At 43.2% G+C, this 288,358-nt stretch overlaps 2 protein-coding genes across 14 annotated transcripts; one reads left to right on the plus strand and one right to left on the minus strand.

The window, feature by feature from the left end:
* Positions 1 to 3,869: 3,869 nt before the first annotated feature.
* MCFD2 (multiple coagulation factor deficiency 2, ER cargo receptor complex subunit) lies at positions 3,870 to 14,583 on the plus strand. Of its 2 annotated transcripts, XM_033175799.1 has the most exons (4): positions 3,870 to 4,006; positions 10,569 to 10,723; positions 11,780 to 11,939; positions 14,153 to 14,583. In XM_033175799.1, exons 2-4 carry the CDS (start codon positions 10,575 to 10,577, stop codon positions 14,282 to 14,284), a joined length of 441 nt encoding a protein of 146 aa, XP_033031690.1. In that variant the 5' UTR covers positions 3,870 to 4,006; positions 10,569 to 10,574; the 3' UTR covers positions 14,285 to 14,583. The 2 variants fall into 2 exon arrangements, with proteins under 2 accessions (XP_033031690.1, XP_033031691.1); XM_033175800.1 differs by lacking the exon at positions 10,569 to 10,723 and having other exon boundaries at positions 3,906 to 4,006; positions 14,153 to 14,521.
* A 46,506-nt stretch (positions 14,584 to 61,089) lies between these two features.
* On the minus strand, positions 61,090 to 231,224 carry SOCS5 (suppressor of cytokine signaling 5). Of its 12 annotated transcripts, none has more exons than XR_004428319.1 (6): positions 230,669 to 230,903; positions 127,693 to 127,797; positions 75,326 to 75,422; positions 75,057 to 75,197; positions 65,854 to 65,920; positions 61,090 to 62,019 (listed from the first exon to the last, which is right to left on the minus strand). XR_004428319.1 is itself a non-coding variant. In XM_033175802.1 (2 exons), exon 2 carries the CDS (start codon positions 170,166 to 170,168, stop codon positions 168,558 to 168,560), a length of 1,611 nt encoding a protein of 536 aa, XP_033031693.1. In that variant the 5' UTR covers positions 170,169 to 170,180; positions 231,007 to 231,224; the 3' UTR covers positions 165,554 to 168,557. The 12 variants fall into 12 exon arrangements, 3 of the variants coding, with proteins under 3 accessions (XP_033031693.1, XP_033031692.1, XP_033031694.1); XR_004428321.1 differs by adding an exon at positions 90,282 to 90,312 and having other exon boundaries at positions 75,057 to 75,422; XR_004428320.1 differs by adding an exon at positions 127,421 to 127,500 and having other exon boundaries at positions 75,057 to 75,422.
* Positions 231,225 to 288,358: the final 57,134 nt, after the last annotated feature.

The raw sequence follows: 288,358 nt of genomic DNA on the forward strand, positions 1-288,358 counted from the left end.
TGTGCAGAACGCACACCTTTTGCATCCTACTCCCTGTTGGAAGGAATTCCAGGGTTCAGAGATTACCACAGGGCTGAACAGCAACAGACTGTTGTTGACCAGGCTTGAAATTTTAGGGACACAGGATTACCTCAATCATTTGTTAGACTTCCAATCAATTTCATGTATCATAATCACACAGAACTTATCTAAAATCTTACTTATTTATTTAGAGACAGAGTTTAGCTCTTGTTGCCCAGGCTGAAGTGCAATGGTGCGATCTCTGCTCACCTCAACCTCTGACTCCTGGGTTCAAGCAATTCTCCTGCTTCAGCCTCCCAAGTATCTGGGATTACAAGCATGCGCCACCACACCCAGCTAATTTTGTATTTTTAGTAGAGACGGGGTTTCACCATGTTGGCCAGGCTGGTCTCGAACTCCTGACCTCAGGTGATTCGCCGCCTCAGCCTCCCAAAGTGCTGGGATTATAGGCGTTAGCCACCTCGCCTGGCCTATCTAGAGTCTTTAAATTGTTTTTATGCAATATTTTTCTATTTATTTTTCCAAATAAGTAACACATCGTTTACAAAATCAAAGCAATACTAAAAAGGTGTAAATTGAAATCTTATTCTCACCTCTATTCTCATCCACTCTGGAATCTCTTACATAGGTAAAACATTGTCTTGAGACAATTCAAAACAGCTGAGGAAAGAGATGCCGCCTAGAGGCCATTCTAGTATCTTAGGATGGCCGACCTATCTCCTGATAAAGCTACCTCTTTGTCTCTACTTGTACTAGTTTCAACCTGAGTACACAAAGTAAATGGGGGTATTTCAGCAAGGTTCCAAGTTATGAGACTCTTGGCCAACTTAAATAGTAGGCTGCAGGTAAAGAGATCCTCTCTTACCAAGTCCTTACTTTCTTTAATCTCTGCTTTCAAATCAGTTATTTCTAAGCTAGAGTTGCCCCTCTCTTGAAGGAGTTTGCTGCAAGCTACTAAAAAAGGCAACACTCACTAATGTTCCATATTGCTCCTGAGATTTCTCCAAAAATACAGCTTTGGTTGGCATGTGGCCTGTATCCAAGGTTCAGCAAGTGACAGTTTCACTACTGCTTATAAGGGTCACCAACTTTCCAGTTTGAAATAGAGTCTTTTAACACTGGCTACCTTAACCTCCAGTTAGCCAATTCCACATTTTAGCATCTTGTTTTTAGCATCCTGCTGCTGTACCAAATTATTTGCCTGTTAGGAATGGGTTCAGCTACAAGTTATAGAACACTCACCTATAAAATGGCTTAATCAAAGGCGGCTTCTCACTCATGGACCATAGCAGGGCAAGAATGGAAGCAGGACGGTCAGTTAGGAAGCTCTCTCTCAAGTAGTCCGGCAGCATCATCTACTACTGGACTAGAATGGTTTAGTGGAGGTGGAAAGAAGTCAAAGACTCAGGATATACTTTGATAGTATCAACAGGTTTTGCTGAAGGATTTAAAGGTAAAGGAATGAGAGAAATCAAGAATAGCTCATAGAATTTTAGCTTGAACAACAGAATGAGTAGCAGTGACATTTACTAAAATGGACAAGACTGAGAGAGGTGCAGGTTTGGGGGTGAAAATCAAGATTTTGGGGGGACACATTAAATTTGAGATGCCAGTCTGACATTCATATGGAGACATCAAGTAGGCAGTTATTTACAGGAGTTAGGAATTACACACAGAGGTCACTGTCAGAGACACATATTTTGGAGTCATCTATTTATAAATGGTATCTAAAGCATAGGACTAGGTAAACTCACATAGGGAGAGAGGGTAGAGAAGGTGACTCAGGACAGAACCCTGGACACTTTGATATTTACAGGTTGAGAAGCCAATTAAGAAGCCCAAGAAAGGATAACCAGAGAGGTAGCAGGAGGACTCAGAGTGTGTGGTGTCAGAAAACAAGAGAAGAAAGTGTTCCTAAGTGAGAGTGGTCGGCTTTGATAAAACAGTGTTGAGAGGGCAAGTAAAATAAAAACAAGAGATCAAAGAGACCACTAGATTTGCATGGAGATTGCAGTTTCAGTGGTATGGTGGGGGAGAAAACAGAGCAAGTTTATATGTTGATGGGAATTATCTGGTAGAGAGGGAGTGACTGTCGATTCAAGAGAGACATAACAGAGGATAAGATCCATAGGAAAAAAATGAAAGCAATGGCTAGAATGAGGACACTTTATCCATTTACCAGACACTAGCTTCTTGACACTTCATTTGTCTTATTTGTATCTCTAATAGCTCCTAGTAGAGTGTGTAGCACATAGAAGATATTCAAGAAATGTTATTGAATTAATGAATAAATGAACAAAGGGAGGGGTGGATGGATGGATGAATGGCAGGTGCAGGGTAAAAGAAGGAACTAGATCAAACTAACCCAAAGTTCAGAGTAAGGAAAGAAGAATGGGTCTTGAATTAATAGGGTTTCCTCAAAACTTAAGGATTCTTTGTCCCGGCGCGGTGGCTCACCCCTGTAATTCCAGCACTTTGGGAGGCGGAGGTGGTGGGAGGATTGCTTGAACCCAGGAGTTCGAGATGAGCTGGGCAACATGGAGATTCTTTTCTTTAAAAAAAGAAAAAAAAAATTAGGGATTATGGGATTTTTCTCAGGGATGGGGTGACAGATTTCAATCTCAGATGAAGGTGGGAAAAGGTACGAGACAGTCAATGGCAGTGGCGTTAGCCAACTTTCAAGGCATCTAACTACTTAGCCACTTCCTTTGTCTTTCCTATCCGGACCCAAGTTCATCTGAAAAACGATTATGCACCTTTATGGACAGAAATGGGAGAAGGGTTTTAAAAAAAAACCATGGTCCTGCTGGGCGTGGTGGCTCACGCCTGTAATCCCAGCACTTTGGGAGGCTGAGGCGGGAGGATCAAGAGGTCAGCAGTTCGAGACCAGCCTGGCCAACATGGTGAAACCCCGTCTCTACTAAAAATATAAAAATTAGGCGGGCATGGTGGCGCACGCCTGTAATCCCAGCTACTCGGGAGGCTGAGGTAGGAGAATGGCTTGAACCTGGGAGGCGGAGGTTGCAGTGAGCCAAGATTACGCCACTGCACTCCAACCTGGGACAGAGCGAGACTCCGTCTCAAAACAAAACAAAAAAACGAAACGACTGTCCTACACTATTTATCCATCAGGTTAAGAGATACTCACTGAATGTTCATCTTGTATAGGAGCACAGGTGTAAGGGCAGGATTATACAGGGATGATGTTTTCGTTTACCTATTTGTTCATGAGTCTGTTTTTAAGTAATTTGTCCTCTCTTGAATGACAAAAGCTGCTGATTTCACGAACGGTACAGGGAAAGTGGTATTTGAACTGGGTCGCATAGTCTTGCTGGGACTCCTGTGGAAGCGAGCAGGTACAGCAGGTACAGCAGCTACCGCAGCTTGTGCACTGGGGCTGGCAGAAGCTGGAAGCAGGCCAATCTTGAAACGTAGCGTCCAAGGCCGGCTCCAGCGTGTTCTGGTCATTTCATCAGGAAGGAATTAGCATTCCTATTATCTTTCTTCCCAACTTGCTGCAGGACGAACCAAGAGACCTGAAACAACGGCCCTGTATAGGAGAGGCGGAGCGGAGTTGGGAGCCGGCTTTGGAATCTGCCCCATCCGGATCCGCCATCCTACGTCGCACGTGGAACTACGTTCCTGAGGGCTTCCGGGGTTGCCTAGCAACCTGCCGGGCCCCTAGGGCGTCCAGCGGCCCAACTGGAGTGGAGCCGAGTGTCGCCCTCGGGAAAGCAGGTAGAACTACGTCAGTCCCGCCAGTGCTGGGCGCGGGCCCATTACACGTGGACTCACTAGAGCCTTCCTCATAGCCCGCCGTCGCGCAGCGGGAGGGGCCTGGCGGCGCCAATGGGCGAGCGGTAGGGAGCGCGCGTGCGCAGGGTAGGTCGTGGGGGCGGGGCGAGGCCGAGGAAGAGCGTTCTGGGGACGGAGGCTGGTGAGGCTCACGTTGGAGGGCTTCGCGTCTGCCTAGGAGCCCGTAAGGGTGAGTGAAGTAGCGCACAGTCCGCAGCGGGCGGGATCCCGGCGCCTCTCCTTTGGGCTGGGGGCTTGGGCTCAAAATGAGAGGCTGGAGCTGTCTAGGGGCGGGGGCTGGGCCCCCAGGCCGTCTCGGGACGCTTAAACGGCTAGGAGGACGGCCTGTCTCCCGGGGCGGAAGCCTGTGCCCCATCGGGGCTCTGGAGCCAGACGGGGCCGACTGGGCAGATCTCCGCCCCCTTCGCTAGTCCCTGGGGGCCCCAGGATCGTCCTGTGGGACCAGCTGTGTCGGGTGGACACTGCTCCTGGCCCGGACCAAAAGCAGCGGGCCGGAGGCTTTACTCTCCGTCTGCTCCTTGTTCCCCCATCTCCCTCTGGGGGAAACCTCGGGTCCCGTCGTGCCCGGCGGGGGAAGCTGATCTCCTATTTGTAGTCCCTCTCTGGGCATGACAGTGCCATCCACCCAGGTGCCCAAGCCAGAATTGGGCATCATTCTCACTTGCTGCACTCCTTTACCCACCCACATCTAATCCCTCGCAAAGCTGTCTTGGATACGTTCATTCTCTAGTCCCATCCCCCTACCCTACCTAGTTCAGGCCACCTTTTCTCCTCTGAACTACTTCGGTGTCTTCCTGATGATGCCTGCATCTCTTCTTCATCCTTGTAGTTTGTACTATACAGAGAGGCTAGAGCTGTGGTCTTAAAACAGAAATCTGATCATGTCATCAGAACCGTCCCCCCATTCCCTTACCACCCTTCGTTGGATTCTCATTGCTTTTCCAAGCTCTTGAACAGAGCTTACAAAGCCCTTCAAGACTTGTCTTCTTTTAACTTTAGATTCATTTGTCTCCACACTACTGTGTCTTCAACCATACTGTATCTTTTTTGGTTCTTGGATCAGAACTAGTTCCTCCTGGGTTTACATGTTCCTTCAATATGTTCGTAATGTCTGAGGCACTGTCCTTTGGTTGAAATAATCCTTCTTATCCTTCATGTGTTATTTCAGTTGTGAGTTGGTGATTTCGTGGTACCCCACGAGTGTCTGCCTGCTGGTGTCTCTTTTCTACCAGGTTGTAATCTGTGTGAGAGGAGTTTATTGAGGTCATATTACTATCTTCAGCACCTTGTGCTATTAGTACGGTAATTAAATGTATAAATGAAGCATGGGTGCTCCTTGCACTCCCTAGATGAACAAATAGATCAAGTTATTAATATTAAATGCCTGCTTTTTCAGAACCAATTCTCAACCCTCAGTCCGTGTAGAGGTTTCTTTAGCCTAGGAAGTTGGTTATTTTCTTGCCTTCGTTCCAGGACCATAACAGGGGTAAGTGAGAAAGTACTGGTCAGTTTTTCTTTGGTATTAGCTGTGGGTACAGGATATCTGGATGTTGGTGAGTGTGGCTGCTTTGGGTTTGAATTCTTAACCAAGAAGAGCCCCTGATCTGAGGGAGAAGCTGCTACTAGCTGCTGGCAGGAAGGCTGGCCCCAAACTCTTAGTGCTGATAGGACTGATGACACAACAGGAGGGAAGGGTTGGGCCAGGTCAAACCACTGGAGGGCCCCAAAGGAAGTTCCAACTTAGGCTAAATCTGCTGTGGGATAGGGAACCATACACCTAGGTGCCAAGACTCACTGCCCTGATTCAACCATGAGCCAGGTCAGCTCAGCAGAAATCAATAGGGTAAATGAGAGACAGAGGAGCGAGGGTCCTGACTCTCAGAGAGGGAGAAAAAGAGAAAAATGGAAAAGGAGAACAACCTGTGATCGTATGTTCAGGTCAAATGAATGTGAGAGGCTGCAGACTGAGGTGGGATGAGAGAGCAATTGTTGTTGGCTGGAAGAATCCTGAGGTGACATTTGAACCTGTCCTGGAAGGAAGGTGGAGATGGACAGATGGAACCAGTAGGAGGGGAGGCTGTGGTCCAGGAAGAGGCTGGCAGAGCAGGAGGGGAGCACTGTAACAGCCAAGGCACTGGGAAGCGCACTGCTGCTGATGGTCCAACACTGCCCTCCCAGGACTGAGGCTGCGCCTTGTGAGGGCTGTCTCAAGGTATGGGTTGTGCTCTAAAGTCCCTTTGCAGAAATCTCTCCTCCCTTGTATTTTTCTTCAGCCTGGCCTTTATAATTTCCTAAAGAAAGCCAATGAGCTGGGGCTTATCTTCAGGCTGTTTGCCCATGGCTTTGAGCTAAGTAGTTAGAGCATGGATGATGCAACCTCCTATTTGGGCAGAGGGAGTTGCTTATGGTTTCTTTTGACTGTCAGCAGTTTAATTTGTTATATGGCAGTTAGATTCCATGTTTTCTATCTTTTCCTACCTTGCCTGCCTTCCTTCCTTTCGTCCTCTCTCTTTTTTTTCTTTCTTTTTTTTTTTTTTTGATTAGAGGAGTCTCGCCATGTTGTCCAGGCTGGTCTTGAACTCCTGGGCTCAAGTGATTCACTTGCCTCAGACTCTCAAAGTATTAAGATTACAGGCATGAGTCACCATGCCCAGCCTGATTTCCTGTTTTCAATGTACCGCTTGGAGCAATTTTTTTTCTGTATGTTTATTGATTTGCCTTTGTTACATTCCAATGGTTAGAAACCTGCAACACCAAACCAAAATGAGACAAGTTCAAAAATCAGTGGTTCTTGGCCTTTATCCTGCCTCCCTTAAAGAAGGGATAATTTGGACTCATAGTTACTATATTATTAATCACTTAGTTGATTTTTGGCGTTATCTAAATAGAATTTCCCCTGCCCCTGACACACACACCCCAAATGGATATGTTAAGCATCCAATCACATAGTTGGAGGAAATGGGGCCATAGGTTCCATGATAGATATCTCCAAAAGAAAAGTTTCATCTTCAGTTACAGTGACATTAAAAATTGGCAGCATATCTGCAAAGGTGGTCCCCCCAGCTCCCCAAGGACCATGGCACACAGGCTAAGAACCAGCAGCTTCTGTTCCAGGCACTGTGCCTTATACTAGGAATGTGGATTCAGTCCAAGTCCTCTCGAAGCCCATCCAGCAAGGGGCACTGACAAGTAATCAGCCAGTTTTTCAAGAATTCATTAACACACAAGAAAACAAAAGAAAAAAAAAAAGAATTCATTTGCAGCTATCATCACCTGTGGACAGGAGTGTTCTGAACGGAAGCACTTGGGAGCCTGTAGGAAGAATAACTACTCTAGACTTGGAAAGGCCTCACTAGAGGAAGAGATATTTGATGTAAATGAGTCTAAAAGGCTTAGGAGGAGCTGGATTCCCTTCTCTGATCCTTCCTGTCCCAGAACTCTAAGATGTGTGGTCAGAACAAGTTGTTCTGCTATGGCCTGGGCAGTCACTGCTAGGAGTTACCTGAAGCCTTGTTTTCTGGTACCAGGTACAGTGGCAGTGGCCTTATCAGGGTCTGGACACTTTTTTTTAAAATTTTTTTGAGACAGTCTCATTCTGTTGCCCAGGTTGGAGTGCAGTGGTGTGATCTTGGCTCACAGCAACCTCTGTCTCCTCTGTCTCCTGGGTTCAAGCAATTCTTGTGCCTCAGCCTCCCAAATAGCTGGGATTACAGGTGCACGCCACCATGCCCGGCAAATTTTTTTTGTATTTTTAGTAGAGACGGGTTTCACTGTGTTGGCCAGGCCGGTCTCAAACTCCTGACCTCAAGTGATCTGCCTGCCTCGGCCTTCCAAAGTACTGGGATCATAGACGTGAGCCACTGTGCCTGGCCAAGGTCTGGGCACTTTTATTTGGTAAAATTGGAAGTGTCGTTTCTGACTGTTTCTAAGTTATTTTCTGGAGATAAGAATTAAGTGGAAACTCCTTTTGTATCCCATCCATATAGTATTGGGACAAAATTATGGGATAGATTACACTGAATACATATTCATAAAAAAATGTAGTGATCTCGGCTCACTGCAAGTTCCGCCTCCCTGGTTCACGCCTTTCTCCTGCCCCAGCCTCCCGAGTAGCTGGGACTACAGGCCCCTGCCACCACGCCCAGCTAGTTTTTATTTTTGTATTTTTAGTGGAGATGGGATTTCACAGTGTTAGCCAGGATGGTCTCAATCTCCTGACCTCATGATCCACCCTCCTTGGCCTCCCAAAGTGCTGGGATTACAGGCGTGAGCCACCACGCCCGGCTGAAAATCACAATTCTAATCTCATATCTCAAGATAATCTTTGTTATTAGTTTGTGTATGAAATATACATTTTTATTTTACAAAAGTATAATATTATTTATAGCTTTTTTGCAGCCTGTTCTTTTTTATTCAATATATATTGAGCATTCTTTCCTATTACGTATGACAGATTGCTTTTTTTTTTTTTTTTTTTTAAACTACGGGTATGAAAGGTCTGAGATGGCCAGGCAAGGTAGCTCATGCCTGTAATCCCAGCACTTTGGGAGGCCAAGGCGGGTGGATCACCTGAGGTCTGGAGTTCGAGATCAGCCTGGCCAAGCTGGACGTGGTGACACACACCTGTAATCCCAGCTACTCTGGAAGCTGAGGCAGGAGAATTGCTTGAACCTGGGAGGCGGAGGTTGCAGTGAGCCAAGGTTGTGCCACTGCACTCCAGCCTGGCGACAGAGCAAGACTCCATCTCAAAAAAATAAAAATTAAAAAATAAAAAGTCTGAGACAGATTGCATTTCGATGTCACTGTTTAGTAGCAGACTAGATTCTAGGTGCTTTTAGCATCTTGGAAGTTTCTTCCTTTTTTTGGTGATGGGGGACAGGGTCTCATTCTGTTACCCAGGCTGGAGTGTACTGCAACCTTGAACTGGGCTCAAGCAATCTTCCCATCTCAGCCTCCTGAGTGGCTGGGACTATAGGGGTGCACTGCTACGCTCAGCTAATTTTTTATTTTCTGTAGAGATGGGGTCTCGCTGTGTTGTCCAGGCTGATCTCAAACTCCTGGCCTCAAGTGATCCTCCTGCCTCAGCCTCCCAAAGTGCTGGGATTATAGGTATGAGCCACCATGCCTGGCCTATCCTGTAAGTTAGACATCACAGTGACCATTGTCCCCTTTAAGGAGGAGGCCATGGGAAGCAATACTGGTAATGGGAAAAATGGATTTGGGAAATTTTTCTAAGTGTTGTAGGGTGGCACACTCACACTCTCAGGCTTCTGCCCTGAGAGCCTTTTAGGATGGGTAAGAGGGGCTATAACACCTCTACCTCCCAGCCCCAGGCACAGAGACAGCTGCAGCTTCGGAGCTGAGCCCTGTGTGTAGCGTGTGTAAGGGGATGACCAGTGCCTTATGGTTTGTCTTTACCACTGTTGGTTTGGGGCTGTGAACTACAATTGGCCTATTAGAAATCCCTGGCCTTGTTATCTAGCAGAATCTGTTTTGCCTTTTGGGAAGCGAGTGTTTGGTCAGGTCTTTTGTTTTTGTATGTAGGTCACCTGGCTGCCCTTCACCTTCCTTTTTGAGGTCAGTCTGTCAGCCCTAGGACAGACCAAGACTTTCCATTGAATCAACAATTATTAAAGGCCTGCCTGACTCTTGGCAGGTAATACTGGTGGGATTAAAGTTCTCCCTGCCCTCTGAGAACTTGCTCTGTAGCTGACTGTGTCATCTTATTGACCACAATTCCAAGTGTGGCAAACCCTGGGAGTTCCCGATAGAATCCTGATTTCTCCATAACTTTCCTTTCCAGTGCCTGCCTGCTCACCGTGGTTAAGTTACTTGCCACTGTCACCGACCAGGAGGTACAGAAGGAGGAGTTAAGGTGTTCTCCTGGTCCACTGCCGCAGACCTTGATCTGACCCGCCTTACCACTTCCCTTGGCTACCATGCTTCTGCCTCTAGTCTTGCTTTTGCCACTTCATGCCTTCCCCACTGTGCCTTCAGATGAGTCATTCTGAAACCAAGCTCTGATCTCACCTCCCATTCATGAATTGTAAGTGACTGTCCTCTTTCTCTGCAGGAGATGTCAAGCCCTGGCCTAGTGTGCAAAGCCATGTCCAGTGCAGCCTGTCTAGCCCTTGGAGCCACCTCTGTCCTGTCAGCTTCCTACCCTCTAGGCTGCAGCCCAGCTGAACTACTTGTAGTTTCTTTCCCGCTTGTGGGCACCTGCCACTCTGCTCCCACCATTCCTGTGGTCCTTCAGTCCCTGCATATCTGTCCAGACCCAGCTGCAGTGTCACCTCAGTCAGCCTTTTCTGATTTTCCTTTACCCGGAGGAGATTTCTTCCCCTGAACTCCTAGAGGGTTTTCTCTGATATTCTGGTATAACTTGCTGGCTGCCTTTCCTGGTGCTCTTGGTAGAAAATATTTCTTTCAGTGGACTGTAGCTTCTGGGAGGCAGGAATAATCTTCCAGTCCCTTCAAGCTTTCACGTGTTGCTTGGCACTCTGCAGGCACTTCAGGAAACCTCATGAGCCTTCCCTTGCCATGTGAGTGACTTGGAGTGCCCAGGGTCATCCTGTAGTCTCAAAGCAGAGCTGGCATTGGGCCCTATTTGACAAGCTGTCTTCCTAACCTCACTGCTTCATCAGGTTTCCCAGGATCATGCCATGTCAAGCCCTGAACGAAACCTTGGCTCTGATGCTCTGCCTTCCTCTTCTGTGTTTCCCGTCTCACAGATATTGATGACCATGAGATCCCTGCTCAGAACCCCCTTCCTGTGTAGCCTGCTCTGGGCCTTTTGTGCCCCAGGCGCCAGGGCTGAGGAGCCTGCAGCCAGCTTCTCCCAACCCGGCAGCATGGGCCTGGATAAGAACACAGTGCACGACCAAGAGTACGTATTCAGCCCGGGCTGTGGTCCAGGGGCCTTCCTCATCTGCAGCTGAGCCAGCAGCAAGGGCGTGCTCAGTCCTCCTTTCCTTCTTCCTGTTTCTATGGCTCCTTGACATTCTTCGAGGATGATTCTTATTCCTTATTGCCACCTATAAGTCAGGTATTCTTTTTTCATCATTGTATCACAGGTGAAAGATCTTTAGGCCCAAATGGGATAAATTACTTGTCTGAATCCAGTCTCTCCTTTTTTCACCACAGACAGACACACACACATACAAATAGACACACAGGTACGCATACACAGTGGTAGTAGCAGAATTCAGAAAATAGCTAAGGTTTCTTGACTATAACAAGACCTTTTTTTAATCAACACGTTCAAACATTGAATCATTTCTTGCAGCTTTTGTCTTGCACCAGTTAGCCTCATGCATTATACTCAGTTATCCTTTGTTTTTAAGGCTGAGTGCGGTGGCTCACACCTGTAATCCCAGTGCTTTGGGAGGCTGAGGCAGGTGGATTGCTTGAGCCCAGGAATTCGAGACCAGCCTAGGCAATATAGGGAAACCCTGTCTCTACTAAAAAATTAAAAAATTAGCTGGGTGTGGCAGTACATGCCTATGGTCCCAGCTGCTTGGGGGGCTAAAGTGGGAGAGTCACCTGAACTTGGGAAGTTGAGGCTACAGTGAGCCGAGATCATGCTTGTGCACTCTAGCCTGGGTGGCAGAGTCCCTGTCTCAAAAAAAAAAAAAAAAAATTGTTTTAAAAGACATATTTTTAAATTGGTGGCCTGAAAATGTTATAACAAAGTTTTAATAATAAAGGGGAAAGAACACCCTAATCCTGCCAGCATAACAGATAGTCTGTTTGACTTTCCCTGCTCCTGTCAAGGCCCTGTCTGTCTATCTCTATGTAATCCTCGAGTGTGGTCTGCCACTGTTGGTGTTTGTTTTTCTGAGCTGGAGGAAGTTTAACAACTTGAACTTTTCAGAGTCCTTAAGATTTCAGCGTGATCCCAGTGTCTCTGCCAATTGGCCTGAACCTGACTGTTGATTTTTAGACATATCATGGAGCATCTAGAAGGTGTCATCAACAAACCAGAGGCGGAGATGTCACCACAAGAACTGCAGCTCCATTACTTCAAAATGCATGATTATGATGGCAATAATTTGCTTGATGGCTTAGAACTCTCCACAGCCATCACTCATGTCCATAAGGAGGTAGGTGTGGCGGTGGCTTGGGGGGCTATATCACAGAAAGGCCTCCCTTTGTTAATTTGGTCCCCCGTCTTGTTGACTTGTGTTGTCCTTATGTGCCAAGAGTGCTGCTTCTCCACTGGGCATGGTGGCTTACATCTGTAATCCCAGCACTTTGGGAGGCCAAAGTGGATCACTTGAGCCAGGAGTTCAAGACCAGCCTTGGCACTATAGTGAGACCCTATCTCTACAAAACAAACAAAAATTAAAAAATTAGCCAGGCCTGGTAGCACATACCTGTAGTTCCAGGTACTCAGGTGGCTAAGGTGGGAGGATTGCTTGAGTCCAGGATGTCGAGGCTATAGTGAGCCATTATCATGCCACTGCACTTCAGCCTGGGCAACAGAACGACGCCTTGTCTCAAAAAAAGAAAAAGAAAAGAAAGGTGCTGCTGCTGCTTTCTCTTCTGTGTTCTGCCTCTTTCTGTTCAGCGATCCTTCCGGAAAAGGATAACTTGCTGAGGCAGAAGTCCCAGGGCTGGGCATTTGTATCTTTAAGTGATACAAGCATTTCTGATACACACCAGAGTATGAGAGTTAGTGCCTAAAAGACAGACCGCATTCAAACTGCAGAGCAAGGGAGAAGTTATTCCATTTGGGAAGAATGGTGAATTGAGACCAAGGGATTCAGGGACATGGCAATATTTGAGGGCTATGTGATACTGTACAGTGCTCCAAAGTTTCTGAAGCACTTTCAAGTAGGTTAGAGACCTCATTGGATCTTTGCAACATCTTGAGTAGGCAGTGGCAGGCATTGTTAATACTTCCATTTTCAGTGGCATGTGCCCATAGTCCCAGCTACTCATGAGGCTGAAGTAGGAGGATCACTTGAGCCTGAGAGGTTGAGGCTGCGGCAAGCTGCAATCTTGCCACTGAACTCCAGCCTGGGCAATAGAGCGAGACCCTGTCTCAGAAAACAAAAAAACAAACAAAACCCTCCTGTTTTCTAGGTGAGGAAACTGAAATCAAGATCTTGTGCCAGGCTAAGCACAGTGGCTCATGCTTGTTATCCCAGCACTTTGGGAGGTTGAGGCAGGAGGATCGCTTGAGCCCAGGAGTTCAAGACCAACCTGGGCAGCATGGCGATATCCCATCTCTACAAAAATTAGCTGGGCATAGTGATGCTCGCCTATAGTCCCAGCTGCTGAGGTGACGGGGTGGGAGGGTAGTCTGGAGGAACACCTGAGCCTGGGAGGTCGAGGCTGCAGTGAGCTGTGATCATGCTATTGGACTCCAGCCTGGGTGACAGAGGCAGACCCTGTCTCCAAAAAAAAAACAAATCCTTGTGCCTCCACGTTTAATGTCATTCCCCTTCTGCCACACTGCCCTCTATAGAGAGGAAGCAAGGCAAAGTTAGCCAGGTGGGTGGGGTTACATTGGCTGCTAGGAGTGCAGGTGAGGTTTGAAGGCAGCAGGGAGCATGAACGGTTTTGCCCAGGAGAATGGCATTGTTTAGGGAAGATCCTTGGCTGTGGGAGACACACCGAAGGACATGAGGAGAGACTAATATTAGGCGGAGGAATTAGCGCTCGGCAGTCCTGGCAGATGAGGATGGTGGTGGTGATAGGAAAGGGAAGGGTGAATGTGGGAGATGTGACAAAGGAAGAACCAGCCAAGGATGTGAGCAGCCTCAGCCCACTATCCCTGGTCCTGGAGCATGGGAAATACTTTCTCCTCAAAGATCGTAACAGGTTCTGCTGATCAGCAGTGCCTTCTTCCTCTTGTTTTGATGCCAACTTGTTGTCCAGTTCGTCACTATTTCTATTTTATCAGGCAAATTTGTGCACAGAACTGACCCTCAGGAGGACTGGCACTTTTCCAATTAAAAAAGAATGAGCCGTAATGAAACAAATAAGCAAAAACCTATTTCGAAGGGCCTTCTTTTATCTGGCAAATGTAATTTCTCTACTGGATTATTATAAATTGACTCAATAATATATATTCTCTCTCTCTATATATATATGTATATATGTGTGTGTGTGTGTGTATATATATTCCTAGAAGTCGCCCCATACTCCATTGAAAGTTTTTGGACACATATGAGCGTGGACATTTGTTTTGTTTTTCTTTTTTTTTTTTAATAAACACTGCCCATGAAAGAACATGGATATTTTGGACATTAGCTAAGCACTTCTGGTAAAATGTGCAACTCATCATTGTTTAATTTGTATTTTGTAGGAAGGGAGTGAACAGGCACCACTAATGAGCGAAGATGAACTGATTAACATAATAGATGGTGTTTTGAGAGATGATGACAAGAACAATGATGGATACATTGACTATGCTGAATTTGCAAAATCACTGCAATAGATGTTATTTGGCCATCTCCTGGTTATATGCACATGTGACCCGTGATAATGTGATTGAACACTTTAGTAATGCAAAATAACTCATTTCCAACTACTGCTGCAGCATTTTGGTAAAAACCTGTAGCAATTTGTTACACTGGGGTGAGAAGAGATAAGAGAAATGAAAGAGAAGAGAAATGGGACATCTAATAGTCCCTAAGTGCTATTAAATACCTTATTGGACAAGGGCTTGCTTAAAGCATCTGTATTAGTCTGTTTTGATGCTGCTGATAAAGACATACCCGAGACTGGGAAGAAAAAGAGTACTTGGACTTACAGTTCCACATGGCTGGGGAGGCCTCAGGATCATGGCGGGAGGCGAAAGGTGCTTCTTACGTGTCGGCAAGAGAAAATGAGGAAGAAGCAAAAGCAGAAACCCCTGATAAACCATCAGATCTTGTGAAATTTATTCACTATCACGAGAATAGCACAGGAAAGACTGGCCCCGATGATTCAATTACCTCCCCCTGGGTCCCTCCCACAACACGTGGGAATTCTGGGAGATACAATTTCAAGCTGAGATTTGGGTGGGGACACAGCCAAATCATATCATTCTGCCCCTGGCCCCTCCAAATCTCATGTCCTCACATTTCAAAACCAATCACGCCTTCCTAACAGTCCCCCAAAGTCTTAACACTTTTCAGCATTAACCCAAAGTCCACAGTACAAAGTCTCATCTGAGACAAGGCAAGTCCCTTCCACCTATTAGCCTGTAAAATCAAAAGCAAGCTAGTTACTTCCTAGATACAACAGGGGTACAGCTATTCCAAATGGGAGAAATTGGCCAAAATAAAGGGGTTACAGGGCCCATGCAAGTCCGAAATCCAGCAGGGCAGTCAAATTTTAAAGTTGCAAAATAATCTCCTTTGACTCCAGGTCTCACATCCAGGTCATGCCGATGCAAGAAGTGGGTTCTCATGGTCTTGGGCAGCTCTGCCCCTATGTCTTTGCAGGGTACAGCCTCCCTCCTGGCTGCTTTCACGGCTGGTGTTGAGTGCCTGCAGCTTTTCCAGGCACATGGTGCAAGCTGTTGGTGGATCTACCATTCTGGGGTCTGGAGGACGGTGTCCCTCATCTCACAGCTCCACTAGGCAGTGCCCCAGTAGGGACTCTGTGGGGTCTCTGATACCACATTTCCCTTCTGCACTGCCCTAGCAGAGGTTCTCCATGAGGGTCCCTCCCCTGCAGCAAACTTTTGCTTGGGCATCCAGGCATTTCCATACATCTTCTGAAAACTAGGCAGAGGTTTCCAAATCTCACTTCTTGACTTCTGTGCATCTGCAGGCTTAACACCATGTGGAAGCTGCCAAGGCTTAGGGCTTCCACTCCCTGAAGCCACAGCCTGAGCTGTATGTTGGCCCCTTTCAGCCATGGCTGGAGTGGCTGGGACATAGGACACCAAGTCCCTAGGCTGCACACAGCCTGGGGACCCTGGGCCTGGCCCATGAAACCACTTTTTCTTCCTGGGCCTCCCGGCTGCCCTGACATGGCCTGGAGACATTTTCCGCATGGTCTTGGGGATTAACATTAGGCTCCTTGCTACTTATGCAAATTTCTGCAGCTGGTTTGAATTTCTCCCCCAGAAAATGGGTTTTTCTTTTCTATTGCATAGTCAGGCTGCAAATTTCCAAACTTTTATGCTCTGTTTCCCTTATAAAACTGAATGCCTTTAACAGCACCCAAGTCACCTATTGAATGCTTTGCTGCTTAGAAATTTCTTCCGCCAGATAACCTAAATCATCTCTCTCAAGTTCAAAGTTCTACAAATCTCCATGGAAGGGGCAAAATGCTGCTAGTCTCTTTGCTAAAACACAAGAATCACCTTTACTTCAGTTCCCAACAACTTCCTCATCTTCATCCGAGACCACCTCAGCCTGGACTTTATTGTCCATATTGCTATCAGCATTTTGGACAAAGCCATTCAACAAGTCTGTAGCAAGTTCCAAACTTTCCCACATTTTCCTATCTTCTTCTGAGCCCTCCAAACTGTTCCAGCCTCTGCCTGTTACCCAGTTCTAAAGTCGCTTCCACATTTTGGGTATTTTTTCAGCAGTGCCCCACTCTCCTGGTACCAATTTACTGTGTTAGTCCATTTTCATGCTGCTGATAAAGATATACCCAAGACTGGGAAGAAAAAGTGGTTTAATTGGACTTACAGTTCTACATGGGTGGGGAGGCCTCAGAATCATGGTGGGAGGCGAAAGGCACTTTTTACATGGCGGCAAGAAAAAAATGAAGAAGCAAAAGCAGAAACCCCTGATAAATCCATCAGATCTCATGAGACTTATTCACTGTCATGAGAATAGCATGGGACAGACTGGCCCCCATGATTCAATTACTCCCCCGCCCACCGGGTCCCTCCCACAACACGTGGGAATTCTGGGAGATACAATTCAAGTTGAGATTTGAGGGGGGACACAACCAAACCATATCAGCATCCTTTCAAGAATATTGGATAATTGGAGCTGAATACTCAGGAAGTTGACTGTAGTAGAAGACTGCTAGTTTCTTAATTTTAATTCACGTTACCTGAAAAGTAAAACAACAGGCTTTGCCAAGTAGATACTTTTCAGTAACAGTGAAGGAGTGGAGTGAATGCCAAATGTTTGCCCTGGTGGTTCCTATCCAGGTAAACATGGTCAGTATTCTGTAAAGTTCCCCTGGCCTAAATGATTACTTGCGCTGAACAAGTGGATATTTATTAGGCTATTTCAAAGCCACAGCATAAGAATGTCAGCCTAGCCACCGAGTCTAAGATTCTGTATCCTCTGACATTTTGGAAATGATACACTACTAGCTTAACTGATGACTCTTTTTCAGATTTTCAGTATTTTATACAACTACTGCCACATCCTTATACTTTATTGCTTTTCTGTCTTCAACCTGGGAGAGACCTTGAATTTAAGTGTGTTCTCTAATCGATAGTGTTTTAGCTTTCTTAATATTTCTATTTCACTCTTCTTTCTAGGGTTTTTTATTTGCAGTTTAGGAACTATTAGGAATGTCAGGACTTTATCAGCAGGAGTAAAACTACCACCTGGCCTAGCCTAAGTAGGAAGTGAAAAGATAATTCACCAAACAATGATTAATCAGATAGAAGTTCTAGTTAGGAGGGATATTGTTGAAGTTACCTTTTTTAGCGTAGATACATGGATTCTTTTAAAATCAGGAAAGATTAGAAAAGGAACCCAAAAAACCCTTTAACAGTGTGAATCTTAATAGTATTTGAAAATGAGAAGAAGCAACAGATTGTAATTTGGTTTATTGGATGTGATGGACGTTCTGTAATAGAAAACCTGAAACGATTGAATGGGAAAAAGAGACTACATAAAATTTGCTGTAAGATGTATACAGGCTTATTTTCTTTATTAAAGTATTATAAGAAAACATATGTATTTGTAAAAATGGTTTCCTGTGTCAAGTATTTGTGCAGTCAGAGCCAACTTGTAAACTATTCTTGTAATAGCTCATTATTTTGAAAGATTTATATGATGAATTCTGGATATATGACCAATAAAACTGATGAAACAAAACCTCGAGCAGTTGATTTTGTTCACATCAGCTTCTTCTCCTGCCACATGAAGTGTGTGTTTAATACAAATGTTCACATGTGCCTGCTCTTATCATAGTTCCTGTGACTATCCTCGGCTATACCCTGCTCCTTTTGCAGGAGTAAATTCTCAGAATTCAAAGTTCCTTTCCCCTTTTAGGCATTTTTTCTTCTGAATGAAATCACTTTTGGATCTTCATTCTCTGGCCAAATTTAGATTATGACACCATTCTCTAGGAGAATGCATAGTGTTTTTCCCTGGTCTGGTGACTATTTTTTAATTTGATAGCATTATTGAAAACATACTGGACCCAAGCAAAAAAACAGTCTCCCCTGGCATTTTGAGAAGACACACTTTTTTCTGCCTTTTGAAAAGGAAATTATCATTGCCTCAGTCCCCACCCTCTGAGACCCTGGGACCTTGCAGTGACCCTTCTTCATCCAGAACTGCCCCTCTGGATGGATCTGGTGAATGGGCTCACAGTTGTCCGCAGCTGGGAGAGGGAGAGAAACAGATCCTCAGACAGTGGAATCACCCCATCAAACAGACAAGGATGGAACCTTCTTTCTCCACAGCTGGCTGCTGTTAGTAACCATTCCATGCTGGCCTTTGTGGTCCTGCTTGCCTGCCTTTCCTTATAAAAAAATTCTCCTGATGGGAGAGGTTCCTGGGACATCAGGGACACAGCATGACGGGTCCTTCCCTGCATTTGCCCTCTGTCTCCCACACATGAGGCCTTGGCTTCTTGCAGCCTCCATCAAGAATTCTTCAGGATGTATAAGGAACATCTCTGCACCCCAGTTTCCTTTTCTCTAAAATGGAGGTAAGTATATCCAGCAGAGGCAGCCTTATATGAGGAAAGAGCACAAGCTTTGGACTCAGGCAGGCCTGAGTTGAAATCCTAGGCCTGTTTCTTAGCATTGAAGTTTCTAGACTTCAGTTTATCATCTGAAATATAACTATAATAAAAGTTCCCTGCAGAAGGTTAACAAGATTAGCAAATTGAGAGAAAGTAGATAAAGCACCTAGTGCTGTGCCTGGTACAGAGTAGGTGCTAAATAAACAGTCATCTGTTCCCCAGCCTGGCTGAAGAGCCTGGGCTCCTTCCTCATTGAAAACTAGGGGCTGGAGGGGCTTTGCAGAAATTGATGACTCTTTAGGGGCAAGGATCAAAGGGTCTTCTCAGCTTCTTATATTCCTCCATATAAATGCTGAGTGAATGAATGGATGAATTAATGAGTGACTTCTCTCAAGGAGGAACTAAGGGTCATGGCAGGTACAATGAATAACACAAAAGTATTGACATAGGCCGGGCGCGGTGGCTCACGCCTGTAATCCCAGCACTTTGGGAGGCCGAGGCGAGCCAATCACGAAGTCAGGAGATCGAGACCATCCTGGCTAAAACGGTGAAACCCCATCTCTACTAAAAATACAAAAAAATTAGCTGGGCGTGGTGGCTGGCACCTGTAGTCCCAGCTACTCAGGAGGCTGAGGCAGGAGAATGGCGTGAACCAGGGAGGCAAAGCTTGCAGTGAGCCGAGATTGTGCCACTATACTCCAGCCTGGGCGACAGAGCAAGACTGTCTCAAAAAAAAAAAAAAAAAAAAAAAGTATTGACATAGGAGCCAGACCAAAGGAGTTCGTGGTTCACCTGATCTGACAGGTGACTTCTCTGTCTCTTCAGAATACCAGATGGAGATTCACTGAAGAAATTGAGTCAGAGAAACTCTCAGCTTGGAAATACCAAGCAGAAGACAGTGGGAATGAGAGACCATGCTGAAAACAGAACAGCAATGAACTGCATGTAATCACAGCAGCCAGCCTCGCATGCCCTGGGAATGAGGTTAAAGGTTCTTTTTCTGGAGAAACTGAAACTGCCCCCAGGGAAAGGACCTTCAAGTCCTGACATTTAGGAGTTCCTATGAAAAATCTGGCTGGCCTCCTGCTTTCCCAGCAGAGAAGCCACTAAATTGAGTCCTTCCATGCCTCGACAGCATCAGATCAGCTTTCTAGTGTCTCACACTTAAATCTCAATGGATTATTTAGGATCATAAGACAGCTGAAGGAAAGCTATTTTTTTTTTTTTTTTTTTTTTTTTTGAGACGGAGTCTACCTCTGTCGTCCAGGCTGGAGTGCAATGGTGCAATCTCGGCTCACTGCAACCTCCGTCTCCTGGGTTCGAGCGATTCTCCTGCCTCAGTCTCCCGAGTAGCTGGGATTACAGGTGCCCGCCACCATGCTTGTCTACTTTTTGTATTTTTAGTAGAGACAGTTTTTCACTGTGTTGGCCAGGCTGGTCTCAAACTCCTGACTTCATGATCCGCTCGCCTCAGCCTCCCAAAGTGCTGGGATTACAAGCAGGAGCCACCGTGCCCAGCCTGAAGGAAAGCTTTAAGGTGAAACAGAAATCAAAGCAAACTGAAAGGAAACATCAAGGAGATAATGCAGGGACTAGAAGATAACTTTTAAAAATTATAAGGCTGGGCATGGTGGCTCACGCCTGTAATCCCAGCACTTTGGGAGGCCCAGGCGGGCGGATCACGAGGTCAGGAGATAGAGACCATCCTGGCTAACACGGTGAAACGCCGTCTCTACTAAAAAATACAAAAAATTGGCCGGGCGTGGTGACGGGCGCCTGTAGTCCCAGCTACCCGGGAGGCTGAGGCAGGAGAATGACCTGAACCTGGGAGGCGGAGGTTGCAGTGAGCCGAGATCGCGCCACTGCACTCCAGCCTAGGCAACTGAGCCAGACTCTGTCTCAAAAAAAAAAAAAATTATAATCAGTATCCTCAGAGAGGTAGGACTTCATCACATCTATGAACAACATTCACATGCCAATGAAAAAAAGGAACAACTAGAAAAGAGAATCTAGAAATAAAAATGATGATACCCCTCTCCCATGCTTTCTCTTAAAAGGGTTAAAACATAAGCTCAGGGAAATCTCCCAGAAAGCAGAACAAAAAGACAAATAGATGAGTGATAACAGAGAATGGATGAGAAAATAAGAGGATCTGTCGTGGACATTTAATACCCAATCAATAGGAGTTATTAGGAAGAGAGGACAAAATGCGATAGGAGGAGGAGAGTAACCAAAACCAACTCAGCCTGGAACGAGAAACAAACGGGCCCAGGAGGTGGGAACGTGAGAATTTTTTGGCCAAATTATGAACTGGCTTCAGACCAGACCAAGTCGAGAGCTCACCGTGCCACCAGGCTCTGATCTCCTCCCGTCAGATCTGCATTCTCGGGCTCCGTGTAGGGGCAAGATGGCGGCGCCCTCTCCAGAGCGTGCCCTTCAGCTTCAGAAAAAAACCCATCACGGTACACCTATGCCACACACCTGTGCCACGGCTGACCTAGAAGGCTCCATGGCATAGTGCTAAGAGAATGAACTCTGGCGTCAGATTACCTTGGTATCAGTCCTGGTTTTGCCATTTATTAGCTGTGTCGCTTGGGCATGCTACTTAGTGCCTTTGTGCCTCAGTTTCCTTATATGACAATAGGGATAATAATGATGGTATCACCTCATCTGGCCACTGTGAGGGTTAATTGAGTTAACATATGTAAAATCCTAACAAAGAAGCCAGGATAGAGGAAGCACTTTTTCAGCGACAGCCAGCATTATTATTCTTAGTCCATCCCTGGACAAATCACTGAGGCCAGGGCCACGCTACATGGGCCAGTTGGCTCAGCCCTTGGTTATATGCTGCATCCTGGGTCACGGGCTGCAGCCCCACTCGTAATAAAATGATTGATAGTGGGGAGGAGGCATTTCAGAGAAGGAAATCCGGGTACAATTACTGGAAGAGGCAGGTGGGGAGCTGCTGCACTGGATGCCATAGAATGATTGGCAATGGACTATTCGCTTCTTTCAGAGAAATATCCTTCCTGCCTGCTATCTGGTATTCTGGCCTCATGGCTCGGCTGAGACCATTATTATACTGTATTGGAAGGCTCAGGCCTTCAGCAAAGCAGTTCAGAGGGCCGTGGGCACTGTATTCTCGCCTGTGCCCCTACCATCAACAAGAGGGGAAGCTGTGTTGCCTATTCTTTCTGTCAGCACGTCATCATCTAGTTTTGTTCCCTGACTGCCGGGAATCACTCAAACTTACCTTCCAGGAACAAACAGTAGTTTTCAGACACGATCCCCTCTAAAACCATTTTAGGAAAACAAAAATTGTTCAACTATGCAAGGGCCATTTGAACAGATCTACACCTCTCAACACCTTAACCCAAAGCATCTGCACTGGGTTGCTTCCCCTCACCCCAGGCATTCCTTAGCAGGGAGGAGTGCCTGCTTTGCAGCCAGGAGACTGACAGATCCCTTCAGCGGGATACTTCCTGAGCAAGCGGGAAGGTCTGCCTACAAAAATGAAGTCATCCACCCAAGTCCTATAGACAGGAAGAGAGAATGGAAATATGTCAATAAGGCACATGAGAGATGGGAGGCAAACAGAAGGTCAACCATGTTCTGGTCTGTGCCAAGAATTCGATGGCACCAGGATGCTGACTTGCAGATGGGGACAGGACTGGGAAAGTCTACAGGATATTGTGTGAGGATGAACATTTAGCAGGGGAACTCAAGGGAGGGGAGTTTGTACGTCAGATGTAATTGATTTTTACAGTAATGCTCTCTAAAATACATAAATGTGACATCTTTTCCCACTCTGTGCTTGACTACACAACTGTAATTCACTCTGTCACTCTTGGTGCTAGAGGAATAAAATGCTGGTGTTTTATTATAAAAATAACACACTTTCATTAAAGATCATTTGAAAATACAGAATAGAGGAGGGATGAAAATACAATCTAATTGTCCCATGTAGCCACTGTATTATGGTTCTCACAGAGTTGTAATTGTGGTATTTATACAATTGTATGTTTGTTTGTTTTACCAAAGGCATGCTCATGCATAAAACCTTTTCTATTTTTACCATTATTTCTTGAGGAAATTGAGTTACTGAGGTTTGAGCAATTTTAAACCTTGGTCAATATTGCTAAATTGCTGTCCCAAAGAGTTACTCTAATTAAAACTTAATTCACATTGTATATAAAGAGGCTGTTTCCTTTAACTAGACTCATAGCATATCCCAACAAGCATTTCCCTAAACATAGAGCAATGAGATATTAGTGCTTTTAAATTTCTGGTCACATTAGTGCTGTGTGCACCAGCACTACATATATCTACCATTTTATTCAGTTGTGTGTTTGTTTATTTGTTGATTCATTCATTGGATATTTATTGTGTGTTTGCCATGTAACTTCTTTGGTCTAGGCTCTGGAGTTAAATACTTTCTGAAGAAGAGAAAAAAAGACCTTTTGTTTCTAATTTTTATTTTTTGTAGAGACTGGGTCTCACTGTACTGCCCAGGCTGGTCTCAAACTTCTAGGCTCAAGCAACCCTTCCACCTCAGCCTCCCAAAATGTTGGAATTACAGGTGTGAGCCACCATGCCCAGCTTAAAGGCTTCCCCTGAGAGTATTTTCATCAGAGGACACAGATGTATTTTTGCATAGCATCCTCAATAAAAAGAGCTAACTCATTTTCTACCTCAAGAGAGAAGTCATTATATTAAGAACTCTATCTATCTATCATCGATCTGTCTGTCTATCTATCTATCTATCTATCTATCTATCTATCTATCTATTTATCTATCATTTCAACCACGGAACTAATAGCAGAAACCATGAACATTATATCTGAACTTTTTGGATCTTTAAAAACCAAACAGGACTTCTGCTTCTAGGAAGATGGAGTAGAGGCACTTCCCCATAATTTTTCTTGCAAATTACAACAAAAACCCTGGACATTATAAAAACAAGAAGAAGAAGATTCTGAAAAGTGGAGAAAAGAAAGCAGACTGTCCAGGGACCTTGAGACCTGAGCAACAACGTGGCAATGAGTTTCCCAGTTTTTCCTTTTGCCTCATATATGTAGACTTGGAGCTAAGGAAGCAGGAGCTCAGAAACACCAAAGGATGTAGAAAGGCCCCAATAAAAACTTGCTCTCTCTACCCAAAGGATGAAGAAAAGAACAAGCAAGACAGACAGCTTCCAGATAATAACCGCTCTGCTCCAAACAAACACCAAAGGAAGGCTGTGGCCCCACCTGCATCCATGGCAGTAGAGTGGGGAGCCTAGACTTCCACCCTTACCAGGGCTCGCCAAGGCACCCCTCCTTGTTCCTGCTGTGGTAGCATCAGAGGAGGCCAAGAAGGAGCTGGGATTTTCCTGGGTGGTAACGAGCCCCCTTCTGCCACCGAGTTAGTGGAGAACATACAAGAAGCCTGGACCCCTAACTGTCAATAGGGAGGCTCTCCTCCCCTTCCTGCTTGGTGGTGTTGGAAGAGGCCTACTGGAGAGTCAGGACTTTCAGCACCACCCAGTAATAACAAGGTCATGTCCACCACAGTGTCAGGAGAGACCACACATGGCAGCCCAAACTCCTGCCCCTGCCTAGCAGTAATGATGAGTCCTTTCCTTGAGTGTCTCTGGAGGCAGAGCAGGGAGCCTGGACACTGTCAGTGATAGGGTGGCACACCTCCTTTCCCCTGCCAGAGGGGTGTCCTAGAACACCAGCTAAAGCAGAAGGTTTACATAAGATCCAGTCTTATAACATATTATAAAAATGTTCAGTTTCCAGTAAAAAAAAAAAAAAAAATCACTCTTAATACCAAGAACCAGGAAGATCACGAATAAAGGAGAAAAGATGTCAACACTGAGAAAACAAATATCGGAATGATCTGATGAAGATTTTAAAGCATCCATAGTTAAAAGTGCTTCAGTGAACAATTATGAACATATATAAAACAAATGAAAACAACACATTTCAGCAAATAAATATAAAGAAGATATAAAGAAAAGTCAAATTAAAATGTTAGAACTGAGACATACAATAATTGAAATAAAAAACTCAGTGGGGCCGGGTGCGGCGGCTCATGCCTGTAATCCCAGCACTTTGGGAGACTGAGGTGGGTGGATCACGAGTTCAGGCATTCGAGACGAGCCTGGCCAACACAGTGAAATCCCATCTCTACTAAAAATTCAAAAAATTAGCCGGGTGTGATGGCAGATGCCTGTAATCCCATCTACTTGGGAGGCTGAGGCAGGAGATCGCTTGAACTTGGAAGGTGGAAGTTGCAGTGAGCCGAGATCATGCCACTGCACTCCAGCCTGGGCGATAGTGCGAGACTCTGTCTCAAAACAAAAAACAAAAAACAGTGGGTAGGCTCAATGGCAGAATGGAGGGGACAAAGGACAGAATTAATGACCTGGGTGACAGAACAATAGGTGTTACCCAGTCTGACCAACAGAGAGAAAATAGACTGAAAAATGCACACCCAGAGTCTTAGGGACCTGTGGCCTATAACAACAAACCTAATATTCCTGTCATCTGAGTTCCAGAAGAAGGGGAAAAGGGAGTTGGACTGAAAAAATACTTTAAGAAATAATGGATGAAAACTTCACAGATTTGGCAAAAGACATGAAGCTATAGACTTAAGAGGCTGAGCAAACCCCAAAGAGAGTAAACTTAAGTAAAGCTACTCCAAGACACATCATAGCCAAACTTCTGAGGACTAAGGACAAAGGAAAAAAATCTTAAAAGCAGTGCAAGAGAAACAACAGCTCGTGTATAAAGGAAAAACAATGGAATGACAGCAGCTATCTCAACAGAAGCCAGAAGGAAGTGGCACGACATTTTTCAAGTGCTGAAAGAACTGTCAATCCAGAATCCTATATCCATTTCAAATATCCTTTAGGAATGAAGGAGAAATCAAGATATTCTCAATTAAAGGAAAACTAAGAGAATTTGTCCCTAGCAGATGTACCCTAAAAGAACGGTGGAAGGAAATTTTTTTTTTTTTTTTTTTTTGAGACAGAGTCTCCCTCTGCCGCCCAGGCTGGCATGCAGAGGCACGATCTTGGTTCACTGCAACCTCTGCTTCCCAGGTTCAAGTAATTCTCTGTCTCAGCCTCCCGAGTAGCTGGGATTACAGGTGCCTACCACCACACCCGGCTTATTTTTGTGTTTTTAGTAGAGATGGGATTTCACCATGTTGGCCAGGCTGGTCTTGAACTCCTGACCTTGTGATCCAGCCACCTCAGCCTCCCAAAGTACTAAGATTACAGGCGTGAGCCACCGCACCCGGCCAGAAATTCTTTTTTTGTGGTTGTTCTGTTTTGGTTTTGGTTTTGTTGCTGTGGTTGTGATTTTCTTAGCATCTACATTAAGGGCACAAACTGAAGGAAATTCAGAAGCAGAAAAACAACACATAAGAGAAGCTTAGAATATCAGGAACATGGTAAGTAACAATATAGATAAACACAATAGACTTTCTCCTCTTGAATTTTCTAAATGATGGTTAGGGATTGAAGCAAAAGTTGTAACAGAGTCTAATGTTCTAAATGTATGTAGAGGAGATATTTAAATGGGGGGAGGGTAAAAGAATGTAAAGAAAAGTAAGTTTTCTACCTGTCAGTTTAAGTGGTCAAATGACAAACATAAAATGGTAGAGCTACCCTGGAAAACAATTGTCAGTTTCTTAAAAAACGAAACATGGAACTACCATATGACTCAGCAATGGCATTTTGGGGCATTTATGTTCACACAAAAACCTGCACATGAGTGTTTATAGCAGTTTTATTTGTGATAGCCAAAACTGGAGACAGTGAACGGTTAAACGAATGGTGGCACGTCTGTTCCACGGAACACTACTCAGCAATAAAAAGGAGCCAACTCAGTAGAAAGGAAACAAACATGTTACAGTCTGGATGAATCTCCAGAAAATTACACTGAGCAAAAAAAGCCAATCCCAAAAGGTTACATACTGTATGATTCCATTTATACTGGATTCCTCAAATGACAAAACTATAGAAATGGAGAACAGATTGGTGGGTGCCAAGGATTAAGGAAGGGGTAGGAACAGGAGGGTGTGGGCGTAGCTATCAAAGAGCAACAGGAGAGATCTTGTAGTGATGGGGATGTTCTGTTCCTTGACTGCACCAGGGCCAACATCCTGGTTGGGATATTGTATTATGGTTTTGGAAGATGTTACCATTAGGGGAAAACAAGGTCAAGGGCACGCAGGATCTCTCTCCGTTATTTTTACAACCGCATGAGAATCTACAATAATCAAAATAAAAAGTGTAATTTTTTTTTTTTTTTTTTTTTTTTTTTTTTTTTTTTTTTGAGACGGAGTCTTGCTCTGCCGCCCAGGCTGGAGTGCAGTGGCCGGGTCTCAGCTCACTGCAAGCTCCGCCTCCTGGGTTTACGCCATTCTCCTGCCTCAGCCTCCCAAGCAGCTGGGACTACAGGCGCCTGCCATGTCGCCCGGCTAGTTTTTTTGTATTTTTTAGTAGAGACGGGGTTTCACCATGTTAGCCAGGATGGTCTCGATCTCCTGACCTCGTGATCCGCCCGTCTCGGCCTCCCAAAGTGCTGGGATTACAGGCTTGAGCCACCGCGCCCGGCCAAAAAGTGTAATTTTAAAAAAAGTGTTAAGGCTGGGTGCCGTGGCTCACGCCTATAATCCCAACACTTTGGGAGGCCAAGGTGGAAGGATTGTTTGAGCCCAGGAGTTCAAGACCATCCTAGGCAACCTAGTGAGACGCTGTTTCTATTTATACTTTTAAAAATTAAAAAAATTAAAAAGAAGTGTTGAAGGCGACATAATCTTTTCAACACCACAATGGCAGTTTGAAACTTCAGCCCTCTGGGACAGTGTCTCACTAGGCCCATTACTTGGTGTTTAACCTCAGGGACTGTATTGGTGGTGCTCCCGATAAAAGCCTGTTTCAGAGGCTCTCAGAGAATTTGCTTTGCTCTGACAGAATCGAAAGGAAACCTAATCGCTGAGCATTTTCTGTCCATGGATTTCCAATTCCCCTCTGGGTGGCTGGAGAAGGACTGCAGGTCATCCAGAGTGATGAGGCCCCGCTGCCCAGGGAGGGGAGGGAGAGTTTGAGGGGCTGGTGTAGGGCTGGCCTCAGTGGCTCAAGTCCCACGGGACTGAAGCAGGCTTAGGGTCCCCTGCTCCCAGCTGAGGGTACAGCCCAAGAGGAGATGAGGGGGCATGGCCATTGACGGCAAGCCTGAAACCAGAGATCCAACAGGCATGCAAATCAAGGAGATCTTGAGGACAGATCCTGAGCCTCCTGCATGCCAGGGAATCGGAGTGCAGGAGGTAGTGAAGGCTTAGCCATGAGGGGGTCTCAGGTGTCTGTAGTTAAATTCCTGGGCTCTGGCCGGTGTGTGAATGGAACAAGGTGACCATCTCTAAAGGGACAAAGATGTGGAGGATGCTAAGCCAGGTGCCCCTGGACTTTTTTTGAAGGGTTTTAGAAGTGCCCATTCTTGTAACCTGTGGGTTAATGGGAGCCCAGGAACCCATCCAGGACAACCTCATCAACAGTCCAGCCTTGGGGTCCTGGAGCAGGTCACGGGATGGGAAGAAGGTGGTGCAGATGGAGCAGAGGCCGATGGTAACTGCATGGAGACCAGCAGGGGAAGTCTGGGGCCACAGTTGACCACCTCCCCTTCCTCAAGGTGAGGCCTCCAGGCTACAGCTGGGTACCTGTGTGCCTCCCTCTCGGCTCTTCTCACAGTTCATCCCCTCCAAGAAAGCAGACCTGCCCAGCCTCACGGACCACAGCTTCAGAGCCAGGCCTGGATTCCTACCCAAGTTGGGCCAACACATAATCTCCCCTGGGATTTGACCGGGCCTGAGGAGCACAGCAGCAGGCAGAAGGAGTGGGAAGGCACAGGAGCCGTAGAGCTCCATGCCCTTGCTACTCAATGTGTGGGCCACAGACCAGCAGTGTCACCCAGGGGTTTATGAATGTGAAACATCAGGCCCCATCCAGATCATCTGAGTCAGAATCTACTTTGTTTTCCTCCAGATCCCATAGGACTGAAGAATCTACTTTTCAACAGATCCCCAGTGACTTGCATGCTCATTTAAATTTGAGAAGCTCTGCTCTGGAGAGGTCCGGCAACACTTATCACCAAGAGGCCTGAGCTGCCCAGTTCCTGCTGCTCTGAGAGGGGGGGTTCCACGCTCCTTTGGATTCCAGGGGCCTCCTATTGAATTGCCTTTTCCTAACTCTGGCCAGCTTGGTTTCTGTATTGCTTTTAACCAAGAAAATCTTATCAATGAATAGGTGCAGGTCTGGTGGGGACAGTATGATTCAAGGGGAGGCTGACCTTGCCCAGAGCATCAGGCAGTTTGCCATACAACCAAACGCCACCCGCAGAGGGCCAGTCTTTTGTGTTCATGAATGTTTTGAGTCAGGGGAAAAAATAAATAGGCCAGGTGTGGTGGTTCATGCCCATAATTCCAGCACTTTGGGAGGTCAAGGCAGATGGATTGCTTGAGCCCAGGAGTTTGAGACGAGCCTGAGCAACATAGTGAGATCTTGTCTCTACAAAAAATAAAATATTAGCCAGGCATGTTGGTATATGCCTGTGGTCCCAGCTATTTGGGAGGCGGAGGCAGGAGGATCACTTGAGCTTGGGAAGTTGAGGCTGTCGTGAACTGTGATCATAACACTGCACTCCAGCCTGGAGGACAGAGCGAGACCGAGTCTGAATAACAAATAAAATAAACAAATAAATGCTTTGAGTCTTGTTAAATGAAAATCCTCCTGAAATGAAAGTTTCTAGTCATTTATCCTTTAGTATGAAGTATCGTCTCAGATTCTTGCCAAAGAGACCACTTTCTTGGTTGGACATAGGAGAAGTCACAGAAACCTTTCTATTTTTATACTTTGGTTAAAGGCCTGGCCCTACTTTCTCAGAGAAGGCCTGTATTGAAATTGCTCTGGGGCTCTATTTATTTATTTATTATTTTTTGAGACAGGGTCTTGCTCTGTCGCCCAGGCTGGAGTGCAGTGGCGCAGTCTCCGCTTACTGCAAGCTTGCAACATCCGCCTCCTAAGTTCAAGGCGGTTCTCCTGCCTCAGCCTCCCAAGTAGCTGGGATTACAGGTGCCCACCACCACACCTGACTAATTTTTTTTTTTTTCTTGAGACAGAGTCTTACTCTGTCACCCAGGCTGAAGTGCAGTGGCACGATCTTGGCTCAAGGCAACCTCTGCCTCCCAGGTTCAAGTGATTCTCATGCTCAGCCTCCCAAATTGCTGGGATTACAGGCACCTGCCACCATGCCTGGCTTTTTTTTTTTGTATTTTTAGCAGAGATGGCGTTTTACCATGTTGGCCAGGCTGGTCTTGAACTCCTGATATCAGGTGATCCACCTGCCTCGGCCTTCCAAAGTGCTAGGATTACAGGTGTGAGCCACCACTCTCATTATTAAAAGAGAGCTCCTGGCCCTCTCTGCCTAGTCCAGCCATGGTCACCTGTCCCTTCTCTGAGGCTCCAGAGCAGTGATCCTTTACCTTCTGTGTGCTGTGGACCCCTTACAGAACAATGTTTTCAAATGTATAAAATAAAAAACAAAGGATTTCGAAGAAATCAATCATATTGAAATGTAGGCATCAAAATATTTTTAAAATGAGTGATTTAGTAACATGTGCTTATTATTTTTCTTTTTATAAGGCTTTGTCAGAATATATGTGTTTCTTAATTAGCATAGTAAGATCTAGTAGCAGGTCTACCAATCTCTTGTCAATTCTTTCTTTCTTTTTCTTTTTTTTTGAGACAGAGTCTCGCTCTGTCCCCCAGGCTGGAGTGCAGTGAGGGATCTCGGCTCACAGCAACCTCTGCCTCCTGGGTTCGAGCTATTCTCATGCCTCAGCCTCCCAAATAGCTGGGATCACAGGTGTGCGCCACCACACCAGGCGAATTTTTGTATTTTTAGTAGAGATGGGGTTTCACCATGTTGGCCAGGATGGTCTCGAACTCCTGGCCTCAAGTGATCTGCTTGCTTCGGCTCCCAAAGTGCTGGGATTACAGGCGTGAGTCACTGCGTTGGGCTCAATCTTTGTAATTTCAAAGTAGTGAAGACTAAAACAATTTGAGATATCTGCAACAACCATAACGTGATATGGAAATATTTATAATTTCTGTGAGCGATGAAGTTGCAGATTCTAGCATGACTTTTTGCGTTATTCCTAATTGAAGAAAATGTTAAATTTCAGTTTGACGTTCATCAAAACAAAGATATAATTTTTTCCACCCAAGTTTATAAGTCGCTGAACAGTACATAGAAAGGGTTGGTGGGCCCAAGGTTAAGAGCTCTTGCCTAGATGGCACAGATTCAGTAACATATAATACATTCATTATAACCACCAAAATAATGTGGTTTTAAAAATGCAAGCCAAGTACATGTGTACTAAAGTTCAATCTCCATCACATCTTCAACCCACTTGCCTAATTCTAAGGGGTGGTGGATTCTTGTGCACAGTGGACCCAAGTCTGTCTTCTTCTGTTCCCAGAACTGCACCCCTACCCCACTCCCCGCATTCCAGTGCCTGGCAGGGGCTGGGCCCAGAAGGAATGTTCATTCAGCATTTGTTGACAATCTACTTGTGATAACTCTTTGATCGCCAACCTTTTAAGATTCCGAAGTTTTTATTATCAATCCTGACAATCGTTGAACCCCTTAGTTCTCTTAATACAACATTTGTCATTTGCAGATGAACCACTAGATGGCAGCAGTGTCCCACAGAATGTCCTTTTCTAGGCCTTAGTATCCCATCCAGGGTTTTTACGTGTCACTTCTATTTCATTCCTGTAAAATCCAGGAATGACTGCTCTTCACCTCTCCCTGTATCAAATGGCCACCAGAAAAGCTCCACAACACACACACACACACACACACACACACACACACCCCGAAATCACTCGAAAATGAATAAGAACGTGAAAAGAATCAAAACGCTCACACTGACCTGCTTTAGGGAAAGGAATTATTAGCCTTTCCCCGAACAGAAGTGATGGCCAGAAAAGGGAGAGGTGACGGTGGCGCTGTGGACCTTGTAAACCCTGAGCTGTCCAAAGCAGTTTGCGCCTAGACCCCGAAGAGGGAATCCACATCCTGTCAGCTCCCATGCCACTGTTGGCTTTCTTGCACCAATGCAAATGCTTCCTGACAAATTCCAAACTGGTAGCAGCTGAGCAGATGGGAAAAGGCATTTTCCCCACCCTTTCATGAGGATGGCTACCCAGGGGAGTCAGCCACCCCAGGGGCTGCAGTGAGTATGGGGATGAGCAGACGAGCGACATGGGATTCAACGGCATGCAAGCTGAATTTGGACAACTGGGTAGATTGAAAGGGCCGGACCCCGAGGGAGAGGGAGTGAGGGCTCTGACTGCTTTGCTCCCTGGGGCTTCCATGGGAACACGGATCCTTAAGTTTCAGTTTCAGCAAGTCCTCCAGAAGTTACCAAAGCCGAGAAAACCCTCCTGCTACCATTCTTCTTCAAAAAGTCTGAGAAAGCTAAAAGTCCAACGGAGGTGAGAAGATAAGGTGACTTTGCTTTTTAAAATGTTAGCCATCCTCTTGCAACACAAGCACCAAAGAGAAATCAAACAGATTTATTTATTGTCAAGTCTTGAGAAACAGACTAAGATAGTAGTGCTGTACAATTCTATTTTGTGAACTATTTTTTTTTTTTGAGACAAGGTCTCACTCTGTCACCCAGGCTGGAGTGCAGTGGTCTCAGGTCACTGTAGCTTTGACCTCCTGGGCTAAGGTGGTCTTTCCACCTCAGCCTCTCAAGTAGCTGGGACTACAGGTGCATGCTACCATGCCTGGCTAAATTTTGTAATTTTTCTAGAGATGGGGTTTCACTATGTTGCCCAGGCTGGTCTCGAACTCCTAGGCTCAAGCGGTCCACCTGTCTTGGCCTCCCAAAGTGCCAAAATTATAGGCAGGAGCCACTGCACCTGGCCTGGTGAAAACATTTTAATATCTCCAAGGATTTCTCCATATTGTGAATGGTATCAGGAGCTTCTGACTTGGGATTCAAGTCCCACGCAGGGTTCTTACTAGTTACATGGCCTCTCCAAGCCCCAGTTACCTTTTCTGTAAAGTGGAGAAAGTCTGGCACCTACTTCATCAGATTGTTATGGAAATTAAATAGAAAGTGCTTGGTGCAAAACCTGGGGCATTTATTGATGACTAACTAATAAATTGTCTATTTTTGTATTTTGCTAGGCGTGTATTCATTCAACCAAGCCTGCTGGATCTCTGAGGACATAAATTAAGATGAGTAAGACCCAACTTCAGCTTTCAAAGAATAGAGTATTTACTGTGCTATTATAAAACTGGGAGATAAAGGAGTGTATATACACCCACTGATATCATATTTCATGATTCTCAGATGTACTTTTTCATAGTTTAACATCTTTGACAACAGTTTTTAATTCTTGGTGGTAAAAAAAAAATAATGGCGTGACTTACAATCAGTGGAATCTTAGATTTGGTGAAAAGCAGCATAAGCGTAAAGAGAGTTTAATGATAGGAACAGAATGATCAGCTTACCACCTGATTCAGCCCATAGGCACCCAATCAGAATTCCAGTACAGGGGACAGCTACAGAATGCTGTCTTCTGTCTCCTGGAACATGTCTGCTCCTCTCTCCACTGGTTTTGGGAGACAGGAGTAGGAGAGGCCTTTGATCTCAGTGCTGAGGGCTGGGTGGTACCCAAATTACAGTGCATGTATAGGTCTTTTTCTAGAATGCAGATCCTCAGCCCCTGCCTCAAAGGATCTGGTTAGGTTGGTCTGAGGGTGGAGGCCTAAGTGATCCAACCAGCTCTAGGTCCTTCCTGGTGTGAGGGGATTCTTTGCTTGGGGAGGAGTGTCGCTGCCCTGGGCTTAGGAAATGATCTTTACCCAAAATTAGGAAACCTGAGCTTGCACTCAAATGCTTCCCCTCCAGTAGTGCCCGGAGGCTAGCTCTTACTCGTGTGTGTGAAATCAGCCACAGTGGGAGCATTTACACCACAGTAATTGGCAAACTTTTTTTTTTTTTTTTCTCTTTCTTCAGAGTCAGTTTACCAGCACAGAACTGCAACTTTTCTTCAGTTGGGTAACCTTGAAGATACCACTGAAAATCACTCCAAGTCTTTCCATCTGAAAGGGGATTATTTTATTTCTCACCTCATAGAGCTGTGGAATAAATGAGTCTTCAAGTATGAGAAAGCATCTAGCCCAGTGCTAGGCTCTAGTGATTAGCAGTTTATTCTTTTGCTCTAGAAGTTTCCTATAATGTTTTCTCCTTGGGAACTTACCTGGGAGAGAATGAAATGAAATGAACATACTTCATGATGCAATTCAAATCTCAGTGTGGATGATTAGCATTTAGCAGGAAGGATAATAGTAACTTTATGTAATCTTTTACAGTTTAACAAGCTGTATTTCATGTGGCATAACCTTACACCACAGACATTTTTCAGATGAGGAAACCAAGGTTCCTAGAAGTTGACTTGCTTAGAGTAATGTGGTGTTTAAGCGAGGCAGGAACAGAAACTTTTGATGTACTGTTGTCCCTCAGTATCCATAGAAGATTGGTTCCAGGACCCACACCCACGAGGACACTGTGGATACCAAAATCCATGGATGCTCAAGTCCCTGATAAAAAATATTGTATTATTTGCATATAATCAACACATATCCTCCTGTGTACCTTAAATCATGTCTCGATTACTTATAATACCCAATACAATGTAAATATGATGTAAATAGTTGCTATGTTGTATTGTTTAGAGAACAATGATGAGAAAAAAAGTCTGTGCATGTTCAGTACAAACACAGCAATCCATTTTTCCCCTGAATACTTTCGATCTGTGGTTAGCTGAAATCCACGGATGTAGAAAACACAGACACCGAGGGCCAACTGTGCTTCCCACCATCCCATCCCATGACAGCAGAGCCTGTGTACAGAGACCTGGGTGGATAGGTGGTGTTAAAACAAACCTAATACCCAAACCAACAAAATTCCTAACCAAAGCTTACAGTTTAGTTGGAAAGCTTAAATACCCACACGGGAATCTCCTGAGGATGATGACCAAGTCAAGCCCTGGAGGGCTTCGCCATTGGCAGATGGGCTAGTGAATTCCCTTGCACAGACACATCGAGGGGCCATGCAGGATAGTCTCACATCCTTCATAGGAACCACCCGCACAGGCACCATCTTCCTCGACCAGATTCCTTGCCTGCATTATGGTTCTCTGATCGTCACCCCCATCTTTGTAGGAAAAGCAGCACTCAGGCTGAAGCAGCGTTTCTTCCTCATTCCCTTGGCTGCACTTAGCTTCTCAGTTTTCTCCAAGAGAAACATAAAATTCCTGAGAGCTGAGACTGTCCACCCTGGGTGTGAATGCAAATGGTGATTTAGCTTTTGGTTTCTCAAAGTCTGAACTTTACTGCCCAAGCTGCTTATTGACTTATGAGCTGATTAAAAGAAAGGAAAAAAAAAAAATCTTTCCCAGCTGAAAACACGCCCCAGACATTTCCAAAGTTTAAGTGAAGTTGAAATTCAGCAGCAGTTGGGCTGCAGTTGAGACAAGGGGCTTTGAGCCAGATCCAGCCTTCATAGTAAGAAGGTATTAAAGGGTCCAGCCTTATAGCTCCAGGAAAGACAGTGTCTTCCCTTTAAAAGAGAAAAAGTTAGCTTTCAAAGTGGATTCTCTCAACCTTGGGCTTTGTGGAAAAGGTAGAAGCAGCTACCTTCCCTTTCTTTCTTCTTCGTTTTTTTTTTTTTTAGAGTCGGTGTCTTGCTCTGTGGCCCAGGCTGGAGTGCAGTGGCACGATCTAGGCTCACCACAACCTCTGCCTTCCAGGTTCAAGCAATTCTCCTGCCTCAGCCTCCCAAGTAGCTGGGACTACAGGTGCCCGCCACCACGCCCGGCTAATTTTTGTAGTTTAGTAGAGACAGGGTTTCACTGTGTTGCCTAGGCTGGTCTCAAACTCCTGAGCTCAGGCAATCCACCTGCCTCAGCCTCCCAAAGTGCTGGGATTACAGGTGTGAGCCACCGTGCCCGGCCCCTGCCCTTTCTTAAAGGAGCATGCCACTACAATTCAGAGTTGCCACCATTTCCCAATTTTTCCTGCCACTTCACTCACCTGTAGAATAGACACCCATTAAAAAGTCTTTCAGCTTAAGATTCCATGATTAAGATATTTATGATTCATCCACATTTTGAAATACTAAAATTATTTTGTTCAAAAATGCTTGCTGATGTGGGAAAATGCTCATAATATAACGCTGTATACAGGGTTGGTACTGGGAAGTCATGCACTAAAATGTGAATCATGGTCCTCTCTGGGCTTTGAGATCACCAGTGACTTGCATTGTTTTCACTGTCTGCATTGCATGTCATTATAATGATTAGTTTCTCTCTGACACTCTACGCTCGGGGGGACTGTAAGCTCTCTGAGTACAGGGTCTTTGACTAATGTATTTCTTGATATATCCACATCCCTAAGAACCGGAAGGCACTTGATTCATATTTATTGAATGAATGATTGAATGAAAGGCTTCTTGAATTCAATAAATCACGGCACAGTGAGCATATATAACTGTTGAAGGGTAAGGGAAGCAGTAGATGCAAATATTAATTTAAAAAATTAGTGTGTTCTGATGAAAATTCATACCCTTAAATGCTTTTATTAGAAAACAATATCAGAAACAAAAACCCACAGAAGTTTGAATATTGTGTAATTAACCAATTGTTAAACAGAGCTTATCCTGTCACGTCAGTTTCTAGGAGAAGTCATCAAGTCCAGGAAACTGTAGGCTGGCATCTCCAGCCATTGGGAGTCCCCCAAGAACACACAGAATCTTTCCAAGGAGTCAGTGCTGAACACACCTGAGAATCCAGAGCACAAGCAGTTTAGGAGCCAACTCAGGCCTGATCGGGCTGGGAGTCGGCAGGGGCAATGTTTACATTGGGTGAGAGTTTGAGCCTTTGATATGCAATTGAACTAGACTTTTTTATTATAGAAATTGGAGGCTGGGTGCAGTGGCACACTCCTGTAATCTCAGTACTGTGGGAGACTGAGGCAGGAGAATCACTTGAGGCCAGGGTTTAAGAGCAGTCTGAGCAACACAGTGAGACTCTGTCTCTACAAAAGCAACATATATATTTATATACATATATATAAATTTTAGTATATACATATGTAAATATATATGTGTTTATATATGTGTATATGAAATATATATATATAGCTGGGCATGGTGGTGTGCCTGTAGTCCCAGCTACTAGGGAGGCTGACTGTAGAGGATTGCTTGAGCACAGGCGGTCCAGGCTGCAGTAAGCTGTGAGGATGCCACTGTACTCTGGCCTGGTTGACAAAGGGAGACCCTGCCTCTTCCTGCATCCTCCCGTTCATCAAATGAATGGATTCGCCCCGTCATGTGATGAGAGTCACTGAGGCCTTGGGGGCACAGGCACAGCCTCCTTTACCTCTGTATCACTAGCTCACATGGGCAGCACACTGCCCAGCACCATCCTGGTGCTCCTCACATGCCTGAGGTGGTCTGCAAATGTTTGTAAATGGAATGAATGGGGATTCTCAGGCAGGTGGGTCTGCTGCCTTTGGATATTTGATGAAAGGCAGAGGAAAAAGAGAGCAGGACCAAGAGGATGTGTGCATATGTGACGATGGCATTGAGGGGTAACGGTTGTGTGCAATGGTGGGAGCCCCCAAACAGATCCAAGTTCTATGAAGAAAAATAGAATTGGCGAATGAGGCCCAGCAAGGAACAAGTGAATGAGAAATGAATGCATGTGAAATGGGCAAGGACAAAAGCTGGTTTGCTGGGCCAACAGGTATTGCCTCAACTTCCAAAGCTGAGAGTGGTGAGCAGAAAACTAGCGTGATCCCCACGTGGCTCCCAAGTGCCTTCTGGGCCTCTGGGCTTGGATTGGATACAGCTGCTGCTCTCAAAGGTGCTATGCCCTGCACTCTGGCCTCCTCCCAGGGTCTCTGTTGCCCATGGGGGCTGGGAGTCAGCAATCTGGCATCATGTACACAAGCCGCATGGTCAGCTTCTCCTGGGTAGAAACTCTGCCCTATTTCTGATTCCCTCCCCAGTTTGCTCTTGCTAGAAGCTTGCTGCTTGGTTGATTGGCCACACAGGGTAAGGTCCATTTAGCTTTCAACCTCAGCTGTGCATGAGAATCACCTGGGCAGCTTTTAAAGTCCAGGGCTCATGCTCCACCCAGAACAATGACATCAGACTCTCTGGGGTTGGGACCTGGGCAATAGGATGTTTGAAAGCCCCTCTGCCACCCTTTCCTCCAGAGTTGCTGCCAATGAGCAGCCAAGATTAAGAGCCAGGGGTTTGCCTGAACTTGGCTCTTTATGCTGCCTGCCCTGGCCTAATCCTGCTCTGGCCAACCCGGGGTGCTCCCTCCAAAGGCTTTCCTGGCAGTCGGGAGCTGGGGTGACACTGCCGGCTGTCCAGGGCAGGCTGCCTCTGGCTGTAGAAGAGGTAACCATGGCCACCAGCCTGCGTGCACTGATTTCTCACAAGTGCAATTTATCAGGCAAAAATTTCTCTCTATATAGAAAAGTCCCACGCTTTGGTCATGAAGGGTAATTGAGGCTTTTAGCTTCTGTGTCATGGTCATTATCCATTTTCTCATGAGCCTAGTGACTATTGCCCACAGGGATCTAAGTCATATTCTTGGTCAGTGAGTAACAGAGAAGATATGAAATGGACATCCAGGCCAGGTGACTCAGCCAGGATCCCAGAGGCCCTGGCAAGCATCTCTTCCTAGACCCAACCCCTTGGTTGAAGTTTAGAATGGGCCTCTGCATCCTTGTCTGAAAAAGGGGGTGAGCGTTCACTTTTTGAGGTTGTGATGAAGGTTAAGTGAAGTAATAAATGGGTAAGTCTGGTGCATAGTGAGAGATGGCTCATTTTAGCCACCTGACCGCTGCTTTCCATTCCATTGCCTCCCCCATACTCCATGGGGCCCAAACACACGCACCAGCGCACAGTTCATTTGCAGCAACGGCAGAGTAAATGTTTGGGAACCGAATTCCAAACAGCTGTGAGTTAGGGTTGGTGTTGCAGGACTTCCAGCCCATGCCCTGGTCCTTCCAAGGCTCCCTGTCCACCTGTCAGCATCAGCACACAGTCCAGACAAGGCCTGCCCCTCCTCCCACCTGAGGCTGAATGGCCCACAACTCCCAGCCTGCCTCCTCACCTCATCTGCAACCCTGTGTGGGGTTGAACCTGGGAATATAATGTGTATTATTCTTCATACTAACAGATAAGGAAACATGCATCAGCGGAAGTCAGCTATTTGGCCAGGTCACAGAGTCAGTTTCTCTTTTCCAAGCATTTTTCCAGGGCTGTCTGCATTCAGGAGCAGGGTGTCCCCTGGAGGATACTCCCCCTTTTCCCTGGGGGAATGGAGCCTGGGAGGGAGATAGCTGGTGCTGGGTCAGGGTAGCAGCTGGAGATGGGGCAGCAGGGCACATGCTGAGACAGCATGGTGCACGGACGAGCATCTGGAGTTGGTCCAGGCCAGGTCTACTGCTCCAATGCAGCACAGACACCTACTCACCCAGAAAAAATGGTCAATTGCTGACAAATGAGTGGGGTTTGTTCCTGGAAAGAGCCCTGGAGTGGAACCAGACACCTGCATTGTGATTTCAGGGCTGCTCCTAGCAATCTCAGGACACTGAAAGTCATGTTTGGGAGAGAGCATGGGACAGGCATAGCAGGGGCGAGAGGCTGGACTAGGCACAGGTGGGAAGGGTTCCTAAACCTGGCTCTACCAGTTACCAGCTGAGGGATCTTGGGCAGAGTTAGCTAACTCTCTGTGCCTCAGTGTTCCCATCTGGAAAGTGATTATCTCTGGAAAGTGACAAATTTCCATCTGGAAATTGACTATCTCTGTCAATGAGTTGTTATGAGGATTAACTGAGTTAATACATAAAAAGCACTTGCAAAGTCCCTGGCCCAGAGCAAACCTCTGTAAACGTTTGCTATCATTCTAATGTCCATGAAGGTGCTGGCACATAGAAGGTTCTTGTTTCTCAGTGAATCTGAATTCACTGTTTCTTTTCCAGGGAGCAGGAGACAGCAAAGCCCTCTGTCTCCAGTTGCCCTGTCCCACGGCCCCATGGTCCACGTCCACGACCCAGTTCTGCCTGGTCAAGGTGGGCAACAAGGTTCAGGCAGCCCAACCTGGTTTCAGGTTTCAAGCATAGAGGATGTTCTCTGTGTGCTTTTTGTTTGTTTGTTTGTTTTATGTTGTCTGGGTGAAATGTTATTTTTTTTTGTTATAATTTGCATTTTCCTGAATACCAGTTCTACCCCTCCCCCACTCCACCACTTTATTTATTGGGTTTCCTTCTAATTTCAACCCAGAGACATATGTAATTTTGCACAGCATGTGACTGGAGCTTTACAGTTTACAAAGCACCCTCATACATAAGAGCTAACCCAGTCCTCACAACTAGGAGATGGAGGTTTTCTTATTGTTCCCATTCCACAGAGATGTGGAAAGCAAGGCGAAGACATTACAATGACTTGTCTGAGATGCAAGTGGCCTTAATACAGATCTTCTAGTATCCAAGCCTGTAGTGTCCCCTGGTCCACCAAAATACCTGTCCCCTGGTTTTCTGCGTAGCTCTACACACTTATACATTTTAAACTCTTTTCTTACTTAATATTATTTTCAGAAATGTGGTTATCTTTGTCTATACTACCACTCTAGTCATCATCTGAATAGCTGCACAATTTAACATTTTAACTTAATTTACTCAGCAGCTCAGGTCATGGCTCAGGCCACTGCTGTATTAGAAGCAGTGCTACTGCAAACTTTTGGGACCAGAACAATTTTCTTCTCCTGAATAATTAAAAAATGACATTAAGGATTCAACAAGTATGAATTTATGCCTCTTGATTCACCTTAGTGTTACTGGCCTAAATAAAAACCCTGGGCCTATTTACTCTTACTCCTTACCCATAAATGCATGCATTCATTACTTCACTTAGCCATCCATCCATCCACCCATCCATCCATCCATCTACCCACCCACCCACCTACCCACCCACCTACCCATCCATGTATCCATCCACCCACTCACCTACTCATCCACCCATCCATCCATCCATCCATCCACCCACCATCCATCCATTCACCTACCTATCCATCCATCCATCCATCCATCCACCCACCATCCATCCATTCACCTACCTACCCATCCATCCATCCATCCACCTACCTACTCACCCATCCATATATCCATCCATATATCCATTCATCCACCACCCACCTACCCCCCCATCCATATATCTATCCATCCATCCATCCATCCATCCATCCACCCACCTACCTACCCACCCATTCATATATCCATCCATCCACCCATCCATCCATCTATCCACCCACCCATCTATTCATCCATCCATCCTTCCACCCATCCACCCACCCACCCACCCACCTACCCACCCATCTATCCATCCATCTACATATCCTCCCAATATATGCCAAAATTCCTCTAAGCCTTAAATATATTGCAGAAGTTCCAAAAAAGTGTACATTCTGGCATATGTGTGTGGATGTGGGATTACTGGGGGAGTTCCCTGCCCTCCATCCTATTCCCCAATGTCTACCCTTTGGCTGAGGGACTTTTCTTAGAGTAACCGTGTCGCTGCCCTGGCAACCCCTGCCAGCAATATGTTCCCAGGCTCTGCCTCCACCTCACTGCCCTCAGCCGACTCCCTCATTGATGCTGGCAGTCCTGGTTCCCTTGACTTTCCTTTGCTTATTTTGGAAGGCCTGGTCATTTAGCAGCAAACACTGCAGTCATTTGGTTCCAGTTGTTTCCCTCGGGCCTGGCTGGTGGATGGTCTGTGCTGGAGACGGCTGGCCTGAGTTGGGGGAGTCGGGGCCCTGCGAGTCAGAGACCAGCAGTAGCTCTGGGACATGCTCAAAGGCCAGTGGCCTGTTGTGGGAGAACTGACTGGGGTGGGCTTGGCTCCAGCTACCCCTTGTGGCCTTTGAGGGTCACAAGATATTTCTGAGGCGCTCTGCTTTCTCCTGCCTATAGTCTGTAGCCCACCCAGCCCAGGCGGACACTGTGTGTGTGTGTGTGGTGTGGTGTGGTATGGGTGTGGTGTGTATGTATATGTATGTGTGTGTGTGTATGTATGTATGTGAATGTGTGTATGTGTGGTGTGTGTGTGCTCTGTGTATGTGTGTGGTGTGTATGTGTGTGTGGTGTGTCTGAGTGGTGTGTATTTGTGGTGCATGTATATGTATGTGGTGTATGTGTGTGATGTGTGTGTGGTGTGTATGTGTGTGTGATGTGTGTGTGAGTGTGTGTATGTATGTGTGGTGTATACGTGTGTGGTGTGTGGTGTATGTGTGGTGTGTATGTGTGTGGTGTGTATGGCGTGCGGTGTGTATGGGTGTGATGAGTATGGGTGTGGTGTGTATGTATGGTGTGTGTATGTGTGTGTGGGTGTGGTGTTGGCACAGGCGTGTGAATGTATGTGTGGTATGTCTGTGTAATGTGTGTGTCTGTGAGTGTGTGTGTTGTGTGTGTGGCATGTGTATGTGTGTAGTGTGTATGTATGTGTGTGGTGTGTCCGTGTATGTGTGTGTGAGTGTGTATGTGTATGTGGTGTGTATGTGGGTGGTGTCTATGTATGATGTATGGCGTGTGGTGTGTATGACGTGTATGTGTGTGTGGTGTTGGCGCAGGTGTGTGAATGTGTGTATGTGTGGTGTGTCTATGTGTGTGTCTGTGTGTGTGTGGTGTGTGTGGCATGTGTATGTGTGTGGTATGTATGTGTATGTGGTGAGTATGATGTATGTATGTGTGTGGTGTGTGTGTGGTGTGTGTGGTGTGTGTGTGGTGTGCGTGGAGTGTGTGTGGTGTGTGTGTATGTGTGTGGTGTGTGTATATGTGTGTGATGTGTATGTGTGTGTGCATCTATGTGTGTATGTGTGTGGTGTATATGTGGTATGTGTGAGGTGGGTGTGGTATACGTGTATGTGCATGTGATGTGTGTGGTGTGTCTGGTATGTGTGTGATGTGTATGTGTGTATGCGTGTGGTGTATGTGTGGTGTGTGTGGTATGTGTGTTGTGTGTGGTGTGTGTGGTGTGTGCATGTGTGTGGGTGCGGTGTGTGTGTACAGGTATGTGGTGTGTGTGGTGTGTGTGTAGTGTGTATGTGTATGTGTGGTGCGTGTATGTGTGTGTATGTGTGTGAGTGCTTGTGGTGTGTATGTGTTTGTGTCTGTGTGTGTGTGGTGTGTATATGTGTGAGTGGGTGTGTGTGTGTGTGTCAGTGTGTGTGTGTGCGCGTGTCTGGGGACATCAGGAAGCTCTCCAGGAGACTCTTTTCTCCAAGAGAATCTTGGCAATGGGGTTTTCTTTTTTAATTTAAAAAACCCTCCATTTGTTTATTAAATAGGTAAAATATTGCCATGGTAGAAAATACTGATAAAGAATCTTTTAAAATCTCTCTGATTCCACCATCTAGCAGTGCCCGGGCTAACACAGGGCACAACCTCCTCTAAGGCATTAGTGTGGCTACCGCGTGGGGACTTGGCTGGGTGGAGGAAGGAGTGAGGCTGGAAGACGGGGCCTGGGGACAGATATAGATGGAGAGACAGAAGCCACACGGAGAAAGAGCATGAACCTTGTCTTCAGACGAGGTCACAGCCTGACTCTGGCCACTCCTTAGCTCTGTGACCTTGGACACATTACCCAACTCCTCTAAGTGTTCACTCGCTCATCTGAATGGGAACAATCATGTCTACCTTGCAGGACTGAATGAGAGCAGACCTATCTTGTGCCTGATATGCAGTAGAATCTATTCGATAGATTTCAGTCCCTCCAAAGGGAGTTCGGATTTTCTCCTGCGAAGCTATATTTTAAGCAGCAGAGGGCAATGTTTGTTTCTTATGACGGATGAACTGACTCCTTTGAAATCATTTGCAGGATCATAGAGGCCAGTGTTGGTGCAGGTGTGAGGGAATGTGCACTTTCATAGGCTGCTGGAGAGGGAGGAGTTTCACTGGTACAGTCTTTTCTTGCAGAGTGGTTGGGTATTGTCAAATACATTTAGAAGAGCTCATTGGTTAGGACTGAGCTCCTATGCTAGGATCGGACAGACCAAACCAAAATGGAGTCACTGGTGCTGAAGCTCCACCCCAGAAAGCCAAAAATAAATTGTTTATCTGACCTTCCCAGAAATCAGGAGAGTGAGAGATAGTAGCCAGATTCCCAAACAAGCCAGTTCTAGCAGGCAGAATAAGGAAGTCCCCTCTGTTTTAACCCTATAAGGAGAGTAACTTTAAAATGACCGATCCACTTTTTGTTCACTGTGTCTCCTTTCCTCAGCCCTTTTCTGTCTATAAAGACAACCTCCTCTGTTCAGCTATTTCATTCCAAAAGAGGTGTTGCCCAATTCATGAATTGCAAATAAAAAACAATGAAATTTTTAAAACTAGATTTGGTGTAATTTTATCTTTTATTATTATTATTATTATTTATTTTGAGACAGAGTCTCACAATGTCACCCAGGCTGGAGTTCAGTAGCATATTCTAGGCTCACTGCAACCTCTGCCTCCCCGGTTCAAGTGAGTCTCACGCTTCAGCCTCCTGAGTAGCTGAGATTACAGGGTCACACCACAATGCCTGGCTAATTTTTAGTAGAGATGGGGTTTCACCATGTTGGCCAGGCTTGTCTCAAACTGGCCTCGAGTAATCTGCCTGCCTTGGCCTCCCAAAGGGCTGGGATCACAGGCATGAGCCTCTACACCTGGCCTAATTTTGTCTTTTGACAGTGTTATGCATCAAAAAACTTTTTGAAAAAAGGTCTACCTTTTAGTCCAGCAATGCTACTGTAAATAACTTATCCAGTAGAGATGATCAGTCCAGATGCACTTACAACACTATTCATTCACAGCGTTGTTTCAATGTAAAAATAACAAATAAGATAAATATCCAACAACAGGGAACATGCATCCAGCTCTGACACAACCTTACCATGGAGACACAACTGGTCATAAATGTCAATGTACCAGTAACTAGTATGTATCAGTAACGTACAGTTAGGTTTATTAACATGAAAAATGTAAAATGTTATTGAATGAAAATAGGTCACAAAAGAAAGGATGTACAGTATGATTTCATATTTGTAAAAAGTTGTATGTACCCGCATTGTATAAAAATTTTTTGGAAGGTTTCCAAGGCCCTCATCCCTGGTTTAAGAGACACCCTCGATTCCTTAAACTAAAGAATGTCAGCCATAGGGGACTTTAGTCACTGGTAGTCAAACACGTCACAAGCAATTCAGAAACCAGCCCCTCAGCCTGCAGCATTCGAGTTCTCCAGGAGGCATCCCTGGCAGCCACATCGTTAGAGTAGAAAGCAGATGCCTTCTGCCTCAGTTTCTCCAGGATAGGGTCAGGAAAGCATGTGAAGGACACCAGCTATTCTTTACGTCATAAACTGAGGGGAATTCAGGCTTCCACAGAGACAGGAGAGACCAAGATTAAGCCTGGCTCTTTCCTCCTAAAAAGAACAGAAAGACAAGGTCAAAACTGGCTGTAGGACACAGCTGTTTGCATTCATCAGTCCCAAGGCATTTATGAGCACCATTATGTGCGATGCATTTTGCTAAGTGTAGAAAGGTCACAGAGCCAGAGTTCTTGTTCTTAGGGAGCTCATTCTAGGGGGAAACAAAAATAACCTTGATGTGACTGGCAAGAAGAGAGGGAGGTGACCCAGAAGGGGAAGAGGTGCCCTGCATGGGGAAATAGAGAAAGGCCTCACTGAGGAGGTAAACCCTGAGCTGATCTTGAAGGATGCAGACAGGACAGGGGATTGACGTTAAAACAGGACAAGTGGCAAGGACAGAGGAAGAGGCTGCCCGCACTGTTTCTCTGGGTGTCTGGGCATCTAGGCATTCATTGTCTCTCACAACAGCACCTCCCTGCTTCCAGCTCGCAGAGTGGGGAAAACAGTCAACCAGGGCCCTCAATTTACATGGCTTCCGGCCAGTGCAGTTGGGCCAAAGCTGCAAAATGAAATTCCAATTTTCCATGTCTAATGCCCACTCCTGGCCTTGTAAATTGTGTCCAGGTGAGGGAGACACTGTATGGACAAGATCCAGAAGTCTCTGTAGCTGTAACCAAGAGAACTGGTGGGTGGAGGGCATTTCCCAGGGAAAAGGAGTGGGGTGGGATGCTGAGTGGACAGCCCCTAAACCTCCATGTAACCTCAAAGGGATGATTCCAACCAGAAACTGATGCCCATACAGCCCACGTGCCCTGTTATCTTTGAGACACAAGCTTCTGATTGAAGGACAGTAATTGTTACCCCAAATGTGTGAGGAAATAGTAATCTCCGAGATATAAGCTGTCCTGTGCACTTTGGGTTGGGGGCCCAAGCACATGGGTGTATGTACACACACATATACACACACATACGTGCATACACATGAGCACGCAGCAGTCCACACACCCAGAGCAAGAGGAGGAACTCAACTCCTCCTGCAGTCTGCCTGCATCTGCGAAGGATCACCAACACAAACAATGCAGGGTGACTCATCACCTGTGACTAAGAGGCCTGCGGGTCCTAAGGTCCTCACAGCAAATTTCTCATTATTGTCCTTTCAAACCGTCCCTGATGGGGGTGTCCCTAACCTGGCCTCCACCTCCAACCCAGAGGATCCTGGAGGGAGAGATCTCGTTCAGTTAGGAGGGGAGGGGAGAGCCTAGAGGAATTCACCAGATCTGAGCAATGGGGTGCTGGCGGGGGTGTTACTTCATGAGATGATTTACTGAAGATGTGCTTCAACACAGCACTCTGCGCTGGAAATTCAGAACAAGGGATAATTTCCCCGTAATCGATTTCATGGCATCTTTTCAGAAATCCATGGATGGTGCAAAGTGAGATTGGAGTGTCGAGCATGAGGAATGTCTCAGGGGGACCAGAAATTGCCAGTCTGAAAGCCATTATCAGCTGGGCGCAGTGGCTCACGCCTGTAATACCAGCACTTTGTAATCCCAAAACCACTGCCCTGCCTGTGGTTTTGGTTAGCATGTCCACCAGCAGATGGGCCCGTCCAGGGTCCCGGTTGTAGAGTTGGGAAAGCATCTATTTATTCAACAAAGGAGGAACAGGAAGACCAATGTAACTGAGGATGAGAAGGAGGAATGGGAGACAGATTCAAATGATCCATGGAAGCCATCCTAGAGGTCTGCTATAGTTGGGATGTGATTTGTGCTCACCAAATCTTATGTTGAAATTTGATCCCCAGTGTGGTGTTGGGAGGTAGGGCCTATTGGGAGATGTTTGGGTCTTGAGGGTAGATCTCTCATGAATGGCTTGGTGCTGTTACCAAGGTAATAACTGAGTTCTCACTCTAGGGAGAGTAGATTGGTTCCTGCAAGAGTGGGCTATTATAAAACCAAGATGCCCCTTGGGCTTTGCCTTTTCAGGTATGTCCACCTCCCCTTTGACCTTCCACCATGTGTGATGCAGGACAAATGCCCTCACAAGGAGCTGAGCAGATGCTAGCACCATGCTTCTCAAACTTCCCAGCCTGCAGAACCAAGAGCCAAATAAACCTCTTTTCTTTGTAAATTATCCAGCCTCAGATATTCCTTTATAGTAACACTAAGCAGTCTGGGAATGCTTAGGAGTGAGAACTCCGTGAGAAAGACTACTTTCTACCAGTCTTAGCAGGTTGGGATCAAAAGCTTTTCTAATTTGAATGAAAATTAGGAGAAAATATGAACTTCTTCTGAACTCCAAGCTTGTCAAGGGACATCCTGATTGCTCACATAATGCATCACCTAGGATAGGCCAGGTTATGCTGAGTCACAAACAGCTTTAGAACATCTTAGTGATTCAAAACAACAAAGATTTCTTTTTTGCTCACAATGACATGCTCACCACAGATCTTCAGGTGCTCAGCCTGTCCTAGTCAGCCAGAGGGCCAAGCAGCTATTATTTGGCACTTGGACAATTGTCATGGAAAAGAGTATGCTGACTTTAAAAGTTTCCACCTGGAAGCAACACTCATCCTTTCTGCTCATGTGGCAAGTCACATGGCCTAACTTCAAGTGGACCGGGAGTAACCCCTTCCAAGAGTCCAGAGGAGGGAGGGCTGGAGTATTTGTGAACAGCCCTAATAACTTCCATGCTCAACCAGAGGACACGGCATGCAGTTTCCTGGTACAGACTCTATTGGCCTCAGAAATTCCGAGAAGGGAGACAGCATCATGGCTAGATTCAGGGAAATGTTCCTGGAGGAGGTGAAGTCTGAGGTTAACTTTGAAGGACAGTTCAGCTTTAGACCTATTAGATAAGGAAGATGGACCAGAGGGAACAGCCTGAGACAGTAGATTTGGAAGGTGACCAGGTCTGGAAGCCATAGTAGTTCTGTACTTACATCTTCTCCCAACCCTGGTCTCTTTCAAGCTCCAGAACTCATGCTGGGGAGGGCAGAAGGAAATGACTGGGCTGAGGCCAAGCAGAGATGAAAGTTCTAGTGGTTGTTTTCAAGGGTTAACCTGATCAGGAGAGGATAGTTGGTGGAGAACCCTCAACATCCTCGGCCGCAGGCCCTTCACACCCATACTCATCTCCAGAGGAGTTCCAGTTCAGAGAGGCAGGCTCTAGCCAGACTGGCAGCTGTGCTCTCTGTCCCTCACTGACTCTTTCCTCCAGCAGATGGGCCCCAGGGCCCCACTGTCAGGCTATCTCCAGAGCAAAATAAAAGCATTTTTATGAAAGAAAGAGACAGAGGGGGAAGTGAGTCCTAGGTTGCACTGCTGGTCACTCACCCAGAAAAAGCACCAACTGGGGGTCTTCATATAGTCCTGTGGACTGAGTACCAAAGAGAGACGGAAAGACAGGACCTTGCTTGGGGGTGTCCTGGTGTGGAGGAGATGTGGTCCTTCCTTTTGAGATATCCTCAGGAAATGCCTTCAGGGTATTCCTGGTCTTAAAGGGAAGATAGAACTTCTCTATGTCCTGTTTCTCATCCTTCATAGCAATTAATTGAAATTGGCAACAGGAACCCAAGATGGTCTGGGCACAGGTGTTGGGAGGACTTCACACTCCTCCCAGCTGGGGCCGCTCACAAGAGAAACCTTAGACTTGGCCTATATAACTGCCAGGTTATTGCAAGGAGTAAATGAGCCCTTTGATAAGAGAGTGCTAAACAACAAAAACAACATTAGGAACAGATCATTCAAAAGCCAGGGCCTGCAGATTGGATGGCTTGATGTCAAGGCTCTGAGGATGGTTAAGGACCAGACTCCTCACTTTCCCTATAAGTGACTGCCCAATACTACCCTGGTGATGGGTAGTCTTCTGTGGGGCCAGCTCCTGGGGGATAAAACAGGAACCACAGGGCAAAGGGAGGAAAAAAGAATGGAGTGGGATGGCTGAGGTGGGCAGGATAGGGATGGGTAGGAAGCACAGGAACTGGAATAGAATAGGGCAAAGCATCTCCTGGGGTTGAGCATGGGAGAGGGCCCCACAGTTGGTTCTAGGGTGGGTAGGGGATGAATCACAGTTCTGGGATGAGGGGGTAGTAGCCTGGTATATTGACCATGGGGGAGGACTTGTGGCAGGACATGGAAATTGCGGTGAGCTGTGTGAGTTTCAGATACACAGGGACAGCCAAAGGCAAGAGTGAAGATGGTCACAGCCTGGAGCAGAAGGCTGGCCTTCCCCAGGCTCGAATTCTGATGCCCTCACCCCTCTGCCTCCGAGTCAGGCTCACAAGCCCGGTGGGAACGTGTGGATACTTCTGAGGCACCAGAGGGGCTGGGTACTGCTGAGGAGGGGAAGGTGGGGCTGGGGAGCAGACAGGGGCTTAGAGCAGGAACAGAGATGGGCTCCAGGGACTGGGCAGTGAGTTCCATAGTCTCTCTGTGGACCAATATCAGGGCCAGGTTTTCACCCTCCCAGGAGCAAAGAGCTGCTTGGATCTTCCTCGGAGCACTGCATATGCTAAGAGGAGCAATAGAATGGCGTCTGCCATCAAAACTGTCCCCCTTCATTCTCTCATTCAGTCAGCACTGGATGCACCTTGGGTGGAGGCGTTTGGGGTGCTCACCTAGGATCCAGTCAGGAGATGGGGTGGTCTTCACCCCTGCACAGACCGCTACGTGGCCAAAGATCAGGACTCTAGTGCTCAGACTTCAAAAGTGAGCACAAAGGCACATAATAATAATAATAATAGTAATAATAATCATAATAATAGCAACACATTCTTATCTTGTGCTTGGCACTGCTCAAAGGACTTTACAGCTGGAATCGCTACCATAACTCTGCTATTGCCACCCACATTTTACAGATGAGGAACTGGGCACAGAGAGGTGAAGGAATTGCCCCAGGTCCCAGGGCAGGAAGGGGAGCAGTTGGATTCCAGTCCAGACAGCCCAGCTTGTGGGCCTGTGCTCCCACTGGACATGTACTGATCTGCTGGAGGGTTTCTGTTACAGCCAGCAAGTCCTTCACTCAGAAGATCCTGCCAAACTCAGGGCTGGGCGCTGCTGGGGCTCTGGGATCAGTGCCCTGGAGTCCTGAGCCTAGGAGTTGGGTGAGGCCTGCCAGGCAAAGGGATCCTGGGGGTCCGAGGCAGGCAGGTCAGCTGAGCAGGGCTTCAGGGTGCAGAGGGAGGGGCAAGACACAGGCCCAGGCAGGGAGTGGGAGCAAGAAAAGAGTAGGAGGGAAGAAAGGAGGGGGACTCTCCAGACAGCAGAGGAGTGAGTTGGGAGAGCTGGGAGTGAGGGTTAAAATGACAGCAAATGCAGGCCTCATCTGGTCTATAAACAAATAAAATTGGAGCCACTGGGGGGCCCAAACAATGTCCTGGAGACAGAACAAGTTGCCACACACCCTGAGTGAGGCTGGACGAGGGTGGGCTTGAGAGCTGCTCCTATTAGACACCTCACTGGGCCACAGTGTCAGAGACTCAGAACATGTGGTAAGTTCCAAACTCATGGGCTGCCTGGAGTTGGGGACCCTGGAAACGGGAGAGAAGGACCTCCTCAAACTCGGGCAGGCTCTGACCTTCAGTGAGGACTTGGGAGTCTGTGAGGACTCTGTCCAGGAGGCACACAGGGAGCTTGGCCTAGAAGGCCAGAAATGGGGGCTCCAAGTCTGGCCCTGCTCCTGCCCGTGAGGGACCTTCGGTAGTTCACAGCCTGTCTAAGCCTCATCGGTGACATGCGCACATGGACTATAACTATTGCTATTATCAGAATTATTCTCATCAGTGGAGAGCCTTCCAGGAGCCCTGTCAGGCATCTGGGCTCCTCCTGGCTTCTGTGGGCAGGACCACCCCTGACACCCCTGCCTGCAGCAGGGCTTCTCAGCCTTGGCACTGGTGACATTTTGGGCTAGAGGCTTCTTTGTTTTGGGGGCTGTCCTGTGCATTTCAGGAAGCAGAATCCCCAGCTTCTACCCATTAGATGCCAGTAGCACCCTATCATGACAACCAAAATCCTCTCAAGACTTTGCCAAAGGTGCCCCTTGTTGAGAGCCATGGGTCTAAAGGGAAGACAGGTGAAGATGAGCCACAGGACAGATGAGCCAAGGGGCTGCACTGGCAGATCCTGGGGTGGGTCCCTTCATCTCTCCCAGGTCCCGTTTCCTGCTTCTTATCATGGGAAACAGAATTCTGAGCCTCCAAGACAGAAGGAGAGCTGCTGTTTGGAACCTGGGAGCTGTTTTAAGTCAGATTGGGTGGGCTGGGGGAACACTGACTATCCCATCAGGAGAGCACTAGAAGGTAGGCGTGTGGTCAGGGACACCTGCGTGCTTTGCCCCCACGTGTAGCTCCACCTCATCCCTGGTGCTCCTCTCGTCTTCATTTCAGTTCAGATCCTTGCAGTTTTCCTCTGTACTATGCTGTTTCATAATGACGTGTCTTTGTACATTCTATTTCCTCTGCCTAGAGAAATTTACATGCCTTGTCAATCTGTTGATCTCTTACTCATTCTTCAAAATCCAACCTAGGAACCATCTCCTCTGTGAAACCATCCCTCACCTCCCTGATTGAGTGAATTGTTCCCTTCATGGACCTTGTCTCTTGCCCTTCTCTCTAGAACGCCTGTCCTCAAGCAATCCTCCCGCCTTAGCGTCTCAAAGTGCTGGGATTACAGACATAAGCCATCATGCCCAGCCCTGCCCTTCTCTCAGTAAGGTTTTATTGCCTGTCTATTCTACTAGACTCAGAATTCCTGGAGGGAAGTTCCTTGAGTTCAATGACACTCAGCACAGAGCCAGGCATGCCGATCGGCCCAATCAATATTTGTTGAGTTGAACACAATTCAGAGGCAGAAGGAGATTCAGCCCATTAGGAAGGCCGACGCCTCTGCCAAGGTAGGCTCTGAATGCCCTTTCTCACCACAGGAACTTGTAGGACACCCCAATATAAACTAACGTAGGAACCACAACAAGCTGTTCATGGGGCACCAGCTGGTCCCAAAAGTGGAATTCTAGAACCTTAAAATTGCAAAGTGGCTCTGAGAGCCAACCTTCTTTACAGGCAACGAATCTGAGGCCCAAAGAAGTGACAGGCTCTGTTCTAGCACACCCAGGTAGTTAGTGACTCAATTGGAGCAAGAACGTAGGTCCCTGCAATCCCAGCTTGGGGCTTAGGCTGCCTCAGAAAGCAAGCTGGGCCGGGAGTGGTGGCTCATGCATGTAATCCCAGCACTTTGGGAGGCTGAGTTGGGTGGATCACCTGAGGTCAGGAATTTGAGATCAGCCTGGCCAACATAGCAAAACCCCATCTCTACTAAAAATACAAAAATTAGCTGGGCGTGGTGGTGGGCACCTGTAATCCCAGCTACTTGGGAGGCTGAGGCAGGAGAATCTCTGGAACCCAGGAGGTGGAGGTTGCAGTGAGCCAAGATCACGCCATTACACTCCAGCCTGGGCGACAAGAGCAAAATTCCGTCTCAAAAAAACAAAAAACAAACAAAAAAACCCTGACCCCTCCAAGGTGTAGCCCTGACTCTGAAGAGCTACCAGGTAGGAATCAGCCTCGCACATCTGCACAGTGGGAACAGCAGCACCTGCTTTGAAGAAGTCGGTAAATGTCACGAGGCACAATGACAGCACACAGTAGGTCTTCATTAAGGTGAGGGCCCCCCACCACCCCCACTTCCTGCTCCTCCTGGGAAGGTGCCAGCACTGAGGGCCGTTGTACAGCTCAGAATCAGGAAGTTTGTCACAGGCGAGGAGCCAGGGTTTACAACAGGAACTGCTGTTTCCTGAGAACTCAGTGTTCCCAGAGTCCTCCCCTCCTCTCTCTGCTCAGAGCCCATCCACCCCCACTCCATCCCCACACAGAGTCACCCATTACTGTATGTTCAATGTGTGCTTTCAAATTTGCAGCCCCAGCTGCAACCTCCCTCCCAAGGACCCGGCCCACATTCCCCCCTGGCCAGCTGGACTTTGGCCTTGGCTACCACATCCTCACCCTGAAGACCGAAGGCCTGAAACCAGGCTCTGGTCTGCTATGGGACACATGGGCGGTTTGTCAGGAGCTGCTTCTAGCCCTTCCCTGCTACCCTGGGATCACTAGACTTGTCTATAGAACATGAAAGGATTGGATCTGAGTCTAAGGGTTTTGTTAGCTCATGGGGCACAAGACATAGCTGTCTCTCTGTGCTCCTCCTCCCCATAATCTGCCCTCTGACCTCCAGCTTCTTGTCTTTCTTGGACTTGTCACCCTTACAAAATTAAATGCTTTTAGGGTCAGTGACCACATGCCAGGGAAGTGGGTCTTTCAACTGCAAACTCCCAAGGGCCAAAGACACAACCTTTTTATCTCCAAAGGCTCAAGGATCCCACCCACTCTCCTGTTTCTTTCTTTCTTTCTCTTCTTTTAAAATTTCTTTTCTTTTTTCAGTAGCTGTCACTGTCCACTCCAGGGGTCATGGTGAGATGGAGATGGCTTTAGATGCATATTCCATCAGAAGACCCAGAAGTACTCAAATCTTTCCTAACCTCTCAATCCTTCACAGAAAAACGTAAAACAAACTAATAGGATACCCTGTTGCCAGCTGGGGCTTTGACCCCACTGCCCCAACCTAGGAAGCAATGCTGGGGCCACCTTTCTCCTCAGCCTGTCAGGCCCCATAGTTTTGCACCAAAGAACCTCTTTCTCCTACGGCCACACCTGAGTCTTAGGTGAGCAAAGACTAGCACCAAGAAGCAGCAGGTGCCTCAATGTTTGGGCCTTTGTGGTCCAGGTGGCCTGCCAGGGAAGAGACTCAGGATCACACTGTCTGAATGGGAGTGGACTTGCAGCAAGCAAAGAAGAAGGTGCGAGAAAGAGATGTCTCGGGCTACTTGGAAACAGGTGGAGGAACATTGACAGAGAAACACATGCTGTAAGGGAGAGCAGCCCCCGGGCTTTCCCTCCCTGCGCTCTGCAAAGTGGATGAGGGCTGGCCCCAGCCCCAGGCTCAGCAGTGCCCTGGCAGAGCCGGAAAGGGGCCATTCCCATGTACACTGGGGTTTTTAAACAGGCACAGTGACCCCACCCACTAGTGCAGTGACCCAGTTGACATCTGAGTTGGCCCAGGAAGACAGTGAGAAGGTACAGAGAGACATTTTTTTCCTGCAGAAGGCCACAGCAGTACTCCCTGCCCCAGTGGGCCTGGCTTGCTTCCATGCGGTGACTTTGAAGGCTGTTCTCCTTTACCAGGTTCCCCCAAATCTTGATGGAGAATCAGGTAGCAGACAACATATGTCACAGATGCAGGAGGTTGGGAGGGTTCTGCAGACCCCACCTTCTTAGATGCCTGGTGACCTCTGAATCCTGGCATTGTGTCCTAATTGGTGATGCCCCCTTCCCACACCTCAGAGTATTCCTGATTCCCACAAATTCCTCAAAAAAATGACTCACATAAAACGAATTTGCAAGCAGTTGGCATAGTGAAAAAGTGTGGGCTCTGGACTCAGATCTGGGTTGCAGTTTCCACTTTCCTGATACCTAGCAGTGAGACCCTGGACAGGTTCCTAGCTCCCACAGCCTACGTTTGCTCATCCCAGGGGATGGGGATGTTATCTTCCTGGTGGTTGTAAGAATCACTGTGGAGAGGACCTGTAGAGTGTCCAGGTTGCTCTGTGAGATGCTCCGTAAGTGGTAATGAGCAGTTACTTCAGATTTAAAAAGGAACTCAGATAGTAGTAATAAAAACCAGCACAGGGAAAGTACACATTTTATGCCAGACACTAAGCTAAGGACTTAAATCTAATCTTATTTAACACTCAGAATAGCTCTATGGGGTAGATACTATCTATTATGAACTGAGTGTTTCTGTTCCTGAAAATTCATGTTGAAGCCCTAACCCCCAACGTGATGGTATGGGAGGCGGGGCCTCAGGGGGTGATTGGGTCATGAAGGTGGAGCCCTCATGAACGGAATTAGTGCCCTTATAAATGGAGGCCAGAGGTCTAGCTAGTTCTTTTTCCACTGTGTGAAGACACAGAGAAGTTGGCGGTCTGCAACCTGGAAGAGGCCCTCACCAGAACCTGCTCATGCATGAAACACCCTGATCTCAAACTTCTAGCCTCCCGAACTGTGAAAAATAAATGCTTGTTGTATAAACCATCCAGCCGATGGTACTCTGTTATGGCAACCTGAAATACTATTTCCATTTTACAAAAGGAATTTGGGACACAGAGAAGTAAGGAACTGGTTCAAGAGCAGAACCAAGACTTGAACCCAGAGATACTGATTCCACAGTGGCCATTTTAGGAAGAGGTAGCAAGAAGGGGCAGAAATGAAGTTGGAGAACTAATCAAACATGGCCCAGAAGTTTTTCTGTTCTTAAGAATGGGATCCCCACTGAAACATTTGCTACAGATTTCATTTGGGAGGAAGTTCCAGGCAGGTAGACCACCCCATCCCCCATGTTTGCAGACCTTGCTCTCTGAGCCATCCCAGGTGGGTTTTGGGTGGAGGGAGTGGTCTCTCCTGTCTTTTGGGGTCTCTGTTGAAAGAGATCATTAACCTCTCACCCAACTCTGATATATCCCAGGCAGCTCAGACCCAGCTAGTGTGGGAGGGGGTGGGGGCAGAGCCTGGCATCCCTCAGAATGTGGAGGGAAAGGTCTTCAGTAGCACACATGCTGGGAGTTTGAGCCAGCAGCTGTGATGGCAGCACTGCTGACTTGCAAAAGACATCTGTTGGCATGCAGGCGTTGTGAAGGAAAGCTTGTAATTGCAGCTATAAATCAAACGCGGACAGAAGAAAAACTGTCAACCTCCTTGGAGTTATTTTGTAGAGAAGAGTAGAAAAATGCAGCTGTGATGTGATAGCTGGGCTGGCTAGATGTTGGCAGAGGAAGGACTCCTGGGGCCATGGTGAAGGAGGGGGGTCCCCTACCTCAGAAAGCATTGCTGTGCCCTTCACTTTCAGGATAACAAAACAGCCGGACTCCCAGAGGAAGAGGCCTCTTCACTATGGGGGCTGTCCTGGGAACAGCTGTGAACTAAGCCCAGTTTATCTTTAGCATCCTTGTTCTCTTTCTGGATTTGAGTTCTGGCTCTGCCACTTATAGCTCTGTGCCCTTTGGCAAGTCACTTAAAGAAAATAACTCTATGTATTGAGTTCCCGCTATCTGTTAGCTCCTGGGGTTGGTCTTCTCAGCTGGAGTTTACCTTCTTCCTCACTAACAGACACTGATTTTATTCGGGCTTCCACCTTCTCCCAGCCAGCCTCGGGCTTTAGCCCAGCTGGGGCCATCTCTAGCCCCTTAAGGTGGATCCCAATTGATTCGAGCCAGTGAGAACCGTTCCACTTTTCTTACCTGTGACTGACTTAGGCATAGGCTTGTGACCCAATCCTGGCCAGTGAGATTCAAGTGGAAGTCTGTAAGGGGTACTTTGGAAAGGTTTCTCATTTTATTCTCCTGAGATGCCCTGGATATTGTGCATGGAACCACTATAGGCATCCCGCTGCCAGCCTGAAGCTCACAGCAGCACTGAGGATAGCACCTGGGTCCTTGATGCCACTGAGCTTGCTCCTTTTCTGGAGCAAGGCTACCTGCGGTTTCTTGTTATAGGAGATAATACATTTCTTATTGGTGAAGCCCCTTTGAGTTGGGTTTTCTGTTGATGGCCGTTAAAAACATCCCTATTGCTTCTTGCCTCACTGAAAAAGGGGCAGGAAAAGCATGTTCTCTCTCCCACATTAGAGGATCCCATAGCTGGGTGGCTTGGTCTCTGAGGTGTCATTCTCTTATAGCTTTCACATAGCAAGCCGTCCCTGCCACCACTCAGGGTGCAAACACATCCCTTTGATGGCAAGATGGGTGGGCTCCTGTAACAGCCATTTTGCCCTCCCAACACGCAGTCTGTTTTGCTGGATAAGGCCCATTGTGGCAGGTCTGTTCTCTCAGGCAGATGAAATGATCTGAGGAAGTGTTTGTCTGATAAATGTCTCTCACTGCTTGTTTTATGAGTTACTGGGTATGATGAGATATGTTACATGCAAGCTTGTGTTGGACAACATCGATGAATTATTAAGTATCCACTATCTAGTTTTGCCTTGGAATGTCTTGTGCTCCCTGAATATAAGATGAGCACTGCAAACTCCACTGATCCCTGCTGGATATCTCTGACTTACTCATAATGAATGATGGGGACACTGCCCCATCTGGGCCTCTCCCAGCTCAGCTTTTGCCTGAGGGAGGAGCTGATTAATACAGGACTGATTAATATGGGATATTTTCTGGTGTCAAAAAGAGGAAGATTAAAGGTCTATACCTTCTCCCTCTCCCCTCCACCCACTTCCAAGCCAGACAGCTGAGACCACTGAGATGCTTGTCCCATGTCCACCTCTGAGATGCTGAGTGGGAGGAGTGCAGCTGTGGTCAGAAAAAGTCCATTTCTGCCCAAGAGGACTCACAGCTTGCATCCCTTATTTGATGAACGCATCCTAAACAAGTAGGCTTCTGTTAAAATCCTGGAGGTCAAAGAATTCAAGTCAAACAGCTCCCAGAGAGGATTAGGAAGACTGAAAATGGACTGTCCCCACTGCTGTCCACAATTAATTCCTTCTAGGGAGCTCTATAAGTCCTAGGCTGAATATGGGAGTTGTGGATGCCCTGGGGAAGTCAGGGCTGCAGGAGCTCTGAGTCCAGCTAAGCCCCAGTGGGGTAAGAAAAATCTGCTCACTTCAGGGCCAGCCTCATCAGCTTGCAGACAGAAGTGGACCTCAGCCAGGAGAAGTCAGGGAGCTCTTTTGGACTTCACATGACCAGTCCTGTCGTCCTCATGAGGGCTTCATGTTGCTTAAGAAAATAGATCTTGTTTTCCTACAGGCAGTAGGTTCTTTCCCTGCTACCTTCAGCTAGAAGAAAACTCAGACCAGCGACTCAGACAGCAGCCTCTGGAATCTGCCTAGGTTCAAATCCTGGCTGCACCATGACTATCTTCGTGTCCCTGGACTTTATGTGGCCACTCTGCAACTCGGCTTCTTGTCTGTGCAATGTGGAGATCACAGCATCCCTCATGGAGTGGCCAGGAGGGTGAAAGAAGGTGGCACAGAAGCCCATTCGGATCTGGCGCATAGTTGTGAGCTCCCATGCAGGTCTCACAAAGCTGGGCTGTCTCCCAGAACTTGGTGACCTAGTTGTTTTGAGGTTTATCTGCCCCCACCCCACCTGTGAAACACACCTGCATGCCTTGTGCTCGGAGCCCATTCCTGACTCTCATTCCGCCCTCATATGGGCTTTGTGAGAGGGTGGTCCTGTGTTAATGTTTCCATTTGAGCAATTTCCAGAGGTTAAGAAGGTTTGGGAGCAGCTGAGCCTGTGTCCCCATAGCAACCCTGTGAAAGGGGGATGGGTATGTCTTTAGAACCCCCCATGTGGTCCTGTCTGCAGTCCCCATGAGAATAGAGAACAGGCAGCACCTCCCAGTCTGCAAAACTAAGGTGTGGAGGGCCAGGGGCTGAGCAGGGAGGGGCTGACAGGGAGGATGGGCTGGTGGACAGTCCTGGGGCACCGGAGCAAGGGCTCCAGCCGCAGACAGGGAGAGGGAGAAGGACTGGGGCAGGCAGCTCACAGCCTCACCTGTCTCATCCAGTAGAGAGGAAACTCACATGCTTGTGAACCTAAGGCAAGAATACCGGGCAACAGATGTCACAAATGATGTCTCCCCAGGACTCTGGAGAAGAAGCGAGGGGTGAGGGATATTAGGACAGCTCCCCAAGCTTTTATTCTTCTCAGAGCTGGGCCCTGGGTGCTCGGACTCATGTTGAGATGGAGTCCGGAGCTGGGGGAAGCACCCATCATACCCAGAAGGTCACGCTCTTGGTCTATCCTTTATCATGCGAGAACCCAGGGGCGAAGGGCACAGGAGACCTGGATATCTCTTCTCTGATGGAGCTTCAGCAGTTCAAAGGTGCTGCCTGCCCCCGTCTACCACCGGTCTGTCCCAACAGCTTCCCTGCCCCCAAGCTAGAGTAAGCTGTTTCGTTTGAAAAGTCTGCCTCTGGACTGGCTCTTTTTAGTCTAAAACAACACGACCATATCTGAAATAAATAAATAAATAAAATAAAAGCCTGGGGAAAACAAATCAGCTGCAGTCCTACCAACCATTGTCATTGTTCCCTTTGTCTCCCAATCTTGGTCCAGGTGCTGACCTGCCTTCACCATGCTGTTCTATGCCTTATTTGTGAACCTGCTGTCAGGAGCCTGGGTCACCCATCTGAAGATACGTTACCTCGGCTCCACACCCCTCCCAGGTGTGCAAACACCCCTGTCTCTCCACCTTCGTCATCCGGCTCTGGACCTGGGAGGCTGGCCTGTCTTGAATGTACCCACTCACACCCCTGCCCTCTGGCCTTGGTGGGGTTTGGCCAGAGAGGAGCCCCAGCCAGAGACAATAAGGAGGAAGGAAGGAGGTTTGGGGATTCACTGTATCTGCTCGCTAGGGCTGCCATAACAGCATACCACAGGCTCAGGGGCTTAAACAACAGAAATGGATTCCTTTCGGTTCTGCCTTCTCCCTGTGTCCTCACACAGTCTCTCCTCTCTGTGTGTGTGACCCCAGTGTCTCTTAGTATGTCTGGCTTACCTCTCCTTCCAACGACACCAGTCAGATTGGATGAGGGTCTCAAATTTTAACTTAATCATTTCTGTCTAAGCTCATTTTCAAACATGGTCACATTGTAAATTACTGGGGGCTACAGCTTCCACATATGGGTTTTGGGGGAACAATTCAGCATAACATCACCTCCCTCCTTCCTCTTTGTATGGTCACTGAGGGCCAGTTGTGTCCTATGACAGAAGGTCACAGCTTTGTCAGGCAGTGCCCCAGCTCCCTTGCCCCCACTGCTTTCTCTCTTTCCCCACCTGCCCCCAGCTAGGTGGAATTAACAGTGCTGAGCTTTACCGCCTCTGAGGACTGCACAACCGACCGCATCTGGTTTCCCCCAAGCCCGCTCACACGGTTGTAAAATGGTCCCTCTGTAACTCTGCTCACTCATCCACTCTGAGTGGTGCTGTCTCCTGCTGGCCCTGCCTGACACCTGGGTATGTTAGCCCTCCAGGCTGCTCTGAGGATTTCCATCAGGTGGGGCTGGGGGCCACCCCCAGTTCAGCTCTCCCTCGCTAGGAGATTCTGCCCTGGTCGCTTACTAAAGGCATGAGGATCAAGAGGGGCACGACCTTATGTGATAATAGAGCAAATGACTAAAACACAACGTCCCGCACCTCCAAGACTCTGGCGTGAGGACTTCTCTGTGCACGCTCCTTCACAGACACCCGCTCGATGCCTGGATGTCCTACTGGGCAGCTCCTGTCTCCTCCAGCAGCCAGCCCCAACTCTCTCAAATTCCTACTATTTCTTTTAATTTAGTAGCCATCCCCACACCGCTCCCTTCACATTTTGTGTTTCCTTTTATCCTGTCAGGGCCATTCCCTGGGGGCTTCACATTTCACACCAAAGAGGCCTCCTGGTACTGGGCCAAACAGATGCTCTCTATGGCAGACTCCACACCATCTTGTAAAGCAACGATTCTCCTCCTTCAGCATTACGGCCTCTTTTTAGCTCATATTCTACCATGACCCTCTTTCCATGTGTTGTGTAGTCTACGACATTTGGAAGAGGTAACCTGCCTTTGTTTATCTGATCAGGCACCTTGTTGTTGGATATCTATGGCATTTATACTTTGTTAAACACATTTTTAGATCCAATTCCTCCTTTCTTCATTTCCCAGTTCTCAGGCATTGTGTATGGTTAAAATTAGGAGATGCTCAAAGTATGATTTCACAAATCACATGGTTTATTGCCCTACAAAGATGATATTTGTCTTAGGTTCACAATGCTTAAGGAGGGGGAGAGCAACATGAACAAATTTCACAGGGAATGCTCTGGGTAGACAGGGTGTATTAGTCACAGAGTGAGTGAGTTCCAAAGTTACTAAAGCCTACTTGCTCAATTAAGATGGAAGCAGGCCTCGGTGGAGAGTGAAGGCTTATTAAAGTGTGGCGTGTCTCTTTTATAAGAGCAGCTCTTGGGAGAGAAGCCGTCCAACACAACGGAGATTCACAAAGACACATACCGTCCGTCAATGCTAGAGGGCGGCACCAGTGTTGGCAGGCGAGACTTCCAAGTTCAAAGGCTAGCAGGGTGGGGCCCTGTTGAAGAGAGGCTGACAGAGTGTAGCTTGCCACAGCCCAAGCTCTCAAAGTGTCTGTCAAACCCTTAGGTTTTCACGTAGTTTGAAGTTCAGTGGTTGAGGTTGGTAGCTCATGCATAAGATCTGATAAGGTGTGATGTCACATTCTTGATGGGGGAAGGATTACACTCCAAGTTCTTGTCATAGAAAAACATGTCACTCGCGTAGCAAGCTATGTTTGCGTTTGGAATCATTTCCAAGCTCCATAATGTCAGGAGTGCTGCAGTGGTCTGTGTATGTGGTTTCAGTTACCTTCCACATAGAAAGCTTTGACTTCCCCTGAGTTAATTTGAGCAGATGGTTATAGGTGGTTCTTGCTCAGGACCGTCGTTCAGAGGGACTCATGGAGACCAGAGATGCTCTCTTAAGACTTTGGAGCTCATCCGAAAGGGAACACCTCATGGGCCTGCTGAATGTGAAGTCCATGCTGAAGGACCCACGACAGGAGGAGCTGCGTCACCAAACATTCTGATAGCTGCTCCTTGCTTTCCAGGCATTTCTGTGTAACATCCTACAACATATGTAACAAGAAAATGAGCATTGAGAAGCCTTATTGTGTTGAGCCTGACAAAGACCGAATTCCCCAAAGTCTGGCACAAACACCAGTCACGTGGCATCCTCTCAAAAAAAAGCGTTGAGTGGTCAAGGAAGTTTGGAAAACACTTTACCCACCATTAATACATTTAGTGAAGTCTCAGAATCATGCATAAACTTTTTTTTTTTTTTTTTGAGACAGAGTCTCACTCTGTCACCCAGGCTGGAGTATATTGGTGCGATCTCAGCTCACTGCAACCTCCGCCTCCGGTTCAACCAATTCTCCCACCTCAGACTCCTGAGTAGCTGGGACTACAGGCATGCGCCACCACACTCAGCTAATTTTTGTTTTTGTTTTTGAGACAGAGTCTCGTTCTGTTGCTTAGGCTGGAGTATAGTGGTGATATCTCGGCTCACTGCAACATCTGCCTCTTGGGTTCAAGCGATTCTCCTGCCTCAGCCTTCTGAGTGGCTGGGATTACAAGTGTGCACTACTAATCCCAGCTAATTTTTGTATTTTTAGTAGAGACAGGGTTTCACTACTTTTTCCAGGCTGGTCTTGAACTCCTGACCTCATGTGATTCGCCTGCCTTAGCCTCCCAAAGTGCTAGGATGATAGGCATGAGCCACTGAGCCCGGCCAATTTTTGTATTTTTAATAGAGATGGGGTTTTGCCATGTTGGCGAAGCTGGTCTCAAACTCCTGGCCTCAAGTGATCTGCCTGTTTTGGCCTCCCAAAGTTAAATATATTCATTTTAAAATTCCAATATTTCCCAAACTTATTAGACTTTTTAATGTATATAAAACACCAATTAACATCTCACAAAGCTCAAGATTCATGGAATAGACTTTAGGAAACATTGCCCTAAGACCCTAGAAGGCTCTTCTGAATAAAAAGAGAAAAACACGATTATCAAAGATGGTCCTTGCTTTATAATAATCCTTTGAAAATTGTTGCTATAGATATGAGAGTTAACTAGAGTGTTGGATTAATGAGGCCACCCTCATCCTTCAGTTGGGCTAATCAGTGGTAGCCCTGCAGCATAGAGTAACACAGGAGAAAATACTAGTTAGGTCAAGGAAGGCTTAAAGTCTTGAGCAACAGGTTGCATTTTTACTGCTACACAAATAAAGAAGACGTTGGGAATATTTGGGACCTACTGTGACTCTTTTGAGGGAAAATCAATCAAGTGATATACGCGCCTCGGCCTCCCAAAGTGCTGGGATTACAGGGTGAGCCACCGCGTCTGGCTCCAATTTTCTATTATTCTTTTTTTTGGGGGAGGGGGGGACAGAGTCTCGCTCTGTCGCCCAGGCTGGAGTGCAGTGGCGTGATCTTGGCTAGCTGCAAGCTCTGCCTCCTGGGTTCACGCCATTCTCCTGCCTCAGCCTCCCATGTAGCTGGGACTACAGGCACCCGCCACCATGCCCGGCTAATTTTTTGTATTTTAAGTAGAGACGGGGTTTCACTATGTTAGCCAGGGTGGTCTCGATCTCCTGACCTCGTGATCCGCCCACCTCAGCCTCCCAAAGTGCTGGGATTACAGGCGTGAGCCACTGTGCCTGGCCTGGTTCCAATTTTCTTCAGAATGAAGGTGTGTGAAACAGATTGTCCCAACTCTGTGCCATTTTAGTGCCTGCATTGCTTGAGACGGTTTTCCCAGGTGCGAAACAGGACATAGCAGGGTCACAAGCGCTGCAACCTACCTCCTTCCCTACCCTCCTACTCCCACCCTCATCCCTAGTTCCAGCCTTTCCCAGAGGTCAGGACCCTGCGGAGAGAGGCTAGTGAGGGTATTCAAGCTGTAGCTCCTGGAGGCAGAGGCTCAGGAACCACTAACTTCCCATCAACCTTGGAGCTGCAGCAGGGAGGTATTGACTGCTCGCTAACAAGGGACTCACCTTAGAGAGACGGAGAGAAAAGGGAGGGGAGTAGGTGAGATAAGAGGTCTGAAACAAAAAGGTCAAGAACTGGAGGGGTGTGGCTGGCCTGGGTACCCTGTTCATGCATTTCCAGGAGAGACCGACCTGAGGCAAGCACAGAACTTTCCCCAGCTTCCCACTGCAGCAATCCCTCAGTCATGGGTGGAAAGGCTGCCTGGCAGTGGGTGCTCAAGGATAGGCTTTTGAGTCACCTAGTAGGACTCCTCGCCCATGGGGCTGATCTTGTGCACACAGGGTTCCTTGTGAAGATGCTCGTTTGGCTGCAGGGAGTCGCATGGATGTGCAGGTGTCTCCGGTTCACAGCTGCAGAGTGAGAGGCAGGGGACAGCAGCAGCCCCAAAGAGGAAGGTTGCAAAGAAATCAGAGGAGGCTCACAGCCAACAGGGGCTATGCAGAGAGATAATGCAGCTTTTGGAGAGGGGCAGGGAGAGGGCACAATACTCTCAAGCCTGGTAGCATTATTCAAAGGACCTCATAAGAATAACAATAAAAACAATAATAAGAACCATGGCAATGATAATGAGAACAATAGCAAAATAATCATAATAGCTTCTGCCTCATTCATTTATTCAAGTAATATTTGTGGAGTCCCTACTGGTGCCAGGCACATGCTGGGCACCCAGCATACAGGGAGGCAAGGTCCCTACCCTCCTGGCACTTACAGTCCAATGTGGAATCCAGTGAGCTTGCAAGGATTATACATAATCATGCACCATAATGGTGGTGACATTTATGAGACAGCCTTTCTGAAAGGACCGTGCTCTTCACCCGCACTGCCTCACTGAATCCCCACAACGAATCTCTGTGGCTAGTGCTTTTACAATTCTGTTTTGTAGTGGAAGAAGTGGAGGCTCAAGGAGATGAAACCCCTTTCCTTCAGACATAAAGCCAGTATGTGACAGTGTGGACAGATATGGTCCGGAGTTACCAGCCCCCTTTCGGCAGCTCTTGGAGGGGAGGCTAAGTTCTCACACAAAGGTGAGAAGAGCAGAACATGCCTGTGGAGGTCGGCAGGTAATGGGACAGGTAGTGCCAGGCATCAAGCGGCCACACACAGAAGCCAGGCCCAGGCTCCAGGAGTCTGGGGGTGAGGCTGAGGCCATGGGGATGAATTGTGCTCAGGATGCTTTCGGCCTCCTTCTTTCACCTCCCCTTGGTGCTCAGGACCTGTTCTCTGTACCTCCACCCAATCTCCAGTAGATCCCCCCTGAGCTGTGGACTGACACGAGGGTTTTCCTGCCAGGGGAATTTGCATTCCACAGGAGATGCCTGAAGACCTTGTACACTGGTAAGCCAGAGAACGTTGGGTGTGACTGAAGTCTGGAAGTAGGAACCCGCTGGGCATTTGGGGTGGGGGGAGGGCAACCTGGTGGGGCAGGGTCCATGTGCACTGGGTAGAGAGGGAGGAAGATTGAAGGAAGATTGGGTATAACATTAAGTGCCAGCATGAAGCCCTTGACTTTATCCTTTTGCCAGCGGAGCCATGGATGGCGTAGGCTGGACGCCCTGACAGCAGATCGCTGGTACAATCCAGCTGGAGGCCTAGGGGCCTCTAGGCCGGGCATGGCGTGGGAGAGTTAGGTTGGTTTCGGAGGGCTCTGGGCTGCCTGTAGGTGAATCCAAGGGCCTTCCCCTTGGAGGGGCCCACTTGCTCCCAAAGCCTGGCCCACTTCCCCAAGCTGCTCCCTTGTCAGCTCTGTGTAGCCACCAGGCTTCCCTGCAGGGATTTGCTTTTCGCAAATAACAGAAAAGGGAGAAAAAAATCTCAGGCTCCTGGGACAGCGATAACTGGTTGTATCTGAAATTCAAGGGATTGACTAATAGCCCTCTAAGGATCAGGGTGACATCAACACCTTGAATTACTCACCTGGTATAAAATGGCCCCAGTCTCTCCAGCCCAGCAGCTACTCATCATTGCTGCACAGTGGAATCATCTGAGGAACAAAAATAGATAGATAGATAGATAGATAGATAGATACATGGATGCCTGGGCCCCATCTCCAGAGATCCCGATTGATTGGTCTGGGGTGCAGCTGGGATTGGGGTTTTAGCCTGTGCACAGGGCTGAGGACCACGGCCTGGCAGACTTCTGCAGCGTGGTAGTCGATGCCTCTGAGGTTGGTCACAGCTCTTTCAAATCAAGGTACTTCCTGGAGGCCTCAGGGGCTGATTCTTGCTATATGAAGTGGTTGTATTATTATGGTTCCTGAAATGCCCTGAGGTCCTGGGAGGAGAGTTCTGGATTCTCACCAGAACATTCTGAGACCTGACCTGAAAGGGCCCTGTCCTCAGCCTCCTGCCCTCTCCTCTCCATCATGACTATTCTTTCCTGCCCTGACGTGGGATCCTTACTCCGTTTTGCCTCCCAAACCATTTATTTTGGACAATCATTAAAGATAAATGTTTAAAAAGTCATCTAAGAAAACATGTGTATCCCACTGGAAATTTCAAGGCAGTGAGTCATCACCCTCCTGGTCCCCCTCAAATTCCCATCTCTTATGTAAGGCTGAGTCATTTTTTTGTGAGGTCCGTGCATTACAGAAAAAAATTGGAAGGCTTTCAAGATGAGTGTGTGTGTGTGTGTGTGTGTGTGTGTGTGTGTGTAAGAGAGAGAGAGAGGGATTGATTCATGTTATTGCAGCTTTAGGGGACTAGTGGTACCCCTGAGTTAACATCATAGATTCCTCATCCCCTGAACTCATTCTTTTTCTCTCTACTTCAATTTCCATCCCGTGATGTTTTGGCTCCAGAGTGCAAATGCAAGCCTTTGTCATCCTGCTGTCCCAGCTCAGGACCACTGTCTGTTATGGGGCCTGAGGACAGGCAGGCCCGTTGACAGGGTGCTCCACTCCCCAGCGTGCACACCCTGAGCAGGCCCCAGAGCCCAAGAGGTGGATGAACTATGTCTTCGGGTCTAGCTTCCAGGTCTGGGTTCTGGTTATTTCTGATTTTCTCAGAAAAACACAGAGGCTATAGAGCAGGGTCCAGGAGAATAAAGAATTGTAGGTATTTCAAGGGAGCAAACTGAGGGAGCCCATTCCCTAGAGGAATGAGGTTGCTCTTTGGGAGTTTGACCACAAAATTGACACATAGAAATCAAAGCAGACAGAGGCCAAGCCATGCTAAAAAGAGACAGAATGGGACCCAGGCCAGTGAGACCCACATATCTAAAGGAAAAGATGCTGGTCAGAAGGGGTCAGGTCTGCAGCAGAGAAGTAGAAAAGAGCCAGTCCTAGGCACACGGCCACATCCATCCCACACTGCCTGGGGACAGGGAGTCCCGTGTCCCCACTGGCAATGGCATGTCTCAGTTGGGCAGGTGCATGCCTCCCACTTTTGTAACCTGAGATTTTCAATCATTTGCGCTCAGTAAGGAAAGGCCCTGGTTCCGAGCCCAGAAGTCCAGGCCTGGGTCCTTAAGCATTGTGCCTACAGGAAAGGGAGGGACTGAATGTAGGGACGAGAGAGAGCAGCCAGCTGCTTGCCTCTTTTCTTGTGAATGAACAAATTCACTGTATTAGTCCGTTTTCATGCTGCTGATAAAGATATACCTGAGAACGGGTATTCACAAAGGAAATTCACAAAGGAAAGAGGTTTAATGGACTTACAGTTCCACGTGGCTGGGGAAGCCTCCCAATCATGGTGGAAGGCGAGCGGGAGCAAGTCACATCTTATGTGGATGGCAGCAGGCAAAGAGAGCTTGTGCGGGGAAACTCCCATTTTTAAAACCACCAGCTCTCGTGAGATTCATTCACTATCATGAGAACAGTGCAGGAAAGAACTGCCCCCATAATTCAATCACCTCCCACCGGGTTCCTCCCACGACACATGGGAATTGTGGAAGTTACAATTAAAGACGAGATTTGGGTGGGGACACAGCCAAACCATATCATCCTTCTGGTTTGATACAGTGTGAGCTGATGTTGCATGAATTCCTCCCTTCGTCACCATGAGACCACCTCTCATGGATGAAACATAATCAGGACAGAACCTGGAGGGGGTGAGGCCATCAGGTGAATACCATTCCTTGGGATCCACTGGCCTCCCCAGAGGCGTCCTTGGCTTCACCAGAGGCCTCACCCCTTTCTTCTAACTTCCTGAGCTGTGCTGTCCAATATGGGGGTGGCCACTGGCCCCATGTGGTTGTCGAGCACTTGAAATGTGGTTAGTCTAAATTGGCATGTGGTACAAGGTCAAATACATATAGATTCTGAAGACTTGGTGTGAAAAAAAAAGAATGAAGAATATCTCATTAATAATTATCTATACTGATTGTACATTGAAATAATATTGTGAATATACTGGGTCAAATAAACAATATTATTAAAATTAATCTCACCTGTTTCTTTTTACCTTTGATCCTACCCAAAGGCCTGCCAGAATGAAAATAAAGAACAAAGACAATAAAAAAACAGCCAACAGCGACAGGATCTTGGGAGCCAAATATCAGGTGGGTGAGTGATCACTGCACTCAACATTGTACTAAGCGAATAGTGTCCCTCTAAAACTCATGTCCACCTGGAACCTCAGCATGCGACTTTATTTGGAAATAGGGTCTTTGCAGATGTAATTAGATAAGATTTTACTGGGTTTGGCTGATTATAAATCCAATGTCTGTTCTCCAAGGCCATATAAAGACACAGAGACACACGCGGGAGGAAGAAGGCCATGTGGTAATGAAGGCAGAGGTGGGAATGATGCAGCTACAAGCCAGGGAAAGCCAGGGATTGCTAGCACCAACCCAAGCTGGGAGGAGGCATGGAGGGGTGCTTCCTGTAAACAAAAAAGTATCTGAGTCAGATATCAGTCAACCAATGTAGAGGTTTATTTTGCCAAGGTTAAGGACACACGCCCAGGAGACAGGTCTGTGCCTTTCTCCAAGGATGATTCTGAGGACCTCAGAAAACAGGTCCTCAGAGAAAAGCAGGCTCGAGGGGAAAGACGTCACATAACTGAATCCATATGTTGCAAGAGAAAAGTAGGTAGGGGAATGGCCATTTATGTATTCCTTTCGAGTTCACCGTAAGATAAGGTGAACATTCAGTAGCTACTGTGGAGGTATTTTACTTTTTATCTGTAGCTATCTGCTCGGGGTGGGGGGGGGCGGGGGAAGGCAGCTTCTTCTATGACTCAGCTTTCAGCTTAATATGTTTTTCTTTTGGCAGGGTGAATTGGAGTTCCAAGTTCATTCGTTCGTTCTTTCTTTCTTTCTCTTTCTTTCTTTCTTTCTTTCTTTCTTTCTTTCTTTCTTTTTCTTTCTTTCTTTCTTTCTTTCTTTTTCTTTCTTTCTTTCTCTCTCTCTCTCTCTTTCTCTCTTCCTTCCTTCCTTCTTTCCTTCCTTCCTTCCTTCCTTCCTTCCTTCCTTCCTTCCTCCCTTCCTTCTTTCCTTCCTTCCTTCTTTCCTTTCTTTCTTTTGTTCTTGCTTGCTTCCCTTTTTTTTTTTTTTCTTTTTCAGGGTTTCACTCTGTCACCCAAGCTAGAGTGCACTGGTGCAATCTCAGCTCGCTGCAGTCTCAACCTTCTGGGCTCAAGTGATCCTCCCACCTCAGACTCCTAAGCAACTGGGATCACAGGTGCATACCACCACACCTGGCTAATTTTTGTATTTTTCATAGAGACGGGGTTTTGCCATGTTCCCCAGGCTGGTCTTGAACTCTTGAGCTCAAGTAATCCCCCTGCCTCGGCGTCCCAGAGTGTTGGGATTACAGGCATGAGCCACCGTGCCCAGCCTGGGCTCCCAAGTTTTTACTTTGCTTTCACATTCCCTGGAGTCTTCAGAGGGAGCATGGCTCTGTTGACACCGTGATTTCTGACTTTTGGCCTCCAGAACTGTGGGACAATACATGTCTGTTGTTTAAAGCCACCCAGTTTGTGACAATTACAGCAGCCCTAGGAAGCAATACATTTAGTATGGAAAAACAATGTGAAATTTCTCATTAGTAACTTTTTATATGAATTAAATGACTGATTTGATAATATTCATTTGGGTTAATATAAATATATTGGGTTAAATAAAATATAGTATTAAAACGAATCTCACTTTTTTTTTTTACTTCTTACGAAATTAAGGTGATTATAAAACACTAGGTTGCATGGGTGACTCATTTATGGCTTGCTGTATATTTCTATCAGACAACGCTGTTCTAGAGTGTACCAAACAAGGGACTCTGAGGTCCCTGTGTGTGAGACCCTGTGCCTCTTCCTCTGGAGAAGAGATAGTGGAGAAGCTTTTAAAACAGAAGCCCCGGCAAGGCACACTGGCTCACGCCTGTAATCCTAGCACCCAGGCCAAGGTGGGTGGATCACTTGAAGTCAGGAGTTCAAGACCAACCTGGCCAACATGGTGAAATCTCATCTCTACTATAAATACAAAAATTAGCTGGGCATGGTGGCAGGCACCTGTAATCCAAGCTACTCGGGAGGCCGAGGCAGGAGAATCGCTTGAACCCAAAGGCAGAGGCTGCAGTGAGCTGAGATCACGCCACTGCACTCCAGCCTGGCTGACAGTGAGACTCTGTTTCAAAATAAATAAATAAATACATAAATACATAAACAAACAAACAAAACAGAAGCCACACGAAGGCAGGAAAGGTTTCTCCACAAAGTCCAGCAGCCGTGTCCCCAAACACAAGGAAATATCAACATTTCAGCCTGAGGTGAGACCTGCAGGAGAATGGAAGCCCCCGATAGGCTGGGACGAGGAGTCAGGACAATTCTTCCATTATGAGTGGGATAAGCCATTATGGCTTATAATGGAAAAGTCTTCCATTATGAGTGGGATAAGCCATTATGAGCCACATTATGTGCAGCTCCTGGCCAGGGTGGGCTCTGCCTTTGAGAACAATCACAGTGCCCCAAAAGGGAAACCTGTGCAGAGAAGGCTAGGGTAGGTGGAAGGCTGGACGGCCACAGGGAATGCTCCTGTCTCCTTTGAGGAGGGCTGGAGCTAGAGCCCCACACCTGCTACACTTTCGAAGTCAGCAACCCACAGCCAGGCCAAGGTTCTAGAATCCTGCCTGCATGCCTTCACTGGCCGTACGCTATGTGGGAGTGGGGTCTTGGGGTTACCCAAAGAACTCATTGGCTGTGGAGTTCGGGGTGTGGGGATGGAAGGTGGAGAGAAGGAAGCCACCTGGCTTAGCCAGACCTGACTCATGTTTTCCTTGGCTAGAGCTGGGATGCCTTTCAAGGTTTCTGTCCCAAGACAGCATGACTGAGCCGGGCAGCGGCTGGATGCTGTATTTCACTGCTTGTCCAGGCTGAGAGGGGAACCAAAGATGGTCCCAGAATGTGCATGGCATGAAGGTCTCCCTTGGCGCTCGAGATCCCGGCAGGAGCTATTAGATTGCCTTTGGAGGTGGGAGTTCAACAGGATAGGAGTTGGATGGGGATCTGACCCAGGACCCCCAAACAGCCCTCACTTTTATGAGGGCCCTGCGATGCAGAGAAGCAGGCCAGTCTGGTTCTTTTTCAGGGATCGGAGGAAGCCCGGAAGTGACCTTGAGACCACTCTCAGGAGGCCCTGTCAGAAGAGCCCTCCCTCTCTGCATAAAGGTAGCACTGGTTTTATTGTTGTTGTTACTGTTATATGGCTTCCCTGAAAACACCCAGAGAGGTTTAAGAGCGCAGCTCACCCCAATTCCCCCATGCAAGTCATCTGTACCTAAACAAACCACTGTGTGTTTGCTTTGAGGGATACCTGGTTGCTTTTTCTGAAATCCCTTCTCCAGGAAACTGGTCCCAGCTCAAATGCCAGCTCATTCCAGGAAGACTAGTACAGCAAGTTATTTTTTTCTATAGATATTTACCGAGTGCCGCAAAGCCACGTGCCAGACCTCATCTAGGGACCAGGGCGTAGCAGTGAACAGCGCTTCATGAAACTGCATCCCATTCTCCCTTTCTGGGTATAAATAAAGGAGTCCTCAGGGGGTGGGGTGGTGCCTGCAAGGAGGCTGCTCAGGGAGCACGTGTTCTGACCAGTGAACAACTGGCTGGACCAAGGGGTCAGGCTCTGGTGGTGGCGTTGGACCCTGACTCAGCACTGTGTCAAAGCAATGGCGAGAGGTTCCTGCCAGCGTGTTCATCAGCGGCAGGGTCTGGATGCCTCTGCCTGCTCTCAGCAAGGAGCCCACTTCCCTCCCTGGGCCCAGCTCCAGTTCTCAGACTTTCTCCGTCTGCTTCTTATCTCTGTCTCCAGTGTTTAGAAAATGTCATCTTGAGCAGTCAGGGCTGTGAACAGCCGTGGAAACAAGGAGAGGCTTGCAGCAAGGGAACAGGGGTCCTGCCAGGGCCTGGCTTAGAGCACAAAGCTGGTCAGAGATGGAGGGGCCCTTGGAGACCAGCCTCTCCTGCCAGACACCTGCCTGTTCCCTCCCCGACCCCCACCTCACCTCGGGGAATTGGAGATTTGTAGTTTTGAAAGGTGGGGGAGAGAATGAGACTTTTTCTCCATCCCCAAACTTCCTCCCACCAGCACTAACTCAAGGAATATCCACTTTGTTTTACTTGATCAGAACAAAAAGACCGATTGGATCTGCTTAGGAAGACGAACCTCCCAGGGGCACGCTGTTCAGTCCACTCCTGCTGGGGACAGAAGACCTGCAGGCAGCCCTGGCTCTGAGACTTGCCCTTTCTCGGGGCAGCACAGGTTTGAAAGACGGGGTGCCCTGGGGTGAGGGACAGAGACTCCCAACCTGCTTTCCCTAACATTCCAGGAGAACCCAAATCATTGGCTCTTCCAGTCTCTTGGCCACTTTCCAGTTCCCATGAGGATTGAAAAGAAGAAGTGGACTTTAACTCCAGCGATGGGACTGTGGATAGACTGAGGGCGGGAGTGCCCTGAGACCCACGGAGTCCGCCAGCCGGTTAGTCATAGACAAACACCTCCCCCTTGACTTAGGTGTGTGCCTAGTGGAGGCAGAGCCGAGAGATAGATGTTTTCTCCAAATCTTTCCAGCCTTATGACTTTTATAATTAGACCTGGAAAAACATCTTTTCCTTTCTTCATTTTTTTTTTTAAGACCAGATTGTCTCAAACACAAAGTGATCATTTGGGCCTTTGAAAAGCAGAAAAAAGAGAGCGATGACCTTTTGGAAACAATGCTTTATTTCCACGTTCTGCCCCCTACCCGCTGCCTTCATGCCCTTCTTCCCCTCTCCCCCTCTCCCCCACGGCCCCCGAAAATGCCCTGCTGCTGTGGCTCTGACTCAAGAGGAGATGCAAGATGACACCCCTGGGTTTCAAAGGTGTTTCCAACAAGGGCTCAGCTTCTTGCAAAGCCTCTGAGAAAACCTTGGCCAATCTCCTGGCTCCCCGCTGCTAGCCTCGAAACTGAGGCTGCTCTGCCTGTCAGGAAGCCTATAAATCCCCAAGTCGGCAAGAAGCTGCACTCTGGAGCTCTCCCCATTGCCATTGCTCAGATACCTGGCTGCAGGCCCTGGGCCGACCTCAACCAGTCTAGAAGCTGGTGTAAATAAGCACATTTATCTCAGACAGACCTCATTTTCTGACGAAGTGGATCCCCTCGGGGACACTAGCAATCAAAAAGTCAGTTGTTCCCTATGGGACCACAGCTCTTCCCCACTTGACAGCTGATATTTAATTGATGGCTGCTGTCCTCCATAAGAATATCACATGGTGTTCTTAGAGTTCCAGCAAAATGATAACTCCTTTGTCCCCAAGGCAGGGGAGCAGTGGCTCTCCTCATATCTATCTAACCTGGGGTAAATACATGTTAGGGTAACTGCCTATATATCATTGATCAAAAATTCCAATATGTTGCTGCCCTTCTTGAAACTAGAACCAAGCACAGTTTGCAGACAGGAGTTCCTGGGAGTTGAGAAATCTGGGAGAGTTGTATTACTCAGAAATGTTTCAAGTCTGGGAGAAAAAAACAGGAATCTTAGTCTTAGAGAGAAAGATCTGGAAAAATATCAGCCTGGAAGCCTCAAAGATGTGAGACGTCAGCATTAGAAGGACAGAAGTCAGCAGCCGGGGTGGAATTCAGAGCCTCACCAAGGCCATGCAGCAAGATGTGGGGCAGACAGAGCTAGGTAGCTCCTCGGACGCTGAGCAGAGTGGCAGGCAGAAGGGAGCAGGAACATCCTAGGAAGGCCCAGGCTGCTCTGGGGAGCTCTGACGGAGAGGGGCTGTCTGACAGCCTGGCTGTCCAGATGCCTATGTTTCAGCCAGTCCCACTCCTCAGTGGCTATCTGACCTCAAGCGAGTCCCTTGGTCTCTGTGCTTGCTGCCTTACCTGTGGCAGGAGATGGAGATGCTCAAGTAAATGACAGAAACACAAAGGTCATGAACAATACACATGAACAATGCACAAGGCAGGAGCCAACCGAGAAGGGCCAGGACCACCAGCCAAGTCTCACCAGCTGAGTTCCATCTCAGGCCCTGGAGGCAGCAGCATTTACAACCACAAAGCAACATAAATGTGGCCAGCATAAATGTGCCCCTGGGGTGGGTCTCAGGAGCTCTTGCTGGACTGATGTTGCCCTAAGAGATCCTGGCTGGGCCTCTCCCCCTCACCCCACTCCTTCCTGCTCGTGTGTTTGGGATTAACATTCATCCCTTGAACTTTTTCATTTTTCTACTGAGATGGAAACTTGGCCAGTGACCAGGCCTGGTTGTGCTCGCAGTACGGCTGGGCTCAAGCCAAACTCACGGTAATTGTAATCATATGCGAGGTGCCGGCTCACTGGGCGCCAGGGCTGGGGGAGGCGCAGGGTTGCCAGGCAGTGAGAAGGTGAGGGAAGGGCGCTGGGCTGGGCGCCAGGCCCTGAGCCGGTGTGCAGACAGTATGGCCTTGGACTCCTGCCCTCACCTCTGTGAGCCTTGATTTCTTTGTTAATAAAATAAAGGGATTGGCTTATAGGAACTCTAAGGCCCCTGTCCATGCTGTGGGAATTCAGGATATTGTGAGATTTGGACCAGATCTCATGTACTGCCTTTAATCCCCACAACTCCAGCCTGGCCTTTCCTATCCACATAGAGGGACCGTGACCAGGGTGTCACATAGGAGGGTTCCAGGTTCCCACCCCTGCCCTCCCTCATCAACCTACCTGCTTTCTCACAGGACACAGAGCAAGGAGGGGCACTCCGAGTCAGCAGGAACTGCAAGTGTCACGGTCCCAGGAAGGCAAGCATGGGAGTAGCAGAAGGACTAGGATACCAAGGTGAGATGGGGATGCTTTGAGAAGAGTCTGGAAGGGAGAGGCCGAAGATTATCCAAGACAGCCTTTACCAGCTACCCTGGGGTTCAAGGGCAAACCTGATTCCCATTCCCCATGAGCCCAGGGCTGGGGCTGCCCTTCTGCTTGAGTCCACCCACTCTCCAGGGGAACATTGCTCTGCATCGCTGGGGCAGCCAAAGAATTCTTCACTCCGTGGGTTGCCGTGTCTTCTGTTCACACTGCAATCTCAAAAGCCTGAGAATAAAGAACAGGCAAAGGGCTGTGAACAGTTGTTACCTGGCTAATTACTATTGCCCAAGAGCAAGGGTAACCTTGTAAAGCACCGTCTGAGAAGAGGTTATGAGAAGTTTCTCCAACTTTCCAGAACCCTTGGGGTTTCTCTCTCCTCTCTCCCTTTCTACTTCAAATAAGTTTCTGCTCGCCTCTTCCTTTGTCCATCTCTGTCATGTCCTCCCCTGCTGCTTTTCTCTTTCCCTTTGATGCCTGCTTCTCCCTATCTATTAAGAGAAGCAGAGTAGAATGATCTAGTAGAAAGAGAATGGCTTGGGAGTCAGGCAACCTTGACCTCTTTAGCCTCAGGCTTCTAATCTATGAAACTGGGAAAATGACAGTCTAACATCAGCACTGCCGGGAAGATTGAACAGGATGTTTCCCCCACATCATTTTACGTAGCTTCTTTATCTGTGCCAGTGTGTCAGTCAGGGTTTGGTTATAATACTGGAAGCTGCTCTAGATATTCCAAATACACAGGGTTTTCATACAAGGGATTTAGAGGCATTCATAATGGATGGAAGGGCTGAATTAGGGAAGATCAGGGAAGCCACTGTGAGACCTCACAGAATCAGGAAGTGCCAGGATTGCAGAGAAGGCATGGAGATCATATCAATTGCCTGCAGCACCAAAGCAGAAAGCAGACAGCGTGCAGGAGCTTGTCTGAAAGCTGCCGTCTACCACGCATCTGCCCAGGCCAATTCAGAGAAGGACTTTCTCTCACCTTCAGCTTCTGATGCTTGTGCAAGTGCATCTTACTGCCAGAATCTAACTTAGCACTATGCTGGAAAGGAATGCTGGGGAATAAAGATCCCTGGGTTTCCCTACCCTGGAAGATAGAGGACAGGCAGAGGGGAAGTGGAGGCCTGCCAAGCCTGGCAGCATCCCCATCGTCAGGGCATAGTCTCCTGGTCCACTCAACCCAATGGCCCTTCCCACTTCCTCGGCTGCATTTGGCAGGAACAAAGGGTTCATATGCCATTGTGTTCTGGGAAGATGGGTAAGGGCATAGGAACAGAGAAGAAGAGAGAAGACATAGAAGAGTTATTTTACAACTTGTGGAGACGTGAAAAAAGGCAGTTAAAAAATAGTTGTCTTTCCAGAGGGCACAGTATGAAGTCCTAGACATATGGGATGTCAGGAGCAAGCAGCTGGCTGCAGAAGTACCCCGGGCAGGTCCTCTTCTGTGCCTACTCTCTCTATATCTGCAAAATGAAGGAGCTAAACTCTAAGGTCCCTTTCAGGGCTAAGCTCCCGTGACTCTGACCAGTGAGACAGAAAGATGATGTGCTTGGCATCCAGATGTGATGTTTCAGATCCCCTCTCGCTGTCCCCTGGGTTCTTCTCTCAGCCTATACAAATACTCAGGTTTTCGCATCCTTTCAAGACAGACAACCAAACAAAGCAACACCTCCTGATGAGAGAGGGGATCTTATAATCCTCTCCTCAACTGCTGCTCCATCCTGCTCCTTCTTTTTACTTTCAAACCTCTTGAAAGAGTTGTGCATGTGTACACTCAAGAAGAGACTGGTGTTTGAGCCCTCTTGGCTTGCAGGTCTCAGGGCTTGGAAGGGAAGAGCTGAAGAATTCGTCCGCTGGCAGGTGAATAAGGTCAGTGCTGATGTCACCTTTATGGCTACTCAGCCTTCTGGAAGAAATTGCCTGACCTTGGGGTCCTGCTGCCCAAGAGGCTGGATTTTGAGCAACGTATTCGTTTTCTAGGGCTCGTGTCACAAAATACCACAAACTTGTTGGCTTAAAGCAACAAAAGTTAACAACAAAGAAAACAGGCCGGGCGCGGTGGCTCAAGCCTGTAATCCCAGCACTTTGGGAGGCCGAGACGGGTGGATCACGAGGTCAGGAGATCGAGACCATCCTGGCTAACACGGTGAAACCCCGTCTCTACTAAAAATACAAAAACTAGCTGGGCGAGGTGGCGGGCGCCTGTAGTCCCAGCTACTCGGGAGGCTGAGGCAGGAGAATGGCGTAAACCGGGAGGCGGAGCTTGCAGTGAGCTGAGATCCAGCCACTGCACTCCAGTCCGGGAGACAGAGCGAGACTCCGCCTCAAAAAAAAAAAAAAAAAAAGAAAACAAACAACCTAATTCAAAAATGGACAAAGGAACTTGAATAGACGTTTCTCCAGGGAAGATACACAAATGGCCAATAAGCGCATGAAAATAGGCTCAGTATCATCAGTCATCAGAGAAATGAAAATTAGAAGCACAATGAGATACCACCTTCCACCTCCTAAGATGGCCATAAAAACAAAAACAATGCAAAACAAAAAATGGAGAAATAACAGGTGTCGGCAAGAATGTGCAGAAACTGGATCCCTTGCACATTGCTGGTGGGAATGTAAAATGGTGCTGCTGCTTGGGAAACGGTTGGGCGGTTCTTCAAAATGTTAAACATACAATTACCATAAGATCTGGCAATTCCATTTCTAGGTATATAAGCAAAAGAACTAAGAGTTGGGACTCAAACAGATATCTGTAAACCAATGTTTATAGCAGCATTATTCACAGCAGCCAAAAGGTAGAAACAATCCAAGTGCTCATCACCAGATGAATGGATAACCCAAATGTGGTATATACATACAGTGGAATACTATTGACCAATTTAAAAGAATGGAATTTTGATATATGCCGTGACATGGATGGATCTCGGAAACATTATGCTTAGTAAAATGAACCAGACACAGAAGAACAAATATTGTAGGATTCCACTTACATGAGGTAGCTAGAGTAGTCAAATTCATAGAGACACAGAACAGAATAAAGTTTGCCAGGAGACAGGGAGAAGACAGAAGGGAGAGTATTGTTTAATGGCTAGAATTTATGTTGGGCATGATAAAAAAAAAAAAAAATAATAATGGCGGCCGGGCGCAGTGGCTCACATCTGTAATCCCAGCAATTTGGGAGGCTGAGGCAGGTAAATCACTTGAGGCCAGGAGTTCGAGACCATCTTGGCCAACATAGCAAAATCTTGTCTCTACTAAAAATACAAAAATTAGCCTGGCATGGCGGCACATGCCTGTAATCCCAGCTACTCAGGAAGCTGAGACATGACAATCTTGAACCCGGGAGGTAGAGGTTGCAGTGAGCCGAGAGATTGTGCCACTGCATTCCAGCCTGAGCGACAGCAAGACTCTGTCTCAAAATAATAATAATAATGTAATAAAAATAAAAAGAATAAAGAAAAAGATAATGGTGATAACATAGCCTTGTTCATGTAATTAATGTTACCGAATTTTGTACTTACAAATGGTAAATATGATGTAATGTTATGTATTTTTCACTACAAAAAATGTTAAAGCAAAACAAAACAAACATAAATGTATCCTGTCACAATTCTGGAAGCCAGAAGTCTGAAATGGCAGGACTGGCCGGGTAGTGCTCCTCTGAAGGCTGTGGGGGCGAATCCTTCTGCGCCTCTTCCGGTCTCCCGTGGCTCCAGGCATTCTTCGGCTTGCGGCTGCATCATTCCAACCTCTGCCTCCAACGACATGGCCTTCTTCTGTGTCTGTCTTCTCCTCTGTGTGTCTCTCATAAGGACACTTGCTATTAGAATTAGGGTCCACCCTAATAATCCAGGGTGATGCCATTTCAAGATTCTTAATTATATCTGCAAAGACCTTTTTCCCCAAAAAGGCCACATTCACAGGTTTTGAGGATTAGTATGTGGACATATCTTTTGGGAGGATCATTATTCAACCTACTGCAGTTCCCTCTCCACACACACCCCTCTCCGGGTGACTGGATGGGATGTGAGCCTCTAAGCTCAGGGCAGCTCATCCATAGCATGACCAGCCTCCTGTGATGTGGTGTAGACTGAGTGTAGGAGCTGGGTTGATCAAGCTCATTCTTTCTGAAACAGGAGGCGGGAAACATGGAGAGCCTGAGCCAGTTTGCAGCAGGGCCAGAAGGTGAAATGTGCTTTCCATGTGTGTCCAGTGCAAGCAGAAATTGCGAGGGAGCAGGTGCTGGATGTAACTAGAAGAAACCAATGAGCAGAAAGGAGAGTGAGGAGACACACAGTGAGGAAAGAGATGCCACAAGGGAGATCTTGAAGCCCACCAGAGAGACAGGCTGCTCCCAGGGATGGCTTTGGTTGCTGGCAGCCCTTCAGGTACATGGGAGGGCCACGTGTACCTTCAAAAGTTCCCTGAGACTTTTGATTCCACTTTTGAGTGACTGACTTTTGAGACACTTGCAAAGTCTTTTCGTTGGGGCCACTAGATCCTGACCAGAACAAGGGCAGACAGACATGCCTTGTTCTAGATAAAGGTGCCTCAGCCTGAGATTACCGTGGAAGACCCTTTATGAAGACGGCCTCAATAATTCCTCCTGTATAATGTGCCCCTTTCAATGTGACTTTGCTGCTCTTCCCATCTAGCAGTAAAGTTATTTGTCCTGCCTTTGAATACGAACTTGGCAAGGTGACTTATTTGGGCCGAGGGAACATTAGCAAAGGTGATGCAAATAGAGGTTTGAAAATACTTGTGCATGGGGTTTGCCCTTTCCTTGGCTGTGATTAGAATGTAGAGACCATGATGTGAATGAGCCTGAGCTAGCCTGTTGGAGAGACCACATGGAGAACTGAGGCCTTAAGCTGGTCAACTGCCAGAAATGTGAAGACATCTTTGACCAGGCAGCCCTAGTCAAACCACCAGATAACTACAGCTGCATGAATGACCCCAGGCAAGACCAGCAGGAGACCCACCAGCTGAGCCCAGCCAAATTGTGGACCTACAAAACTGCAAGCCAGTAAAATTGTTGCTTCAATCCACTACATTTTGGGATGGTTTGCTGTAGGGTGGTAGATGTGTTCTATAGTTCTCACCTAGCCAGGCCCCCAGCACCCCTAAGTGCAAAGCCAGGCTATAGAAGCAGCTAGCAGGGGTGTGTGGCAGAAGCTATAGTCTGCCACAAGCCGTCTCTCGTTTGTCTTTTTAGTAATAGCACAAATCCACCTAGCTAGAGACTATATTTTCTAGACTTCCTTCAGCTAAGTGTGACTACATTTTTACCAATGGAATAGAATGAAAGTGATATATGCAACTTCTGTGTGGCTTATTTATTTATTTATTTATTTATTTAGAGTCTCGCTCTGGCCTGTGTTGCTTCTTTAAAAGGAACTTGCGGGGGGCGGAGCAAGATGGCCGAATAGGAACAGCTCCAGTCTCCAACTCCCAGCGTGAGCGACACAGAAGACCGGTGATTTCTGCATTTTCAACTGAGGTACTGGGGTCATCTCTCTAGGGAGTGCCGGACAATCGGTGCTGGTCAGCTGCTGCAGCCTGACCAGCGTGAGCTGAAGCAGGCGAGGCATCGCCTCACCTGGAAGCGCAAGGGGGAAGGGAATCCTTTTTCCTAGCCAGGGGAACTGAGACACACAACACCTGGAAAATCGGGTAACTCCCACCCCAATACTGCGCTTTAAGGAAACAGGCACACCAGGAGAATATATCCCATACCTGGCCGGGAGGGTCCCACGCCCACGGAGCCTCCCTCACTGCTAACACAGCCGTCTGCGGCGATCTATACGCAAGGCAGCAGCGAGGCTGGGGGAGGGGCGCCCGCCATTGCTGAGGCTTAAGTAGGTAAACAAAGCCGCTGGGAAGCTCGAAATGGGTGGAGCTCACAGCAGCTCAAGGAAGCCTGCCTGTCTCTGTAGACTCTACCTCTGCGGACAGCGCACAGCTGCAGTCCATTAGGGGAAAGAGCGGGGCCGTTGCAGACGCTAATGACTCTGTCTGACAGCTTTGGGGAGAGCCGTGGATCTCCTAACGCAGAGGTTGAGATCTGAGAACGGACAGACTGCCTGCTCAGGTGGGTCCCTGACCCCTGAGTAGCCTAGCTGGGAGACATCCCCCACTAGGGGCAGTCTGACACCCCACACCTCACAGGGTGGAGTCACCCCTGAGAGGAAACTTCCAAAGAAAGAATCAGACAGGTACACTCGCTGTTCAGCAATATTCTATCTTCGGCAACCTCTGCTGCTGACACCCAGGAAAACAGGGTCTGGAGTGGACCTCAAGCAATCTCCAACAGACCAACAGACAGTCCTTCTGACTGTCAGATGGAAAACTATCAAACAGGAAGGACACCTATACCAAAACCCCATCAGTACGTCACCATCATCAAAGACCAGAGACAGATAAAACCACAAAGATGGGGAAGAAGCAGGGCAGAAAAGCTGGAAATTCAAAAAATAAGAGCACATCTCCCCCTGCAAAGGAGCGCAGCCCATCGCCAGCAACGGATCAAAGCTGGTCAGAGAATGACTTTGACGAGATGAGAGAAGAAGGCTTCAGTCCATCAAACCTCTCAGAGCTAAAGGAGGAATTATGTACCCAGCGCAAAGAAACTAAAAATCTTGAAAAAAAAGTGGAAGAATTGACAGCTAGACTAATTAATGCAGAGAAGATCATAAACGAAATGACAGAGATGAAAACCATGACACGAGAAATACGTGACAAATGCACAAGCTTCAGTAACCGACTCGATCAACTGGAAGAAAGAGTATCAGTGATTGAGGATCAAATGAATGAAATGAAGCGAGAAGAGAAACCAAAAGAAAAAAGAAGAAAAAGAAATGAACAAAGCCTGCAAGAAGTATGGGATTATGTAAAAAGACCAAATCTACGTCTGATTGGGGTGCCTGAAAGTGAGGGGGAAAATGGAACCAAGTTGGAAAACACTCTTCAGGATATCATCCAGGAGAACTTCCCCAACCTAGTAGGGCAGGCCAACATTCAAATTCAGGAAATACAGAGAACGCCACAAAGATACTCCTCCAGAAGAGCAACTCCAAGACACATAATTGCCAGATTCACCAAAGTTGAAATGAAGGAAAAAATCTTAAGGGCAGCCAGAGAGAAAGGTCGGGTTACCCACAAAGGGAAGCCCATCAGAATAACAGCAGACCTCTCGGCAGAAACTCTACAAGCCAGAAGAGAGTGGGGGCCAATATTCAACGTTCTTAAAGAAAAGAATTTTCAACCCAGAATTTCATATCCAGCCAAACTAAGCTTCATCAGTGAAGGAGAAATAAAATCCTTTACAGATAAGCAAATGCTTAGAGATTTTGTCACCACCAGGCCTGCCTTACAAGAGACCCTGAAGGAAGCCCTAAACATGGAAAGAAACAACCGGTACCAGCCATTGCAAAAACATGCCAAAATGTAAAGAACATCGAGGCTAGGAAGAAATTGCATCAACTAACGAGCAAAATAACCAGTTAATATCATAATGACAGGATCAAGTTCACACATAACAATATTAACCTTAAATGTCAATGGACTAAATGCTCCAATTAAAAGACACAGACTGGCAAACTGGATAAAGAGTCAAGACCCATCAGTCTGCTATATTCAGGAGACCCATCTCACATGCAGAGACATACATAGGCTCAAAATAAAGGGATGGAGGAAGATCTACCAAGCAAATGGAGAACAAAAAAAAGCAGGGGTTGCAATCCTAGTCTCTGATAAAACAGACTTTAAACCATCAAAGATCAAAAGAGACAAAGAAGGCCATTACATAATGGTAAAGGGATCAATTCAACAGGAAGAGCTAACTCTCCTAAATATATATGCACCCAATACAGGAGCACCCAGATTCATAAAGCAAGTCCTTAGAGACCTACAAAGAGACTTAGACTCCCATACAATAATAATGGGAGACTTCAACACTCCACTGTCAACATTAGACAGATCAACGAGACAGAAAGTTAACAAGGATATCCAGGAATTGAACTCATCTCTGCACCAAGCGGACCTAATAGACATCTATAGAACTCTCCACCCCAAATCAACAGAATATACATTCTTCTCAGCACCACATCGCACTTATTCCAAAATTGACCACATAATTGGAAGTAAAGCACTCCTCAGCAAATGTACAAGAACAGAAATTATAACAAACTGTCTCTCAGACCACAGTGCAATCAAACTAGAACTCAGGACTAAGAAACTCAATCAAAACCGCTCAACTACATGGAAACTGAACAACCTGCTCCTGAATGACTACTGGGTACATAACGAAATGAAAGCAGAAATAAAGATGTTCTTCGAAACCAATGAGAACAAAGATACAACATACCAGAATCTCTGGGACACATTTAAAGCAGTGTGTAGAGGGAAATTTATAGCACTAAATGCCCACAAGAGAAAGCAGGAGAGATCTAAAATGGACACTCTAACATCACAATTAAAAGAACTAGAGAGGCAAGAGCAAACACATTCAAAAGCTAGCAGAAGGCAAGAAATAACTAAGATCAGAGCAGAACTGAAGGAGATAGAGACACAAAAAACCCTCCAAAAAATCAATGAATCCAGGAGTTGGTTTTTTGAAAAGATCAACAAAATTGACAGACCGCTAGCAAGACTAATAAAGAAGAAAAGAGAGAGGAATCAAATAGTCGCAATAAAAAATGATAAAGGGGATATCACCACCGACCCCACAGAAATACAAACAACCATCAGAGAATACTATAAATGCCTCTACGCAAATCAACTAGAAAATCTAGAAGAAATGGATAATTTCCTGGACACTTACACTCTCCCAAGACTAAACCAGGAAGAAGTTGAATCCCTGAATAGACCAATAGCAGGCTCTGAAATTGAGGCAACAATTAATAGCCTACCCACCAAAAAAAGTCAGGACCAGATGGATTCACAGCTGAATTCTACCAGAGGTACAAGGAGGAGCTGGTACCATTCCTTCTGAAACTATTTCAATCAATAGAAAAAGAGGGAATCCTCCCTAACTCTTTTTATGAGGCCAACATCATCCTGATACCAAAGCCTGGCAGAGACACAACAAAAAAAGAGAATTTTAGACCAATATCCCTGATGAACATCGATGCAAAAATTCTCAATAAAATACTGGCAAACTGGATTCAGCAGCACATCAAAAAGCTTATCCACCATGATCAAGTGGGCTTCATCCCTGGGATGCAAGGCTGGTTCAACATTCGCAAATCAATAAACGTAATCCAGCATATAAACAGAACCAAAGACAAGAACCACATGATTATCTCAATAGATGCAGAAAAGGCTTTTGACAAAATTCAACAGCCCTTTATGCTAAAAACGCTCAATAAATTTGGTATTGATGGAACGTACCTCAAAATAATAAGAGCTATTTATGACAAACCCACAGCTAATATCATACTGAATGGGCAAAAACTGGAAAAATTCCCTTTGAAAACTGGCACAAGACAGGGATGCCCTCTCTCACCACTCCTATTCAACATCGTGTTGGAAGTTCTGGCTAGGGCAATCAGGCAAGAGAAAGAAATCAAGGGTATCCAGTTAGGAAAAGAAGAAGTCAAATTGTCCCTGTTTGCAGATGACATGATTGTATATTTAGAAAACCCCATCGTCTCAGCCCAAAATCTCCTTAAGCTGATAAGCAACTTCAGCAAAGTCTCAGGATACAAAATTAATGTGCAAAAATCACAAGCATTCTTATACACCAGTAACAGACAAGCAGAGAGCCAAATCAGGAATGAACTTCCATTCACAATTGCTTCAAAGAGAATAAAATACCTAGGAATCCAGCTTACAAGGGATGTCAAGGACCTCTTCAAGGAGAACTACAAACCACTGCTCAGTGAAATCAAAGAGGACACAAACAAATGGAAGAACATACCATGCTCATGGATAGGAAGAATCAATATCGTGAAAATGGCCATACTGCCCAAGGTGATTTATAGATTCAATGCCATCCCCATCAAGCTACCAATGACTTTCTTCACAGAATTGGAAAAAACGGCTTTAAAGTTCATATGGAACCAAAAAAGAGCCCGCATTGCCAAGACAATCCTAAGTCAAAAGGACAAAGCTGGAGGCGTCACGCTACCTGACTTCAAACTATACTACAAGGCTACAGTAACCAAAACAGCATGGTACTGGTACCACAACAGAGATATAGACCAATGGAACAGAACAGAGTCCTCAGAAATAATACCACACATCTACAGCCATCTGATCTTTGACAAACCTGACACAAACAAGAAATGGGGAAAGGATTCCCTATTTAATAAATGGTGCTGGGAAAATTGGCTAGCCATAAGTAGAAAGCTGAAACTGGATCCTTTCCTTACCCCTTATACGAAAATTAATTCAAGATGGATTAGAGACTTAAATGTTAGACCTAATACCATAAAAACCCTAGAAGAAAATCTAGGTAGTACCATTCAGGACATAGGCATGGGCAAGGACTTCATGTCTAAAACACCAAAAGCAACGGCAGCAAAAGCAAAAATTGACACATGGGATCTAATTAAACTAAAGAGCTTTTGCACAGCAAAAGAAACTACCATCAGAGTGAACAGGCAACCTACAGAATGGGAGAAAATTTTTGCAACCTACTCATCTGACAAAGGGCTAATATCCAGAATCTACAAAGAACTCAAACAAATATACAAGAAAAAAACAAACAACCCCATCAAAAAGCGGGGAAAGGATATGAACAGACATTTCTCAAAAGAAGACATCCATACAGCCAACAGACACATGAAAAAATGCTCATCATCACTCGCCATCAGAGAAATGCAAATCAAAACCACAATGAGATACCATCTCACACCAGTTAGAATGGCAATCATTAAGAAGTCAGGAAACAACAGGTGTTGGAGAGGATGTGGAGAAATAGGAACACTTTTACACTGTTGGTGGGATTGTAAACTAGTTCAACCATTATGGAAAACAGTATGGCGATTCCTCAAGGATCTAGAACTAGATGTACCATATGACCCAGCCATCCCACTACTGGGTATATACCCAAAGGATTATAAATTACTCTACTACAAAGACACATGCACACGTATGTTTATTGCGGCACTATTCACAATAGCAAAGACTTGGAATCAACCCAAATGTCCATCTGTGACAGACTGGATTAAGAAAATGTGGCACATATACACCATGGAATACTATGCAGCCATAAAAAAGGATGAGTTTGCGTCCTTTGTAGGGACATGGATGCAGCTGGAATCCATCATTCTTAGCAAACTATCACAAGAAGAGAAACCAAACACCGCATGTTCTCACTCATAGGTGGGAACTGAACAATGAGATCACTTGGACTCGGGAAGGGGAACATCACACACTGGGGCCTATCATGGGGAGGGGGGAGGAGGGAGGGATTGCATTGGGGAGTTATACATGATATAAACGTCATGCACATGTACCCTAGAACTTAAAGTATAATAAAAAAATAAAAAATAAAAAAATAAAAAAAATAAAAAAAATAAAAGGAACTTGCTTGCCCTAAACTTCCTCTTCCTGCAGGCTGGAATGCAGAGCTGGTGCCAGCAAGGGTGGAGCTCTGTGACAACCTCTATGGTAGGGCTACTCAAAGTCTGGTTCACAGAACTGGCTACTTGATACAGTCAATGAGAAGGTGAGTACAGAATCAAGATGAAGTGTTTACAAACTTTCATAACAAATTGACAAACTAATATTAGGCCTATTGACTATAACAGTAGAAAAAAAAATGGGATTTTAAAACCATGTTTGGGCTGGGTGTGGTGGCTCACACCTATAATCCCAGCACTTTAGGAGGCCAAGGCAGGTGGATTACTTGAGCTCGGGAGTTTGAGACTAACCTGGGCAACATGGCGAAACCCTGTTTCTACAGAAAAAAACAAAAACAAAAACATTAACCGGGCATGGTGGTACATGCCTGTAGTCCCAGCTACTCGAGAGGCTGAGGTGGGAGGATTGCTTGAGCTCAGGAAGTTGAGGCTGCAATGAGCTGTGATGGTGCCACTACACTCCCTGGGTGACAGAGTGAGGCCCTGTCTCAAAAAATAAACAAATAAATAAACTGTGTTTGGGTTTGTTTTTTTTTAAGTTTTAAATGTATTCCACAGAAGTACTATTACTTTATAGCAAATTGGGCAAAAAAATCTGGCTTTTCCTCCAGATAGCCTGAAAAGCACTGCTCTAGGGGATGGTGAAGTAACAAGTCACCCTGGAACTTAGAAGTGACTTGAGCCTTGTCAGGATCCTGTCTTTTGGCCTGTCATTTTCAGTATACCACCTTTCTGTATACCACCTTTTACCACAAGGCAGGACGTCTAGCAGCATGAAGGTCTACAGTCTGTCCTTTCAGCCTTACATCCGAAAAGGAAAGAGGCCTTCTCTCCTTAGCTCTATTTAGAACAATTTCTGGGAAGTTTGTAGCTAGTCTGGCTCAGGTCAGATTGCCAACCTCACAACCCATCACTGGGACAGGAAGGAAGGATCATGAAAGATGGAGTCTCCCCAGGAGTTCAAGACCAGCCTGGGCAACATGGTGAGAACCTGTCTCCATTAAAAAAAAAAAAAAAAAAAAATGGAGGCTCCCATTGGACCATACAGCTGAGGGTAGGAGCAGCTCCACAAGAGGGTGGTGACTGCTCCCAGGAGAAGGAAAGTACAGGGCAGATGAGAGGTAAGTGTCCACCACAGGGAGTTCCCTGCTTTCTCCCAACTTCTTTCTCTTGTTCCCCAGCCTCCTAAAAAACCTTTCTACCAGAAACAGCCTTCCAGCTCCTAAACCAGGGGATGGGGAAAAGAGAGGGCAGCAGAGGCAACAGCATATGCAAAGGGCCAGAGGGGAGACGGGTCACACTACTTTTGTGAATGGAAAGCAGCTCAGGATGGCTGGTGTGTTCCAAATCCGGGAGCAGGAAGATGTGGGGCTAAAGACCAATTCTGAAGGGGGGTGGCAGGGAGTCCCCAACTGGCTATAACTTAAACAGAGGACACTGCCTGCTATGTAGAGGACTGATGGGGGGCCAGGCTGGAAGCGAGAGACCAGTTAGGAGGCTGTTGGAGTCATCCAAGAAACAGATGATGGTGGCTGAAGAGTAAGTGATGTGGAGGAACAAGACAAGTGCATTCAAGAAACATCTAGAAGGAATAATCAGCAGGATTTGGAGATGAGCTTGCAGTGGGGGATATGGGAGAGGGAAGAGTCCTGAGTGACTCTTGGGGATGCCCATGCCGCTCACGAGGAGAGGGGAAACAGGCAGACAGTTACGGATGGGAAAAATGAGGCCGGCTTCCATCGTGGACAAGCTGGGTTGGAGGTGCCAATGGGACATTCAGATTATCTTTGTTTTTTGCATACACCATTCCAGGAGCCTCTTGCCTGGTTGTGCTTCATTTATTTTTTTCTTTTTAAGTTAAATTAATCTGACCTTCAGTGGTTTTCTACTTTCTATACACCGCCATCTAAGATCTTTATCCTGGCACCTAAGGCCCTCTAAGATCTGATCCCTACCTCCTTTTTCTACCACATAGACTACTGCTTCTCTTGCGGGGCCTGTGTTCTGGCTGCATGGAACCACTGACTTTTCCCTGTTTATAGTTTGCTCCTCCACACCTTTGGTCATATAGTTTTCTCATCTTGGAGTGCCCTCCTCTCACAGATACACACACAACATTCCATTCTTCCTTGAAAGTCCAGTTCAGAAGCTTCCTCCATGAGGCAGTCCCTGACTCTTTATATGGGAAAAATCCCATGTATTTTAAATTATCACAGTATTTTATCTAAACCTTTGCCATCTCTCTCATGTCCTATCTGCATTATATATGTAAGCTTAGATGGTGATTGATGGGCTTGGTACTGAAGGGTGTGGGGACATGGGTTATTTTGCTTGTTTAAGTGGCAGCTCTTCTGCTTCTGGTAATAGCACCTCAGTTTTCCTTTGGGGAGTTACCCTTTCTCCTGCGCTGAGCTCCTGTGCTTTAAACGGGGCTGACCCCACCGGCTCCTGGCACAGCAAATCAGCACATTTCACTCCCTGGCTGCAGTGATCAGTTCAAGGCTGGGCTCAGGACTCTTCAATCCAAGGGGAGCCTGGGCAGGACTTTGGAGGAAAAGGGCAGATGGAGGCTATCAGCGGGGCTGTGCTAGGCAGGGATCCTTCCTTCCTCTTCCTAGCTTCTGCTGGCTGCTGGCAATCCTTGGCCTTCCCTGGCCTGTCCCTACATCACTCGGGTCTCTGCCTCTGTCATCACGTGGCCTTCTCTCCTATCTCTTTGCGTCCCTTTGTCTCTATGTCTTCAAGTCTCCCTCTCCACATAGGGACACTAGTCATTGGATACGGGGCCACCCTAATCTAATATGACTTCATCTGAACTTGATTTCATCTCTGTAAAGACCCTGTTTCCAAACAAGGTCCTGTTCACAGGTACTGGGAATTAGGACTTGAACATCTCCTTTTTGGGAAAACAATTCAACTCACAACAGATCCTGTCTACCCTGGGGCTCTCATCGGTCCCATGGGACACCTCCAGGCCTCCTCTCTCTCAGAAGACTCAAGAACTTTCGGCTAAGCTCAGCACAGCAGCCTCCCCTTCAACTCATCCCTGAGCAGCTGGTCAGCCACGCCATCCCCAGTCCTTTAGATTTCTCAGGTGGAGGCCAGGTGCAGTGGTTCACACCTGTAATCCCAGCACTTTGGGAGGCTAAAGTGGGTGGATCACTTGAGGTCAGGAGTTCGAGACCAGCCTGACCGATATAGTGAAACCCCGCCTCCACTAAAAATACAAAAATTAGCCAGGCCGTGGTGGCGCATGCCTGTAGTCCCAGCTACTCAGGAGGCTAAGACAGGAGAATTGCTTGAACCTGGGAGGCAGAGGTTGCAGTGAGCCGAGATCATGCCACTGCACTCCAGTTTGGGCAACAGAGCGAGACTCCGTCTCCAAAAAAAAAAAAAATTCTCAGGTGGAAGCCAGTCCACTGGGGCCCCATAGAATAGGGATCCTGGCTCCTCTTTCAGAGACATTCTGATGAAGCCACCCTCATAGACTTACTGTGAGAGGCAGGCGCCTTCCACTGTCTTTCCTGCGAGAAGAGGAACATGGCATTCAGTAGGCAATTCCTTTCCCCCTTAATCTCCAACAACCTGACCCTCAGCCATAAGTAGGGCTATAAGAGTTGTAAAAACCTAGGTTTTAAATATTTCCTTATAAAATTTGCATTTTGCTCCAGTGGCTCTGTGATACTCAGCATCTTAACATCTCAGCGGAAACTTCCGTTTTAACATGATATTACACCCTCTCCTAAGGCCTGAGGAACTGGAGACCAAGCAGCCTTCACAGATGGCCTCCCCAGCTGGTCAGACCAGACCTTCCCCGGGAGAGAGAGGCCTCCAGAGCTCGCCCTAAGCCCAGCTCTGCCTGCTCTGCGGACTCCCCTATAGCAGTAGAATGCTGTGTGGTGGGGAAGGGACCTCAGTGGACCCAGCGGATTGCCACTTCCTCATTCTGTGACCTTATACAAACCATTTATTTGGTTGAGCTTTGTTTTCCTCAGCATAAAATGGACATTAAAAAAAAAATACAGTCTCAATCTCCCAGAGCCATTTTCAGCATTAAATGTGTACTTGTGACTCAAGTGGATGCAGTGAATATATTCAGCTCCCCGACAACAAGTCTCAGTTGAAGCCTTCTGGCCAGCCAGGGTGGGGGAAGGTATGGGGGTCTAGTCCTTAGAGAGCTCACATTGAGTTGGGTGGATGACACGTGCAAGACTGAAAACAGAAATAACAACCGACATTGTGTAACAGCCACCGGGGAGATTCACAGGCTGGCCACGGAGCCCTAGGTACATTGGTGGCCCAATCTGACCTCTGTAGGGATTTGGAGGACGGGAATAATCCTGGTTTGGAATGGAGGTGGGCCTTAGGCAGGGCCCTGAGGGGACTAAGATAAGCCGGGCAGAGGAGAGAGAAGGGCACCATCTCTCCCTGTGGCCTTCCTGTGAAGAAGGCCTGGACAAGTGTGAGTGGCGAATGGAATTACGCATTTGCTCCATTTTAGGTTCATAAGTCAGCCGGCAAAATGATCCAGGGGCAGGTAGCACTTGGCCTTGGCCGCTCATTAGAATCACCCGGGGAGTTGTAAGAACCACTGATGCCCAGGTCCTGCCCCATAGACTTCCGTGTAATTGGCGTGGGGTTTGGAAGAGCACCCCAGTGGATTCTAATGTGCAGCCACGGTTGAGAACCGTAGTTACCCCTCACACCTCAGCAGTATGGCTTCTATTTAAAAAAAAAAAAAAGTGCTAAGAGAGAAGGCAACTTTAATTTTAAATGTTAAATTGCCAGGGTGGGTTGGTGATGTCAGATTTCCCTGCCACCTTTGCCTGCCTCTAGCCGCTGCCCCCACATTTTCCAGCTGCTCCAAAAAAGCCAAGCTCCTGCTCAAAACACTTTTTTCCCTTCTCTGAAAAGTCCTGTTCCCAGGAAATTCCTTCCTGACCCTCTCATGTCTCCTGTGGGAACACCTCGTTCTTAATGCTTCGTTCTGCTTCTCAGAAGTGCCCTGATCCTCCAACATCAGGCAGTTTTGCTCAAATGTCATTAGGTTGCAGAGAATTTTCTAGAAGGATCACAGGGAGCCTTCTAAAGAGGCCACTGCAGCAGCGGAGGCCAAGTGGAAAGTATGCCGGACGGGGAGCCAGGATCCCCCAGCCCAAGTGCTGACACTGCCACTCATGGGCTCTCCACTCTGTGCCTTAACTTCCACATCTGTGAAATGGAGTGGCCCAGTGACCTCTGAGGTTCCTCCTCACCCTTCCTCTCTGAGACTTCAGAAACTGCTCCAAGCTGAACACAGCTGGGCCTGAGGTACGGTTCACCTCCCAGACTCTGCTTCCTGGGGCCTCAGCCAAGCCCCAGGCTTCCTGCCTGGTGAGCCACGGGCACAAGGGGCCTTCACAGAGTCTCTGCAGGGCTTTCCTGGGGAGCTGGGGGTGGGGAGGCAAAAAGCCTGTCAGAGCCAACACAGAGGCTTCGTCTGTGTCCAGAGCTGCGGAAGGAGTACACTGAGCAGCCCATAGGGACTCTACCTTGCCTCTCGATTTTTCCATGGCTTTTTCAGAACCTTTCATTTGCTCAAGTAACGCCTCAGCGGTAGAGACCAGTAAGGGCCATTAGCTCAATTTGACATATGAGGAGGCTGAGGTGCTGTGAGGAAAGCGATGCTGGAGGAGGCAGCATGTCAGCGCAGGTAAGAGCATCTGCTGCTCTACCACTTAGCCTTTCCCAGCCTCAGTTTCCTTATCTAAAGTTGCCGATACTCTGGACTGCTCTGGCAGGCCTGCCCATGCTCCTTGGAGAGGACAAGGAGGCCCAGGAACACCTTTGATCTTGAGGTGGGACCCAGGAGCCAAGTCAGTGCACAGGCAGGGCCCTGAGAGATCCATGATGGGTCAGGTACTTTTCTAGAACATTCCATATGTCGTCTTGTATTATCTTCACAGCAGTCCTGTCAGTCAGGTATCCTTTGCACCATTCTTCAGAGGGACAACTGGAGGCTGAGAGTTCACACACAGCCAGGGTCCAAACTCGGGTTCCAAGTCATGTTCTTTCCACCACTCTGGGCCATCCTCCTTGGAGGTGGGTCCAGCGCTGGAGAGTTGAGGCAAGCTCTGATTCTGTGTTATCTCCTTGTAGACAGATGGACAGCAGGTCTCAAACTCTTGCCCTCAAGTGACCCTCCCACCTTAACCTCTCAAAATTCTGGGATTTCAGGCTCAGGGCCCAGTCCGATGCAGGCAAGGAAACCAGAGAAGAGAAACTACTGAGTTTGAGAAACTTAGGCTTTGAGATCCTCTTCTTTCTTCAACCAGAAGGAATTTTTACCCAGAAATTTTACATGGATTAAAGTTATTAATACATACTTTTTAAAAACCAAGGCAAACTAAAAGAGAGACTTGAACAATTACCAAATCTCTGGAGGGAGAATGTCTTTTATTAAACTTAGAAATGATTGAAGAAATCACAAAGAAAAGATTAGCAGGTTTGACTACAGAGAAATGTAAATTTTCTATATTAGAAAAAGACTGAAAAGGGGCAAGTGGGAAAAATATTTGCAGCATTTAAAGTAGATAAATTTAAAAATTATCTGCTTTTATTGATATTCTATCTCTTTCCTAAAATGTTTTGAGGAGGATATATTACATAAAGAGTCCATACAAACTGATAGTTACAAACAAAAAGCCTTATATGTATACAAATAAGCAAGGAGCATAATGAAGCAATTTACATAAAACAAGTTATAACTAGTAAATGGATTTACAGAAAAATGTGCAGGCTTCCTAATCACCAAAGAAATGCAAAGTTAAGTGGAAAGTTTAACTTGACACCCAGAACTCGTGAAGATGTGATAAAATAGCTAGCCCCATACATTGCTGACCTGAGAAAATTGTTACAGTTCTCAAGGAAAATAATATGGTGAAAGATATCAAGAACTATGAAAATATTTTTTATATTCAACAGAGTCATTTTAGAACTGGGAATTTATGCCAAAAATTCAACAATGTGAAAAGAGTTATGTGTACAAAAATCCTCATTGCAGTGATTTTTTTGTTTTTTTTTGTTTTTGAGATGGGGTCTCCCTCTGTTACCCAGGCTGGAGTGCAGAGGTGCCAACTCGGCTCACTGCAACCTCTGTCTCCCAGGTTCAAACGATCCTCCTACCTCAGCCCCCTTGCCTCCCAAGTAGCTGGGACTACAGGCACATGCCACCACGCCTGGTTAATTTTTTGTATTTTTAGTAGACACAGGGTTTTGCCATGTTGGCCAGGCTGGTCTCAAACTCCTGAGCTCAAGAGATCTGCCCACCTTGGCCTCCCAAAATGCTGGGATTACAAGCATGAGCCACCATGCCCAGACTTCATTGCAGCATTTTATTTTTTTTAAAGGGAAAAATTTTAAATGACTTAATGTCCTAAAGTAGGGAAATGATTAACTGAGGTTTGCCCCATGCATTCAGTGGCATACAATACAGCCTTTTAAAAGTGTATAAAAATGTATGGCAAATAAAAATGCCTGTGACAAAATGTTAACTTTAAAAAGCAGAATATGTAACTGCAATATTCAGAATATATAATTCATAATACGAATATAATTATGTGAAAAAACACATGCATACACATATGTGAAAGGCAGGCCTTCCCCCAGTGTGTGCAAGGCCTGGGGTGGGGTACAAATGGAGACAACATGCCAAATGCCTAAATATTAAAAAGTAATAATTCAAGCCAACAAGTTGTCAAATCAAGTATTTCACCTTCCTACCTTGTGATACATTAAGATGCATATTGTAATCCCTAGGGTAACCAGTAAGAAAATAACTCAACAATTACAGGGTAAAAATGAACAACGAAATTAAAATGGTTTACTAGAAGAATATAAGTTTAACATAAAAGAAAGCAATAAAGGAGCAACATAGAAACAAAACAGACATGAGACAGGTAAAAAATAAAGAGCAAAATGATAGATATAAATCCAATAATATCAATAATTACTGTTATTGAGTGAATGTTTGTGTCCCCCACTGTAAATTTATATGTTAAAGCCCTAATTCCCAATATGATGGTATTTGGTGGTAGGGCCTTTGAAAGGTATTAGGTTTAGATAAGGTCATGGTGGTGGGGATGTGATGGGATTAGTATCCTTATAAGAATTGGAAAAGAGACCAGAGGTCTACATTTGAAGACACAGCAAGAAGGCAGCCTTCTGCAAGCCAGGACAAGAGCCCTCACTGGGAACTGAAATTTCTAGCACCTTGATCTTGGACTTCCCAGCCTCCAGAACTGTAAGAAATAAATGTCAATTGTTTAAGCCACTCAGTCTATGGTGTTTTGTTATAGCAGCCCAAGCTAACCAAGACAACTACATTAAATTATAACAACATTATTTATAAATACCCCAAACGCAAAATAACCTAAATGTCTGTCAAATAGTGAATGGATAAACGATGGAATACTAGTCAACAATTTAAAAGGAACAAACTACTGATAGTTACTTCCATGTGAACAAACTTCAAAAACACTATGCTGAGTGAAGGAAGCCAGATGCAAAAGATGACATGTTATGTGATTTCACTGACATGACATGTCCAAAACAGACAAATCTACAGCGGTTGGTGGAGACTGGCAGTGTAACAGGGATTGACTGCAAATGGCCACAAGGGGTTATTGGAGGTGATGGAAGTGTTCTACCTAAAATTGGATTATGGTGATTGTTATGGTGATGAACAACCCTGTAAATTTACTAAAAATCATTGCACATTTAAAATGGATGCAATGTATGGTACATGAATTATGCCTCAATAAAGCTGTTTTTAAATGCTAAAATTAAAAAATATTGTGTGCTTATGATAGCATCAAGAAATGAAAAGACAGCTCATTAACTCTTTAAAGTACATGCGTGTTTTTTCTGTGATATGTGGTTCAGCTAGGTGCATTTTCTGGCTTCCCATAACACAGGGCTTCACAAACTTTTCCTTAAAAATCCAGATAATAAATACCTTCAACTTTGCAGAGGTATCTGTTGCAATGACTCAACTCTGCTGCTGTTGTTCAGTGAATGAGTGTTGCTGTGTTCCAATAAATCTTTATTTACAAAAACAGGCCGGGCGCGGTGGCTCAAGCTGTAATCCCAGCACTTTGGGAGGCCGAGACGGGCGGATCACGAGGTCAGGAGATCGAGACCATCCTGGCTAACACGGTGAAACCCGTCTCTACTAAAAATACAAAACTAGCGGGCGAGGTGGCGGGCGCCTGTAGTCCCAGCTACTCGGGAGGCTGAGGCAGGAGAATGGCGTAAACCGGGAGGCGGAGCTTGCAGTGAGCCGAGATCCCGCCACTGCACTCCAGTCCGGGCGACAGAGCAAGACTCCGCCTCAAAAAAAAAAAAAAAAACAAAAACAGACTACTGGCCGGAGAGCTGTAGTTTATCAACCCCTGACAGTGTTTCCCACTGACAAAATCACGCAAGAGCAAATGCAAGATCTGCATTATGCTTATATTGTTCCCTGATATACCAGTCATGTTGGAACAGGTTCTCATTTCCAAAACAAGCATTATGGCAGAACAGACTGAACTTGATTGGCTGTTATGAGAGGGAAATGACCTAGTGCCTGTAAAGTCCTAAGTCACTGAGAGATTGGTGGCCCATGGATGTTAGTGATTATTATTAGCTATGTTTTATGGTTGTTGTTGGCATTACATTTGACTATTTATGTGATACACTTAGAACAGTGCTGTGGCCAGGTGTGGTGGCTCACCCCTGTAATCTCAGCACTTTGGGAAGCTGAGGCGGGTGGATGACCTGAGGTCAGGAGTTCAAGACCAGTCTGACCAACATAGTGAAACCCCATCTCTACTAAAAATACAAAATTAGCTGGGCATGGTGGCAGATGCCTGTAATCCCAGCTACTTGGGAGGCTGAGGCAGGAGAATCGCTTGAACCTGGGAGGTGGAGGTTGCAGGAGCGAAATGCCGTCTCAACAACAACAACAATGAAAAGGACGGTGCTTGCAATTTAGTGATTTTTTAAAGACTCCTTTTTGGAGTAGTTTTAGGTTCACAGCAAAATTGCGAGGAAGGTGCAGAGCTTTCCCATATACCCCCTGCCCTCACACTTGCACAGCCTCCCCCACTACCACCACCCCACTCACACCCCCAGAGTGGTGCATTTGTTATAACTGATGAACCTACAATGACGAATCATCACGCAAAGTCTGTATGTTACATTAGGGTGCACTCTTGGTGCTGCACATTCAATGGTTTTGCGCTAATGTATACTGACATGTATCCACCATTATCGTATCATACGGAATAGTTTCACTGCCCTAAATATCCTCTAGGCTCCACCTATTCATCTCTCCCATCCCGCTAACGCCTGATAACCACTGATCTTTTTAGTTTCCATAGTTTTGCCCTTTCCAGAATGTCATATAGTTGGAATCATTCAGTAAGTAGCCTTTCAGATTGGCTTCTTTCACTTAAAACCTAGCAATTTAAAAATAAAAGCAGCCCTTATTTTCATCAAATCTAAGACCCATAGCTTATAAAATTGTGGTAAAATACACATAAAGTTTACCGTCTTAATCATTTTACAGTGCACAATTTGGCAGCAGTTAGTATATCCACAGTGTTGTGCAGCCATCACCGCTGTATAGTTTCAGAACATTTTTATTATCCCCAAAGGAAACCCCATTCTTATCAGGTAGTCATTCCCCCTCCTCCCTCTCCTAGTCTCTGGAAGATACTTAAAAAAAAAATAACTCCTTCAAACATTTGAGATTACACAGTACTTACAATCAAAAACGTCTTTTTCTTTTTTTTTTTTCAGGGCAGGGTCTCACTCGGTTGCCCAGGCTGGTGTGCAGTGGCACATTCACGGCTCATTACAGCCTCGACTTCCTGGACTCAAGAGATCCTCCCACCTCAACCTCCCTGGTAGCTGGGACTACAGGCATGTACCACCACACCTTGCTAATTTTTGTATTTTTTGTAGAGATGGGGTTTCTCCATGTTGCCCAGGCTGGTCTCAGGCGATCTGCCCACCTTAGCCTCCCAAAGTGTTAGGCTTACAGGTATGAGCCACTGCACCCAGCCCCCCAAAAATCTTATAATTGTTGTTTATCCTATGGCGTTCCCACATAATTGTCATTGCCTGAATAAGCATACATTTGGTCTTTGCTCTTTAGAGCTATGAGTTCTAAATGAATGTATAATTTTGTCATTCCTACATATTTTATGTGTTGAGTTTAACTGCCTCTAAACTGCCTTCAAGAATGCTATGGCTCAACAAAGAAATGAAGATTCGTTGAATGTGAAGAAGAACGTGAAACCAAGTGGCAGGGCATAAACTCGATATTAATGAGGCAAATATTCACCAACAGAGGCATTGCCATAGTCTGTGCCTCTTCCAGAATCACAACCAGATACTTTATGGGACAGGAAAGGAAGATATAAACAGATGAAGTTGTGCTATGTTTTGTTACTGAGATATGTCTGAAAAGACAGCATGTCACTTATCAAGCAAAGCAACCAAGAGCCAGAAGAATTATGAAATCCCTTGGAATAGCTAATAAACGATTTCAAAGTAAAGGGAGGTTGGTGTATCTGGTTCATGTATCACATGAGACTATCGTTAAGGTATTATGATTCAGTTTAATGGCAGTATACTTTTTCTTGAGAGTACATAAAATAACAGCACATGTTACAATTGATAGCACCTTAAAATGATAATATAACATTATTATCATCATCACATTGCATTGTTATTTCCACTTACTTGTCTGTTTCTCCCACTGAACTGTCAATGTTTTGAAGAAAAGGAATTTCTCTTATTTGCTACTGTATCCTCAATGCCTTGACAAATGTCTGGTATGTAGCAGAAGCCAACAAATGAACAAACACAATTCATTTGGGAGATGAAGCTCACAAATTTAATTAGTCTTAACACCTGATTTTAAGGTTGCTGTGAAAATTAAATGAAAAACAGCTTTTAAAACCTCACCTATTACAGGGCTTGGCACAAAGTAACTACTCAATAAAGACTCATTGGTTGGTTGTCGTTTTTGTACCAGTTAGGATAGTATTTGGCTAAAGTGACAGAAGACCCAAAATATAATGGTGTAAACGAGAGAGAAGTTCATTATCCCTTCAGATAAGCAAAGTGTAGAAGTAAACAGCCCAGGTATGGGAAGATCCATGACCACCAGCATCTCAAGTTCCTTAGTTGTAGTACTGTGCCATTCTCATACACAGCATCCACCTTACGGCCCAAAATGGCTGCTTGAGCTCCAGCCATCATGTTCACATTTCAGCTGGAAGGAAGTAGAAAAGGACGGCAGAAGAATGGTACCTCACCATTTATCAATACTTTCTCAGAGTCGTAATGACACACTATTTAGCTCCCATTGATCAGAACTTGACTACATCTAACATATGGCGTCTAGAAAATTCAGGCTTTTGTTCCTACACACTTTAGATATTCAAAAAACAAGCAACTGTTACCAGGACAGAGCCCAAAGCTTGGAAGGGGAGGGCTTGGAGTTTGCACTTCCTCACGCCTGCTCCAGGTGGCTCACCACTTGTGGATCCCCTTGGGTGGGCATAGGATGTGGGTGGTGAAGGCACATAGAGACTCCTAGGATGTGAGACAGTGACAGGAAAAATTGGGGAAGGGCAGACCTGGATTGTCCCAGTGCCCATTCCCCTCCCACCCCCACCAGGAAGCACCCTGTGTCAGGGTCCTGTGCTAGCCAGGGGCCACTCCTGGGACCTCTGAGCCTACTATAGTTAAGTCAGCCGGTTGCTAGGCTGACTCTGGAACAGGTCGAGCCCTCTGGGGCATATGCCTTCTTCACATTGCTGCAGGAGTCTCTGTGGCAGAAGCCAGAGGCCACAATAGGTGAGGGTTTAGAGGGTGCAGAGTGCAGGGCAGGGTTGACCTTGGTCCAGGTCAGGCCTGGAGTCTCACCAGGCTGCTGCCTTTCCTACAGAGGGGCCAACAAGGTTGAAATACCATCTGAGTCATCTTGGGCTGCCACAACAAAATATGGTAGACCAGGTGGCTTTAAACAATCAGGGTTTATTCCTCACAGGGTTCTGGAGACTGGGAAGTCCAAGATCATGGTGCTGTCCAATTCAGTTTCTGGTGAGGGCTCTCTGTCTGGCTTGCAGTTGACTGTCTTCTTGTTGTGTCCTCACATGGCAAGGCAGACAGCACTCTGGCTTCTCTTCCTCTTCTCATAAGGGCACTAATCCCATCATGGAGGCCCCACCCTCATGATCTCATCTAAACCTAATTGCCTCCCAAAGGCCCCATCTTCAAATACCATCACCTTGGGGGTTAGGGCTTCACCTAATCTCCAACATGCATTCCATAGCAGACATCTAATTCCATCTGGACCCCTGCTTTGGCCCTGGGTTCCTGCTTTGTCCCTACACTTGGCTGTCCCTTCAGGACATGCCCCGTGGCTGGTGGACTTCTGCTCTAGAAGTGTCAGGCAGGGGAGCTGCACCAGACTGGTGCCTCTGCTGAATGCACAGAGACTGCCCTGGAGGAGGGAGGGTGGCAGCTGTGAGAGTAGGCAGACCCTGTAGCCACATGTCAAGACCACCAGGTTTTATTGCGATGATAAAACCACATAGTGCCTTCTCTTTCCTTTTTTTCATGAGATTGCTGCAAAGTGGGTTGTTAAGAGGAGAACTCTGGAGGGGAAGGAGAGTCCGAGAACTGGTCAGAGAGAGACAGGACAAAGAGGCACAGAGTGAGAGGGAGGCAGAGAGTGGCATGAGGACCGGAAGAGAGTGGGGGACACAGGCATAGACACAGAGAAAGAAGGAGCCAGAGATAGAAAACAGAGTGACAAAGTGGTAGAGATCCAGAGACACATGGAGAGGTGAGGTCAGCAATGCAATGCAGAGAGCACTTGAGGCAAGTGAGGCAGGACAAGGAGGATGGGGAGGACGGGGCATTGGGGGAGGGGAGGCAAAGGGCACGTGGGCCTCGTCCTTCTCAGAGGCCCCTTCCCCAACCCAATCCATCCCAAGAGAGGCAGAAACAGCAGCACCCAGGGCAGAGCCGCCCACTAGGTATCCATGTCTCCCCACACTTTTACCTGGCTGCCTGTCTCCTCCAGCCCAACACCTCACCTCCAAGTTAGGGGACCAGGGCTTGAGTGAGGAGGGCTGTAGGACCCCAAGATCCCAGCTGACAGGGTGGCTGATCTCATGGGTCCAGTATGGCCAAGCCTACAGGCTGGGGATGAGGACCTCTGAAGCCCCTTGTAGCCCCCAGGCTGCCTGAACTGCAGTGAGGAGTCACTCACACTTACGTGCTGTTGGCAAGGAGATGAGATGAGAGCTCAGGGCTGACGGGGTGGTGAAGAGAGTGCTCAGATCACCCTCAGACATCAGCGATGAGTCACTTCCCCTGGGAGAATGTGGGCTTCCTGACCCAGGTGACTTGAAACATGCCCACTGTGAAGTGGATCAGTGGCCAGGCTGTTCCCTGAGAGCAGTCCCTGCAGGGCAGGGCAGGGCCCAGGGTCCAGGCCTGGCAGGGGCAGGGAGGTGGCTTTCCTAGGACAGAAGTTCTGCTGGGAGGCCTCAGACGGCAGGAGCTTGGTTCTGGACCCAGGATTGGACGTGACCAGAAGCGACCAGGCAGGGCAGGAGACTAGTGTGTGTGCGTGCATGTGTGTGTGTGTGTGCGCGCATGCATGTGTGTTTGCATGTGTGAGTGTATGAGAGTGTGTGTGTGCATGTGTGTGTGAGTGTAAGCGTGCATGAGTGTGTTAGTGTGTGTCAGTGTATGCGTTTGTGCCTGTGAAAGTGTGTGAATATGCATGACTGTGTGTATGTGAGTGTGTGAGTGTGTGTGAGTGTGTGTGAGTCAGTCTAGCGCCAGCGCTGTGCACACATACACTGTGTGTGTTTGTGTGTGTGTGGTGTGTGTAGGGGTGCTGGCTGTCAGGGGATCACAGCAAATAGGACAGGAAAACCCACCATAAGCCAGAGGGTGAGGACGGAGGAGAAGCAAGTTCACCTGCAGGAGCGGGCGGGGCCACCTCCTCCCTCTGCCTGCTTCCCCACGTGTCCTCAAGTGAGTGTCGGAGCGAGGCCCTTGGCACTGGCTCTGAGCCATCATGGGGAGTGGCTGGAGCTGCTGCAGCACCTCCTCAGGAAGTTCCCTGGAGCAGGGAAAGATAACAGTGTTGTTCATAAATGAAGATGGTGATGAGGGAAGCTGGGGCTGACAGGTCCTCTGAGATCAGCTGGTCTGACCCTTGCAGTGTATAGAGAGGGGCAGGCACTGGCCCAGGTCAATCTCCTGACGCCCTGTTGGCTACCCTTCCACCGCCTCACAGCGTCTCTCCTCTGACTTGCCCATGTCTTTCCTGTCTTGTCTCAATGGCTCTCACAACAGCCCTGAGATGTGGGTAGGGTTGTTCCCATTTTATCAGTAGGAAAACTGAGGCCCAGTAGGTGACCTGCACACACTCGGGCCATCTGAGGCAGAGCAGGGCTAGCACTGACAGGGGTCTGGGCTCCCTGCTCGGTGCTCTCTCCACCTCAGCTGTGATGAGGTGGCTCATCTTCCACGTTGGGTGGCCCTCACTAAGCTCACATCCCCAGGCTTCCCTCCCCACCTCTCAGCCCCAGGCAGAGCCTCCCTATTGTGGCAGAGAAGGCGGTCAACTCTGAGTGGAGCCCCCACTCTGTCTCTCTGACTGGACCACTCCTTCCTCATCTGAGAGATTCATCCCTTTGGCAGAAGTCTTCTTTTCCATGAGCCACTCTTAAATCTGCCCCCGCTTCCTCACCGTCTGCCCCAAGCCATCCTCAGTTCCTGACACCTCAGTGTGGGTGAGTGTGTCAGCCACTAGCCTTCCGTGGCAGGAGGCTTTGGGGGAGCCACAGCACAGTGATGGTTCCCGAAGAGGGGAAAGGAAAGGGAGAAGAGTATTGAAAGGGCACAGAAGATGACAGGGTGGGGGCAAGGACAACCTAGCAGAACTCGAGACATCCTAAGGGCTGGCCTTAGCAGGCCACTGCCCTCTGATCCACAGGGTAAGTCCCTCCCAGGCCCTGGAAGCCCACTTTTGCCCTCTCAGGAGGCCCCGCCCCTAGCACGTTTCTGCAGCACCAATAACACGTTTCTATTTACCCCTGATTCGCCTGTGTGGCCCGTTCCACCCCACCAAAGTGCGCCTGCGCACCAGATGTGTCCCTCACTCCACTAGGAGATGTGTGGGAGGCAGGGGCAGTCCCATTACCTCATCCCCTAGACCCCAGGCTAGGGGATCCCAGAAACAGGACGGCAGGGCCCTCAATTCATCAACCACCTGCAAACCTGCCCGTCTGGGTTGGGTGCCCAAATCCTGTTTGGGGCCAGCAGGCCAGGGCCCTCGCACAGACAGCACTCAAGAAGGAAGGGCAGCCCAGAGGAGAGGCCCCAGGGTGGCCAGTGAGCAGCCAGAGGGTGACACCGTGGGTAGCTGCCCTCCCCTGCAAGGCAGCCTTTTTAGTTTGTCAAGTAGAGTCAGATGGGTGGCGGAATGGTGGGGGCGGCGCTCAGTTCTGAGGCCTGGAGAGGCTGAAAGGGTTCTGCCTCCAGGGCTTTTGCAGAAGCGCATCCTTCCCAGAGCAACCAGATGAAACTCCGCGGCCCTTAGGACAACCGCGTCCCTCAATGAACCTCCTCCCAAGAAGCTAGCTGTCGTGCCAGTTAGCCACCACCCCAGACAGAGTCCCTGCATGGGGCAGAGTTTCTGAGCAAGCCATCCAGGAGGAGGCCAGCTCCCTCCTGCCCGCTATCTGGTTGCCTCCCAATTCCCGGTCTAATCCCTTGGAGCAGGTTGTGGATGTGGTTTTGCAAATCACCTGGCACCAGTCATAACAGCTTTATGCGGAAAGAACTGCCTGGACCCTTTCTTTCCTCCAAGGAGCTCTGAGAGAGGCAGGTGCCAGAGCTCCTCGGGATGACACCTGCCTCTCTCAGAGCTCCTTTGGTATACTGGATCTCAAGGCAGGATTTCTTCATTCATTCAGTAAACATTTATTGAGTGCCTGCTGTGTACCAGGCTTTGATAATGCAGGGGATATACAGTCCCAACCCTTGCGGAGCTTTAGAAGTAACCCATTATTACAATCAAATCGGTGAGAGCAGGATGTTCTGGGAGCTCTTGGGGATCCTGACTCAGGACTGGGGGTCAGAGAAGATCGCCTTAGAACATGGACACCTAAGACAACGGCCGAATGATGTTCGTTAAGCAAGAGGGGAGCAGGGAAGAGCCTTCCAGGTAAAGAGGATGGCCTTGCAAAAGTGGGTGTGGTGCTTTCCAGAAACTGCTCCCAGAGCAGGTGCTGGAGAGAGAGGGACACGGAGATACCCAAGAGCCACTCACAGAGGGCCTGGCAAGCCTGGCGTGTTTATACCTGTCTCCAGTCTTCAGCCAGAATTTTTCTGGGCCTCCAACTCCAGCAGGAAACCCAGTGGGAAAGAGTTATTTCCTGCCCTCAGAGAGAAGAAGAAAACAAAAACCCCAGCAATTTCTGCCTAACCCCAGAATGTGAAAGTTGACTCCTGCTGGCTGGGGTGACAAGGGATGAGAGACTTTTCTCTTTCAAAAACAGCGCTTATGCTTTTCTGTTTAGAAAGGTAACATGCACCCTATGTAGAAAAGTGTACAGAGGAAGGTAAAATCACTTAGAATCTTCATGTGGAAATAACCAATAAAATATTTTGTTTTTCCTTCCAGTCTTTGTTTTTTTCTTTTTAAATGCACTTCTGCATTTGTTACATAGCTGTGGCAAAATTATATACGCAATTTATTACCTGTCTTGTTCCCTTAATGTCTGTTTTAATGTTATTACAAATTCTTCGTGGTGTTTTTTTTTTTTTTGAAATGGAGTCTTGCTCTGTCGCCTAGGCTGGAGTGCAGTGGCGCAATCTCAGCTCACTGCAACCTCTGCCTCCCGGGTTCAAGCGATTTTCCTGCCTCAGCCTCCCGAGTAGCTGGGACTACAGGCGTGCGCCACCACGCCTGCCTAATTTTTGCATTTTTAGTAGAGATGGGGTTTCACCATGTTGGTCAGGCTGGTCTTGAACTCCTGACCTCAGGTGATCCACCCGCCTCAGCCTCCCAAAGTGCTGGGATTACAGGCGTGTGAGCCACTGTGCCCGGCCACATTCTTCATTTTTAAGGGCTGTATAGTATGCTGCCATATGGCTGTATCATAGTTGACTGAAGTTCCCTCCTGGGCACCCTTTCCATTGTCGTTTTCCTGGACTTTCCTAGGGTTCCCCCTCAGCCCACAAGACCCCAGCCCTCAGCAGCCCCAGAACAGCAGTGCCAGAGCCAGCCAGGCTTTGGAGTCACCTGGGGGGCCTGGGGAAGGCTCACAGGCTTCGAATAAGAATTGAGAACGTGGGGCTGGGCGTCTACATTTTAAAAAAGCCCCTCAGGATGCTGTGAAGCCACTCCCAGATCAGCATTTGGAAGATGCGGTTTTAAAACCTTCTAGGTTGCATAGCACCTGCATAGCCACATGGACTTGATATAGCTCATTCTAAATTAGACAAATCATACCTATTTTGCAGAATTGCTGGGAAAAATAGAGATATGGCTTGTGAAGTTCAGGGGCTGGCATATCTTAGGTGCTCAAAAAGATTGTAACTGCAGTTGTTATCATTCCAGGCAGAAGCCTTTGCAGTGTGTCCCACTCAGAAGGACCCTCTTGGTTCCTATACCCATCCCAGGAAGGGATTGCCTGCCTTAGGACCCAGTTCTCCTCGTTCTCTTTTGCATCAAATACAGAATCTATGCTCACCTTTTCACAAACACATCTACTGTAGGGCAGTCAATAGAAAAAAATCAAGCTGGGAGCAGCGCCTCATGCCTGCGTGAATGGGTGGCTCATCCCAGCACTTTGGGAGGCTGAGGTGGGAGGATTGCATGAGGTCAGGAGTTCGAGACCAGCTTGGGCAACATAGTGAGACCTCATCTCTACAAATAATAAAAGTTAAAAAAAAAAAATTAGCTATTGTGGTGGTTCACACCTGTAGTCCTAGCTACGAGGGAGGTTGAGGCCAGAGGATCGCTTGAGCCCAGGAGTTGGAGGCTGCAGCATGAGCTATGATCATACCATCACACTCCAACCTGAGTGACAGAGACTCTGTCTCAAAAAAAAAAGTGACCCAAATCAGAACACGTTGCCCATGAGCCAGAATATGTATAATCAGGACTGTTCCGTATGGCATATGGTATTAGATGACCAGGAAGGACCTGCAATGGGTGGAGAGGTTCTAAACAGATGGTGAGGGGCTGTCGGAATCCCTCCTCCTATCTAATCAAGGAGGAGGTCAAACTTGAGGAAGGAAAAGAGGGAAATTAACCTTTATGAAAGTGTCAGCTCCAAGTGTAGTGTGGTTGTCGTGGTACAAACCAGTGGTACAAACTGTTATTGGTTGCTGAGGAGCTGAGCACAGACATTGAGAGTGAGCACTTAGAACAATTTTACAGCAATTTTACATTGACATTACCACGGTACCCAAGTGTGTGATCGTTTTTTTGGAAATTAACTTTTATTGCATTTTACAAAAGCATTATCTGTGACTGATTATATATTTTAAAAATCGATTCTTCCCCACAGAGAGCTTGAGAGGCACTGGCTTAGAGACTGATATCATGAGATCTCACACCACCTCTGCAAGGTCTTGAATTAGGGACTCCGTCACTTCTCCTATTCTCCCTCTCAGGAAGACAGCACCCATCCCATGCTTGCTTGCCAGGCTTTGGCCAGAGGAAGGCAGCCCTGTTCCCGGGTCCCCCATCCCACATCAACCACAAGGCAGTGGTCAAGACTCCCCAGGAAGAACCCAGGCAGAGTTTGGAGGATCTAGATTTCCCTAGGAGGACACAGGTGTGAGACCCCCAGGACAGTCCGATGTGGGGGACTGGCATGTTCCTGAGGCTTTACAGGAAGGAAATTCCCTAGATAATTTCTCCCCTTCAGTTTAGAATCACCCCTCCTCATCAGGGAGCTTTCTCTTGTGTCTGCTCTCAGTCCCTGCTGCTGGAGCTGATCCTGCTCCATGCTGAGGCTGGTGCTAGCTGCTCTGGGGGCACATGCAATGGAGATATTTTTGTTAAGCACTTACTCTCATTAACTCATTTACTTTTCCCATGATCTCATGAGATAGGTCCTATTTTTATCTTCATTGCACAGGAGAATCTCAAGGAGGTTAAGGGACTGGCTTAAAATCACACAGCTAATAAGTAGGTCGGCCTCCAGCCTGCCCTACTCCAGGACCTGAGTCCCGAACCACAGTCTGACACTGTGACCTGCTTTCAAGAAGCTTACAGTGTAGTTGGGTCTATGAGACCCTTGAAGAATCCCAGCAGAAGCAGGTAGTCCAGAGTGTGTGGCCCAGGAACCTAGAGGAAGGAGGGACACTGGGAGGAGGCAGTCAGCCCCAGGCCTTGCTCCTGGCTCCCCGTGCTCCCCTGGGAGGATGCTCATATCCTGTGTTTCTGCCTCCTCCCTCCCCAGATGTGATCTCACTCCTCCTCTCCCTGGAGGCCTCAGAAAAGTGGCTATTGTTTCCTCCCACACAGAGAGCTTGGGGACCCATGAGACCCCTCTCACTGTTTCGGGGGCAGCTCAGGTTCCCAGCAGTGATAGGGTTGGGTGGTGCCCCTCAGCCTTCCAACTGCACCTTTTATATGGGTGTTTCCTTCCAGAAGGGTCTGCATTAGGAATCTAGAGGAAGGAGCCCTGCTGGAGTCCTTCCTCTTTCCCATTCTCCTATTCCCTACCTCCTACTTCTGGTATTCCGTGCTCTTTGGATGGGGCAGAACAGGGCAGAGCAAGTGATATCAGGACAGCCCAGCCAGTGTCCTGCTGTCTTAAGCTCTCAGTGGCGAGTCACTGAAACTCTCAATGTGCTCATCCAATAAAGGGGAGTTTGAGGATCCAATAGGAAATGGCTGTGGAAGCTCTGCTAGCTCTAAGTGGCTGTGTCTGGTTTGGCTTCCCTCTCATTCTAGGCTTATTCAATTCTTTTTTTTTTTTTTTTTTTAGATGGAGTTTTGCTCTTTTGCCCAGGCTGGAGTGAAGTGGCATGATCTCGGCTCACGGAAACTTCCGCCCCCTGGGTTCAAGCAATTCTCCTGCCTCAGCCTCCCAAGTAGGGCATTATAGGTGCCTGTCACCATGCCCAGCTAATGGTTTTTTTTTTTTTTGTATTTTTAGTAAAGACGGGGTTTCACCATGTTGGCCAGGTTAGTCTTGAATTCCTGACCTCAGATGATCTACCTGGCTCGGCCTCCCAAAGTACTAGAATTATAGGCGTGAGCCACTGCACCTGGCTGACTTACTCAATTCTTTCAGCCTCCAAAGCTCGGCTCAAGTCCACTGCCTCCAGGAAGATGCCTCTGACTACACAAGTCTGGACCCATTCCTCAGCCTGGAGGGGTTATTGTCCACACTTAGTGACACGAGGCTGTGTTCCATCAGCCCTAGAGAGTTATGAGGACACCAGATAACCCTATCATGACCACGGGCTGGAATCCACCATGCTGCCCCACAGCCCCAGGCCCCATGCAAGCTCAGGCCTGCTCTGCTCAGAACTTCTACGCTTTAGGACTTGATGGTTTTTCATGTGCTTTACCTGGGATCACCAGATATGGGGGAATCTCTTACCTCAAAGGGAGACAGTTTGAGAAGAGATCTTTGTTACTCTCACCACGCTGGTGAGGAAACTAAGGAAGGACCTGGGCAAGGTCACAGAACTGGTTTGGATTGCAGATTTAGGACTCGACCTGAGTTCGATGCTCCCAATATACCGCAGGCTGCCACATTCGCCCAGGGCCTGAAGAAAGCCACACAACACAAGTGTGTGCACCTGGGGCTCATTAGACCTCTCAGTGGGCTTTTCCCTTTTCCTTGCTTCACCAATTGCTCCTCCTGGCATTCCCAGCCTCTCCCAGAACCCTCCCACAGCCCCACAGGGAGCCCGGCAGAGACAGTGATGGCTGGAACAGACCCTACACACTACATATATGGGGATCCCAGGCCACAGCGGGTGGGGCTTTGCTCTTGGCAGGACAAACAGTCCTGGTTCCGAAAGGCCCCAGCAGCCAGGACAGAGTTTTAAATAGCAAGCGACAGGCCGATTGTGAGGTTTCAATTAGTTGTCAGGGCTTCATTGAATCAGGTTTAATCGTTGATTGGTGCTGAAATGATGAATGAGATGTGGCTTTAAATAGGAAGCATAAGTGTTTCAACCTCACCCTGGGCTGGAACTGCAGGCATGATCTGGTGTCCTCTTATTCAAAGAGTTCTCTGGAGGAGGAGAGGCAAGAGGCGGAGCAACTGAGCGGCCTGGGCTGGCCTGGGCTGCTGCACCTGTTTCTGGGTGGTCTAGTGCTCCAGGACAGATATAAGGATCACCTGATGGAGGCTCAGGGACGTAAGGTCTCAATAATTCAATCAATCAATCCTTCTTCAACCCATCTGTCCACCATTTTCCTTACAATCCTTTGACCAAGGGTGCTTATTCCCATCTGTGCCTTTGCAGGGGTCCCCAGACCAATCTTCCTGGAGTTAACAGAGGAAGTAGGGGGACAAGGCAGAGAGGAAAAGTCCACCATTCTTGGGAGGTCCTGCATTTGGAACTCACTCTGTCCCTCATCAACTGTATGGCTTTGAAAAGTCATATGAGCTCTCTGAGCCTCAGTTTCCACATCTGTAAACTAAGACAAAGCTTGCCCTGCCTCCCTCCTCCAAGGAGCTGTTGAGAGATCACGAGGGTTAAGGTGGGAAGGAGCTCTGAAAACTGTGATCGCCGCATTACTGATGAATGATCAGCACCTCCCCTACCTGGCCCTGGGCCAAGCTGGGGTCAATGGAGGGTGGAGTGTGAATGAGGAAAGGGAGCCCCTGTGTGCCTTTTGGAGCCCATGGGCTCCCCTCACTGGCCCCCAAAAGGTCACTGCCTACTCAGTGGTGGTTTGGTACTTTCCCCAGGGTTGCTGGACAGTTCCAGTTCTCTGGGCCAGGGCCGGGTTCCCCACCCACCCTTCTCACTTGGGACCTGCCTGGTGGGTTCCCCCGGCTGCATCTTCCATCTCCAGCTTCCTCTCCACTTGGCCCCTGGAGCCAAGTGGGGCAGTCAGAAGAGAGGGCAAGAGAAGCCCCACAGAGCCAGGGTTGTAGACGCCAGTCTTCTTGGGAGAGGAAGCTGGAGGGCTGATTTTTGGGTTTGCCTCCCAAAGCTGGAAGAATGGCAGCAGGTGGGAAGCAAGGACCAGCAACTGGTGAGGGAAAGCTGGGTATCTCCAAGAAGGCACTGGAAACCTCCACAGTGGTGTTCCTGGGGCTGAGGGCTGCAGCAGCTGCTGCTAGTAATACCCTCCTGAGAGGGCCAGGTAGTAGCCCTCATACCCATGTCAGCTGGCTCCTGCCACCCCTGGCTACACCAGACTCAGCAGAGTCCTCTTCATTAAGAAGGCAACTGTCCTGAAATGCCACATTCTTCATGATGTCACTCCCAGAGTTGGTCAGCAGATCCCCATGGCCTGTGGGGTGGCACCAAAGCCCCTGAGCTTACTATGACAGTCCTCATGGCCAGCTCCACCTGTGGGTTTCCCCTCTCCATTTGTACTTTCAGCGGCAGAGGGGTGCACTGAGTGGACACAGGATTCCACCCTGGAGTCCAAGCTCACATGTCTTGTTTTTGTTTTTTGAGACAGGGTCTTGCTCTGTCGCAGGCTCGCCCGTCTTGTCTTTGCTCCCTCACTAGCTGTTATCTGGCCCCAGCCTCCTCACCTGCTGGCATGAGGAATATTTGCCCCAGAGCAGGGCCATGAGGGGTTGGGAGGGGATGGGAGTAGTTGGGAGATGGGCTCAGGACAGCAGCACAAGGTCCACCTAAGGAGCTCAGGAAGGGTGTGTTCAATTTCTTTCCTCAACTTGCAGGCTTGGTGGGATTGTTCAAGGAAAGAATCTACAGGGGGAAATGTGCTTCTGAAAACTTTTAAGAACTACACAAATTCTGGCCTCAGGAGCCCCCTTCTCCTGGATTTCAAGCAAAGGGGCCTGTGCACTCCAGTAGGGCCTCCCAGCTGAGATGTGGGCCACCTTCCTCCACCCCCAACATCCTCCAATTCCTACCCATTTCTCTCCCACCCTCCAGATCAGTGGCCTTTGGTTCCCTGTGGACACTAGCAGTCCTTTCTGCACCTGCACACCTTCTCTGCTTTCTGTCTTCGAGATGTGTGCCATTTCGTCTTCTACCCTCAACTGTGTTTTGAGTGTTACCACCTCCAGGATGGGGGATTTGAATCACCCTTGTTATGTTGTAAAGGGTGGGAAGACTCCAGCTGACCCCAGGGTGCATGCGGAGGTAAAAAAGAGATAAAACACTTTTGTTTTGTTTTTGTTTTTGTTTTTGGTTTTTGGAGACAGAGTCTCACTCTGTCACCCAGACTGGAGTGGAGTGGCGTGATCTCGGCTCACTGCAACCTCCACCTCCCAGGTTCAAGCAATCTTCCCACCTCAGCCTCCCAAGCAGCTGGGACTACAGGCGTCCACAACTACACCTGGCTACTTTTTTTGTATTTTTAGTAGAGACAGAGTTTCACCATGTTGGCCAGGCAGTCTCGAACTCCTGACCTCGAGGTGCACCTGCCTCAGCCTCCCAAAGTGCTGGGATTACAGGCGTGAGCCACTGAACCTGGCCAATGAAATACTTGTCTATTTTTATGGGTTTTTTTTTCTCTTTAGCTTAAAAAAGTTTATTGGGGCTGGGGAGTAGGCTACAGAGGAGATGCTTTTGAAGAGAAAAACATCACAACCCTGAAAATTCTCGTGAAGGACAGAAGGCTCAGGAAACAAGCTCCCCGAAAAGGTGGCCAGGGTGCCAGAGCGTGTGACCTGTTTTTCACCGTTTCTGAGCCCTCTCTGCCTGCATCATTGTGTGTTCCTCCCAGACATGTGAAGCTGGCATTACTGGAATGCCCACTTGCGTTGATGGGGGAAACGAAAGTAGGTATTGTAATTCCCACTCCATAGAAAAGGGGCCAAGGTTTGGAGAGGTTACATACTATTGATGATAAAATGACAATAGCTACCATTGGCTGAGAGCTAATTGTGTGCAGGCTCTGGGGGAAGTGCATTTGAGACACCCTCTCATTGAGTCCCTTAGCCATCTGGCAATGTAGACACAATCGCCCCCATTTGATGGAAACTCAGAGATGTTAAGAAATGAGTCCACATTTAGGAAGTGGCAGGGCTGGTTCTAGGACAAGGACAGGGGCAGCCAAGGGTCATCTGGGGCCACCTTCTCATCTCTGAAGAACAGACATGGCCAAGGGCAGAGCTCTGGCTTTCCCCCCTCTGCCTGGAGTTAGATTTAGGAGTTATAGGACCCATAGATGAAAGTGACAGAGAGGTAGGTTTTAGTTCAACCCCTAAAAACATTTTAGATGAGACTTTCCTTAGAAATAAGGAACATCCAAGGAGTTCAAAGTCTGGATGAACCTTCTACCTGGAGTGTTGTAGAAGAGACTCCTCCTGTGCCTGGGACAGACAGGGCTTGGTCTCAGAGCTGGAAGACCATATCCCAGCGCTACCACTGACCTACTCATGTCATGACTTTGAGCCAACTACTTGACCTCTCTGAGCCACAGTTTCCACATTTGTAAAAATGGGAAAGTAAGGCCTTTCCAAAAAGATTGTTGTGTGGATTCTGAAATATGAAATAACAGATGCAAAAGCACTCCTGGTTTGACCCAGGGTTGGCATCTGGTAAATACTGGCTGGATCTGAATCTAAACCAGGTGGGGGCTGGGATCAGAGGACAGTGACAGTTCCTTGCTACTCTGAGTGTCTATGACTTCCATCACCAAACTGACCATGGGCCCTGCTTATTGTATCTGCCACAGGTAGACAAATACCCAGGTGAGGATGTACCCACAGGATTGAGAAGAGACCTGCTAAGAGTATTCAGTTTAACTGCAGCACCATGTCCTTGGTTCAACTTCTTTTTGGAGGGCAGCGTGGAGAGAGGAGGGGAAATCTTATGATCCATCTGAAGTGGAAAGAAAGCTCTTATCTCATTTCCTTCTCAGAACTACATGTGATGGCTGTGACTCGGCGGTGGACGTGCTGGGGAGAGTAACGGGAACTGACAGAGGCCTGGGCCACGTTCTCTAGTCCTCTTCCCACAGAGGCATCCAGAGAAGGGGAATTGGGCCCTCTTTCCTGTGCCAAAATAAACTCGCATTGTTTCCAGCTCCACGAGAGGCCTGGAGTGAAGCAGCCTTTGCCAAACCCTAAAAGGAAGGAAGGCTGAGCGGGGGGAGGAAGGGGGGCCCTGGATCGGGGGATGCATCCACCACCTCACTTTCTCCTGACTTTCTGAAAACTCCATGTGGGCAAGCTCTAAAGCAAATCTCAGAGGGCACTGTGAAAATCTGTGCTTTTAGGGGAGAAAGAAAGGACTGGAACTCCCATTTGTTAAGGGTCTACTATGCAGTAGGTACTTTGTTCATTAAGACTCATACTGGTGGGCTGGAGGCACATGAAGACCTGGGTTCAAATTCTGACCCTGACCCCATTTGCTAACTATACGACCTGGGCAGCAAAGAACTCTGAGCTTCCATTTCTCGCAGGTAAAATGGGCCTGTTACGTAACAGTGGTACTTCGGAGAGGTGTTGTGAAGGTTAAATCGGGTAATGTGGTAATGTATGTAAAGTTCTCAGCATAGTACAGAGGATACAAATGTACTCAATATACATGAGTTATTATTACTGTTATACAGCTGCTACTCATAATAATATCATTTTAAAACTTTCATGAAAATGCTGAAAGGTAGGTATCGTTAAATAAACATGACAGGTATGGAAAGTGGAGGCTCAAGAGAGGTTGAGGCACTTTTTCAAGGTCTAACAGTTAATGAGCGGTAGGCTCAGGATTCAAACTCGGGTCTGCCCAGCTTGAGGGCCATATATGTTGCACCTGCAACTGAGATGAGGGCTGACTGGGTTTTCTGATACAGATGCCAAGTCGTTCTGAGACTGGAAAGCTGGAAAACAGCAAAAACAGAGACTGCCGGGCATCACTTTCATGGCCCAACTGCTCCCCAGACTTCATAGGCTCAGCCACTCTCCAGCCGGGCCTGGCTGACCACCAAAGCCTACCGTTCTCCTTGCCAGGCCCCGGGGCTCCTCTGTCTTTCAGCATCCATCTGGAGTGAGCGTCTGCAGCGTGGACTCCGTCTGCACCACTGGTCCCCAGGCCCTGCACAGTTGGCCTCCTGCTCCTGCATGGACAGCTTGTTGGAGCTGAGCCAAAGCAGCCTGGGACTGAAATCCTAGCTCTGTCCCTCACTAGCTGGGTGACTCTGGGCATGTTCCTTACTCTCTCTGAGCCTCAGTTTTCTCATCTGTAACTCTGGAGCAATAGTACCTAGTGAGAATTACGGGAGACAATGAAAATCACAGTAAGTGCTCCGAAGGTGTCAGCTCTCCCTCCTCCCATTCCCTGCCTCTGGAAATGGGTGCTCCTGGCTCTCCTGCTCACTCAAGATCATGAGGCTGTGCAGCCCCAGGCCAGGACTTATTTTTCATCCTGATATGTACTCTCTGCCTGTCATCCTTAATGAAAAACGAATAACTCATGTGTTCGTTTCATTAAATGCTGCCCCCACAAAAGTGTGGGCTTGTGCAATTCTCCAAAGACTGTCAGCTGGAAGATATCTCAGAATTCCTCGTAAATCAAAAGGTTTCATTTTGCTGCCAAGACAGTCAACTCTCTTTGCCTGAATAAGGCGGTGGGCGGTACTGGGCTGGGATGGAGTCGGAGACTTGCCTGCTTGTCCGGGCCTTGCCAATTACCCACACAGGAAGGGGGCAGACTGCTTGTGACTCTGGCAGAGAAATGGGTGGGGTGGGGTGCTGGATCCTACAGGGTCCTTCCTTCTCCTCCTCCGGTTCTAGAATTGTAGACTTGAGCTTTCCTTCTCCCCCTCCCTCTCCCAGCCCCCTCCAACTATGCTCCTCCCCCTCTGCTCCACAATCCCTGCCTCTCCAGTCAATCAGGTCAAATCAGCTCAGGGCAGAGTCTGCAGAGAAAAAGCATCTATGCATTCCTGGCAGAGGATGATCTTCTAATGCCCCTTAGCACAAAAGCAGCCCTCCTTAGGGGTGAAAAGAAGGGCAGCCAAAGTCTGTGTTTCTATTGTGGGGTCCAGGAAGAGCGGGGCATTTGCTCACGGAGCTAAGGATGGATACATTTCGAAGTAAAAAGAGGGTTCCTCTCCTGCCTCCAGCTTTGGAAAGGACTCCCAAGCCAGCTCAAAGGGGCTTTGTGGTCACCTAGTGGAGCAGGTTGCAGGCCACCCAGAGGGGTCTGCACATTGTGGGTGGCAGTGGGGTGGGGAGTGCACAGGGTGAAGGTCCCAGAGGAAACTGGGCCTCCTAAAAACCACAGTCAGAGCTGGTCTCTTGGGGAGGGGAGATGAGGGTTGCAGAATTAAGTTTCAAGGTCTTTACTGCTGGGCCATCCGACTGAGAGTAGGAGATAGACATAGAGGACCTGAAAGATCGCTTCTGAGTGCGGGGGTTGGGAAGGAGAAGGAGACAAAAGAAGGACAAGGACAGGACAAGGATAGGAAGAGAGAGAGGCTGAGGGGACCAAGAGAGAAGTGAGGGGGGCAAGAGGAAGGAAGAGAAAAGGGGGCAAGAGGAAGAGAGAAAGGAGAAGAAGGAGGAAAAAGGGCGGGAGAAAAGCAGGTGAGAAGAAACAAAAACAGAAGGAAGAAGAGTGAGGAAGGAAAATGTTTCCCAAAACATGTCATCTGAGTGCTGCCATCCTTGACAAGGGGGTGGGAGGTGTGTTGAGCCAGCCTACATGCTCAGCTCACATCCTGGGCCCATCGCTGTGCCTGTCACTCCAGAGCCTCCCCAAAAAAGGTGGGCTCAGAACCGCCCATTGCACAACTCCAGGAACACGATTTACCTACAACACAAAGCGAACAAGTGCCCTGGAGCGGTGCAAGGAGGTGGCACACCCTGTGTGGCTGACAAATCCCAGCAGCATAATAGTACAGGGACATAACGGAGCACTCAAAATATAGAATGTGTTGTCCTATTCACTAAATCATTAAATACGCTGCAGTCTCTGTTTATACCACACTAGCACTTTTATGTTTATAAAACCACTCTATTCCCCATGGGAGGCTTCAAAAATCCCTTCACTAGTTCTGAAAATAAAATCCCCTATTTAACAAAGACCTGCAACCATTAAGATGTCTATCCATCCATCTACCTGTCCATCCAGTCATCTGGAGTCCATACTTTCAGTGACCTTTTAATTGAGGATCTACAGTGTCAGGCACTCTGCTTTGGTACAAGCATGAAAATGTCCCAGTCCTTGCCCCCAGGGGGCTTATCTTCTGCTGGGGAAACACACTTAAGTAATTTATTATATATCATTATAAGTGAAGCCACGGATAAATAAATTTACCATATTCAGCATTCCGAGTGGAATAATAATTATATTAGCAATTGTTATCTGGGAAAAACAAGACAGAGCAAGACAAATCACATGTGTGGAGTGACCATTACAGGTCATCTGTGATGTGAATCCCCTATCCCTCAGCAGCAGGGGGCCTGCTCTCTCTACCTCTCAACTGTGCCCTGATCTCTTGCTTGGCTGGTGTGTCCTGAGTTCAGAACTGGCATCTAAAATGTTATTTCCTCTTTTTATTTAAAAAATAAAATCATTTAAAATGCATAAAACATATGCATAGTTTAAAGCAGAACTATAAAGCAAATATTGGCTGCACATGGCGGCTCACGCCTATAATCCCAGTACTTTGGGAGGCTAAGGCAGCAGGATCACTTGAGCCCAGGAGTTCATGATCAACCTGGGCAACAGAGCAAGATCCCATTTCTACAAAACATTAAAAAATTAGTCGGGCATGGTGGCACATGCTGGTGGCACCAACTACTTGGGAGGTTGAGGCTGGAGGATCACCTGAGCCCAGGAGTTGGAGGCTGCAGTTAACCATGATCTTGCCACTGCACTCCAGCCTAGGCAACAGAGTGAAACCCTGTCTCTAAAATAAATAAATAAATAAATAAAGCAAATATTTTTGTAATCACTCATGAGATAAATATATAGATTAGAACATCGCTAGTACCTGTGAAGTTCCCCACCTCCATCACCCCAGGTCCTTCCTCAGTCAAATCTCCCTTCCTTCTCCCAGAGGTAACACTATCCTGACTTTTCTGTTAATCAGAAAAAGTCCGATTGAATCTTGCTTTCCTTTATGGTTTTACCATTTATGTATGCACCCTAAACAGTATTAGAGTGAATGATAAATGCCATTTGTAAGAGAAAAGTAGCTGAATAACTGCAAATTCATACAGCTTCATATAGTTTAACCTACTCGTCTATTTTTAAACTTGGAAATAAATATACTGTATGCATTCGTTGATGATTTGCTTCATTTGGTCAACATAGCTACAGTTTCATTGTATATATTTTCACTGCTGAGACAAGCTCACAGTTAATGCATTTTATGTTTGATGGACATTTGAGTTATTCCCAGTGTTTGGTCCTTACTGACAACGTTGTTGTAAAGCTTTCTTGTCTCCTGGTACACACATGCATGTGTTGCCCTAGGGTATTTATCTAGGAATAAAATTGCTGGATGACATGGTCTTCAACATGACTAGATCAAGTCCAGTTGCTTTCCACATTGGCTGTACCAATGTATGCTCCCAGAGGCATCCGCATCCTTGTCATCTCTTGGTAGTACAGACTTAATTTTTCCAATCTGGGGGGTACAAAATGGTATCTTATTGCAGTTTACATTTTTATCTCCCAGATTATTAATGAAGTTGAGCTTTTTGTTTGTTTCTTCACCGTCTGGATTTCTACTTTTCAGACTTGTTTGTTACCTTTAAAAAAAATTGTTTTTTTCCCCTTGATTTTTAGTTCTTTCTATGTTCTGAATATAAGTCCTTCGTTGCTTATATGTGTAGTTCCAGTTTATGGTTTGTTTTCATCTCTTTATAGTCCCTCCTTGATCTCTCTCTCTCTCAAAAATAATTTATGATAACATTCCAAACATATACAAAAGTAGATGGAATAATATGATGAATCTCCTTGTACCTATCACTCAGCTTCAACAATTACAATTTCATGGACAATCTCATTTCACTTATACCTTTTCAATGTCTGCTCCTCTAGTTTTATTTTTAAGCAAATCTAAAACACTATTCATCATAAAATTTTGAGGATTTATCTCTAAAAGATAGTCTCTCTCTTCATAACATAACCACAATACCAGTATGACACCTAAAAATATTTAAAAGAACTTAATATCACCAACTTTTATAATAACTTTTGATAAACAGAGGTGCTTAATTTTAATGCCAGTCTGCTTCATGGACCTATTTATTTATTTATTTAATTTTTTGAGATGGAGTTTTGTTCTTGTCACCCAGGCTGGAGTGCAATGGCATAATCTCAGCTCATTGCAACCTCCACCTCCCGGGTTCAAGCAATTCTCTTGCCTCAGCCTCCCGAGTGCTGGGATTACAGGCGTGTGCCACCATACCCGGCTAAGTTTTGTATTTTTAGTAGAGACAGGATTTCACTATGTTGGCCAGGCTGGTCTCAAACTCCTGACCTCAGGTGATCCACTCACCTCAGCCTCCCAAAGTGCTGAGATTACAGGTGTGAGCCACCACACCTAGCTATTTCTTTACTTTCATATCTCATTAAAGAACTCTTGCTCTGAGACCACGAAGGTATTTGCTTCTCTCTCTTTTTTTAAAAGGTTTGTAGTTTTACTTTTCACATTTAGCTCTTTATTCCAAATTAAAGAGATTTTAGTATGTGGTGTAAAATAGAGATTCAATTTTTCCCCCTTATAGCTCTTTCCCGCCCCCTCTCCCAGGTATCATTTCTTAAAAAGACTTTTTTTCCCACTGCCCTATAATCTGCGATCAGCCATATATTAAGTATCCATATATGTGTGAGTCTGTTCATGGCTCTCTCTTCTGTTTTATTGATCTATTTCTCTATGCCTGTGCTAATGTCACACTCTCTTAATTACTATGGCTTTATAATAAGTCATGATATCTGGTAGGGCAATTCCATCACCTTGTTTTTCTTATAATTATTGCACTTTCATGTGAGTTTTATAATAAGCTTACCAAATTCTACATGCAAAAATGTGTTGGGATCTTTATTGTGATGCATTGAATCTGCATATAAATTTGGGGAAAATGGCATATTTACAATATAGACTCATTCATCCATAAACATAGTATGTCTCTGAATTATTAATGCATTCTTTAATGTCTCTCAATAAAATTTTATATTTTTATACAAAATTAGCATACATTTTGTTAGACTTATTCATAAATACTTCATTTGTGTTGCAAGTGTAAATGATCACTTTAAAATGTTTTATCTTCTCAATGTTTACTGTTCATATATTGAAATAAACTCATGATTTGCATGTTAACTTTATACCCAGCAGTCGTGCTTAACTCTTTTACTTGGTCTAATAACTTGGATTTTCTATTTACACAATAATATTGTCTGTACACATTTAACATTTTATCTCTTTTTCCCCAAACTTAAGTCTTAACTTGCTTGCTTCTCGCTCTTTCTCTTTCTTTCCTTCCCTCCTTCCCTCCTTCTTTCCTTTCTTCCTTCCTCTTCTTCTCTTCCTCCTCCTCCTCTTCTCACAATAATATTGTCTATACATATTTATAATTTTGTCTCTTTTTTTTCCCAAACTTAAGACTTAATTTTTTTCTTTCTTTCTTTCCTCCCCGCCCCGCCCCCCACCCCCCCTTTCTTCTTCTTTTGAGGCAGTCATTCTATTAGTCAGGCTGGAGGGCAGTGGCACAACTGTGGCTCAATGCAGCCTTGATTGTCCAGGCTCAAATGATCCTCCCACCTCAGCCTCCTAAGTAGCTGATACAACAGGCGCATGACACCATGCCTGCCTAATTTTTTTTTTTTTCCAGACAGAGCCTCTATTTGTTGCCCAGGCTGATCTCAAACTCCTGGGTTCAAGTGATCCTCCTACCTTAAGCTCCCAAAGTGCTGGGATTATAAGCATGAGCCACTGTACCCAGCCTTCTCTTTCTGTCTTTCTCTCTTTCCCTTTCTTTCTCTCTTTCTTTCTTTCTTTTCTTTCTTTCTTCTTCTTCTTCTTTCTTTTCTTTCTTTTTCTTTTTTTCTTTCTTTCTTTCTTTCCTTCCTTCCTCCCTCCCTCCCTCCCTTCCTTTTCCTTCCTTCCTTCCTTTCTTCCTTCCTTCCTTCCCTCCCTTTCTCCTCTCTTCTCTTCTCCTTCCTTCCTTCCTTCCTCCTTCCTTCCTTCCTTCCTTCTTTCTTCTTCTTCTTTTTCTTTCTTTCTCTTTCTTCTTTCTTTCCTTCCTTCCTCCCTCCCTCCCTCCCTTCCTTCTTCCTTCCTTCCTTCCTTTCTTCCTTCCTTCCTTCCCTCCCTTTCTCCTCTCTTCTCTTCTCCTTCCTTCCTTCCTTCCTTCCTTCCTTCCTTCCTTCTTCTTTCTTCTTCTTTTTCTTTCTTTCTTCCTTTTTCTGAGACAGAGTCCCACTCTGTTGCTCAGGCTGGAGTGCAGTGACATGGTCTTTGCACACTGAAACCTCCATCACCCAGGTTCAAGTGATTCTTCTGCCTCAGCCCCCTTAGTAGTTGGGATTACAGGCGCATGCCATCACAGCTGGCCGGTTTTCATATTTTTAGTAGAGACAGGGTCTCAACATGTTGGCCAGGCTGGTCTAGAACTCCTGACCTCAGGTGATCCACCCACCTCAGTGTCCCAAAGCGCTGGAATTACAGGTGTGAGCCACCATGGCTGGCTCTTTTCTTTCTTTATTGAAATGGGTAGGATTTCTAGTACAATATTAATAGAAGTAGTGATAGTAACTATCTATTTTTTTTCTCCATCTCAAAGGCTGGTTGGACAAGATGATCTCTTTCCAATGTAAAGATCTTGATTTTCCTCATAATCATCTTTCTGGCTCAAGCAACTACCCACAGCTTTCTAGAGTGAGACTGAGAATCATAATTTATATCCAGACTTTATGTTCTTGAGACAAGGTCTGGCACTACTGCTCAGGCTGGAGTGCACTGGCACAATCTAAGCTGACTGCAACCTCCACCTCCCCAGCTCAAGGCTTCCTCCCACCTCAGCCTCCCGAGTAGGCGCAGACCACCATGCCTGGCTAATTTTTGTATTTTTCATAGAGACAGGGTTTCACCATGTTGCCCAGGCTGATCTTGAACTCATGAGTTCAAGTGATCTTCCCATCTCAGCCTCCCAAAGTGCTGGGATTATGGGCATGAACCACCCAGCTATATCCAGACTTTTGATAGTTGCATATCTCTAGCCTGAATGTAAAAGATCCTGGAGTCTGATCTCTTCTCCAACATTTTGTATTGGTTGAGTAATTTCCTCTCAAAACCCCATTCCTCCTCGAACTCCCAAGCCATTTCTGTTTCATATTTTGAATCATGACTAATCATCAAAAAAAACCTCCAAAAAACAAAAAAAAAACTGTGATGGCTGAGAGGTTGGCTATGCCCATATCCCTTTTTGAAGCTCTCTCTGCCCTCCTCCAGGGTGAGAGAGATGGACTGTGCCTTTGTTCCCACATCCTAGCACTGGCTGAAAGAAGTGATATGCGCTATGCTATGCTATTGTCTCTGGGGTGTCTAAGTTGCATCCAGATGTGAGAACACCAGATACAGCACAACTAGACTCACCAGGATCAGCCCCTTTCACCAGAGAAGTGCCTAATGTTCTGGTCTACTTATATTGAGGGTTGATAGAACAAACAGCTATTGGAAGAAGGTTTGCCAAATAAATACTGGAGATGGTGTTCATTATGTTTTTCGATGTTCCCTACATAAGGACTCATATATTATGTTTGGAATTAAGTGTCAGTATAGTTAGTCTCTCCTATTGAACTAACATGTGTCTGCAATGGGGTTAATACTTTCTGGAATTGTTTTTAGATACATTTTCATGTCCTGTAAACCGTGTTGTTCTGGAATTTCTTGTACATTGGAGTAATGTCTGAGTCTCAGACAGAAAGCTAGATGTTGAGAGAGAAAAGGTTTACTACATGCTTTTGACCCTCATTTAGCACATCAAGAGGTAGGCCTGGCTGACTACATTTTAGAAGATAATGAAGGAAAGCTTATCCCTCTATCCTCATAGACTGTGGGAAGGGGGAGGGGATAGAGAGGGAACAGGTAGATCAGGCACCAGAGCTCTTCTCTGCCACTACCATGATTACCTTCCCCACCTTCCCCACCAGTGTGTCAGGGCACAACCTAGAAAGTTGGGAGCTTTTAAAGACATGCACAGCGCCCCAGAAAGCAAGATGAGGCCATCCCATCCCAGTGATCATGGGCTCAGGAAGAAGGCTGTGAAGATCCAGGCAATACCACGGGAACCCAAGGGCCTCCCTCCTGGGCTGTACAAGACTCTGGTCAGAATCATCTGCCACACGGGGATTCAGCAGCCAGAGATGGCAGTCTCCAAAAGGCTGACATTTACCTGAGTCAGCCAAATTATCTATGAAAGACAATTTTGAATCAAGCTTGAAATTTACCAAATTGGATAAAAGTTAGGATTTTACTCTCCTGCTTCCTAGTGGAACTGATAAGAAGACATTCATTATAAAGAAAATTTTAGCCGGGTGTAGTGGCATGTGCTACTTGAGAATGTGAGCTACTTGGGAGGCAGAGGCAGGCAGATCACTTGAGCCCAGGAATTTTAGTCCAGCCTGGGCAACACATTGAGATCCCGTCGCTTAAAAAAAAAAAAAAAAAAAGAAAGAAAATTGTAAAAGTTACATTTTTCCCCAGAATTGCACTGTAGAGTGAGTAAATGTTTCTCATTTCCTCACTACACGTCACTACACATACTTTTTATGAAACTAAGAATTATTTGTCTCATTGTGGCCTCTTTTTAGCTGCAGAGCTGACTCACGTGTTACATTCAGTGACAACAAATGTTCTTGCACAAGTGTGGAAGGGACACAAGAGTTGGAGTTTGGCAGGCCTGGGTTTGTGGCCTGGGCTGGATTGTGACTTTTGTAGACTCCAGGCACTTTTACAGTTGTGGACTCCTTCTTTCATTAAAAAAATTAAATATATTTTACCATTGGGTTGGCATGAGACAAATCTATTAATATCATATGTTAAAATATTTTTTTCAACCTGAATGTTCCTTTCTTTTCTTCTGATTTTAAAAGAAATTTTAAAACATTTAGTTTTAGCCCCTAAGAGTATCCTGGGCCCTGCGCCTATTGGAGAAGTGAGCCCTGCTTGCACCTTTGCCTGCCCTGGACATGCCTCTTTGCTTGTCTTCCTCATCTGTAAAATGGGGTTGTTGGACTAAATGATGGAGTGCATTCAAGGACAGGGCACCTGGGGTAAATAAATGTGGGTTTCCATTCTTCATCTCCATGGATTTGATTTTCTATTTCTATTTTTGTGATCTTGCTGCATATGTGGTTTTCATTGTGAGTCACCTTCAAAATTCTCTTTGGAAGTAGGTGGGGTATAAATTATAAATAAAAATTCCTTTTTACTTCCTCAGCACTTAGCACAATGCTGAGCTTTATATTCCCAATCCTTGTTTGTTGACTGTGCCGGTAAATGGCTCCCTCCCGGCCAACCTCCGCCCACCACCCTGTCCCACCCCAGCCTGACTGCTCTTAGAGGAGGCATCCTTTCTGTCTTTCTTTGGCCTCTTCTCTCTCCCTCAGAATTCTTCTTTCCTTAGTGGCCTGTGCTCAGCTGGCTGTCAGAGTGAGGAAGGTGCCCACTAAATGTCACATGGTGAGCTGGGTAATCTTCCCATAGCCCCACAAGGCACGGTGTGTGCCCTGCTCCACCCTGGAGGACGCTGTGGCTCAGCGAGGAATTGGCTCCATACGTGGTGGGACTGGGATTTGAACCCAGGCCTGTCTGGCCAGGCGGTGGCATGGTGTGTTAAGCCTCCATGATTTGCAGTTTCCAGAGATCTGAGGGGGTTTCTTGGCACTGTTCAAATCAAACACTACTGGAAAACGTGGAGGTCCCTTGAGGTGTGTGCTCAGCTTTGTCACCATCCCTCAGGCCCCACCATTCACCCAGCTGGAAGTTTGTGCTGAAACTCTCTTCCTAAATGTTAGAGGGGAGCACTGCCACAAGCAAGCGGGGAGGAAGTGGGAGCCACACAGCTCACGCTGGAGATTCAATAGTGTGCCATCAAGAGGGTGGCCACCAAACACATTTCCTTTATTGGCCCGAATTTAGAGTGCTCATCTCCAGGGCTTTAAGACGGCACCAGAGTATTCAATGAGCTCGCATATGTGAGGCGCTTACAACAGCGCCTGGCATACGTGTTGGCTGGAGCCAAACTGAATGTACCGACTCATTCAGCGCACATTGAGCACCTACTGGGCTGCGTGCTGGGAAGATGCACATGAATAAAACATCTTCCCACTTATTCAAGAGAAGGCAAAATAAAAATTGCCCCGTGATGGGATAGAATCTGCAATTAAAAAGAAGAGCATGTGCAAGTTTATTTATGTCCTATTACACAAGCTCCTCCATTCTCCACCCCCACCCCCACCCTCTCAATCTGTCGCATTCAGGGATCTGGGGCTCTGAGCATTTGCTTGAATTAAACAGATTCAATGGCATGTCAGGGTTGGGAGGAGAAATGGAGAAGGTGAAAGAATGAGATGGAGCAATAAGTTAAAAAGAGAGATGTTGGTAGTCAATGCACAGATGCCTCCTCCTGGAGAGGAGACGAGGTCAGACAGACAGACCTGGAAGGTTCCTGTGGGAATAATCATATTATTAATAACTGTGGCAACGATGCATGTTACTGAGTGCTTCCAGTGCCAGGCGCTGCTCCAAGCCCTCACACAGATGAGCGTATTTAATCCTCCCAATCCCCTAAGGAGGCAGCTTCTATCATAAACCCCATTTTAGAGCCCAGAGGCTCAGCAGGGAGCAGTGACTTGACCAAAGGTACCACCGCCAAGAGGCAGCCTCCTGCCTGGAGCCTGCACTTGTCCTATGGCCTTCACATAGGTGCCTGTGACAGTGTGGAACAGGTGAAGTCAGGGTGGGGTGTACAATACCACTGCAGCCTAGTTGGAGTTTAGAGCAGAAAGCATGAGGTTGGACTGGAGGAGTTTGAATCCTGGGCCCACCTCGACCAACTCTGACCTTGGCCAAGGTCTTTCTGTGTCTCTGTTTTCTTATAAATGAAATGAAGATTGAGGATGGTGATGAGGACACCACCTCCTGGAGTGGTTGTAAGGCTTTAACACCATTCTGCATACATAGGGTTTAGCAGGGCCTGCCCAGACAAGCGGGATACACGGCAGGCATCCCCGAGCTCATGATTTGTCCCTAGGAGAGCTCGCCCTGCCATCATCTGGGCAGAGGAGCTCAGGCTGCCAGGCTTCTGCACTCACAGATGAGGGGCCCGCTCAGGACAGGCAGTGGGAACCACAGAGGGAGAAATGCTAATGAGAAGTGACTCCACCCATGGAGCCTGTCCCCAAACTGTTAGCATGTTGGGAAAAGTGCCCAAGTGTGGCAGGACCTGGCCTGTGGAAATGCCTTAGACAGACACAGCTGATGACTGGCCATGGGGATGCTGAAGGACATCACCTGGCCTCTGCCTCCAAGCAGGGCACCGTCTGGCTGGGGACAGAAGACTCTTCACACGAACCAATGAGTGGCCCAGGTGGGGTCTTCCCAAGGGTCAACTGCAGCGTGTGGTTCTGGCCATTGGAAAGCAGAGTGACCAGTGAGCCATGGGCTGGGAGTAGGTATGGGCAGAAGGCCAAGGGGCTGTGGGAGGTGGCGTGTGTGTGGGATGCTGTGACTCAGCCACCCACCCCAAGGACTAGCTTCAGGTCTCCCTGCCCCACCTTCATCAGGTCTCTACACTTTTGACCAGGCATTTCTGATTTTCTCTCCTTTTCCTCTTTTTGATGAGGAGCAGCTCTGTTGTCATAAGTGAGGCACAGCCAAGGCCAAGGTCTTCCTTTCCAGAGCTGTTCTGGGCTGGGCCGACTCTGCTGTTTGAATGTACAGGGCTCATTCTACAGTATGCCAATAAATGTGCCCATGAAAAAGAAGACCTTTAGAGATGTGCTCATGCAGATGAGTCTACCCCACCTGTCACAGAGGGAGGCACGGCAACCATCTGCTAGATTCTCTATTCCCACCCCACCCCTTACATTTTTAACCACAGATTTTCACAGTTTGCCTTACTTATTTAAATCTGTTATTTAGAAAGACACATGTATTGCTAAGTAAGGAAACGGCAGCTTTTGCCCATTGAAGCCTGTTCTTCCCATATTCTGTGGCTGGCTGGGGTCCGCTGAGAAACCCTTATATGTCCTAGCCTGGGTGTCCTTTAACCAGGCTGGATTTAGGACTGAATCCACTCTGGATTATAGAGTGATCTGTACTAGAGGGGGAGAAGAGCTGACACTTAATGTCTTATCTTGCAGAGTAACAGTGAGACCCCAATCTCTTGGTCTCTACTGAGGGGGATGTGGATCCCTCCTTTAACCCAGAGACAATACTATGCATCCAAATGCTATGCTCCTGAAGTCATGCTGCACAGCCAGACCATTGATTCAGTTATTTGGTGCCTACTGTATGCCACACATCCTGTGCCAGGCACTGGCAATGCCTCGGGATGAGATGAAGTCCCCACCCTCATGGAACTGACACTTTTGTGGGGAGAGAAGAGCTAGAAAGCCCAACACAGACAAATTGTGTTAAGTGCCCAGAAAGGAACAAACTGTGATAGAGAATGGAGAATAGCAAAGAGGACTGGGGGGAAGGAGGGCCTGCAGAAGAATGATGTGGAAGCTGGGCCCTGGCTAGGGAGAGGCAGGAAGAACTCAACACGTGCAGAGGGAAGGCAAGTGCAGTCCGGGAGGAGAGGGAGCTTTACATTATCTGGGAAGCAGGAGAAGAATCTGGCCCTGGGCCTCCTCCCTACCTCCTACCTGCAAGCCCCGGGTCCTCCCTGGCCTTCTCTGTCTTTGCAGCTCCTTAGAGTGGGAAGGACCAGGCCCTGTGCTTCTGCCCATGGCCTACAGAGCTCCCTAGAGAGCCCGGGCTGCCCGCTTACCCAGTAGTTCCAGGCTATGCCACAGCCTGCACCTGGCCAGAGTCCCAAGGAGTTCTAAAACCTCCCTCAGCCCACACGACACCCCGCCCCATCACACCCCGCTCGAGTCACAGAGCTTGCAGCCTCACAGCCACTGCTGCCATCTCTTTGGGCCTCTGGTCACCTCCACATAGCCTCATTACCCTGATCGTTTCTGCTGCAGCTACAAGGCACCACTCACTGCCCTGCCACGCCTTCAGCCTTCAGCACGCTCTCAGGAATATGCTACTGCCCATTCCCCTTCTTTCTGGTGACATCTGGTAACTTCCTTGAGATCTCTTCAAATGCTGCTCCCTTCTGCACCCCCTCTCCTACGCTTTCCTGCCTCCTTCCCCTCTGTTACTGGCACTTCACTATAAGGCTTACTTACCCTGTTGTTAGCTATTTGAGTCTCTCCCTGGCTTTCCAAGGGCAAGGTCTGAAACACTTTTATACTTGCAGTCCCAGGAGCTGATGCAGAGAGTAAATCATCAATACAGCTTTGTTGAACGAATTCTTCATGAGCCCCTTAGAATAATGATCTCCTTCATGTATTCAGCATTTAACAAGCTCATCCAAAACTTTGGGCCATTGTACACTCGCAACACCATAAGAGTAGGTGCTAACCGGCTGCACAGGTAGGGAAATGTGGAGAAAGGTTACCTGATTCATGTTCGATCACACACAAATTGGTGGCAGGGTTGGGGCATGGTCCTAATATCCTCACTCTTACTTCACTGCTCTTCATTCACTTCAGAGCACTCAAGCCTGGAGTCAGAGAAAAAACACATTTCTCAGTGATACATCGTAAGATATAAGCTGAGTGCATACCTGTTTTAACACAACCTAAAAAAAAAAAAAAAAAAAAAACTACACTATATTTGATCTTGGGCTTCCCAAGCCAAATAAATAAATTAATTAAAAGTGCACTATAAGATATGAGGTAAGCCTTTATTGAGCACCTTTATATACTGTTATATACGGAACTCAGTATTCTGGGAGACACAAAAGAATTTCAAGACTCTCCTACATAGTACTCACAATTATTCAGAGAAAATGAGCCAGGGACAAACACGGCAATTGGAGATAATGTATGGGTGGGTAAATGCAGACGCTCTTGGAGCAGAGTTGTTCCTGAAGTGCCCATGGAGAAGGCCCTGGGAAGTCATTCCCATCCATGGGAGAAGAGGAGTGATAGCAGAGAGGAGACGTGGGGATGAGGAGCAGGGGTGGGAAGGTGCACAGGACAAGGAGGCGTCCCAGGGGCTGGCTGGAGGGAGAGGCTTTATAGGAACACTTGTGGGAGTGCTCCTCTGAGGACCAGAGAGGACCCAGACGCGGTCTTTGGGGATGTCTCATCAACAAGTAAAGCATGACTCTTTCCCAGTTGCCAGAAACAGTTTTGAGAATAACAATCTCTGGCATTGGAAAGGGTGCCTCATCCCTGGGGATTATAAGAGGGTAGGATTTGTCTTTCCAACTCAGCTAAGCTTAACTCAACTCAGTTCAGCTCAACTCAACTCAGCTCAATTTGGCTCAGCTCAGCTCAACTCAGCTTGGCTCAGCTCAGCTCAGCTCAACTCAGCTCAGTTCGGCTCAGCTCAGCTCAACTCAGCTCAGTTCAGCTCAGCTCAGCTTATTTCAGCTTGGCTCAGCTCAACTCAGCTCAGTGCAGTTCAACTCAACTCATTTTCACTCAGCTTGGCTCAGGTCAGCTCAACTCAGCTCAGCTCAACTCAGGTCAACTCATCTCAGCTCAACTCAACTCAGCTTGGTTCAACTAAGCTTAACTCTACTCACTTTAGCTCAGTTCTGCTCAGTTTAACCCAACTCTTCATATTGCCTGTTAGTCATGGATCAGCACTTTCTATCCCCAACTGCCACAGACAAAGCTAGTGGAGTAAGACACACGAACAGAGGTTCCTATCTCCTCTCTGTCCAAACTGCAATCATGACATCCATTCCCTGTTACCTCCACCTACCCCCATTGCAGGTGCTCATAACAACGTCCAAGGACCCAGCTTTGTTACTGAATATAGAACTTGCGGGATGGTTGGCAAAGGCTGCAGCCCTGATGGAAAGCCCTGGAGGACACGCGGCTCAGCTGAGAGTGTGATGACTCTTCTCCCATTGCAAACTGAGACCATAGTGAAATGGACAGAAGGAAAGAAGGTGTTGTTGTAGAGCTGATGGCCCTGCCTGCCTGGCCCCAACTGACCTGGCCATTGAAGTTGTGCTGGAACCCAGGCAAGTGTCCAAGGTGTCCCTAGGTGAACTTCTAAGGTTGTTAGGAGGTTTCTGAAGGACACATCAGGGCCTCATGGAAAAGTAGGTTTGGTGAGGGCCTTTCTCTATTCTCTCTTTCAAAGCCGTGCATTGGGCTGGTTCAGGGCACCAGGCAGGGCTCTGCTTCTTTCACTCTGTCCTCAGGCAACAGTATTGCATTTCAGCAGCTCTTTAACCTCAAAGACCTGTGAGTCAGTGTAGAGCAGGTCACACACACAGCATCTCTAGTTGAGCCCACTGGCCTCATCACAATGCCTGTGAGCTGTTCACGGGCCTATAGAGTTCATGCCCCTCCCCATGTGTCAACACAGGAGCTAGTCCACGCTGAGGAAAACATTTATTGTATCTTTCCCCAGCAGAGTTTCTGTGGAGAGATTCTCCACCGATTTTCATAACTTCTCTCAAAGCTTGACAGCCTTTGTTCAGCTGTAACCTGGATCTAACCTCCTACTACAGCACAAGCCAGTTCTCTTTGGTCTGATCCTCAGAGACAGGCCCTTGAGTGAGAAACTCCAGGATGCACACCATCACATTGGGAGTGGGAAGGTGGAAGAGAGAAGAGACAAAAGAAAGGGGGAAATGCCTATAGCCTCTGCAAAACCAACAAGCAGAATGGTGATAGAGACTAGCCTGGCCAACATGGTGAAACCCCATCTCTACCAAAAATACAAAAATTAGCCAGGCGTGGTGGTGTGCACCTGTAATCTCAGCTACTCGGGAGGTTGAGGCAGGAGAATTACTTGAACCCTGGAGGTGGAGGCTGCAGTGAGCAGAGGTCATACTTGGGTGATAGAGCAAGACTCTGTCTCAAAAAAAAAAAGAAAGAAAGAAAACCCAAAACCATTTGTGGAGTATGTATTACATGCCAAGCACTATTCTAGGCATCATGAACATACATGAATACAAACACGTGGACAAATATCTGTGCCTCACTCATTTCAGAGTTGTTCACAGAGTCACAGTTGCAGTGGAGAGAAGCAATTATGCACAGATGGGTAAGAGAGCCCAGGGATGCTGAGTGACATGCTTTTGGTCACCCAGGAAGTCGAAAGGCAGAAACAGGTGTCTCAACTCTTGACCTCTCCTTGTTATTCCTCTCATGGTTGGAAGTGAGCATTTCCTAGGAAGACAAAAGAATCTTTTATTTTCTGGGTTCCTAGACAGGAAGTCCTGTTCACTGCTTTGGAGGGGTTTTCCTCCCCCAGGGAGACCCTGGCAGGTCAGCCCTTGTGTTCATGGTGCCTGCTGCTTGCAGAGAAAGTTATGTTCCTGGACCTTCATCTTCTGGAAGTATGTAAATGCATTACATTGGTTTTTTTAAATGCTTGGTATTTATGAGGTCTTTTCCCCCTGAGGCTGCCCCATGTTCTGAAATGTGAACATGGTAAGCAGGATGGATACAGTTTTGGAGCAGTAAGTACAACCAGATGTGTGGATGGGGTTGAAGAAACACCAAACTTTTGTGAGGGATGCAGAGCCCAGAGACCCAGCCTGTTTCTCTCCTCTCCGGGGAAATTAGTTTAAAACTGGCAAAAAAAACCACAGGTCAAGGTGTTACCTGCCTACCAGTTTCACGTACTCCCTGCCAGACTGCGAACCTGGTCTTGCTCCCATTCACCCAGCTCTCAGTGACAGCAGATGGCAGCCAGGTGCTGACACAATTCTCTCATTTCTCTCCAACAATACCACCCAATAAATGGATAAGCAAGCTGAGGATCAGTTTCGCTAGGTAACTTGGCCAGGGCCACACAGGTAGGCAGCAGGAAGGGCTGAGATACAAACCAGGACAGCTAGGCTGCAAAGGCAAACACACTATCTTTGCAGACCAGCCTCTTTCCCCCAGGGACTCCCTGTCCAGTGGCAGGAGATCTGCAGGGTTCCAGCAAAGATGGGAGGCTCCATCCTAGGCAATGAGAAACACCTCCTGGCAGTATTGTAGCAGCCAGTGGTAAGGTTGCAGTGGAGAAAAAGTAGTACTCATCCTTGCAGAATTCAAAAGCAATGGTGAAGCAAGACGCAGCTGCATCAAACGAGTTGTGAATGACACATGTCACCACACAACCATGCTTAATTTTGGAGAAGCAAGTGGTGGATGCTTTAAGAGTTCTGCACTGTGACCTGGAGTAACCTGGAAAACATTCAGACTGGAAGGATTTAAGCTGCACATTGAAGGATGGGAGGAATTTGCAGAGGCAGAGAGGTATGAGAAGCATATTAAGTTGAGAGTGTGTGAAAAGAGCAGGAACACAGAGAACATTAAAGAGGTGGTGCTGGTGAGACGAGAAATAACATTTACTAAGCACCTATTGTGTACCATGAATGGTGCTGGGGCTTGTGCATATTATCTCGCTTATTAAATCAACTATATTCAGTTTTAATTTACATATATAAGAAAATGCATACATTTGAAGTGCACAGTTCAATGAGTTTTGGTAAGTGTATATACCTGTGTAATCATCATTACAATCAACATACAAGACAACATTCTGTATCTGCAGCTCCCCTTGTATGAATTCAACCAACTGCAGATAGAAAATATTTGCAAAAAAAACCACAATAAAAAATTAACACTACCATGCCTGTAATCCCAGCTACTTGGGAGGCTGAGGCAGGAGAATCACCTAAACCTGGGAGGTGGAGGTTGCAGTGAGCCAAGATTGTGCCACTGCACTCCAGCCTGGGCGACAGAGTAAGACTGTTTCAAAAAAAAAAAAAAACATACATATATATATATATATACAGCAATGAACAACAATATAAATTTTAAGAACAATAGAGCATAACAACTATTTCCATAGCATTAACATTGTATTAGGTATTTTAAGTAATCTAGAGATGATTCAAGTATATAGAAGGATGTGGGTGGGTTATATGCAAATAGCACACAATTTTATATAAGAGACTTGAGGACCCGAATTTTGGCATTGGCTGGGTTCCTAGAAACAACCTCTTTGCTGGATATGAAAGGACAACTGTATACATTTCCATCATTCTCAAATTCCATCATTCTCATGTTATTTTTGTGGTCAGTCACCAGCTCCCTCCCTCCAGCCAATCACTGATCTACTTTCCATCACTGTAGATGAGGTTTGCTTTTTCTAGAATTCACATAAATAGAATCCTACAGCAAGTGGTCTTTCATGTTTGGCAACTTTGGCTCAGCATATTTCTGAAATTCATCCATGTCGTTGCATGTATTGGTAGATGTTCCTTTATAATACTGAATAGTATTCCATTGTAAGGCTATCCTCCCACCTATTTGTGAACATTTGAGTTGTTTCCAGTTTAGGGGTTTAATGAATAAAGTTTCTATGAACCTTTGTGTGCAAGCCTTTGTGTGGGCATGTTTTGATTCTCCTGGATAAACATGAAGAGGTGGAATTGTTGAGTCATATGGTGAGTGAAAAATTTTATAACAAACTGATGAATTGTTTTCCAAAGTTGATTAATAATTTTATATTCCCAACAGCAATGTATGAGACTTCAAGTTGCCCCACCTACTTGTCAACACTTTGTATTGTCAGTCTTTTTAAATTTAGTAATTCCAATAAGTGTGTAGTCGTAGTTCGTTGTGGTTTTAATTTGCATTTCCCTCATGATTAATAATGTAGAGTATTTACTTGTGCTTATTGACATTTGTATATCTTCTATGAGTGTCTGGATTAAAATTAGTTTAAATAATTAGGCCACTTTAAAATTGGGTATTTGCTTTCCAATAATTGACTAGTAAGAGTTCTTTAGATGTTCTAGATAAAATTCCACTGTAAAATACATGTATTACCAATATTTTCTTCAAGTCTGTTGCTTTTTTATCTCCTTAAAGAGTAGTGTTAAAGAGTAGAAAATTTTAATTTTTATGAAATCAAATTTATCAATTTTCCTTTTGTAATTTGTGTTTTTTGTGTCCTATCTAAGAAATCTTTATCCATCCAGAGATGGCTGAAGTTTTCTCCTGTGTTTTCATCTTGCTGTTTTACAGTGTTAGCTTTTACATTTAGGTCTATAATCCATTTCAAGTTAACTTTTGTGTGGTGTGGGGTAAGAGTTAAAGTTTGTCTTCTTCTATATGATATCTAATAGTTCCGGAACCACTTCTTGAAAAGAATATCCTTTCTTCATTAAATTGCCTTGGCAACTTTGTTGAAAATCAATTGACCAAATAAGCATGGGTCTATGTTTGGACTCTATTCTGTTCTATTGATCTATATTTCTGTACTTATGCCAATACCAATAGTCATGATTACTACTGTGAAGCAAAAATGAAATTCAAAGCTCCCTGACTGACTAAACAGACCCTTTTTGGCCAAAGAGAGCCCCAAGAACCTTAAAAACTAAGTGTTCTGACCAAGATGAGATGGGAGGTTGGTCACCCATTTACCCCTCCCTTGCTAACCACCATTAGACTTTTTCCCTAAGAGTTAAACAGAAACCAGCCCTGGAACACAAAGAAGAGAAGATTCACTCAACAACCTGGTACCTTGGCCAGACTTCCCTCCCCTTTCAGTTTCAACAGAACAATCAACCAGCATTCCTTCCTGATAAGAGACTGCTGACCACGGACTGTCTCTGGCGTGCCCATGGAGGCTGCACACGGAGCACCTGTGTGTCCTTTGTTTTAACTTTTGATGTGTACAGCCTAATTTTACTGCATTTTAATGTTAAGTCTCCACCCCAAAGTGAACACGGGACATACATAACACATGTTTGCTTACTATGCATGCGTGCAATGTCCCCTCTTGCATATTCATGGCCCCTCCTGTAACCTGTTAAATATGTATGTCTATCCAATTGACCAAGCATGAGACTCCTGTAACACACTCCCTCCCTCGAAACACCTGCTTTCAGTCTCTGCCAGAGGCTACACCTCCAAGTCTTCAGGTTGCAACCCTTTATAAGAAATAAAGTTATCCTTTCCAAACTTACAAATTTTGTGATTTTAAGTGAACACTACTATTAAGTCTTGAAATCAGGGCATCTAAATTATGTAATGGTATTTTCTTCTCATTTTTTCCCTAGCTATTTAAGGTCTTTAGTATTTTCTTATAAATTTTAGCATAATTTCCACAAAATAATAATTTTGTAGAAATCTTATAAATTTCTATACAAAAGCCTGCTAGGATTTTGATTGGGATTGCACTGAATCTGTAAAGCAATTTGGGAATAACTTGACTGTTTTTTTCTGTTTTTGTTTTTGAGACAGGGTCTCACTCTGTTGCCCAGGCTGGAGTACAGTGGTGTGATCATGGCTCACTGCAGCCTCAACCTCTTGGACTCAGGTGATTCTCCCACCTCAGCCTCCTGAATAGCTAGGACTACAGGCACATGCCACCATGCCTGGCTAATTTTTTGTATTTGGTTAGAGATGGGGTCTTGATATGTTGCCTAGGCTGGTCTTAAACTCCTGGGCTCAAGTGATCCACCCACCTCGGCCTCCCAAAGTGCTGGGATTACAGATGTGAGCCACTGTGCCGAGCCTGACAATTTAAACACTATTGCTTGTATTCATCCAAGTTCTCTAGAGAAACAGAACCAAAAGGATGTGTGTGTGAGCATCTGTGTATGTCTTAGTCCCTTCTAGCTGCTATAACAAAATAACTTAGACTGGGTAATATAAATAGTATAAATTTATTGCTGGAGGCTGGGAAGTCCAAGACCAAGGTGCCAAAAGATTCAGTGTCTGGTGAGAGCTTTGCTTTCTGCTTCAAAGATGGTGCCTTCTTCCTGCATCCTTACATGATGAAAAGGACAAATAGGCCTCTCATAGCTTCTTCTATAAGGTAACTTTTTCTGTAAGACCTCATAGCTTCTTCTATAAGGTCACTAATCCCATTCAAGAGGGTGGAGCCCTCCTGACCTAATCACCTCCTAAAAGTCACATCTCTTAATACTACTACAATGAGGATTAAATTCTAACATGATTTTTTTGGGGAAATCAACATTTAGACAATAGCATACATATATTTATTTAGAGAGATTTATTTTAAGGAATTGGCTTATGCAATTATGGGGGCTGGCAAGTCCAAAATCTGCAGAGTAGCTTGGTAGGCTGGAGATCCAGAGAAGAACCAATGTTGCAGATCAAGTTCAAAGGCCATCTGCTGCCAAAATTCCTTCTTGCTTGGGGGAGGTTAGTCTTTGTTCCACTAAAGCCTTCAATTGATAGTATTAGGCCCATCCACATTATAGCATATAATCTACTTTACTCAAAGTCCACTGATTTAAATGTTAATCTCATCCAAAAAGAAATCTTCACAGAAACAGCCAGCCAGTACACTGACTAGCCCTCCAGTACAATGTTGAATAGGAGTAGTGAGAATTGATATCCTTGCCTTGTCCTTATTCTTAGGAAGAAAGCATTCAGTCTTTACTATTATGGATGATATTAGCTATAGGTTTTCCCTAGATTTTCTTTATCAGGTTGAGGAGATTCCTTTTTATTTTCAGTTTGCTGAGAGTTTTACAATAAATGATGCTGAAATTTGTCAAATATGTTTTCTGCATCTGAGATAACTTTTTTATACTTTACTTTGTAAAGATGATGAACTACTTGATTAATTTCTGAATATTAAATCAACTCTGCATTCCTTAGATAAGTCCCATTTGGTCATGAGGTATTATTTATTTTATATATTGCTGGATTCTTTATGCTAATGTTTTGCAGGAACTTTTGTGTCTGTGTTTGTCAGGAATATTGGTTGGTAATTATCTTACAATATATTTTCCTGGCTTTAGTATTGGTAATGCTGGACTGCTAAAATGAATTGAGAAGCATTCCTTCCTATATTTTCTGAAAGAGTTTGTGTAGTATTTGTATTTCTTCCTTAAATGGTGGATAGAATTTCACCAGTGAAGCTACCAGGAGCTATATTTTTCTTTATGGAAAGTTGTAAATCAAAAATTCAGTTTTTAATAGATATAGGGCTATTTAGATTTTTTGTTTCTTCTTGATTCAATGTTGGTAATTTGTGTTTTTCAAGAAATTTATTCATTTTCTCTGCATTGTCAAATTTATTTAAAATTGTTTATAGTATTTGCTTATTATTCTGTTTATAAGATCTTTTAATTTATATAGAATTCCTAATACTGGTAATCTATATTTTCTCTCTTTCTTTCCTTGATCAGTCTAGCTAGAAGTTTATTACTTTTATTGATATATATGGAGAAACAATTTTTTCATTGATTTTATTCTATTATTTGTTCATTTCATCGATTTCAATCCATTTCATCGATTTCTGCCTTTATTGTTTCTTTTGTTCTGCTTACTTTAGGTTTAATGTACTCTTATTTTTCTACACTCTTAAGCTAGAAGTTTAGATCACTGATTTTAAAGCTATTTTCTTTTCTAATATAAGCATTTAAAGCTGTAAGTATCCCTCAAACACTGCTTAGCTGCATCTCACAAGCTTTGACATGTTGTATGGTCATTTTCATTTGGTTCAAATATGCTTCCATCCCCTTTGTGATTTCTTCTTTGATCCATGGGTTACTAGAAGTGAGTTTTTACATTTCTAAGCATTTGCATATTTTCCACATCTTTCTGTTACTGATTTATAATTTAATTTCAAATTACTATGACCATTCATATTAGTATCAGTACTTTGGATTATTTAAGTTATTGTAAGTTTTTTGAGACTTACTCTCCATCTCAGCATCCAGTCTATTTTGGTGAATGTTCTATGTATACTTGAAAAAGTGTGTCTTCCGTTATTGTCATGTGAAGTGTACTATATATGTCATTTCTGTCAAGTTAGTTGATAGTATTGTTTAAGTCTTCTATATCTTTGTTTTCTGATTATTTGTTCTATCAGTTACTGAGAGGAATTTTGAGATCTCCAGCTACTTTTGTGGATTTGTGTCTTTCTTCTTTCAGGTCTGTCATTTTTTTGCTTCATGTATTTTAAAGTTTTCATATTGGGTACATATACATTTTGGATTGCTTTGTTCTTGATCTATTGACCCCCTTACCATTATGAAATGTTTCTCTTTATCTGCAGTACTACAGAATTCTTTGTTCTGAAGTGTACTTTGATATTAACATAGTTACACTGACTTTTTAAATAATTAATGTTGTGCATGGTATTACTGCATGGTATATCTTTTCCCATCCCTTTCCTTTAATCTAACTGTATCTTTATATTTTAGGGTTTTCTTTTTAAAGAGTGTATAGTAGGGTCTTGCTTTTATATCCAGTCTGACAATCTACGTTTACAAATTATAGTGTTTAGATAATTTACATTTAACGTAATGATTAAGTCAGATATATATCTACCATCTTGCTACTTGTTTTCTATTTGTCCCATCTGTTCTTTGTTCCCTTTTTATTCCTTTTTGTCTTCTTTTGCATTCATTGTACATTTTTTAGTATTCTATTTTATCTCCACTATTGACTTGCAAAATATATCACCTTGTTTTATTGTTTTTAGTAGTTGCAATAGGGTTTAAAATATACATAATTAATATATCACCTCTATTTTCAAACAATATTATACTAATTCACATATAATATAAAAACCTTCCAAAAATATACTTTCATTTTTATATTGTTGTCATACACATACTTTACTGCTGCATGTTATTAACATCACAATACTTTCTTTTGTTTCAAATCATTGTTTTAAAAACTAATTTTAAATAAAGGAAAAGGAAAAAAGGTAGTTTCTTCTTATCCACATATTTGCCATATCCTAGTCTCTCCAGTTATTTGTATTGATTCAAGTTTCCACTTGACATCATTTTCCTATTGCCTAAAGAACTTTCATACTTTTTTAAGTCCGGTACTCCTGGGAACAAGTGCTCTCATCTTTTGTCTACCTGAAAAAGTCATCATTTCACCTTCATTTTTAAAGTGGGTTTGGGCCATAATCTTAAAAGACATAATCTTAAATGCCATAATCCTGTTAAAATCCCAAGAGATCAAAATCCCTAAAGTCTAAAGTCTTAAAAATCATAATGCTGAAAGATCAAAGTCTGAAAATCTAATTTTGGAAAAACTAATTCAAAAAATTCTTTAAAGACATTTATTTACATTTTTAAAGAGAGATTCCTTGAGAAACATACAAAGACACAACAGAACACTTCATACTTTACCCAATAAAATGGGCAATCATAACATACATATTTTTACAAGCATAAACACTCAGGTATACTAATAATAGTCACATGGATATAATAGTTATAAGCAGATGAATCATATTCATAAAGGAATAGGTGAAAAAGCAAAATGTATACATGCATGTCAGTATGGTCAGTAATTGTGTGTGCCCAGCTTTATAACCACTGTCATTTGAAATAACATGATGGGCAACCTAAGTCTTTTGATGAAATCAATCAAAAACCTCGGTAGGTCACCATTGTATATGCAGTGGCCCAAAGAGCCAAGATTTTGAGACATTTTATCTTTCTCAAGTGCAGATGTACAAAAAGAACATATTTTCATTTGCTAAGGAAGTTTCAACATTTTACATCCATGGACAATGCTTATACGACAAAGTCAACGTTGTGATAATGCAATTTTGTGGAATTACATTTGCAAAAATTTCATAAAACAAATTGGAACTCACTAAAAGTCTTTACACAATTTATACTTAGTACTGGAAATGATGTGAAGATGAAATACATAGCATAGCAAATTGGTGTTATGTATGAAGGGGCAGAAATCACACACAATTGAATAATTTAGCAGGGGAGATTTCTTGTATTTTTTGCCTGCATTTTCACTTCTTTGATCTTTGAAACACTCATTGAACTTGTATTTGGAGAGTGGTCATGGTGTACAAATTTTGTAAGTATATGATGTCCTTTTGAAATTCTGGTTATTGCTTGGCTGTTGCAATTAAGCAATTTTCTGTTTTTGCAGTGTCAAAAATAATTACCTTTTTTTTTTTTTTTTTCCTGAGACGTAGTTTCACTCAGTCGCCCAGGTTGGAGTGCAGTGGTGTGACCTCGGCTCACTGCAATCTCCACCTCCTGGGTTCAAGCAATTCTCCTGCCTCAGCCTCCGGAGTAGCTGGGATTACAGGCGCCCACCACCATGCTTGGCTCATTTTTTGTATTTTTAGTAGAGACGGGGTTTCACCATGTTGGCCAGGTTCGTCTCAAACTCCTGACCTTGGGTGATCCGCCTGCCTCGGCCTCCTAAAGTGTTGGGATTACAGGCGTGAGCCACTGCATCCGGCCATAATTAGCTTTTTTTTTTTTTTTTTTTTTTGGAGATAGGGTCTCACTCTATCACCCAGGACTGGAGTGCAGTGGCACAATCTCAGCTTACTGCAGCCTCGACCTCCTGGGTTCAAGTGATCCTGCCACCTCAGCCTCCCAAGTAGCAGCTGGGGCTACAGGCTTATGCCACCAGGCCCAGCTAATTTTTTAAATTTTTGTAGAGATGGGGTCTCTGCCATGTTGCCCAGGCTGATCTCAAACTTCTGGGCTCAGGCGATCCTCCTATCTCAGCCTCCCAAAGTCCTGGGATAACAGGTGTGATCCACCATTCCTGGCCTAAAATTAGCTTTTAAATTTGTATCTTTCACTATTAAGTAACCTTGTACACTTTTAACTTTTCACTTTTTTTTTTTTGTAAGGAAACAATTTCACAGCTCTTTTCTATTGTTCTGTAAGGAATACGGTAAGAAGGAATGATACTTGGCCTCCCCAATACCAAATCTGTATTAGGCAGTGCTCTCCAGAGAGATAGAATAAATAGGATTTGTATATAGGTATATGAGAGGAATTTATTAGGGGAATTGGCTCATGCAATTATAGTGGCTGAGAAGTCCTACGACAGGCTATCTGCCAACTGGAGACTGTGGAATATGGGAAGTGTGGTTCAGTCCAAGTCTGAAGGCCTCAGAGCCAGGGAAGCCAATGGTGTAACTCTCAGTCCAAGGCTAAAAGCCTTGGGATCCAGGCGGGGGCTGCTGATGTAAGGCCTGGAGTCTAGAGGCTGTCAAGTCTGGATCTCTTATGTCCAAAGTGGTAGAAGAAAAGCCTGTCCTAGCTCTCAGAGACAGACTCATTCACCTTCTGTATCTGTTCTCTCTGGATCCCTGGATGACTGGATGGTGCATACCAATGATGAGGGCAGATCTTCCCCACCTAGTCCACTCAGACTCACACAGCAATCTCCTCTGGAAACACCCTCGTAGACCCACCTGAAATCATGCTTTACCAGGTTTCTAGGTATTCCTTAATCCAGTTGAACTGACACTTAAAATTAAGTGCACAATTTCCCTTGTCAATTTGGCACATACACGCATCTCCTTAAACCAAACTTAATTTCCAAATAAAGACAATAACAAGGTAATAGTTCTGCCTATTACCATGCTGCAGCCAACATGATTCAACTATCTTGTGTAACAACTGAAGATGCACTAATCCCTTCTCCAGAATTTGGCTTTCAGAATTTCAGTTCAGTTTGAGATTTTAATCTTTTAGGATTATGATTTTTCAGGATTTTAGACATTAGGGATTTTAATCTTTATTTTTTTATTTTTTATTTTTTGAGATGAAGTCTCACTCTGTCACCCAGTCTAGAGTGCAGTGGTGCAATTTCAGCTCACTGCAACCTCTGCCTCCTGGGTTCAAGGGATTATCCTGCCTCAGCCTCTGGAGTAGCTGGAGTAGCACGTGCCACCACACCCAGGTTATTATTATTATTATTATTTTGTATTTTTAATAGAGATGAGGTTTCACCAGGTTGGCCAGGCTGGTCTTGAACTCCTGACCACAAGTGATCTGCCCGACTTGGCCTCCCAAAGTGCTGGGATTATAGGCATGAGCCACCATGCCAGGCCAGATTTTAATCTTTGGGATTTTGATATTCAGGATAATGGCATTCAGAATTATTATTGGCAACATTTTAAATTATATTTTTGCTAGACTTAGAATTCTAGGTTTGCTTTTTTCCTTTCCATACTTTAAAATGCATTCCATTGTCATCTGAATTGCGTTGTTTCTGAAGAGAAGTCTGCATTAAGTTTTATCTTTTCTCCTTTGTACAAAATGTTTCTTTTGTCTCTGGATGCTTTAAAGATGTTTTCTTTGGAGCCATTTTTCAGAAATTTGGTCATATATTAATAACATCTTGGTGTAAGACATTTGGCTGTATAGATTTATATTTCTCCTCAATTTAGGGGGAAATTCACTATAAAATTTTCAAGCTTTTTTCTATTTCCTCCTCTCTCTTATCTTTGTGGCACTCCAATTTCATGGATACTAGACTGCTTCGTATTGTCCCACAGGGCATTAAGGCTATGCTGTCTCTCCCTACTCCCCCACAAGTTTTCTTTCTTTCTTTCTTTTCTTTGGTTTAGATAAGTTTATATTGCTATGTCCTCAAATTCACTGTTATTTTCTTCTGTAGTGCCAAATACGCTGTTAGTCTCATCCAGTGAAATTTTCATTTTATCTCTTGAAGTCCCATTTGGTTCTTTTTCATATCTTTCATTTCTTTCTCATTATATTCATTTTTCTTTGACTACATAAACTTATTTATAATAGCTGTTTTAAAGTTTTTGTGTGCTAATTTCATCATCTCTGTCATTTCTTAATTTTTATCTACTGATTTTCTTCCTGGTTATAGGTCACATTTTCCTGCTTCCTTTCATGCTTTGTAATATTCTTTTGGATGCTGGACATTGTGGATTTTATTTTGTTCTGTGTTGGATTTTGTTATGTTCTTTTGAAGAATGTTGATCTTTGCTCTGGCAGGCAGTTAAGTTACTTGCAGAATAGTTTAACCCTTTTGAGGATTGTTTTTCAGCTTTGGTAGCACTTCTGCTAAGGTGTGACTCTTTCGTGGTCTCTAACTGAATGACTCTGAACCTCAGTGTGGACTTTCTATGCCGGCTGGTTGAATGCATGTATCTTGTAGCCCTGTATGACTGCTGGGAATTGTTCAGCTTATATCTGCCTAGTAGTTCTTTACTTAGTCTCTTGGAGTTTCACCGTACTCAAGTTCAGCTTAGTGTTCAGCAGCAGGTTCAAGGGGACCCCTCTGCAGATTCTGAAAGTTTTCTCAGCATAACTCCCTTCTTCAAGGTACTTTGTTACACAAATTCTGGCTGACTCAGCCTCCCTGAACTCTGATCTCTGATACTTCAACTCAGTAAGTCCACCATGCTCTCCCAGGATCCTACTCCCTGCAATATGGTCCCAGAAACTGTCCCCAGGCAGAAACCTGGGGTAATGACAGGGTTCACCTCATTCATTTTTCTTCTCTCATGTATCATAGTCCTGGGCTGACTGTTGTCTAATACCTGAACACAGGTGTGGTATATAATTTGTCCATTTTTGTAGTTGGTTATGGTAGGAGGCAAGTTTGGTCCCTGTTTCCCCAAAATAATATTTATCATTTTTAAGAAAATGAAAAATTACAAGCACATAGAAAAATATGGAGAAAATTCAACCAGTGAACATGTTAAAATTTGCCATATGTGCTTCAGAATTTTTTTTAAAGAACAAAAGTATTCCAGATACAGCTTAAGTGCTTTAAATCTTTTTTGATTTTTATAACGACCCTGCCAGGTGGTGATAATTACTTGAATTTTATCCAAGGAAAAAGAAACTTTCCAAGGATGGCATAGCTGGTCACGCACAGAGCTGGGTTTAGACCTTTTTAGCCCATCTTCAGGCTACAGAAATAGACTCTCAGGTGACCTGCACATCGTGTGTGCAGGAGCAAGACGGCGTCTGGGCTGACCGGGTGGCAGTGGAAAGGTCCATAGGGAGTAGTGGGAGAAATGACTTTAGGTTAGCTGGGTGTGCCCACCGACAGACTCTTGAAAAGCACACAGGAAACTGGCTTTCTTACTATGAGTCAATGATACGTGAACCTCTTTAACATGCATATGACTGGGCTTTTGAAATGAACTCCAAAGCAGTGTGACTTAGCCAGGGCCAGATGGCTGTGGGAGGACGTGAATAGCCAGTAGGTATGGATGAACTCATTCCCGCACAGGATTTTTCCTCAGGTGCTGCCATGAATCAGGTTAAATAAGGCTCCCTGAAATATCCCTATCATCACCTGAAGTGACCAATTTTGCTAGGTCTCTGTGGCATCACTGTTGTGGGGCTCCTCTCACTGTCTGTGATTTAGTGACTGCTTTCTTCCAAATGGCTGCCTTGCTGCTCATGTGATCCACCCACAGACTGCATGGCTCAGGTCCATGTTGAATTTCACAGATTGTTTCATTATCAAATTTTAGTAGTTAGAGAGGAGGTGAAAGTTTTCATGCAGGTGTGCAAAGTTCTAAGGAGGATATAGGAGTGGGAGGTGTCATCTGGAGCCCTCCATGGATGGAAGAACAGTTCTTTTTAACCAAAGAGCCAGATTAAGCAAACACTAATAATCATGGATATCACGAAAATTTCCTGTTTTGTTTAGGGTCCGCTTCCTACTTTCTGGGAACCATCCCATCCTCTCACTACACAGCTTTGCAGGGAGGGGGACAGTCATATCCTTATGTGGCTTGGCTCCTGGCCATAGTGGTTCTCTCAAGCTGGGCCATGAATCCCTTTCCCGGACCTCTGGACGTGGGACCTAGAGTAGCATTGGTGTCTCTCTGCAAAAAAGGAGCTGTGGGCTGTCAACTCTGTCAAATGTGGGGCAGTCCCCACATTTCCCACCCTGGGGAAGCAGAGGCTGCTCGTCAGCAGAGAGAAAAATGGAGCAGGTGCTTTAAGAGGTACACAGATAAAAGACGGAGAGAGCCCTATCCTATGGCTGAGAGCCTGGTTGCATCCTTGGATCTTATGACACATCCCAGGTTGTTTCTTTTTTTAAATCTCCATCTTGTGTAAATTCAATGTGAGATTATTTAATAATGAAATCTGCATTGGGTCTCCATAATGGTAAACATTACATACATAATCTCACCTAGGGCTAACAGCAACTATAGCACAGCAACTGCAAGGGCATGAAGAGAATTGCTGGGGGCAGGTGAGAGGGTTTCCCTGGGGTAGAGTGGGGGCTTGAGAAGAAGGTCCATTTTAGCTGCACTTGTTGAGGCTCAGCATGCCTGGAGGCAGGAGATGACGTGTGTTGATTCCTTGAGACGTCAATTTCAGTATTGGAACTAATCAATGTGATTGCTAAAATATCTACAGTTCTTCTTTCTGGGATATTTCAGTATAAGGCAGGGTATCCAATAGAAATATTTAACATAATAATGTGAACCACATATGTAATTGTAAATTTTCTAGTGGCCACGTTAAAAATGTAAAAAGATACAGGTGAAATGAACTTTAATAATATCTTTATTTAAACTGATCTATCCAAAATATTCTCATTTTAATATAATCAATATAGAAAAAATATTAGTGAGATATTTTACCTTCTTTTTTTGGCCTTAAGTCTTCAGGGTGCAGTGTGAATTTTAGATTCACAGCACATCTCAGTCTGGACCAGTCACAGTGCTTGAGCTATAAGTGCTTGAGAGCCATGTGTAACTAGTGGCTGCTGCATTGGACAAGGCAGGTTTCTAGCATTATCCTCAACTAACCAGGAGACCTGCCCTTGATAAACGGAGGTTCAGAAACAGAGACTCCTCCTTAGGCTGGCTCAGAAAAAAGGGGTTTTGTGCAAGGATCTATGTTGAAGAGATGGTGTCTCAGAACAGGAGCCTTGGCCTGGGTGGCTCTCATGAGAGCTGGGACTGAGATGGCAAAGCCATCCCAAGCTAGGGTCACATTCCCACCTTTCCAGGAACCTGTGGAGCATTGACCCTGCTCTCTGAGCATCTGCTCCATTCTCTTGACCCTGCTCTTGGCTCCTTGATGCCCTCACCTGCACATGACCATCATGGAGATGACCTGTTTCTCTTTGCTTCCCCGCTTTCTGCACCAAAATCCTGCTTTGGCTCTCACTTCAAATGTCAACAGCCACTCAGTTTCCCAAATTTATGTCCTGAAGGAGGAATCTTAAGAGGCCAGGATCATCTTTTTCACCAGGCCACAACTCAGTGGCCTTGGGAGAGGCTACCCTTTAGTCAGAGCGCACCCTGATCTAGCTACTTATAGCTAAGAGGGGAGGAGGGGAAGATTCCTATGGGGGTGGTCTCTGGGAGGGTGATACAAGATTGGCCTCTCATCTGACATCTTTTTCCTTATGGGAACAAAGGAGATAAAAGCCAGTCTTTTGTCTTTTGAGGCTTCAAAGATAGCCTTCTCTATCCAAAGGGAAGAGAAATGTCCTCTCTACAGGCCAGGTCAATTCAGTGGCAATTCTGTAGACTTCACAGGGAAACAGTCCGTGTATGGCAGCAGCTAGACTCAGACTTGAGGGTTTAAAAGGAGCGAGAGACATGAATTCCCAGTCATCTGTGCCCTTGTGGAGATCTAGGCACAACAGCACAACATTCACAATAGACTCTTATTAGAAGCTTCCTTTTGGTCTGATTCCAGCAGAAGGGTTTTGTAACTTGCATTGTTGAGTCCTCACTTTCCTGGGAGGAAGATGGAAAGGTTAGAGGAAAATGCTGGTCAAAAAGGTCACAATTCCCTGGAGTTGTTGGACATGACAAAGAAGCTGGTATTCCAGTAGAAAGGGTACTAATTTGCCTACTCCTTGCCCCCCAGTTGGGAGACTTCAGGGCACTCTAGGATTCGGAGTTTTCCCTTCACGTGGGACTGAGCAGGACTGAGCATTGGGGCCAGGCCTGGAAGGGCTTGGAGTCTGTGGTGGATGGATGCGGCAGGGTCCCTGCTTTCGGCTCCACAGCTAACCCTGCTGGGAAGGCTTACAGCTGCTCCCTGGCCTTGACCACCCCTGGGGAGCAACAAGCAAAAGGTTCTGAACCAGGGCATTGGTGCTGCCGGAAGGGCCCCAGCATCCTGCCGGAACTGAACCTGACATGGCCACCCAGCAGCCCACCTCCCCCAGGTAGGGGAAAGCAGCCTCAGAGATCACATTCATTCAGCCTCAGAGACCACACTTTATTAGTATTGCTTTCATCATATTAACACAAGCAATAATAAGTGCTTTCAACATCCTAAACCACACATCTGAAAGCTGCACTAGGCTATATAGATATAAACCCTTCAAAGAACCGCCACTTGTCCAGGCTTTAAGAGGCTCTGATGGACTTCAGGCCTGTCTCATTTGATCCTGAGCCCAGCCCCACATCACAATTCTGCCCTGCCCATGCACGGCCAGGCCCCACGGTCATGACTGCCCAGGCACCAGCCAAGCTCTGATATTCTATCCAAACATTGCCATCCCTAGAATCAATGGAAAAAAACCAGGACTTGGAAATCTCCTTGGTAAAAGAGCTTTCTGCTGTTAGAAAGTCCAGTCGGCTATAGTGGGGACTCAAGAGGACAGGTGGGTAGAAGAGAGCTGCATCTATAGGCTCTGGCTTTCTGCCCCTGGCGGGGCCGGCCCAGCCCACTCCTGGAATAGCGCTGAGTCCGCCAGCAGAGGGCCGGCACCCTTGGAGCCTGCCATAGGAGTGAAGCCGCATTGATAGGCTCTGTGCACTCCCCTGACCCACGCTACTCACAGCTGGGGCGCTGTGAACACATTAGCCAGCATCTCAGAGGTGGGCATATAACCCTTGCCTTGCTCACTGCACAGGGTGATTTTAAAAGGACAAAATGGAAGAGCGACGTAAGTGGCTGGGTGCTGAAAAATGTAATGATGGCACTTGCTGAAATGCCATTTAACCTGGAGAACATATTTTACTAGCTGCAAAAGTGTAGTCTCCTGTAAGGAGTAAGGACAATGGAAATTCCAGGGCAAAAATGTAAAACAAGAAATACTGGGCCAACAGCAAGCCAGTAAACGGCATTTTCAATTCCACTCCTTAAAAGCCTTGGCTGAGCCTCTGGGTGAACGTGGCCTCCCTGGCATTGGCCCTGGGGCCCACTGGCACAGTTCCCTTTGCTGATAGAGGCGGGATCCCAGCCCTGATTCCTTCCCCACCACCACCAAGGACATCCACTATCCCCAACCTCCCTCTTCCTCTCACACCTTCCATGCTAGGCTCCTGCCAGAAATGCCATCTGCCAACCTCAAAGCCTCACCTCATCCCTCCTCAAGCCACACCCTGAGTGTCTCCCACTCCTCCAAACTCAGCCCTGAGCCCCAGTCCCAGGGGGTCCCTCTGGCTCAGATGTGCAAAACCTTAGGACGGCATTGCTGTCTTCCTCAGTGTGCCCCCAGAAGCAGACCCTGAGACAAGGATTCGGGTGCAAGTCGTTTATTCGGGAGCTGATTCCTGGAATCATGGAGAGGTGGTGAGGAAGACAGCCAGGGAAGGAGGAGAGCTGCTGAGGGCCACGCGAATGAGCTGTGGCCAGGGAGCCACTGTAAGTCAGTGTAGGATGCATCTCGGAATCACACCACCAAAGGCACGGAGGCTGGAGTGGTAAGGAAGCTGGGGTATTTCCACTCAGTCTGGGCCCTTATTGTTAGAGAGGTGCCTCTGGAAGCCACTGACCCCTGAAACTTTCAGTCTAACCTGCCCACGTGCAGATGGTGTCAGAGAAAGCCCTCAGAGAGAGAGGCACAGGTCCGTGGGGAAGGAAGTTATCTGCATGTACAGAAACTGTCCTCCAGTAGACCAAGGGAATGTGTGCTGGACATAAACAACACCACAATGACCAGGGCCCCAGAGGAGCTCTGGAGCCGGCAGGGAGGTGCTCAGTGCTCGACAGGTGAAGGCCTGCAGGATTCAGAGTTGGAAGATCTGAGTGGGAATCCTGGCTCTGTTCCAGAGCAAACCTTGAGCAACTTCCTTTCCCTCTAAGCCTCACCTCCTTTGTTGAAATGGGATACTCATACTTTCTCCACAGGATTGCTGTAAGCCCTGAAGCCAAGACACCAGGTACTATTAGAAACTGGCCTTCAACCTTTCAGATAATGTCTTTCTGAAGTTACAAGTTGAGTGCTTCTCATTCTTTCCAAAAGTTACTCATATTTCTGACTAACATTACTAATGCCAAAGCAATCATGCTTTGAAAACATAATTTGCTAATAATTGATAGACAGTATACTATTAAATGGAGGAAACTAATTAAAAATATACATACATATATACATATACATAAACATACATATATATAGAGAGAGAGAGCAAGTGTGTGTGTGTGTGTGTGTGTGTGTGTGTGTGTATTCAGCCCTGGCTGGGAAAATGTTACAGGTTGGATTCTCCAGAAACAGATAATGAGGCAGAATTTCAGGTGCAAAATTTTATTAGGGCTCAACACCTGTGAAGGAAAGAGGGCGTGAGTAGAATGGGAAAGAAGTTGAGCTGCAACACGATCTTGGCCAGTCTAGCAGGAACTCTGGAGTGGATATTGTCCTGCACAACATATGAGATGGCTGTGCTTTCACACCCTTTTCACACCCCTGCCTCTCCGTGACAGGATGCAAGCTGCCACCAGAAGAGCACGACCTAGTGCAAGGTGGCTCTTTGAGCAAGGCAGCTCTTTGCAGGGAGGTGGCCCTTTGCAACAAGGCAGGCCCCGAAAGAGCTGATAGCTGCAGGTTGGCTGCTGACCAAGCTTTCAGCGGATGGACAGCTAAGTCCTTTAGAGGAAGGGGATCTAGGCTGTGCATCCCCACACCTAAAATGGCATTAACTCTTGGTCATTTTATTTCAACAGCTTCTTTTGGCTAACCATAACATCCTGGAGTTTCCCTCCCACCTCCCTCTGCTGCCCCCGACCATTTCTCTTGGTTTACTTTCGATCCTCCTTGCTAAACCAAAGGCAAATAGGGTAGGAGAGTGAAGAAAAAAAGAACTATTCCAGTCTGCTCCTGCACTTCTCAGCTCTGGATATGGCTGTCTGCAAATATTCACAGCACCGGTGACCTCCATTCCCTCAAGCTAAGCTCCATCTTCCTGCCTCTGTACCCTCATCCAAACGAATATTCTCTTGGAATGATCCTTCTACTCTGCTTCTATCTATTTCTATTTATCCTTCAAGGCCTTTTTAAGTCTCACTTCTGTGAAGAATGAAAATCTCTTTGTGTGCCCTATTCTCATTATTTATAAGCTACATTCAAGCATTTGATTACATTTGAGGCAATATTTACACATTTTCTTAAATCCCAGTCTGGAGTGCAGTGGTGCAATCTCAGCTCACTGCAACCTCTGCCTCCTGGGTTCATGAGATTCTCCTGCCTCAGCCTCCCCAGTAGCTGGGATTACAGGTGCGTGCCACCACGCCCAGCTAATTATTATACTATTAGTAGAGACAGAGTTTCATCATGTTGGACAGGCTGGTCTCAAACTCTTGACCTCAGGTGATCTGCCCACCTCGGCCTCCCAAAGTGCTGAGATTACAGGCATAAGCCACTGCACCCAGCCGCAAAAATTAATAATTGAGGAGTAGGATATGCACCTTTTGTATTCCCTCTAGTACATGGACAGTATGGGTGCCTGATACGTACTTATGAATTTTTACATTAAATCAAAAGAAATTGCTTTTAGAAGGCATGCTCAAAATGTAAAGTGATTAAATTCCAACCATATGCAACACTTCTAATTGCTGCAGTTTCCGCTTAAGTGATCATGAAATGATCTGGAGAAGCAACATGTGGGAATGTAAATCCATTCATTTATCAACAGCAAAACAGCTATTTCCAGCTTTTTTCTTTTTTTTCTTTTCTTTTCTTTTTTTTTGAGACAGAGTCTTGCTCTCTTGGCCAGGCTAGAGTGCAGTGGTACAATCTCAGCTCACTGCAACCTCCGTCTCCCAGGCTCAAGCAATTCTCCTGCCTCAGCCTCCTGAGTAGCTGGGATTACAGGCATGTGCCATCACGCCCAGCTAATTTTTTTTTTTTTCTTAATTTTTAGTAGAGACGGGGTTTCACCATGTTGGTGAGGCTGGTCTCGAACTCCTGACCTCAGGTAATCTGCCCGCCTCGGCCTCCCAAAGTGCTGGAATTACAGGTGTGAGCCACCGCACCCGGCCTATTTCCAGCTTTTTAACAAGGACTGAATCAGGGCTTCCAGACTCATAATGCAAAGGTAGAAGGAGTTAATGGATCAAAATGAGAATTCATGGCTCTTGAACTGTTAACCTCTGATGTCTCTTACTTCATTCAAAGCACCAGCAGCTCCTGAAATCTAATTTTAGGTTCTACAAGGTGCATCAAATAAAGAAAGTGTAATAAGCATATTTAAGATAATCGAAACTCATTTAAAACTGATGGCTCCCTAGACCAGTGATTCATCAGATGTAGTCTGGAGACTCCAGGGGGCGCTAAGATCTTTTCAGGAGGACTGTGAGGTCAAAACTATTTTACAATAATATGAAGACATCATTTGTTTTTCTTGCTTTCATCCTTTCTTAAGAATATGGTAGAGCTTCCAGAGGCTACATGACCTAGGATGCTTTGTTCTGTCTGGAAGCAAGTGCTTTTCGTATTCTTGTGTTCTTTAGAATTTTCTAAGGTGGTAGATTTAGAATATATATATGTGCATTTTCAGAGATTAACTCAGTTTGTTCTTAATACTTTGACTGCAGTATCTATCTTTCATTATACCTGCTATAATTTCTGTAACCTCATTATTGTCCAATGCATTGTTGTTTCAAAATCCCGATCTTCCCTTACATCTATTTGAAAACTCAACAACAAATAATATACTGTTTTGCAACATTTTAATTTTTTTCAAAACTTCATAAATTTAAAAAAAAATCATCTAAAACTGTTATTGCTTTAGAGTTCAATATTCTAAAATAAAAAGAAAAGTTATTTATAGAATATTTTTCTTATCGTTAAGGATAGATGGTTGGCTTGCTTTCTCAATTACCACATGTAGCATCTACATGTCAGATGCTAATGTACCTGAACCTGAAATATCAGAGTTCCCTGCCTCATGGAAGGGTGGATCAACTTCAAAAAAAACTGGAGGAAGAAATGAAAACACAATGAAAGATATCTTCCCCTCCTTTTATGGTTACTAATAATTCCCCTTATTGTGTCTTATACAACAAAACAATTTCAAATTGTCATTTTGAGACTGATGAGAGTATAAAGGAAAATAAATATTTTTAATGTACAAAATATGAGCTTTTTAAAAGCTAAATATTTCTTCAGGTTTTCAAACTAGAAATGAAAAAGACACCAAAGCATCCTACAGGGTGAGTTATCATATTGCATTGGCTGGAAAAGTACATATACTAGCTGAATGACAAAGCCTTGCACAGTTGACGTTGCTCAATGCCTGCTGAAGGACAAGTTAGTAAAAGAAACCAGTGCCACTTCCCCAAAACACGGTAACTCGTCAAATTTCAGATTGCACTATAAACATGAAGACTAATATACCATCTGCAGAATTGCACTTGTGCTTTAAAAATGGACACATCTACAGATATAACTGTATTTGTTATTTTTCTTATTTTTGTTCTTATTGGCCCCAATTAATGATTGAAGATATTTTATTACATAAATGCTTGGCAACAAACACACATGTGCTGAAATAGCCAAAGTGTTGAATAACTGTTGGAATCTTACGGTTTATTCTGATACAACTGTGTTGAAATGTGCATGGACGGTGCAAAAGCAATTATCAGCAAAAGTCATGCCTTAGCATCAATGAAATCAGTGTACTAGGAGTTAACTGACTGTTTACTACTATGGCCTGGCAAAGGCAAAAGAAAGTCAGCTTCACTCAAGAATATCCTGGGGCCAGGCATGGTGGCTCATGCCTGTAAACCCAGCACTTTGGGAGGCCAAGGCTGGAGGACTGCTTGAGGCCAGGAGTTTGAGACCAACGTGGGCAACATGGCGAGACTCTGTCTCTACAAAAAATTTAAAAAATTAACCGGGCTTGGTGGCACACACCTGTAGTCCCGGCTACTCAGGAGACTGAGCTGATGGTGCTACTGCACTCCAGCCACTCCATGTCAAGAAAAACAACGACAGTATTTGTTGCTAATGATAAAATTTGAGTTTTCAACCAAAAATTGGAATTTGGGGGAAATTTGTATCCAATATTATGAGTTTCCCAGTACTTAAGGATGAGATCAGTGGTGCTATTATTAAATAGGACTTAAGAAATATTGTATACTAAAATGACTAAAAATTTGGAAGAATTGTGTGACTCAGTGAACCAGTATTTTCCAAATGACCAATGCAATGCCTGATGCTACAAAATCTACTCCAAGAACAAGACAAACCAGTGCATTTTATTTTATTTTATTTTTTTTTTTGAGACGGAGTCTCACTCTGTCGCCGGGGCTGGAGTGCTGTGGCCGGATCTCAGCTCACTGCAAGCTCCGCCTCCCGGGTTCACGCCATTCTCCTGCCTCAGCCTCCCAAGTAGCTGGGACTACAGGCGCCCGCCACCTCGCCCGGCTAGTTTTTTTTTTTTGTATTTTTTAGTAGAGACGGGGTTTCACAGTGTTAGCCAGGATGGTCTCGATCTCCTGACCTCGTGATCCGCCCGTCTCGGCCTCCCAAAGTGCTGGGATTACAGGCTTGAGCCACCGCGCCCGGCCCAGTGCATTTTAATGTAATACATTTTCACAGTTCACTGATCGGGTTTCAGATTCTACTTTGCAACCAGCCTTTAAGAAACTATGATTTGTCAAGTTTTGCTCTAATGTCACACAATTATTTGAAAGAATACCCACAATTATTTGAAAAGGCTATCAAAATACGCCTCTCATTTTCCAACTACATATCTATGTGAAGCCAGATTTTCTTCATATTCTTTAACCAAAGTAATGTATTGGAACAAATTGAATGCAGAGGCAGATAAGAAGATCCAGCTGTTTTCTATTGAGCCAGATGTGTGTGTGTGTGTGTGCATGTGTGCACGTGTGCGTGTGTGTGAGAGAGACAGGGTCTTTGTTGCCCAGGCTGGAGTGCAGTGGTGCAGTCATGGCTCACTGCAGCCTCAACCTCCCAGGCTCAAGTGATTCTCCCACTTTAGCCTCCCAAGTAGCAGCTGGGATTACAGCCTCATGCCACCATGCCCAGCTAATTTTTTAATTTTTTGTAGAGACTGGGTCTTGCCATGTTACCCAGGCTGGTCTCCAACTTCTGGGCTCAAGTGATCCTCCCATTTCAGCTTCCCAAAGTGCTGGGATTATGGGAATGGGCCACTGTGCCCAGCCTAAGCCAGATATTAAAGAGATGTGCAAAGATTAAAACAATGCTGTTTTTATTTGTTTTACAAAATAGTTATTTTCCAAAAACATGTTATTTATGTTAATGTATGTTGGGCTTATTGTTATTTATAACCAAATATATATTTCTAATTTGTGTTTTAATTTTTAATATGGTAAATATTGGTAGGTAAATCCACAAATAAAAGCGTTTTGGGGTCATCAATAATTTTATGGCATGTAATGGGGTCTTGAAACCAACGAGTCTGAGAAGCACTGCTGTAAACTGATGGGAACCTAGGGTATGTTGAGAAGTGGGCTCAAGTAACTTGAGGTGTGTATCAGTTAGAGGAAAGAAGTGAGTCCACCTAATTTCAGTAAGAGACAAGAGAAAAAAAGGCACAGGCCAAAGACCACATACCTACCACACCTTAATGTGTTTCTTGTTACAACTGACGGGGACTAGAGCAGAGCTTTCAAGGGTTGGGCCAAGTTCTTTCTTGGAGGAGTCATTTACTGGACATAGAGGTGGTGAGCATGAGATATCCTTTTCCAGAGATGTGAGGTTCAGAAATTCCAGATGGATGATATTTTTTAGCCACTTAATATATTTAACCAAAAAATGCAAATTAAGTATATTTTGGGCCATTAGATTTTATCCTTTCATTCGATAGGAGAATAAAATTACCACAGAATCAAAGACTACATAAAGTTTTTAAACCGAAAAGAACTAGCCACCCAAAGAGCCAGAGAATCAGAGATAAAGAGATTAAGATTATTTACTTCTTTCCTCAAAATTTTTCTGATTTGATTATGTAACTCACATGACATTGGTTTTCTTTTTTGTTGTTGTTGTTTTGAGATGGAGTCTCAGTCTGTCACCCAGGCTGGAGTGCAGGGGTGCGATCTCAGCTCTCTGCAACCTCTGCCTCCTGGGTTCAAGGGATTGTCCTGCCTCAGCCTCCCAAGTGGCTGGGATTACAGGCGCACACCACTATGCCTGGCTACTTTTTGCATTTTTAGTAGAGGTGGGGTTTCACCAGGCTGGTCTGGAACTCCTGACCTCAGGTAATCCGCCCACCTAGGCCTCCCGAAGTGCTGGGATTACAGGCGTGAGTCACCCCACCCGGCCTTTTGTTGTTTTTGAGTCAGAGTGTCACTTTGTCACCCAGGCTGGAGTGCAGTGTTGCGATCTTGGCTCACTGCAACTTCCACCTCCCAGGTTCAAGCAATTCTCCCACCTCAGCCTCCCAAGTAGCTGGGACTACAGGTGTGCACCACAATGCCCGGCTAATTTTTGTATTTTTTGTAGAGACAGGGTTTTGCTATGTTGGCCAGGCTGGTCTTGAACTCCTGACCTCAAGTGATTTGACCACCTTGGCCTCCCGAAGTGCTGGGATTATAGGCGTGAGCTACCACACTCGGCCAAAGCATTACTTTTAATTAAACTTTTCGACATAAGGCAAGGTAAAACTAGCAGACAATATTATTCTTTCAATTCTTCTGAATTGAAGCGATTTAGTTTTAGGGCAAAAGACCATGTTTTATGCTTTAAAAATATTTATACAGTAGATAATTAAATATTTTTGAAAATTAATTCATTTTTCAACAAATATTTACTGACGGCCTATCATAAGCCAAGCACTGCGCTGGGCTCTCAGGATGCAGCAAGGGCCAGGATGGTAAGATCCCTGCCTTCAAGGAGCTCCCAGGAACAACTAGCAAGTGTGTAAAAGGAAGGAGGGATCAGCAGAAATAGATGAAAAGGGACACTTGGGAATCTTCCCAGAAATTTCTGTCGTAAAAGGAAGCACAGTGGTTTTCAAAGTCTTAGGCAGCAGCTGAAGACAATGTAGATTTCCACAGATGACACACTTGTGATGATTAGCATTAGTGGGAGATGGTAAAAGAGCTCTTATGGCTACTGTAGCCATGTCCCAGGTCATGTCGTGTGTGTGTGTGTGGTGTGTGTGTGTGTGTGTGTGTGTGTGTGTGTATGCTTCCTGGTCCTATACTCATAGCCAAGGTTACAAAATAGGATGGTGCATTTGGAGAAAAAAGTTAATGAAACTTTCATTTTTATGTGTATTGCTACATTTCTACCAGGATGTGAAAGCGTAAACTAAATTTATAATGACTATATTTCTATTGATTCCAAAGATAAATTCTTTCACTTGATGGAAAACTAAAACATTTATGAGTATTAAAATAAAAATTTGAATAGAATTATGGTTTGCTTTTATACTATCTGCGTCCTAGTAATTTTCTGAGCAAGATGTTTTATAGATTTTTTTCTATGAAGATTTGGAGATAATGTTTCAACATTTTGCCTTTGTCCTTCAATAAAACTCCACAGTAAACCAATAGTATATAGGAGAATTACCAGCTGAATTTACATTTTAGCCAAGCCTTAGGCAGAAAAAAGAAAGACTGCAATTTTGATCAGGACCCCTGGATTCCAGGACTGCATTTCCACAAATGGACTAGCATGCATAGATGGATGTAAGCACAAAGAAAATGATAACAACATTTACCAAGCACATATGCTGTGCCGGGCCCTGGGCTACATATCTCTCAAAGATTATTCAGTTTACATTTCCACACCACGATGAGGTAGGTGATGAAGAATCCACACCTGGGAAGAGTTAAGAAACCCACCAGTTAATAAGTAGCTGGGCTGAGCACAAGCCAGGCAGTCTGACAGCAGTTCCACAGCTACGGAAGAAATCTGAGCTCTTCAGAAGAAAAATGTTACTGAAAGAACAGCTTCTCAGCTCAAAAATTATTTTAAGTAAATCTGCTCTGTCTTATATTAATTCATATACATATGTTACAAAATGTCCATTCTTCCCAAATGCCACAGTTCTGAAAACTAATCACTGGTACTTTATCTGTCATTTCTTATCTGAGATGATTTCCAAATAGAATTCACTGGTGTAGGCAGGTGTTGTTTTCTTCATGACAGGAAGAAACAAAGGTCATTGGAAACTGTGATCTGACCAAGATGATGGGGTGACAGCCCCCAAACCTTGAGTTGGCACAATTTGCCAAACCCCACCATATCTCGACTCCCAAAGATCTCATAAAACTTCATCCAACGTTTATTCAAGGGCATTGTTTTTCATTAAAAAATAAACGACTTTCAGTATCATATAACTTAGGACCTGTAGTTTCACAGATACAGTTACCTCTAATTAGATAAGCCTTGGTGTTTTCCAGCATTCATTTGTTCTGTATTATCCACAGGCTTCTCCATTCATCACAGGAAGACCAACATGTTAGTTATCTGCTTGTCTCTTTTCTAAAGACAGTTTTGTGCCCATACTGCAAGAGAGGACACAGTACCCATACCTACATTTCATCCATTCAGATGTGAACGTAGGGTTCCCTTGAGCCTCATTTATTAAGGTTGAACAGAGTAAGCCTGCACCTGTCCACTAGAGGTCAAGATCAGCAAATTGAGACTGTAATCACAATCCACTTGAAAACATCACACCACACTTTCGAGTATTTCTCCATTTCCAAAGCAGCACTTTTTCATGGTTTTATTAAAGTTCTAAATGGTTTTAAGGTGCTAGTATAAAAACAATCACTTTTTATTTTTGTATTTATAATACACACACCCCTTTGTGTTGGAATTCACAAAAAAATTACCCAAAGAAATTTGAAAAAGAATATGTATAAATAAAAAATCTCTTCATGTATAAAGGAGAAAAATATTTGAGTGTGAAAACAAGATTGAGGAAACAGGTGAAGAAGGAAAAACAGATTTGTCCATTTAATTTTATCACTCATCGGGCCCTGTATTCTGGATATTCCAGTAGAGAACACAATCTAGATTTTTTTCTTTCATATGAAATCTCCTCCTAAACCCACCCTCCCTCCCTCCCCTCTCTCTCTCTCTCTCTTTCTCTCTTTCTTTCTTTCTTTCTTTCTTGAGACAGGGTCTCGCTCTGTCATCCAGGCTGGAGTGCAGTGGCGCAATCTCGGCTGACAGCAGCCTCTGCCTCCCAGGTTCAAGCAATTCTCCTGCCTCAGACCTCCGAGTAGCTGGGATTACGGGCGCCCACCACAACGTCCAGCTAATTTTTGTATTTTTAGTACAGACGGGGTTTTACCATGTTGGCCAAGCTGGTCTTGAACTCCTGACCTCAGGTGATCCACCTGCCTTGGCCTCCCAAAGTGCTGGGATTACAGGTGTGACGCACTGTGCCCGGCCTACTCCCAAACACTTTCTAAAGTTTCAGATGTGGCAAATTTTCAATTTTCTAACTTTAGTGAAAAATACCACTCTGCATTCTTTTAAATATCTAGTTGTACTTATAGCAGCTACAAAGTGTATTTTATCTTAAAATGCAGGCTTTTCAAGAGGAACGATTTTAGAATTACCTGTTTTTGCTAGACAGCTGTGGCACATTTTAAAATGCACTTATAAAGATATCTGATCTTATTACCTTTGGAAAGTATTTTGATTACACACACACACACACACATGGTTTTAGTTATGTCTGAGACAGACTATCAAGGAAATGGTAAATGATATAATGTTGATAAATGATGGAAGGCTCAGCTATCTAATTCCTATTACACTTCCACTTTTTCTGGAAAAAGGCAGAAAAGCTGGCAAGAAGGAATCAATGGTCTGAATGGGTGAGGGGATTCTAGAAAAAAAACATAGTTACTATAAATGTTACAATGTCCTGGCCTGGATTAATTTCTTCTAGAGAACTAAGAGTCTCCAAATAAAGTCTCTGCTGGTTGTCATCAGAGGTGCTGAGGCAAATGAAAGGCAGGCTAGAAGACCAGAGAGAGGCGATTCTTATCTTTAAACAAGGAGAGTCAGGTGGTTCCACAACCTGCAGACTGATGAACTTGACATCATCCTGGACAGCATTCTGGGATGGATGATTAAAGGTAGGGCCTGTGAGTATTTAGGGGAAAAAGTGTGATCTCCAAGAACCAGCATGGGTTCACCAAGAATAATTCATGTCAGATTAATCTTATCTTATTTTTCATAAAATAAATGGGAGATTGTGGAAATATGTGAAGCAATCTAGATTTTAGAAGGACAAGCAATAAGGGTTTCATGACTTTTTTGTGGGTAGAAAGGAGAAATAAATACAAATGAATTAATTATTCGTTCATTTAACAAATATTGGGTTGGTGCAAAATTGTGGTTTTTGACATTAGAAGTAATGGCGAAAACTTCAATGTGGCACCAACCTAATAAATACCTGCTCTGTATTAAGCACTATACTAGGCACTGAGGATAAAACAGCAAATGATAGATATGGTCTCTGTCCTCAGTTTCTCAAGAGGGACAGTCAAAACCCAAAAGCCCAAATAAATAACATATGCGCAAGTTTTTTTGTAATACAGACGATAAAGAAAACAGAGGCAGGGCAGAGATAAGAGAATGGGGGGGGCAATCTCCTTTAAATAGCATGAGTAGGTCTCTCTGAGGAGGAGGCACTTAAGCTCAGGTGTAAAAAGAATGAAAAGAATCTACCTTGCTACAAGGAACAGTGGGAAGAGGACAGTTTCAGGAGGGGTAGCGTGTGCAAAAGCCCAGAGGTGGGAAAGATACTGGAATAAGGGAGCTTTGAAAGGCGGCCAGTGTGTCAGGAGAGTGGTGAGTAAGGGGGATAGTTGTACTAGATTAAAGTTGGAGAAATCGGCAGGGGCACTCCCCAAATAAACTGGAAAAGATGAATGAAGGAGATTCTAGTGGCCAGTTCTTTCAACTCTTTTACCAATGGTTTAGAATCCATTTTTATCAGTTATGTATAGCCGATTGTTTTTAAATACAACAAAAGAGAACAAAGCATTGAAAGAAATGTTAATTTGGTTGACAAAATTAGAATCCAAAGAGCAAAGTATCATCGATCAGCGCTTAGGCTCTGGTCTCAGACCAGTGTTTGAAATCTAGCTTTAACATTCTCTCTATGGCGTTGGACAAGTTATCTAATCCCTCTAAGCCAGGTATCCAAGACAATATAAAGGCTGGCACAGTGGCTCACACCTGTAATCCCAGCACTTTGGGAGGCCAAGGTGGGCGGATCACCTGAGGTCAGGAGTTCGAGACCAGCCTGGCCAACATAGTGAAACCCCATTTCTGTTAAAAATACGAAAATTAGCCGGGCATGGTGGTGCGTGCCTGTAATCCCAATTACTAGGGAGGCTGAGGTGGAAGAATCTCTTGAACCTGGGAGGCAGAGGTTGCAAGTGAGCCAAGATCACACCACTGCACTCCAGACTGGGTGACGGAGTGAGAGTCTATCTCAAAAAATAAAAAATAGGCCGGGCGTGGTGGCTCAAGCCTGTAATCCCAGCACTTTGGGAGGCCGAGACGGGCGGATCACGAGGTCAGGAGATCGAGACCATCCTGGCTAACACGGTGAAACCCCGTCTCTACTAAAAATACAAAAACTAGCCGGGCGACGTGGCGGGCGCCTGTAGTCCCAGCTACTCGGGAGGCTGAGGCAGGAGAATGGCGTAAACCTGGGAGGCGGAGCTTGCAGTGAGCTGAGATCTGGCCACTGCACTCCAGCCTGGGCGACAGAGCGAGACTCCGCCTCAAAAAAAAAAAAAATAAAAAAAAATAAAAAATAAACATAAAAATAAAAAAAAGTATAGGATGAGACCCAGGCAGCTCAGTTAAATCTTCTATATTACACAATAATCTGCCTGCTGCATCAAGTTATATGTGGCTCGTTTGGTGATCGGGAAACTACTGTGGCAGCTTTCCCCCAGGATTATTTTAAGTACATTGCCCAGCCTCTGACAGAATTGTTTATAGACCAAATGTAGGCCCTTATATTTATTTTGCTTATGTCACCAATAAACTATACGGCCTCTCAAATTATCTGTTTGAAGGACTGAGAAACTTAGCATAGCCAAATCCTAGAAATTAATTTTAGCCTTTCAGTTCTGTTCTCATCATTGGGAAAGAAATTGCTAAAAGTTAATACAATATTTTAAAGACGCAATTTGTAAATTTATATCATTCAGTGTTGGAATTACTATACCCAAATATTTCTCTATTCCTTTAGTGCCATTAAAATGTAATGCTGTTGCAATTACACCCAAGGGTACTGAAAAATACTTTTTAAATTAGGTGCAAAGCTTTAAAGTATTCAAGTGCGGCTTGGCGCAGTGGCTCACGCCTCTAATCCCAGCACACTGGGAGGCCAAGGTGGGCAGATCACGAGGTCAGGAGATCGAGACCATCCTGGCTAACACGGTGAAACCCGGTCTCTACTAAAAATACAAAACATTAGCCGGGCGTGGTGGCGGGCGCCTGTAGTCCCAGTTACTCGGGAGGCTGAGGCAGGAGAATGGTGTAAACCTGGGAGGCGGAGCTTGCAGTGAGCCGAGATAGCACCACTGCACTCCAGCCTGGGCGACAGAGCGAGACTCCATCTCAAAAAACAAAACAAAACAAACAAACAAAAAATTAAGTATTCAAGTTCAATTTTAAAAAATGACTTAAAGGGTTAAGAAAAGCACAATAAATTTAAAATAATTCACCCTTTGTAAATTAAAGGAAATAAAATATTAGGTAGGATTAAGAGCATGATTATTTGTATATTAAAGACAAGTAAGAAGAAATTAAACCATTTAGTGTAATGATAGATTTACATTAGGTAAAAGACAAAAACAACCCTAAAATCTTGGGTTGCTAGCTGGGAAGGAATATTCAGTAAAAATACCCAGAAAAAGAAATGTCAGGCAGTAATGCTATATATTTCTAAATATACTACTACTAAGCAACAAAAATTCAAAACAGGCCGGGTGCAGTGGCTCACACCTGTAATCCTAGCACTTTGGGAGGCCGAGGTGGGTGGATTGCCTGAGCTCAGGAGTTTGAGACCAGCCTGGCCAACATGGTGAAACCCCGTCTCTACTAAAATGCAAAAAATTAGCTGGGCATGGGGGTGCGTGCCTGTAGTCCCAGCTACCTGGAGGCTGAGGCACGAGAATTGCTTGAACCTGGGAGGCAGAGGTTGCAGTGAGCCGAGATTATGCCACTGTGCTCCAGGGTGGGCGACAGAGGGAGACTCTGTCTCCAAAAAAATAAAAATAAAAATAAATTTTAAAAATTCAAAGCAGTTTTCATACTTAGTATAATTGAGAAATGAGAAAAACTACATCAATTATAATAGTGTTTTGGGGATTAAATTCAGTAACTCCCTCTTAAGATTTAAGATTGTGCCACCTTTTCTTAGCATTTTTGTCAAGTAAAAGTTTTTTTGATGTTGCTTTTCATGTTCCTATTTTCTCTACTTAAGCAGAGTTAGCAGTGATAGTTTTCCTTATTTAATCACATCTTATATTTTTTGCATTAAAATATGCCTTTTAAAATGTTATCCATAGAAAAGTCTTATTTTCTCTAATGTAAGCATAGTAGTGATGTTTTCCTATTTGATCAAATATTTACTTTTTGCATTAAAATGTCTTTTAAGATGTTATCCATAATTGGATATCCATAATATCCAATATACATGTCTTACTTTACTGTAAGCTTATGATTTACTTTACTGTTGGCTTATGATTTTATTAAATTTGGAGAAACTATGACTTATTTAACTAGAAGTCTCCTAGGCATGCATACTGCTTGCTTTTCCTTACTGAAAATTATGTTGATTTTTCTTCTGCATGTGCTCCTGTTTGATTCCAGTGCTAGTGACCTGATCTAGGCAAATTTCACAGGACTTCCTAACTCCAATCCCTCTTGGTTATAGGCTGTCTTACAGCTGCTGCCATAATTTCTAATTCTTCCTTGCTGCAAAGCCTAGATAATTTGAGACTGTTCAGTCCAGCGTATGCTACAAGCACCTGATTCCTCCACCTCAATCCTGCCCCTCTTCTCTTGCTACCTGCCACTCTTACTTCTGCACCTGGCCTCTCCATCATGTTCTGCTAAATGAAATTCTCATTCTTGTGATAAAAGAAACCCAATACCTTTCCAATCATCCCTACTCCACTTGGGTCACTTTTCTGTTCTTCCTTATCACCAATGAAACCAGTTTTTACTTAATTACTTTATTTCCATATATTCTCATAACCATACATTTATATATTTGCCTACATCCCCACCAGTTTATAAACTTAGTAAAGTAAGGGTCTTAATCTTCTACTGAAATCCTATTTCAAAAAAACTCTTCAGTAACTGACTCAAGATGTACAACTTTATCTTTTATGTGATTTTTTTGAACTGTTAAAAATACATGAAAAAAAAAAAGAAACGGAATGTACCAAATATTAATAGCAGTTACCTCTGGAAAATTTCAAAATGGGAGTTGGAAGGGGTAGGGGTAGGGTTGGTCGTAGTAATGTAACTCAATATATACCCGTTACCTAAAATTGTGACTGGCACATGAGTCTTCAATTAATATTTGTGGAATGAATGGTCAGAATCTAAATGTTCAGTTAACAGTATGAATTTTTTTGGTAGGTTCTTTTAAAATCTTTAGTACTTCTTAAATATTCCATAACGAACTTGGATTTATCATATAAAAACTCACACTAAAAAAGATACATAAGCAAATCTGACATGGAAAGCATGACAACCAAATTTGACGTGGATAAAGTTTTAAGATTCAGCACAAGGTTTGATCCCAGTATCTTAAAACTTTTTGGGAGACAAGTGCGCTATTGAAAGCAGACGGCTTTTAAAAACATCTAAGATATAGAATCTTGAATTGACAAACTAAATGTTGTCATAATTATTTCCTCCAAAGAAATTCTTAATCTCATGCAAAATACCTAGCTGTTGCATCCTGTTCTGTGGCTTCAAATACTATCAATATACTGATTCCCCATTTCATTTTTAATATTTTTTTAGAGACAGGAGCTGGCTCTGTCTCAAGTGATCCTCCTGCCTCAGCCTCTCAAGTAGCTGAGACTACAGGCGCATGGCAACCCATCCAGCTAATTTTCATTTTGTAGAGATAGGGTCTTGCTACATTGCCCAGGCTGGTCTCAAAATCTGCGGCTCAAGTGATTCTTCTGCCTTGGCCTCCCAAAAGTGCTGGGGTTACAGGTGTCAGCCACCATGCCTGGCCTAGTGATTCCACATTTTAATTTTCTCCCCTAAACGCTACACTCATATGTCCAACTGCCTACTACACAATGTCTCTGTTAGAATTATTAATAGCAATCTCAAAACTCAATTATGTTCAAGGCAGGATTTGATTTATACCCTCCAATTTGCTCCTCCATTGGTTTTCTTAAATCGCAGTTAATGGCAGCACCACCCCTCTCACACCAAAAAGTGGAGTCATCTTTTGATCTTTTTCTTCTTGTTCACATCTAATCCATCACCAAGTCTTATCAGCTCTACCACTAAAACATACCCCAATTCTGACTTCTCCCCATGACTATCACCCCAGTCCAAGGTCCCACCATCTCTCACCTAGATGACTGTAAGTCTTCCTTACCTTGTTCCACTATTCTCCACTGACCAGTGAAATTTACAACACACCACACGTCCCCTTTGCTTAAAACTCTCCAGTGGCTTCCCATTACACTCAAAAAACATCCTAAATCCCTCACTGTAGGCGTATAGCCCTAAATGGTCAGGCCCTTGCCAATCTCTAGAACTTCATCACCTACTATTCTCCTCCGATCAATGGACTTACCTTACTGGCATTCTTTATTTCTCAGCAAATAATTCCATTTGTGCTTTGGGGACTAGTTTTATTGTTCTCTTCATCTCAAAAGTTTGTTCTTTGATCTTGGTCTAATTTTCTTATCATTCAAGCTTACGAACCTGTAAAATTGTGCCCCAGTCCCTCCACCACCATATTCTGCCTCATTTTACTCATAGCTTCGGAAATTACCATTTCATTGCTGTCTTATCTACTATAATTCAATAAACTCTGGAAGGCAGTAAAGCTTTGTCTTGTACCCCAATGTACACCCAATACTTAAAATAGTGAGTGGCACACGGGTCTTCAATAAATATTTGTTGACTGCATGGCTGAAGAGAGTCTTAATGTTTAATCAAGCGTCCAGGGCATGAAAACAACACAGTTGCTCCAACTCATCTACACTTTGCCATAGCAACGTCTCCTCCCGTCCCCAACAAATAACCAGCTACCTCCCACAAAATTTCCACCCCAAACCTCTTTAGAATATAGTACTTTAAAAGTCTATGTTCTGGATCAGCTGTTGCAAAATTACAAAACAAAACCAGAGCCTCAAATATATGTAGCTTTTATGCACATGGGCCAAGCAGCATTGCCCTCTTTGGAACTTTCTTACCCTCAAGTCAGCCCTTGGTATACATTTCTATCTAATTTCATCTAAGTAAAACTGTATGTGCTGGGGTACAGGTAAGCAAACAAATCAGTGCTATTTGCTTTATGTTAACACTCTCAAAGACGGACCTGGTTCTGTATCCTTCTTAGGAGGGTCCTATGGCCAGGCGTGGTGGCTCACGCCTGTAATCCCAGCACTTTGGGAGGCTGAGGTGGGCAGATCCCCTGAGGTCAGGAGTTCAAGACCAGTCTAGTCAACATGATGAAACCCCGTCACTACTAAAAATACAAAAATTAGCCAGCCATGGTGGTGGGCACCTGTAATCCCAGCTGCTCAGGAGGCTGAGGCAGGAGAATCACTTGAACCTAGAAGGCAGAGGTTGCAGTAAGCCAAGATCGGGCCACTGCACTCCAGCCTGGGTGACAAGAGTGAGGCTCTTGTCACTAAAAAAAAAAAAAAAAAAAAAAAAAAAGTGTCCTGATTCAATCACAGGCTCTTTGGCTTGACTAAAAAGCAGTATTTGCTATAAAAATAAGAGATCTAAGACCAGTCTCAATAAAACTTACCAAATTAGTGCTTAATGCCAGAGAGAAAAGGAAGATTAGAAATAAACATAAATAGCAACCAGATCAAAATCAAATTAAAAAATTCTTAAGCTTTGGATTTTGTCAAATGAAGCTTAAAATTCAAGTATCAGTTCTTATGGTTCCAGCCATTACAAATCTTATGTAAACATGAGAGCTAAAAACAGATTGGTGTGTGGAGAATGATTATAATGATTATTTGGGCTCAAGTTTTGTCTAAGAAACATAAATTTAATGATAACTCTTAGTAACTATTTAATCCAAGCTGTTTTGCTTCAAATATTTTGTACTGTGTTTAGCCAGAAAAGAAAATACAGATGAACGCTTTCTCTTTGTAAGGTGATTGTATTATAAACAAGGCTAAAGTAGCAAGACTAAACTTTTAGTGCAGATAATAAAATTTGAATAGTACAAGAATACTCTTCAGGTAGTATCTATAGGATAAGAGCTCTAAATGTTTTTGTATCAGGTGGCAATGCCATCTAAAGTAATATTAACAACATAAATGTATATATGTGCATACACACACACTTACACATATAGGCGAAGGGAGAGGGGTGTGTGTGACAGAGAGAGTGTGTGTGTGTGTGTGGAAGGGAATGAAGAGAATGCATAAGAATGGGTACAAATCAAAGCAACCTTTTCTTGGGTTAATTATTTCAACTATAAGGATGTATCTCAACTTCTGAAGAAATTCCTGGTTTGTATTTAAATGCACTTTAAAAAGACCATAACACACTCAAATTTAGTTGACAGGCTACAATGGGATTCAGAAAAGGACACAGTGAATATAGACTTAGGTGCAAGTTCATGCTGGTGATTTTTCTTTTTGAAAATGTAAGCCACTAACATTTTAAGAAAAAAATTTAAACCAAAAATTGCATATTAATATTATACACAAACTGAAACATAAGTGACTTTTAGCACAGTGTATACATGCTTACATAAACTCAAACACATTTAAAACAATTTCCATTTAACATATGAAAGTTTTGAAATACATAAAAGCATTAATACTTTCTATAAAACTACAGTTAGAACATCAATTTGCTACAAGCATATAAAAACATCAAGTGCTTTCTTGGAGTTTCAAGTTTCCTCTCTAAAACACAATCTTGCTCACATATATAGTCCTTTTCCAATAATCAGTATGAACTTTTTGTTTCTCAAGAGGTTTATTTTCCAGGTACATTATAAGCTCAAGAAAACAGACCCAACAATTATGCGATATAATTATGTCATAACAACTTAATTGCACATAATGCTTTAAAGTAGGTTTGGATGAAGTTCTCAAACACTTTGGTATATGATCTTCAGGGACTTTAATTAGAAACAACAGAAATTCTAAGTCCCTTCAATCCCCATTTTGCTTTAAAATGGACAAGTCTTTGGTTAAAGTTCTACATTTTGGGCATTTATTTTTAATCAAGATGGTCCCCAAACCAATACATGGTACTGATGTATTACAAATTCACAAGACTTAATTTAACCTGCTTCTGATGCAGTGGGAGGTTACAGATACTCATTTACTACAATATGTCATTGGATAGCTTCAATCTTTCACTTATAAGCAGAGAAATTAATAGATTTATTACTTCTCTGTCAGTTTTCTGTTATAACCTAAACTGTACAGTAATTTGCAGTAACTATACTGCTCCACAGTATATATAATTATGACTGATAAGATGTAGAGCATTAAATTTAGAGTTAGCTTATTTTGATAAGTCAATATTAGACTGTACAGTAACTCTGCATTAACTATTAAAAGGTTGTTAGTTAATGCTTATTTAAAAACCCCAAACCATTCCATTTACAAGAGAAATTGTTGCAAATGTATAAAACAGCAGATATACAAGGAGAACACCAAACATACTTTATTAGCACAAAAAAAGCAGCCATAACAAGGCACAGCAAGCAGAAACATACATTAGCAGTCAAAGGGTTAGTGTTGCATACAAATATAGCTCTTCTTTTTTGTAGCCTTGGCAATAGCCATAGGGATGTAAAATAACATTCTGTAGCAGCAGGTAAGGAAACTATGGAGCACTCACCAGTGGTACAGAGCACATTAACAAAAAGACACAAGAATGGATTTGGCTACTGTAGTGCAAAATGTCTAGGACAGAACTGTAAATTCAGTTCAGTTACTAAGAAGCAAACACTAGAACTTGATATAACTTCCAAAAGAGCTCACTCAAGTAGTAGTACATATTATTCTAAGTGACAAAAAGGTGCTAAGTAAAGTTATTTACAGATATAATGGTTGTACAGTACCTTTTAAATCTGCAATTTAGGTTTCAGATTTTCCATTAAGAATTAACTGCACTGAAATTCTATAAATTATACTTAAGCAACTCAGCTATGAGAGTTTACAAAAAAGAGACAAATTCTGCCATCCAAATTATTAATTACAGTTCAACAATATCTCAACATCAGCAACCATTGTAGTTACTATTATCTGACTTGTTTGGGCATCTTCTAGTCTCATGTACTTCATGGTTCACAAAATCATCCTGGGCATAGGAACAGATCCAACTTTTATGAAACAACAATTAGACTGCACATCAACTTAAAAAAAAAAAAAATCACACGCAAGACTACATTGCAGCAGCTATTCCAAACGCCTGTTTTAAGTTAAAGCACTCATTTAAAAAACTAACACCTAGGGCCTTTCAATAAAATTCTACTACTAGCTTTGTAAGTCTGAAACTTTAAGAATGACTATTTAGAAAACCTGGTTTACTTAACGGTACCTTTTGCAGAAGAGAAAAGGCATCTGATTATAAACTACATCAACACGTAAGTGAACTGCACTATGCCCTTGTGGCCAGAAAATTGCATTTTTTTCTAAAAGGAAGGCAGTCTTTCATTCTTTTTGGACTTCCAAAGCTTGATTTATAGTAACTACAAACATCACTATTTTTGGAAGGTTATAGAAAAACTCTTAGAAAAAATAATTTCAAACATTAGTCACACTGTTGAAATACTCATCCAATATTAATAATTTGTTCTTCAGTAAGAAATAGAATTCTTCTTAACAAATGCCCCAGAGTTGCCTCACTCAAATACTACAGCCATTAAAAACCAAACTGTTAGCGAAATCGGCAAAATGTTTTTGTAGTCTTACTTAACACCTGTAGCTCTATCCTCTGGTGTTCCAATAGGCACCACGTTTATCTGAATAAGTAACAGCAGGTCGCATCTGACAGATACTAACACTAAGCTTACATACTGTATGAAAAAGCCTAACACTGCTACGTGTGCTTGCTATAGGTGTACTGTCTGATGCACATGAAAGCGGACCTAGTTAACACCCTTTGGGGACCGGAAAGTTTACTTTGCCTTGACTGGTTCTCGTTCTAACCAGCGAACTCTAACTTTTTGTTTATAATGATACTCTTTTAAAAAATCCTGTAACATTGAGGGTAGAGGGAGCCCATCAATTCCATCATACGTAGTGCACCTGCAGATTACCGCGCGACAGATATACTGCAGGCTAAAAGGAAAAGTCCGATTTAGTGATATAGTAAGCAATGGTTCAAAAAACATGCACGAACTGGGATCTTTATAATGTTCTAAAAGTCCTGTTACAGTGGAGGAGTGAAATACACAGGGGTCATGGGCATCGAAACTAAAGTTGTGATTCCACTGCTCAATTCGGGCATGCAGGGATCTGTTGTAGCGGCGGAAGCTCACAGAGAAGAGGTAGTCCTCTTGCGCAGAGTCCCTGAGCAAAAACGTGCCTTCAGGTTTCCCTTCGAGAAGGGCTTCTGCTTCATAACGGTCCATCACTCCCCAGTAACAGGGATTCCCTGTAATTTGAAGCAAATCAGGCACGAGGCAGTGTATGTAATCAATCTGTGTGTGGACTTTCCAAGCTCCCTGTCTGCTAACATGGGTATGGCTGTCTCCAGATATCTGACGCTGCTTCTGCCTCCGTGACTGCAAACACAGGGTGGTTGTATCCTCTTCCGAGTCACAATTAGCTTGTGGAATTGCAGAACTGTCCCCACTTATTTCAGTCATTCCAGGTGCTAACTTTGGTCCCAGTTTATATAATGGATTAACCTGTGCAGTGGCTTCAAATGTATGTATTTGTGCATTGGGAGGGGGATCAACCCCTTCTTCAATACTAAGCCGCCTTCTCTCTCTAAGCCTATCTTCTTCATCTTCTGTAGAAACCAAAGATGGATCAAATGTATCAAAAAATGTTGAATGTGGGCTCACAGGAGCTGTATGCTGTTTAATCAAATGCCATTTTTGGGCTAAATCTGAGCCAGCAGGAAATGGGCATTTCTCAAGCATTAATTCAGACAGATGGATTTTTCTTTTATTGGAAAAGAGAGGCTTTGACTGCTTGCTGTAAGTTCTCATGGGAAAACACAAGCCCACAGTATCCTGCAACCTCTGTCTCAGAGAGCGACTTCCTACAGTTCTGCTGGAAACACTGTCCATGTCGTGTACAGAACTTACGCCATAGCGCCTCTCCCTCCTTTGAAGTCCACTTCGAGTTCTCCCAAACTTTTTATCAGCATCCAATGAACTCTGGGTCTTTGTAGAACAGGAATGTTTTTTCTTCCCACCCCATGGAGCATGTCGAGAGTATGAATCTCTTCGTGCAAGTCTTGTTCCTGGGGTAACACAAGAATCATTATCCTTTTCGATGCTTATTTCAACAATTTGAGGGATTTCTGTGGCACAATTTTGATTTCTCCTTGAAGAATTCTTTGAAGGGCTTAATCCCAGTTGCAAGGCAACATTTTCTCTTAAGGGACTGCTTTGTTGCTGAGGAGTTGAGTCTCCTATGCTGATGTTTTTCTCTCTGACAGACAAACATCTGTTGGAGTTCATATCCACATTTTCACTACGGCTTCCTCCCTCATGACCGAAGAGATTCTGACACCTGTATTTGAAGTTATTCCACATTTTCCCCACTTTATCCATTGATTATAAAATCTAAAGACAAAACAGGAAAAAGAGAAAAATAAATTAATCAGAGTAGCATGTGAAGGTAGCTAAGGCAGTGCCCACGTCCCTTTCCGTTCGGAATTTCAGTGATATTGGCCAAGAGTTCACCTATACTGCTGTGCTGAAGTGATGAGGCGTGTGTTCTGTTGGGCAGCAGGAAGGCCACTGGGCCTTTTAGGCACTGACCTTGTTCAAGCCAGTCCTTACTTCCCATTTCCTTTCAGGCAGAATATTCTGAACTCAGGTGAAAGGAAATAAACGCTCTTAAACTCTGGTTTCTTTTTCCCGTGCTTCAACCTGTCTCCTTAACTTGAATATTACAAAGGCAAAATATGTTCCATCTTGTTGAAACACATTTGTATTCAACTTTTCAAAAGTTATAACCAGGACCACATTTTGTAACACATTAAAATTAGTTCAAAAACCTTTCATTAGTAGCAATCTTCCCAATTTCACTTAACCAGTTCCTTGCAATTCTAAGGTTTACAGGTTCATCACTTGTGAAAAACCCGTATCTTCCCTCCTACCCTGTAATGCATCAAATTTATCCATGATTTTGAAGAAGGAGTTTGAGTAGAAAAGAAAGAAAAAGAATGTAATATTTAGGAAAGGTGTCTTTTTTTTTTTTTTTTTTTTTTTTTGAGAAGTCTTGCTCTGTTGTCCATGCTGGAGTGCAATGGTGAGATCTCGGCTCACTGCAACCTCCATCTCCCAGATTCAAATGATTCTCCTGCATTGGCCTCCCGAGTAGCTGGGACTACAGGCATGCACCACCATGCCTGGCTAATTTTTCTATTTTTAGTAGAGATGGGATTTCACCATGTTGGTCAGGCTGGTCTTGAACTCCTGACCTCAGGTGATCCACTGGCCTTGGCCTCCCAAAGTGCTGGGATTACAGGCATAAGCCACCACGCCCGGCCAGGAAAGGTGTCTTAAGCTTTCCAATTCTTAATCCTGGAAGAGTTTGGAAATTATAATAGAGTAATAGAAAGAAAGGCTACGGTACTATAGTAATCACAAAAATAAAAACCAAAAACATACAATTTGGCATCTTTATTCTTGTTCCTTAAAAAAAAATCTAGGCCGGGCATGACGGCTCACACCTGTGATCCCAGCACATTGGGAGGCTGAGGCAGGTGGATCACGAGGTCAGGAGATCAAGACCATCCTGGCTAACACTGTGAAACCCTGTCTCTACTAAAAATACAAAACATTAGCCGGGCGTGGTGGTGGGCACCTGTAGTCCCAGCTACTCAGGAGGCTGAGGCAGGAGAATGGCATGAACCTGGGAAGCAGAGTTTGCAGTGAGCCGAGATCACGCCACTGCACTCCAGCTTGGGCGACAGAGTGAGACTCTGTCTCAAAAAAAAAAAAAAAAAAAAAACTAAAGCAGTGTATGACACTTTACAAATAAATTCTTTTAAGACTACAATATCAACAGGCACACTGTCTAGTTCAGTAACTACAAGTCAACATTAGAAGAAATGGAAAAACCTAAACTTAAAATTCAATTGGTTTTGTCACATTATGATAGCAGAAAACTTTGGCTGATCTTGAACTTTGATTAGTTATTTTTGTCATAAACGCTTATATTTTCAAGAAGCTGACTAGGAATAAGAGAATAACAGAGAATAAACTTTCTTAGAATGAACTGTAGGTCTTCCCATTAGTTTCTCACAGAAAGGGCTCTTGGACTAATGGAAACACAACATAGAAAATTAATGTCCATGATATCATAAAATGTACTTTCAGATGATTTCTTTATTAAAAGCACACTGTCAGGCACATATGACGTTTGCATGGTAGTTGGCATATATTATAATAAAATGTATTAGACAGAACTGTTAAATCTCAGCAACGTCTATTTTAGAACACGGCCTCCTCTGTCTTGCAAAAATCTTTCTCGTAAGCCTTTTTATGAGGTTTATGCCATTTGAACTTCATGTGCCTTGTTATCATTTATTCTTCTTTTTAAATTAAGATTTCAGTTCCTTGCCCATAGTCCTGTTAACACAGCCGAATTCCTGCCATATTCTTGGTGACTCCATTGTCTTTGTAGATGTTCTCTTCCAATATCCTAGCCCCTTTCTATCCTGGTTTCTTCTCATTTATTTTAAAGTTAGTTTTTATTTTTACCTAATTCACATATTTGTAGTTTGAAGGTCAAATACCACTACAAGACTCTTAACAAAAAATAGCACCACCACCCACCATGTGACTACTAGAAAATTTAAAAGTAACATATGTGACTCAGGTTACATTTGTATTGAACATTATTGATGTACAGCAAGGGCCGGCAAACCAAAGTCTGAAGGCCAAATCTGGCCCATGGCCTGTTTTTGAAAGGATCCCAGCTCAGAAAAGTTTTTACATTTTTAAAGGGATTAAAAAAGCATACACGCACAAAGAACATTTGACAGAGACCACATGTAGTCTGCAAAGCCTAAAATATTTTCTATTTAGCCCCTTTCAGAAAAAGTTTACTGACCCTACTCTACCTATTTGAGATAAACCACATCACTCTAGACACAAGAAGTTCAAGAATTTAACTCTCTTCTCTGTGTTTATAAATTTTGTAGCTATCTAAAGATACTTCTCTGACAAGCAAATTATACCCAAAAAATAACTTTTAAAAAGTGACCTAACCTAAAACCACTCATCTCCTTATATAGCTCTTTATAAGTTGTATGAATTAGTATGATACGCAGAAAACATCTGTACTTGCCAAGGCACAAAAGGCAGTTTCTAACACTGAACCCTCTGGTTCAGTTTCACAGAGCATGAAAGTTAGTTATTTCTGTATTCTTACTCTGGAGCATGTTATCAGATTGTGTCTTACTCCATGGAGAAAGACAGTTGATTTTTCTTGACATGTGAAATGTGATGTGGGCAGTTTTAATATCAAGAAGGAAAAAATACTCACAGTAATTCATAGACTAGTTGACATAACAATCAGGAAGGCATTTCAACTATCTTGATATTAACAATGTCAGATTCAAAGCTCTTTTGTTTTGTTAAATTTTTAGAAATGTGTTTAGACAGAGCTGAAACCCTTTGAGATCTAAATTACAACTCTATTACTTTATGGTTTTATATAAAATTATACAGGGCTAAAAAAAGTATAAAATTTCCATTGCATTGATTCTAGAATAAAAGTTTATCATCCATTACAATCTCTTAGATTTCTACACATGCTTAGCTATTCTGAAAACTATCCAAAGCAAATTTCTAAAAAGTTATTCTTTCCCCCAAAGAATAATAATTTAAAACTGATTTTATAATGCTTTTGGAAGTTAAATAGCTTTTGTTGAAAAATTTTATTTAACTGGATAAGCTACAAATTAGAATTATGGAAAATTAGGTCAAATTCCATCACTACATAAATTTACATATATAAAAATGAAATAGTACAGTCAATGGCCCTTCTTAATGCCAAGTAGTATCTATTACAAAATTTACACAAAACAAAATAACTGAAATAGTTCCCAGGAGTTTATTTCAATGGGACTTAACCCATGCTTTATGAGAAATAAATTAAGTTTAATGTGTTTTAAGAATACATTGAGAGAGAACTATTATACTTACATAATTATAACAGTTACATTCTTAAAATACACAGTTATAACATAACAGTTATATTCTTAACGTTGAATGCCATAGAGGAAGAATGTGACAACTCAAATCCTTCCTCTTCTTCAGTCTATCTAGACTTCTTAGCCATAACACCTTTCCAATAGAAAGTCCTTCAGTTACAGTAACAAAAATTGGGACAGGTAGACTGATTAAAAGTATTTCTGTATCAAATTCAGGCACAAGAGGCAGTTTAGGAGACAAGTTCTGATTGATATTTTGGTGGCATTTCGATAATTTTTAGAAAAAGATAATACACTTGACAGTAAAACTGACCCAGAATTTCAGGAATGTGGGGCTGTCATAGCTATAGCTTCTTAAAAGAATCTAAGAATCACCTGGCTTTTTAAACATGATTTATTTTTTATTGTTATTTACACATCATATTGTGACATGATCTATTATTATCTAATTGGATGGCCACTTATCCTTTATACTGTTAATTAATATTAGGTTGAACTATATAAAATTGCTATTTTGTGGGTAAAACATAAACATATAATTCAACCTCAGAGTTACACTGTTACAGTGTACATAATACGTTAATGCAGTACACCATGTATACTCAAAAAAAAGGTCGAGTCCTCTAATTTAGTATACCCAGACACTTCTGGTTCCTAGCAGTGAGTTCCACTTTTAGTTGTGTTTGGTTCCAAACCTGTTCATACCATTTATATTATTGTAACTGTGTGATTTAATTAAATGTTAAGTAACGTAATGAAGTATGGAAGAGTGGGGAGTTTTATAAAGTTAAATGACTCTGAAATACTCAATAAAAGTGAAATACTTATGCTGCTGAATTAGGTATAGGCCAAGAAAATAGTTCAAAGAAATGGAAAAAATATTGCAAAGATCTATAAGGATTCTAAACTAAGAATTCATCTGAAGAGCCTAAATTCTTGTTCTACTTAAAAAATCCAAACTGGAATCTTACATGATACATTATGGGCATGGCTTCCCCAACACAGATAATATGGATCTACAACTAGTAGACCCGCTCTGAAAGAAAAGGCCTTGGATCCTTCAGAGGTGTTTGAACTGGAGCAACCCCATCTTGAATAGGGGCTGGGTAAAATGAGGCTGAGACCTACTGGGCTGCATTCCTAGGAGGTTAGACATTCTAAGTCACAGGATGAGACAGGAGGCTGGTACAAGATACAGATCCCAAAGACCCTTGATAAAACACAGATTGTGGTAAAGAAACCAGCTAAAACCCACCAAAACAAGATGACAACCGAAGTAACCTCTGGTTGTCCTCACTGCTCATTATACATTAATTATAATGCATTAGCATGTTAAAAGACACTCCCACCAGCACCATGACAGTTTATAAATGCCACGGCAACGTCAGGAAGTTACCTTACATGGTCTAAAAAGGTGAGGAGCCCTCAGTTCCAGGAATTGCCCACCCCTTTCCTGGAAAACTCAAGAATAACCCAACCCTGTTTAGCATATAACCAAGAAATACCGTAAGTATACTCAGTCAAGCAGCCCATGCTGCTGCTCTGCCTATGGAGTAACCATTATTTTATTCCTTTGCTTTCTTAATAAACTTGCTTTCTCTTTTCTATATTGACTCACCCTGAATTCTTTCTTGTGCAAGGTCCAAGAACCCTCTCTTGGGGTATGGATCAAACCTCTTTCCAATAACAGCTCCTTAATCAAAAGACTGGCAAATGAACATAATTATATTCTTAAAATTAGAATAAACTAAGGTATGTATCCCTTCTATGATTTATTGCTTTATTAGACTTTATAGACAACTAGTTCTGACTGAATCAGGTAAGAGGCCTTCCTCAACAATCATAATTAAAATTTATAGTAGTAGTACCAGGATTGAGTAGCAAGTAACAAAGTCCTAAAGATAACAGGGAAACATGACCTAGTTTCGGGGTTGGGGAGCAAGGAAGACTTTTCTGAGGAGGTGATATTTCAAACTTTTATCCTGAAGGATAAGAAGAATCAGGAAAATGTTCTATAGGCAGAGGGAACAGCATTTGCAAAGGCCCTGAAGCAGGAATGAGCATGGCATGAACAATGGCTGAAGTTAACACAACCCAGTGAGTGAGGGGAAGTGTGTCAAGATGAAGCTGGAGAGGTAGGCCTCATAATCCGTGACAAGAGAGCAAGGGTGGATGCTGATATGGCACTGAAGACTACCGCAGGAGTCCAAGTAAGCACCCGACTAGGATGGTGACAGTAGAGATGACTATGAGATGTTCAGATGTCTAATCTATAGGATTGAAGATCAACTGAAAATGAGAAATGAGGAGAGACTGATGCCGCAAATGACACTAGGAGTCTAGCTTAGGCAAACAGATGAATAGAGATGCTGTTTCAGAGAGAGAAAACATGAAATAAAACAGTTTTGTCAGGTAGGGGTTTGAAGAGAGTCAACAAATTGAATTTTTAAAATGTTGCTGTTGTGGCTGTCATGGAGATATGTAAGTATATGCTAATTAGTCCGTTAGTATACATTCATATAATGGAGCACTAGGTAGCAGAAATGATCAACTACAGCTACCTGCATCAATATAAAATGTAACACTCAAAACATAATGCTTAGAGAAAGAAATTATAAGAGATGAATATATCCATTATGAAACAATTTACCTTTTAAACAAGCAAATCCCCAAATATATTGTTTAGGTATACATACATCTATAATAAAGATACAAAAGCAAGGGGATGTCAGCAAAGTTAGGATAATGGTTGCCTATTACGGGGAAGGGTAGAGAATTAGAAGAGGCACTCAGAGGCTTCTAAAACAGCAGTCCCCAACCTTTTTGGCACCAGGGACTGGTTTCATGGAAGAAGGTTTCAGGATGAAACTGTTCCGCCTTGTATCATCAGGCATTAGTTAAGATTCTCATAAGGAACATGCAACCTAGATTCCCTGTGCACAGTTCACAACAGGGATGAATCCTATGAGCATCTAATGCTGCCGCTGATTGGACAAGGAGGTAGAGCTCAGGTGGTAATACCCGCTTGCTGAACAAAAACATAAGATTAAAAAAACAAAAAACAAAAAAACCAAAACACTGAACTACATAGGTTTCTCTAATGTGGTGCAGGGCTCAGCAAACATTTTCTCTAAAGGGTCAGGCAGTAAATGTTTTAGACTTTGTGGGCCATACAGTCTCTATGGCAACTACTGAACTCTGCCACTGTGGCCTGAATGCAGCCATAGGCTGCATGTCAATATAACTTTATTTATGGTCAGTGAAACTTAAATTTCATATAATTTTCCCTGGTCACAAAATATTATTCTTCTGATTTTCATTAACCATTTAAAACTGTAAAATCCATTCTTAGTTCATGGTAGACTGTACAAAAACAAGTGGTGGGCTAGATTTTGCCCATTTGCCATAGTTTGCCAACCCCTGATGTACTACATAAAACATTTAAGATTATGTTTACCAAATCTAATAGTCATTCTATGGAACAGTTTGAAGATCAGTACTCTAAGAAGATGATCTTAAGTACATAAAGTAAATGGATGACCACTAGGGCATAAAGTGATAAAAGAGAAAACTTTCTTAGAAAAATAGTACACACACAGAATAACTAAAATACTCCAGAAATACTTTTAAAAATCTAACCCTCATTTTAAGTCCCACCACCTAGAGATAATCACTGTTAATATTCTGGTGAGTATCTTTCCACATGTTCTCTTTTATGCAAAACCTGTACATAATCTTCTCTTATAATAATAATAATAAAAAACTCTTCCATGTCTGTGTCTACATTCCTTTTTATTTCTTATAAAGTGTATTTTGTTTTTAAGCAAACTATGTCAGAGATGGAATCGGCTAGCAAAAGAGATAAACCTCTGGCAATTACATTTTTTAACAGTAAATCTAAGAGTCTTTGAAGTAAGTAATCAAAGAAATAAAACTCTGGAAAAAAGCTGAATCTTGAAAAAAGAGTAATAATGATGATAGTAATGGCTGTGATGACAATTTACATTATTGAGGGCTAACAATGTACCAGGCTCTGACATAAGCATTTTACTTTTCTCAACAACCCTACGAGTAATAATTATCTCAATTTTATAGATGTATAAACCCATACATCTGAGAGATTAATAACAACTTGGACTTCAATTTCTTCTATTATTATTTAGTCTATTCAGCTTCTCTCCTCTTTAGCCAATTTTAAAATTGTATATTAATTCTAAGTCTAAGTACTATAGTGTCATTAAGTTATTTAAAACTTCAGAGAATACATCATTTCCATATTTTGAATTATTGGAGAGCATAAAAAGATGGAATATATCTCAAATTATTATACAAACTCAGCATCACTCCAACATGAAAATTTGACAGAGGTAGCTCATACACACTCAAGAGAAAATTTCTAGCTTATTCCATTTTAATTGTAATGAAACAATACTCTGACCAAAAGAATCTCAAGTATATTCATGGGCCTACCAACAATGTTTTGGTATCTCTACTCTATATGCCTATCAACTATTAAACCCACAACCCTTTGTGTAGGCCTGCATGCCACTCAGAAATGTTCTGGTACTATTGTAACAAATGGTTCTATATTAATAAGTTCTACTGCTTCTCTGAATACTACTTTTAATTATATGGTCAGTTAAGAATGTATTTTGTAATCATATGCCTAATTTCAAGGGATGGAGTTTAAAAAGTTCTTACATTTTTCTCTGTACATTAATATAGTGGTCCATTTTTAAAAAGAAGACACAGAACCAAATTAAGAGTCATGTGTTATATAGTCCCTACAATCCTACTCTCCAAAAAAGAAAATTTTAGGGCTATTTCTTTTTCTAATTAAAAAAAAAAGTATTTAATTTTACATTTCCAGTTCCTAAGTTTTATCCATCCACAGAATTCTAACTTCTAGTATCATGTAGGAGGACACGCCAGGCCTAGCAGAAATCCTATTCTTAAGCCCAAATCTCTTGTAAGATAATGCCTATGCTTTGCTTAGGGCACCAGAATGAAAAGCAGATAGACAATGAAATAACCAAACACTTGGGAGGCAGGAGCAGAAAGGATGAATTCTAGTATTACCATTTAAGAATGCTAGAACCTTGAATGTCTTTCTTCATATTTCTGAACCTAAATTTGCCCCTTGGTACAATGAGGATAACATCTACCTTACGGGTTGGATGTGATGATAGAAATAATATACATAAAATGCTTGGCTCGTAGGAGACCCTCAAAAGACAGAGAGGTTTTAAAAATGTTACCAGTATTATCTAGCATCTTCAGCTTTTCTCTCTTTTAAAAAATACTTCTCTCTTTCAGTTTTTCTGGATCATGCCACAAATGTCATTTTCCTACATACAGTATCTGCCAGAGTGAAAGTTCTATCCATGACTCCAATTTCCATATCATAGCCTAAGAAACGCTATGGAGATTTTCTTATATATCTTATATAATATACTAACAAATATACCATTCATTGAAATGTTTCTTCACTGACTCTACAGCTCATCCACAAAAGCTAATGACAGCTAATCTGTGCAGTACTGGGTAAGGTCCAGGAACACAGTCCTTATTCATTTGGAGGGGCTTCTGATTCCTTTTTAGTCTATAAAACACTACCACAATTTAAATTTTGCTCTATAGATACCGTACACTAGAGAAGCCTAAAATCCTAATAAGTTATATTTCATTTTCTTATATAATATATCTTATATAATATACTAACAAATATAACATTCATTGAAATGTTTCTTATTTGGCCAGCATTACCGGCAGACTGGTATAACACAAATAACATAAGCCTTAGATTTAGCAGGATCTAAAATCAAATTCAAGCTCTCACTAGCTGTGTAAGAGACCTAAGTCTTGGCCTTTCCAGGATAACATGACATAAGGTAAGAACAACTAAGCATATATAATAGGGCCTCAAAAATGATAGCTTCTGATACACAACCAATCCAAAGCATGTTAGTTCATGTTAGTGACAGTAACAAAAAGTAAGGCTATTTTATGCTTAGGGAAAGATTATTGCTGAGTCAGTTCTGCATTGATATCCCACCTCCAGGGAGACTACTTCTGTTAGGCAAACCAACTTAGTAAAGTCAATAACATTTTACTCAGCATTATAACCAAATGTGACTAGTACTGTCAGTACTGCCTCTACTGATCATGCTTACTACAGCACAGGGCATCAGTGCTTCCTACAAATCTCCCTTAATATAAAAGGTAGTTAAATATAAACAAAAAAATCCAACAAAGTAAAACAATTCTCAGTTGAGGAATATAGTAGATAGCTTAATCCAGCAAAGAGTCTCCGATTGAGGGAACTACTTGACAGTGAGCTCATTATGATCCTGCTAATAATTTACAAATAATATTCAGTTACCAATGGTAAGTGAGCAAATGGAATCTGCACCACTTCCTTCACTAGGGAGGATAACCATTTTATAACCCCAGCAGTTTAAATCAAGTATCACAAGAAATACAAAGACTCTAAGGACTAAAATAAAATAATGTTTTGAAAATAACAACTTTTTAACTTTTTATCTAAAACTGTTTAGAATACATTTACTAATCTTTAACAAACTTAAAGATACTACTGTCTCCTATGCCAAATTTTAGCTCTAAAAAAAACTAATGGAAAATAATTTGACAACTTGTAATGAATCCAAGAAAGAAAAAAAAAGAAAGAAACCAATCAGGACAATGTGCACCCCTTTTTGGATCTACCTTCCCTGACACCATAAAAAAAAGGAAAATTTGTCCGGACACAGCGGCTCATGCTTACAATCCCAACACTTTTGGAGGCCGAGGCAGGAGGATCACTTGAGCCCAGGAGTTTAAGATCAGCCTGAGCAACACAGAGAGACCTTGTTTCTACAAAAAAATTTTCTAAAATTAGCCAGGCCAAGTGGCATGCATCTGTGGTCCCAGCGACTCAGGAGGCTGAGGTGGGAGGATTGCTGGAACCTGGGAGGCTGAGGCTGCAGTGAGCCAAGATCACATCACTGCACTATAGCCTGGGTGACAGAGTGAGACTATGTCTCAAAAAAAAAAAAGAAAAGAAAAGAGAAAAGACAATGGAAACATCTTAAAATTAGTCTTTAGGAGGATATTTGAGAAGGGTATCAGGAGAAGTAAAGGCAAATAAGGATAACTTTTAATCATGTAAGAAAACAATGTAAAGAGAAGTATGTTGAACAAAATCATCAACTAGAAACTCCAAGTAATACAGCTTAGTTTTGGTTTTACCAATTAGCATGTAACATACAAATTTAGTTTTTAGAAGTAGGACAATCAAGAAATCTTTAGTTTATTAACAACTAAAATTAAACATAACCTATCAAAAGCTGAGAAGCTGAAAAGATTTTTTAAATATTCATTTTAACATTTGCTGAGTACCACATGTGGTCAACATGATGATAAAGTTCAAGCTCTCAGATGTGAATATTTAAAGCTCTTTCTCTATGCCTATTTACTCTAAATTCACCTTCAATTTAAGCAAACTTTATTTGCTAGATACCAAGTGCATACTTACAAACTGCAAATTAGAAGGGTTGGGGATGTGGTAATAAAGGAGCACTACATGTAAGTACAATCACCACAGCAAGAGAAGACCAAAGAAACCTTAAAAAGTGTAACAGTCCAGGGCCACAGACTACATGGACACATTATGCAAGAATAAAAAAGGGAACACATGGAGACATAAAACAAAGATTTAAAAGATAAAAGACCAGTTGGGCACAGTGGCTCATGCCTGTAATTCTTAGCACTTTGGGAGGCCAAGGCAGGCAGATCACTTGAGCCCAGGATTGAGACCAGCCTGGGCAACAAGGCAAAACCCTACCTCTATATACAAAAGTGAGCCGGGTGTAGTGGTATGTGCCTGTGGTCCCAGTTACTCTGGAGGCTGAGGTGGGAGGATCACTTGAGCCCAGGAGGTCAAGGCTGCAGTGAGTTGTGTCTGCACCACTGCACTCCAGCCTGGCCAACAGGGCAAAACCCTGTCTCAAAAAAAAAAAAAAAAAAAGTAAGAGACCAAGACCACTAAGCAAATACATTTAAAAACTAAGAAGAAATGACTAGATTTTTAGAAAAACATAAATTACCAAAACTGGCTCAAGAAGAAATTAAAAATCAAAAGCCATTCAAGACTTTGAAACAGTAATTAGGCCGGGCGCGGTGGCTCAAGCCTGTAATCCCAGCACTTTGGGAGGCCGAGACGGGTGGATCACGAGGTCAGGAGATCGAGACCATCCGGGCTAACACGGTGAAACCCCGTCTCTACTAAAAAATACAAAAAACTAGCCGGGCGAGGTGGCGGGCGCCTGTGGTCCCAGCTGCTCGGGAGGCTGAGGCAGGAGAATGGCGTAAACCCGGGAGGCGGAGCTTGTAGTGAGCTGAGATCCGGCCACTGCACTCCAGCCTGGGAGACAGAGCGAGACTCCGTCTCAAAAAAAAAAAAAAAAAAAAAAAAAGAAACAGTAATTAAAATCCTTGCTGAAGGAAAACGCCAGCCTATGCAAAGTGTTCTAGGCAGAAGAAACAAATCTGTCTAACAACCTTGATGTGTAATCACTGATGGCCAGAACAAGAGATCAAAAGACATGCAACAGCCAGCTCAATAAGGCAAGAAAAAGGAATAAAGTCATGCAAATTGGAAAAGAAAATAAAACTCCATTTTCTGATGACACGATTGTCTACATAGAAAACCCTAAGAAATCTTAAAAAAGAAAGAAAAGTAGGCCGGGCGCGGTGGCTCAAGCCTGTAATCCCAGCACTTTGGGAGGCCGAGACGGGCGGATCACGAGGTCAGGAGATCGAGACCATCCTGGCTAATATGGTGAAACCCCGTCTCTACTAAAAAATACAAAAAAACTAGCCGGGCGAGGTGGCGGGCGCCTGTAGTCCCAGCTACTCGGAAGGCTGAGGCAGGAGAATGGCGTAAACCCGGGAGGCGGAGCTTGCAGTGAGCTGAGATCTGGCCACTGCACTCCAACCTGGGCGACAGAGCCAGACTCCGTCTCAAAAAAAAAAAAAAAAAAGAAAGAAAAGTAAACTTTGCAGTTTAGCAGGGTCACAAGATACAAGATCAACACACAAAAATCAATTACATAACTATATGCCATACTAACAACAAACATGTAGAAACCAAAATTAAAAGAGATGCAACAAAAAATGTAAAGGAGACAGGCTGATGGGATTTTTTTTTTTTTTTTTTTTTTTGAGACAGAGTCTCGCTCTGTCACCCGGGCTGGTGTGCAGTGGCGTGATCTCGGCTCACTGCAAGCTCCACCTCCCGGTTCACGCCGTTCTCCTGACTCAGCCTCCCGAGTAGCTGGGACTACAGGCACCCGCCACCACGCCCAGCTAATGTTTTGTATTTTTAGTAGAGACAGGGTTTCACCCTGTTAGCCAGGATGGTCTCCATCTCCTGACCTCGTGATCCGCTCGCCTTGGCCTCCCAAAGTGCTGGGATTACAGGCGTGAACCACCGCGCCTGGCCCTGATGGAATATTTCTATATTCCAAAGGAGAAGATTCAAATGGCAAGAGAGAAAACATGCTAGATATCCTAGAGTTACCACTGTCTTTGTACTTACTCTGGGTAGTGGTGAATAAGAAGAATGTGGGTCTATAGTCTACTTCACAGCCATATCAGGCCTATCCCTCCTCTCTATCTCCACTGCCCCCTAACAGGTTCAGTCTTCATCATTTGCATGGATGAATCAGATGCCTAAATAGTCTACCTTTCTCCACTCTCACTCCCTTCTGGAGCATCCTTCATAGTATTGATCCCAGGATTTCAAGCATCAAAGAAAAAAAAAAAAAAATCAAAGTGCTCTGTGTCTGGCTACTTCCTCCACCCTTTAAAAACTGGGAAGAAAAAGTACAGCAAAACAACAGTTAAGGGTACTATAATTTAGGAATATTAAGATAATATAGCTGGAATTATGCCATCTGGAGAATGAAGGTGATCAAATGGTTGTTTTTACATATACAGACTCTTTCTTTAAAAAGAGGAATTCTGACTGGCCACTCTTCAATCCTTCTAAAGACCAAAGACAAAGAAACTCTCAGGAAAAAATTAAATTTCAAATGGTTAAAAAGGTAAATAAACAACCAAAAGAGATTTGTGAAGAGCCTTTCACGGGAAATGTTAAAGAGGATAAACAACCCTCTGTCTCTAGCCAACCCAGGTAGTCCTTCCTCTACACGCAACTCAATTAGCTAACCTCAAAGATCTGTGATTTTTCTTTTAATATCAGAATTTTTAAAATAAGCAGAGTATTCTACAAATGGAATCAAGTTATTTAAGGTCTAACATAGCAAAACAGTTACAACTAATTCTGATCATACTACTCTCCAATTAAATTAAAGTAAAATCCTAATGTATAATACGGAGTTATTTAAATAGAATCATACTTTATAGCTAGACATGTTTTTGATCAGGTACAAATTTATGTTCAATTTAAACAATGTAAATGTAGTGTCAGATACAAAAAAATGTAATCAAAGAAATGCTGTTCTTCCAACACAAACTCTCCCTTTCCTGTCTCCCCCTAAAATAACTTCCTACACAGTTTAAGGTATAGTCATTTCCCATAAACATGGCTTAAGATTGAGACTTCTTTTGCAGATAAAGAAAGGGAGGTTTAAACAGTCTCAAAGATAAACTGAGTAGTTTAAAGCAGAATTCTCAATATTCTTTGATAAGGATGTAGTGCTTCATTAACATCCCCAAAATTCTTAGACATTCTCTGAGATGTGAAATGAATTAACACTTACTATTAACTTAAACAGTTCGCATCATCATTGTTTGAAGTGTAGTGTGTAAAAATCCTTTCTTATTGCTTGCAGGTCAACCCTGGAAATCCACTTAAATGGGATAATTCTACATCTTGTTATATAGATTTTCTAATTTTCACAATAAAATGTAAAACTTTCCAGGGGAAATACTTAGATCTAGTATGGATGAACCATTCCACAACTATTTCCCAAGTACTCAATAGAAATCACAAATATACGTAAAATAAAATCAGGTCAAAAATTTTGATTACGGCAGGAGATGGCGGCTCATGCACGTAATCCCTGCACTTTGGGAGGCTGAGGTGGGCAGATCACCTGAGGTCATGAGTTCAAGACCAGCCTGACTAACATGGTAAAACCCCATTTCTACTAAAAATACAAAAAATTAGTGGGCATGGGGGTGCACGCCTGTAATCCCAGCTACTCAGGAGGCTGAGGCAGGAGAATCGCTTGAACCTGGGAGGCGGATGTTGCAGTAAGCCAAGCTTGCACCATTGCACTCCAGCTTGGGCAACAAGAGCAAAACTCCCTCTCAAAAAAAAAAAAAAATCTTGATTATTATTTTGAAATAACTAGTTTGGGACTATCTCACCACCCACACTGATTTTCTATGTTCTATCTGTTATCAAATTACTTCACCAGAAATATATATATATGTGGTTTGTATTATTTTGGCTCCCTACACAAATACTATACCAGAATTACAACTTAATGTTATGCTCTCAACTTCTTAAGAGTTTATCAAATAAGTGGTCTTGTATTATTCCAGGTTCTATAAAAATTGTATCAAAGGGCTGGGTGTAGTGGCTTATGCCTGTAATCCCAAAACTTTGGGAGGCAGAGGTGGCTGAACCACTTGAGGTCAGGAGTTTATGACCAGCCTGACCAACATGGTGAAACCCCATCTCTACTAAAAATACAAAAATTAGCCAGGTGTGGTGGCGCACGCCTGTAATCCCAGCTACTCGGAGGCTTAGGGAGGAGAATCACTTGATCCCGGGAGGAGGAGGCTGCAGTGAGCCGAGATTGCGCCACTGCACTCTAGCCTGGGCAACAGAGTGAGACTCCTTCTCAAAAAAAAAAAAAAAAGGTATCAAAGACATCACCCCTGATATAAACACCTACACAAAAAAATTCCTCTTTGACTTTACTGCCAAGGTTTCTCTTTAAAAAACTGATATGCTTCCTTTATGCAGAAAATTGAGAAAAATACAACTCATTGTGTTTCTCCTTTTTCTCCTATTACCAACAGAAAATACAAATGGAAGGCCTTTGCTTACATTTCTGATATATTTGGAGATGCCCCCCAGTTCCTTGTATGACTCTTAATCAATCATCATTATAGTAAATATTTGAGTATACGTGAGTTTGCCAGAAGCATATGAACCATCTTGAGTAGGGGTTGGGTAAAATGAGGCTGAGACCTACTGGGCTGTATTCCTAGACAGTGAAGGTATTCTAAGTCACAGGATGAGATAGGAGGTCAGCACAAAATACAGGTCATAAAGACCTTGCTGATAACAGGCTGCATTACAGAAGCCAGCCAAAACCTACCAAAACCAAGAAGGCCACAAGAGTGACCTCTGGTTATCCTCACTGTTACACTCCCATCAGCGCCATGACAGTTTACAAATGCCATGGTAACGTCAGGAAGTTACCCTATATGGTCTACAAAGTGGAGGCATGAATAATCCACCCCTTGTTTAGCGTATCATTAAGAAATAACCATAAAAATGGGCAATCAGCAGCTCACGGGGCCACTCTATGGAATAGCCATTCTTTTATTCCTTTACTTTCCTAATAAACTTGCTTTCACTTTACTCTATGGACCCACCTTGAATTATTTCTTGCACGAGATCCAAGACCCTTCTCTTGGGGGTCTGGATCAGGACCCCTTTCCTGTAACATGTTGATTATACACACACACACACACACACACACACACATATATATAAAATAGATACATATATGTGTGTGTCTATATATATAAAATACAAATTTTATATGGTGGTGGGCAGATATATATATAGAGGAAGGAGGTAGGAAGTAGATGAAAAACTTATAAAAAGTTAACAGTCAAGTTTTCTGAAACTAAAAAACTATACTTTGGGGCCTAAAATTGAGTAATCTCAAATGTTCCCATAAGATGAATGGGTAAGAATTTCAACGGACTGTAAAAACATAAACCTACCATTAAAACACAGTAAACAGGCTGGGCGTGGCAGCTCATGCCTGTAATCCCAGCACTTTGGGAGGCTGAGATGGGCGGATCACAAGGTCAAGAGCTCGAGACTAGCCTGGCCATCATGGTGAAACCCCGTGTCTCTACTAAAAATACAAAAATTAGCCAGGTGTAGTGACGTGCACCTGTAATGTGAGCTACTCGGGAGGTTGAGGCAGGAGAATCACTTAAACCTGGGAGGCGGAGGATGCAGTGAGCAGAGATTGCGCCACTGCACTCCAGCCTGGGTGAGAGTGAGACTCCGTCTCAAAAAAAAAAAAAAAGTAGTAAACATAGAAAAACTTATGATTTCCCAAATAAGAGATGAGAAGGCCTATTTAAGCAAAATGCTGAAGCAATAAACCAAAAGGCAATGATCAAAAGACTAAATGACATAAAATTTAAGACTTCTGTATACCAAAAATGTCATAAACAAAGGTAAGTGATAAGCTGAATAAAACATTTTCAACATGGCATATGGAGATGACATATGACAATATGTTGTCATATGCTGAAAATTAATATATATAATTTATAAGAAAAAGATATGCCAGACGCAGTGCTGTGCGCCTATAGATCAGCTACTAAGAAGGTGGGAGTGGGGGTGGGGGTGTGGAGAGGATGCTTGCTTGAGCCCAGGACTTCCAAGTCCAGCCTGGGCAACAAAGCAAGACCTGTCTCTATTTAAAAATACAAAAAACTAGCCGGGTGAGGTGGCGGCCGCCTGTAGTCCCAGCTACTCGGGAGGCTGAGGCAGGAGAATGGCGTAAAAAACCCGGGAGGCAGAGCTTGCAGTGAGCTGAGATCCGGCCACTGCAGTCCAGCCTGGGTGACAGAGCGAGACTCCGTCTCAAAAAAAAAATAAATAAAAAATAAAAAATAAAAAAATAAAAAATAAAAAAATAAAAAAATAAAAAAGAAAACAAGACAAAGAAAATGGTAAAACACAACAACTCAATTAAAAAACAGCAAAGGATATCTCCGGAATAATCACAAATCAGATGTATACTTGGCCAATAAATATATGGAAAAAAGGTCATTCTTGGAATTTGTCAAAGACATCCAAATTAAAATGTGATACAAGATTTATCACTAACCAAACTGGCAAAGTCTGCTTTTATTTCTTTTACATTTTAATGGTACTATCTAACATGGGTATTGAGAAAGTAGCACTGTCACACACTGATGTGAGAACATAGATCCACATGACATTTCAAAAAGGAAACTGTATATTATGTACCAAAGCTTTAAAACTATGCACATCTTTCTATCCAAGGCTTCACAATTAGAAATTTATTCCAAGAACATAATCAGATAAGGATACAGATTTATATGCAGGAAATATTCATCATAGCATTAGTTATATTAGGAAAAAATTGGCAATAATCATATTGCTCAGTGAACAGAGGACTGGTTAAATAAATTCTGGTGCCTTTACATGCTGGAATAATAGACATAAAAAACCATGTTTCTGGAGCATTTAATATTCTGGAAACGTTCATGATATTAAATAAAAATGGTTATAAAATAGTACAACTAAATAGACCTTAACACACATATATACCACAAACATTTAAAAAAATATATAGTTAGGAAATAACACTGTGGTTATCTCTGGATAGTTCCTATTTATTGTAATTTCATTTTTTTTTTGTACTTTCAAAATATTAAATCCAATATTTTTAAAATGCTATTTAAAAAGGAAGTGGATCTTGGGGCCAGGTGCGGTGGCTCATGCCTGTAATCCCAGCACTTTGGGATTTGTAAAAATACAAAAATTAGCCCAGCATGGTGGCGCACACCTGTAATCCCAGCTACTTGGACACTGGAGTAAAAGAATTGCTTGAACCTGGGAGGTAGAGGTTGCAGTGAGCTGAAATCACGCCACTGCACTCCAGTCTGGGTGGCAGAGCAAGACTCCATTTCAAATAAATAAAAAGGAAGTCGATCTTGAAAAAGATCAATCTAATTTCATATTATAAACTCAAATATACATGCAAAATGCAGAAGAAATGAATGATGAAATATTTTTAAAACTTTTTAAAGATGAAGCAACAGTGAGGAAGTAAAGACACAAATAAATGGTGGGTTACAGGGGCAGAGAACACAATCAATGGAGAAAGGAATCACAAATACAGGTCTCCACTCAAGCCAGTTTGACTTTCTCAAACAGTATTGGGAATTAGTGGTAAGTAATACAACTAATGAATTTCAACTCATTTATGAGTCTCTTCTGGTTGCAAGGTTCTGACACACTAAGGGTAGACAAATGCAGGTGTGTATGGCTGAGGAAGGATCCTGATTAATAAGCATGGATTTGATAGTCAGAAGTCCAAGAACAAAATCAGTAACACAAGTGGGTCTGGGCCTCAAGGATACTGGGACTGAGAATGGGTGTGGTTCCAGGTCTGCCCTAGGAGGCAGTAGGCAGTGGCAGATCCTCATCCTAGAACTCTGGTTCTTACTGGCACCCAGCAACTCCCTGGGTATCAGCTTTAGATATGTGATTTGTCTCCAGCCACCAGCTGTATCTCTGCTTCTAGACTCTGTATTCTTCTACCTCATAGGTGCCACTTTCTCATAACTTTTGCTAATTCTTGGTCTATCACAGGCCCCTCCTATCTCTTTCTCTTGATTTTTCAAATTCTGCTTCCAATACTTAACTGCCTATCTCTATTTCTTTTTGTGAGTTTTATGATACGCATCATGTGTATTCTTACAGTAACCAGCACTCTACCTTGTTTATCTGGAGTACATCCAGACAGAAAATTAAAAGCAAAAGCAATAGTTCTTTAACCAAATATAGCCAATTGTAAGGCCTGTCAGAACCTGACTGGTTAAGCTCATTCCCATTTGGAGACAACTTTCTGTGCTAGTCCACCTGGTTGGGCAGTGTCCGACCAATCACTGGTGACTTTAATTTGGATACCCATGCCAGTTCAATCACCTATTGCCAGGTAAGGTAAGGTCTTTCATGATCTAAAGCACAGCTACCTTGGTTTACTCCCTCAGTGAATGTTCTCCTTAGACATGACTGTAGGAATAGCAGGCACTGAAATTACTCAGTGACAGAATGTAATAACAAAAGGTCTTATCCAGTATTTCATAACTCATGTTCCCTAGAATTCTAGTGTATCACATGATATTAAGAAGTATTCTACAAATAAAGGTATCCATTTGAATACATTAATTCCTTCGTTCTCTGAGAGAGGTGATCCTCCTGGGCATTATTTCCTCAACTGGTCACAGCTGCGTTTTTCAGTATTATAAAGTAGAGCAGAATACATATATTATGGTATATTGATACAATGGAATAGTATATGCACAATGGATTAGAGAAATAAAAATATACACATGAATACTGACATGTATACCTATGCGTGTAGACACGTGTACAAAAGAGGCAAAACTAAACTATACCATTTAGGGATGCACACATAGATGGTAAAAGTTTAAAGAGAAAGAAAAAATGATGTTCACAAAAGAATATGGTTACTTCTGAGGGATGGGATGCGGTGGGGACAGATGGAGTTTGACTGGGAAAGGGCACACAGCAGGCTTCTGGTTCACCGGCAATATTCTATTTCTTAATCTGGGTAGCATATATGCTTTATAATTACTCATTAAACTGCCCCTTTATAATGTATTCATTCCTTTATATATGGGTTACATTTTACTACAGAAAAGGAGAATAACCAAAAAGCAGCATACACAAGACAGACAACAAAGAAAGCAGAAAGCAGTACTGTACTTGTACTTGGAGGCACTCACAAAGTGTTACTAACAACCACCTCAGGTATTCTTCAGTGAAACCCCAATAATAGTCCACCCCTACACAAGACTATTATTTCTAATTATATTACCTTTCTAATTATCATTCCTGTAAGATATTACTTCTTAGGACAATTTACAATCCAATAACAATGGATATAGTCTTCTGCCAAGTTTTTTTTTCTCTTTGACTCTATATGGTTATATATGTTTTGCTATTTACAAAAAGAGTCATTCTGAGAGAGAAAGCCACAAATAAAATTTGGCACAGTCGACCAAACTAAATATTCCACCAAAGAAAAACATGAAGCATCCACTTTCTACTGGTACATTACCTCAAATGTTGTAAAATTAAACGTGTTAAATAATTCAATAATGTACAATAATTAAGAATATAATGTCATATCCTTGATATGACATCTTGATATATCCTTGATATGACATTATTCTGCCACAATGTTTATTCTAAGATGTCGCTCCTTAAAGAATCTGAGTTCTTATCCTGGTTCTGCATCTTTCTTACTGCTAGCAAGATGCAGCTTACTATCCTTCTTATTTCATTGTATGGGGAAAAAACTTCAGTTTCCTGGATGTGATTGATGAACTTCATCTATTTAACCAACCTAGTTCCTTCAAGTGAAATGATGCTAATGGGGAAAAAATTTTATTTGACTTAAAGATTTTTTAACATATACATAGAAGCTATGAGAACATATGTTCCTGCCTTTACAGTTATAAACAAGTATTTTCTAGGACCAATTTTCACCTCCTCAAATACAACTGGATGTGTATGGGAAACACACTTCTAGTCTATACATTCAACACACTCTTCAGTCCACTAACAGCCTAAAAGTCTGTCCCAATCTGGCTATTCTCCATTGCACCTCAAATTAACTATATCCAAAATTAACAATATGTCTCCCCAGGTTTGTACTTAAAATGTCATTTACCAGGTTTGTACTTGATTTCTTGGGAAAATCTTAGAGTATCTTACTCTTCCTCCACTTAATATCACCATATTTAACGTTACCTAGTTCAACAGTTTCTTTTTTCAAGATGTCCCTCCAATGTACCTTTTCTGTCTCCTTTCACCGCCAGAAACTTTGTCCAGATTTCTTTTGTCTCATTCCCAGATTTCTACAACACCTTAGTCTCTCTCGGTCTTCCTGGACTCATAATACTGCCAGATTCCATTTCTTTTAGGAACATTCAACAGTTGGATCATCTTGCGCCTCGCATTCACTCATTACCACCCATAATCAGGCCCTGTGTTATCCAAACTAATTTCTCCTTACTCTGAAATACCTCCCTTAGTTGGCCCTCTACCATTCAATTCTATTTTTAACATCTACATCAAGTTCAAATGTCTCCCTGTTGATTTCTCTGAAAGGGTTTACAGTTAACACCACAATTTGTTCTCATCTTTTCAGATCATTACAAGCATATCAATTTTATCTCTACAACTGTAAGATTCTAAAGATAAAAAATGGTCTTATATTGCTTCTTAAAACCCAAAGCACATAGGAGAGGGATGGAAATTTACATCCCGATTTTTTTTTCTTTTAGAAAAGACAAAGTATCAGAGCCAAGGTACTATATTCTATTCTGTTGCTTTGATCTTGGCTCAGGTAACTGATTATACCAACAGCTGGTGTGTGAGTTGGCCAGTAAAGCATGACTCACCATTTTGCCAAACAATCAGCTTCAATGGGAAAGCTTCTATGAAATTCTGTTTAAACCACTGAGTATGTATTCCATGTAAATGTATGAATTATTTGAAAGCTTGATCAGATAATTTTAATAGAAGAATTTGACTGCTCATTTGGGCTATGTGCCCATTAGGATACAGATCCCAAATCACAATTTTCTAGGCATCAGGCAAAGTATTAGCAACCAAGCATCCAACAATAATTATTGTCACCAAACTGATAATAATCAGTTATCAGATTGCTACTGATAATAAAAGTCACGCAGTAGGAACGGAGTTAATTTTTCTTACTTTACCCATTAATAATCTTTTTCTCTTCAATACCAGATGAATTTTATAAAAGCAAAACCATCAAGCTACAGCTATAATATTTCTTCTCATTCCAGTCATGATAAAATATTCATAGTTCAAAAGAATAGAAATTTACAGATTGTACTGTCCTGTGTCTCTCACCAAATAATTAAGACACTCTTAAAATCTAGTCTTTTATTGTCAAAGGCCACTGTATTTCTCTAATTCCACTCTTGGATCTAATTTTAAGATGTGACATCTAGATAAGATTCTTCATAACTTTCTTAGTTTACATTTCAGAAGCTAAGATTAAGAGAGATGATAAATTACTTGCTAGAAAAATAAGTTCTTAATATAGGTGAGTTTACTTTTCTTAAATTTCCTTTTAAGAAGCTATGTGAGTACAGGTTGAGCATCCCTAAATCCAAAAATCTGAAATTCAAAATGCCCCAAACTCTGAAACTTTTTGAGTGCCTACATAATGCTCAAAGGAAATGTTCATTGGAACATTTCAAATATCCACATTAGGGATGCTCAACTGGTAAGCATAATGTAAATATTAAAAAAAAAATCTGAAATTCAAAACACTTCTGGTCCCAAGCATTTCAGATAAGGGATATCAACCTGTATGTGGCTTGTGTTTGTGGGTAATAGGTTGAGGGTAGCACAACAACCCAAGCATCCATCAACATATGCATGGACAAACCAAATGTGGTACATACATAATGGAATATTATTCAGCCTTAAATAGGGAGGATATTCTAACACATGTACAACATGGATGAACCTTGAAGACATTGTGCTAAGTGGAATAAACCAGTCACAAAAGGGCAAACACTGATGATTCTTCTCATGAGGTTCCTAGAGTAGTAAATTCATAGAGACAGAAAGTAGAACAGTAATTTCCAGAGGTTGGGGAGAGGAGGAAATGAGGTTAGTTTTTAATGAGTACAGAGCCTCAGTTGGGGAAGATGAAAAAGTTCTGCAGATAGATAGTGATGATGGTTGCACAATAACGTGAATGTGCTTAATGCCACTGAACTATACACTTAAAAATGGTTAAAATGAGCCAGGTGTGGTGACTCACACCTGTCATCCCAGCATTTTGGGAGGCCAAGGCAGGAGGATCACTTGGGCCCAGGAGTTCAAGGCCAGTTCGGGTAATATAGTGAGGCCTTATTTTTACAAAAAAAGTTAAAAATTAGCTGGGCATGGTGGCACACACCTACAATCCCAGCTACTTGGGAAGTCGAGGCAGGAGGACAAATTGGGCCCAGGAGGTTGAGGCTGCAGTGAGCAATGATGGCACCACTGCACTTCAGCCTGAGCCAGAGAGAGAGACTGTGTCTCAAAAGAGGGAGGGAGAGAGAGGGAAAGAGAGGTAGAGAAGGGGAGAGAAGGGAAGGGTGGGGGGGGGGAGAGAGAAATTGTTAAAATGGCAAATTTTGTTATGTATATTTTACTACAATAATAAAAAAAGTATAACACAGAGAATCATATTATCTTTTAAATAACTCTATGTTCTATGTGGTCAATTTTGAGGCATGCCCTCTACTATTGACTGTGTCTATTCTTTTCACATAATGAAGAAAATAGAAAAAAATTAAGTATAAGAAAAGACATCAATGTCTACACAAGCAATTACCTTTGTACACATGGGTATTTAAATACTGCCATCTGCTTATGTCTGATATTTTTGCTGTACTCTTCCCAAATGTCTTTATCCATTCATTCAACAAGTACAAGCATGGACTATGTGCTAAACTTTATGTAAAGTGCTGAAGATAAAAAGATGAAAAACACAGTCTCTGATAAGTCCAGAATCCAGCAGAGAAGGCAGATGACAACATAGCCTAAATGTGAAATAATTAGAATGCTCTGGGAACACAAAGCACAAAGCAACTACCTCCAGTTGGAGTAATGTGGCAGACTGCCAATTGTCCCCATACCTGTTCTCTTTTCTTCTATAATAATATAACCTTCCTTGTGGCCACGGACTAAGTGCTGGCCAATGAGATGCAACCAGATACATGGTGTGGGAGGCTTTAGGGAAGCTTTTTTAAGAAACAGCTGGCGTATGCCCTTTGTCTCTTTTTTCTTCCATACTGCTGCTTAAAACAAAGATACCTCAATTTTGAACCATGAGGACAAGGGTCAAATCTGAGAGCTTCCAAAGTCATAAGCTGAAAATTACTTCGTGGAGCAGAGCTGTCATTTTAGCCCTACACTGCAAACTCTGAACTTTTATAGGAAAAGAATTCTCATTTTTAGGCCATCCTTATTTTGGAGTTTCTGTTACTTGCTACCATACCCAACTAATCCTAACCAATGCAGGGGGTCAGGAAAGGCTTCACAGAAAAGGTGATCATGAGCTAGGTTTTAATGACTGAATAGCTACGTGCCAACGGCATTTCAGGCAGAGTCGCAAAGGCATGGACTCAGGAAGCGCCTGGCTCTCCAAAAGACGGAAAGTGATTCAGATGGCTGATCACGGGGCGGATGGTGTCAAGTAAAAGACAAAGCAACCTGAAAAGTGGGGAAGAGAGAGACTCTCAAGGGTCTTCCATGCCATGTTTAAAAGGCGCTTTTATTCCTGGATGTGGTCTTATTAAATGACTAAGACTTAATTTCTCTGCATATGTTAGAAGAACCAAACGGCTCAGCTGGAAGACAAAGCAGTATGGATTATGTATGATGAGGACAGGGCTTCAGGAAAAAAAAAAACACCTTATTTCTATAAGAGAAGAGTACACTATTATTTTAGTAAATACTGAGGACTAGAAGAAATATATGACATGAAGAAAAGATTATGTATGACTCTAAGAGTTTGAGGGAGAAGAATATGGATAAATGTATACTTTGGTAACGTCTAGATTAAGTAAAGATTCAAATATCTGCCTATTAAAGTGAACTAAGGCCAATGAATTATGGTGTAACTGTAACCGTCTATCAATAATAAAATTCCTTTTTATTATATGCCTACTACACCTGCATGTAGGTTTCCTTTCACAAATGGCTGTCACAGGTTAGTAAGTGATAGCTGAACAGCATCTTACCAGTAGCAGAAACTTGGTATTTGATGATCTGGCTCTTATCAAAGAGTTACAAAGAAAAATCAGTGCTTTTAAAGGTTATTAAGAGCTTTAATTTTTATTCATACAAGTAGCATTCTTTTATTTTCCACAATGATTGTATATTATTTTTCTAATAATATACTTTTCTATATTCGTTTAATTATATAGTTTAATATATTATTAGTTTAATAATATATATAATTTTAAAATAATATAATTTTCTATATCAGTTTTCTAATAAAAAAAAAAAACCACCAGTGCCCTATTAAGAAAATAAAAAACAGCACCAACTATTGCTCTACAGAAGTACCAGAGACAAATTACGGAAAGGGTGTATGGCCTCTGTGAATCCATAATTCATTAATTATACTCTCCAAAGTTTCAAAGATCAGAAAATTCAAAAAGTCCCACGATGTTTCCATTATTTCTTCCTAACTCTCCCTTAAGTACTACATTTTAGTCTTTTAATAAATAGTTACTGCATACTGATCACATCCTAAATAGAGTATGTGATAGTTTATCAACTAGAAAACTGTAGGACATGGTTTTTATGTTTTAACCTGATATTCCTGCTTTAATTACTTTTAGTGTGTCATTAGTATCTTCAACCAGATTATGAGTTTTCTCAGCACCTGACTCTGTAACAGGCACCAAAACACTTGCCAAGGAGCACTGTGGGAAAATACTGATTTTTTAAAGAATGGGATATATGGCTTATTTCATTTAGATGTGTTATTCAAGTCATTTGTATCTAATTGTAACTTTTGCTTGAAAGAATGTTATAGCTTTTTTTAACCTTGAATTTTACTTGCTTATTATTTATTCATCCTTTACAATGGTTATTCCTTTTTTTTTTCTTGAGACAGGGTCTCAGTTTCACTCTGTCACCTAGGCTAGTGCAATCCAGGATCACTGCAGCCTCGACCTCCTGAACTCATGCAATCCCCCCACCTCAGTTTCCCAAAGTGTTGGAATTACAGGCATGAGCCAACACACCCACCTAGTTATTCTTTATCATAAAATAACTGGGACTGGGCATGGTGGCTCACGCCTGTAATACCAGCACTTTGGGAGGCTGAGCCAGGTGGATCACCTGAGGCCAGGAGTTCAAGACCAGCATGGCCAACATGGTGAAACCCCGTCTCTACTAAAAATACAAAACTTAGCTGGGCATGGTGGCACATGCCTGTAATCCCAGCTACTCAGGAGGCTGAGGCAGGAGAATCACTTGAACCTGGGAGGCAGAGGTGGCAGTGAGTCGACATCATGCCACTGCACTCCAGCCTGGGCAACAGAGCGAGACTCTGCCTCAAAAAATAAATAAATAAAATAAAAATAATTTGGGCAAAATAGGAATCTAGTACATAAAGAGGTCTTTGACCTATGTAATTATTTGCCAATGGATACACATTAAGATGTTAAAATCTCTCCAATTATGATTCACCACACGATTTTTAAACATTGTAAGAATAAAGCTAACAGTGAAACTAGCTATTGTGAAAGCTGGTTATAAATTCACCTGACTCATCACCATATAAAAGGCTAACTCTCATGGCCCTGGCCCTTAATACCAAGAGATGAAATTACAGTGATAATGATTTCTAGGAACAAAGAAAGGACACAGTTGCCAGTGAGCATCTATAGCTTTTACAATATTCTCAAAGGGGCCAAGCCTATTAAAGATACACATTTGTTCTTCCTTACCTCCAGATTCTGAGTCCAGCTGGCCCTGATTCAAACTATCTTCCATGCTGTCTCCAGGAGAGCCACATCAATCAGCACTGGGACATAGTTTCTGTTCAAAATTCTTCAGTGGTCTCTCCCTCTTGAAGGATAAGATGTAAATTCTTTCAAGTGGTACATTGGGCCATGATGAATTTGGCTCCTGCCTAGCCGCTAAATTTCATTAACAGTGTTTCTTTTTCTTTCCAAGTTCAAACTATATAGGAGTTTTCTGGAGACACCAGGCTTCCCTCTGCACACTATTCCACAAGCTGCTGTTCCCTCTGCCTGGAATGCCCTCCCTCTACTTATACTATACCTGGCAAAAATATTACTACACTCATTCAGCAAGTCTCAGTTCACTCATCATCTTCCCTGTAAAGGCATCCAAGACTCCACCAGGCCGATGGACAGCTCTTTCCAGTGGTGTGCTGGTAAGCCAGCTCTTGGAATGGAATAAAAGCCCTGATACAGTCAGTTCTACTGTAATGTTTGTTTTGAAATCTACAATTTGTTTCAATGTGCTGGTTACACTAGGGCACAACATAAGCACATGAATCCCATTTGCTTATGTGCCATTTAACACTAGACAGATGAAATAAAACTGCATCCAGCCAGAGCCTGAACATAGGAATACATAAAACATATACCTCAAACATCTCCCAGCTACCTCAGTACATCTCTTATGTTACCAGCCACAGCCATCCACATCTGGTGTTAACTTTCCCTCAGATTTCAGGCAACTGTCCTTCCACCATTTCATAGTAACTCACAAGAGGCATCTTTTCCCATGACTATATTCAAAAGCAAATTTCAGGTCTTTTTAAAGGTATAGTGCCATATTTATTGTAGTTTTTATGTTTCTCTTAACCATTTTAACATGTAAAACCATTAAAATGGTGCTATCATTTTTATTAGGTTCCTACTTCTTTTAAAAATGTGTTACTGATGAAACTTTTATGTGTTGTGCCCCAATCTTATTTTTCCCTACACTTGGTTTTTTTTTTAAGAATGTATACATCTCATTATAGCAGAACTGACTGGATGCAGTATTTTGCTGGTTTCTGTGGTATATGTACCACCAACAGCACATCCACAGTCCTTTGTACATATCTGCATCATAGCAATCACATTTTTGGCATAAGTCCTTTCCTGTTTATTTCCATAGACAGTAAACTCCTTGAGGGCAGGGTCCTTGTCTTAGTATTAATATTTTCTGGCTGTCATAGCGAAAACACCATAAACAGGGTGGCTTATACACAAAAGAAATGTATTTCTCATAGTTCTGGAGGCTGAAAGTATAAGATCATCATAGCACTGGCAGATTTGGTGTCTGGTGAGGACCTGCTTCCTGGTTCAAAGACAGTCATCTTCTCACTGTAACCTCACATGGTGGAAGGAGAACTCTCATCTTTTCAGCTCCGTACAAAGGCATGAATCCCATTCATGAGGGTACCACCCTCATAACTTAATCACCTATCAAAGGTTCCACCTCCTTATACAATCACATTGGGGATTAGGTTTCAACATATGAATTTTGGGGGGAATAGAAACGTTCAGTCTAGAGCAGCCCTTTCTACCTTAGTACTGATACTCCTTGAAGAGTATCCAGCAGATAGTATGCATCTTGCTAATGCAGACACCTTGGAGTAATGAACTTAAAATCGAATACAAAAAGAATGGCTATAAAGCCTATTTCTACAATGGAGAATTAGTAACATCTGCTCTGCTCCAAACCTCCACCAACCTTATTAGTAAAAGGAGAGCTCAGATTTAAACACAAGTGTTTCTGACCCCAAAATTTATCACAAAAGAGACAATGGTCCATAATTAACCTTCACATCTGAATATACCTGCTAATCCAATATACTAGCCTACATATACTTCAAGGTAAATGAGAATTATGGACTAATTAAAAAAGCAGACTTTGGAAATGTGGTTGACAGATTTTTTCCCATTAATTGGTAAGTGTATATAAAATGTCTTACAGGAATATGCAAATTAAATGTAGTTATACATTTAATATTTTGTGGGAAAAAATTCTATGAAATAGGACCCATTCTCCAAATATGGGCCATTTAATCTTTTGGAGACAGAGTCTCACTCTGTCACCCAGGCTGGAGTGCAGTGGCACAATCTTGGCTCACTACAACTTCCGCCTCCTGAGTTCAAGCGATTCTCCTGCCTCAGCCTCCGGAGTGGCTGGGATTACAGGCGCCCACCACCACGCCTGGCTAATTTTGTATTTTTAGTAGAGACGGGGTTTCACCATGTTGGCCAGGCTGGTGTCAAACTCCTGGCCTCAAGCACTTCACCCACCTAGGCCTCCCAAGGTGCTGGGATTACAGACGTGAGCCACCATGCCCAGCCAACCTAATCTTAATCTGAGCCAATCTCAAAAGTTACCCTGAAATCTAGGACAAACAGTATTAATATCCTGAAATTTAAAATACAGGGCATTACATAGTGTAGTAGTTACCAGACGTGAAGTGATTTGTTGGCAGAAAACCGTATCTAAGACTGATTTCTTTACATATACAGTCATGTGCTGCATAACGACATTTGTGTCAATGAGAGACGGCATATATGATGGTGGTCCCTTAAGATCATAACAGAGCTGAAAAGCTCCTATTCTAGTGATGTCTAGATGATCCTAACCAGGTGTATGCTCAGGACAACATGTGCGTTTGTATCTTAGTCTTTAACAAAAAAGCTAAAAATTTAAAAACATTAAAAAGCTTATAGAATAAGGATATAAAGAAAAAACATTTTTGTACAGCTGTATGTTTGTGTTTTAAAATAAGTACTACTACAAAACAGGCAGAAAGTTATAAAGAATTAAAAAGTCTACAAAGTGAAACAGTTACAGGAAGCTAAAGGTCAATTTGTTATTGAAGAAAGAGATTTTTAAGTAAATTTAGTGTAGACTAAGTGTATAGTATTTATAAGGTCTACAATACAGTAATGTTCAGGGTCTTCACATTCACACACTACTCACTCACTGACTCACCCAGAGCAACTTCCAGTTCTGCAAGCTCCATGCAAAATAAGTGCCCTATACAGGTGTACCATTTTAAAATATTTTATACTGTATCCTTTCTATGTACAGATGTTTAGATACATAAATACTTGCCATTGTGTTATAACTGTCTAGAGTATTCAGTACAGTAACATGCTACATAGGTTTATAGGTCAGGAGCAACAGGCTATGCTAGATGGCCTAGGTGTATAGTATGCTATAACATCTAGGGTTGTGTAAGTCTTGTCTGTGACGTTCGAACAATGAAATCGCTTGATGATATATTTCCCAGAACGTATCCCTGTTGTTAAGCAACAGATGACTACTTTTGGAGCCCCTATTATATGCATACATTTAAAATTTTTAAGTCAAAGTATTTATATTTTAACTACTGTTGTCTTGAGTAACATAGAAAAGTGTGAATTTCAAGCTATATGTCAGTGATGTTAGTAAAAAATTAGATTTTAGCATACTAGCATAAGTCTCAAACAATAGTGAAAGATTCGTTTCTTATATTAAGGTTTTGCTAAGAAACTAAACCACACATAGTGCTTGTGAAATTATACAGCATAGAGAAATGGTTCTCAAATTTAGCATGTATCAGGATAACAGAGGGCTTGTCAAAACTAATTACTGGGTCCCACTCCCAGAATTTCTGATTCAGTAGATCTGAGGTAGAGCCAGAAATTTTGTGTGTCTAACAAGTTCCCAGGTTGATTCTGATGATGCTAGCCCTGGTACCACACTTTGAGAACCACTGGCATAGAGGCAAATGGCAAAGCTTTGGGGGTCAGAAATACAAATTCCTGGCCAGTGTGGTGGCTCATGCCTATAATCCCAGCACTCTGGGAGGCCGAGTTGGGCAAATCACTTTGAGGTCAGGAGTTCAAGACCAGTCTGGCCAACATGGAAAAGCTCCATCTCTACTAAAAATACAAAATTAGCTGGGCATGGTGGCACACACTTGTAGTACCAGCTATTAGGGAGGCTGAGGCAGGAGAATGGTTTGAACCCAGGAGGTGGAGGTCACAGTGACTGAGATAGCAGCACTGCACTCCAGCCTAGGTGACAGAGCAAGACTCTATCTTGAAAAGTAAGAAATACAAATCCCTGCTTGTATTTAACATCTATGGACATAGGTTAACAGTTTTACCCTTAAATTTCCTCATGTCTAAAATGAGGAAAATTATTGGAGAATTAAACAAATAATATATGTAATAAGTGCCCAATACATAGTAAGCACTCAAATGACAGCTACGTGTGTTGGCTGAATAAATGAATGTCATACTTAACAGTACACATTGCTCCAATGCAAACCAAGATAGAGTAAAAACACTCTATCCTGTCTCTCCTACTGAATATAGCTACAAAACCCCAGAATGCTTGGAGCAGCTATTTAAAGACTCTGAAAAGTAAATGGTGGGAGGTAGATGGCAAAATATCAAAATTCAATGGTAGCATGGAACCAGTGTTAAGGATACTTTTTTCTCCTCTTATATCCTGCCACCTGGACTTGAGGAAAACCTGGAAGTGGAAATCAATGCAGAGATCCAGGAGAAGCCCTCCAGTTCAGGCTGAAGAAGCTGGGAAAAAGATCCTGGTAGTTAATAGTTGGGCGCCCACAGGTACCTAAAAATCTGAGGGAGGGAAACATTTCTCCACAATCCCAGAAGCTGTCGTTTCAAGAGAGTGGGCAACCTCTTTCCATCGACTTTTTTTTTCCCTCTCTGTACTCCTACCACTTAGCCCTGGATGTGGGTGCAATCACAGGAAGTGAGCAGAGTAGAAAAAGACCCAGCTTTTCTTCTCAAGGACTGAAAAGAGGTTGGGAGCAGACAGCATAAAGGAAATTGCTGAGAGGGAGGAACTCACAGAAAAGTGAATCCATAAAGTTGATTATAAACTCCAGGCTTCATCCCAGAGTTGAACATGGCATGGATCTCAACCTAAACAGCATACCAAAAACTATGAGAACTGAACTAAGAGAGAGATTATCACCTATCTCAAACTGGAACAGTATCAAACTGATACTGCACACAGGACAGACCCAAACAGTGAAGCACTACAGGCTTTGAAAACAAACTGACATTGAAATCACTACCCACAGAAAGCTGGCTGCAACTTGAAGGTTGAACCTAACAGAGTCAACTGACTGCTAAAACACAAATAGCAACATTCTCCATGGAATTTAAGTAAGATCCAGAGTCTTATAATGTAATATTGAAAATGCCCAGGATGCAATCTAAAATTACTTGGAATATGAAGGACCCAGAAAATATCAACTTGCATGGGACAATAAACAGACACCAACACTGAGATGATACAGTGTTTGAATTATCTGACAAACACTGTAAAGCAACTATTATAAAAATGTTCCAACAAGGGAAAACACTCTTGAAACAAATAGGTCTCAGCAAATAAACAGAAGCCATGAAATAGAATAGAATGAAAATTTTAGGCTGGGCGCGGTGGCTCATGCCTGTAATCCCAGCACTTCGGGAGGCTGAGGCAGGCAGATCACCTGAGGTCGGGAGTTTGAGATCAGCCTGACCAACGTGGAGAAATCCTGTCTCTAATAAAAACATAAAATTAGCTGGGCGTGGTGGTGTATGCCTGTAACCCCAGCTACTCGGTAGGCTAAGACAAGAGAATAGCTTGAACCCGGGAGGCAGAGGTTACGGTGAGCTGAGATCGTGCCATTATACTCCAGCCTGGGCAACAAGAGTAAAACTCCGTCTCAAAAAAAAAATTTAGAACTGAAAAATACCATAACTGACATTAATCACTGGATGGGCTTAATAAGCAAAATGGAGATGACACAGGACAGTCAGTGAACTTGAAGATAGACTGGTAGAAACGACCTAGTCTGAACAACAAGAGAAAAACAGTGAACAGAGCCATAAGGACTTTTGGGATATCAAAAGGTCTGGTATTCATGTCATTGGTATCCTGAAAGGAGAGTGAAAGAGGGCAATGGAGAAAAATATTTGAGGAAATAATGGCTGAAACCTTTAACAAACTTGGTAAAAGATACAATGTATATCAGATTCTAGAAGCACAGAGAAACCAAGTAGATAGAATAAACCCAAAGAGGGCCAGGCGCAGTGGTTCATACCTTGCAATCCCAGCACTTTGAGAGGCCGAGGCAGATGGATCACAAGGTCAGGAGTTTGAGATCAGTCTGGCCAGTATGGTGAAATCCCATCTCTACTAATAATACAAAAAATTAGCAGAGCATGGTGGCGCGTGCCTAATCCCAACTACTCAGGAGGCTGAGGCAGAAAAATTGCTTGAACCGGAGAGGTAGAGGTTGCAGTGAGCTGAGATTGCATCACTGCACTCCAGTCTGGGTGATACAGCGAGACTCCGTCCCCCCCCCAAAAAAAAAAAAAAAGAATAAATCTAAAGAAACCCATGCCCAGATAGTCAAACTGGTAAAAAATAAAAACAAAAAATTTTGACAGTAGCAAGAAAAAAAAAAGTGATGCATTACTTATATACATTATACATTTTATAATGTGACTGCCTATAAATTATATACATTAAATATATACAATAAAAAAGTGATGCACCACTTATATACATTATACATTTTATAATTTGACTGCCTATAAATTTCTAACCAGAAACAATGCAGTTCAAAAGGAAGTAGCACATTTTTACATTTTTAAAGGGTTGAAAGGAAATAACTAAACTCAGACTCTAGGGAAGTAAGCAAAATGAGGACACGTTTGGATGAAGGTAAAAATTATGAGAATTCATTGTCAGCAGACCCACTCTGAAAGAGTTACTAAAGGAGAGAAGAGAAAAGATATCAAGGGAAAGATGTATTATCTATAATTAAGGAAGATCAGAGAAATGGTAACCATCCAGTGGATGCTGAGATTTAAAAAGAAAAAAACACAGTAACCATCGGGTTGAAAGCAGAAACTATATAATTGTCTGATGGGGTTTTATATGTATGTAGATGTAATATAAAAGACAATACAACAAACAAGGAAGAAGGCAGAGAAATATATATGGTGTTAAGATTTCTACAACCCACTTAGGTGGAAAAATACTTATTCTAAATAGACTACACAAACTTAAATACACATGTTATAATCTTAGAGCAACTACAAACACACACTATAATGAGATGTAATAATTTTTTAAAACCCACAATAAAATTAAAATAGAATACTAAAAACTGTTTAAATAACTCAAAAGACAGCAGGAAGGGGGAAAAAAGGAACAACAAAGAGAACAAACAGAAAGCAAATAATGAAACAGCAGAGCTAAATCTAAACATACCAGTAATCATATTAAATGTAAATAACCTAAAATACCAATAAAAGACAAAATTATTAGATTTTTTTTGAAAAGGATGACCCAATTGTATGCTACCTACAAGAAATTTATTTCAAATATGATGAGATAAGTAGGTTAGAAATAAAAAGGATGAAAAAAGATATACCACAGAACTATTAATAAAAAGAAACCTGAACTGGCTATATCATTATCAAATAGATACATTTCAAAGCAAAGAAAATTACCAGGAATAAAAAGAGCCACAACATAATAATGAAAAGGCCAATTCACCAAGAAAATATAATCCTAAATGTGTATGCACCTAACAACAGAACTTCAAAATATATGAAGCAAAAACAGACAGAAATGGAAGGAGAAATAGACAAATCTACACTTACAGTTACAGATTTCAACACCCTCCTCTCCAAAAACTATGCAACAAAAATCTAATAGACAAAAATATCAACCAGAAGACAGAACACCATCAACCAACTGTATCTAACTGATACCTACAGAACATTCTACCCAGCAAGAGCAAACAAAATACACTTACTTTTCAAGTACATGCAAAATGTTCCCCAAGACAGATCATATCCTAGGTCATAAAACAAATCTTAACAAATTAGAAAGAACCGAAGCAACATAAAATATGTTCTTTGACCATAAAGAACTTAATCTACAAATAAATAACAGGAATAATCTCCAAAAATTTAGAAATTAAGTGATGTACTTATAAATAATCCACAAGTCAAAAAGGAAGTCTCAAATGCAGTTAGAAAATATCTCGAACTGAAAAGGAAATAAAAATACATCATTTGCATGATGTAGTCAAGCAATGCTCAGAGGAAAATGTATAGAATTAAATGCTTATATTAACAAAAAAGAAACTTATCAAATCAGTAATCTAACTGTCCACCTTAAGAAGCTAGAAGAAAAAAAGAGCAAAACAAACCCAAATCAGGTAAAAGGACATGCCTACAGCTAACGTCATGCTTAATGGTGAAAGCCTGAATGCTTTCACTCTATAACTGGGAAAAATGCTTTCCCCTCTATAATTGGATTCAATGATATTTACTCTTGTCACTTCTATTCAACATTGTATTTGACTTCCTAGCCAGTGAAAGGAAGTGGGGGAAAAAAAAAGCATACAGATTAGAAAGAAATAAAACCACCTCCATTTGCAGACATATTTATTTACATAGAAATCTCAAAGAATCTACCAAGCAAACCTCTTACAACTAAAGAGTAAGATGACAAGGTCACAGGATACAGGTCAACACACAAAAGTCTATCATATTTTTATATATTACCAATGAACAGTCAGACACTAAAAATTTTTAAAACCATAATAGCTCTGAAATACTGAAATATTAAATCTAACAAAACATGTACAAGAGCTTGTTTGCTAAAACTAATAACACTACGAAAGAAATAAGAAAAGATGTAAATAAGCAGAGAGAGATACCACGTTCAAGGGCTGCAAGACTCAACACAGTAAATATGTCAATTGTTCCCATCTGATCTACAGATTCAACACAATTCTAATCAACCCCTCCTCAGGATATTTTTCAATACAAACAAACTGATCCTGAAACCAAAGGCAAAGGAACCAGAATAGCCAAATAATTTTGAAGAGGAATAAAACTGAAAGAATCATACTTCCTGGTTTAAAAACATAATAAAAACCAACAGTAATTAAAACATTCTGTAGTATAGGGAAAGGACAGATACACGAAACAGATTAGAGCTGAGAAAGAGACCCACACAAATGTGACCAACTGATTTCTGACAACAGTGCAAGATGACTCAATGGAGAAAGGGCAGTCTTTCCCTAAACAATAGGTGCTGTAACCGTTAGACACCCATAAACCAAAATATATGAACCTTAAACTTCACACCTTATACAATAACTCAAAATGGATCACAGATCTAATGTTTTGTAAAATGCAAACCTATAAAACTTTTAGAACATGAGATAAAATAATTGTGACATGGAGTGAAGCAAAGTATTTTTAGACAGGACACCGAAAGTACCATCCATAAAAGAAAAAAAATTATGAACTGGACTTCATCAAATTAAAAACTTTTGTTCCATGAAAGACAGTGTGAAGAGAATGAAAAGCAAAGTATAGACTGGGAGAAAATATTAGCAAATGACATATCTGACAAAGGATTTGTATCCTGAATATGTAAAGAACTCTCAAAATTCAACAGTAAGAAAGCATATAACTATAGCCATTAAAAACCGGGCAAAAGACTTGAACAGAGTTCACTGAAAAAAACAGATGGAATGCAACTGAGTACATAAAAATATTCAATGTTATTACACATTAGAGAAATTCAAATTAAAGCCAAAATGACATAAGAACAAATAAGATAAAAAGTGGTGGCAACACAAAATGCTGGCAAGGATACAAAGCAACTAGAACTCTCGTAACATTGTGAGTTGGGGTGTTTTCAGCTATTCTTGAAAACAGTTTGGCAACTTTTGATAAAGTTAAACATACATATGCCACATGACCCAGCAATCCCAACCCTTGGTATTTATCCTAGAGAAATGAAAACTGTGTTCACACAAAAACCCATATATAAATGTTTATAACAGTTCTATTCATAATCGCTCCAAATTGGAAATAACCCATATGTCCTTCAACAGGTAAATGGATAAACAAACTGTTAGTGCAGCTATACAAAGGAATACTATTGAGCAACAAAATGGAATCAACCATTGATACATGCAACAACCTGGTTGAATTTCAAAGACATTATGATGAATAAAAGAAGCAAGCTTGAATATACCCACTAATCTAACCTACTAGCCTACATATACCTCAAGGTAAATGTGAATTACAGACTAATTGAAAAAGCAGACTCTGGAGATGTGGTTGACAGATTTTTCCCCCCTGACTGGCAAATGTATATAAAATGTCTTAAATCTTTTGAGTATATGTGCATCAGTGAAACAGGAGAATGAAGACAGCTGGAAGGAGACTTTAAAAAATTACTTACAAAGATATGACATGGTTATAAACTCTAGACTGAGAAACAAGCGTATCTTCAACCACCCATAGAGGCTATTAATACTTAATATCAACTAAATACAAATATTTAACATCACCATGTAAAAAAGAGAATTAAGACAAAGTAAAGAGTATATACAAATCAAATAGAAGTTTAAATAAAGATTATATATTCATACTCGATATTCATTGGGTCCTTGAAACAGAAATGACAATACTGTCCATTATTAATATGGAATGTGTCTTGTTTTTTCTAACAGCAGTTACAGATTTATACTAATCTATCCATATTTTTTTCACCTAATTCCCTCTGACACCAAAAACATGCACTCTGAATGCTGACTGGGATCAAATACTAAGACTGGTCACAGTTGTACCCCTCTGTAAAACCATCCTAAGAAGTCATGAAATATTTCTTTTTCCTCCAAGATAAACCCACAGCAAATCAGTACAACAAAACACACAGAAGATTATAAAATTCATTAGAAGACAGCTATTCATTATTTCTAACTACATATATTTTGGGATGATGCCATAAAAGTTAGTAGACTAACCAGATGACTAAAAACTATTTAAATCAATGACCTGTCTCACTCTTCCTAATTTTAATTCTTTTTTTTTTTTTTTTTTTTTGAGACGGAGTCTCGCTCTGTCGCCCAGGCTGGAGTGCAGTGGCCGGATCTCAGCTCACTGCAAGCTCCGCCTCCCGGGTTTACGCCATTCTCCTGCCTCAGCCTCCCAAGTAGCTGGGACTACAGGCGCCCGCCAACTCGCCCGGCTAGTTTTTTGTATATTTTAGTAGAGACGGGGTTTCGCCGTGTTAGCCAGGATGGTCTCGATCTCCTGACCTCGCGATCCACCCGTCTCGGCCTCCCAAAGTGCTGGGATTACAGGCTTGAGCCACCGCGCCCGGCCCCTAATTTTAATTCTTAACATATTAAATATAAGTCTAATGTGGAAGCACTAGGCTCCTCTTAAATGACAACAGCAGTAGATAACTTCTCTATCTTAAACTTTCTGAGGATACGAACTTTAAGTAGCAAATCTAGCTCTTCATAGGTTTTCCATTATGCTAAAATGTAAAATTTGGTGCAATTAAAAAACTGATTAACAAATATTTACCTATTAATCAAGTTAATTATTGGATGCTTAAAATATCCCATGCCCTAAGGGTCATACAAAAGAGAGATCAAAATGATACAGGGCCTCAGGGACTTGGCTAAGGAGACAATGCAGATCTGAGATAATTAGACGCCAGGACTGTACATAATAAAGTACTATGAGTACAGTTAGGGATAACGTAAATAGATGTCAAAACATTCTTTAACAAGTCTCCCATATAAATCTCTTCCATGGAAGACAAAATAAATTCATTTAAAGTAGAGAGGCACTGCGATACAAAGGAGTCTCAGCTCTACCATTAAAATGCTCTTAGATAAGTCTCAACTGCTGTACAATATCTAGGTAGTAGACATGACACCTGACACAAAAAGGACATTTGTTCATTCACCTCTGATTTGGATTTGGCTAATCAAGAAAGCAGGGGCAGGCAGGGGTTCCTCCTAAAACAGACTCACTCAGGATGACTGCACCTTGGGACAGCAAGCTCGCTGCTTAATTCAATACTGCTTTCTCAGAACTGTGTGAAAGAAAGGATGCTGACACCCAAAAGGAGGAGTTGGCTCCTCTCCCTGCCTCCTTCAGAGTACACACACTTATATTAAGGGCCTCACTGTCCTGGGCCCAGCTGCACTGGCACCTCACAGTCCCAGGGACCCCCTGTGATGCATCAGCTGTCTGGCTTGGTTTCAGTCTGGTTCTCTGTAAACTCATCTGAAAAACAGGGAATTGGACCAGATCCCTTACAATACCACAATCTACAAACACAATGAATTAGAAACCCTAACCACAGAACACTAATCTTACAAATTTGTCAGCTATTAGTAAAAACCGCTTATTAAATTTGCTACCTGGATTTTACTTCTGGTTTTATAAGAAATATCAAGCTGTTTTAGAAATGCCAAATTTGAAAAGCAAATACGGCTGAATTCTTTAAAAGAGATTCTTACCATAGACACAAAGTAGTAAAATAGCCAGATCTCACGGTAAGACATAATCTGTGCAAAAACTCATCGTAGTTTGTTACTAGATTAAGTTTTACCACTCAGAACAAAAATATTCTTGTAAATGAAGTAATGTTAGTATCCTACAATACCAAGAGCAGTACAGTTCCCAGCAATGTCTGCAGGAATCAAGAAAAGATCAAGTGAACCTTTAAGTTCAAGACCTCAAATTTGGATGTACAGGAAAACTATCTGAACAGCAAGGATGTGCAAGGAATTGTACTAATCACTTTACTTCGATTATCTTTAGTTCTCACAACAATCCTGTGAGGTGCAAGTTTTTATCACCATTTTAATGATGAGAACATTGAGGCTCAGGTTAAATAATAAGACTTCAGAACAACATGCTCTGATCAGTGAACCCAATCACTCACATCCTTTCAGCAGATATAACGCTACAATGAAAGGGTGGGCCATCAGACTATCATGGCTTTATTCTGTTTCTCAATATAAATGTTTAAAATTAGTTTTGCTTTCTTTACCAGTTTTCCATAAATCTACTTAGAATGGAATCAGTTCCCTGACCAAACTGAGTTTCTAGATCTGCAACTGCCGAGGAATAGACTCTAGAGTCTATTAATGATCTTAGGTTAAGGTCATTCTTTGAGGTCTGGTATGCATGATGCTTCCCTGAAGGACGTACTTATTTCTTTGTTCATTAACCACAATAATGCTTTGACTTTTAATTACTAACTTTCTGCTATGGACTTCCAACATGTTCTATATATAGCAAAATATGTGGAGTTGAGTCACTACAGTGAGTTCCTGAACAGCACCAGGTCCATATGCTTAAGATGCCAGGGATACAGACAGCAAACATAGTATTTTATTGAGAAAACGAAAGACTATGACGTCCATTCTTTCTTCAACATAAGGACATTCACACCTGCAAGGAAGTGGGCAGGAACATTGGCTGAGAAAGCAAGATCAAAACTTCTTTAAAACCAACTCTAGAAATAAGAAAAAAGGAAAGATAGCGATATTAAATTTGTTCAATTGCATAAAGAACTGTTTGATAGAAACTCATAATTTTAAATTATGAAACATGAGAGACTGCCTTAGTTTGGAGAAAGTTTAGGATACATATTACATGTACAGTGTAAGAATAAGTGTTCCTTTCATTAAATCTAATTATAAAGCTCAATAAAGCTCAAGCGAAAGTATCTGCAAAAATGGAAAAAAGGATTGGACATATATCATCCTGCTTTTATCATTCACTATATTGTGAACAGTTTCTTATAACCCTCAAAATCCAAAAGCTCTTCATTTTTCATCTCCTGCCAGTTATTTTTATTATAATCAGTACAGTACACTAAAAAAATTTTAAAGAACATGATTTGGAATAGTTTTATGGTATTTGGTTACACAACTAGAGCATAACCTAATCACTTGAGGTTTCTAATTTTTTTAACATTATAAATACCACTGTAATGAATAAGTAACATACATATTTGTGTGCATGTCTTATTTCCTTATAATAAATTCCTAAAAATTAAACTTGGGCAAAGGGTATGAACATTTTAAGGATTCCGAATATTGCCAAACTGCCATTTAGAAAGCAGTATTACAGCACGTTCCTACCAGCAACAGACATTTGCCAATACTTTATTCTTTTCTGTGTGAGAGACCTATTGGAGCACACAATTATTAGTATCATAACTCGAAGCTCTTTGGCTTTTTCTGTAACCTTATTCCTTAAGCCAAGAGAAAAATCTTTTAGAAAGTATTATCTCTGGTAGTAAATATTTATCTGTGGTTGAGCAGTTTTTCCCATATTGCTTTTATTTAACAAATTTAGCTCTGTTAAACTTAAATGCCTTATATCAGAAATAGTATGAATGGCATTTTAAAAATAAAATAATTATCCTTTTACGAGTAGATGTGCAATAAAAGATGCCCAAAATGATGTACAGATAACTGGTAAACTTTGGGTTTGGAGATAGAGTTTTTTCTCCTTTTTAAAAAAATTTATTCTGTAACTCTCCGTATCACTTGAAAATTAAAATATGAGCTGACACGATTTTTAAAAATAAGGCCATAGCCTAAAAAGTATAATATACCAAAAACTGTAAAGTTTTTAAAAAGAAGAAAAAGTAAACTTCTATATTTCCACTTTCAATTATGATGGAGGAAACTGTATTGGGCTAGATCTTCTGTAAACAACTATAAAACTCGGCAATATACATGAAATATTATTTTCAGATGTCGGACAATAGGTAGCACAGGGCTGTGATTCCTGAGAAAAGAGAAACAAAGACTCAAAGACTCACAAATGCCCTGGCTTTCTGCTTATACCCCATAGAGCGGAAACACAAAAAAACACATGAATCTCACTGAGTTGAGGAAATAGAGCTTGAAGTTTGAGGCTACTGAGGTTGCTGGAATTTGAGCAGCAAAACTAGAAAAAGGGAGCTGTGGAGACAAAGTTTCAGAAATCTTTAGAGAGATCTCCTGAGTCTTTGCCTAGAGACTAAGCTGCACATGTGCAGGCAATACTCCATCAGACCAGTGAAAGAATAACATCTAGGAAAAGAGCAACTAAAGAGTGTGAACCAAACCACTACCTGAGCTTGTAAGCACAGGTCCGGGAGACATTAAAATTCCTAGCAGTTAGAGTGAAAAGACCTTGTTGAATTCCTCATGCTCTCAACACAGACTCAGAAAAGGCATGCCTCTATATTAGAGGTAACCTAACCCTAAAATTTACAAAATTGCATAAAACTAAAGATAAAAAGAGAAATCTTTAGAGCAGTGGGAAGAGAAAAAAACACATACTGCATCAAGTGAGCAATGCTAAGAAATACCACTAACTTCTCATCAGAAATAATATAAGCTGGAAGATTATGAAATGATGACCTTAAAATGTTGAAAGAAAAAAAAACTGTTAACCCAAAATTGTATATCTGGCATGAATATCCTTAAAAAAATGAAGGCAGAAGACTTCTTACTTCTAGTCATGAGCCAGAAGCAAAGTCCAGAATTGTCCTGCTATTATAAACAAGTAGAAAACGAGACAAAATATCAAACAATAGTTTTCACATGAGATAAGAAGAAATACGAAAACATGATCCCCTAAAGAAGGAAAACAAATAAGGGGAGCCCTATGATTGCTCCAGTTTTCTGCCTAGAACCAAAACACAGGGAGAGGAAGCCAAATAGAGTCAGTAGTCTCACTAAGTTGAGGTGACAGAGCTCAGAATTTGTAGAGTCTGAGGCAGCTACAATTTGCAGAGCATCAAACCACAAAGGAAGAAGTTACACAGAGAAAGTGCTCCAAAAATATGCAAAAGGGGTCTTCTTGAGTTTCTGGCCAAATACCAATCTGCATACATGTGGTGTGTAACTCCATGAGGCTACACAAAGAAAAACATGCAAGAAAATAACAAATACTGGGACACTCTCCAACAATCTAGAGTTCACACAGGGCCAGGATCAATAACCAGCTGGGATGAATAAACCTTGATGAATACATGGGGAAATTAAAGGAGACACAAAAAAGTGCACACCTCAGTGGTGGGCTCAAACAGGCACTAAACTAAAAGCTATTCCATATCTGTCCAAAAACAAACAAAACTTCCCCAAACAAAAAACCCTGAAAACAAAACTTGAAAGTTCAAGTTGATCCATAAAATTGGCCAAGCGCAGTAGCCCATGCCTGTAATCCCAGCATTTGGGGAGGCTGGGGCAGAAGAACTGCTTGACAGAAGTTCAAGACTAGCCTGAGCAATACAGAGAGGCCCTGTCTGTACAAAAAAGTCAAAATATTAGCTGGGTGTAGTGGTGTGCACCTATGGTTCCAGCTACACAGCAGGCTAAGGCAGGAGGATCTCTTGAGCCCAGGAATTCAAGGCTATAGGAAGCCATGTTTCTACCACTGCACTCCAGCCAGGATGAAAAAGTGAGACCCTGTCTTAATTAAATGTATTAGTTAATTAAATAAAAATTTTTAAAAGTTGATCTATAAATAAACTGCCTGCCAGGACAAAACTCAACAATCAAGAAACACTATACTCAAAAAAAAAAAAAAAAAAAAAAAAATCAAGACATTCAACATCATGAAATCCATAAAAAATTACCAGACCTATGAAAAAGAAATAATAACCTATAATAAGGACCAAGAAATGGCTGGGGTAGGTAAAGGACATTTGAATAAAAGACCTTATAACAGCTATTAGAAAAGAATTTAAAGACATAAAGAAAAACATCAACACAATGAAGAAAAAAGGAAATACCTCATTGAGAAGTGGAAACCATATCTATGTAAGAGGAACCACATGGGACTTCTAGAACTAAAAAAAAAAAAAAAAAAAGGGATATCTGATATGAAAAACTAACTGGACAGGCATAACATCAAATCAGACAAAGAAACTATTAACAAAAAAATCAGTTATCTTGAAGACAGGGCAACAGAAAAATTCCAAACTAAAGGAAAAAGACACAGATTGGAAGAAAAAATGGACAGGGCCTCAGTAACCTGCGAGTTAATATTAAGTGGTTGAACATATGTGGGATTAGAATCTGTAAGAGAAAGACACCTGAGAAGAAAAAAATTTCAATATAGATGGCTAAAAATTTTACAAATTTGATGAATACAATACACCCACAGATCCACGAAGCTCAATAAACTTCCAAAAAGCCACACCAAGGCACAACATAATAAAGTTGCTGTCAATCGGTGATACAAAATCTTAAAAGCAGCCAAAGAAAAAAAAATATTATAAACAGAGAAATAAATACAAGAATTACAACAAACTTCTTGTCAGAAACTATGCAAACAAGAAGACAGTGGAACAACATCTTTAAGATGGTAGTGGGGGATCCTAAAAACCTAGAATTCTATACCCACACCAACAACTTTCAAAACTGAAAACAAAAGGAGAGGAATGTTGTACTACAGGAAATGTAACAGCAAGTTTTTTAAGCAAAGGGAATATACTAGACACAAACTTGGATGGATACAAAGATATAAAGATCTAAAAAAAACGATTAAATGAAGTAAATATTAAAGATATATTTTTTCTTTTTGACAGGTCTCACTCTCTGTCACCCAGGCTCAAGCACAGAGGCATGATCTAGGCTCACTGCAGCCTCAACAGCCCAGAGCTCAAGCAATCCTCCCACCTAAGCTTCCAGAGTAGCTGGAATTACAGGTATGAGCCACCATGTCCAGCTAATTTTTGTTATTTTTTGTAGATACTGTGTTGCTCAGGTTGGTCTTAAACTCCTGGGTTCAAGCAATCCGCCCACCTCAGCCTCCCAAAGTGCTGGGATTACAGTATTTTTGTCACTTTTAGTTGCTTGAAAAGGTGACTGCCTGACAAAGCAAAAAGAATACTTAAACTCAAAATGCATGTCAACAAAGCACAAAATATGGAAAAGAAGAACTGGAAGTAATGGACGATTCTTGAACTACACATTAAGTGGTAAAATATTAGTGGAAGGCAAATCATGATTAACTAATTAAGGCTGCCAATAAAAAAATTTAAAGAGATATAAGTTACAAACCAACAGGAAAGATAAAATAGAATCATAAAAAATAATCCATCCAAAAACAGGTAGAAAATCAAGGAAAAAAGAAACAACACGGACCAACAGAAAACAAATAGTAAGATGGCACATTTTCATTCAACTGTATCAAAATTACATTAAGTGCAAATGGTCTAAGCCATCAGTTGGCATAGGGGCATGGCTATGTTCCAATAAAATTTTATTTACATAAACAGTTGGCAGGCCAGATTTAACCTGCCAGCCATAGTTTGCCAACCCTGGTCTAAACACATCAATTAAAGGAGAGATTATCAGACTAGATAAAAAAAGTGAGACCCAACTACATACTCCCTACAAGAAATCCACTCTAAATATAATGATATAAATAGGTTAAAAGTAAAAGGATGAAAAAGATATATCATGTAAATACTAATCAAAAGAAAAGTTTGTATCAGACAGAGACTTCAGAACAACGGAAACTACCTGGGATAAAGAGGACCATTTCATGATGACAGAGGGGTCAATTCACCAATAAGACTTAATCTTAAATGTGCATGCACTCAACAGTGCTGTAAACTATGCTTGAAATAGGAAACAAAACCTAATAGAACTAACTGAAAGAAGAAACAGACAAATCCAAAATTGCAGTTGAAAACTTCAACCCTCCTCTCACAATAGTTGACAGAACCATAGACAGAAAATTAATAAAGATGTAAGATATAAGAAAATCAGACTAACCTAACTGGCATTTATAGAACACCCCACCTAGTAACAGGAAAATAAACATTCTTTTCAAGTACCCATTGAACATTCACCAAGACAAACCATATGTTGGGCCATAAAATAATCAAAAAGTTTATATTGGTTGAAGTTATTAAGAGTATGTATGTTCTCTGATCACTATGGCATTAAATGAAAACACAGTAACAAAAGGATACCTGAAAAATACCAAATGTTTGAAAATTATTTGGAAACATTTTTTCAAACAACCCATGGGTCAAATAAATTACAAGAGGACTTTAAAAATATTTTGAATGGAATAATAATTAAATCATCAATATCTGTGGGATGCAGCTAAAGAATGCTTACAGGGAAACTTACAGCTTTAAATGTTAATAATTGTTTTTTAAAAGGAGTTTTGAAAATCAATGATCTAAGCTTTCACTTAAAACTAGGGAAAAAAGAGCAAATTAAACCCAAAGTAAGGAGGAGGGAAGGAATTAAAGAGCTCAAATCATGAAACGGAAAACAGATAAACCACAGAGAAAAAGCAATGTCAAAAGCTGGTTCTTGGAAAGGATTTATGAAATTGATATTCTTATATTCTTTTCTCAAGTTAGATTAATCAAGGGGAAAAAAAAGAGAAAAGGCATCCAATCTCAAGAATGAAAGAAGGAAAAGATCCTACTGACATAAAAAGGAAATACTGTTTTATAAAATTTATAATTTATTTTCATGCTGATAAATTCAACAGATTCTCCAAAACACAAATTACCAAAACAGACATAAAAAAGAAAAAGAAAATCTGAGTAGTCTTATATTTGTTTTAGATCCAGAGACTCATTCTGTCACCCACCCTGGAGTGCAGTGGCGTGATCACAGCTCACTGCAGCCTCGATCTCCCAGGTTCAAAGGATCTTCCTGCCTCAACCTCCTGAGTAGCTGGAACTACAGGTGTGCACCACCAAACCTGGCTAATTTTTAAATTTCTGGTAGAGATGGGGTCTGCCCATGTCACCTAAGCTAGTCTCAAGCTTCTGGGCTCAAGTGATCCTCCCACCTCAGCCTCCCCAAATGCTGGGATTACAGGTGTTAGTCACCATGCTAGGCCTATATTCATTCTTTTATAAATTAAATTCCTTAATTAAGAACTTTCCACAAAGAAAACTACAGGTCCAGATGGCTTCATTGATAAATTCCATCAAACATTTAAGAAAGAACATCAATTTTACCCAAATTCTTCCACAAGATAAGAGGAAACGCCTCCTAATTCATTTTATAAAGTCAGCATAACTCTGATACCAAAACAAGATAAAGGCCTTAAAAACAAACAAACAAACAAACTACAGACCAAGAATAATCCCTCATTGAATCCAGAGGAAACAAAACAAAAAAACAAAAACAAAAACAAAAAACAACAATACATCTCAACCAAGTTTATCTCAAGAATGCAAGGTTGGTTTAATAATCAAATACTAATCAATGTAATTCACCATCTTAATAGAATAAAGAAGAAATACCAATAAGCATCTCAATAGATGCAGAATCATTTTTAAAGAAAGCTAAACATCCACTTATGGGGGAAAAAAAAACCTCCAAGCAAAGAGAACTTCTTCAATCTGATAAAGGACATCTATGAAAAATGTATAGCTAACATACACAATGGTAAAAGAGTTCTTTCCACACTAAAAAAGAAGATCTAAATAGAGCTATATTATGTTAATGTTAAGATGTTAATTCTCTCCAATTCATACATTCAAATGCAATCCTAATAAAAATTCCAAAAGGCTTTTTTGTAGATATTGATAAGCTGATTACAAAATGTATGTGGAAAGGTACAATTTCCACCTAAAAAACGAAAAAGTCTAAACAATCTTGAAAAAGAACTAAACTGGAGAAGTTCTATTACCTTATTTCAAGACTTAATGCTACGGTAAATCAGGACAGTGTGATAATGGCAGAAAGACAAATAGATGAACAGAATAGAGTTTAGAGACAGATCCACACTTACTCCATTAACTGAGCTTTAACAAGGTGCCAAAGCAATTAATGGGGAAAGGAAAGTATACTGTGTTAGAACAATTAGCTATCCATATGGAGGCAAAAATCTAACCTTAACTGATATCTCAGCCTCAATACACAAAAATTACCACCATAAAGCATCTGGAAGAAAACACAGGATAATATCTTCACAACTGTGGGGGTGGCAAAGATTCTTAGACAGGACCCAGAAAACACTAACATAAGAGGAAATATTGATAAAATAGATCACTAAATTCAAAACTTTTGTTCATCAAAAGATGCCACCAAGACAATGAACAGTCAAGCCACAGACTAGGAGAAAAATCTGTAATACATTTATGTGACAAAGAAGTTGTATCCAATTAGTATACAAATCCTAAAACTTAACAGTAAAATGACATAAAATTGGTGACTGGCTAGTGTCTTGAACAGACATATCACTAAGGATGATAAGCAAAATAGCCTATAAGCACATGACAAACTGCATGACATCAATAGTCACAAGGAAAATGCAAATTCAAACCACAATGAGATAACCCAGTAAGATGACTAAACCAAATATTGATGATAATAAGAAACAGAACTCTCACGGATTGCTAGCGGGAATGTAAAATGGTAAAACTATCTCAGAAATTGAATTGTTCTGCAAGTTTCTCATAATGCTAAACACAGACCTACTTTAAAACCCAGCAGTTCCACTTCATGTATTGACCCAAGAGAAAAGAAAACGTGTCACAAAAAGACTTACACGAGAATGTTCATGGTAGCTTTATTCACAACAGTTGAAAACTGGAAACAATCTTTTCCACAATAATAATATTCATACAATGGAATACTATTCTACAACTAAAAGGAACAATTATTACATGTAACATGGATGAACCTCAAAAACATGCTGATAAAAAGAAGCCAGACTCAAAAGAGTACATACTGTATGACTCCATTTATATAGAATTCTAGAACAAAGTTAATCTTCAGTGAAATAAATCAGAACAGTGACTGCAGCCACGGAAAAGGAGAAACAGCAAGGACTCAATGGGAAGGGAGCACAGGGGCTCTTTCTGGGTGACAGAAATCATAAATTACAAAGAGGTATTAATTGTCCAAACTAATCTTGAACTTAGGTATATCTTGAACCTGGTATATATCCCTATTTATATCCTTAAATTTTCTTTTTTAGTGTAGAAAGAACTCAGTCTTTCACCACTGAACATGATGTTAGCTATAGGTTTTTAATAGATGCCCTTTATCAGACTGAAGAAGTTCTCTTCTATATTTAGTTTGCTTAGAGTTTTTTTTTCACAAGTGGATGTTTAACTTAAGGTAATTAAAGATATTTAGTGTATGGAACTGTACATACACTTAATATCTGTGTATTTCACTATATGTAAATTATACTTCCACTTTTTAAAAAAATTAAAGGAGGCCAGGTATGGTGGCTCACATCTGTAATCACAGCACTTTGGGAGGCTGAGGCGGGTGGATCACAAGGTCAGCAGTTCAAGACCAGCCTGAGCAACACGGTGAAAGCCCGTCTCTACTAAAAATACAAAAATTAGCTGGGAGTGGTGGCACACACCTGTAATCCCAGCTACTCAGGAGGCTGAGGCAGGAGAATTGGTTGAACCCAGGAGGTGGAGGTTGCAGTGAGCCGAGATTACGCCACTGCACTCCAGCCTGGGCAACAGATCAAGACTCTATCTAAAACAATTAAAAAAAAATACATAATTAAAGGGAAACAACAACCAAAAACTGAAATTCTATCTTCTTACTCTTTGCCCACCCTCTAGAACAGTATCTCCTACACTTTGGTTTGAGGACCATATATATCAGAATCACTTGAACCCTTGCCTTAACTTTTAATGAATCAGAATTCAAGCATGGGGGTGGGAGACTGGAAATCTGTATTTTAAAAATGAGCCCCAGGTAATTCTCATGTCCAAGAAAGTTTAAGAAGTGCTATTATAGAAGAATGTAAGGAGAAAACAAAAATATACAAGGGATTTAAAAATAGTATGTAAATTAAGTAATCAGTGCTACAAACATCATAAACTGTAACAGTTGTCACTGCCCCTAAATTGCTATTTAAATTATGTTACAGTATCCTCTGTTCTTGTTCAATTTTCTACTTAGTGCTTTAGGGAGTTGCAATTCCAAATTTTAGTCTTCAATCATCTAACCACCCAAATTTCTCATTAATCCCAACTCAAAATGTGCAATTTAGGTAAGAACTCTTGTTCACCAGGTCCTTCGCTTCCCCCTGCTGCCCCACCCTTAATGTTCTATTACTTTCTTGGTACTGTTTTCCCCATCTCTTAACAGTGTTATTCCTACTTTTCTCTGCACAGCCTTGTCTTTCTACCTCCTTTAAAACAGAATCCAAAACTCATCTTTTCCACTAAGTGCTAAACACCACCTAAGTCAAATTCTTGCCAAATTCCCTTCAGCACTTGAAGATCTTCCTCCTAACAGACATATTTATTTTACTGAAATTGGACATCTCATCTTAATGACAAATTAACCCCATCTCTTGCTTAGAAAGTAGAACCTTTGGGGGAGAACTGAAAAGATTACAGCCTCTTCTCTCAAGCTGTTTTTATTTTTCCCTCTTTAAGTTGCTCTAAGGGGCTGGAGAGGTAAACAGGCAAAGAGGGAAAGAGGCAAGGTGCTAGTTGCTTGGGGATGCTCTGGAATAGACACACAAAAAAGTGAAAGCCTGTAATGCCCACACTTTGGGAGGCCAAGGCGGGAGGATGGGAAGGTCAAGAGATTGAGACAATCTGGCCAACATGGTGAAACCCCGTCTCTACTAAATATACAAAAATTAGCTGGGCGTGGTGGTGCGTGCCTGTAGTCCCCACTACTTGGGAGGCTGAGGCAGGAGAATCGCTTGAACCCGGGAGGTGGAGGTTGCAGTGAGCTGAGATAGTGCCACTGCATTCCCGCCTGGCGACAGAGCAAGACTCCGTCTCAAAAAAAAAAAAAAAAAAGACTTCAGGATTCAGTATCTGTTCAGACCACTTCACAGCCCAAAGAAGCAAACAGGGATTCCAAAAAGAAATTCTAGTTGAGGGATAAGGAAGTGCATTTGTGCATTTGTCTAAGAATCCTGTATTGTTCTGGATGGCTAGCCAGGATACCGAAGGCAGGAAGAAAGATCCCAATTGGCACAGTGTTTCAAGGACACACAAATATTTCTGGCTTTCTGGCAGCAAATATTTTTCTGTATTTTTTGTAAGGCTAGGTAGCAGAGTTTGGGGTGGCAATGGGTAACAGGTTAATATTATGAAATGTCTACACTCTTGAACTAAGTACCAGTAATGGCAGTTACTTTTTGTTCTGAACACATTATCATTTAGATATTATGGGCATTACTCATCTATTTTCAACTACAAAGTATATGCCTTCAAACTTGTATCTATAAACCTGACCACGCTCCTGATCCAGACCCGTATTTCCAACTGACATTGTGGTATCATTACTTACCTAAAAAGCATTATCACTTACCTGAAATTAAACTCAGTATTCTCTCTCTCCCAAACCTGCATATATTATTCTATTGCCAAGGCGGGAACCTTATACTCATACACAACTTCTATCACCTTCTAACATTAACAAAATCTGGAGGACTCAAACTTTTAAATATCTCTGAAATCAGCAGTGCTCTTGTTTCCAACCCCACTACAAATTCCTTAATTCAGACCATCCTGAACTACAGCAGAGCCTTAAATGTCATCCTTCACTGTCATCCATCTACCACAAGCCAAAGAGAATTGCTTCATTCAAAAACCTTGCCCATGTGTATTACAGACAGTCCCTCACTTATAATTTGGTTCAACTCACAACCATTCTGTTTTCCATTTTCAGTACAGTATTCATTAAATTATGTAAGATATTCAACACTTTATTATAAAATAGGCTTTGTGTTACATTATACTGCCCAACTATAGGCTAATGTAAGTGCTCTGAGCACATTTAAGGTAGGATAGGCTAAGCTATGGTGTTTGGTAGGTTAGGCATATTAAATGCATTTCTGACCTAGTGATATTTTCAACTTAGGATGGGTTTGTCAGGACTAACCCCATTGTAAGTTGAGGAGCATTTGTATTTGCTCAGTAATTATCTGGTAATGGGTCCAGTCTTTTCTCCTCCAGAATATTCTCTTTATTACTACTATGATCAATTTTCTAAAACACAAAACTGTTCGTGTCACTTCCCATCTATAAAACTAAATAAAAATCCAAACTCCTAGTATGGCTACATACAAAACCCTTCACAATTTGTTCTCCTCCTGCCTCGGTCCGAGTCTGATTTCCTAATTTTCTTTTGCACTAATTTAGAAAAATCAAATAGCATCTTCCTCCTTAAACACTGCAAGCTCCACCTCCCAGGTTGACGCCATTCTCCTGGACACTGTAGCTGGGACTACAGGCGCCCGCCACCTCGCCCAGCTAGTTTTTTGTATTTTTAGTAGAGACAGGGTTTCACCGTGTTAGCCAGGATGGTCTCGATCTCCTGACCTCGTGATCCGCCTGTCTCGGCTTCCCAAAGTGCTGGGATTACAGGCTTGAGCCACCGCGCCCGGCCGCTTATTTCATTTTTATGAGCGCTCTTATACTATTTACAATCATTAGCTAAACCTATACAGAAGTAATGAGTGAAGAAACAATCAGACAACACACCAATTCTCAATTAGCTTATTTTCATAGCCTTATTAACATGGCCAATATAGACTAAATGAAAAGTGATTAAAATGTTTCAACTATCTCCTGAGCTTCCACTTTACAGTAAATTGATGTTAAAATTCTTCCGTTATAGATGTAATACCTACCTTTTGATTGACAGGCACAAAGAGAACTATAATTCAACTTTCTCCACATTTGTCCTTTTCCTCTCATCTTTAACACCTCCCTTCCCCACTTCTCCTCCTCTACCTTCTGTGCTAGTCCTGCCACCTAAATTTTCACTGCATCCTCTTTGTCCACTCTGCAAAAGGAACATCAGTATTCCTTTATCCTCATTTGTACAGCATTTAAAATCTGTAAAGCATTTTTACATACACTTACTCACTTGATCCTTACAATCTTACTTTTTGAGATTCCAAAATCAAAGGCTGCCCTTGGTACTTTCTTATATTTTATCTCAATTTTGAGGAAACTGCAGTTCAAACAAGTTCAGTGACTCATCTAATATACTGCTATTCCCTCTGCCTGCAACTCCACAACCCCTCTTCACTGGCTGATCTCTCAGGACACAGTTCAAGCTTTCCTCTACCTCCAGTGCAAAAAGAATGTTATGCTTATTTCCATGCCATCCTAATGTTTTTCACATCACTACTTTATACCACTAGAACAATCCAGGTCTCTGGACTCCTATTCTGGTGACTTTTCTATTAAACAATATTTTCCTTGTTAATTCATGTTCCTTTTATTAATGTAACCATTCAGCATTTTATAAAGTCAAGGGGAGAAATGTCAGGGGTCACCAGAGGTGACTAAAACTGTACACCAAGACATTCCTAGCTTTCCTTAAAAATCAAGAATTTAAGGAATGTCTCTAAATCCTCTCAAAGTATTTAGATACCATCCTTGTGGTAAAATGACATCCAAAGCCGACCATAGCAAACAGTAAAAGAGCACTTCACAAACCCTAAATTAAATTATTACAAGTTTTAAGTGCTGCCTCCTAATATCCTGGGAAATGTCTAGGATTAACAACCAAAAGACTAGCACATTAGTCCCAACTCTACCACACATGGGCTGACGGGAAAGTCACTTAACCTTCCCGTGTCAAACTTGCTCTTCTATAAAATGGGATAATGCCACCCACCTTTCTGAACTAAGAGAATTAAATGAAAGAACGGTCATAATAAATCACTTAGCCTGGAACATAATAAACAGTCAAAATACGATAACCCCTTTATTATTTTTATATAACATCATTTTTATTTTCAGAACCATGCCCAACACGTTTAACATATCCTTGGACTTTCTGGCCCAGCAACAACCACAATAAATGCCTTCAAGGAAGTCTTCTACATAACTTCCGGATCCCCTTCCTGGGTCACAATTCAGGTCCTGTAAATATAATTTGGAATATCTTCCCCTAAATGCATTATCTTGTTCTGTGCCACATGAAAACTCATCAGAGGAGATCCCTGTAGCTTCTCCTTGCTGGCTTGGCTTTTAACTACCTGGAACGCACATGGAGTCAGCTGCAAATCTGGCAACTGTCACTGCCAGTCCATCTTTTAAATCATTTATAAAAATGTTAAATAAAACTCATCCTAGTACTGATCACCTGAAGGATAATGGGGTTGGACTGCTGTTCTCATGTAAATAGCCAATGTCAAAAACTAAATAATTAGATAAATGAGCTCCCCCTTTGGCCATACGCATATTTTAACCGTAAGAAAGTGCTTGAGCTTCTCCTTAAAAGATTATATTTAACATTCAGTGGGTTTATCCTTTAGCTTTAAGTACATTTCAGACGCTTTCCTGTCTGGTAATCTGTAGGAAAAAACAAACTCAGTTTCTTCACACTGTCCTTCAACAATCAAGACAGAAGACTTTTGTTACCTCAAAACATATTTGTAGGGATTTCTCTCCACCAAAAAGCAAGCAATCAATTCTAAAGCGACTACCAACTGGGTGTCCTCTAATTCAAAGCCATTCTGACACCAGCTACACCTAGAGAGAGCGGGAGACTGCACAGGTTGAGGACACAGTCCCAAAAGACTGAGCCCTACTTCTGATGCCAATCCCAAGCTCCATTATTTTACCTGTGCTTCTGACCAACCGGCTATAAACTGGGGTTCCTACAACCCTCTCGTTGAGTTTGATTAATTTGCTAGAGCAGCTCACAGAACTCAGGGAAACACTCTAAAGTAAGTAATAGTGTTTTACAACACTTTTGCTGGTTATTACAAAGGGTATTTTAAGGATACAAATAAACAGCCAGAAGTAGTGATAAATACAGCAAGGTCTGGAGTGCAGGAGCTTCTGTCCCCATGGGGTTGGAGTGGGCCATCCTCCCAGCACATGGATGGGTTCTTGTTCATCTTCCTGGAAGCCCCCACAGGTCTGGCCCTCTCTTCTCCCCAGTGGTTGGGAGGTGGAGTTGAAGTGTCAACCCTCAGAGCCCAAGGTTGATTTCCCTGGAGGATCAACACCTCCAACCAGTGTTTACCCAGGGACTTTCCAAAAATAGCCTCATTAACACATGCTCAGGTGTGTTTGAAACGACTTGTTGTAAATAACAAAAGACTATCTTTCACTTTTATTGCTCAGAAGCGGTTTCAGGGCTGCTTCAGGAACCAAGGATAAGAGGCCAACTGCTTTAACAAAAGATATTCTTATTGCTCTAGTGCTTAGGAAATAACGAGGCTTACAGGAGCTGTGCTGACCCAGGAACCACAGCCGAAAAGCAAACTGTATACAGTACATAATAATATTACATCCTGATGCAAAGGCATGCCAACCTGTGGGATTCAGGATTTACATTAGGGTTAAGTTCCTACAAAATCCAGTTTACCTCAACACTTTTCTCTATCCAACCTCCAATTCTTATCCTAACTCCCCTTCCTCCAACTACCTACCATATACACAGGTCTAACCTGCAGTTCCCATATCATTTCCATTCCATCATTCTAGTTTTCATCGTTCCATTTCCCCATATCTATTATTTAAATAAGCTTCCACCCTTTTAAATTGCTTGAAATACTTCTAACTCAAGGACACTGCTCAGAATAGGAAGACTGGACACTGTTCCTGTTTATAGTCATCTTCAAATAAAATAAGGAAGTCAATTTAAAGACAGTCCCAGGGCACACAAGCCCATTTCAAATACAATTTTAAAAAAATTATCTTCATTACTGCTTCCTCTTACCAGCTTTGATAAAAAGATTACTGTATGAAAGTTCATCGAAGTAAGTTAAATTTAATTTTGGTGTTAAGCAGCATATGAACCTGTGAAAATATATTCTTGCTATATTATATTTCATAATACAGTATGGTCTCTCTGAAATCATTCCCTACAATTTTTCACCTACATGTAAAGGCAGGCAACTAATTCTCAGGTCACTAAGATGCAAATTTATCCAATATTAACATGAGTCAACAATCCAGCCTAATTACCCTTTCAAGATTACTTCTGCTCTAACCAGATTCAAAAGCCTTCCCCCTCCCCTCCCCTTGAAAGTAGGATAGCTGGCTACCTCAGATGAAGAATTTGTTAAGATGGACAAGGCAAATAATTCGTATTTTCCCTCTTTCATTCTCTAACAACTGCACTGAAGCTAAGAAAGTAATTTGTACAGTCTACACCTACTCAGTTCACATACCCATGAATTTTAAATATGAATAACAGCCCATTCACAATGGTATAATTATCTTTAAATGTATAAAGAAAACTCCAACCTAATGAAAAAATGAGCAATGGTTGGTTATATTTTAACATGACATGCCTTCTAAAACCATATTTAACTAATTTATTCACATAATTAGATTATGTAATAGACTTGAAGAAAGTACCTATGAAATTCCTAAAAGTATGTCATGAATGCAATAAACGTCCAATAAATTGTGGTAACTTCATAATCCTTATTATAAGCGTTAACCAAAAGATTATTAGAAATTGGTCACCCTTCACACACGAAAATTCTGTATCAGTGAAAAAAATAAACAACTGTGGAACCTTGTGATGGCTACATGTGACTTTCTTAGCCCTGCTAGCATCACTTTGGACTAAAGAGTTGGCCCAGGTATTTATCAACGGAAGTACCACCAACAGCATGCCTGCCCGAGATCTAAAACAATAGCAAGACTACTACTGGCACAGTAACAATGCTTTTGAGCTATAGCTTGTTTCTAATTTTAATCCCTCACCTGTGAAATAGACTCACTTCAATGAAACTCTAAAAATAAGAGCAATTAAAAGACATTGTGTGAGATACATTTAAAAAATAATGAAAATTAATGTGAAAACATAGTCATTAAAAAAGAGCTCTTGCAAAACAGATAAGAAGTTACCTATTGTGACAGAAGGCAAAGATGCTGCAAGGAAAGACCACAAAGATGCATGAGAATCAAAGTTAAAAGGACTACATAGATGGAAGAAGGGCTGTTACAAAAGCAACAGAAAAACCTGAGAAGGCAGAACCATTGAACACCAAGAGAAATTCACTATTCTTTAGGTGATACACCATTAACAAAGATTCTGAGATAACTTATGACTCAAACTATCACCGTCAAAAACATTTGCTAAAAAACATGGTCATGACACTAGTTGGACCTGGGTTACAGCAAATTAAAAAGAACCATATGTTATAAAATTGGAGTCACACAAATTTTATCACTAAAATCTCAGCTTAATGAATGAAGTCATCAAAATATTCGCTTAATAGAAAACAGGGTTCAATGATTTCCCCATGGTTCCACTGGCAGAGAAGAGCTGCGATCAATAATTAATAATTCCTGACTTATAATTCCTGACCTCCTCACCTAAGCGTACCCAGCAGGTCTCTAGTACTCTAGTACTGTATTTTCACTAGAATACCTGCAATTCAATTATTAATATTTTTGTTCTAGAATAATGAAACTGCAACAAAGATCTCCCAATAACATTCAGAAACACTAACACATTCACTCTAATTTGATATGCAGACCTAATAAAAGGTACAAGGTAAGCAGAGGAGAGCAATACCAAACCTCAGAGCATCATTTGCACAAGCACCCCCTTACCAAAGACTATGATTTGATTGTGCATTTTTCCAGGAATTTTTGTAACTTGAAAGTGCACGTATAGCAAGGAAATAAATGGGCACACAACTGCCTAATTACACTTAACGAACCACAGAGAATAATGTCTAATATTTGCTGTACCCTTTCTCTGTAGTAGGTAGGCACAGTTAAACCTCACCACTATGCTGTGAGGTAGGTACTTTTAACACCCTCCCTCACAAATGAGTAAACTCAGGTACACAGTGGTTAAATCACTTGCCTGAGATCATGTGAAGGAGCTGGGATACAGACGGTGTCTTTCTGTATTACAACTATGATAGGAATGACGTATTCATAATGATCATGTAATTCTACTCTCTTTTTAAAGGTACTAAACCCATTTTAACAAAACCCCCACACTAACTGAAAATAATAATTTTCATATAATTTACTTTCAAAATATAAAAGCCTTTTGAATTTTGAAAATCTTTTAAGCAATTAATTTTTAGCATAAAAATTATAGAATGCTAAACTACTCTAAGACATTCATTGAATATTTTCATCTAAATGACAGTTTGTCTCTTTCCAATGACAGGGAACTATCAGCACTAACACTAACAATGCAGTGTATTGTTTTAAACTTTTAAATAAAAGCTCACCCAGTTTTACATAATGTCACGGATAAAAGCAGTCAACTCAAACTTCTTCATCCTTAGAAGGGAACAATATCACAAATAATCCAAAAACCATTAATAGTTGGCACGAGAATACTTTAGAAATAAACAATGTGAAAGTGTTCAGTAGAAAAATCTCTGTGCTGGAATCCACAGACCTGCCCAACAATCCTGGCCCCACCACTAAATAGCAATTTAATCCCTTCAACTGCTCTGGGCCTTGGTTTCCTAATCTGCAAAACATCATCTCCAATGCTACCCTTCCAGCTCTAGAAGAAATGTGACTCATACACATACATCTTTTTTCCAAGCCTCCCATTCTCATTCTGTTTAGTTATTACTACAACTTCACAGCCAGTAAGTGTTATTTTTCCTTAGTTCCACAAAAGGAGAAAACAGCCCAGTCTAACTAAACAAAGGTGATAGGGGAAAGCTTTCCTGACCACTGGTTTGCCATAGATGATTCTCAAGGTGAATAATGTAGAAGCTATTAAAATGTTAAAAGGTGTTAGGTTTCAATATTTTAGGCTACTGTTTTGCATGCCAGTACATTCTCCCTGAGGACGAATAGTAAAATTCAAGGACAATAGAGAGAAAATACATATAATTATCCACTAGTTATTCAAGAACTTAGCAGGTGCCAACTGAAAATATTAACACCTTTTTGCAGAAACGTTTTCTCTGATGGATAAAAGAGCCAAAATATGATCTACAAATTTTTCCAAAAGATGTTCAAGAACTAATCAGCTTTCATTTTGTAAACCGTAAAGTACTCTGCAAATGTAAAAAATTACTAACATACATAAAATTAAGAAAATATTCGTAAGATTAAAGATCTCTTCTCAGTGAAATGAAGAACCGCCACGGACAGCAACAGAAGTGCACTCTGGGGACCACCACTGCCTAAACCCGGTGTGCATTTTCTATGTTCCCAACCCACTCTCCAGAGTGCTATATAAATGAAAAATTGATAAAATTAAACTAAACAACTGACATTAAGATTACCAATTGTTAGGAAACTCAACCTGATTTTAGTATTGCTTAATAGAGTTGCTAGCTTACCACCTCCTTCCCAGTCAACACAAGTTAAAATATTTTAAAACTTCTATAGAATCCGTAGTTCAATTTTGCATGATCTTGTAGAGAAACGAAAGTAAGGAAAAGAAAGAATGTGAATTACTTATTAGTCTTCTAGAATAACAGTCAGTAGTACATAATAGCACAATCCATTCTAAATGTTAAATAAGGAAGAAGCCACCACTATGGATAGAGAGGTTGCTACAAGAATTTCAAGGTGTAGTTATGAGAATTTCCAGAAAAACTTGTAACGGATAGAATACCATCAAACATACACATACATTTTTCAATAAAAGATAACTGACAAAGTCCAGCAGCCAGGCACCCTTTAGTTGGAATGCCACAAGAAACGGTCAAAATTTCCTTGTGACTCCAAACCCTCAAGCCTTTCAAAGTTCAGAATCAAACCAAGATGTACTTACACTGTTTTTAGCATCCTTCTTTAAATGCAATTCCCTCTCCACAGAGTCACTTCGCTTCTCCTACTCGGATGCCCAAACCCCACATCAAAGACTCTTAGGAGCCCAAGCAGTTGCAGAGCGGTCTTCCAGCTCCCGCCTCCGCATCCCTTACTCACCTAGGTTAGTTAAACCTCTCGGGGCACTCAATTCATTTCCCACATCTATACTCCTCGGTTCCCTTCCTCATCCCCCAGAGGATCTTTTCTCCTCGACCTTGAAGACCCCCAGATTGGGCTCTTGGAGCCCCAGGTGACTTGGTCGGTGCTCCCTTCCCTTCAGCCTGCGTAACTGCTTCAGTCTCCAGTGGCCTCCCCGCGACCCCCGACCCCGATCACGAATGCCCTCCTACTGGCCCCGGACGACTCCCTTCCCCTTAGGTACCCCACGTTCCTCCAACCAGAAAAACAATTCCACAGAAATGCATCGAGAGCCTACTAAGCGCAAGCTCCCACTGTGCGCGGCATGGTCTGCACTGGGCTCGCGGCCCGGGCTCGCCGTCCTTTTCCCGGCCAGCCCATCCCAGCCCGAGGCCGGCGCTGCCTCAGCCGGGGTGCGGGGGCGACAGCCGGGGGCGGAAAGAGCCGGGCGCGGGCACTGGGGCACCGAGAGGCGGCCACGGACAACGGCGCGGGGGCCGGGGTCCAGGAGGCGGGCCGGGCGCGACCGCAGGGACACTCACCGTTCGGGGCGCGCGGGGCGGCCTCATCCAGGGCACCTGCGGCCAGGCAGGACGGGCCCGGACGGCGCAGTCACCGACAGGGCGAGTCCGCCTGCCCTCCGGTGCGTCCTGTCCCCTCCGACTGCCCAGCGAGCGCAGCCTCGCTTCCTCCGGACGGAGCCCGGGGACCCCAGCTCCGCCGGATGCCCCCGCCAGGCCCCCACCCCCTTCCCTGCCGCCTCCCCCTCTTCACCCGTTTCCCCTCCCCCCTCCCCCCAACCCCCACCAGAATGGAAAATACCTCCCGGGGCGGGGGGCGGGGGGCGGGGAGGGGCACTCCTCTCTGAAGGGCAGCCTACCGTGACCAATAGCAGGCGGGGCCTTAGAGGGGCGGGATTCCTAGCGGCCAATCCGGAGGCGGGTAGGTGAAGGCCGAAGGAGGGAGGCAGGGCGCGAGAGTGGGGCGGCCCTGGAGTCAGGGAGGTCCGGCCGCTTGGGTGCGCGCTGTGCGCGGCTGCCATTTTGGAGTCGGGCAGCTGCGACGGCGGCCGTGTCCGGCCGGGGAAAGGGAGGAGCCAGTCAGGTGGGAGAGAGGCGGTCACGTGGACCTGAGAGGCGGGGTAAAGCGGGCTGCGGCCCGAAGGGAGGGGTCGACGGCGGGGAGTCTCGGGGGTTGGGGGGATGTCACGTGGTCGGAGAAGGGCCAGCGGTGGGCTTGTGGGTGGAAGGTCAACCTGAAGTAGCAGTTGGGGGAAAGCTTTGTCCCTGGTTTCAAGTCTTCGTGGAGAAGGAGAGGAAAGTGCTGAATGGAGGGCGTGAGTGCCGGGTAGGAAAATGTGAATGAGTCTCCCTAGCGCCCTTCAGCATGGAGCCACCCAGTTAACAAGTTCCAAGATCCACGGGAAACCGGGCACCTCCTGCAATTCAAATATTCCCATCCCCGCCCCCAGCTGCCACAAAAATGACTCACAAATCGGAGGGAGGGGTGTCGGTCTCCCTCGTTTTGTCTGCATTTTATGTGGAAGGGCCCCCTCCCTGGAAATGGCTGAAAGGACAGAGGAAGAGAAGCATAGTTCACGCCTGCAAGGGCTGTTCCCGCTGGCTTTTTTTTTTCTTCTTCTTCTTTTGGTAGACGGTGTCTTCCTGTGTTGACCAAGCTAATCTCGAACTCTTGGGTTCCAGGGATCCTCCTACCCCGGCCTGCCAAAGTGCTGGGATTACAGGCGTGAACCACCGTGCCCGGCCCCACTAGCCTTTTAGAAACCTTGTCGTCGTTCACAAACTTACCGGTCACTTCATAAGTGTTAGACATAACCTTGATGATGTTCCAGCGCCTCAACTTAATAAACAAAAAGCTTTCCTGTGAGACTAACTGTCATCCTTTATTTAAATTCATCCCTCAAGTACTGGCTAAGTTATTCTCCCAACTAATCCACTGAAAAGTACTTCTCTTAAGGCTACCAGTGACACCCGTATGACCGGGTTCAAAGGTCGATTTTTAGTCATCCTGCTTGGTCTCCTGCAGTGGATTTTGTGGACTACATGAAGCCTTTTTCTCTTCCCTGATGCACCCCTCACCCCACTTTTCCTAACACCCTAAACCCTCAGATTGTCTTTCTGTTCAGTTAGCTTTTCTAAATCTGTGCTATGTTGACTCTAAGCCCAAGGATCTGACCCTCAGTCGTCTACTTAGTGGGCATGCAGTCGTTTCTCTGCCCACTGGGTGATCTGATGGCTCAACAGCTGAATGTATGTTTAATGACGTCCAGATCTTCAGGTGTAAGTGCCTCTTGGGCATCTGCTCTTGCAAACCATGATGCCTCCAGGTGGGACCTCATATACCCTCTGAGGTTCACAAAACCTGCTCCTCCTTCTCCTTTCCTTATCTTTTTTTGATAACAACCATCCACTTACTTGCCCAAGCCAGGAACCTGGGAGTAGCCTTTCATGCCACTTCCTCATTGCTCTAATATCTCCCCACCTCTTCTAACTTTATTGTGTTGGTAATATTTACTAAATGCTTTCTCCTGTTCTATTGCCACTGCCTCACCTGCATCATTTATTTATTAGGCCAGTACTTAACTGAGCACCTTACTATGCACCAGGCATTGTTTGAGATGTTCAGGATATAGTGGTGAATAAAACTGACAAAGTTCCTGAGTGGGACAAGACAAATGGTAAGAGAAAATTAGTAAATACATGAGATAATTCAGGGAATGATAAATATTATGAAGACAATAAAGCAGGGAAACTGATAAGAACTTCCCAAGTTGTTGCTCAGCTCTTCACTGATGTCCGTTCCCTCTTCCTTCTGCTTTCTTCTTGCTCTCCAAGAAGAGACTGCCTTGATTGTTTCACCTAGTGTGTTGATTCCATGCCCTTTCATCAGCCAGGACTTTCCTCTATCTTTATATTTTTATATTACAGCTACCTGAATGCAAATCCCTCAACTGGACGATAAGCTATTTGAGGTCAGGGTTCATATCTTACACATCTTTGTACCCCCACAGTGCCTTAGCTCAGAATAGGTGCTTGCAAAATGAGTATTAAATGAATTGGTGAGTCCCCTAACACCTGAAGCAGGCTACCACGTAAGTACCTCCAGCCCAAATGAGAATGAAAAGGTCAGTGAACACGCCTACTTGAGTGTAGCAGTGGTGATGTCTGAAGGCAAGGGACAAAATTAGGAATGATATCACCTGTTTTGGTCCCTTCTGAGCCTGGGATTCCATGATCCTGTGCCCCATGTGTGGCAGTAGTTGCTTCATAAATGCTACTTTACTTGACAGTGCCAAGTACATGCAAGCAATTTAAAAGTACTCTTTGTTTCTGATGATGAGCTTCAAACCCAGAAAACTCTGGGTGAACTGCCAGGATAGGCCCTGCAGAAGGCTGCAGTTGCCACTTCACTTTGTATTTCCAGGCCCTTGGGTATTGCACCCCAACAGGGAGCAAGATGTTGCCAGTTCTGTCATAGTCATTGTAATTAAATCCAAGTTCTGGCAAAGGGCAGTACGTAATTATGAAGTATTATTATGGTTTTTATCATTATTAGGCACCCAGCTGCCCAGCCCAGGAAACCACAGTAGTAAAACACCGAGAAGCCAAGCTCCTTTCCCAGCTGGCATGAACCAATACCAGGTGTATTGGCACATCATCCTGCAGCTTCACACTCATCAAGATGAGACTTTCTGTCCCCTCTTTTTGGCAAAATAAAATTGTAAATGAATGGAAAGAGGAAATGTAAAGAAGGACCTTTGCCACCGCCTCTGAATCAAATTCCTTTTTTTCCATCCCCTAAGAACGCTCTCTCCTCATCCACCTATTTATTGCATAAATCTTTTTCAATTTTATCCTTGACCTGCTAGCTTTGTAAACATCATTCCACAATGACTCCTGAGAATATATCCCACTGTATTAGGGTGAAAGTACAAAGCACAGGAAAGAGTGTTCAAGAAACTTAGAGACTAAATATTTAGGAAAGGATAGTCAGGTTTGACAAGAAATTTGCCATATATTGAGCACCTACTCAATACTGCCATTGGCATTTTCACATATACGATCTGACTTAATTCATACTACCCTGCAAGGTAGGTTTCATTATCCACATTTTCTTCAAGATCACAAAGACTTAGTAAGTGATGGAACCAAGATACCAACATAATTATATAAGTTTGATGATTGTATACTCATAGTGGATTTGTTCATACTGGTAGCTGAATAGAGGTAACAGATTTCTGTTACCTCTTTCTATCAAAGTAAAAATGGTTTCTTGTACAAAATAGATTTTAAGCTGAGCACTGAAAGGACAGTTCAGAAGTGATGCTGGGGGAATTATGCCAAATGAGGAGGCCAAATTGGCCATAAGCCTAAAATCAATCAATAAGGAAAGATTTCTTGTTCAGCGATGAGTCACATTGTATTCTTCAAGTACCTTTGTTGTCTCAGTCACACCAAATGGGGAAGTCAACCCATGTGGTACTGGGTTGGCAGGCATAGGCTGAGGGAGGGTGTGCTCAGGGTGGAGGCAGGTGTTTTGGGGAGGGAATAGGTCTTTGAGTGGAGAGATCCCCCAGTGGCCAATAAACTGGCACATCTTGCAGTGGCTTCTGAAACAACTGAAACCATGGCAACTTTCTTTGCTACTAATCACTTGTTTTTAACTGATGTGTGTAGAACTATTTCCCCTTAAATAGTTATATAATTAATTTAAACTTAGCTATTTAACTTAAGTCATTGCTTTCATCTTTAAATAGCATAATGTTTGTCAATTTTTTAACGATTCAGTACTTACCATGTTGTACAAAGCAGTTTACTTCTACTAATTTTAGTGGGATTTAAGTTTCAGTAAAATACATGCGTTCTAAGTGTACCAGTTTGATCTGTTTTGAGAGATACATAACCCTGTAACTATTACCATAATCAAGAAATAGAACATTTGCATTACCCAAAAAGTTTCCTTGTGCCTGTTTACAGTAGGAATTTGAATACAACTTGTATTTTGATGACTCTAAAATTCATATCTCCAGCTTCAACCTTGTTTGCGAAGTCTAGAACCATATTTTTAGCTACCTGCTCGACATATCTACTTACCTATTACAAACAAGCATCTCAAACCAAACATGGCTAATGGTAAATGCTTTATCTTAGCCACAAGAAAACTCCCATCCCCCACCTACCATTTCTTTCTCAAACCACTTTTTCTGTACTCTCCGATTTGGTTGAGCTAATCATCATTTATCAAAGTCACATATGCTGGCCGGGCGCGGTGGCTCAAGCCTGTAATCCCAGCACTTTGGGAGGCCGAGATGGGCGGATCACGAGGTCAGGAGATCGAGACCATCCTGGCTAACACGGTGAAACCCCGTCTCTACTAAAAACTACAAAAAACTAGCCGGGCGAGGTGGCAGGCGCCTGTAGTCCCAGCTACTCGGGAGGCTGAGGCAGGAGAATGGCGTAAACCCGGGAGGCGGAGCTTGCAGTGAGCTGAGATCCAGCCACTGTACTCCAGCCTGGGCGACAGAGCGAGACTCCGTCTCAAAAAAAAAAAAAAAAAAAAAAAACATATGCTAGAAGTTGTCTAAAATAATCTTCTCTTCCCTGTGTTCTACCTCCCAAGGTCAATAAGTGACTCTAACTCACACATGCATTTTTTAGTAAGTATTTTCCATTTTCACTATCCTCATTCAAACACCCTGCTTGCATGATCGCAAAATCTCCTAACTTGTTTCTTCATGCTCCAATTCATCTACCAATCTGCCACTCTAATTTTCTTTTGAAAGCCCAGATCTGACTGTTTCAGTCCCCTGCTTTCATGGACTAACCAACTGCATACAAAATGGCACAAAATTGCCCCAACCTTCCCTACTGGACCTCTCTGCTACCCACTACATAGAATGTGCTGTTCCTTTTCATCTTTCTGTGCTTTTTCATCACATACTTGCTTAAAATGTGACTCCTTCTTTACCGGAAAAACTCCTCTCTGTCCTTCAAGCCCCATTTAAATGACTTTTCCTCAGTGAAGTCTTTCCAGACCTTTCCAATAAAAATAGTCCTCTCAGTCACACTTAACCTCCTATAACAGGTTGCACATACATTTATCACACTAAATAGACACGGTGATGAAGTAGAACAGGAGACCTGAGTCAGAAGATCTGAGTTTACATTTAAAATATCAGTTATTTGCTGTGTCATCCAAGACAAATCACGTAACCTCTCTGAGCCTTGGTTATTTCACATATAAAATTATAATAAAACCATAGTAATACCTTACCTCATAGGACCCTTGTGGTGATCAAATAGAGTAATTATAAATATGAACATGATTTGCTCTATGCAGATATTAGATATTATAATTACAGAACTATATATCCTGATAGATTTTGAGTGCCTTCAGTAAAAAACCAGTGTGCAATCATCTTTTTTTTTTTTTTCACTTTTTTTTTTTTTTGTGAGATGGCATTTCGCTCTTGTTGCCCACGCTGGAGTACAATGGCACAATCTCAGTTCACTGCAATCTCCACCTCCCAGGTTTAGGTGATTCTCCTGCCTCAGCCTCCTGAGTAGCTGAGATTACAGTCACCCACCACCACGCCTGGCTAATTTGTAGTATTTTTAGTAGAGATGGGCTTTCACCATATTGGCCAGGCTGGTCTCGAACTCCTGACCTCAGGTGGTCCACCTGCCTTGGCCTCCCAAAGTGCTGGGATTACAGGGGTGAGCCCACTGTGCCTGACCTGTCCAGTCATCTTTGTATGCCTTCTACCTAATATAGTGCCTGGGCCTCCCTCGATTGGTTTATGGCATAAATTATTATTTTTGTAGAATCACATTCTCCCAATTAGTCCCTCAATTAACTCTCTTAGCCTACTTTCTTTTTTTTATTTTTTGAGACAGGGTCTCACTCTGTCACCCAGGCTGGAGTGCAGTGGTGCAGTCATGGGTCACTGCAGCCTCAGCCTGCCAGGCTCAAGCAATCCTCCTGCCTCAGCCTCCCAAGTAGCTGGTACTATAGGCACATACTATCATGCCCAGCTAATTTTGTTATTTTTTATAGAGACAGGGTCTCCCCATGTTGTCCAACCTGGTCTCCACCTCTGAACTCAAGTGATCCTCCCGCCTCAGCCTCCCAAAAGTGTTGGGATTACAGCCATGAGCCACCATGCCTAGCTTCTTAGCCTACGTTCTACAATGTTTCTTCAAAACCAATCCTGACATCTTCATTTATTTTAATAATTGTTTATTGCCTTTATAATTAGTCACATAAAAAGGTCTCTACAGAAATGAAATATTCTATCCATGTTTAATTTTAAAGGCCTTTATTTACTCAACAAAAACTTTTTAAAGCATTATACACCCGGCCCTATTCTAGGCATCAGGCATGCAGAGATGAACACGAGTCGTCATCAAACTTACAATATAGTGGGGGTAATAAACACAAACCAAGATTTTCATCTATATAGTTAAAGATGCTACAAATAGCATAGAACAATAATGTAACTTGAGTGGTCATGGTGGACTTCGCTAAGGAAGTGGTGTTTGAGCATCGATGACTAGAAGGAAGTAACTACATGAAAATCAAGAGGAGGGCATTTCAGGCAAAGGGAAGAGTGCAAAGACCCTGAGCCAGGAGCAGGCCAAGTAGATTTGAGAAACTGAAAGATCTTTGTGGCATGACAGAAGCAAGGGGTAGTGGTAGGAATTTAAATCAAAGAAGCAAGTGGGGCCAGATCATGCAGAACTTTGAAGGTCAGGGTGAATAGTTTAAACTTTAGTCTAATTGTAACAGGAAACCATTGAAGGGTTTTAAGCAGATATGTGATATGACTTATTTTTTAAAAGAGTGCTCTGGGCTAGATGCGGTGGCTCACGTCTGTAATTCCAACACTTTGGGAGGCCTAGATGAGAGGATCCCTTGAGCCCAGGAGTTTGAGGCTGCAGTGAGCTGTGATCAAACCACTGCACTCTGCCCTGGGTGATGGAGCAAGACCCTGTCTCTAAAACAACAACAACAACAACAACAATAAAGATTGCTCCAGATGCATATGGAGAATGCATCCTGGAGTCTTTGGGAGTGAGGATCAGAAGGAAGATTAGTTGTTTTGGTTCAGACTACAGATGTCAGTGGTCTGGATGAGGGTGGTAACACCGAAAATGGTGAAGAGGAGTGGGTTTTAAGGTATGTTTTGCAGGTAGAACTGAAAAGTCTTATTGATGGATTTAATGGGGTGAGTGAGGGAAAGACATGCAGAATGACTCAGCACTTTGGCCTAAGCAATTCGGTGGATGAAAGCTTAGTTTATAGAGTGCCAATCTTGTGGCAGGCACTGTGATAGACTCTGAGAATACAAACCTCAATGAATAAGACACATAGAATGCCCTCAAAAAACTCAGTCTAGTGGAAAAGACTACCTCATACAGTGATTCCCATGGAATGTTTTAAGCTCAATACCAAAGCTATGCACAGGTGACCATGAGGGCATCGAGAAAGAACCCAGTCCAGATACATGAACCAGGAGTCTCACCCTCTTGGGAAGATAACTAGGGAACTTTCTTGGCATTTGTGAATATATGCAATAATCCACATTCTTAGTAAAGCTTTAACTTAACTCTTTATTAATGAATAAAGTATAATCATTGCCAGCAGCATCTTCCAGAATCTCTGATTTCTTAGAGGAAAGAAAGCTATGAAAAGATAGCCAAGCACACTGAAGATACTAGACAGGCCAGGTGCTCAGCGAATGGGACACTCAGAGAATGGGAATCTGTACGGTCTGGGTTTCTGTTGCAGCCCCCAACTTTACTCCTACCGACAGGATGCCTTTCGTTGTGGAGGGTGGATTCAGTGTTTTTGTTGTGGTTTTAAAAGCAACTACAGCTTTTGTGAAATTTCCCTCTGACTCCTGAATGACTTCTCTCAAGCGTTTTCCTTTTTAATATTTATTTATATTTAACCAGCTGATACATTCACATTTTACAAATCAAAACCCCATGCATGGTTTTGCTTTCTGTGATTTGTTACCTCTAGTCAATCGTGGTCTGAAAACATTCGATGGAAAATTCCAGGAATAAACAATTCAGAAGTTTTACATTTCACATCGTTCTGAGTAGCCTGATAAAATTGCCCATCATCCCATTCTGTCCCACCCAGGATGTGAATCATCCCCTTACCCGCCCATTAGTCACTTAGTAGCATCTCGCTTATCAGATTGACCGTCGCTGTATTGCAGTGTTTTTCTTTAAAGAACCCGTATTTTACTCAAAAATGGCCCCAAAGCATAAGAGTAGGGAAGCTGGAAATTCAGATACGTCAAACGAGAAGCTGAAAAATGCTCTCTTTAAGTAAAAGGGTGAAAGTTCTCGAAGAAAGAAAACAAAATAGTAGGCTGAGGTCGCTCAAATCTGCAGTACAATAAGGTATTTTGAGAGAAAAAGACCATTCACATAACTTGTATTACAGCATATTGTAATTGTCCTGTTTTATTATTAGTTGTTCAAATCTCCTACTGTGCCTAATTTATATATTATACTTTATCATAGGTATACATTTATAGGAAAAAGCATAGTATATATATAGGGTTCAGTATCATTTGCAGTTTCGGGCATCTACGGGGGATCTTGGAACACATCTCCAAAGATCAGGGGAGACTACTGTAAAAAGGTGAAGTGGAAAGGTCTCTCTCCTTCTTTGTAAGAGCTGACCATGAAAAATAAAGTCTCTCTCCTACCCTGCCCTTTCACTCTGTTCTCCCCCTTAACTCACTCTCATAGGTAAAGCTATCTATCTATATTGGTTTGTCTGTATATCGTTTCGGTGTTTCTTCATACAAGTACAAGCAATTCTTACATTTCTTCTCTTCCCGTCTTCTTACGTAGGAGGTGGCATATTGTATCCCTGATCTGTATCTTGCTTTTCTAACAATGTGCCTTGGGGATATTTTAAGAGAGCCTCCTCATTCTTTCAACATCTGCGTGGCGTTACACTGTAGGATATGCCATAGTTTATTTCATCGTTCCCCTCTTGACGAACACTTGGGTTGTTTCCAATCGTTGCTATTTCTTACAACAATTCTGTAGTGAATAACCTGGCACATCTCTGTGCAAATATATACTTATGATAAATCCCTAGAAGTCTCCCAAACTTTAATAAACTGATAACGTCTTCCAAAGGAATGTTCTAAGATGTTGGGACTCCAAATTAGAACCTCAGTTTTCCAAGAATTTACTTTCTCATTTCATTAAGAGTAGCCTGTACAGGTTGGCGCGGTGGCTCACGCCTGTAATCCCAGCACTTTGGGAGGCTGAGGCAGGTGGATCGTGAGGTCAGGAGTTCGAGATCAGCCTGGCCAATATGGTGAAACCCCATCTCTACTAAAAATACAAAAAATAGCTGAGGGTGGTGGCATGTGCCTGTAGTCCCATCTTCTCGGGAGGCTGAGGCAGAAGAATTGCTTGAACCCAGGAGGCAGAGGTTGCAATGAGCCGAGATCGCGTCACTGCACTCCAGCCTGGGTGACAGAGTGAGACTCTGTCTCAGGAAAAAAAAAAAAGAGTACCCTGTACATTCTTTGTGGGTTTTCTTTTGGTTTTGTTTGGTTTTGTTTCTGAGACAAGAGTCTTGCTCTGTCACCCAGGCTGGAGTGCAGTGGCACCATCTCAGCTCACTGCAACCTCTGTCTCCCAGGTTAAAGTGATTCTTGTGCCTCAGCCTCCTGAGTAGCTGCGATTACAGGCACCCACTACCATGCCCAGCTAATTTTTGAATTTTTAGCAGAGACAGCGTTTTGCCATGTTGGCCAAGCTGGTCTCAACCTCCTGGCCTCAAGTGATCCACTCGCCTTGGCCTCCCAAAGTGCTGGGATTACAAGCGTAAGCCACCACACCCAGCCGTATTTTTTCTAATAAGGAACGTTTAAAAATATTTAATCTGCCTCTCCTGCAACCAATAATAGTTGGAATGATGCTTTAAAAGGAAAGAAAAAAAAACTCAGAGAGAATAAAATTTGATTTGATTATGCCCCAGCTAGTGAATTGCATCCTGTAGAAAACTTGCATTTTCTTAATTCAACATATAGAAGCATCTCTGGAATGAAGTCTCAAATAGGATTGATGGGTTTGGAATTGAAAACTTGTAAGGTATTCCCTGCCCCAGACAGCTCTAGTGCTACCCTAGCCCCAGGGCCAAATACCCTTTGACCATTTTTCATTAGCGTCCCTTCTCATTTCCCTTAGTAATGTTTCACTTTCCCTTAGTTGCTTTTGGAAAATAGATTTTAGGGCTTGGTGAAGTGAGTAGACTTTTGTAAATGTGCTTTATAACTGGGCCATGTAGAGCAGGTATTCTATCTTTACATTAGCTCCCCCGCTACTCTCAAAAGACCTTTTCTTATTTATCAGATTCTAGATATACAAGATGATGATAGAAGGATCCTAAACTTACATGAGTTCTTTGTGAGAATATATACAGATGTAGAAATGTGTATGAGTCAGGTGGCAGTGTGAGCTGCCATTTAAAAAATATATACATCTTAAGAAGCTAGCCCAGACACATCACTATGATTTTTATTTTTTATTTTCTATTTTTTTGAGACAGGGTCTCACTCTGTCACCACAGCTGGAGTGCAGTGGTGCAATCATGGCTTACTGCAGCCTCGACCTCTTGAGCTCAGGAGATTCCCTCCCTCCTCAGCCTCCCAATAGCTGGGACTTTAGACATCTAGAATGACAGATGCCTCCACACCTGGCTAAATTTTTGTAGTTTTGGTAGAGACAGGGTTTCACCATGTTGCGCAGGCTAGTCTTGAACTCCTGGGCTCAAGTGATCTGATCACTTTGGCCTCCCAAAGTGCTGGGATTACAGGTGTGAGCCAACACACTTGGCCACTATCATTATTAGAAAATAAAATTATCTTTCCACATAGAATCTCTCTTTGGTCCTGTTTCACGTGTATGGAGGTTTTTTGTTTGTTTGTTTGTTTAATTATAACATAAGAGAAAGTATGTAAAAATAGAACATGAGGTTAACAAGATACAGTAAATAACCATCCAGAAAGTTTTTCTTAGCTCCAATGCACTTCAGGAATCATAAAATCTACAAGTTGTAGAACCGTCCAAATTCTCTGAAGAGTATCTAGTCCCAACTCTAGTTGAAACTATCTTCCATTTTTAAAATGGTACAGTCTATGCTTTAGCTATTACCTTTCTTTTTTTCCTTAGCTGGTAAGACTTGGACTCTATCTATCCAGAATTCCTTCTTATGTGAAAAATACTATTTTCTGAAATTATTTGTGCACATAGTCCCAATGTCTGTCAAGAACATCAGTTCTACTGACCACACTCTCATGGTCTTCAGGGAATTATGGTCCTCCCTTACTCTCAGTCCACGGGATTGACAAGGGGAGTGATGTCCCCACCTCTAATCCCTCCCTGCCTGCCTTAGGGGTGAAGCATATGACCTTGGCCTATACAATCTAGTATGTCCTATTCCCCTGGCCACAATAATCCATTCTGGACTCACAAGAAAAAGTCTACTTGGATCTGAGCCTAGGTGCAAGTAGTCCCTGGAGTAGCTTGCATCCATATTGGGCATACAAAGGGTGAACTTGCCCAAGGATGGAGTCAATATTGAAGATGCTGAATTAAGAATGAAGAGAGAAAAATCAGGTCCTGGGTCACACTGTTGGAGCCCTAGATCAAGCTTCACCCGAATGAGATACCCTAAATTGTTCAGTTACATGAGCCAATAAATTAACCTTTTTGAACTTTTTTTCCTTTTTAAATTTTTATTTATTTATTTATTTTTTGAGATGGGCATCTTGCTATGTGGCCCTGGCTGGTCTTGAGCTCCTGAGCTCAAGTGATTCCCCACTTCTTGGCCTCCCAAAGTGCTGGGATTACAGGCACAAGCCACTGTGCCCGGCCAAATTCACCTTTTTCATTAAGTTAGTTTGGATTACGTTTTTAAATCTCTGGCAGAGGATTTTTAGTTGATGTAATATCTTCAAGCAAAATTAGACAAATTAAACTCATGGTGTTCCCATGGTTTGACAAATGATTTATCTAGATAATTCCCAGAGTCTGCTTTTCATGGTAGGAATAATGCTACTATTGCAGCCCTACCCAAGGCCTGAACACCAATCCAGGCTAGAATTCCCTCCCCTTCCCCGAAGGACTCCTTCAGGTCTATGATTAAGCTCAGCCCACTGGTGAAGTTAAAGAAGGAAGGGAACAGATGGTAACCTGAGGGAATTAAGCCAATTTACTTTAGGGGTCAGTTGCAGTTCACATTCAGCAGTGAATGAAGTTGTTTGAATCAGTTTCTGGTTCAGGCCTGTAATCATCTGGATGGATCCAAAATTCTTCACGTGGGACAAATATTTGGAGGGTTAAAATGTTATTCCAATTTGAGAGAACTATGAAACATGGAATCAGGTAGCACCTGTCTTACCAGGTCTTTAGTACTGAAAGAGGTAACATATGAGCAGGGTAGAGGGACATTGATAATATAGTTAACACTTGAAAAAGTGAGTCTAGACTGCATCCAAAATAAGCAGTGTCATAAAGCCTACCCTTTGGATTTACTTTCAATATTTCTAATCCACGTGAGAGCATACTTTGAAATATATCCTATAGTGGCCACTAAGTTACTAAAATGTAGATTAAAACATCTTTTGTCATTTTTGCCTCTTTTAGAGGAACAAGATTTTTATGGGTGAAACATTTATAGCCTGTATTTGAAAATTATTTCTAGTTAGAGTGATATTTTGTCAGTATCTTAAGGCTGTAAGACCTAGTGAGCAGTCTTGGGACAGAATTATTCGGTGGAAAATGTCATTAAAAACATAGACTCGAAATATCAAATAGACCATTTTAAACTACTTCAGGTAATCTACTGAATATGCTCTGAGATGAAGTATCATTTGTTCCATTGCTTCCATAATTTTTTTTAAATTTCAAGACACTTACAAAATGCTCAGCTTGTTCCAGCATATATTTTGTGAGTGGGTGGCATGCAAACAAAAGATAGAATGACAGATGCTATCTATATATTTTACAAAAACACCTCTTGCTTATGCATGTGTAAGCAGAAGTTGGATTTGACAAGATGCAAAAAGATGTCTTACAGATGGTACATGTGAGAAGGACAGGTCTTCCCAAACTGATGGAGCCATCAAAGCAGTTGTCATGAATATGTGGATGTCTGTCACACCTGTTCTTCTGCAAAGAAATACTCACTTGTAAATATGAGCAGATTTTCAGATGGGCCCAAGGTTAGCTAAGCTTAGTTCACTTTTCCATTAGCTTAAGACAGACTATGGCTACCAAAGTGGATTGCATGTCTTTTTGTCTTATATGTTCCTTGGTTTTGTATTATTTACTGTTAAAGTTTGAGATTTAAATTCTTTTACTTGGCCTTCAGAAAAGTAACCATAATTAATCTTATAGCATTAAATTCATTGGCAATCTGCTTTGGAGGGAATAAACTCATGTTCTGCAAAAGGGCTTGGATATACAGAATTTCAATGCTTCAAATGATGTAATTGTCTATAATATTTAGCCTGCCATTTTTAGTTTGGTATTCGTATAATATGAGATTTCGAAGAAAAAGCTAAAGAGAGGCTAATTTGCTTGGTAGTGCTTCTGTTCTTTTGTTCTTTTAGAATCTAAAATTAACCAACATCTGCAGTGTCAACAAGGACTCCATATGGCATTCAAGTTTGTACTTTTCCTAAATAATGCATTTGAGGCAATGTAATCTGAGAGGAATTCTGAGGTAATAATGAGCAGAATGTGTTATATTGTATAGCACTTTATAGTTTCAGAGTGATTTAACAACTAGGACCTTATTTGATCCTCACAACAACATTAAGAGGCAAGGAGGTAGGGTATTTATTATCTCTGTTGAACAGATGAGAAGGCAGAGATCCAAAGTATTGAAGAGACACGACCATAGTCACAAACCTGGTAAATAGCAGGATGAAAATAAAACCCAGGTTATCTGGTTCTTAATTCAATGCCCTTTCTACCATATAACTAGAACCAAGTTATTGAAACCCATGTTACAATAGCATGCTTTGAAAAAAATAGATTCCACAAACAACTCTGCAGGTAAATAAAAAGAACTCAATCATGCATGTTCGATTTTCAAAAGTTTAATGGATTTCATTTGCTCAATTAAGTTAGTAGATGATTTCTATAGGAGTTCATCTATAGTTACACTTGTGATTTTCTATTTTACCTCCAAAAAAAGTTTTCACTCAAATCCTTTTTCTCCTTGTGAAGTTGTACCTCATAAATCTTTATGAGTCATATATAAAAAATTCAAAAACTTTCCTGTAAGAGATGTTACAACTGAGTGTTTTCCTCACAGTAATAGATATAATTTATGTTCAGCTGAATTTTGAAACTTTTTGTTTCAATTCAAACTTCTGTAAATTTCTGTATCACAGCAGCCAGAATTTCTGGGACCAAAAGAAAGTTGTTTGAAGCTAAAGAACGTTCTAGAAACATAAACGTAAATTTAGAAGGACTCATTTTTTAAAGCATAAATAACATTACTGCCAATACATACCTGATAGAAATTTCCAGCTCAATGTAATAGCACCATTTCTACTTTTAAATGCAGTGAAATTCAATTGCTTCCATTTCTTGAAAATTTGAGGCTTAAAAATTATGAGTGCTGGCATTCTGGAAGAGGTGCACTGTGAGTTTGTAACATCAAAAAGGTGCTGGCGTTCTCAAACATTGACAGGCAGATGTATTTCCAACAAGTGGAAACACAGGACTGCACTGGCAGAAGGAGCAGACAGCAAGAATTTTCATTATGATTTGGCTTGGTCTATGCTGGTTCTGCAGAGACTTCAAAAAGTGCATCTTTAGAAAGCATCTTCTACCAAGTGGAAAGCTGGCAAGAGGCAGCAGTAGAGGCTGCTGACACCAAAGCAACCAGAGCTTACTTAAAACTTAGAAAAAAAAATTGTTTCCATTAGTTGTTTGGATATGTCTCAAAGAACCACAAACAGAAAAGCAATATTTAAAGTTGCTACTGTCCAAACATTCTTGCAACTCTAATATCCTACCTACTCAGTGTCTGAGATTCATGGAAATACATTCCACATGTTTGAAAAGGCGATCATCTAACCTAAGTAGAATGTTGTCTCTCCACACATGAGCATACCTGGATATGGGAGTGGTAAAAAAGAGAGAAAGAAAGAGACAAAGAGAACAATATGGAATGTACCAGGGAGTGAGAGGAATTGAGGGGAGGTGGAGAATTTAGGGAGGAAAGCCTCAAGAGAGGAGGTTTAAATCATTTGAGAAGGCAATAACTCTGGCGAGTCCTGGGAATCTGTGAGGAGGGAGCCAAGGGTGACAGAAGAGAATGGCTGTGGCAGTAGCATTCAGAGGGACTCTGGTTGCAGAGAGATGGCAGGTGCAGAGGTGGGGCATGCGGAAGTACCCGAGCCACCATGAGAATCTCCACTGTGGCTGTTTGCTCTTCACTTATTTGGTTAGGTCTAGTTTTGGTCCCCCTTCCCACTATGCCTCTGCCCCCGACTGCAAGAAAAAATTGTGTTCAGTAGGCTCAACTTTGTTTAACTTAGTTTTAATTGTCCACCAAGTGATTTGTGGAGATGGGGACTGGTAATAACTTAGCAATGACTTCAGAATCCAGAATCAGAATTGGAATGATAGAACTTTGTTCCCAGTCAATCCAGTCACAACCACAGACCTCTCTGTGCTACAGCAAAGTAATGTGGTCCCTTGACTATTCTGCTGCTGATGAATGGATTGGACAGAAAAGCAATGGAAGGGCCGATGCAACTCTCACAGCAGTCCAACTCTTTTCTGCCAGATTGGCTTTAAAAAAAAAAAAAAAGTAGCCGATCATGGCAAATCAAGTTAGCCAATACCTGTATTGTCTGCCTGAATTATAAAGCATAACAGTACATCCTGTTCTCTCTCAGTCCTTTATTAAAAGAAAGAGGAAGAGGAAGGACTGGACTATGCCTGTAATAGACAAAATAATTAGAAAACCTCCTACACTACCCACTGGAACTTGTCATTTGCACACTGACACAGTGATAATTACTCTCGAAGTTAGACACAATATCACCCCCTCTTCCCCTCCTTGCTTAGACACAGCTAAGCAGTGACTCTCAGAGGCAGTGGGAAGAGGACAAGGCCTTGCCAGCTGATGCAGACAAAGACCAAACATTTAACTACACAAAAATAGCTCATGAACCTGCCTTTCCCAAAACTCTCAGGCCAAATGCATCATTGCAACAGGAACAATCAAGTCCCCAAAAGTCATCCTAAAGGTGTCTGTGGTGGGTGGCTGGACCCGTGAGACTTTGCCTTCAACCCTTAGAATGGCCTTTTGGAGCCTGGAGACTCTCAGGAAACTGATTTCTCATGTGGGAAGATACTGAGACCCAGGAAGAATTCAGCACAATGTAATTTATTTCTGAATCTTTCATCCTATTGGCTATGTCCCAGGGTGGAGTAATCTTTCGATCACAGATAATTCAGCCCTCAGTGGATCAACATGTTTAAGAGAAGTTTCCAAATATGTCTAAGACTCTAGGTGCAGAGACTTAAGTGCCTATTAACAAAGGCAGATTTAAAATAGAACAGAGATTGGAAATTAGAAAAAATGAAGAGGCACCATGATATAATAGAGCCAGTTATTGTTGGCTGTTAGTATCTGTCAGTAACTAGTAGCTGTCAGTATGTAGCTAGTTTGTGTGCCTTTGGTCATTATGCCCATGTCTCAGTTGCCTCAACCCTAAAATAAACACTAAAATGAAAGGAATTTCATTTTAGAAAACACTTAAGAGGAAAACCTTTGAAATATTGATTTAATTTCTCTCTCTGTATTTTCCCCTTTCCCTTTTTCATTCTGGCTGGCCCTGTGTCTCAGTCTCAGGAGAGACTTGTGGCTGGACTTCCAGGCTTTCATTCCAAATAAACCTGCTAAGAAGAATAGGGTTTGAGGAGGGCTGTGTTTTCCTAAACTAAAAAGATCTGTGAATCCAGAAGCATCAAGGATGTCACCCTGCTTCTTGGTGGTACCCCCTTGCTGTATGTGCCTCAGGGAGGCTGGGTCTTTGCCAAAGAGTCGTCGTCGTCTTCTTCTTTTTTTTTTTCTAGAAAATATTTAATAGAGGGGTAACCCCAAGGAGACCATGCACATGTGAACTAATGATGGGAGGGGCCTCCGGATGACCTAGTGCTTCTTAAGATGCCTGGTTCCTACCAGGGCCCGCAGCAGGTGTGTGAAAGATGTTCCGGGAGTGACCCGGACAGCCGCACTTCATACACTGGAGTCATGACCCGGACAGTTCAATTTCCTGTCAGTCCAGCAGGGTAGGGGCTCCACGTTTAAACTGAATCACCATGTTCTAAAGATCCTAAGGAGCCATGTGGGGCAAGATCACCTTTAGTTTGTTTAATTTGTGTCTCTTTATTATTTATTAAAACTAAGCCTAAGCAAAGCTTGCACACTCTAGGAAATCTGCTTTCTCAGGGTTGAATTCACCACGGGTTTACTTTGCCGGCCATCCTTGTCATATTTTTCCCACACCTGCCCTTTCTGGGTTCCATGTTTTCCCACTGGAGATGTTTTATTGAGAAGACTGGTGGTACCTTGAAGAATATCACGTGTCTGCTCCCAAATCCCCGGACATTTTCTTCAAAGTTGGAAAGGAGTTTCTTTCAACCACAAGGACAGCTATCTGATGTCTGAAAAGCAACTCATGTCTGTGGTCCTCTTATTCTCTGGGGCCATGTGTGTTTTTGGAGTTGCTAATAAAACAGACAACACAAAGCAAAATACAAACTTAAAATAAAACATCTCATACGGTTGTTTTTGTTGTTGCTGTTATGGTTTGATTGGTGAAAAGTATTTTTGTAGGCTGGGAGCGGTGGCTCACACCTGTAATCCCAGTACTTTGGGAGGCCAAGGCGGGCAGGTCACCTGAGGTCAGGAGTTTGAGACCAGCCTGGCCAACACGGCAAAACCCCGTCTCTACGAAAAATACAAAAATTAGCCGGGTGTGATGGCGTGTGCCTGTAATCCCAGGCTGAGGCAAGAGAATGGCTTGAACCCGGGAGGCAGAGGTTGCAGTGAGCCAAGACTGCACCACTGCACTCCAGCCCGGGTGACAGAATGAGACTCCGTCTCAAAAAAAAAAAAAAGAAAAAAGAAAAAAGAAAAAGAAAAAGAAAAGCATTTTTGTAGTTTCAAGACTGTGTTGCAGTTGGAAAGGGAGAAAATACTTAGCAGAAGTGAAAACGCAGGTCCCAGGCTGCCAGGTTTTTTGACTCTGAAAGCACTTATTTGACATTATCTCTTGTATCTTTTTCTGAGTGGAAGACATAATTGCCATGTTCTTCTAAAAACATTTTCCTACTGTTCCTTGCTTCTCTCTTTAAATATTTTCAGGAGGAAAAGTAATGTGTTTTTTGTTTGTTTTGTTATTATTCCTTTTTTTTTTTTGTAATTTGGAGAGCCTATGTTGTTGATTCAGTCAAAATAAGCTTTGGATCGATTTGTATTTCTTGCCAAATAGGCTTTCTCAGAACTTGGAAAGCAAAGTAAAATGGTACCCCAAATCTTCTCTTTCCTCTTATCCTCGAAATTCTCCCATATAGCCAAGGAGTTGCCATTTTTGGGGGTGGAAGGAAGCCTTTCTCTAATTTAAGGCCTTCTAAATCTAGATTTTTTTATGTTATTCAAGGAACTAAGTAATCTAAAATTTCTACAAAAAAAAATAATAATGCAAATAGTCTTCTCCCAATAGAAACTACTAAAATAGTCACATGGCCTACCTCTTAAAGTAGAGTGTATTCCTTCTTTCTTAATTAAATGAGAAATAAAAGGAAGTCATGCACAAGCTTTCAAAGCAATGAGTATAATATTTAAAAATGTAGTTCTGGTCAGAAAAAAAATGTTGAAAATGGAAACAGTGTGAGATCGTACTCAAGTAGATCCTTATACTCCAACCAAATGCTGGAAGAATCAAGAAAAGCTCCAAAGCAAGGTAGAAGAATGTGAACAATGGAGAAGAGCAGAGGAGTACAGAAAATCACTAACAAGCGCATGAATTCATAAAGCAGAGTCTGAGGTGCTTCTTAAATTACTCTCAAAGTTTTCAAATAAAACAAGAGATTAAAAAAATCATTGTCGGGAAAGATAACATCAATTTATTTTATTTTATTTTGTTTTATTTTATTTTATTTTATTTTTGAGACAGAGTCTGACTCTGTCACCCAGGCTGAAGCGCACTGACACCATCTCAGCTCACTGCAACCTCCGCCTCCAGGTTTCAAGCAATTCTTGTGCCTCAGCCTCCCAAGTAGCTGGGATTACAGGCATGCGCCACCACACCTGGCTAATTTTTGTATTTTTTAGTAGAGACAGGGTTTCACCATATTGGCCAGGCTAGTCTTGAACTCCTGACCTCAGGTAATCCACCTGCCTCCACCTCCCAAACTGCTGGGATTACAGGCATGAGTCATGGCACCCGGCCAACTGGAGTGCAATGGCGCAATCTCAGCTCACTGCAACCTCCGCCTCCTGGGTCCAAGGGATTCTCCTGCCTCAGCCTCCCAGGTAGCTGGGATTACAGGCACCCACCACCCACCGGCTAATTTTTGTATTTTTAGTAGAGACGGTTTCACCATGCAGGCCAGGCTGGTCTCAAACTCCTGACCTCAAGTGATCTGCCCACTTCAGCCTTTCAAGTCTGGGATTACAGGTGTGAACCACCGCATCTAGCCAGAAACAGTAGTTTTGTCTGCCACATAAAAGGCCAGAAGTTCTCCAAGTGCTCTGCTGTGAACACGGCGGTCTCCCTCCCCGATAAGTAACTACTATACTGACATCTACAGAAATCACTTCCTTCTATTTTTGTGTGTGTGTGGTTTATCACCCAATTGGCATCCCTAAACACTATAGTTTAGTTTTGTCCATTTTTGAAAACTTTGATACGTCTTTAAAATCTCTTAAACCTACAGTTTTCCTCTTCAAACTTTTCTTTTCCATGCAATTTATCTGTTGAAGTACCCAGAGCATTTTCCCTAGAGTTTCCTGCAGTCTGGATGGCGCTGATTGCTTATTCCTGATGCAGTTCAACACATTCTTTTGTCTTTTACATATTTCCTGCAACCTGCCAGCTGGATCTGAAGGCTTAACCAGACTCAGGTTTGATTCCTTTGGCAAGACAGTGATGGGTGGTACATCTAAGGGCACACAACATCTGGTTTTCTCTCTTCATGACATTAGCAGACATCAATGCTCAATGTCTGGATCTATTAATTTATTGTGGGCTATTGAATATTCCAATTCTGTTATTTCTTTTTCACTTACTAGTTGGAATAGTTCTATAAAAAGATACTTCCTTTAATCTATTATTTGTTTAATCAGTGGTACAATTCAGATGGGAAAGGCAAAGTAAAAGCTTGATTTTATTTACCAGTTTTCAAGACAATGAATTTTTCCTATCATCCTACAAAGGTGACCTTTCATTTTCGTTTGCCTGATCTCATGTATGTATGTATTCACACATGCATTCAACATATTTTATGGGTTTTAAGCCACTGCAATCATTATCGTTATTGCAGCTCAATTTGATCCATCTTTGGATAGTGAGAGCCTCTCCCATTGGCACTTGAATCCTTTTGATTTGACCGTAGTAGCCTTTGATAGCTGCCTTGCTATCTGATATGACCAGATATTCTAGGCTCATCTTGTACACCCCAGACCTGGAATCTGTCATTTCTCCAACAAACCCTGATTCTTTTGATGGGAAATAGTATTTCAAAACCAAAATCCAGGCACTAAACATGTTCATCATTACCGTGTTAGTTATAGTTTGTAAGCCTTTTCAGTGGCCACAGCTAGAAAATATCTCTCTCTCTCTCTCTCTCTCTCTCTCTATATATATATATATATATTTTTTTTTTTTTTTTTTGAGATGGAGTCTCGCTCTGTCACCAGGCTGGAGTGCAGTGGTGCGATCTCGTCTCATTGCAAGCTCTGCCTCCCGGGATCAAGCGATTTTCCTGCTTCAACCTCGTGAGTAGCTGGGACTACAGGCGTGTGCCACCACACCCAGCTAATTTTTTGTATTTTTAGTAGAGACGGGATTTCACCATATTAGCCAGAATGATCTCGATCTCCTGACCTCGTGATCCGCCTGCCTTGGCCTTCCAAAGTGCTGGGATTACAGGTGTGAGCTACCGTGCCCGGCCCAACAATATCTATATATTTTTAAAATATAAAATACCTTTTGAATTCATTTTGATATTCCAATTCAAATTTAGTCCCATTTGTGTTTATAAATGCAACAGGCTGAAAACAACAATGCTGCAGTACCTTAACCAATATGATTACTAAGAGTTATGCCCAGGTGTGGTGGCTCGTGCCTATAATCCCAGAACTTTAGGAAGGCAAGGTGAGAGGACTGCTTGAACCCAGGAGTTTGAGACCAGCCTGGGCAACATAATGAGACCCTGTCTCTATTTTAATAAAATTATAATAAAAATTTTTTAGTTATTAAGATGTACATTTTTTCACTTGCTCTTTGCATTTGCCTCTATTTTCTAAAAGTAAATTTTACTGTATCTACATTGTCAGAGTATGTAGCCATTACACACAATACTTGATCTCTTTTATCCCTCACTTAATCTTTTTTTTCTTTTAAGAAACGGGGTTTCACCATGCTGCCTAGGCTGGTCTCAAACACCTGGGTTCAAGAGATCTGCCCGCTTTGGGCTCCAAAGTGCTGGGATTACAGGCGTGAGCCACCGTACCTGGCCTTAATCTTAGTTCTACAAGTAGTTACATATTTAATGCTCACCAGGAGTCTTTATATTGATATGTCTCTGGTCATTCTGAAGTTTGTTTTCCAGTCTTCAGAATGGTTCACAGGAACAATATTTCCTGAATTCTTGCATATTGATAGCAGTTTGTATTATTTGTAACTGAAAGTCAGTTTTTCCACATATAAAATCCTCATAGTTTCTTATGAATCTTAAATATGTTACTCCATTTTTTTAGACATAAGTGTTCTTGTTGAAACATCTGATGCTAACTTAATTTTCTTTCCCTTACAAGTCACTGTCTTTTAGAACTATATACCAAAAGACTTTTTCCTTTTTTTAAATATTCAGTAATTTTATTAGAATATATCTTGGTTCATCACTCTAAGTCAATTCTCAGGTACATGGTGTGCTCTTTCTACACATAGTTTTAGATAGATAGATAGATGATAGATAGATATCTTTTTAATTTCAAGAAAGTTTCTTGAATATTCCTTTTAAAAATATTTGTTCTGTTCTCATGCTTTGAGTTTCTTCTTCAGGGACTCCTATTATTGTATGTTGTGTCTTCTTTGCCTACCATGGATATTTGTCACTTTCTCTTGGATCTTTTTACTTCTTTCTTCATTTCATATGGATTTTAAAGATTTTCCTCCTTTTTACCTTATATGTAAAGTATTATTTGTTGTATTTATTTGTTCTTTTGTTCCTTCTTATTTAGTATTATTTTTAAAATAAATTTTTCTTTTACTTCTAAGTCTTTCCTGAGTTCTGACTCCTCATTTCTGAACTTTTCTAATTTTGATTTGTGTTATCCTTTCATGTGTTATATAACTTTCCTAGTGTCTTTCATTTCATTTTGAAATGGTAGGTTATAGTTTCGATTTTATTTAATACTTTAGGACTTGCCTTATTAAGCTCCTTATTCTCTTTTTTCTAACAAAACTTGTATGGGATTTAACCTGGATCCTTTTCTGTTGTTCATTTCTATGTAAAATTAGTTTTCCTAAATTTTTATCAGGGGCATGTTTAGTTAAAAGACATGGATCAGGATGGGTGCAGTGTCTTACCTGTAATCCCAGCACTTTGGGAGTCCAAGGCAGGAAAATCAAATCACTTGAATCCAGAAGTTGGAGACCAACCTGGGCAACATAGTGAGATCCCATCTCTTAAAAAAAAGTCATGGCTCAGAAGTTAGAAAAGCTAACTTCACAGAGGTCCCTGTTGTGTAACCTTTGTGAGGTGTACAAAAACACAGTGGCCAGCTTTCTGAGATGTCTGGCTATGTTCTTCTCCCCTTTCTTAATCAGAAATGTATCTTCCTTTGTCTCTATTATCCTAATCCAATTTTTGGTTCTATTCCAAAAGTAGAACCACAATTTTGGTTCTACTCTCAAAAGTTTCTCCTTAATGTGGGGCCCTGCCTTGGAAAGATGCTCTGGCTTTTCAGTCTCAAGAGTTCATAGGGGTTACATTGCTTCAACCCCCTTCAGTTCTTCTCACTGTGGACTCTGTGCACTCATCCACTATTGAAAAGGGTGAAATTCCTTCAGATTCAGCCACTGTTATCACACTGGCCCACTGTGCCTTCCAATTAATACTTTTCATATTCATAGCTTTCCCACTCCCAGATCTTTTAATACACTATTCCTTCCCTCTGCTTCTTCCTGCACAGGTGTTAACAGCATGCAGGTCTTGTGGCCATCCCCTATTGCTAGTGTTTTGAAGTTTATGGAGATACTCTGTCACCTAGCTTTATCATATATATTTCCAAGAGTTTCGGGCTTTGCTATTTAGTTACTCTTTTTGTAAAGGGATCTGGGGAAATTTACCTTGATGTTTCCTCCTCTGCCATCTTCCAAGAATCCTCTCCTGATTTAAAAATTTGATAGGTATTACCAAACTTCTTAGAGGATGATGTGCTTCTTGTGGACATTTGCTTTAAATTAATAAAGGTTTCCTATTCCTAAACAACAAAAGGAAAACTATGAACATTCCAGGAAGAAGCCATATGTCTTATGCCTTCTCATTCTGAACCCAAAGTCTGCGAATAGTATCAAAGAGCTTTGCAAAAAGGGATTGGTAGGATTGTAAATTCTGTGGAATCTTTACAGAATCTTTTTGGCCTGCTCTGAGATGATTAATGCAGCTAGAGGACAGGGAAACATGCTGACTTCCAGAGTCCCAGTCAGAGGAAAATGTATATAAATCCTTCCATGAGCCATCATATCTATGAAACAGAAATTGCAAATCTCTGCAGGGTCAAGTTTGTATCTAAATACATTCAAGGAGTTTATTTGGGAATCTCTCAAACCACAGGTCACATGTCAGTGTTTCTTCAGCTTTCTTCAAAAATTAAGTCAGCTGAGAAGGACAGTTGGTTTTTATTATATTCTGTTCCAACAGAATATAATAATGTTTTCATTAACAACAAGCAGCTTCTGACAGGGACTTTTAGTTATGTTCTCAAAAAAGCTAGCTTTTTTGAACCTCACATTTAGTTTATGCCTATACTGTAAAAATGATTCCAAGGCCTCTAAAATTAGGAACTGACAGTATTGTCTAGTCAACTAGTGCAGATATTTAAGTTACAAAAAGAAAATATTCTGTATGTGACTTATCTTTCCAGACTGATATGTGGATGGGTTCTTAGTTGTTGACAAATTATTTATTTTAGAATATTAGATTTAACAATCTTCTTCCTTATGCTTGGGTCAACATTATTCCTGTGAATTTCATGTTTAGTTCAAATTCACTGAAATATAATTCCACCTACTTACTCAGTGGCCTGATTACCTAGAGGTGAGGATCCCACCTACATCTCCGTGCAGCCCTGTGGCATTGAACCTGCCACTGGAAAATTCAGGAAGAAAACTCAGTAGAGGCTTTCTTTGGGGAGTTCTAGGCCAATGATGGTTCTGTAGACTAGGCTAAAAGTACTTAGAGTGGACCAGTTTAATAAAAGGTTTAAGACCCCTGGAGTCCCATTACTATCAAGTTTCATGTGCTTTTTATAAGCTTCTCCAGTGAATGGGTACAACAGTGAATGAAACCTTTTTGAGGACATGCCAGTGAAACATTAAAAAGCATCAGTTTCTAGAACTCATTAATTTATTTAAATATATATTGCTCCCATATTTGCATGAATTCTACAGAACACTAGCTCACAGACCATCTATATGGTACCAAAGGACTATTACCTCCTAAAAAGGGAAAACCCTAACACTCCATCCCATTCTTCACCAGGCCACCACATGATTTCCATCTATTCATCCAAAACATTCACAAGGCTTACTAAACTTCCACCAGATACCTGCATTAAAAAGTACAACCTACAAGACAGTGGGATATTTTTCACGTAGTCAACAGAATAAAGACCGATCGAGTATTTAATATATATTTCTTGGCCGGGCGCGGTGGCTCAAGCCTGTAATCCCAGCACTTTGGGAGGCCGAGACGGGCGGATCACGAGGTCAGGAGATCGAGACCATCCTGGCTAACACGGTGAAACCCCGTCTCTACTAAAAATACAAAAAAAACTAGCCGGGCGAGGTGGCGGGCGCCTGTAGTCCCAGCTACTCCGGAGGCTGAGGCAGGAGAATGGCGTAAACCCGGGAGGCGGAGCTTGCAGTGAGCTGAGATCCGGCCACTGCACTCCAGCCCGGGCGAAAGAGCAAGACTCCGTCTCAAAAAAAAAAAAAAAAAAAAAAAAATAATAATAATAATATATATTTCTTGCACCCAAGGCACCATCCTAAATCATATCCAATGTTGTAGAGTCTAGTTTTAAAGCAGTTAATTGTTACCTAAATACACTTTTACAATTGGCATTCGTAAAATATGAAATGTCAAGAGGTTTTTGTTTGTTTGTTTGTTTTGCTTTTTGAGACAGAGTCTCTCTCTGTCACCCAGGCTGGAGTGCAGTGGCACAATCTCGGTTCACTGCAACCTCCGCTTCCTGGGTTCAAGTGATTCTCCTGCCTCAGCCTCCTGAGTAGTTGGGATTACAGGGGCCCACACCATGCCAGGCTAATTTTTGTATTTTTAATAGAGACAGGGTTTCACCATGTCGGTTAGGCTGGTCTCAAACTCCTGACCTCAAGTAATCCGTCCGCCTCAGCCTCCCAAAGTGCCGGGATTACAGGCATGAGCCACCACGCCCAGCTAAAAACTATATTTTTTAATTCCATGCATAGAAGATACTACTGATTGCTAAAAATTTATTTGGCTTAAGAGACCTATTCGCTCCTCATTGCATTAGCTATGCATTAGCTGGGGAATAAGCAGTCTTTTCTTTTTGTTATGCTTTTAACATACACCATGCAAAAAAAAAAAAAAAAAAATTGGAAAGAACCCCTACAGGTCAGAAGAGAAAACGGAGTTTAGGGAGGGAGTAGAAATAGGTTAAACAAAAAATAAGGGGTATATAGGGAATAAGGAGAAGGTTTGTTGTTTGGTGTCTTGCAGGAAGAAAGGAGGGATATATTATGTTTTGTTCTGTTTTGCTTGTTTGTTTTAAGTACATAGAAGAGTGCTTAAGTGTACACAGAAAACCAAAATCAGGGAAGAGCATGCAACAGCAGACAAGGAGTTTTAAAGGAATGTGCTAAACAGGTATCTGTTACATTAGGGTTATTTTGTTTGTTTGTATGTTTGTTTGCTTTTGCAGTAAAGAAGTTCATATAGCAAAAATGTGTCTGGATCAGAAACATGAATTAATGATAAATGATTGTATGACATACTGACCTATGTATTATTAAGTAATCATGGAGACATCAACCTAAATATATACAGAATCACACCGTCTACATTTGTGTGTTTATTGCCTACTCTTTTGTCAACCACACACATCAATAAAAACATGAAGAGCTAGAAAATTTTCAGGATGACCTCAGAAATGACTTAAGGACTGATGGCTTACCGCAGGGGATAAAGCATTTTGGAAGGAAGACCGAATAGGAACTTGATTACATTTCATGAAAAGATGAAGTTTATATACTGTGTAATCAGGAATGGTTCACCAGATTCTGCAGCACTGAAACTGAAGGGGAGAAGGAGCGCTTGCGTGTTGAAAGAAGTAATTTTAGAACGTACAGAAGGAAATTCTACTCTACTCTTTGAGTTATACATTCATCATGCCAAGCAGTACTAGAGACATGAAGAGAATACATGCTGAAGGGATTCAGATAACCGCATGGATAAAGTACTCACAATGAGTTGTTAACGGGAGACAGAGCTGTTTAGGATATGTCTATACTTTTGTAAAGATGATGTACTGAAGATGATTTTTGTTCTTCCACAAAGACATTTCTTAGCTTGTCTAACACAGTAGTCTTCTTAATGAACTGAGTGTCACAGTACCCAGGACAATGCCTGATAGGAAGTAGGCTACAGGTCTTTGCTTGATTTGTTGAATCCCTTTGGACTTCAGAGAGATATCACCTTCAGAAGACTGATGTTGTTGACCTAATATGCTAATATTTAATTTGGATGAGGAAGTTATTTGAGCAATGCATATAACTGGCATTAATAAATAAACAAATGGGATGAATTACTATTAGCAATGGGATATTAATGCATAGGATGCCAGACTGGGTTAAGACTCCTGAGTTTCTCTGTGGCTTCTGCCCAGGGAATGGTTTATTCCCTTTGAAGTAAATGGATACAGATAAGCAAAGCTAGACCAAGACAGACAGCTGTCTGTGTAGGCCAATTTAGTATTGCTTCAAGCTCATATTCTTTAAATATGTGCTTATTATTTATTTAAAGACAGCCTGATAAGCACAGAGAAAAGAGGATAGGATAGGCCTCTTCTCCACTGGCTTGAACAATTCAGTTCTAACTCAAACTTGTACCCTCTGCTCAGCAGAATGTGACAATAGCAGTAACCAACACCCCCAGCCCTCTGTGAAGGCAGGTAGGTGAAGGGAATGTCTGTTGTTACTTGAGCAGGCCCTTGGAAGTTTCAGCGTTCCATTGCCACCCCAAACAGCTTCCTGAGCGGCTCCTAGAAAGCATATTATCTGTTTTATTACATATCAGTATACAGATCGATTCAGTATGCTGTTTCCATTTTCAGTATATGTTTCATTTACAGAATGGTGTCTGGAGTTCCACCTTTAGTTCAGCTCTTCAGCTAAAACAAAAAGAAGAGTAAGAACAATTATCCAGTAAATTTGAGAATTTTACTTAAATTGTTTGCAGTGGCCACAGATGATTAGTATATTGGGACTCTATGAGGGTAGAGATTTGTGTTATTTCTGTATTCACATCATCTAGGCCAGTGACAGAAAACGCTTAGTCAATGCTTATGGAAATCATGAATGGATGACTGATGGAAGACACAACACCAGGCCACTCCCTCATTCTCCTCTTCATTTGGTCCATGGAGACACCCCAATGACCACTATACTTTATTCTTACACTACACATGGTGAGAACTAATACAAGTTTATGAAAGAAGGAGGCCTTCTTGGGAGGGGCTACTCATTTAATGCTAGCCAACAACAGCACAGGAAGTTCAGTTTTCAAGCTCAGCCATTTAAACTATTTTATTCTGTCCAAACAGTTCAATATGCATTGGGTTAGACTGCACCATATGAAACAGCCTATTTTCAACTGTGATTGGCCTACAAAGAGGCAAATCATAGTAGAAACTGCATTGCTTTCAGAAAGACTTGATAGAAGAAACACGGAGACCAGATTCTGGGGTTCTGAATTCAGCTCTCAACACTGAAAATCACTTTCATTGACTCATTCAATAAATATTTAGCTTATATCATATGCAAGACTGTGAAGAATACTAAGATGTGTGAAATACAGTTGCTACCTTCTTCAGGCCCACAGTTTACTTGGGGAGATAAAATTCACCAACAAAACACTATAATCCAAGGCAGAGTACGATGGCACCAAAGTTGCCCTTTTTTTTTTAATTAACTGCATTTCAAGCAAGAGAAATTACTTCCTGCTGTAATAATCAGGAAGGCAATATAGAAGACAGGACAGTTGAGCTTGGGATTAAAGGATGATTAAGTTTCATTAAACAGAGAGTTGGGGGAGGGTGGTTCAAGCCAGCGACAGGGCAGGAGCCAGGGTGCAGAGGCTGGAAGCACAGTGCTATTTTGGTTTGGCTGGACAGATGGTTTGCGTGGGCGGACTGTGAGAGATAAGACAAGAAGCCTGTTTCTTCCATGCCATGTAGTAGGCACGTTTTCATTTGAGTTGGTACACTGAATAAATGAAATAAGAAAGATCAGTAGAAAGAATCCCAGAATGGAAATCAGGAGACCAGATGTCAGCTTTGTCACCAATTCTCTGGGCTTCTTCAGACAAGTCACTATGGGGCTGCATTGTTCTCGTTTGTCAAATGCAGGTAATTTGACTAATCTCTACATGGTCCAAAGAGGTATAAGGACAAATGAACCATGATAAGGAAAACTCTCTGAAAAGGAAAACTGGTGTGCCATTTCCCCTAACACGAGTTGTTACGGATTAAAGTTAAGTTAGACATTCTTGGTAACAACAAACATATGCACCTTCTTCCTAGAGCACTTGTTGCATAGTAATCCACTTTGTCAGTAACAGGCGCTTGTGACCACCTGAGTCAACCAAGAATACAACAAAGTCTCACAGATGGAGGCATGGACAGAGACAGTGTGGAAATAGCTGCTCAATGTCAAATGAAAGGCCCATCATGGTACCGGGGGGAGAAGCCAGGGGAGGAAGCCTCCTGGAAGTAGGAGACTGGATGGAAGAATTCCTTGAGCCCCAGGCATGTTATTAGACAGCAGAAACCTCCTGGTGTCCTTCCAGTCTACCCTTGCCCCAGCGGCTCATAATCCAGGCACAGGTTGCCGATGCAAGGCAGGAAGAAGTGCTGTTTTCTTTGCCAGTAACCTATCTGGAACTCATCTATAGTGCCAGCCAGCCATCAGGGCAGCATGGGTGTGCCTCCATTGCAGCTTCTTGGGTGAGTCTTGCCCTTTTAAGCCAATTTTCCTCAGCTCTTAGGTCCCGGGATGGATCCTACCAGAACAGCCCTGCATTTCCAAAACAGGATTTGTTTTGACAGATTCTCCCCTGCAGACTCCAGTCCGGTCAGACGCCTGCTGAGACATTTCCTATGCAGGTCCCAGGGACTGTGGCTTCTTCTGGTGTTTACATTCTGTGGATTTGAGAAGGCTACCAGGTAGACTAACCCATCTGTGTGGCACTGCCACGAAAGCCACAGGGAGGAGCAGCCATTTTCTGGGGAATTGTCCTTGACACTCCTGATCAGTCACTGCCATCTGTCTGATCAGTGACTGGATGAGCTCATTTTCCCCAGTGCAGTGAGTTGTCCTAGAAAATTCAGGCCAAACCCCTAGGAGGCAGAGCCTCAGGGACTCCAGTTTCTGCACAGAGTAACTCCTCAGGCATCTGCTTTCTAAGTTTGGAGTTTCCATCTTACTTGAGCTCACATGCAGTTTCAGGAAAGGAAATGAAGACTGGGTGGCCACGGAATTTGGAACTGGGCAGAGATGTGGGGCCTCGCTCCACATCGTATGCGTCTGCTTCTTCTGTTCTCTGGGCAAGGTGGTTGGGGCCAATCTCAGGTATCTCTGATTGGGAGATCCCCATGCTCCTTCATTCAATCTGGGTCACATCGTGGAGAAGCAGGAGTCGCAATGGGAGAAGTCCAACCACAGTGGGAAAGTACTAATATCGTGCAGAAGGGCAATGCTGCCACTTACCAGGTATCGGTATGATGAGAACAACCAATGTTGCTGCATACAGAGACTTAGAGCAAAACAGCACTTGTCTGGACCCCTTGGGAAAGTTTCTCTTAAAATTCAAGTGAGCAAGAAACATCCAGTCCAGGAAAATTCTCCACCATATAAGTTTCCTGGTCTGGAATAGAATACCAAAAACTCTCCTTTATATCTGGAAGTAAAAAATACCTGTCATTTCCTTGTGTGCCTGTCACAACATAATTTCAGGAAGAGTGGTTGGTGCTTATGGCGTGCTTCTGCTACCACGAGGTGGATGAGTTTCAGAAGAGTATCGTTTATGGCATTTGAGAGTCTTTCAGTGTTCTATTATCGTAAAAGGAGATAAAGGTTAGGACAGAGTTATAACTCCAAGTCGACATGAGCCCAGCATTGAGCTATTAACAGGGCTGGCATTTCACAGCAGAGCTGCCATGAGTGGGATCAACATTAATTAATAATACCTTGGCAAACAGCAGGGAATTGTTTGGCAGCTCAGAAAAGCCCTCATCAAGACAGACAAAGGTCTAAGCCTTAAGGCTGTAGATCTGCATGCTGAACCATCCAGGAGAACCAGGGTCGAATTAGGTCCCTGAGTGATAGGGATAACGATGCTCTCGTGACTCCTGAGGACACAGTGAGACTGGGCAGTTGGGAATGCGTGGATATGCTGCGTAAGGATGTATCACCACGTGTTTGCAGTCTATAGACTTATGTATGTGATTATTCATGGCTTGTTTTCATACAATGATATGTAGTTACAGTAGATATTTGTGTATTGGGTGTTATTATTTTCTGCCAATGTACACTAGCTGAAAGATTTTCTATTCCTCAATCAAGGCACACTTGGAGAATTGACTGGATGTGTCAGATTTTCATTTTCTGACACATACTTTCTAGATATGCATCCACATAGCTTCACTGAAGTACAATTCTAACAGTCACAGAATTGAAATTGGAATGGCTGGGCAAGATTTGTACCTGGGCTTCCTTTGTGTATGACTATTGGATTGGAAACGGTTTTCTCTTTCAGCAACCTTTTTCCTTCCAAATAACCCCAACCTATTCTGTTCACTCCTTCACTGTGTCCGCTCAATATTTTTAGACTCCTTTCCCTTGGAACTGTCTAGCACGTGGTGCTCCGTGACTATTCTTTTCTGGTAAGCCAAAAGCTCGCCAGCACTAGGACCTACCTATGCCTCATAAGTTGGGATTTCCTAAGAGCAGAACTTTCCCTTTTGACCATGGGCACTCCTGGGGTAGAGGCTCCTGCCTCTCGCCTCCCCTCAGGTCCTTCTGAGAAGGGGCTGCGGTTGGCTGACTCAATTCAGGTTACCACTCAGTCACGTGGTTGCAAGGGACCTGCAGGCTAATAGACCTGTCTTCACAATAAAGAATTCTGTCATGGCCAGAGCAGGTTCACAGACCGTGGAATTTTCAAGTGACTCAGTGGGTCTGTTCCTTCTCCCCTCCCTCTCTCTCACATACTCTCTCTGTCCCTTCTCTCTGTCTCATGCTTATTTTCTGTAACTTAGCCTGAAATCCTTGAATATGAGATAATCTTCCACATCTGACTTGTACATTTTGCGTAAGCTAAAATAAAACAAAACCGAACAGTAAAATATATTGCAGATCCCTGGCATTGCCCTGGAGTCCCTGTAGCGGGTGGCATCATTGCCAGCTGGTGAACTGGGGAGGTGGGGAGTGGGGTGATGATCAGAAGCCTGTTAGTTTTGGAGGCCCTTCTCTGATTCTCTGAGCTCCACTATATCATATAGCCCAAAATTATTTGGATCCACTTTGGGGAAACCTATTGGCCTAGAATGTCCCCCAAGGGCTTTTTTTTTTCTTTTTTCTTTTTAAAGAAATGAATTGGCTGTATTTAGCAGAGTAGAGTTAGTGTTTTTAAAAGTCTGAAAAATGATATCCAGATGTTCAACACAAAGTTGGGGGGTGGGGGCTTTCCTCCAACTCCAAGCCTGCCACAGTGATCCTTACACTTTGGTTCCTCCCATCTGGACAGCTGCCCTGAGCTCTCTGGGGGGCTACCTTGGGAAACTGCCCAGGAGCTCCAACTGGCCCCAAACCCAAAGAAGGAAGGCGGGCCATCTGGAATGCATCGTCCAGATCGGCTCCACGCTGCCCAGGCACCCTGACAGCTTTTTGGGACTGTGCAAAGCTTGGATTTAATCCATCAGGCTCTCTCTCCAGTGGGAGGCCTCCAGACTTCTCTTTGTCTCTTTCCAGAATTTGGATTCCATAGAGGCACAATTAGACCTGCTAGTCACTTCCAAGTTTGGCTTTCTCAGGAAAAGGACCAAGGTGTACTCAGAGACACTGTCCAGCAGCCCTTGGGCTGGGAACAAAGGAAGGGGAATGGTTTAGGCAGGAACCTTCTCACCACCTCCTTTTATTCCCACTGCAACATCTCAGCCATCCACTTCATTCCGACAATTGACGCTTATTTGGAGAGGAGAAAGAAAATTTGGCCAGGATACTATGGGGAACCTTACAAAAAATGGCAACCTGGCTTTCCGTGTCAGTTCCACATCATGGAAGGCCTCGTTGGGAGAAATAAAGGGATGAAAGTTATGGGAGAGAAAGGGGTTAGGAAGAAGTTTAGAACTGTCCTCAAACCAAATTGCAAAAAAGGATTGAGGGTGTCACATTTTAAAATTTTAAAAATTCCTGTAAGCTACTGATGGATTTATTGCAAATTTTTTTTAGGGCAATAAACAGTTTGTTAGCATGTGAAAAGTACTGACTTGTTCCTTTACAAAATCTAAACCCCCTCCCTATCACTTTGTTTCCAGTTCTGATTTGTTTCTTCATAGACAAAAGATTATTTCCCCCAAAATTCTGACCAAGGAAGTACAGATTCCAAGTTAGCTGGATCTAAATGAAAGAGAATCTACCAGTTGGGCGTGGTGGCTCACACCTGTAATCCCAGCACTTTGGGAGCCTGAGGCAGGCGGATCACTTGAGGTCAGAGTTTGAGATCAGCCTGGCCAACATGGTGAATCCCCATCATTACTAAAAATACAAAAATTACCTGGGCGTGGTGGTGGGTGCCTGTAATCCCAGCTACTCAGGAGGCTGAGGCAGGAGAATCGCTTGGACCTGGGAGGCGGAGGTTGCAGTAAGCACTGCACTCCAGCCTGGGGGACAGAGGGAGACTCTGTCTCAAAAAAAAAAAAAAAGAGAGAAAAAAAAGAAAAGAAAGAAAATCTACTGTGTCTCACATCAGGCTAGTTCTCTCAAATGGCTAGTGTGTGCTGACAGTAAATTACAGAATTATCCAGTACCATCATCTAAGAGTTGCCTTTCAAGCCTCTAGTATGTTTGGCAAACATACTAAACTAGGTGTATGTTTCATGCCCCTACGCAAGTCACCCATCTGCCAGTTGCCAGTTGCATTAAGCTCTCCTTGCTTCTTCTTCCAGCCCCATTTCCAGCCACTGCTCACTCCTCCAGGTTCACCACCTAGAACTAAGAGAGTGCAACCTAGAACCAAGTTACAATGCTGCTAGCTACACGTAGGTCTCAGTAGAGGTGAGTGGAGCAGGCCACACTTCTATATATGTCCCTGCTCTTTCACCTTCCCCCCCAACCCCTGCCACCACCACAAAAGCTATACAAACGTATCAAGATTTGGAGCAAGAAGGAGGTCATATTGTCCTATAGTGGACAAATTAAAATTGAGTGGCGAAAGTCCTATGGCTATTCCACACAGGGAATTTTTCTGCTTTCCCCATCTATGTTCCAGCCTCCTGCATCACTCAAATTGCTCCCATCTTCTCCAAGATTCTCTGTTGTATTTTCTCCATTACCTCCAGTATCTACCAATTCTTTATGCAGAACAATTGAGCCATCCCTTTGCCTCCTTCCAGATGACCACCTCCCATATCAAAAGAGACCTGCAAACTATTACTATAGACGGGTTAGTATACTCCTTCCCCATGCTGGAAAAAAATCACTTGAAGCACTTGTCCTCTGCAGGACATTTTTGTGCCAGATCTCACTGGCACATGAAGGCATGTGGCCAGGGTGAGGTGGGGCTGGGGAACTGATCCAGTGCAGAAGCTGGCCCTGGAAGTGCCAGTGACAGGTAGACAAGCATCTCAAGGTCAGTCTCAGCTTTGATTTCATACCAGGTTGAGCCTGAGGTTTCTAATCTGGCAGGAGAGCATAGCCCAGGGAATTCGAGAGGCAGTCAGAGCTCAGAAAGCCTCTGGGTGGGCAGATACCACATGGGCGGTTGACCAGTGGGCTGCAGGACTCAGCAACCAAATTTGGGTATAGACCAACACTCTAGTTCAGTCATAAGGACCAACAGAAGTAGAGTCTCCCATCATGGGATCATCATTCAGACTAGAGCTCTAGCCTCAGCAGAGGATTTAGGTGCTAGGCAGAATAATGAGCTAAAATGTCCCACATCAAGGTCAAAGCCTCAGGAGAACATGGAGAATGTAGAAAGAGCTATATATAACTCAAGGCCAATATGCACACCCAGTAGTCACTGCAAAGGCCTTAGATCTCCAATTCATTTACCGGCAATAACCCTTGGACAGTAACGTAGACACCAGGTGCTTAGGCACCTGGCTGTGGGGCATGACCTGATTCTAAGCCCCACTGGTTGGTGGGTGAGTGGGCTGGGCTAGGCTATTTCTGTACTGAGCCAGCAGGGCAGACTCTGTTGGACTGGGGAAGGCAAAGGAAGAAGAAACCATGCAGGGACTGGTAATCTTCAACCATGAAGGATAACATGTTTATTATTAGAATAGCAACTCCCTGGCATCCTGGCCAGGTACCAGCCTGATGTGGTGGAGAAAGCACCAGATTAGGAGTCCAGGAATCCCTGTTCTAGTCTGGCTTTAGCCAATAACCAGTTGTGGGTGCCTGAGCATGTATTTTCATTAACTGTTGGGCTTTTGGGCTTCAGTTTCCTCATTTGTGAAATCAGGAGGTTAGACTAAATCACTGGTTTTCAAAATGTGATCCTCAGACTGGCAGCACCAGTGTCACCAGGGAGCACATGGGAAATGCAAATGATCAGGCCCTGCCCCAAACCAACTGAATCAGCAACTCTGCCGGTGGAACCCAGTAACCTGTGCTTTAACATGTCTCCGGGGGTTCTGATCTACAACAAGGTTGCAGACTCAATAGGCTAAATAATTTCTAAGTCATCATCTATTAGGAGAGATGAAATCAACCTGTTTTTCTGTGTCTTCCCTCTCTCTCTCTTTACACACACACACACACACACACACACACACACACACAAGCCACATATAACTTGGCCAGTAAGACAACCCTTCTTCTAAAATCTTGCAGTTAAAAGCCCCATGAGCAGGTCTTGGCTGCTTGTACCAGAGACCCAACCCATAGCTTCTCTCTTCTCAGCCTGTCCCTAAAACCAGAGCCTGCCTCTGCAAGGGCTACATTAGCGTTCTAGTCAGCAGGAGGCAAATTGTACAATAAATTCTTGTCTCTTCTACCTCCTGCCCAATTAGCCAGAGGTAAGATAGGAAGATTTACTTTTTCCCACAAGCAAGGTCACAGCCTGAAATCGTAATAGAAGCCAGTTTCCATCCTGGCTCTCCCGAGGCTGTGGCAGCGGATTGGCTGATACGCAGATGGCTCTGCCTGGTAGCAGGGATTTAATAGGCAAAGCGATGCAGGGAGGAGAACTGAAAGGGAAGAATAGCTGTGCTAAGCCTGTTGCCTTCTGGTTAAAAAAATGTATAGATCTATTTATAACCTGCCTTGTTCCACAAAGGATTTGAGGCGGCTGCCTTCTTGTTGGGAATTCCTTGATACCAATACTTGGCATCTGATTCCATGGACTTCCTGGCCCGTAGCAAGGGGCCAAGTCTTCCTCGTTCAAGAAACCTCTGTGGAGGAGAGAATGGCTACTCCTCCCAGTCTGTTCTAGAATATTCATCTTCCTGCTCATCCCCTTCCTTCTGCCTGCCTCCCCTCAGAGAAGAGGTGGTCACCATGATCCTGTCTGGTTTTTGTTTTTAAATGATATAACCTGACTCCTGGCTTTACATTTTTTTCCATTCAGGCCAAATAAACAAGATCCGCAAGGAAAATGTTCAAAAGCCCAGTTTGAGGAGTGGTTGTCAAAGGTCTATACATAAAGGGAATTCTTCATCTTTCCTCAGTGATTTATTCCTGATGGGAAATATGCTAACGGATCAATCATCTATTGGATACATACTCTGAGTTGATTTGAGTGGGCAGGGAGCATGGAAATAAGTGAATACATATTAAATGCTTAGAAGAAAGCCCAGCCCAGAGTAAAAGCTCAATAAGTATTATCTTAAATGAATAACAAAACCAAACAACTAAAATAAACCCCAGTAATGAACATGGATTTGTACTGAAACCATCTAAATTCCCTTTGGGAAAAAGCAGGCTGGAGCTACGGATTCAGCTAGGTTTGTCTCTTTGTGATACTCATTGATCCCTGTGAGTCTGAATCCCAACTCTGGCCTCTTTTCCATCTTCACTTATCTTCTTAGCCTAGAGTAATATTTAATAATTAAGTTCTTCCTATCTTTTTTCCTCTTTCAGAATAAATAATTCCATTTCCTTAATAAACCTTCCAAAGGAGCCTTATGATAAAGGTTTAGTACTTTTGTGATGTCCCTGGGCAACTGGGATAATAGTAAGCAGAGACAGTCACCCATCATGTTTTGACATTGGCTGACCCTACCTACATGGGGTGGCCTTGCCCTGGACTGCAGACGGGCTGTGGTCTCTGACACGGCTTTGCATGGTCTGGCCCCTACTCTGCCCCAGCACTGCTGCACCGGCATTATTGATCTGCACGTAGATGCTCATCCCCGCCCTTGCTGTTTACCCTTGACACTGTCCGCTCAGGATCTTTTTGGAATCTGATAAACCATTGAGTCAAGGGCAAAGAATATACGAGATACTTCTAAAGAAGAAAAAAGGACTTATCCTGACAGATATCACGACTTATTACTAAGCTATGGAAATGGGAACTGTGGGCCGGGTACGGTGGCTCACGCCTGTAATCCCAGCACTTTGGGAGGCCAAGACAGGTGGATCATGAGGTCAGGAGATCAAGACCATCCTGGCAAACATGGTGAAACCCTGCCTCTACTAAAAATACAAAAAATTAGCTGGGTGTGGTGGCATGCGCCTGTGGTCCCAGCTACTCAGGGCTGAGGCATGAGAATTGCTTGCACACAGGAGGCAGAGGTTGCAGTGAGCCGAGATCATTTCACTGCACTCCAGCCTGGGCGACAGAGCGAGACTCCATCTCAAAAACAAAAAAGAAAAAACGAAAAAAAAAGAAATGGGAACTGTGTTATTGGTGCAGGGACATAATAATACACCAGTGGAATAGAAAAGAGAGCCTAGAAACAGACCCACATGTTTATAAACACAGGGCAGAGGAGGCAGTCAAGATGGGCAAGCGGGGCTGGGCGTGGTGGCTCACACCTGTAATCCCAGCACTTTGTGAGGCTGAGGTGGGCGTGGATCGCTTGAGCCCAGGAGTTCAAGACCAGCCTGGGCAACATGGTGAAACCTGGTCTCTACAAAAAATACAAAAATTAGGTAGGTGTGGTGGTGGGCGCCAGTAGTTCCAGCTTCTTGGGAGGCTGAGGTGGGAGGATCACCTGAGCCTGGGGAGGTTGAGGCTGCAGCGAGCCATGTTCATGCCACTGCACTCCAGCCTGGGCAACAGGGTGAGACTCAAAAAAAAAAAAAAAAAAAGAAAGATGGGCAAGGGGGCTGATAGTCTATTCAATGAATGACACTGGAAACTTGGTTTCCATTAATATGGAAAAAAAATGAATCCCTGCCATATACAAAAAAATGAAATTTAAATGTAAAGGGAACAATTTTAAATGTCTTTTAAAAGAAACTACAGAAAAACATTATGAATTCAGCATAGGAAAGAATGTCTCTGATAAGTCACAAAAGACACAAACCAGAAAGAAAACAGTTAATACATTTTCTCCACTAAAATTTTAAATGTATGTTCATCACAACTCATTATTAAAATAGTGAAAAGACATGCCACAATCTGGGAAAATATATTTGCAGTTTATCTAACTGGCAAAGGGTTAGCATCTAGAATACATGAAGGAAACCGATGAATCAATAAGAAAAGATGAAACACTGCAATAGGAAAGTGGACAAAAGACATAAACTGGCATTCACAGAGAAGAAAATCAAATGGGCAGTGAAGAAGGGGAAAGATGCTCAACCTATCAGTAATAAACAAAATGAAAATCAAATCTACAATGAAATACCTTTTTCATACCTACCAGACAGGCAAACATTTAAAAAGTCCAGCAATAACAAATGCTGGAAAGAATGTGGAGCAACAAGAACTCTCAAATCCTATTGGTATGAAAATAAATTGGTATCATTACAGGAAAACAATTTGGCATTTCCTAGTAAGGAGAAAAATAGGCAAACCCTACAATACAGCAATTTTACTCCCAGGTTTGTACCCTAGAGACTCTGTATATATATGTGTATATTATGTATATGTATATCTAGGTCTTTACCAAAAGATACGTACAAGAATGTTTTGTGACGTGTGTTCAAAATAACCAACCCAAATATCCATCTCCACCACTAAACAAACTTGTAAATTTGTATATGTTCATCCAATGCAATACCATATGGCAGTAAAAATGAACAATAACTGCATGCATCAATATGGGTGAATCTCACAAATATTGACAAAGGCCAAGAAAAAGAAAAACATACTGTGTTGCTTCACTTAAAGATTAAAACCTGACTGAACTAAAATATTATTTATGGACACAGTCTATTGTTGTATTATTATATGTTTAACTAATACATATACTATAACAATATGGTGCATAACATATATATGTTAGTGTCTTGGCAAGAAGGAGATAGCACACGTGAAATGGGTGACTAAAGAGAATGTGTTAGAGGGAACTACAAAAATATCAGTTGGGTTAGGGTATATATTCCTAATAAGGTCAATATCACCCTCAAGGGGTGAAAATTGCTTCTTGGTGAGCAAAATATAGTATTCTTGTCATATATAAAACATGAAGATATCTACAGTACATAAATAGATCAACAGTATATGTGTGGTATTCAAATTTCATGGCAGGGAGATGATTGGGGGAAAAAGTCTGAAAAGGGTATTTAGGGGAGTCATGATTTTTAAAAATGATTAAGATACACTAGGTTTGGGAAACCAACAGGGAATGGTTCAGCACCCTAGGGCTGGCAGAGAAGTCAGGAAGCTTTACCATCCCTAGACCTGAAGTAGCCGGCAAGGGCAGGGAAAGGGCTGCAGGGTAGAGAGGGCTACCTGCCAGAGCCAAGAGTGACCTTGGTAGATGAACGCGACCAATTCAAGGTGGGTGCCCCAGCAGAGAGGGAGCAGGGGAGCAGATACCCTGGCCTCATTCTCATCCTCTGCCTTCCTGTCAGAGTTTCACTTTGGCCAAACCCACCAGGAAGCCAAGGATCAAGGGAGCTCCCTGGTGCAGTCCAGATGGGCCAGCCTCACGGGACACACGGCAGTACGGAGAAGCCTGGAGATGGATCTGGAGGGGCAAATGGAAGTTACACAGCAGACGTATGTGGCAACATTGTAAAGGGTAAAGGAGTCATCAGCGGACATTTCAGCATTGCGGTCGCCTCTGAAAGGCTTCGATGGCAGTGGTAATATTCTATGCCTTAAATTGGGTGGTGGGGTCACAAGTGCTTATTTTTTTTTTTTTTTGAGGCGGAGTCTCGCTCTGTCGCCCGGACTGGAGTGCAGTGGCCGGATCTCAGCTCACTGCAAGCTCCGCCTCCCGGGTTTACGCCATTCTCCTGCCTCAGCCTCCCGAGTAGCTGGGACTACAGGCGCCGCCACCTCGCCCGGCTAGTTTTTTTGTATTTTTAGTAGAGACGGGGTTTCACCGTGTTAGCCAGGATGGTCTCGATCTCCTGACCTTGTGATCCGCCCGTCTCGGCCTCCCAAAGTGCTGGGATTACAGGCTTGAGCCACCGCGCCCGGCCACAAGTGCTTATTTTATTCTTCTTCAGCAAGACAGCTGAAGAAGCTTATTTGCAGATATAATTCATTTCATAGAATATTTTTAGCAAGTTAATATGGTAGTAACTAGGTAGGCGAGGTCAAATGAAACGAGCATTCACTAGGCCTGCAGACAAAAGGTGGATGGAATCTAGGCTTTACTGCTAAGTAGCTCAGATTAAGCAAATAAATAATCTCTGATGAACCCTGTTAGAGGCTGGGGAACCACTGTCCCTGGCCCTATCTGAAGTTAAGTACTGTTGTATCAGCAGCCGTTTGGGGGCCTAATCCTCAACTGAAAGTCAAGAGATAGTACTATTCTCATATGGTTGCTATGATTAAATTATATACAAGATATGAAATCATGTGCTACACAAACTGGTGCCTACTAACATATTTTTGCCTCTTCTCTATCCTACCTATGTCCTGTTGTGTGTTTCTTTGCAAGTTCCTGTGCTCTGGCCAATCCGATCTCCCTGACCCCTGACCCTGTCCCACTTGGTGCTGTATCCAGACAGAAGTCCATGCCCCTAAGTCCTTCCCCAGCTTGGTCCTCCCATATGTCCATCAGCCTGGCTCAGGACCCCACTTCCAGTGTGCTCAGCGCAGTGTCTCCGTAGTCCTTTACAAACTAGATGTTAATAAAAATAGGAGTTAAGGTATCATCACACATGCTCTCATTGAATGCAGCTGGGGCCGGGCACAGTGGCTCATGCCAGTAATCCTAGCACTTTGGGAGGCCGAAGGTGGGTGGATCACCTGAGGTCAGGAGTTTGAGACTAGCCTGGCCAACATGGTGAAACCTGGTCTCTACTAAAAATACAACAATTAGCCGGGCATAGTGGTGCATGCCTATAATCCCAGCTACTGGGGAGGCTGAGGCAGAATTGCTTGAACCTGGGAGGCGGAGGTTGCAGTGAGCTGAGATCGCACCATTGCACTCCAGCCTGGGCGACAAGAGCGAAACTCTGTCTTAAAAAAAAAAAAAAAAGCAATTGGGACTGTTGTTGGCCAGTTAATAGAAAAAAGTAGTTAGAACAGGATAATCACTAACACAATGAAACACACCAGCCTTCAACATCTTATTTTAACTTAAAATGTACAGATACATGCTTCTTTGCCACTGTTTTGATGAAAGACCCAGGTATTTTATTTGAGCATGAGCTTGTCATCAACTTTCTTGCATCATTCCAGTTTCTGTAAGTTGGAGCAAGAACAGAATCAAGTGTTCTTGTCAAGTCTGTGACCCTGAGGAGTGCAAGAGCTTGGAACAGACCTGGTACCAGAAGGACTTTGTATTCCTAAGCACAGTGCTAACTGGAGTAGTGTCCTATAAATTTAGTTGAATTGCACAGAGCTTCTTGGATGGAGGCTGGAAGAGGATTGGGACAAGAACAAAATAGGAGAAGCTGTAAGATGTGGTGAGTGCCAAAGGAAACTTGTCTTAAATGATAACACTGCCTCTGGTGGTCAATCTCTGGATCCATTACTGGGCATAGTTTCACAGGTACCAAAGCCTTGCACCCTGGGAGATCCTTGTCCATGTGGGGGAAATAAGATTATATTTATTAAAAACAATAGAATCTACAGCAGCCAGGTGCACACCTTGAAATTCATCTCACATTCAGTTGCTGAATCCTCTTTTCAAGTGTGTGTGTAGGGGCTGGGGTTTGGGAGGCTGGGGAGAAGAGAAGGACAAGGATGGTGAGTGGGGCAGGTTTCACTTTCCCTCCTGAACTCAGCTTCGTTGGCATCTCCGTGCCATTCTTTGTCCACTCTTTGCTCCCAGGTCAGAATTCAGTTCTCAGCAATTTACAAAAGTCTTGACGTGGCCCTGGAATGCTGGCAAGCTCCAGTGGAATCAGAGTCCTGAGCAGTCTCCTAGGGCTGTTGAGGCTTCTTGTGAGAGGCTTAGCACATCCCAAGGAGACACTCAGTATCTCAGTACACACACGTGCATATACATATGTATGTGTGAACAGGTATGTATGTGTGTGAGTCTTCCCCTCACCTAAGCCAGGTGAGTAAAAACTGTAAATTGCAGGGATTAAAGAAATGCCCTTCCAGTTTATGGCCCCAGGAATTTCAAGGTGTGCACATGGCTGCTGTAGATTATATTGTTTTTAATAAATATAATCTTATTTCCCCCACATGGACAAGGATCTCCCAGGGTGCAAGGGAGGCCAGGAAAGTCCAGCTTGTCTGGTGGGGATCAGTCCTTCCCATAGTGCAGCCAGCTATGGGGGCATGCGGGCTGCGTAGGGAAGGACAGCCAGATGGAGGCATGCTGGCTACAGTGGCTGGGGCAGAGGGTGGGCAGAGGTGGTGACACAGAAACCCAGGCCCCTTTAGCACTGTGTTTCTCATCCTTCTGACCACCCACAGATCCTGATTTAGGAGAGCTGGAGCACGGCTGTGAAACTGCTGCCTGGCAGGAAAAAGGAAAGGAATTCCTGATGTGCTCCTTATTAGTGCTCCCGGAGTGTTAGTCATTTATTTCTTGTTAGCATGACTTGGGTTCTTTAAAGATTTGGATGGGACATGAAGAAGTCCTTTTTGAGAACAAGGACAATTAAAGCCTGGGTTAAAAGCTCGTAGGAGCTAGAACCTTCTGGGACAGGCTCCTAACATTAAAGATGTTCAAACTATAGCCCAGAGAGGTTCACTGACTTGCCCCAGGCCACACAGCTCATCGGATGGCATGCTTCATGATTTTTTTTTTAAAGACTGAAACATTCAGAAAAGTTTCATTGATTTTTACACTAAATGAAGAACAAATTTGTAACTTGCTTCTTTGTTGACTACCGTTGGAACTTTGTGCAGTGATTATTTAAAAATTATTATTTTTTTGTAGAGACAGGCTGGTCTCAAACTCCTAGGCTCAAGCAATCCTCCAGTCTTGGCTTCCCAGAGTGCTGGGATTATAGGCATGAGTCACCGTGCCCGGCCTGTGTAAGTGATTTAACCTCCATTTCCTCCTCTGTAAAATGGAGTAAATAACACCTCCCAAGATCATTGTGAGGATGCGTAAGTTAATATGTATGAGGCATCTATCTGAAGAACTCCAATGACCCAATAAATATCAGGTCTCCTTTCCTTCCCTCAGTCTTCATTTTCTCCTCCCTGCCCTTTAAAATCACAGTAAAGGAAAAGTAAGTTCACAGCTGATTTCATAGGCAAGCTCACCTCTGTCCATATTGCAATGCAATGCAAACAGAGATGTCCTAGCCATTCTGGGTAAGTCAGTGGCATCGTGAAAGGGATGGTGAACAGGATGCTGGGAACAAGGGATGGGGACTGGATGGGGCGGGGATTGACTGAGGAGAAAAGGTCTCCAAAGGGAAGGTCGGAGGAGACTCTTCCCAGTTATTAAAAAGATGTACTACAGAAGGACAGGCCTCGAGAGAGAGGAAGGGAGATGATAGTGACAGGACCAGAAGAGGAACTACTCAGATGGCATGGGTGGGAGTCCGATTAGGCAAGGAGGCCTGGGACGACTGTAGAAGCCCACAGATCCCAGGAACAAAACAAGCAGTCATTCAACTCCAGTCCCCCAAGGCAGACAGGTGAGCATCAAAGTGTGTGGGCTGCCTGGGGATGAAGTCCAAAGAAAGACACCTCCTTCCTCTGCAGCCATATGAGCTAAGGGAAGGATATGCCCGACCTTCTGCAGCTTTGGCAGAGGGGGCCTTGTCAGTTTCATATACCAGCTACCAAATGAGTGATTCTAAAAACTGTTTTATGTTCATTACACTTCTTATTACAGCTCCTGTGCCAAAGATGCTTGGCAATGGAAAGCAGAGTACTTGATTTGTGTAATAGATATTTTCACATGCAGCGTACAGAAAAAACAAAAACAAAAGTGTCAGAAAATGTTTAATCTGGTCTTTTTGTCGCAGCAATGGAAAATACAAAGGTTTCGTTATCAGGATGTTCCCCTATAGGATCTGCAGAACAAAACAGAACATGAGTGGAAGAGGGTGTTACTGCTGTGTAAAATTGGACTGAGGGAACACTGGAGCAGAAACACAGACCCGAGTGCCCAGTGTGGGTGGCCCACTTTTCAAGCCCAATGGAAGTCTAGCCTTTTCTTGGAGACTTTCCTAGCAAAATCTTAGAGGCACATGATGACTCTAGTGGTGTCTCTCTAGGCCACATCAGCCCTGAAGGGAACCCAGTCTGTGTGGAACAATTCAATCACCTCTGGCCGCCTGGGTTCCCAGGTGCTCATTTCCTCCCACAGAAACCCCTCCTTACTGCTGGAGGTAAATCTTCTTCTTGGGTTCCACCAGCCACATCCCAGCCACAACCTCAAGACTCAAGAAACCAGGGTTGAAATGCAAGGCACCAAGGCTGCTGCAGCCATCATCTAAATCCTCCATACAGGCCAGGGGCTGCTAGGCACTGGCCCAAGGCAGGGGGTAGCATCCAGACAAGGGGGGAATGGAATTTGCCAGATAACAGAGGCCAGTGATTTGAGGAAGGCAGCAGCCAAGGGAGAAATGGAAGTGCAAACCAGGTACTGTCCAAAGCAGCCGTGTACCTGAAAGGGCTCAGGAGAGAGAGGGAATCCATTTGGACGCAAAGCAGTACAGTCAGGTAGAATCCCCTGAGCCTGAGAGCACAGCTCCTGAGCCTGAGAGCAGTCTCTTTTTAAGAGATGGAAGAGGAGGAAAGGGATCATAGCTTGGCTGATGATCACTGTCCACTCAGTGCTTACTGCTCTTATCACTTGCCCTGGAGAAGAGTTCTTGTTCTCTCCCTGCCGCTAATTACAACTCTTAATAGGTTTCTAAAATGCAGCTAATACACCCTCTGATGAAAAATGTGGGGTGAGTTTCTAGGACTTTGCCAAGAATCTAGAGCTATTAGTGAGTAGCATTGCTACATCTCTTATCAGAGGTATTCCTTTCACCTCACCACAATTCCTCATCCCTGGCCAACCCTCTTTGCTGACAAGGTTCCCAGATTGGGGCTGGAGTGAATGGAATGTCTTGCCTGGAATCAGGGGGGCACAATAAAAAAAATACAGCAGGCGAATTGAGTGGACTGAGGTCAGTGAGCCAAAGATGGTCTAAATGGATGAAGTCAGGGAGATCATGTCAACAAACGATGGTTTCAAGCTGGCAAGCAGGAGGCTGGTCATGGCAGAAATCTGGAACATCGGCTAGAGCTGCAGCCCAGCCCAGGCCTTCTGCAGCAGGAGTCAAGACGGGGCTGCACTGCTGGCCCTCCACAGCCGGCCCAGCCCCGGGTCTTGGTGTGGGCTTTTCCAGACACCTCAGCTCGCCTATCTGGGCTGCTGAGGGCTTCTTCCCAGAGGTGAGGGCTTGCTCATGGTCCCTCTTAGTTCAGGGAATGAAAGCCCAGAGTTTGGAGGCCAACTGTTCATGCTTAAAGTCCTCTTCACCATTTCTCTCCAAAGGCCTACAACGTGTCTCATGCAAAACAGATTCTTCACACCTGACCCCCTGTTCCTCAGTTCCTGTGGTATTTTTTGTCCCCTGCCCCACCCCAGACTTTTACTACCTTGCACATTTGGCCATTTTCTTAAACTATCAGCTATATTTTTGGTAATTGTAGCCTATGTATCTTATCACACCAATTACCTAGGGAGTGACTTTGGGTTTGAGTGCTTAAAATGTTTCCGATCCTTTGCTAAGTGCTGTATATAGACTATCCCATCTAATCTGCCTAACAAATCTATGAGGTAGATGTCATAATTTATTATCCTCATTCTTTTGAGAGGAACTAGGGACTAGAAACGTCAACAAACCTGCCTAAAGTTCTGGCTCGCTGTGTTGAGTTTAGCAAGTTATAGCCATTGTGTGCCCCAGTCTCTTCATCTGTAAAATGGGGTGAATAACAGTGCCTACTTCGTAAGATTGCTAGGAGAATTAGATGAACTAGTGCATAAAGTGCTCAGGACAGCGCCTGGCCCATTGATGTTTGTACCTCGTTTGCATTTCCGTTTCTCCCTTGGCTGCTGTCTTCCTCAAAACATTGGCATCCCTTATCTGGCAAATTCCATTCCCCACTTTGTCTGGATGCTACACCCTGCCTTGGGCCAGTGACTGGGGGCCCCTGGTCTGTGTGGGGGATTTGGATGATGGCTGTGGCAGCTTTGGTGCCTGGCATTTCAACCCTGGTTTCTTGGGTCTTGGGGTGGTGGCTGGGGTATGGCAGATAAATAAATGAACACCTAAGAGGCAGAGCTGGATGTAATCCAGGGGGTTTGATTTCAGAGCACAAGTTCCTACCTACTGTGACTTCTTTCCTTGTTGATTGTGTCTCATTCTGTTTCTTCTGAAAGCTTTGGCAGGGACTTCATCATTTTACAGATGGGAAAACTGAGCTCTCATAGACACGATCCAGCCAGGGCCACACACCTGTTTCTCTGCCTGAGAATTCCATGGTGCTCCTTCCTACATTCATATGGACCAGTCACCATTCTGAGCACTTTATACATATTAACTAACAGAGCTTACATGAAGTTTTAGGCACAAAGTGCTGCTATTTATCCCATTTTGCAGATGAGAAGCACAGAGTGGCCTGATTCTGCGGTCATACTTGCCCTCCGCCTGAGCCCTCCCTCAGAACTGGGGCCAACTAATTCTGCATGCAAGACCTAGAGCAGGTGCTCTGGGTTGGTAATCTAGGGACTGAGTACCAAGGTACTCGTACTGAGGAATCTGTACCACCCTTTGTCCACCTTTTCTGCATTGGTCTGTGGCCAAGGCCTCAGACTGACCCCAGATTTCAGTAAGTGTTTCGGCCTAACTTCCACGGGTACATCAGATCCTCCGAGTCTGGCTCACTGCCAGGTGACCAACTGTCATAAGTTTGCCATGAGAATGTCCCAGTTTTGAAGCTGAAAGTCCTGTGTTGCAGAAAACCTCTAAGTCCTGCAGCTATTTTCTGACCCAGCGATGTTTTGCTCCTTAGCAGTTATTAATCCTTGCAACTTCCTATAGATTTCCAGAGGATAACTTCTCTTCTCCAAATGATCCTCCAAATCATTTTAATTTAGCAGCAACTGCAACACATTGTAAACCACAGGCGTATAAGCGACATTATTAGGGATACTTTCTTTCCTGGTGAAAGAGATCTCCTGGGCTTACTTTCCTAAAATCACACCAGAGGAACATAACTAGCCAAGTCAGCAGTTTCCTCTCTGCCCTTCACACATGACCCACTGAGCTGTTATTTCATTTTCCCTCCCTCCCTTTGCATTTTCGTTTTCCCCAAGCACTTCTCCTAATGGTTTCCTTTCTGCCAAGGCAAGCAGCATAATGCAGAATAAAGAGATCTGGGCTTGGCGTCCGGAGACAGCTTCAGTAGAGGAAAGAGCATGGGCGCTGTCAGCAGAAAGACCTGGGTGTGAATCTTGACTCTGACATGTCATTTTATGTCTTTGTACAAGTTACTTAACCTCATTGCACATCACCTGTAAAAGGATAACATGAGACAGTCAGCAGCGGTGTATGGAAAGCGACTTGCACCGAGTGGGATGTGATAGACATTAGATGATTGACGAAACAGGCCACGGTTCAAGATAGGAGTTCCTGACAGACTGGCAGGATCCTGATCCTGGATGGGGTAAATGTGTCCAGGGAGGTGCTACTGGGTGGCTGATACATGCCTGATGTGGTCTCCTGGCTGGATTCTACACTTCTTACCTCTAATATCACTTCCCTAGGGAAGCCTTATTCTAGACTCACACACTGTCCTCTTTCATAGTGCTTTTTGTAAGTTGAATTCAAATTCTATTTCAGTAATTATTTTATTTCTATCTTCCCACCTGAACACAAACTCCCTAAAGGCAGGGACCATGTCTATCTTGTTCACTGTTGTAACTTCAGCTGCCAAATCAGTGTCTGGCATACAGTAGGCATTCAATAAATGCTTGTTGAATAAAATGAATAAATCAAGTGGCCATTCAAAGGTAACGAAAGAAGACAGAATTCTGTAAGGAAGCATAGGCAGCAGTACACCACTAGATGGCGCCAACGCCATGCATGTAAACTATCCCACCAGCTTTCTCAAACCAGAATGATGGGTGGCTAACACTCAATTTCCAATTTGACTTGGAAGTGAGTCTGCTGAGAGTGTAATATCTTGTACTGAGCACCGTGCTAGGCAATTTACCAGTTACTACAATACTTAACAACAATCACAGAAAAAAGTAGCCCATTGTACAGATGATGAAATAAATTCCCAGTAATTTTAAGTAAATTTTCTAAAGAGACACAACTTGTAGGTGATAGAGTAAGGCTCTGAACCCAGATCTGTTGGCCCTCAAGCCTGGGTTCTTTCCAGAATATCTCAGTACTTCCACTTGAGTGGTCTAATGCAACCAATAAACATGCTTCCTGGTGTGATAGGGCCCCCCCTCACCCCCCCAGTTATTTTATTACATACCCAATTAGAACTCTCCACACAGTCATTGATTTCTTAAAAGTCAACTTACAAGAAAGGGAAAATAAAAGGCAGAATAGATTCAACGTCTCTTAAACCAGACTTTTACGTCTTGAGCTCCATTGATGAGCGAAGTGTACCATTCTGAGGAAGGAGGAAATAGTCTTTAACGTATCAATCAATCATCGATAGTTCTTCATTCAGCACCTCTGTTGCACACACAGGGCTGAGCAAACACAGATGGGCTTACAATCTGGTTGGGGACAGAAGACATGCACATATGGGACATACCAATATACGGCAGTACCCAAGTACCTTGTGGACGATATATACAAAATGAGCACTAGGAATCCGGAGGCCAGAAAGATTCCTGTGACTGGGGTGGTCAGGGCTGACCCTCACAGGAAACGCATTCAAGGAGACAGCACGTTAACTAGTCCCTTTCTACGCAAGGTGTAGACCAAGGACAAGTGGCATTGATACCACCTGAGAGCTTGTTAGCAATGCAGAATCTTGGGTCTCTTCCCTGACCTCCTGAACCAGAATCTGCATTTTAACAATATCCAGGTGATCTGCGACGTTTAAAGACTGTTGAGGATCCAGCGTTTGTATTCATATCTCTTTAAAATGAACGAACACTGTAATTTCACTGTTTAGTTTTAATTTTGCATTTTGATTTGCTTTTAGAAGAATGTACTAAATACTCTAAGCTTCTGCCATTCTTCACTCCAAGAATCTATGGAAAATCCTAACAGCTAAATCTTCTGTGGCCTGGTGATTTCTTAACTGGAAGGAAAGCTCTTTATCAGAAGCACCTTTTCATGTATTTATGCAACAGAAATTATTGTTCAAGAAATTAGGCTTTAAAAAGCCAAAGACATATTTTTTTGAGTTACTAAAGGAAGTTTATGTTATGTTCACTACAATTCGGGTACAGTCTAATTCTTTGCAGATTGCTAATCTATGTATGGTAGACTATGGAACCACAATACTAGATCATGTTTCTTCAGGTCATTCCCCACCTCCCCACACTGTCCCCTCATACATTTTGAATCAATGAAAGTTGTTGTCATGTGGAATTTGTAATAACTCTGATAGAGAAAATTAGACTTTTCACACACCAGCACATGGAGAGGACTTGTTTTAACATCTCAGTAAGAAGTGACGGTGGCCCTATGTCTAACTGTGGTTCCATGTCTCTTATCCACTTGTGGAAGCTGAGTGTGTCCCTTCAGAAAGGCAGTGTGGTAGAAAGAAAAGCACTAGAAAACTAAGCAAGAAAACATCCTCTGGAGAACCCTAACACAAAGCCCAGTCCCCATCAGTACATGATGTGACAAATATGCATATGGATCCTGAATCTAAAATGTTTAAAAATAACAATATATAAGTAAACTGCCTTGCAAAAATCACTCAGTTTGAAAAAAAGAAAAAAGAAAACTAAGTGAGAAACCACAGGCTCAGGGCTGACACATGTTAGCTGTACAGCGCCACTTCTCTGCATCTCAGGTCCCATCTATGAATGAAGGAGGTAGAATGAGATGGTTGCTAATGTTGCTTCCTGGTCTAGCATCCTATGAGCCTAGTTAACTAGAAGTTAGAGCACGGGTAGTTATTCATTAAATCCAGAATACATAGTCCCAAAGAGAAGGGGCCATATGATCCTTACTTCCAGATACAAAAGTTGAGAAGGCTGGTTACCATAGCAACTTACCTTCATGAAGTCATTTATAAATTAAAGTTTGTAAAGTGACAATATTATGTACTGGCACCTGCAAAACTCCATAATGTTTCCTTTGCTTCCATTCTTGCCCCGGGCGATGGTGCCAAGAATTGTCATAATCTGGAGAAGCAATCAGAGTTCTCAAGCTGCCTTTCGGTCTGCTAGAACAGAAGGTGCTGACAGGGGTGGGAGTAAAGGAAGGCCTCCTTTCAGTTTACTAATTCTGCAGCCGCCCTTCACAAACTCCAGCAAATATTTTGCGATGTTGCAAGGTGTTACGAAAAGTGAAAAGCAAGCTGTGATTCAGCTGGTATGAAGACTTTGCAAACAAAAAAGAGTGATCTGTTTGCAGCAGACTATTACTTCTGCCAGAGCCCACAGACTGGAATACTAAAAGAGGAATTTCTGCAAGACATTGCCATCATACTTATTGGACTTTCAAAACAAAACCAGTTTTAAATTGTTTGGCCTGGTGGGTTTCACCTTGTGAACCTCAGATTCCTGGGAGATGTAGAGTCACTGCAAGGGATCTGCAAACCAGTGTGCATGTTCCGTCTGTAGAGTGAATGAAAAATATGCTCATCCATATGGACTACTTTTCAAATATGCATAAATGTCATTGTGATGAATACAAGAAATTAATTTGCAATGTTAGTGAAGATACCTCAGCTTGTTATGAATTTTCGTAACTGGTATTCAAAGTAGAGCTAATATCATGCTTGAGTTTAAGAAAAATCCTTTTCATATTGAAATGCAGTCTTCACACTTGTCAGATCACTTGTCAGATCACTTGTCTTGGTTCTTGGGGCACGGCATATGGACACCTTACCATTAGGAGAGCACCTTTCCCCCAGGATTGGCTCTGCTTTCATGGCATATGTTGGATAGTATACCCACCATTTGGTTTCTAGAACCTTAACATTTGTTAGGAAGACATTTAAATGGCCAGTTGAGCCCTGTTCTTCCATGAGATATGTCATCCCTGAATATAAGATGTGAGCAGTGGACACAATTCTAGTCCAGACATTTATGTGGGAAACATAACCTAATTTTGATTTCAAGTCTCGCTTTCTTTGCATTGTCAGAAACTATCTCAGTGGACTTGTGGATTTCAACCTCGCCTTCCCCTGGGGTTGTATCTAGTTTCTGGGAGGGGCTTCTGAGAGGCAAGATGTGCAGAAAGGGGCAGGGAAGGAGAGAGAGTGAGGGATGTGGTCCTCAAGATCATCCTTCCACACTGGTATTTATTGAGACATTCTTCACTCTTGACTGTGTGACCTTTTCGGATTCAGGAGCACTCTCCATTTCTCTGATGTGCTCTTGGGCATGAAGAGACATGCTTCTTTCTCACTGGGGCATGGAAAACTTTGCACATCTGCCTATGTTCTCTTCAGTGGGCACCCACTATGCACCCATTTCTTTCCCGACGCTCCACTGAGGAGGCAAAGAATGTGTCTTTTCTGCTTCCAACTCTCACAGAAACATCTGCGATTGTGTCACCTTCCCAGGGTGAAGCAGCACACAGGACCCAGAAACATCTCTGCCCTCTGTGCCTTCCCATGAGCTCACTTCCTCCCCCTAAGAATAAGAAACTCTTTTCTACTCTTGTTATCTTTTCTTCCAAATATTTTATCTATGCTGCATTTGTTTGTTTTGTTTTTTCCTTCCCATAAAGGCAACTTCTGAATCCAAAAGCCAGGAACATACTTTTATTTCTCTGCCTCTTACTATCACATCTCATCTCTGAGATAAGGAGTACAAACGAGGCTAGCTGTCCAAATGAGGGTAAGGAAAAACAAGGGTAAGGAACTGGCTAAAATTATTCTGCTGATTAATAGAGATTTCATGAATCTAGGGCCTGCAAGAAAGGAGGTCATCCCCAAATGAAACCAAACACTGAGCAAAAAGTGATTTTCTAGAATAATGAAAATAGGACCCCCAGCATTGGTGCAGTTTTTCTACTGGCTCTTGGTATTTTCTGCAGTCGGACATCCAGAGCTAAGTGCCTGGACTTCGGGCACAGTGCTAAATTTAAAAAGATAGGGTGAACAATTAAAGCTCCATCAGCCATATATAGAGGTGCTTCACAGCCTGTCAGACTTGGGTATTGGAAGAGGAGCAATGGGAAGGGAAGGAAGGGAAAGCAGTAAGTTTCTAGCTCCACAGTCTCTGCCCCAGTCAGATCTGAAGTCCCTTCATTCACTCATTTATCCTTTCATTCAAAAACCATTGAATTTCTATAGTGGGCTATATATGGGAAACAGGGAACTGTATTTTAGTCCTGGCAAATTCATCTAAGAGTCTTTTTGGAAAAAAAAAAAAAAAAAAAGACAAGGTTTCTGGATTTAAGGCTCTTACAGTGTAGTTGGAGGAAGAGCCCATGCAAAGATAGGCAAAGTAGCGATTTCAAATTTATGATGGGGAAAATGCAAGTTGTAGGTGACTCTGAGGCAGGACACCTAGCTAGTCCTTGAAAACTCAGAGAAGGGCTCCTGGATAGGCCAGAAAGGAGTAAGTGGAAACTTGACAGAGGGAGTGCCAGGGCTCTGGGGACAGAGCAACCTTAAACAGGCCAGACTGCCTCTTATATAGAAAAGGGCCCCAGGAGCGGCTGGTCTGGCTCTGAACCAGCCTCAAATTTCCAGCAGCAGTGATGGTTCTGCATTTCAAACTTGGTGATTACACACACACATTTTTCTGATTCAAAGGAGCTAGCTGCTGCATGCCTCGGCAAGAAGATTCTATTTCCCTGTTTCTTAACTTTGCTGTGTGAGTCAGGAGCCCGTGGGAGGAACACGGGGGTGGAGGGTCCTTCACAATGAAAAGCCTCAAACTCTCTTCCCCCTCGCATCTTGAAGAGAGAGTGGCAGCTGCCTTCGAAGAGCCTATATTTCAGGCAAAGATGAGTTTGTTGGCAAAACCATGTAGGAGGCACCACGGTGCTAAATTAGAGCTTTGCAAGCAATGTATTTTTATCACTACACTCTTGGCTAAAGCTCATTTGTTCCAAATGGGCTGCCTTAGAGAGTATGCTCACCTGAGTATGGGGTGAGCACTTTGAAAATACAAGTTTGTTCCAAAAGATGCACAAAGAAACAAAATTAACATTTATTTTTTAAAAGAAGGATAGTGTGAAAAAGGAGACGGCTCTTTGGTTCACTAAATCATGAGATTAGACTATATTTCTCCTGCCACGAAGAGTGGAAAATTAACATCCTGTTTGAGGAACCTCAACCACATAACCTAAAGGCCAACTCCATGTCATGGAAACAAATCAGAGAACTAAATTTGAAGGAGGGCCTCAACATTGCAGATCCCACAGGAAATGATTACATACTATTATTCTTGAGTGAATGTAGTAAGAAAATATAATCCTTGAGTAAATAATCAGAACAGACTAAGTGCATTTGTTCAACTGTAAACAATCATCTAGATCAAATTACTTAATATTTTAATCCATGAATGTAGAATAATATGTGCTTTAGCTTATGCCAGTAAGACAATCCTTAGAGATGTCTGAGTGACTTCTGGCCCTGAATTTAATCCACAAAGTGATTAAGGAATTAAGAAACAATAAAATAGCCTGGGAAAACAATGTATCACTACTGTGCAGCCACTAAGCTTCTGCATCAATCCGAGGATTTTCCACACATGCTGATCATTCCAGAACTAACTAAAACAGGGGTCAGGAAACTTTTTCTTAAAGGGCCAAATAGTAAATATTTTAGGCTTTGCAACTCTGCCATTGTACACAAAAGCAGCCAAACACACTATGTGAATAAATGGCTATGGTTATGTTCCAATAAAACTTTATGTGCAAAAATATGCAACTGCTCTACGGACCACAGTTTGCTGACCCTTGATTTTGAACAACTGCATAGGTGCAGAAAGATGGTCCTTTTGGAGAAATTTTGAGTTCTTTAGAACTCACGGCAGATCAATTTTTGTGGGGCTATATGGTGAGGGTGTATTAGTTCACTGGCCTGCAAACTGCGCCCTTTTTTTTTGAGATGGAGTCTTGCTCTGTCACCCAGGCTGGAGTGCAGTGGCACAATCTTGGCTCACTGCAAGTTCGCCTCCAGGGTTCACGCCATTCTCCTGCCTCAGCCTCCAGAGTAGCTGTGACTACAGATGCCTGCCACCACGCCTGGCTAACTTTTTTTGTATTTTTGGTAGAGATAGGGTTTTACCGTGTTAGCCAGGATGGTCTCGATCTCCTGACCTCGTGATCCACCCACCTCGGCCTCCCAAAGTGCTGGGATTACACGTGTGAGCCACTGCGCCCAGCCCCTTTATTTGTAAACATTATATAAGGAAGCTTGTATAAAGACTGACGGGTGCCATCAAAGAGGCCAGTTGACTCAGCAGGCAGCAGACTTGCTGTGGGATTCAGGAAGAATTGTTAGTTAGAATAAACCACAGGAATAACCACAGTGAGCCAATCCCAGTCTTTTCACACTTTGACCTTGACTGTGGCTTTGTGGGGTAACATGGGGATTCTGCACCTGATACCAATTTCAGAAGTTAAGGTTGTACGCCAAAAAGTTCCAGTTTCCTTTCTAACTCAGCAAATGTTTCATTTGGGGCTGGGTAGGTCCATTTTCCTGCCATATGCGTGGTCCCTGCTGAATAAACATTGCTTTGTAAGCCCCCCACCCTGCCACTCTCCACAACCTATCCCCTGCCATAGTTGGCCACTCAGTTATGTGTAACTTGCACCCTGTCTTGAAAAGTGGAGCTGGGCCCTAGTTCTCTTTCAGTCATCTGAACTGAAAGCAAGTGGGAAAATGCAGGCAGAGAGGCAGGCAGAAGGGTCATGTGGCCTCAAGTCTTGGAATAGCCTCTAGGGAGGCCTTGTATAAGATGTGTTCAATGAAAAGGCACAAGCAATATTATGAAAGCGTTTCCAGTTCTAGAATCCAGGCCAGTTGTTCCTATTCAGGAATCCTTACATTCCAGAAAGATCACTCTGTGGATGTACAAAAGCTTTTCTTTCTCTTTTCTTGAGTTGCCTTGAGTGGGCCTCTCTCAGTAATGAATAACTGACTTTCCAATATGCACTCCAGAATCATGTGATGCTCTACTGGGCACAAGTCTTGCCACATGTAACACTGGTTGGTTGCCACAGAAACATGCCATGAAACATTTTATTTCATGTTTTTTAGATTAGTCATCCAAGAACACAAGCTTCCATAGGCTTGGCTGACATCTATTTAACTTCTATATTGGCTGTAGGTAACAAATCCAATAGAAATTTCCTTGTCAATGGCTTTAAAACAAACAAACAAACAAATACATAAAGATTAGGTCTCACTATGTTGCCCAGGCTGGTCCCTGGGCTCAAGTGATCCTCCTACCTTGGCTTCCCAAAGTGCTGGAATTGCAGGCGTGAGTCACCAGGCCTGGCTATCAGTGACTTTTCCTTTTTCTTTTTTTTCCTTGAGACAGGATCTTGCAGTGTCACCCAGGCTGGAGTGCAATGGTGCAATCATGGCTTACTGCAGCCTTAACCTCCTGTGCTCAAGCACCTCTCACCTGAGCCTCCTGAGTAGCTGGGACCACAGGAGCATGCCATCATGCCGGGCTAATTTTTTAAATTTTTTGTATAAATGGGGTCTCCCTATGTTGCCCGGGCTGGCCTCAAACTCCAGGGCTCAAGCAATCCTCCTGCCTCAGCCTCCCAAAATGCTGGGATTATAGGCCCAAAACACTCCACCTGCCATCAATGACTTTTTGATCTGTCCTTTCCATGCCCATCTCCTCCACTATGGCCTAGTACTTGATCACTCCTATCTGGATTTCACCCACAGTCTCCTATAAAATTCCTTTGACTTTACTCTCTCCCTATTCTTGTCCATCTGTTGTCAGAGCTATTAGATTAAACCTACTTTCATCAGATTATTTCTCAGATGAAAAGTCCGGCTGGGCGCAGTGGCTCATGTCTATCATGTCTATAATCCCAGCACTTTGGGAGGCCGAGGTGGGTGGATCACGAGGTCAAGAGATTGAGACCATCCTGGCCAACATGGTGAAACTCCGTTTCTTCTAAAAATACAAAAACTAGCTGGTGGCGGGCGCCTGTAGTCCCAGCTACTTAGGAGGCTGAGGCAGGAGAATTGCTTGAACCCAGGAGGCGGAAGTTGCAGTGAGCTGAGATCATGCCACTGTGCTCCAGTCTGGCAACAGAGCAAGGTTCCATTAAAAAAAAATAACAACAAAAAAAGTCCATAGTACTTTCCTATTATTTCCTGGATCCAATCAGAGTTCTTCAATCCAGTATTTTAGGTGTTGTAATCTGGTCCCACCTAATCTATTTATTATATTCATATCTCCCATGACCCCTCAACATGAACTTCAACTTCAATCAGGTTCATCTCCCACATCCTCTGTTATATCTCACTCCTTATTCCCACCTCCAAGCCTTTGCTTGTTTTTGT

Source organism: Trachypithecus francoisi, unplaced genomic scaffold, assembly GCF_009764315.1.
Source record: "Trachypithecus francoisi isolate TF-2019V2 unplaced genomic scaffold, Tfra_2.0 Lachesis_group17, whole genome shotgun sequence".
Lineage (NCBI taxonomy): Eukaryota > Metazoa > Chordata > Mammalia > Primates > Cercopithecidae > Trachypithecus > Trachypithecus francoisi.

What these genes read in the sequence shown, in the direction of transcription:
- MCFD2 (XM_033175799.1), top strand. Translation starts at nt 10,575, where the DNA reads ATGACCATGAGATCCCTGCTCAGAACCCCCTTCCTGTGTAGCCTGCTC. An exon ending in AACACAGTGCACGACCAAGA is followed by an intron (nt 10,724 to 11,779) that starts GTACGTATTCAG and finishes GTTGATTTTTAG; the next exon opens with ACATATCATGGAGCATCTAG. An exon ending in TCACTCATGTCCATAAGGAG is followed by an intron (nt 11,940 to 14,152) that starts GTAGGTGTGGCG and finishes TGTATTTTGTAG; the next exon opens with GAAGGGAGTGAACAGGCACC.
- SOCS5 (XM_033175802.1), bottom strand. Translation starts at nt 170,168, where the DNA reads ATGGATAAAGTGGGGAAAATGTGGAATAACTTCAAATACAGGTGTCAG.